General features: G+C 38.2%; 3 protein-coding genes across 17 annotated transcripts in view; 1 reads left to right on the forward strand and 2 right to left on the reverse strand.

Moving 5' to 3' along the window:
- Nucleotides 1–27607: 27607 nt before the first annotated feature.
- WASF1 (WASP family member 1) lies at nucleotides 27608–106470 on the reverse strand. 11 transcript variants are annotated; one of them, XM_054490470.1, is made up of 11 exons: nucleotides 105892–106421; nucleotides 105051–105195; nucleotides 85332–85475; nucleotides 55246–55406; nucleotides 41125–41259; nucleotides 36332–36485; nucleotides 34881–34998; nucleotides 33202–33371; nucleotides 31164–31343; nucleotides 29376–30004; nucleotides 27608–28469 (listed from the first exon to the last, which is right to left on the reverse strand). In XM_054490470.1, the coding sequence occupies exons 4-11, from the start codon at nucleotides 55376–55378 to the stop codon at nucleotides 28312–28314; spliced, it is 1677 nt and encodes a 558-aa protein (XP_054346445.1). In that variant the 5' UTR covers nucleotides 55379–55406; nucleotides 85332–85475; nucleotides 105051–105195; nucleotides 105892–106421; the 3' UTR covers nucleotides 27608–28311. The 11 variants fall into 11 exon arrangements, with proteins under 11 accessions (XP_054346445.1, XP_054346441.1, XP_063522559.1 ...); XM_054490466.1 differs by having other exon boundaries at nucleotides 33202–33374; XM_063666489.1 differs by having other exon boundaries at nucleotides 33202–33374; nucleotides 106293–106404.
- Nucleotides 105316–158072, forward strand: CDC40 (cell division cycle 40). Of its 3 annotated transcripts, none has more exons than XM_054490460.2 (16): nucleotides 105316–105600; nucleotides 106836–107082; nucleotides 119049–119135; nucleotides 127382–127511; nucleotides 133317–133400; nucleotides 134898–135037; nucleotides 136517–136613; nucleotides 137948–138087; nucleotides 138902–138976; nucleotides 141121–141166; nucleotides 143519–143620; nucleotides 145180–145295; nucleotides 145548–145681; nucleotides 151963–152039; nucleotides 154664–154808; nucleotides 155785–158072. In XM_054490460.2, the coding sequence occupies exons 2-16, from the start codon at nucleotides 106894–106896 to the stop codon at nucleotides 155960–155962; spliced, it is 1740 nt and encodes a 579-aa protein (XP_054346435.2). In that variant the 5' UTR covers nucleotides 105316–105600; nucleotides 106836–106893; the 3' UTR covers nucleotides 155963–158072. The 3 variants fall into 3 exon arrangements, with proteins under 3 accessions (XP_054346435.2, XP_054346434.2, XP_054346433.2); XM_054490459.2 differs by lacking the exon at nucleotides 105316–105600 and adding an exon at nucleotides 106449–106632; XM_054490458.2 differs by lacking the exon at nucleotides 105316–105600 and having other exon boundaries at nucleotides 106449–107082.
- An 11220-nt stretch (nucleotides 158073–169292) lies between these two features.
- Nucleotides 169293–288358, reverse strand: part of METTL24 (methyltransferase like 24) — a 121676-nt gene continuing 2610 nt past the window's right edge. Inside the window, exons 2-6 of one of the 3 annotated variants that reach the window (XM_063666497.1) lie at nucleotides 255201–255299; nucleotides 247728–247867; nucleotides 230931–231159; nucleotides 172043–172171; nucleotides 169293–170500 (exon numbers count right to left, since the gene is read on the reverse strand). In XM_063666497.1, coding sequence (XP_063522567.1) covers nucleotides 170402–170500; nucleotides 172043–172171; nucleotides 230931–231159; nucleotides 247728–247867; nucleotides 255201–255299 — 696 coding nt within the window. In that variant the 3' untranslated portion in view covers nucleotides 169293–170401. Of the gene's footprint in view, nucleotides 172172–230930; nucleotides 231160–247727; nucleotides 247868–255200; nucleotides 255300–262397; nucleotides 262512–288358 lie in introns of those variants that run through there. The other 2 variants (XM_063666498.1, XM_054490471.2) reach the window with 2 other exon arrangements.

Consider the following 288358-nt stretch of genomic DNA (forward strand, 5'->3'; position numbering starts at 1 on the left):
TATATACATATGTAACTAACCTGCACATTGTGCACATGTACCCTAACACTTAAAGTATAATAAAAAAAAAATAATAATAAAAAGAAACTTGCCCAAGGCCACATACACAGCAAGTGAGTAGCAAAGCTGGGATGCAAAGGCTGGCAGCCCACCCCAGATCCTATACTCCTAACCACTATGAGGTGGGAAGGTGCTCTTTCACACAACCATGGAGAGCAGAGGCACCCACAGAGCACTTTCCATTATAGTACAGATGGAGAAATGAGAGCCAAGAGAATTTGAGTGGCTTGTCCAAAGACACATTCCCAGGCAGTGGTAGAGCTGACATGAATTCTCTTCTGGGCTATTTACTATGGCTGTTCCATCAGGTGGATTCTGGAGAATGGTCATCTCCTCAATCAACAAGCTTCTGATCAGATTCTAGGCTTAGCTTACTCATCTTTTGTCCAGGAACAAAGTAAAAATAGATTTTGGCAATCAAGAACACAATCCCATTTACAGTGGCCACAAGAAAAATAAAATAAAATGCCCAGGAATACATCTAACCAAGAAAGTGAAAGATGTCTACAAGGAGAACTATAAAAGACTGCTAAAAAAATCAGAGAAGACACAAACAAATAGAAAAACATTCCATGCTCATGGATGGAAAGAATCAGTATCATTAAAACAGACTTACTACCCAAAGTAATCTAGAGATTCAGTGCTATTCCTAACAAGCCACTAGTATCAGTTTTCACAGAACTAGAAAAAACTATTCTAAAATTCCTATGGAAACAAAAAAGATCCTAAATAGCCAAAGCAATCCGAAGCAAAGAGAACAAAACTGGAGGCATCACATTTCCTGGCTTCAAATTATACTATAAGGCTGCAGTAACCAAAAAGCATGGTACTGGTACAAAAACAGACACACAGGCCAATGGAACAGAACAGAGAACTGAGAAATAAGGCCACACACCTACAGACATCTGATCTTTGACAAAGTTGACAAAAGTAAGCAACAGGGAAAGAACTCCTATTCAATAAATGGTGCTGGGATAGCTGCCTAGCCATATGCAGGATGGCTGGGTTTTACAAGGACCCTTACCTTTCATCACATATAAAAAGTAACTCAAGATGGATTAAAAACCTAAACATAAGACCTGAAACTATATGAATCCTAGAAGAAAACCTAGGAAACAGCATTCTGGACATTAGCCTTGGGAAAGAATTTATGACTAAGTTCTCAAAAGCCACTGCAACAAAAACAAAAATTGATACATGGTACCTAATTAAACTAAAGAGCTTCTGTACAGCAAGACAAACTATCAACAGAGTAAACAGACAATCTACAGAATGGGAGAAAATGTTCAAAAACTGCATCTGACAAAGGTCTAATATCCAGAATCCATAAGGAACTTAAATCAACAAGCAGAAAAAAAAAAAAAAAGTAACTCCATTAAAAGTCAGCAAAAGACATGAACAGAAACCTCAAAAGATATACTAGCGGTCAACAAACATGGAAACATGCTCCACATCACTAATCACCAGAGAAATGCAAGCCAAAACCATGATGAGGTACTATCTCACACGAGTTATCCATGGCTATTACTAAAAAGTCAAAAAACCACAGATGCTGGTGAGACTGCAGAGAAAAGGGACGCTTCTACACTATAGGGGGGAATGGAAATCAGCCCGGCTACTGTGGAAAGCAGTTTGGAAATTTCTCAAATAACTTAAAACAGAACTACCGTTTGACCCAGAAATCCCATTAGTGGGTATATAACCAAAAGAAAATAAATCATTCTACCAAAAAGACACATGCACTCATATGTTCATTGCAGGACTATTCTCAATAGCAAAGACATGGAATCAACCTAGGTGCCCATCAGTGGTGAATTGGATAAGGAAAATGTGATACATATATACCATGGAATACTACACAGCCATAAAAAGGAACAGAATCATGTCCTTTAAGGCAACACGGATGCAGCTGGAGGCCATTATCCTAAGCAAATTAATGCAGAAACAGAAAACCAAATACCACATGTTCTCACTTATGAGATCTAAACAATGTGTACTCATGGACATAAAGTTGGGAACAACAGACACTGGGAACTACTACAGCAGGGAGGGAGGTGGGCAAGGGTTGCAAAACTATTGGGTACTATGCTTAGGACCTGGGTGATGGGATCAATCATACTCCAAACCTCAGCATCACACAATATACCCAGGTAACACACCTTGCACATGTACTCACTGAATCAAAAAGTTGAAATTATTTTAAAAACTAAATAAAATCCATGTTTCTACCAAGAAAATAAATTTTGGAAGTTTATGCATCTCCCACACATTTGATTTATATTTTCATGATTGACTTAAGCTTGACCCTGTGTGTCCTTTTTTCAAGAAAAATAAAATTTTATTTGCAATTTGGATTCAGAATTCATTCTGGGTTTCACAAGGATCTCTTTGGTTGTCAATGTCATGTTCAGTGCTTCTCCACAGAACTTTACCCACAAGTCCACTGAAAGATGGTATACAGAAGGCTGAGGCTGAACTGAACTTAAAGTGCCTGCATCTTCTCCACAGGCTAAGCCTTAAAATAGTGTTTGTTCTCCATCACACTATCTACAGATTTTGAATTTAAGATCACTTTCAGATTAGGGCAATGATTCCCAACTCTGGCCTGACAATAGAATCATCTGAGGGACTTTTACAAAATAGTCATAATTTGGGACTCACCTACTACTGAAACCACTGGAAGGTCAAATTCCATTAATGGCATTTGAGTGGGAACATGATATGGAAATATTTTATGTTTTAGGAATGTTGGTTAGGTTGCTATATCCCTGATTGAGATCTTTTATATATATATATATTTTTTATTATACTTTAAGTTCTAGGGTACATGTGCATAACGTGCAGGCTTGTTACATATGTATACATGTGCCATGTTGGTGTGCTGCACCCATTAACTTGTCATTTATATTAGGTATATCTCCTAATGCTACAGTATTTTTTTTGACAGTCAGGTCGGCTGATGCTTAAACCTAGGTTGACAGAGTCCTGAATCATGGGTTCTCCCACGTACCTCATTCTTTCTTCCCATAGTTCCCTGGAGTTTACCTGACTTTCCTTTTTTGAAGTTCTCATTCTACATAGAACAGTTTGTAGAAAAGTATGTGTCCCAATACCATTCCCTATTTTACTAATCTTGGAGAGATATTTTATTCATGTGTCACAACACTCAAAAGGCACGCAATATAGAGCCAAACACTGCTAGCCTGCCTACTTCTCCGTCTTTTGGCCTCAGTTTTCCTCCCTGAAGTCACCACATTTCTAGTTCTTGAGGTGTTCTTGCAGAGCTGGGTTATGCACACACAAGCAAATGTTGCATACATGGATTAACTAAAATGATATCCTTTTAAGCCCTGTTCAGTAATTTGCTCTTTCCCTTTTCTCTTCTATCCCTACAACTAAGCATGTAAGCCCTTCTTCATTTAAATAATTTTTAAGGAGAATGAAAAGTGCAATGACGAGGGTCCAGAAAGAGGATCCAGAACCGTAAAAGTTCTCACAGTGATATTTCTGAGGTCCTTGTACCTAAGAGCTTCCTGCTTTTTCCCTTTTTCTCTACCTGAGGGTGTTATTCCAATCTTATTTTCCTAACCCCTTTCAACCTTCTGAGTCCCTGACCCTATTCAGCATTTTTCTTCTGTCCTTTCTTCATGATACTGACTCTCACTAGGAAGTGGGTCTGAATTTACAGTTAGGATGGCACAATGCTTATGAATAGCAAACCATTCAGGGATTTCCTAACCTCATTTGGAAATTACACATCTCAGAGGAATTTATGGTTGCCCTGAGCAACCTCTCAACACAGTAAGTTAGGCAAGTGAAGAGGGTCTGAGTTATGATGTTAAGAGTTGGAATTCAAAGAAAGGGGTAAATAGGAAAAACAGTGCAAGAGAAATGTGATGCAACTTGATAAATGACTAGGTTCAGGGAATGGAGAGAAAGAAGTGAACTCTCTATGCCTTAGAATCAAGATTTTAAACTCAAGAGATAGTGATAGTGGGATCACTATCAAACAAGACATTCTTTGTAAAGGGCTTTCAAAAGCTGCCTTTTTTTCTAGGTTGAATACTGTACACATCAGATTTTGGAGGCAGATTTTGGAAGCATGGGAAAATCTGTGGCGTAACAGTTTGTCTCCCACCCTTCTCTGTACCTTTTCTGTCCCACCCTTCTCTCTGACTCCATGGGCCATTCTTCCACCGGATTGCCTGTCATCTAACTCTTGCTAAAGTGATGAACAGTATCAGGTGTGGGCTGATAAAGGCAAAAGTGGCACCCTCTCCCAGAGGAAGCTACAATTTAAAAGGAGACCCAAGAAGAAATAAAGAAGACTTAAGACCAAAAAAAAAAAAAAAAAAATGCACCTACAAGAGTGGAATTAATGTGTCCTACTTAATTTTTTAGACAAGCTGGTAGACCTCAGATCACATGGTGGTTTGTTAATCACAAGGTTAATTCTCTTCTATTGGGACCACTTAATTCCAAAGCTTCTCTTGCCTGAACACAGACTATAGCCTACTGATGGGGTTTTAGGCCTATTATTCTGTGAAGCACAAAGTTACTCTGTAGCCATCCACTCAGTTATTTTAAAATATAACAATAGAGGCTGAATAATTTTCTTCTATATTTCCTGATAGTCTTTTTGGTGGAATTTTCTGTGGTCCAAATTGGCCTTCCCCTACTGGGACTCTGTAACACTTAATATCTTGTTTAAAAAGAGAGAAAGCTTCATCATTACATCTAAATCTTTAATAAAGACACATGGCTCTTCTAAAAAGAAAACTGCCCACATTCCTAGTAAGTTGAACACAACTGAAACAGTTGATCTGTTATTATGGGCATGTACACTCAGACCAGAGCCAGGAACTCAATAGTGCACACATACAACAGTCACGAATTTAAATCCAGTTGAGTTTACCAGAGGTCCAGCTAATGTAGATGTTAACTGCTTAACCTCCTCTAGGCATCTGACCTTGAAAATATTCACACTGATAAGAAGCAGTATCACACAGTGGTGAAGAGCACAGGCACTGGAGCCAGGCTATTTGGGCTCAGATACTAGCTCTACGAGTTCCAGCATTCCCCCTTATCCGTGGGGGTATGTTCCAAGACCTCCCAGTGGATGCTGTAAACCAGATAGTACTGAACCCTATATATACTATGTTTTATCCTATACAGCCGTATCTATGATAAAGTTTATGAATTAGGCACAGAGATTAACAACTACTAGTAAAATAGAATAAAAGTTATGTGAATGTAGTCTCTCTCCCAAAATAACTTACTGTGCTAACTCTTCTTCTTGTGGTGATGTGAGATGATAAAATGACTACGTGATGAAATAAAGTGAGGTGAATGACATAGGCATTGTGACACAGTGTTAGGCTACTACTGACCTTCTGCCAACCTGTCAGAAGGCTCATCAGCTTCAGGGGATCCTGGATCACTGAGCCATGATGATGTCAGGATTTTGACATCATCATGTCATTACCTGCTTCAGGTGATCCTGTATCATTGAGCCATGATGATCCATGGCTGGATGTCAGGAGCAGCTCATGACCTTAATGGCCAGGTAGTGTATCCAGCATGAATACGCTGGATAAAGGGATGATTGACGTGCTGTGTGGGACAAAGAGGGGTGGCACAAGATTGCATCACGCTACTCAGAACAGTGCATAACTTAAAACTCATGAATTGTTTATTTCTGGAATTTTCCATATACCTGTATTATTATTTCTGGACTGCAGGTAACTGAAACCTCAGAAAGCAAAACTGTGGATAAGGGAGGACTACTATACTACTTAGGTGACCTCGACACATGTATTTAACCTGCTGTGCTTTGGATTCTGCAAAATGTGGACCACATTAATAACTACTCTGTAGAATGACGGTGAATATAACATAATACATGGAAAGCACGTAGAATGGAGCATAGAACATCGTGCCACATAAGTGTTGGCTGTGTTCTTACTTAATAATAGAAACATTTTATATTCAGATTTTGTGGGCAATTTTGCAATTAATTTTAGTTTGTTAAAATGTGACCAATGGAAAAAAAGTATTAGCTTTTTTCTTTAATTATTTCTCCCTCTTCTACTGTAAGGTTTCCCTCTGACATCCCAGGGTCTAGTAATGGCATCCACATGTGGCAATAAACTACAGCAGTTAAGCCACAAGCTAAGCGGCTGAGGTAACAAGGGCACTTTGGGGTCATCCTTAAATATCCACTACCCATAAGGGCAACACAAATCTTTTTATTTTTTAATTTTTTTGAGACAGGTTGTGACTCTGTCACCTAGACTGGAGTGCAGCGGCATGATCTTGGTTTAGTGTAGCCTCATCCTCCTGTGCTCAAGTGGTCCTCTCACCTCAGATGGGTGAATAGCTGAATAGCTCCTGAATAGCTGGGACTCCAAGCATGCACCACCACACCTGGCTAATTTTTATACTTTTGTAGAAATGGGGTCTCACTATGTTGCCCAGGGTGGTCTCGAACTCCTGGGCTCAAGTGATTCTCCCGCCTGGGCCTCCCAAAGTGCTGGGATTACAGGCATGAGTCACTGCACCTGGCCAAACCTCCTTTTTATACCCCTGCTTTATCATGCTTTCTATGGGCAGGAGATCCAGTTTTGACTGAACTTAGCCAACAACTTCTCACTTCTGCTTCAAGCAAGCACACCCGACAATAGAGACAAAACAGTTAAAAGACATTGCATAGGAAATACTTTCCATATTCATGTCATCTTTTTTTTTTTAAATAGTGTGCATGTGAAAGTCCGATTTTAAAGAGGTGACATGTGAATATTAATTCCTTCAGTTAAAGGAGATACAAAGTCCATGTGAATATATCATTTCAATTGAAGGCAGATCTGTGGTACCTCAGAGTTTGGATAAAACTAATACCACTGAGAACTTAGATAACATCTGGATACTGAATGAACAGGTCTTTTTCATCACAATGTTTTATTATTATTGCACTGTGGAGCTACATAAATATTTGTTGAATATTTATACTAGGTGTTTTCCCTTTATATGAAATGTCTGTCATGTAAATGTTAATATTTGTTGATCTGTTGAAGAGTAATGGTAATCTTAAGCATTTAAATTGTGAGGTTGAAAATATTTATTTAAAAGTATCATCATTTAGATACTATATCCTCTGTGTTTTGACATTTAACTAGGATAGCTTTTTCTAAAATACCACAGCAGAAAAAAATTCTATTCCATCTTGTTTTAAACAATCTGTATTTTTGTGGAGTTCAGCAGCATTTCAATACAGAAACAGTGAGTTTACTACTTTTAACTTAGTTTAGCTAATGAACACCAAATTAAAGTCACAGCCTTAAGACAGTTGGTACTGCTGTTGATAAAAAAAAAAAATTTACTTTGATAGCATTTTTAGGCATAAAAATGGAGTATTTTAAAAGAGCTTCAGAAATTTGCACGTTTTCTGAGAAGACAAATTATTTCCTGCTAAAAATATAGGGCTGAATCAAGTATCAGTGTTAGAGATCTAATCTTGTTGACAAATTACAGAAACACAAAAAATACGTCTAAAATGTAGCTCATGCTAGGAGAATATATAAATTTACATGCTATATATATATATATTTTTTTCCTTCAATCAATTTTCTAAGAAACAGAATGAAGTCTTTTAATTTTGTATCAGTCTAGGAATAGCTCTGTTTCATATTCCATTCTGTGTCATCTCATATTTTACTCTTTTACCATATCTCCAGAAGAAGTGGATCTCATATTGGATAATGGGATACCTGGCACAATTTATCCATGGATCTCAAAAGACCACATCTAGAATAACATCACTTTTACCAAAGAAAAACACAGGGTTCTTCAGGGTCACATAACGTGCAACAATGGGGCTGGAGAGCTCAGCTGGCCACAACCGGATTAAGCACAATGCTCCTTTCTCTAAAGCTGTGTTTGCTGAGACATCATTTACAGGGTCTCTTTCAGTATTAAAATCACAAGATACCTTAAGACACCTTAAAGTCATAAAATTAATCCACTATCTCATCTCTTGGGTGTGAAGTGAGAGGGGCGTCTAGGAAACCTGGGCCCGAAACACTTTCTCAAAATGCCAAACGTCACCTGTTAATTATCATTCTGTAGGTTGCCGTCTTTCTGGTCCTTAATATCTCCAGTTAAAGATCCTATAGACATAACAAGTTATTAGTGATAAGCCTTTTTGGTGATTAGCTTGTTAGCTTACTGACAGTATATAATAAACCCACTGGAGATACGAAGAGGACTGGTGAGTTTTGTTGATGAGATGTGAAGAATTAGTCTCTGCTCAGAAAGCCAGAAATGGGTAAGACATTATGATGTTAGGGGCCTGTAGAGTTGCCCAGCACAGAGAGGGATGTGTGGGGTAGAATGAAATGGAGAGGGCATCCTTTTGAGTGAGGTGGGAAATTTACTCTGGAAGGAGAGAATGAAAGGTATCAAAAGTAAAGTCTTGGCTGGGCATGGTAGCTCATGCTGTAATCCCAGCACCTTGGGAGGCCAAGGTGGGTGGATCACTTGAGCTCAGGAGTTCAAGGCCAGCCTGGGCAACATGGCAAAATCCTGTCTCTATTGAAAATGCAAAAATTAGCTGGGCATGGTGGTGTTCCCCTGTGGTCCCAGCTACTCGGGAGGCTGAGGCACAAAGATCGCTTGAGCGCAGGAGGTGGAGGCTACAGTGAGCCGAGATTGCACCACTGCACTCCAGCGTGGGCAACAGAGTGAAACCCTATCTCAAAAAAAAAGTAAAGTCTCTCTTTCTCTGCATATACATACAGATGCATATGTACACACACGTGTGTGTGTGTGTGTGTGTGTGTGTGTGTTTCCTTCCCTCCCACCCCTGGCTGGCCCTAGCTGGTGATTCTAACCTAGCATCAGTGTGGTCTTTCATAGATTTTTTTTTAACTCTAAGATAGGATTTTTAAATATAACTTTTGAAAACAAAGGTTTCTATGTAGAGAAGCATACTGTCCTGTTAAGAGATAATCCTATGGTCTAAAGACATTTTGACATATTTAAGTGTTCTATGTGATTATATTTGCATAATTGTGATTATGCCTATAAGATTTTAAAAGAATCTGAATATATGTGTCCTCAACTCTAAAAAAAAGTATTAAATGTTACCTTCAGGGAATTATGATTACCTTCAATGCTGTTTATTTCTTGTGGGAAAACCTAACAGCTGCTTCCCATGGTATACCTTCCGCTTCCTCCAAACTTGCCCTTTTGTCATGGTTCAATCATTTGCTTTGGTTTACTTTTAGCTGCTATTTAGAAGTTCTTCTTCCTCCACCCAAAGGGAGGCGGCTTCCTTAAGTTCAAGATTTTACTTCACTCTTCTTCCCTAGTTGAACCTCCATCCTTTCCCCTTCCTCTGTATCTCACCGTGATAGCTATATTGTAATCTTTACTGTAGTACAATGGATATAAGGTAAAATGGTTGACACATGTTAAAACTGTCCTGTTCAGACCAATCTGTGAGCCCTTTAGTTTTCAGTCTTGTGGAGGTGGGGGGTGGGAGAAGGGTTGGGGGACTGTTTGTCCTGAAGGCTTTTAAGCCCCATGCTAGGTTGAGTTCTCCCTTTCGGACACTGTCTTTGGAAAAGAAGTATATTTTCCTGTCTGGGGCCAAGTCCACCAGCTTTGACATCAAAGCTGCTCCCTTAGCTTTCTAGACCAAACTGCCCACTGTCTTCGAGGCTCTGCTCAGAATCAATGACGTACCTTACTCTACTCGCCTTGGGCATCCATCTCCCAACCATCTCTCATTGGCAGATTCCAGACTTTAAGTTTATTCTTCCTTGTCCTTGCGATCAGATTCTTACAGTAGTGAGCTGAGTGTTTCCAGCCTCTCCCTCTGTCGAATTATCTCCCTCTGGTTCCCAGGAGAATACTTCTAGATCCACATCTTTGAAAAGCCTCCTTGGTGCTGTATATCCCATCGCAGTCCTTGGAATATCTAAGTCATACCAGGGAGGGTCTTTCTTCATGAGAGTAACACTGTTTGTGTGCACATGAGAATATTAGAAAGTTAATCATTTCTTCCTGGGAAAACAGAAACTTCATAAGGTTCAGCCCAGTGAATGTTAGCAATAAGAGATTAAATAAATCACTTACAGTCTATTCCTCCACTGGCATACTGTTCTGGCACTGGGAGTGAATGAACTAGAGTCCTACATATTATCATGGATGAAACTCACATACATATTGTTGAAGAAAAAAGCAAGCTGCAGAAAAATATGTAGTATACCATGAATATAGTTTGAAAGCTATTAACAACAATGCTATCTCTTTTTTTTTTTTTTTTTTGAGATGGAGTCTCACTCTGTCACCCAGGCTGGAGTGCAGTGGCATGAACTTGGCTCACTGCAACCTCCGCTTCCTGAGTTCAAGCAATTGTCCTGCCTCAGCCTCCTGAGTAGCTGGGATTGCAGGCATGCACCACCACACCCAGCTAATTTTTGTATTTTTAGTAGATGGGGTTTTGCCATGTTGGCCAGGGTGGTCTTGAACTCCTGGCCTCAAGTGATCAGCCTGCCTCGGCCTCCCAAAGTGCTGGGATAACAGGTGTGAGCCAATGCGCCCGTCCAATGTTATATATTTCTTAGGGATACACACACACACACACACACCCACACATTTTCCTGACACTATATATGTGAAATATGCATGTAATAAAAATATAAATAAAGATATGGAAATAACACACTAAATTCATGGTAGCAGTTACAACTGCAAGGAGATAAGAAGTAGCTTCAACTGTATTGGTTAGTGTGTATTTCCTCAGATGGGTGGAGGATATGTGGAAGAGAATATATTCATTACATAGTTTACAAATTTTATTTATTGCAGAACAAATAAAAATAAAATGCATTCCAGCTTTTGCTGTAACAAGGTAATTCAGTTAGCTAAAATTCTGATAGAATCATTTATTTGCCTTCCTACAATGTGAAATTATGGTAAGTTGTTGGTGGTTCCATTTTCTTAGGAAGACAGCCTCTGTCATATTAAGTTGACACTCTCTTTCTCTTGTTTAAGCACAAGTCACAGTAGAAAACTTTACGCCTAAATAAAACCAGCTCTTTTCTCTCCTAAAATTAACTGGAATCAATGTGGATCTGGCACTAGGTTTCTAAACTGGCATAAACAAATTGGCTACAATTTCTGCTCATATCTTCAGGTTTCAGTGTTATAAATCACCATTGGCCAATAATAAAATCATATTTTCATGAGGTATAAACCACTCCTAACATTCTTCCTGAATTTATCAATTTTCTATTAAAATATTCAAAGAATATTTTCTGCTTTTTCTGGCATCACAGTGGTGCCATGACCACGTGTACAGAATCCCGCATAATTAAAAAATTAATGATATCAAATGATTCATTTGTAACTTTTCTTTAAGCTACTTTTCTTTTTCTACACATAAGACTGGTACCATATGCAGTTACTACAAGCCATAATTAATAGTTGTGTGGTATTAGCATTTGTGTTTTCAATATGAGATTATCAAAGTTCTTTTGTTGCAGTTTTCTAGTACAAACCATATGCTACCAACATGTATAAAATCCTTAAGAAAATTATTATTATTATTATTGTTTTGAGACAGTCTCTCTCTATTGCCCAGACTGGAGTACAGTGGCACGATCTCGGCTCACTGCAGCCTCCGCCTCCTGGATTCAAGCAATTCTCCTGCCTCAGCCACCTGAGTAGCTGGGACCACAGGCGTGCGCCACCATGCTGGGCTAATTTTTGTATTTTTAATAGAGACAGGGTTTCAACATGTTGGCCAGGATGGTCTCGATCTCCTGACCTCGTGATCTGCCCACCTCGACCTCCCAAACTGCTGGGATTACAGGCGTGAGCCACTATGCCCGACAGAGAAAATTATTAATATTTTAAAATTTTAAAATCATATATAATAGACTTTAATTTTTTTCTTTGTACTGTTCTTATTCTTACAACTCTTCTGGAAATTCAAAATTCTTTCCAAATGTTTGCAGTGGTTTCCCAAGCTCCAATTCCCACATGAGTGTTATGAATGGACCTAGATAGATGAACCAGCACATGCAGTGGGTTGCATTATAGGACAGCTTTGGGTAAATGCTGTTTTAGAGCTGGCAAGTTTGTAATAAGCAAGTTTACTCTTTGCCCTGAAGGGAGACATTACCTCCTCCCTCAAGGTTGCCCACTACAAAAACAACCCTGAGAAATGACCCAGATAAACAGAGGTCAGGGCCTCACCAGAGTGCAAGAGTCATGGAGGACTGTCTCCCAACAAAGTCCCTCTCAGCAACAGTTAGATGACTAGTGGGAAGCATTGTGCAGGCTATCAGTCATAAACCAAAACATTTTCAGCATAGAGCTAATGTGGGTAGACTGTCTAGGAAAACAGTAGATAGGGACAGATGGATGGGAGGGGAAGTATAGCTCATCCAAGGTCTCATCTTTGTTTATGTAGAAGTAGAGAAAGAAAGCAGGTCCCTACCAAATAAGGAGAATGGAACCTCCCAAGGAAGATGGGAAAGAGCTCTCTTGCTTGTATTGTCTGTTTCTGATCCTCAGTAGCTGCTTCCTCTTCCCTGAGCCTTTCCTTTCATCCCTTGTCCTCTATCAGATGGCACTTTGGTCTCTGCCCCTGATTTGGACTGCTTTCCTCTCTGGTTTGGATGTTTCCTTGTCCTGGGTATTAGCTGCAGTTGTTTGTATCCCGACCCTCATTTGCATCTTAGACCTCACTGAAGCTTTATACTTTATAATGAAATTAATAGACTTTAATTTTTTTCAAACATTCAAAAACCTTTCTCTCATTCCCAAGCTTTCGAAGGTATAGAGTCACTAACATGCTAATTTTTTTTTAAATCAAGAATTTAAACTTTTAAATCATATATGGCTTTCATCTATTCCAGAAAACATTTATTGGCCACTCTCTTTGTACTGGTACTGTGTTAATGCTAGGGATACCAAGTTTAACAAGACACTGTGTGTAAAATCCCAAGGATTTTACAATATCTACCTAGAAAATACAAGATAATCCATCAACTAGTAGAATTATTAGGCAAGTTCAGCTAAGCACCAATATTTAGAAAAATATTATGTATCACCACTTAGAAAACATAATTAAAAAGGTAACTTTAATTATAACTAAAAAGATTAAAGGTATCTAATAATAATCTAAGTATAAACAGATAATGAGCTGGACTGTTTTCTATTCAGTTACCCTAGAACTGTTAAAGATCAAAAGCAAGGACAAAGTCACGAAGTACACCATCTACAGGAACACTACCATAAACAAATCACCTATGGGGTCAGAATCCTCTCTCTAGGAAATGCAGAATTACTATCATCCACCACTATTCCTTCCCTGTGTATTAAGTAGAGGACTGACAAGGACAGACAGAGTGGTCAGTAGTGGCCTTATGAGGAGTGTGGTAATCCATGGTTATAGCTGAGTAGGGACGGATAGGGCAGAGGGTTCAAGTGACTAACAGAGACTGTAGATCCCTAACAGTGGATTCTCTAGCAGGCTGCTGGCTGAGCTGCAAAATCTGGAGGCTGAGCCTGATGTTGCCATCTAAGTGTGGAAAGGAAGTCCTTGGGATTGGCTTGACATGTGTCTCCTGAAAACTGCTGTCATACTGTATCTGTGCAATCCATGCATTAATAGCAATCTATGCAATTCCAATCAAAATCTCAAAAAAGGTATTTATGGTATTGGGTAAATTGGTCCTTAAATTCATTTGGAAGAATAAAGGACCAAGAATAGCCAAGATTATTTTTAAAAAGAATCAAAAGGAGCTTGGCCTATCAGAAACCAAGACTTAGAAATGGATTGTTGCTGTAGAGGAGGACTGTTATATCCCCAACTCACTCACACATGGGAATGCGATATACGAGAGAGGTGGCATTGCAATTCAGTGGGGATAGAAGGGACTGTACAATAGTTCATAAAGAAAAATGGTATTAGATTTCCTATATCATCTAAACAAAAATAAATTCTAGAAGGTTAAAGACTTAATGTGAAAAGCTAGTTTTTAAAGCTTTCAGAAGAAATTATATGAAAATATCTTTATGACCTCAGGTACAAAAACATGTTTTAAACCTAACATGAAAAATATAAACCATAAAGGAAAATAGTATCAAATTAAACACTAAAAATTAAAACTTCTGCATAGTAAAACTCAAAAGGCAAGCTACAGATTGGGAGAAGATATTTATATAGTGCATATTGTATAATATAAATTAATAAGGAAAAGGCAAATATCCTATTAAAATGGGCAAAGGATATTAATAGATAATAGGATGGGGAAACTTAAATGACGCCTGGAACTTTTCTCAAAGAAAGCAAGGTTCAAGAGTAAGGATGGAAACACTATCCATTTAACTTTGTGAAACACAGTAATTCGTTTTGTTCCGTTTTGTTTTGTTTTTGTAGAAACAAGGTATTGCCATCTTCCCCAGGTTGGTCTCAACTCCTTGGTGCAAGTGACCCTCCAGACTCAGCCTTCCAACATGCTGGGATTACAGGAATGTGCCACCATGCCTGGCCACAATAATCTTTATCTATTTCTGCTTCTGTATTTTTAGCACCCCACAGTAACTAATTCTGATAATCATGACGCTGATTCATTCATTCTTTCATTATTTTAACAAACGTGTAGACCTCCTATGAACTACAGCCTATACTGAAGGTTGGGAACCCAAAAATGAACAAGATACAGTTCAAGATTTTCACAGTCTAATTGGAAACAGTAATATAAACAATGTTTTTTTTTTGAGATGGAATCTCGCTCTGTCACCCAGGCTGGAGTGCAGTGGTGCGATCTCGGCTGGAGTGCAGTGGCGTGATCTTGGCTCACTGCAACCTCCACCTCCTGGGTTCAAGCGATTCTCCTGCCTCAGCCTCCCAAGTAGCTGGGACTACAGGCGTGGGCCACCATGCTGGGCTAATTTTTGTATTTTCAGTAGAGATGGCGTTATAATACATTTTAATAAATGCTACATTAGTATCATTTTTTAAATGGAAATTACGTACAGAATATTCTTTTTTAAAAGTCAGAGAAATTCATAGTCGCTTTCGGTAACAACACTGGCTTCAGACATGTGCTGTGGAGTCATACAGACCTGGATTCAAATTCAGGCCTTATCCAGCCCTTACTCCATAGAAGCTGTGAGACATGGGCCAAGTTACAACTTCTCCAAACTTCAGTTCTCCTCTGCAAAATGGAGATAATACCTTTTGCTACCTTATCCTAATATTAAAAAGATTAAATGAGGGAAAGAATGTAAACTGCTTAGGACGGACAGTGCCTGGCACAAAAATAATAGATAGTGGTGGTGGGTGGGGGTGATAATAGTAACACTTCTTTTATAGTATGCAGAATTTTAACCCTTCATTATCTGAAAAAGAGACTTACCCAGAATGATTTATTTCTTAAAAGACTCTAGAGCGCTAATATTTTGTTTTAATGAACATGTATTGTACAAAGAACTGGGAGCAGAAAGATGAGAAACAGTCTCTACCCTCTAGCAGAAGTTATCATTAGTGATACCTGCTAGGATATCGTTTGTAATCAACGAAGATTCTACAGTCACTAAAAAGTTAAAATAGAACTGATGTTCAAATAAATGTTTCAAACATACTTTCTCTCCCTTAAGCAAGAATGCTTCAAAGTAAAGTGCCACTGGGGAATTTTGATTTTTGATGAAGTTTTTGCAAGTTGTTCAGCTTCAAATAGCATCCTGTAAGTCCCCGAGCAGTAAATCGGGACCCGAATGCGAACCATTTGACAGGTCTGTCACTTGCTTTTTCTTATTCCTCAAAATACTACAGGGAAGCACTGTCTCCACTTATGTGAGCCTCTGTATCTATGCTTTTGAACACTTTCTTTTGTTAGTTAAAAATAAGCTGAATTGTTCACAGTTCTCTTTTTTTGTTTTGATATGTCTTTAAATGCAGGTGCATGCAACAAACGGTTTAATTGTGGTCTTAACGAACTCAGTCAAAACTTGGAAACTGTGTTTTTTTGGTTGTTGTTGTTTTGAGATGGAGTTTCACTCTTGTTGCCCAGGCTGGAGTGCAATGGTGCGATCTCGGCTCACTGCAACCTCTGCCTCCTGAGTTCAAGCGATTCTCCTGCGTCAGCCTCCCGAGTAGCTGGGATTACAGGCATGTGCCACCATACCCAGATAATATTTTTTGTATTTTTAGTAGAGATGGGGTTTCTCCATGTTGATCAGGCTGGTCTCGAACTCCTGACCCTCAGGTGATCTGCCCGCCTTGGCCTCCCAAAGTGCTGGGATTACAGGTGTGAGCCACTGCGTCTGGCCTGCATTTTTTATAACTCAGGGTAGAAAAAACATTTGGCTATTAATACCACTTTTTATAAGCATCAAAACTGGGCTTCACATTAATTTCCTTTTTCCTGATAAATGGGCTGGCTAATCTCTTCTGATAATGATGGACTAGGTAATTTGGATCTACTATCTTTTGAGGACAATTAGAAAAGCTGCACAAACTATTAAAGGTATATGCTTGAAACTACCTGAGATATCCAAATAGTAAAGAATTACCAGGCCAAGATCTGGGAGCATTTGATAGCTCAATTTTGGGGAACACTTTTCTCCTGGATAAGTTTATGATTCCTGAGAGGACTACTGAAAAAATAAGCAGTACTTCTGACACACTCAGAGTGCTAGGAGGATAGGAGCTAAAGTATGGAACTGGCCAAAGTGGGAGGTGAGGTGAACCTTCTCACTTTAGGTTGAGTCCCTAAAGGGCTGCATCTTGCAACTAAGGTTGAATCAGAAACAGATAGGCCTTCCAAGGGCTGCAATTCAATCTTACTGAATAGGGGCCCCAGATATTGGAATTATCCGACAGAGACTATAAAATAGCTATCCTTATAATGTTCAAAGACATAAAATATAAGATTAAAAATTGACAGAAAACTAGTAGCTTTTTAAAAATAGGAAATTCCAGGAATGCTAACAACATAACAGAAACTAGGAACTTGGCCAATAGGTACAATAACAGGTTAGACACAGATTAAGTAAATTACAAAAGAGGCCAAAAGAAAATATCCAAATGAAACACAGACAAAAAGATGGGAAATATAGAAGAAAGATTAAGAGACAAAGGAGAAAGTAGTAAAGTCTAATAAGTGGGTAACTGGAATTTCAGGAGGAAAAGAAGGGCAGATAACTTTTTAAAGAGATAATGACTGAGAATGTTACAAAACTAATGAAAGATATCAAGCTGCAGATTCAAGAAGTCCTTTGGATTCCAAGAACAATAAATAAAAAGAAACTCCTGTCATCACAGATTCTATAGACATTAAAAGGACAATAAGAACATATTATGAATAACTTTATGCCAATAAATTAAACAATTTGGATGAAATGGACACAACTGAAAATCTAAATAATCTGATGCCTTTTAAATAAGTTAAATCTTTTATAAAAATCCATCACATAAACAAAACTCTAAGCCTGGATGGTTTCGCTGGTGAATTTTGTCAAACATTTAAAAAAGAAAATACTCATCTTACACAACCTCTCAGGAAATAGAGGAGGGGACGCTTTTATGAGGCCAGCGTAATACCACTAGGAATATCTGAAAAATACATTCCAAAAAGTAAACTAATATTTCTCCTAAACAGCAGAACAAAAATCTTTACAAAACATTGGCAAATCAAATCCAGTAATGATCAAGCAAGGGCTTAATCTAGAAATGCAAGGTTGATTTAATGTTTAAAAATCAATGTAATCCATCATATTAATAAAAAAGGAGAAAAGCATATCATCAGTTCAATAGATATAGAAAAACATCTGACAAAACTCAACTCCAAGTCAACACAAAAACTTTCAACAAATTTGGACAGGAAGAGAACTTCTTCAAACTGATAAAGGGCATCTACAAAAACTTTACAGCTAATATCATGCTTAATGGTGAAATACAGAATGTGTTCTCATTAAAGATGGGCTCAAAGCAAGGATACCTGCTCTTATCATTCCTATTCAACATTGCACTATAAGTCCCAGCCATGGTAATAAAACAAGAAAAATAAATAAAAGGCATATACAGATCAGAAACAGAGTATATTGCCTCTATTCACACAGTATGATTGTTTACATTAAAATTTATAGGAATCTACAAAACAACTATTAGAACTAATTAGTGAGTTTAGCAAGTTTGTAGGGCACAAAGTCAATAAACATAAATCAACTATACTTCTGTCTATTGACAGCAAACAATTGGAAAGTGAAATTTTATAATTTAAATACTGTACTGTCAAAAACATAAAATACTTTAGGAAAAAATATAACAGAAGATATGCCAAATCTCTACACTGAAAACTACAAAACACTGCTGAGAATTCAAGAGGGCTTAAACAGAGATAAACCATGCTTATCAACTGGAAGACTCAATATTGTTAAGCTGACAACACTCCTTCAAGTTGAGCTATAGATTCAATGCAATGCCAGTGAAAACCCCAGGATTTTTTTTTAAAACAAATTAAGCTAATTCTAAAATTCATTTGAGAATGCAAAGGACCTAGAATCTCTAAAGCAATCTTGAACAAATTGGAGGGTTTAGAGTACCTGACCAGGACTTACAAAATGTACCAGTCATCAGAACTGAGGTGCTGGCAGAGGACTGACAAATCAATGGAACAGTAGCGAGCCCAGAAATAGACTCATACTCATACAGTCATTTGATTCTTAACAAAGACACTGAGGCAATCTGTGGTGGCCATGAAAATGTACCATTCATATCTCCTGCTGAGGGAAACATAGTTGACTGATGGTCCCAGCTGCCAGCCTTCTGAATCTACTACCACATTTATGCTAAGACCAAGCTTACCTTATGCTACTCACAGCCAATGAGCACAGCAGGGTCAGTAATACTTGCCCATTCCTTTAACAGGCAACTTTGGCTTGAGGATTCCCCATATGCCTGGCCCAAACTTTCTTATAATAGTGCTGCAGTCTACAACACTTTCCAACCAATCCTCCTTTTTCCCTCCTTTCCTTTACAATTGGAAGGGTTTTTACATGCTTTCTCTGGTCCCCTCCCTTTTTTTCGTCATAGGCATTCCCTCCAATAATTCTCTTACACATCTAATCCTTGTCTTGGCATATGCGTCTCCAAGGACCTACACTAATAATACAGGTGGTGGCAGAAGTAGTCTAAAAACATGTGTTACAATACTGGACTGGCTTCTCTACTATCTGGTGGGCAAAGAGAATGTCATCCTGAGTGGTATGTGGGGCATGGATAGTCCCTGGCACAAGGCAATGGCCAAATTGCTAAAGATTTCATCAATGGTAACCTGGAAAAACATACTGGTGAGAATGCCCTTGCATGTGTAACGATTCAGGCATTTGAATGAAATGGGGAAAACAATGCCTACAAGGACAGTAGGGTTTGCTGGTTATTGCTAAGTTGCTATGATGCTCTGCAGAGGGATAATGAGAAAGTGAGAGCTGTTAACAGGCAGTTAAAGTCTAAGTATAAAAGCTTAGTTTGGTAGCTTACAACGAGACCCTTATTTCTGGCTATGGAAGAGCAGATACAGCTGAGCAGCTGACTGAAGATCTGTTCATCAGAGAGTTCTAGAGACATTTAAACGCTCAGTTGAAGCAGGTGTGCTCTGTTAAGGCCAAGAAAACCTGCATGAGGGCACATGAACAAAGTGGTCATAGTGACAGAAATAAAGGCTATGTAATGAGCTCCCACATTTACCAAGGCCAATATGGCTACTGCTGTCTCTGAATGTCCTGTTAGCTGCCCATCGGATTCTAAAATGTAGTTAGATATACAAGGAGCCAAGAATAATAATCTTTAAGAAAAACAATAAGGTAGACAGGCTTGCTTTCTGGATATTGACACCAGGGTCTCATTGTAAGCTACCAAACTAAGCTTTTATACTAAGGCTGTGACAATTAAAAAACTGTGATACTGTTACAAAAATAAAGTCTATAAATAGACATGTATTTGTATCTATACATCAACATTATACAGTTGTGTATCAACATAAATAATACATGCATATTTATTTGTTGCCTGTATTTATGTATTCTTGATAAACTGGCCCGGCAGAGCAGTGAGGAAAGAACAATCTTTTCAATAAATGGGCCTGTCTTGATTGGAAAAAAGAAAACCTGAAACTTAACTCCTACCTCACACCACACACAAAGTTAATTCCAGATGGACTATAGAAGTAAATGTGAAAGGTAAAACAACAAAGTCTCCAGAAGACAATATAGGAGAAACATTTAACTTTGGCATAAAAATACAATTCTTAAACAGGACATAAAGATTGGATAATATGGATTATATTAAATTAGTAATTTCAAAGAAAATTAAAATAAGAAATAAGCCACAGAGAGGGAGAAGATATGACAATAAACACATAAAAAGATGTTCAACCTTACTAGTAATCAGAAAAATGAAAATTTAAGTCGCACTAAGATATTGCATAATAGAATGCCTAAAATGAAACAGAGTAATACCAGAGGGTGACAAGGATGTGGAACAACAGGAATTCTCAGACTGCTGATGGGAGTATAAATTTGTAGGTTTTGGAAAACATTTTTGGCATTATCCACTAAAGCTGAAAATACACTTATTCTATGATCTAGTAATTCCACCTCTAGGTATACACTTAACAGAAATCCCTGCAAAAGAACAAGAAACACATGCAAAAATATTCACAGCAGTATTATTTGTAAGAAGCCCCAAATTGTATACTAAAATATTCATCAACAGTAGAGTGGGTAAATTGTGGTATGTTTATACCATGGACTACTATAGAACAATGAAAAGGAACAAAATAGTTACATGTAACAACACGGTTAAATTTCACAAAATTTTAAGAGAAGTCAGACAATAAAAAGCACGTACCTAAAGATTCACTTTAATTAAAGTCCAAAATAGAGGCAAATTGAACTATAGTATTCAGGAACACATGCTGAGATGGCAAACGTCTAAATAGAAGTGATTACCATCAATCAGGATAGTGGCTATCCTTAGGGTTGGAGTTAGGAAAGGGGTGGTGATTAGGAGGGTGCACAAGAGGCGCTTCTGGAGTGATGGCAATATTCCATTTCTTGACCTGGATGGTGGTTACACTGTAATAATAGATTGCTGAGTTGAAAATTTTATGTACTTTTCTGTATGCATGTTCCATAATACAAAGATTAAACCACCAAGCAAAAGGAATGAATCAATTTTTGAAATCAAGATGAAAAGCCTGGTATTTGGTTAGTAGGCCCTTCTCTTTGAGTTATTTTCTCAATACGTAGTTTACATTGAATTATCCACATTCTTTTGCTGAGACCCTATGCCAGACATTTCTGAGATGGCCGGCTAAGGTAAAAAGTTTATTGCCAAAGAGCTGTAGAAAATTAACCAAACCAAAAATCAAACCTAAAAATATCACCTACTTTTCATATGCCCTAAAAACCACAATAGAATCAAGCATAATTATTTGTTTTTTGAGTGGAAGGAAATTTCTTTAAAGGAAAAAGGATTCCTGCCCACAGAGTAAATTAGGCAGATGAGATAACTCAGACACGAAAGGGACAGACAAAAAGTCAAATCCCTTTGCTGCTTCCTTGTTTCAAGTTACATAACTTTCAAGGCAGAATTATCTTTGACAGAATCCTTAGAAGTAAGATTTTTAGATTTAAAAGATAGCAGTATAAACGATAGCTGAGCATGTTAAAATGGGAATAAGACAGAAATTGTGTAGGTGTTAACAGGAAAAAAAGGGGGAACTGCATAATATACCTAAGTAGAAAGAAAACCAAGATGACGTTGAGTCTAGGGGAGTGCAATGAAAAGTCTTAAAAAGATAGGAAGAGTCATCTGCATGATTTGACAATCCAGGAGAGCCTGTGAATGGACTTCATAAGACAAGATCAGACTTGCATTACAGCAAATTAGATGTGAAGAACTTTTTCATGGGAGTTTAATTGTGGGATTCAGATATTAAGGAGATTGGTCAATCTTCCTAAGAGATAGTCCTTCCACCCCACTCAAACCCCAAACTCTGTACAAATTCAACTGTTTCTGGCAATTGTCTTCAGACTGCTGAAAAAAATCATACATAGTAAATTGGATCCACTATAAATTCATTGTCAGCAACCTTAACAATGGCTTCAATATTGTGATAATTTCCTATTTCCTTGGAAAGTTCTCCCATTTTTCACAAAGACTATTGTTAAGCCATCTCTACTTTTCTTAACATTGTTTACACTCCTCTTATTCCCCAATCACCCTAAGCAGTGTTGTCATCTACTTCAAAGAAAAAATAAATCTCAATTTTTTGGCATCAGACCTTCAATTTACCTACTTATACCATCCTTTTCTCCTTCCTGCATATGAAGTTTCCTTCCACAAATATAAAATTAATTCCTCCCTCCATCCATGTCAGTGATCCTCTCCCTGCCTAATGTCCCAAACTTTATCACCCATTCTCCCAAACCTGTTCCTCCTCTAAAGTTCCACCCAACAGTAAGTCAGCCCTGGAAGTCATCCTTGACCCCTTCCTCTCCAATTACCAAACCTCATATATTCCACATCCTAAATATCTCTTAAATCTATCTCATTATTTCTCTCCTCTGCCACCACCATAACTATCATCCGTCCACCCATTCTAACAGCCTGAGTGGTCTCTTGACCTCCAAGCTGACTTCTCTCTAATCCATTTACCACTTTGTAGCCATCAGCTATCTTTCCAAAATGCTGTACTGGTAACACTTCTTCAGTTTTATTGCCCATGGAATAAAATGCAAACTCCTTATTATGTCTCCTAAGATCCTCTCATGATTTGCTCCTGCTTATCTTTCTAATGTATTTCCAGCTATTGCATTGCTTGTATGCTCTGCACCAAGCATTTGCATACATTCACACGCATCTGTTTCCTTTGCCTGGGAGACTCCACACTCACTTCAACATTTATCTGTCTAGGTTCATCTCAAACCTTCAGTGTCATTTCCTTTTAGAGGCCTTTCCTGACTTCCTAGACTAGGACTGTTCTCTCTACTATGAGCTACTTGACAACACTCATTGTTCTTTGTTAATTTATCTGTATACTCAGAAAGTAGGGCTCTGTCTATTCACTGTTGTGGCCCCAATACCCAGCAGTCTCAAAACTGCAGGCATCAACAAATGCTGCTGAATAAATGAAAAGAAACATAATAAATATACAATAAAAATAATAAATAAACCACTAATAATAGGAGATGTGCTCCTTTATCTGGAATGGTATAAATAGTTCCTATAGATTTTCATTAAAGTTAGAAGTGTAACATTTCATGGTTTGCATAGGGAAGAATGAAATGGATGCTTTAATACTGGAAGCTGTTACAATGGAAAACATACTGTGACTTAATGGCTTTTGTGTCTTTCATATTGTTTCCAGGCCAGAAAGGAAGATACGGAATTTTAATACTCCTGGACACACTGGTGTCAGAAGAGTAGTATTGAAAAAGCTAGCTTAAAGGCAGGATAAATAAGAAATCCATCAAAAAGTCTTTGAGTATAACACATACATATACACAAGGATTACATTTATACAGATACTATAAAATATTCAAAATCATTACCACTAAACAAATACACAAAAAAGAAACTATAAATATCTTGAGAAAGATGACTTCAATACATGCTCAGTTATGTTGTTTTTTTTTCTAGATGAAAAACACAGCAGCTGGCCTTACAATAATGAGAAAAAGGTATTGATGACTAGCCTTCTAAAAAAAAGTGCCTGAAATGTTCATTCAAGGCTGGTATTCATTCTTTATTCAGAGCCCAGTTGTCAGGCTTGAAAAGCAACAGAGATTACTGATGCATTCTAGGGCCAAATCATGGAGGACATAAATTTGCTCTTAGTACAGCAGTGAATAAAGGGAGGAAAAAACTTATTTGTATTCCAAGGGTCCTATGCATTCTGTTTGGCTTCAGTAAGATTATTTCAATTAATTATAAGCTATATGGCACAACTTGGAAATACCATAATTTGATATTCCATTTCATTAGTTCAACACAGCAAAGCCATCCTTTAAATCCTGATACTGCATGATTAGTATCTTGCATTGGTTTATTTGTACTTTTTTACTAAGTAGATATGACAGAAATAATGAATTCTAAAAGGAATTTTTGAACTATTTAGGAGCTTTAAATTTATTTTAGATTTGCTTCAGTTTGGAAAACTGGTTTTAAAAAAAAGCTGGGGTCAAGATATATGTAGTGGAGTGAAAATGAAAAAATAAACAGCAGTGTTATGTTTGCTAAGGACAAACTTAAAGCTGTGTTTTGAAAGTAATTCATGAGAATTCCCATGAAATTAAAACACATGATCAATTTTGCTGTCTTAAGAAATGACTTCAGAAACACTAATAAGTTTCACATTTTGGTTAGAAGAATCATTCCTATACTTTTCATTTATTAAAATACACACATACAAAGTTTTGATGAAATCAGGACTAGTTTTAAATCAACTATGTTACTGAGATTAGTGGAGAAAGAAATTTTAAACAGGAGCAGTGCCTAGGAAGAAATAATTTTAAGAGGCCTAGTGGAGCAAATAAAAAGGAATGTATTTCTGAACCTGTTTATGTGAAGAGATATTGAAAGCTGCGTATTTAAGACAACACCCTTGCTATTGGGCAAGAAATCTATTTGGCAAGCTCAAATAGGAAATAACTGTGATGCAAAATGGTATGAGTATCACTTGAAAAAAGCTTGTAATAAAAGAATTACAGGAATTCAAAAGGAACTTGAACCCAGGAGGCAGAGCCTGCAGTGAGCCAAGATCATGCCACTGCACTCCAGCCTGGGCGAGACTCTGACCTACTGTCACTCCAGCTCAGAGTGAGACTCTGTCTAAAAAAAACAAAAAAGAAATTCAAAAGGAATATGAGCTCCAGTTGTAATTAGAGAAGACTTCATGAAAATACAGATGTGAGATGGTTGTTAAAGGGCAGAGCTTTCTAAAAGTGGAAATAGAGGAAGATGTTTCATGATTTATAGAACACAACCTAAATGAACATTATTATTACCTTTCAGTAAATATTTAGAACATGAAAATGCTTTGGAAGTCATCTCATCTGCCCAGATTGATTATAAGTCATGAAAAGCAGTGGTGATGGTTTAAAATGTCTTATAAATCTGAAGCTTATGACTATCCCTTCATTAGGAAAAGATACAGAAAAACTCTCTTTTCCACCATAATGATTGCATTTCATCCCAAACACCACTGCTGCTAGGTTATTTCCCTCTCCTCCTGTCTCCTTCTCCTGGGAAGGAGAAGGAGAAGGAGAAGGATCAGCATAACAAAGGCAACAGACTGAAAGCTTCGAGGAGGTAGAATAAACACAGAATATGCGAATTAAGGATTAAAAAGCATTCATTGGACTTGATAATACAGAGGTAAATGGATGATGTCAACCAAAACAAGTGAAGCCAATTGTTTACCCCGTGGTATACAATGCATTTTTTTTTTTCTGATTCTATGCTTGTGCATGACCCTGATGAGTAGTAAATCAATTCAACAAGAAGGTTGAATTGTTACCCAGTAACTTTCATTCTTCTTAGGGTATGAAAATTGGCCACTGAATGTTCTGTTCCAAAATTCCCTAAGCAAGTTAAGCTAAATATCTGGATTAAAAGATTTATTTTGATTTTAAAATGGACACTACATATCTGGCTTATTTAGTCTGCAGGCACCTTTTCATCTTCCAAAAATATTCCAAAAAACAAAAAAAGTCTGTAATAGACTACTGAGCATATACACTGCAGGGTTTTACTGATTAACATGTCTACTTCTATTATTAAGAAATCTTCACCAATTTCCTTTTGTAACATCCTTAGCTGCTTCAAAACCAGTACTATTATGTTTTGGTTATCTGGCCCCAAATATATATATATATTTGAGTTTTATAAAATATATATACTAGTTGCCTCCTTTTGACCATAAGAACACTTAGAAAGATAGACTTTAAACTGTGACATATTCTCTTGAGTTAAATTTGACAATATACATTTTCATGAGGTTGGAAAGGAACCTCAAATGGCTCTCTAATCTCTTGTTCTTTCTAAGCTACCCAAAAGAGCAAATCCAATCTTTTATTAAAGCTATCAGAAAAATTTTTTTTTTATGTCCAAACTGAATTGCCACAATAGAACTTGGTTCATTATTCCTATTCTATGAAGATTACAGGTCATTAGTTATCTGCCTAAATAGCCTCCTCCAAATTATCAAGTTACTAAGTGACCTCACATATCAACTATTGCCACAATAATGCTGGCAGCTCAAAACTTAGGTGTAAGACAATAAGCATTTATTTTTGCTCATGAATTTTGAATCAGTGGACTGGGCTGGGCTGGGCTAGTCTAGGCGAACCTTGTCCAGGCTTGCTTATCTGTCTACCATCAGCAAGCGAGTTTGGGCTTGGCTGGTCTGTGATGGTCTCACCTGAGATACCTCTCCCCCATGAAGTTTCTGATCTTCAGCCAGGCTAGCTTGGGATTATTCTCACGGCAGAGACAGGTTTGAGAGAGGGAGGTAGGGAGATGCAGGGAGAGAAAGCTAAAGCTTGCAAGGTTTCTTGAGACCCAGGCTTAGAACTGGCACAATGTCACTTTTACTACATGCTAGTATTAGCTGAAGCAAGTTTCAGGGACACCCAGATTCAAGGACATGGAACAGAACTCACCTCTCGATGGGAAGAACTGGAAATTGTACTGCAAAAGGAGTAGATATAAGCAAGGCTGAAGACTACAGTCACTTTTACAATCAACTTACCCAAACTTCATTGAGTTGTTTCTTCAAATGAAGTAATCTGATATTAATGGTGCTTCCCCTTCACCCCTAAATCTAAGCTGTGCAAACATTAACTCATTTTATCATTGCAAAATAGAATTTTTTTTTTTTTTTTTCCCAGACAGGGTCTCACTCTGCCCAGGCTGGAATGCAGTGGCATGATCTCAGCTCACTGCAGCCTCAACCTCCCCAGGCTCAAGTGATCCTCCCACCCCAGGCTCCCAAGTAGCTGGGACTACAGGCACACCCCACCACGCCTGGCTAATTTTTGTATTTTTTTGTAGAGACGGGGTTCTCGCCATGTTGCCCAGGCTGGTCTCAAACTCCCAGGCTCAAGTGATCCACCAGCCTCAGCCTCCCAAAGTGTTAGGATTACAGGCATGAGCCACCATGCCTGGCTGCAAAACATAATTTCAAGAACACTGTTAAACTGAAATTAAGGTATGCTGAAATTAGATGACAAGTTGAGGTTTTAATTTAAAACCACAAGCAGTTGAGAAATATAGAGTTTATGAACTTAGGGGGAAAATGACATAAAAGCTACCTTACACAGTAGACAATATGAAGCTGTGCAATTAAGAGGAAATGATGTAGCTTAAGTGTATTTTAAATTTTCATTCACTATTTAAAGCCTACCATACAGTATTTGATAAATTATGATAAATCATTTTATTCAAAGAGCAACACTGATGAACTTTTAAAATGAACCATTTATTAAATCAGACTGTTATTCTTAACAGTTATGTAAGTTACATGTATGTTTAAGTCAGAGTATTTCACATGGAAAAGTTTTTAACTCCTATAGGCAAGCAAAATCATATCACACAATATATAAGTGGGAAGGGGATACTGCTAAACATTCAAATAAGGCAAGTATATAAAAACAATAAAACAATTAATGAAAAAATTCAAGCATTCCTTTAAGAGAATTCAACACTACAAGCTAAATGTACTTTCTGAGTGTATTCATATAATCAAGGCAGTGTTTCTTCTTTTAAAACATCAGGAAATGGAATAAGGCTCATTAATAGATACAGCTGCCCTCAAGATTTCAATTTCAGTTGCTTTCTTTAAATTAAAATTCACAAAGTACACAATTAAGATATATCAAAAAACTGAATCTGCTACTCTAACAACAGCTGTCCATGCTTAATACTTAGTGGTTTATTTGACCAAATTAGTCTTTTCAGGGGGAAAAAAAAGATAAGCCACTGTAAAACATTTAGTTTGAAATGTATGCTAATATTTTCCTTAGAAATCAAAAGTTATGGAGGAAAAGGGTCATTTATTATAAGGAAAAGAAAGCAAAACACTAGAATGACCAAACATTTTCAAGGAACAAGCACCACAAAGGACATCTGCATTCAGTTTTGTAATATTTATCAATGCATTTTTCTTACTCCAACCAATCCACTTCATCAAATTCTGAATCATCTTCCGAATCACTATATTCAACAGCAATACGGCGAGACAGGATGGTGGCAACATCGTTTTCAATGCGTTCATGCTTAGCTTCCTGTTCACGCTGCTCTTCTACTTTGCGTAGCTGAATACCTGATACAGTGAATCCAAACCATTCATTTAAATCAAAATACTAGATACTAGATATTATTAATATTTCTGGAATAAAATCAAATACACATGAGAAATACTTACAGGAAAATAAAAAGATCAGAAAAGAATGTGAAGAAATCATACTGAGAGAGGCATTAAATCTTTATGTTATCTGTGTTATTAGTTGGTAAAACTTACCAGGTATCCCAGTAGGTATCTACAGTTTATTTATCCATCATGGTCTACTATACCTCCCTGCTCACCACCCCCTAAAAAATTAATGAGGTGGTACATTTCTTCTATCACCTCAATAGTCAAATAAATTAAACATTGTTGAATATATTTTCTGTGGCTTCATTATCCATTGTATTTGAGGGAAAGGCACTATTATTCATTCTATATGCTCAGTGCCTGGCCTATAGTCATTGCTTAGGAAATAATGACAATAAATGAATGAATATGAGAAGTCTTTCCTTTTGTTACTAAGGGAGGAAACTCACTCCTTTAAAGGCATCTGGTAGAGCAAGTGTCATGGATACCCGATATGAACAGCCTTAACTGAAGAAAATACCATTTTTAAAGGAGTTAATATACACATTAAGCATAATATAAAGGGTTTTAATTAAATGTTCTATAACATTTAAGTCTGATATATTAAATTTCTCATTCACTCAATAAACATTTTAAGGATACCTACAAAGCATGAAAATAAAATGATCAAATGTGATCTATTTTCTGGAAAATAATTTTAAATATAAGTTGGATATAGCTTTACTTTCTAAGGCCATTTGTACACAAACATGATCACCTAAAATTTTATAGATAAGGAACACATTTTTGTCTTAAATATTTAGAAAGTTTCCAATGCTACTATAGCAATGCTTTTCATGGAGCTGAGAAAATTACCTTTTCGTATTGCTTCCAGTAGCACACTCCTGGCATCACTGATTACAGGTAGGGTTGATGGATGGCGCTTTGGCTCAGAAGCAGGTATAACTTGTGATGGAGGAGATGGAGGCATTAATGGAACATGGGGACCTGGGGCAGTAGATGGAGTTGGATGTAGCCCAGAGGGAGGATGAGCAAGAGCTGTAACTGTGACAGGTGATGATGGTCGAATGCCAGGTGGAGGCAGAGGAGGCGGTGGTGGGGGTGGAGGCAGCCCCTGAACTTCACCTTGTGGGAGTGGATGAACTGGTACAGTCTCACATACTGGGGCAGCTCTAGCTACTGGTGGAGAGGGCTGTACTAGAGGAGGTGCAATTGGAGGAGGAGCTGGGTGAAGAACTCCAGGGGCAATCTGAAGAGGAGCTGGAGGCGGTGGTACTGCTGGAGCTTGCAAAGCAGTGGCTGGAGGTGGAGGTGGGGGAGGTACTGGAGGGGGAGGAGTTGAAGTCATTGAAGCTCTTAATGAGGAAGTTGACAAGGCAGATGGAAGAGGTGGTGGAGGAGGTGGGGGAGTGGGGCTCACAAACACAGGTGTTCTGCCTGTAGCTGGTGACTGAGGGCGATTTTCTATCAAACCTGTAGCAGAACTGAAATGACAAAGAGATTCTAGCAAGTTATTAAAAGAGAAAAGCCTAAAGAGAAAATCTAACCACACAAACTATAAACGACTATCAGTAATTATATCAAAATAGATCCATTAACATGCTCCTATAGAAATTTAACATCTTCAACAGTATTTAGAAAAAAAAAGAACTAAAAGCACATCAACAAAAAAATTAATGAGTGGTGCTTTGGTTTGTAATAGTCTAAATAGTCTCATTCTCTCATGCAACTTTTGTATCCACTCAGATATTTTATGCTTACTTTAATAAATAAAATGCTCAATTCTATACTGACAGGAGTCTCTGTAATGACTCAACATTGATCATAATGCAATTTTGTAGCAATACTTGTGGCCAATACAATGCTGTATTTATACTGAAACTATTAAGTCTCATCATATGCTATTTCAGTTAAATCAATGACAGCTAATTACAAACCACAAAAAGAAATTTACAGCTCTCTCTTTTCCTGAGGATGGAACACCAAATGAGTCAGTGATAGAAAACTGGATTTTTAACTGAAAATTGTAAAGCTGATCTCTATATCTCTATTAGAAAATTTCCCTAATATTTCTCTATTAGAAATTTATCATTTGGATAATAACTGACAAGATTAAACTTCCAAACAGCTTTACTGAAAGATTATTATAAGCAACTGCCAATCCTCTCTGAAATTCTTTAAGTATTTTCCTTAATACCAAATTAGGATTAATAATCACATCTTTGGTTCCCATTTCTTAGACTGTTACCCACATTCCAAAAAATCCTTAATTTTTCTTAATACACTGCACATGATATGCTTGATAACAACACTATAATAAAATGAAACAGGCTTTAATCTTTAAATTCTTATTAGCTAAATTTTCCTAGGAGAGTGTGTCAGCTCTAACCAGAAGATTACAAATAATGTCCCACAGACCAAATCTGACCTGCTCCCTGTTTTTATAAATAGACTTTATTTAAACACAGACACATTCATTTGTTTATGTATAGTCTATGGTGGCTTTCATGCAACAATGGCAGAATTGAGTACTTGTGACAAAAACTGTAAGGCCCGAAAGCCAAAAATACTTACTATATCATCCTTGAAAGAAAAAGCTTACTGACTCCTAAGATAAAACATCATATGCTTGTTCCAACATACCTGATACAGGTGGGTATCGGTTTTGCCTCTCCTGCTCCATGCATTGGTGGAGGCGGAGGTGGTTCATGTGGTCTGACTAATACCCTTTCCTCAGCTCTAGTCAGAAGCTCACTCATCTGACTAAATGGCAAGGCAGAAAGTGAGTAAGATCCATCCATATGATCCACGTATGTCTGAGGTCTAAAAGAAATATATAGTATCAGTGAATTTTTCTTGAATTATTGGGAGGAAAGAGTTCTACATGAAATATTAAATATTTAAAGTTTATCCTTTCAATGCCAATATTTTAACTATTTTTAAGAAAGTTTCAGAAATGTATTACATTAATCCTGCTTTTAAAACAAAGAATGCTGCTCACAATGTAACCCTTACTTGTTGATTTAGAGATGTACTATGATGACCATCAGTTATTTTATTATTTTATAACAGAATACTAATTCAACTCACAGGATGAAAAGCATTACATACGTAATCTAATAAACAAGAAAATAATTAACTTTTAGCAAATTGTGTGGAAAGCTATCTGCCTCTATTTCAGTTTTTTACAAGAAGATGCCAATGACAGAAAGGTACAATAGGAAAATGAGTTTTCTACTACTAGTATATCTCAGTGTGCTCTTAAACTTAAATGACTTCTAAAGTCTTGCACCAGAGAGAAAGGCCTCCCAGATACTAGCAGCACAGAGGTGGCTAGCCATATTGTTTCTGTCCTTCTGCTGTTTTCAAAGGTGCAAGGGTACTCAGAAAATAGCTGAGTAACATAGCAACATGTGACTTAGATGTAAGCAAAATTTTAGATACCTCGAACATGTTAAGATTTATAAATATTTGCTAGTACATTCTGGGGACAAAGTTGGATTTAACAGATGTGCACACAGCAAGTCAGAAATTATTGTATTTAGTGAGTCAGATAAGTACCTTAATTACTCAACTGTAGTAGAAATAAATGTCTATAGTTTATTAATTTTTTAACGTCAATTCTTTCAGTAATACAGATAAATAGTATCTCCCAGAAGTATATTTCTCCTAAAATAGGTCAAGAGGTTGCACACTTATGGCCCAATCATTTATATGTATATTACTTAAAAGGAAACTTTAAGCTCTTTTCCATTAAAAAAATCATATGACTAGACTGCGCACACTGGCTCACGCATGCAATCCCAGCACTTTGGGAGGCTGAGACAGGCAGATCACTTGAGGTCATGAGGTCAAGACCAGCCTGGCCAACATGGTGAGACCCCATCTCTACTAAAAATACAAAAATTAGCTGGGCATGGTGGCGTGTGCCTGTAATCCCAGCTACTTGGGAGGCTGAGGTGGAAGAATCACTTGAACCCAGGAGGCAGAGGTTGCAGTGAACTGAGATCATATGCACTCCAGCCTGGGCGACAGAGCAAGATTCTGCCTCAAAACAAACAAGCAAACAAACAAACGTATGACTATACCCAAATAAATGTCTTCAGAGACAGACGTCAGTTTAATGTGTTTGCTGGTAGTATGTTATTTAGTTAGGGCCCCTGGCCACTGAGAAAGGAAAAAATCTTTTCTACAAAAGGGATCAATACTTCTGTTTGAAAGTCCTAATATATCTGAGGTGGGCGATGTGGCAAAGAAAGGAAGTCAGGGGAAAGTAAAAGGAACAAAACAGAACCCCTTCTTCACTCCTATTTTATATGCAATAAATCAACAGTATTTCAAAAAAATCCCAGACCCTACACTTTTATTACAAAATTCTAGCAGACTGTGCCTGAAATATCGAGAGGCTACTGAGACGTCACACTAAAGCTAAAACGACCCTAAAGATCAGCCACTCCAACCACCTCTTTCTAAGATGACAAAACTAAGGTCCAGGTATGAAAATGACCTGCTCAAAGCCTGACTTTAGTAGGCTCACAGTGGTCAGGATCTTGAAATAATGTCTATATTTATAACAGGGCCTGCCTGTTCAATAGTTTAGGACTCACGACTTAGAAGTACAGATATTACAAATAAAGCCAATGTTTTATCATTAAAAAAAAAACAACAAAAGCAAAGAAACCTTGTTTCAAAATGAGAGGCTGGGCCATTAGCAACTTCAATATGCTTATGTAAGAGATTAGCATCATCTTCAGCCAGCTCTGGACCTTGGGCCAGCTTCTGCCATTCTCGCCGCCTGTCATGAGGTGCTCTTGGCACTTTTTCTGGTTCATGAGGACGATCTAGATTTTTCTGCTATAACAGATGTATTGAAACAAAGTCAAATGCTTAAGTGCTAATTTTTAAAAAAGAGGTTATAACAATCAAAATAAAACTCTAACAACACTGAAAAAGACAATGTCATCATAATACAGTAAAAGTAACACAGAAATGGTTCACTTGTACATTCAGAGTTAAATCTTAGGCAGTTTGCTGTAATCCCAGTTTCCTGCCATGTTTTGTTTAACCCCTAATTTGAACTGATGCACCAGACACAAAATAGTATGCCTAAAGAATACAATTTGAGGTCAGAAAGTCTTTCAGGTGAAAAAAGACTCATGAACCCTTGCTCCACAGGCATTAGTTTGACATTTCTACGATGAATGGCATTGTCTACCTCTAATCAAAACATAACAATTTACTAAGGTTATGTTATCTGGGAAGTAACTGATTAGCTAGCCAACATATTAGAAAAAAATCCAATTATCTAATTAACCCATAATAACTATATCACTCAACAGAAATCATTGTCTTTAAACAATAAAACAAAAAGTGATTCAAAACTGGGGGAGAAAGTACAGAAAGGGCTACAGTAAGTGTAACAAATGCAAACGCCCAAAGCGGCCAAGCGGATAACATACATGAATGAAGCCAGTTAGGTGTAAGATGGGGCATGCGGTGAGCTAGACAGATACGTCCATCTCAGGCACTCCAGTTCCAAAATTTAAAAACCTCTGTGTTTGGCAAACAAAACACTCCCTACAGGCATAATCTGGCTTGCCAGTCACCAGTTTGCAAATGTTAGCTAGGACACTGGGTTACCATCTAGCAAAGAAGACAATACAATGGCATTATACAGGGAGTAGGGAAAGCAGAGATAGCTACAGGAGAACCAGAGAGATGACAAAGACAGAATTTGCCTCCTTCATAATTCAGCCTAAATCTAACCTTGCTTCATCCTTCTGTGTTTTCAGTTATCATTAACATGAAATATAAAGCAGATACAAGTGAATTTTATTAGAAAGTGGAAAATGACAATAGAAATAACAGAAATTTCATGTGAATATAATAAACTCTCCAAAACATTTAGGAGAGAAATGTTTAGGATGTGCTCGGTAGCAAGAAAATATTAGCTTAATCTACGTTACCAATATCTGTACAAGATTCCATTGCTCCTTCTTGCCAAAATGTTCCTCTCTTCCTTGGTACACCTAACTCCTATCTGTTCCTCAAGATTCATTATAAGCTTTGTGGGAAATGTTTACCCTGCCTGCTAGCTAAAGTAGATGCTATTTTGTGTTATCTAAACCCTTTATGCATACCTCTGCTATGGCACTTATTATGCCATACTCTAATAATCTAATTGCTCATCTGCTCCCCATCAGACTGTGTTCTTTCTGTGGAGTTATAAAGACTTCAGTATTTAACTATATGGACCCAATAAAATAAAACTGTCAAAATACAAGATTAATGAAGTTCAATATATGCAACAAAACACAAATATACAAAAATTAACCTCAATTTTTTAATCTCTTGTAATACCTTCTGCTTCCTCTTTTCCTTCCTCTTATCCTCTGTATCTTGCAACATTTTTTCTTTCCATAGATCAAAGAAATATGAAGGATTGGTATAAAACTTCAGACCTTCTTTACCATCATCTCTGAAATATAAAATATCAGTTAAAACACACATTAGTGAGACTTAGGCAATCAGAATAGAAATAATTTCACTAAAATGTTTATCCTCTTACATTAATAAAATACAGCATGTTAAAACAGTGCCAAAATAAAACTGAATATTGCACCAAAAGAAAATTTCTCACAAATATGAGGAAACAAAGAAAAGTGGTAAACCAGATGCTTTTCCAAGTTAGTACTAATAATTTAAAGTATAGCTGGGCAATTTTCATCCCTAACTTCTGCTGAATCCCAAATTTTCTAAAAAGTCCTTTGGGCAATTCCAATAATTACAAATAGCTCTGCCAAAGATAAAAGCCTGAAAAGACAGTAACATCATCTACAAGAGAGAAATTTTGCAGTTTCTGCCAATACTATGATTTATTTATTACCTTACTAAATCCAAAAGACATCACGTAATAGTCATTCTAACAGTCACATTTATATCTAATTATCTGCACACTGACTTACAATTTCAAATAACTCTCTGAATACTATTTTATTCAGGATGTGTTGTACATCTTAAATTACCCATTTAACAAACCATGTGAAAGAACTTCAAAGAAAGGCTAAATAATTCCAGATTTTATTCTAAGTAGTAAAAAGCATTTTAAAAAGGTACTACCTATTCATTACGTAAGAAGTTAATGTATACAAATCGAATCAAGAGTAGACGAAACAGGCCGGGCGCAGTGGCTCACGCCTGTAATCCCAGCACTTTGGGAGGCCGAGGCGGGTGGATCACGAGGTCAGATCGAGATCATCCTGGCTAACACAGTGAAACCCCATCTCTACTAAAAATATAAAAATTTAGCTGGGCTTGGTGGCAGGCGCCTGTAGTCCCAGCTACTCAGTAGGCTGAGGCAGGAAAATGACATGAACCCAGGAGGCGGAGCTTGCAGTAAGCCTGGGTGACAAAGCGAGACTCTGCCTCAAAAAAAAAAAAAAGAGTAGACAAAACAAGCAAAAATTATAATGTTTATTTTGTTAGTAGGACAGAATTTTGAGCTTTTTCCATTTGATTAAAAATTAAATTAAAAGGACAATAATAACTCCTTATCTCTTTATATTAATAAGTTTACCAGTGGCTTTTCTTAACTTTTCAAAACAACTCTTTTAAATACGTCTTGTCTTTTGTATGCCAGAATCTTAGGAATTCATCCAGTGAATAAAAGCAAAGGTTTTCCAAAGGTGGTGGACAGAGAGGGCTCTCCGTGTTGGCTAGAAGCCCAATGAAATAAAGAATGTTTGGGGATTTAGCATTTCAATCTGAAGTCTGAGATAAATAATAGGGCTACTATTTATTAACCTACCTACCTATAAGGAGTGAGTATATTGAGAGGTGGAGGCTGTTCACAAACATCGTACGTCTCCTGTAATGGAATAGGCAAAGTCTTGCGATCGAAAAGCTGCTGGTCTTGAATTGTAGAACTTCGGAAAGCTTTCCTCATTGTTATATCTTGCAAAGACACTAGAACAGAAATCAAGAATTCATTTTATTTTATTTTACTAGGATGATTTAACATAAGGGCAAATTCACATACTTTATTTGTCTAAAAGTCAGCATGGCTCAAGAGACTGTGACCTTTGTGGCTTATGAATCAGAAACCATATTTTAAATGTTCTTCATTATATTTGCCCGTATCATTCTGTGCCTAATTTTCCCAATCAGATAGGTTTTAATTAACCTTTGATTTCGAAGGCTCAGAGGGCCGTAATGACACCTGAAACATATCTACATTTCAACCAAATATACCTTTTTCTTTCTTCTACCTGCCATCATGGGCCCCCACCAACTTAGCTTCTCTTCTCCTATAATCTTCTTTTCCATCTCCCTTTATTCCTTTTTATAGCTTACACCAGTAACTCCGAAAGGACTTACTTACTTATTAGTGGCATTGTGGGCTAAACATGCTGTTAACCTCTATGCTATGTATACTATAAATATTGTATGTGTACTATCAAGTTAAAACAAACTTTACTGTAAAGGAAATACTTTTAAGTATTAGGTGATCTATATTATTCTCTTTTTCACTTATCTTTTATCTGTACTATAAGGATTTCTACCTAACTATAAGCTCTTGAAGACTCAGACTATCTTGCACATTAGTATTCCCGGTAACTAGCACGGCCCCATAACATATATGATTTAAAAATAACTTCATTTATTTTGAACTGTGCAGCATGTTAAAATAAAAAATATACAACAATGCTGCATTCTTAACTCTTACAGTGATATCCCGATATTAAAAAATAAGGTAATTTCTTAGATGTTTAATATGGCCTTAAGTATACAGACAAATGCCCTATAACATAGCAAGGTCAGTATAACAATCCTAACAATTCTTTTTTTTTTTTTTTTTTTTTTGAGACAGAGTCTCGCTGTGTCACCCAGGCTGGAGTGCAGTGGTGTGATCTCGGCTCACTGAAGCCTCTTCCTCCCGGGTTCAAGCAATTCTCCTGCCTCAGCTTCCCAAGTAGCTGGGACTACAGGCACCTGCCACCATGGCCGACTAATTTTTTTTTAATTTTTAGTAGAGATGAGGTTTCACTATGTTGGCCCTGGTGGTCTTGAACTCCTGACCTCGTGATCTGCCCACCTCAGCCTCCCAAAGTGATGGGATTACAGGTGTGAGCCACCACGTCCAGCCAGCAATTCTTAAGTTATCCTTCTCCTTAAAATAATATTCCTATCATCTCCTCAAGTAAATTCACTCAACATGAACATGGGACCAATGGCACAGGAGGTACAATAGGCTGGCTCTGCAACGGTGGCACCATAATTGCATTTCTAGCAATTCCACTGCTGCATGACCTGTAACACACTTATAAATACTAAAATAAAATGCAGAGAAGCAAAAAGTTTTTCCCCACTATCACTAAAAAGTGGCACTGGAGATACAGTATTTAATGAGTACATACTATATGTGCTAGATGGTTTTACTAAATTTCATTTCATTTCATCTTTACAATTCAGTAAGACAGTAATTATTACTCCATTATGAAATGTAAGAAAGCTAAGGCTAGGAAATAGTATATAACTGACCTGAGGTTATAAACAGTTAATAAACAGCAGAGCCAGAACAGAAAAGTCAGATCTGTCTACCTTTGAGGCTAATCTTTTTGCCACAATACCACACACTGTTCTCAGGACCCTGTCAGAAGTGGCTTGTGCTTTCTGCAGTCAAAGTGGATCAATTCTTGCCACTCTCCTGCCGCACTTATTAATCAATAAGTATGTAATTAAGATGAAACCTAGTGTTTAATCTCCCCAAACTTCCTTGGTAAAGGATATAAGAAACATGTAAACTAATAAGCATGATGTACTTTTCTACCTTCAACTCCTCTCATTCACCGTTTGTCTTATTATTAACAGACCATTGTGGTGAAGCCCCTTCCACTTGCCAACAATAACATCTGATATTAATAAAATAGAATTATATAGCAATAAATGAGTATAATGTTTATAAACATAATTGACTTAAATATAATTGTACAAGCCTTTGTTTAAAATTCATTTAAAAATATTTTCAAAATTGATAGTTTTTAGTTGCTACAAAATGGTTAAAAAAACTGACACCACACTGTGCTATTTAGTACTGTACACATGATGTTATTTTTTTTAATTCCCACTGAATTAAAAAACCTAGGTTAAATAACTGAAAACTCCTTCAATACAACCTCTCCAAAACAATTTCAAATTAAGTAGTTCAGCTTTTAGATTCTGAATTCTTCCCCCACTGCTCCACAAAATTTTAAAGGAAACTATGTTTAATTCTGACAGTATAGCTGTTGACATATTAAAATTTGTTTTTTAACACAAACCTGTTAATTTATTTACTGTTATCTGTATTTTCACTTTCAAGTTTAATGGTGGGTCTAAGACATTTGTTAAAATGTAACAATATTTTGAAACTAAATGTTGATTTTTATTTCTGTTACATATGAGAACTGCCTGTATATTTCTCTATTATTTGATGGCATAAATTTATATTTAAGTTATAAACAGCTGAGTTATCTAAAAAACAAATTTTGGCTATAAATTATGTATTTGAAAGCATGACCATAAAATATTTTTTTCACCACTAACAATGATTTTATTTCAAGATTCCATGAGGCGTAATTAATGTATTGATACATGCACACGTTTCAAAGAATACCACCAAGAAAGACAATCTAAAGAATGGGAGAAAATATTTGCAAATCATATATTTGATAAAGGATTTAGATCCAGAATATACACAGAATTCCAACAAGTCAAAAATAAAAACACGAATAATACAAATTATAAATGGGCAAAGGAACTAAATAGACATTTCTCCAAAGAAGATATACAAATGGCCTGTAAGCACATGAAAAGATACTCAACATCATTAGCCATCAGGGAAATATAAATACATGTTATATGAATGAACCTTGAAAACATTATGCTAAAAGAAAGAAGCCAGTCACAAAAGACCACATACTGTACTATTCATTCACATGAAATATCCATACAGACAGATCCATACAGACAAATCCATACAGGCAAGTCCATACAGACAGAAGATCAGTGATTGCTAGGGGTTGAGCTGAAGGGGAAACAGAGTGACTGCTAATGAGTACAGGGCTTCTTTCCGGAGTGATACAAATACTCTAAAATTGATTGTGGTGATGGTTGCATAACTTGAATATACTAAAAAACACTGAATTGTACACTCTTTAAATGGGTGAACTGCAAGGTACGTGTAGGTTGTGAAATATATCTTAATAAAGTTATTTTTAAATTATTATTTCCTTTTCTTCTTGTATCCAGAGCTCTGAGTTTACATTTTATAAGTGGTACAAATCTAGTGTGCCAAGTATTTGCCTCTCCTTATTTACACATTGGATTATTTCAAAGGTAGCTGGTTCCATCACTAAGACATCCGTCATTACATTATATTTTTGTTCTTTCCACTGACACCCTTTAGTATTTTTATTGTTAAAGTTTAGATCTATTATATAATTTGCATTTATACTAAAAATTAGATCTATTATATAATTTGTGTTTATACTATTTAATGCAACAAAAATATTTCGAAGAGATGTAAGAAATTCCATTCAACAATTCTTTGTGGTAGGTAAGCACAAATTATGTTCTTAGCATTGCATTTCTTTTTGTGAAACAAACAAAAAGAGGCATTTGGGAAACACTGGCATTCAATGTATTCTATCAAGGCATAAAACATGATTTTACTACTGAAGTTCCTACAATTATTTTAGCCTATCTGATTATTCCTGATTTAATATCTTGGTATAGAATGTTTACACCCTACATACTGGCAATTTGTTTTTGAAATGTTCAATTAAAGTAGGAAGTTGCATTCAGTTAAATAACTAATAAGACTTTAGCAATATGCACATACAAAAGCATATTAAAAGCAGTTACATGGCCAGCTGTGGTGGCTCATGCCTATAATTCCAACCCTTTGGGAGGCTGAGGTGGGTAGATCACGAGGTCAGGAGTTCGAGACCAGCCTAACCAACATGGTGAAACCCCATCTCTACTAAAAATAAAAAAATTAGCCAGGCGTGGTGGCAGGCACCTGTAATCCCAGCTACTCAGGAGGCTGAGGCAGGAGAATTGCTTGAACCTGGGAGGTGGAGGTTGCAGTGAGCCGAGATTGCGCCACTGCACTCCAGCCTAGGTGACAGAGTGTCTGTCTCAAAAAAAAAAAAAAGCACTTACATTCTTGTAGACTCAAACCTACAGATTTCAGGTAATTTTCTAATAATTTTTATTTCTAAGACAAAAGTATACAAATAAATTATAAGAGAGAAACGAAAAGAGAAAGATAATGAAGAGAATGGAGGAAAATGTCTGGTTAAAATGACTTCTTTATGCAAAAAAATTAGGAGCTGTTTAGTGTACAAAAAGAAGAGATTTAAAACAGAGTAGAAAAGAAAAGCCAGGAGAATCATACTGATGGCATTTTTAGATAATTCACTGATTTATTAAAATATGTACACCAAAGGACATGGGTATGATCTGTAATAAATTCATGATTAATACTGTTCTTAACTATATCATTCATCTCATCTAACTTAAAATATATACGTAGAAGAAAATACAATATTAATAAGCTTACATTCTTCTTCCTTTGGATCAAGCTGTGTAACACTAACAGATAAACGGTCCACACGTTCTTGCAATGAGTTGACTCTGAAGGAAAAACTATGTGCTTCATTGAATAATTCTCCAAATATATCTTCAGCATATTTACCTAAGCAAAAATGAAACATATATCATAAAATTTAATATCCAGAGCACTGAGTTTTTATCTTTGCAAGCAGTAGAAATCTAGCATGATATTTGCCTCAGATACTTTGTGATCAGAGATAAATATTGAACAATGTAATATTAAAACTGGTGACCTGTTGAATTTGGAATTTATCTGGAATTACAGTTGACCCTTGAACAAAATCGTTTAACTGTGCTAGTCCACTTACATGTGGATTTTTTTCAATAAATATATTGAAAATTTTGGAGATTTGAGACAATTTGAAAAAACTTGCAGATGAACCACATAGCCTAAAAATACTAAAAATTTTTAAGTATATTTTAAAGACATGAATGCATAAAATCTATGTAAATACTAGATTATTTTATCATTTACTACCACAAAATATACAGAAATCTATTATAAAAAGTTAAAATTTATCAAAATTTACACACAAAACAAAAACATACATAGTGCCATTCACAGTCAAGAGAAATATAAAGAAATGGAAAGATGTATTAGGTTGGCGCAAATGTAATTGCGGTTTTTGCCAACCTAATAGTACTAAATCATAACAATAAATTTAAGTGTAGTAATACTTTATTACTGTAACAATTTTATAGCCACCCTCTGTTGATATTGCAGTTAGCTCTAGGGTTGTTACTATCCACTTAAAATGCTATTTGAGCAGTTCTCTCTCCACTAAATTGCATATAAGAGTAGGAAGTAATCTCTCATGGTTCTTGTGTATTTTTCATCACGTTTTATGCAATACTGTAAACCTTGAATACATTGTGAGACTCATTCAAAGTGCCACCAGTGATGCTGGAAGTACTCTCAAGTACAAGAAAGTCATAACATTACAAGAAAAAGTTGAATTGCTTGATATGAACCACAGATTGAGGTCTACAACTGTGGTTGCTTAGCATTTCAAGATAAATGAATCAAACTTAAGGGCAATTCTAAAAAGAGAAAAGGAAAACCATGGAGCCATTGCTGCAGATACACCAGCAGACACAAAAACCTTGTACTTTTTGTGACTACCTTTTAATCTTGTATCGAAATGCAATTTTTGTGGGTGCATGGCTGTTACAAGAAAGCATACATACAGACTCTAACACGATTTGAGAAAAAGTGAAGTAAGTCCATATATGACAACTTAAAGCAAAAGGAAGGCAAAGGATCTAAACCTGGAAAATTTAATGGCAGTAAAGGATGGTTTGATACTTTCAGAAAGAGGTTTGGCCTTAAAAATGTCACAAGAGAAGCTGCAGCTTTTGTCAGCCAAGAGGCAGCAGATGAGTTCCCAGATGCCATTAAGAAAATAATTAGTTTCCATGTATGCTGCTTGAAAAAAATAATAATAATAATTGGCCAGGCATGACAGTCTGTAATCCCAGCACTTTGAAAGGCCAAGGTGGGCAGACTGCCTGAGCTCAGGAGTTTGAGACCAGCCTGAACAACATGGTGAAACCCCATCTCAACCAAAAATACAGAAATTAGCTAGGTACGATGGTATGTGCCTGTAGTCCCAGCTACTTGGGGAGGTGAGGCAGGAGGATCACTCAAGCCTGGGAGGTCGAGGCTATTGTGAGTCGTGATCATGCCACTGTACTCCAGCCCAGCCTGGGTGACAAAGTGAGACCTTCTCTCTCTCTCTCAAAGAAAAAAAAAACTAAAAACAGAAAAGAAAAAGAAAAAAATTGAGTAGAAACAATATCTGCCTAAACAGAGTTTTAATGCAGACGAGAGCGTCCTATTCCAGAAAAAAAAAAATTGCCACAGAGGACATTTATTAGTAAGAAAAAGTGAACACCAGGATTTAAGGCAGGAAGGGACACACTAACTACTGTTTTGTGCAAATGCAGTCGGGTTTATCATCAGAACTGCCCTTATCTATAAAGCTGCTAACTTCAAGTCTTGAAGGAAAAAGAAGGCCAAAAGAAGAAGGCAAGACAACAAGAAGGCATGGACAATGAGAATCCTTTTTCTGGATTGGTCCCATTGATGCTTTGTCCCTGAAGTCAGGAAGTACCTTGCCAGTAAGGGACTGTCTTTTAAAATTCTTGTGATAACTGTACAACATCTCTGGCCACTCAGAACCCCATTAGTTTCACACTCAAGGTGTCAAAGTGGTCCACTTGCCCGCAAACACGACAGCTCTAATTCAGGCTCTAGATCAGGGGGTCATAAGGACATTTAAGACTCATTACACACGGTATTCTATGAAAGACTGTCAACACTATGGAAGAGAATCCCAATAGAGCACATCATGAAAGTTTGGAGGGATTATACCATCAAAGATGCCATAGTTGTTACTGAAAAAGCCAAGAAAACCATCAAGCCCAAGACAATAAATTCATAAAATTTGAGAAAACTGTGTCCAGATGTTTTGCATGACCTCACAGGGTTTGTAACAGTGCCAGTCAAGGAAATAATGAAATAGACAGTGGATACAGAAAAAACGGTGTGGATGAAGCATGGCAAGGTATGGATCTTGGAGAAATTCAAGACCCAATTAGACAGCACACCAGAGGAATTAACAGAAGATGACTTGATGGAGAAGAGTGCCTCCAAACCAGTACCAGACAATGAGAAAGAAGACATAGAAGAGGGGGTCACTTCCAAGACGGCCGAATAGGAACAGCTCCGGTCTGCAGCTCCCAGCGAAACTGATGCAGAAGATGGGTGATTTCTGCATTTCCAACTGAGGTGCCTGGTTCATCTCATTGGGACTGGTTGGATAGTGGGTGCAGCCCACAGAGGGCAAGCTGAAGCAGGGCGAGGCATCGCCTCACCCAGGAAGTACAAGGGGTTGGGGGATTTCCCTTTCCTAGCCAAGGGAAGCTGTGACAGACTATACCTGGAGAAACAGTATACTCCTGATCAAATACTATATGCTTTTCCCACAGTCTTAGCAACCAGCAGACCAGGAGATACCCTCCTGTGCCCGGCTCGGCAGGTCCCACGCCCACAGAGCCTTGCTCACTGCTAGTGCGGCAGTCTGAGATCAACCTGTGAAGCTGCAGCTTGACGGGAGGAGGGGTGTCCACCATTGCTGAGGCTTGAGTAGCTCAAAGTGTAAACAAAGAGGCCAATAAGCTTGAACTGCTCAGTAAGGTCTACTCCCTCTATAAATTCCACCTCTTGGGGAAGGACATAGTAGAACAAAAGGCAGCAGACAGCTTCTGCAGACTTAAACATCCTTGTCTGACAGCTCTGAAGAGAGCAGTGGTTCTCTCAGCACAGTGTCTGAACTCCGAGAACGGACAGATGGCCTCCTCAAGTGGGTCCCTGACCCCCGTGTAGCCTGACTGGGAAACACCTCCCAGTAGGGGCCAACAGACACCTCAAACAGGTGGGTGCCCCTCTGGGATGACGCTTCCAGAGGAAGGATCAGGCAGCAATATTTGCTGTTCTGCAGCCTCTGGTGGTGATACCCAGGCAAACAGGGTCTGGAGTGGACCTCAAGCAAACTCCAACAGACCTGTAGCTGAGGGGTCTGACTGTTAGAAGGAAAACTAACAAACAGAAGGGACATCTACACCAAAACCCCCCTCTGTAGGTCACCAACATCCAAGACCAAAGGTAGATAAAACCACAAAGATGGGGAGAAACCAGAGCAGAAAAGCTGAAAATTCAAAAAAAAAAAAACAAAGTGCCTCTTCTCCTCCAAAGGATTGCAGCTCCTCGCCAGCAAGGGAACAAAACTGGATGGAAAATGAGTTTGATGAGTTGATAGAAGTAGGCTTCACAAGGTCGGTAATAACAAACTTCTCTGAGCTAAAGGAGCATGTTCTAACCAATTGCAAGGAAGCTAAAAACCTTGAAAAAAGCTTAGATGAATGGCTAACTACAGTAAAGTGTAGAGAAGACCTTAAATGACCTGATGGAGCTGAAAACCATGGCACAAGAACTTTGTGATGCGTGCACAAGCTTCAGTAGCCGATTTGATCAAGTGGAAGAAAGAATATCAGTGATTGAAGATCAAATTAATGAAATAAAACGAGAAGAAAAGATGAGATAAAAAAAGAGTGAAAAGAAACAAACAAAGCCTCCAAGAAATATGGGACTATGTGAAAAGACCAAATATATGTTTGACTGGTGTACCAGAAAGTGATGGGGAAAATGGAACCCAGTTAGAAAACATTCGTCAGGATATTATCTAGGAGAACTTCCCTAACCTAGCAAGGAAGGCCAGCATTCAAATTCAGGAAATACAGATAACACCACAAAGATACTCCTCAAGAAGAGCAACCCCAAGACACATAATTGTCAGATTCACCAAGGTTGAAATTAAGGAAAAAATGTTAAGGGCAGCCAGAGAGAAAGGTCGGGTTACCCACAAAGGGAAGCCCATCAGACTAACAGCGGATCTCTTGGCAGAAACCCTACAAGCCAGAAGAGAGTGGGGGCTAATATTCAACATTCTTAAAGAAAAGAATTTTCAACCCAGAATCTCATATCCAGCCAAACTAAGTTTCATAAGCAAAGGAGAAATAAAATCCCTTACAGACAAGCAAATGCTGAGAGATTTTGTCACCACCAGGCCTGCCTTACAAGAGCTCCTGAAGGAAGCACTAAACATGGAAAGCAACAACCGGTACCAGCCACTGCAAAAACATGCCAAATGGTAAAGAACATCGATGCTAAGAAGAAACTGCATCAATTAACAGGCGAAATAACCAGCTAACATGATAATGACAGGATCAAATTCAAACATAACAATATTAACCTTAAATGTAAATGGGCTAAACGCTCCAATTAAAAGATACAGACTGGCAAATTGGATAAAGAGTCAAGACCCATCAGTGTGCTATATTCAGGAAACCCATCTCACATGCTCACATGCAAAGATGCACATAGGCTCTAAACAAAGGGAAGCAGGAAGATCTACCAAGCAAATGGAAAGAAAAAAAAAAAAAAAAAAAGCAGGGTTTGCAATCCTAGTCTCTCATAAAATAGACTTTAAACCAACAAAGACCAAAAGAGACAAAGAAGGCCACTACATAATGGTAAAGGGATCAATTCACCAAGAAAAGCTAACTATCCTAAATATATACGCACCCAATACAGGAACACCCAGATTCATAAAGCAAGTCCTTAGAGACCTACAAAGAAACTTAAGACTCTCACACAATAATAATGGGAGACTTTAACACCCCACTGTCAATATTAGACACATCAAAGAGACAGAAGGTTAACAAGGATACCCAGGATTTGAACTCAGCTCTGGACCAAGCAGACCTAATAGACATCTACAGAACTCTACACCCCAAATTAACAGAATATACATTCTTCTCAGCACCACATCACACTTATTTTAAAATTGACCACATAATTGGTAGTAAAACACTCCTCAGCAAATGTAAAAGAACAGAAATCACAACAAACTGTCCCTCAGATCACAGTGCAATTGAATTAGAACTCAGGATTAAGAAACTCACTCAAAACCGCACAACTACATGGAAACTGAACAACCTGCTCCTGAATGACTAATGGGTACATAACAAAATGAAGGCAGAAATAAAGATGTTCTTTGAAACCAATGAGAACAAAGACACAACGTACCAGAATCTCTGGGACACATTTAAAACAGTGTGTAGAGGGAAATTTATAGCACTAAATACTCACAAGAGAAAGCAGGAAAGATCTAAAATTGACACCCTAACATCACAATTAAAAGAACTAGAGAAGCAAGAGCAAACATATTCAAAAGCTAGCAGAAGGCAAGAAATAACTAAGATCAGAGCAGAACTGAAGGAGATAGAGACACAAAAAAACCCTTCAAAAAAATCAATGAAACCAGGAGCTGTTTTTTTGAAAAGATCAACAAAATAGATAGACCGCTAGCAAGACTAATAAACAAGAAAAGAGAGAAGAATCAAATAGACACAATAAAAAATGATAAAGGGGATATCACTGCCAATCCCCCAGAAATACAAACTACCATCAGAGAATACTATGAACACCTCTACACAAATAAACTAGAAAATCTAGCAGAAATGGATAAATTCCTGGACACATACACCCTCCCAAGACTAAACCAGGAAGAAGGTGAATCTCTGAATAGACCAATAACAGGTTCTGAAATTGAGGCAATATTTAATAGCCTACCAACCAAAAAAAGCCCAGGACCAGACAGATGCATAGCCGAAGTCTACCAGAGGTACAAAGAAGAGCTGGTACCATTCCTTCTAAAACTATTTCAATCAATAGAAAAAGAGGGAATCCTCCCTAACTCATTTTATGAGGCTAGCATCACCCTGATACCAAAGCCTGGTAGAGACACAACAAAAAAAGAGAATTTTAGGCCAGTAACTCTGATGAACACCAATGCAAAAATCCTCAATAAAATACTGGCAAACCAAATCCAGCAGCACATCAAAAAGCTTATCCACCACGATCAAGTCGGCTTCATCCCTGGGATGCAAGGCTGGTTCAAAATATGCAAATCAATAAATGTAATCCATCACATGAACAGAACAAATGACAAAAACCACATGATTTTCTCAATAGCAGCATTAAAGGCCTTCAACAAAATTCAACAGCCATTCATGCTAAAAACTCTCAATAAACTAGGTATTGATGGAATGTATCTCAAAATAACAAGAGCTATTTATAACAAACCCACAGCCAATATCATACTGAATAGGCAAAAACTGGAAGCATTCCCTTTGAAAATCAGCACAAGACAATGATGCTGTCTCTCACCACTCCTATTCAACATAGTGTTGGAAGGCTAGGGCAATCAGGCAAGAAGAGAAAGAAATAAAGGGTATTCAATTAGGAAAAGTGGAAGTCAAATTGTCCCTGTTTGCAGATGACATGATTGTATATCTAGAAAACCCCATCGTCTCAGCTCAAAATCTCCTTAAGCTGATAAGCAACTTCAGCAAAGTCTCAGGATACAAAATCAATGCGCAAAAATCACAAGCATTCCTATACACCAATAACAGACAAACAGAGAGCCAAACCATGAGTGAAATCCCATTCACAATTACAACAAAGAGAATAAAATACCTAGGAATCCAACTTACAAGGGATGTGAAGGACCTCTTCAAAGAGAACTACAAACCACTGCTCAACGAAATAAAAGAGGACACAAACAAATGGAAGAACATTCCATGTTCATGGATAGGAAGAATCAATACTGTGAAAATGGCCATGCTACCCAAGGTAATTTATAGATTCAATGCTATCCCCATCAAGCTACCAATGACTTTCTTCACAGAATTGGAAAAAACTACTTTAAAGTTCATATGGAACCAAAAAAGAGCCCGCATAGCCAAGACAATCCTAAGCCAAAAGAACAAAGCTGGAGGCATCACGCTACCTGACTTCAAACTATACTACAAGGCTACGTAACCAAAACAGCATGGTACTGGTACCAAAACAGAGATATAGACCAATGGAACAGAACAGAGGCCTCAGAAATAACACCACACATCTACAACCATCTGATCTTTGACAAACCTGACAAAAACAAGCAATGGGGAAAGGATTCCCTATTTAATAAATGGTGCTGGGAAAACTGGCTAGCCATATGTAGAAAGCTGAAACTGGATCCCTTCTTTACACTGTATACAAAAATTAACTCAAGATGGATTAAAGATTTAAATGTAAGACCTAACACCATAAAAACCCTAGAAGAAAACCTAGGCAATACCATTCAGGACATAGGCATGGGCAAACACTTCATGACTAGAACACCAAAAGCAATGGCAAGAAAGCCAAAATAGACAAATGGGATCTAAATAAACTAAAGAGCCTCTGCACAGCAAAAGAAACTACCATCAGAGTGAACAAGCAACCTACAGAATGGGAGAAAATCTTTGCAATCTACCCATCTGACAAAGGGCTAATATCCAGAATCTACAAAGAACTTAAACAAATTTATAAGAAAAAAAAACAACCCCATCAAAAAGTGGACAAAGGATATGAAAAGGCACTTCCCGAAAGAAGACATTTACACAGCCAACAGACATTTGAAAAAATGCTCATCATCCCTGGTCATCAGAGAAATGCAAATCAAAACCACAAGGAGATACCATCTCGTGCCAGTTAGAATGATAATCATTAAAAAGTCAGGAAACAACAGATGCTGGAGAGGATGTGGAGAAATAGGAACACTTTTGCACTGTTGGTGGGAGTGTAAGTCAGTTCAACCACTGTGGAAGACAGTGTGGAGATTCAAGGATCTAGAACTAGAAATATCATTTGACCCAGCAATCCCATTACTGGGTACATACCCAAAGGATTATAAATCATGCTACTATAAAGACAAATGCACACGTATGTTTATTGTGGCACTATTTACAATAGTAAAGACTTGGAACCAACTCCAAATGTCCATCAATGATAGACTGGATTAAGAAAATGTGGTATATATACACCATGGAATACTATGCAGCCATAAAAAAGGATGAGTTCATGTCCTTTGCAGAGACATGTATAAAGCTGGAAACCATCATTCTAAGCAAACTATCACAAGGTCGGAAAACCAAACACCAGATGTTTTCACTCCTAGGTGGGAATTGAACAACGTGAACACATGGATACATGGTGGGGAACATCACACACCCGGGTCTGTCGGAGGGGTGGGGGGCTGGGGGAGGGATAGCATTAGGAAAAAATACCTAATGTAAATGACGAGTTGATGGGTGCAGCAAACCACCATGGCACATGTATACCTATGTAACAAACCTGCATGCTATGCACATGTACCATAGAACTTAAAGTATAATAATAAAAAAAAAAGAAAGTAAAGAAGCGAATCTCCGATTTTAAAAAATGGAATCCAAAAAAAAAAAGAAGACATAGAAGAAGTGGTGTCAGAAAACAAATTGACATTAGAGAATCTGGCAAAAGGGTTCCAATTATTCAAGACTAATTTTGATTTATTTTACAACGTGAACCCTTCTATGATACAGGTACCAAAACTAAAGCAAATAAAACGAGGATTGGTACCATATAAAAACATTTTTAGAGAAATGAAGAAGCAAAAAGTCAGAAATCAAGATGTGTTTCTGTAAAGTTACACCAGTGTGCCCACCTCTACTACTTCTACCTCCTCCACCTCTCTGTCTCTGCTACTCCTGAGACAGCAAGACAAACTCCTCCTTTTCCTTCCCCTCTTTGGCCTACTCAATGTGAAGATAACGAGGATTAAGACTTCTATGATGATCCACTTCCACTTAATGAACAGTAAGTATATTTTCTCTTATGGTTTTCTTAATAACATATTCTTTTCTCTAGCTTACCTTATTGTAGGAATACAGTATACTACTATATATACAACATAAAATATACATGTTAAGCAACAGTTTATGTTCTCGGTAAGGCTTCTGGTCAATAGTAGGCTATAGGCAGTTAAGTTCTGGGGGAGTCAAAAGTTATATGCAAATTTCTGACTTCACTGAGGATCTGTGCCCCTAACTTCTACATTGTTCAAGGGCCAACTGTATTTTAAACTTTAAACCCTATCTAAAGTCACCCAGCCATGACAAAGTGGGGGAAAAAAAGAGATACCCTGGGAAAACTGCTTTTAAACCTTGTTCTACTACTTTCTGTTAAATGATTTGTGTCTAAAACGGGAATTACTTGCTTTATCTATATCTGTCCACCTTATGAGGGTTAGAGAAGATTATGATGTAAATGTATATGCAAATAATATGCCTGTCAATCTGAAAACATTTATATGTAGACTGTAGCATTTATATATAATCAGCATTTATATATAATCAGCATTTATATTAGCTAGAAATAAATTTTAGGCCAAGTGGCAGAACCCAAGATTCATCAAAGACCTAGAAGATTACCTGTCTCAGGTATGCCCAAGATACAGGTTCAGAAATTTAGGAGATCTTTTACACTCTCTTGTTACAATTTCTGAAAAAAAAAATCATAAATCTAAAATCACTGTATTCCTCTAGTTGTGTAAGTTCTTATTACTGAAAAGAGTAAGCCAAAATAACTGGAAGAAGATCCCTGCCATTACTGAATTTTGAGCAGAGGGAGAACCAGACATTTAAACAATATTTAAAGCAATTTAATAAATAAGTCCAAATATTTGTTCTATTCACTGTGAGACCTTGGTATCAATTTCCTTATCTGTAAAATAGGAATAAAAATATCTGTCTCTAAAAGAAGCAAGCAAAGACCTTGAAGTGCACCTGATACAGAGGAGCTCAATAACAGGCAGCTCTTAATATAAGGTAAGAGCAAGACAGCAGAGATAGAAGCACCTCACTTTCAGGTGTCAAAAGTTATTCAGTGATCAAGATACTTCCAGAGACAGTTTCTCTGGCAGATAAGGGAAGCATCCCAAATGGAAGGAAAAGCAGGTATAAAGTTATTCATTTATTCAACAATTGGTAGGGATACAAATGCTAGGTGTAGATACAGAGATGGAAAAGACTAATCTTGGCAATAAGAACTGACTATATTCAATAAGAGAAAAGCCAGGGGAAGAGATCTCTTAGGTATTCAGAATCCCAATGGTTGTTAATGAAAGGAGTTAGCTAGCTTGCTTTAGGCAGACAGTAAGGGAATGGTCCCCCGAGAACCTCTGACCCACCCCACAAGGGCTTACACCAGATGCTTTGTGCAGATAAGGGAACTTGCACAGGGGGCTTGCTTAAACATGCCCACAGCGGACTAAGGGCCTGCATGTGCACTGGGGGAATGTGGTGAAGCCACCAGTAATCTGTGCCTTATACAAATAGGGAACCCAGCCCCATCAGCTTCTATATATATATATATATATATATATATATATATATATAGGCCCTTGTATTCAACTGTGAGGGGGCAACCTTTCAGGACCCATCTCTTTGCTGAGAGCTTTCCTTTCACTTAATAAATTCTACTCCATTCACTCTTCGAGTATCTGTGTGCCTAATTATTCCTCGTCGTGAGACAAGAACCTGGACCTAGCTCAGCTAAGGAGTAAAAACCCTTGCATCATTAAGAAAGCAATAAAATGAGAAAGAGGAAATTGATATAAAGTGAATTATAGGTTTGTGGTAATTACCTAATATAAAACAGAATTATGTTCTACTGGGAAAAATCTCACAAAAAACAGATGTACTGGCTGGGTATGGTGGCTGACACCTGTAATCCCAGCACTTTGGGAGGCCAAGGCAGGCGGATCACTTGAGGCCAGAAGTTCAAGGCCAGCCTGGCCCACATGGCAAAACCCCATTTCTACTAAAAATAATACAAAAATTAGCCAGGCATGATGGCACTCGCCTATAATCCCAGCTGCTTGGGTGGCTGAGGTACAAGAATTGCTTGAACCTGGGAGGTGGAGGTTGTAGTGAGCCAAGATCGCACCACTGCACTCCAGCCTGGGTGACAGAGCAAGACTCTGTTTCAAAAAAATAAAAAAAGGAAGTACACTTTTGTGAGGAAAAGGTCAGGAAGATATCCAGCCCTAAGCCATGTGGATCCCTGCAGTTTACTTTCATTGCTATATTCTCAAGCACTTTCGGTACTAATAATAGCACCAAAGTGAAAATCTCCATTATCTAGAAACATTTTGGATAGCCAAGTTTTCTAAGTAATTCAGAAATTATTATCTAATACATCAATTGTTATTTTAACTATTTTGGATGGAAACTTGTGAAATGTATTCTAAGCTTCCCTCTTCTTACATGGAATATAAAATTAAATGTAATTTAATTTTTTTAGGGACTCATGGGCATGAATTATGAAAATCAAATATTATCCTAGGCCAGAAAACAGCCTTGAAATGTATAAGGATATTTGCTTTACATTAAATGGCTTCTTTCCAGTTTTTATGTTGCATCTTCCCTTACATCACTTTGTCCTTTCCTGTAAACTACCTCCTTTTGGTTCGGTTCAGTGATGCCTCCTTCTAGTATCTCCTCCCATGCTTCCTCCTTTTATCCTCTGAAGCATAACTGTTTGGAAACCACATCATCAAATCTGTTTGAACTATCAAGGTAAAAGTAAACAGGTTTTGAGAGAGGGATCAATTGGTTATTTTATGTGCATGGTCTTTAGTGCATGAGTTTATTTATTCTGGCTATCTAGAGGCCTTTTAAATTTAATTCCAGGTTCTCAACTATGTCAAGTGGGAAAGCTGCCAGAGAAGTTAATTTCAGGGCGGTAAACTATTGTCATACCTTGCTAGAATATTTCATGGGTTTTCTCTTTGTTTTTGAATCTCTACAAACTGCTTAAACAATGCCTTCCAGGTTTCTGATTCTAAATGTGAAGCACCCAACACCTAATTTAGTTATATTGTTACAAAGTATTTATAATTTTCAGAGTTTGGCTACAGCATAACCATGTGCCTGCTGATAGATGTTGCTTATATGGACTATATAGACTTAAAAATTTCTTAAATTTTCATCTTTAAGTTTTGTAACAAATGGGTTAGTACTGCAAATTATCACCCTTAAGCACAATATTAGTTCTAAATTCTATATTGGGTATATACCTAAAATAAGATGCCTGTACTGGATCCACAATTCATCTTAATTTTAAGAAATATTTTATACAAAATTACTAATGCCATTTCTATGTTCTTAACATGTATTTTAATATTAGCATGCTTATATACTTATGTATGTACATAACGTATATAAAACACATTTTATATGACATCATGTTATATTTGATTCAATCCATGCTAGGTCACAAAAAATCTGCAAAATATCTTTAAACAATATAGTTAATCATATTTAATCTGGGAACTCTAACACTTTTTTTATTAGTCTCAAGTAAACAATACAATATTTTAGTGATTCACTAACCTGAAAAAATAACCACTGAATGGAACAAGGAATATACTTAAAATTCAAATAAGATAGCTTTTTATTTATTCTTACTATTTCATAGGCAATGCAAAAATTTAGTACTCTCACACAGAATATTCAAATTTAACTTTTTATGTTGCTCTCGCTACAGATGTATGCCTAAACTTTCTTACTGGAAACAAATTAGATTAACAACCTCTTGTGCTAAGTACTCAATTATAAAAGAAAGGACAAAAGTTAAAAGGAAAAGAAAAGAAAAGCCAAGCCTGCTTATCAGGAGAATTTATATGGCTGATGAGATAAATCTAGGACCAGTTGGTGGATCTTATCTCTGCCAAGAACACCTTGTTTTACCTTTAAAATGAAATATCAATGTCTTATGAAAAAGCTAATCCTTCAATGCAAAAGACAGACCAGATTTATTTTTTAAATTTTCTGATTAAACTTAGAATAGAAAATAATTTGTTTAATTCCTTAACCAAGTTGCTCTATTCTGTAAATTTGTAATGAGAACATATTGCCTGTCTCCTTTTCCCTAATCTGCCTCTTTCACTGGCCTTTATTCTCTGGCCAACCTGCTTGACTTCTGTCTGCCAGAGGCCAAGTTCACTTGCTGTTTTCACACAATGCTGCATATCAGATTCCTGACTTATATCCTAATGTCTCTTAGACAACCCACTTGACTAGCCTACTCCTCTGACTAGTAATGACCCCATACCTCTCACCTTAGATCTTTGTTAATATAAAAATATTTCCCTAAACTAATTAAATATATGTATAAAGAGAGGGATACTAGTGTTTGAAAACACAAATAGTTGAGGCCTCTAAACAGAGTAAATAGTGATAATAACCAAAGAAAAGTACAAATCTGGTCCTTTTGCAGATTATATATTTTTAAAACAATCTCAATAATTTTCATTCATCATGTGTTTCTGTTCCTAGAGATTCTGTCCGTATTTTCCTTTCTCAGAAGAAACATCATGCAGAAGAAGAAGAAATTCTTCTAAAACTCAATAATTATACTCATGAAGAAGAAATTCTTCTAAAACTGAATAATTATGTTCATGTAACTATATTTTTCAGGATAATTTTGTACTCTTCTCACCAAATCATACTCCCAAATTAATCAGAAGCACAACTTCTTAATACTCTAAAGCATAACATTCTGGTTTGAGTATATTTTTAATTGATATATACTTACTTAGGCTACTTAGTTGTCTAATTATATTTGCCAAGGAAATATTGGTTACACATTCCAGTTCATTCTTAATGCCTCTAGGCAGTGCTGTGTGGCACAAGTGCCTAGGATCGATGTTTCTTTTCACTAGTGGCATCTTGAGATTAACCTTTGTGCCAGTTCACCTGTAAGAAATCAAAAATAAATTAACAATATTAAATTTCAGCCAACACAGAATGAGACTCTATTTTTCATTGAAGAATAAAACACCATTGACCCTTGAACAACATGGATTTGAACTGCTTGGGTCCACTTACTGGTAGATTTTCTTCCCTCTCTGCCTCCCTGAGACAGCAGGACAAACCCCTCCTCTTCCTCCTCAGCCTACTCAATGTGAAAATGACAAGGATGAAGACCTTTATGATGATTCACTTCCACTTAATAGTTAATGTATTTTATCTTACGACTTTTTAATAACATTTTATTTTCTCTGGTTTATTTTATTGTAAGAATATGGCATATAATATATATAACATACAAAATATGTTAAACAACAGTTTATGTTCTCGGTAAGGCTTCTGGTCAACAGTAGTCTATAAGTAGTTAAGTTTTTGGAAAGTCAGAAGTTACACACAGATTTTCAGCAATGCAGAGGGTTGGTGCCCCTAATCTCTGGGTTGTTCAAGGGCCAACTATATTTGCTTGTATGAAGACAATAAAAATGAAATTACCCAACTAAAATAATCAAAATTGATTTAACTTCCAATTACTAGAATATCAACATTATACAAAACATTTTTTAAAAACTTGCTTTCAATGTCAGCTGCTACATGGTGAATTCACAATTATCATCACCATTATTCTCCTAAAAACACTGTTTTTATTTACTATAATAGGGATTTTGTTCTAGAGAGTTAGTGTGAGATGTCCTCTCTAAGGAAGTGCATAAAAGGATTAAGGAAGCTGTAAGAGTAAATCAAATTTACATTATCACATAAAATGTATCAGGTGTTCAACAGCTCAGATCAAATACTCCAAGTAGCCCTGCACCTGAAATCTCATTGGAATCTACCAAATCTTTATTTAATTGATCAAAAAGTTCAACCGTCTTTGAATTATAGGCTGCTCTCATTTTGCTTGCTTCGCATATGCACAAATTTGAGTGACTCGAGTTAAGTAACAACACAGCCCAACACCATGATTCAAATTTCACTTACTACAGTATATTAACTGTGAGTAATTGCACAAATACAAACTTCATTTCTAGTACTCTAGTCCAGGACTCCCCAACCCCTCAGCTGCAGACCAGTAACGGTCAGTGGCCTGTCAGGAACCGGGCTGTACAGCAGGAGGTGAGCGGTAGGTAAGCAAGCATTACTGCCTGAGTTCCACCTCCTGTCAGATCAGTGGCAGCATTAGATTCTCATAGGAGCACGAGGCCTATTGTGAACTGCACACGTGAGGGGTCTAGGTTGCACGCTCCTTATGAGAATCTAATTAATGCCTGATGATCTGAGGTGGTACAGTTTCATCCTGAAATCATCCCCCACTCCACACACCCCCACCCCCCGCCCGTGGAAAGATTGTCTTCCAAGAAACTAGTCCCTTGTGCCAAAAACAAGGAGACTGCTGCTCTAGTCTACAAATCACTGTTAAGAAGAGCTGTACATCATGATCAGTGATCAATCACCACTTCTTTCAAAGTCAGCTGATGATTGGTTACACCTCATCTGTTAGTCAATTCACCCAGACAGCAAAGCATGCATCTGTTGCCTTCTTGCCTCCCAGTGCTAAGTCTACATGAAATTTTACTAAATAGGTAGATGAAAGCAGGAATTGGTCAACAAAGATAGAACTGCAGCAAAAAACAAAAAACAAACAAAAAAAATGGTAACACTGGAAATGAAATTCAAATCCAACATAAGTGGAGTAACAGATGAAGTAGCTGACTGTGGAAATTTTGCCACTACCACTGTTTGAGAGCTTCTAGATATGCAGCCTGAGGCACTTAGCGAAGGCAAACCTACAGACATAAATGAGGAATGTGGTTGTGACAAAAAGAAGGAATATGTTCCAAAGGAAGTGACACTAGCAAAAAAACTTCACATTTAAGAAACTCTTGGAGCTACTTTGTGACAGTGGAAGCACAAAAGATAAAATGTTGGAAGCTAATCCTAATTTAAAAGAAAGGAGTGTGACAATTTGCCAAGGCACAGAAAAGATGCTCACTTTGCTAGCTCTGCTATTGTAAGTTACACAACGAGAACTGCTCAAACTGCCTTTGATAAGTTTTTTTCCCAAAGAAATAAAACACTAATTCTAATTGACTCCAATATCTTAAATGACATTGTGCTAAATAAATACTTTTAAATTTCCCTATACATTTTAACCTACAATAGAAAAGGTTTTACTGTCTTGACAAAAATTTTTAGAGTGTACGTTAAAACACTGTAATTATCCCCATTTTTTTATTAAGATCGTTTTTCATGGTTTCAACTTATACTGTCATTTTTTACAGTCCTGCACTACTGTGCAAAGTGGGAAATGACTGTACTATCTATCAGTGAACAATGGTTACTAAAGGAAACAATTTATTAATTACTGAGCTTTAATGACTAACAAATGAGAAGTTTGGGATAAACCTAATTGCAGTTCAGTGTTACTTATCAACATGCTTTTAAAAACTTTTGCATAAATTTGTTTCCTCTGACCTATTTGTTTAGCATTCTCTCCACATTTTTAATCCATTCTAAAACTGTGCAACATGAAATGTAGAGAAAAAAAGCATACAAAATTGTACACCTCAAAAATTTAACCAAACTCTCATGTAACCCCATTAAGAAATAAAATATTGCCTGTACCAATTGCCAGCACCCTTCCACTTTCGTCCTCTTCCCAATCATTCTTGCTTACCTCCCCAAAACAGGTAACCTTTATTCTTTTTATAATAAGCATTTCCTTGTTTTTTTTTTATTTTCACAACTTACACAGGCAACTTTAAACACTATAGTTTTGATAGCTTTTTGAAGTTTATATAGACTAATATGATACATATTATTTTATGCCTTGCCTTTTTCATTCCACATTGTAACATTCATCCATATTGCTCTGTGCAGGTTGTTCATTTTCACTGCTGTATAACAGTCCACTATATGACAACACTACAATTTATTTACCCATTCTAATGTTAATGAATTGTTTCCAGTTTGAAGCTATTATGAAGAGGACTATACTGATCATTCATGTACATGTGTCTTAGTGTACACATTTCTATTGTGAATATACTCAGGACAAGAATAGCCAAGTTAAGGATACACACAACTTCATCTTTAGGAAATGATGCCAAACTGTTCCAGAGACTGTACCAACACGTTACTTTCAGCAGTTAAGAGGCTGCTGCTGCTCCACATCCTCATAACACTTGACACTGTCCGTTTTTAAATTCTAGCTGTTCTTGAGGGTATGTTGTGGCTACTTGTTATAGTTTTAATTTGTGTTTCCCAATTACTGAATTTAAGCACCTTTTCATGTTTCTTGATCTTTTGGATTTTTCTCTTGGGAAGTGCCTGTTCAATCCTCTTGTCCATTTTTGGCCATTTGTTGTGTTAGGGCTGATTCGTAGAAACACTAGATATGAGCTATTTGAAGGTTATATGTGATGCGAATCTCTTCTTTCACTTGCTATTCCACTTTCTTAGTGATGTCTTTTAATGAACAGAAGTTTTTACGCTCCATGTGGTAAGGATATTCTCAATCTTTTCAAGTTTAGAACAAAAGCATAGTTTCTAAAATCTTTTTCTACACCAAGATCATAAATATGACCTTTCACTTTATCTCTTAGCTTTGTTTTGTCTCATAATCTATAATTGATGTGGACTTAATTTTGTGAATGGTGTGATGTAGCAGTTAGGTTTCTTATATATTATTTCAGCACCACTCATTGAAAAGCCTAGTATTTCTCTACTGCTGTATGGTGGCACTTTTGTCATAAATCAAGTTTCTATGTATTTTTAAATCAGATTTTGAGCTACATACTATTCTATTGCTCTTTTTGACTAACCTAGAGCTAATGACAAACTGACTTAATTAATCAGGCTTTACAGTAAGTTCGCTCTGTTGCTCAGGCTGGAGTGCAGTAGCGTAATCTTGGTTCACTGCAACCTTCGCCTCTTGGGTTCAAGCGATTCTCCTGCCTCAGCCTCCAGAGTAGCTGGGACTACAGGCATGTGCCACAACACCCGGCTAATTTTTTGTATTTTTAGGAGATGAGGTCCTGCCATGTTGTCCAGGCTGGTCTCAAACTCCTCAGCTCAGACAATCGACCCACCTTAGCCTCCCAAAGTGCTAGAATTACAGGCTTGAGCCACTGTGCCTGGCTTATAGTTAAGTCTTGATACACAATAGGGCAAGCTCTCCAATCTTGTTCTCCAAAAATGTTCTGTTTATTCTTGACCCTGTGTATTTCCATGTAAATTTTTAGAATAAGATTATCAAGTCACACATTAACACATACACCCACCTCTACCTATTGGGAATTTAACTGGAACTGTTATTAAACCTATCATATTGGGAAGTACTGATATTTATACATTTCTTTCTATCCACGAACATAATACATTGCTCCAACTACTTCAGGATTTTTAAAAGTCTCTTAATGTTTTATAGTTTTCTAAAGAGAAGTATTATACATCATTATTTATTTGTATGTAGATGTTTTTATAATACTGGAACCACAATATATATTGTTGTATATATAGAAAATAAATTGATTTTTTAATATTGACCCTATATCCTGAGACCTTTCTAATCTCTAACCTATCTGCAATTATTTTGGATTTTTAAATGTACACAATCATATGTGAATAGTGACGATTTCCTCCATTCTAATCCATCTTCTATATTTTATTTCTTTTTCTTGCCTTACCACACTAGCTATAATCTTTAATACAATGTGAAATACATATTTCATATACATAAGGATGACAGCAAACATCTTTGTCTTTTTCTTTAACTCAAGTGGAAAAGCCTTCAACATTTCACAAGGGGTCTGTAATACGGTTTTTTTTTGTGGTTATTTTGTTTTATAGACACCTTTTAATAGATTAAGGAAGTTCCTTTATTATTATTTTATTTTAATAGGTTTCTGGGGGAACACGTGGTATTTGGTTGCATGTATAAGTTCTTTAGTGGTGATTTCTGAGCTTTTGGTGTACCCATCACCCAAGCAGGGAACACTGTACCCAATGTGTAGTCTTTTATCCCTCACCATCCTCTCACCCTTTCCCCCAAGTCCCCAAAGTCCATTGTATCATTCTTATGCCTTTGCATCCTCATAGCTTAGCTCCCACTTATGAGTGAGAACATACAATGTTTGGTTTCTCATTCTGGAGTTACTTCACTTACAGTAATAGTCTCCAATTCCATCCAGCTTGCTATGAATGTCATTATTTTCCTTCTTTTTTATGGCTGTGTAGTATTCCATGGTGTGTGTGTGTGTGTGTATACACCATGGTGTATGTGTGTGTATTCCATGGTGTATAGATATATATATACACACACACACACATATACACACCGTGGAATACTACACAGCCATAAAAAAGAATGAAAATAATGACATTCATAGCAAGCTGGATGGAATTGGAGACTATTACTGTAAGTGAAGTAACTCCAGAATGAAAAACCAAACATCGTGTGTTCTCACTCACTTTTCGTTATCCACTTGTTGACTGATGGGCATTTGGGCTGGTTCCATATTTTTGCAATTATAAACTTGTGCTGCTATATACATACTACATACACCCATATTTTTGCAATTACAAATTGTGCTGCTATATACATGCTATATACATCCGTATTTTTGCAATCACAAATTGTGCTGCTATAAACACACAAGTGCAAGTATCTTTTTTGTAAAATGACTTCTTTGTACAACGACTTTTTTATAGCATCTTTTTTATATAATGACTTCTTTTCTTCTGGGTAGATATCCAATAGTGGGACTGCTAGATCAAATGGTAGATCTACTTTTAGTTCTTTCAGGAATCTCCACACTGTTCTCCACAGTGTTTGTACTGGTTTACATTCCCACCAGCAGTGTGAAAGTGCTCCTTTTTCACCACATCCACAACAACAGCTATTGTTTTTTGATTTTTTAAATTATGGCCATTCTTGAAGGAGCAAGGTGGTATTGTGGTTTTGATTTGCATTTCCCTGATTATTAGTGATGGTGACCATTTTTTCATGTTTTTTGGCCACTTGTATATCTTCTTTGGAAAACTGTTTATTCAGGTCCTTAGACTACTTTCTGATGGGATTTTTTTTTCTGATATTTGAGTTCGTTGTAGATTCTGAATATTAATCCATTGTCAGAAGTACAGAGTGTGAAGATTTTCTCCTACTCTGCGGGTTGTCTGTTTACTTTGCTGCTGTGTAGAAGCTTTTTAGTTTAATTAAGTCTTATCTATTTATCTTTGTTTTTGTTGCATTTGTTTTTGGGTTCTTGGTCAGGAACTGTTTGCCTAAGCCAATGTCTAGAAGGGTTTTTCCGATGTTATCTTCTAGAATTTTCTTTTGTTTTTGTTTTATTTTTTTGAGACAGAATCTCACTCTGTTGCCCAGGGTGGAGAGCAGTGGCATGATCTAAGCTCACTGCAACCTTCACCACGCCCAGGTAATTTTGTATTTTTAGTAGAGATGGGGTTTCACCATGTTGGTCAGGCTGGGTCTCGAACTCCTGACTTCAGGTGATCCACCTGCCTCGGCCTCCCAAAGTGCTGGGATTACAGGTGTATGCCACCATGCTTGGCCTTGGGTTGATCTTTTTATAAGGTGAGAGATGAGGATCCAGTTTCATTCTTCTACATGTGGCTTGCCGATTATCCCAGCACCATTTGTTGTACAGGGTGTCCTTTCCCCACTTTATGTTTTCATTTGTTTTGTTGAACATCAATTGGCTGTAAGTATCTGGCTTTATTTCTGGGTTCTCTATTCTGTTCCACTGTTCTATGTGCCCTTTTTTTTTTTTGTGGAGATGGAGTTTCGCTCTTGTTGCCCAGGCTGGAGTGCAGTGGCACGATCTCAGCTCACTGCAACCTCTGCCTCCTGGGTTCAAGCGATTCTCCTGCCTCAGCCTCCCGAGTAGCTGGGATTACAGGTGCCCACCACCACGCCTGGCTAATTTTTTTTATTTTTAGTAGAGACAGGGTTTCACCATGTTGTTCAGGCTGGTCTCAAACTCCTGACCTCAGGTGATCTGCCTGCCTCAGCCTCCCAAAGTGCAGGGATTACAGGTGTGAGCCACCGCACCCGGCCTATGTGCCTATTTTTATACCAGTACCATGTTGTTTTGGTGAGTATGGCCTTATAGTATAGTTTGAAGTCAGGTAATGTGATGTCTCCAGATTTGTTCTTTTTGCTTAGTCTTGCTTTAGCTATGCAGGCCCTTTTTTGGTTCCATATGAATTTTGGGAGTTTTTTGTCTAGTTCTGTGAAGAATGACAGTGGTATTTTGAAGGAAATTGCATTTTGTAGATTGCTTTTGGCAGTATGGTCATTTTCACAATACTGATTCTACCCACCCATGAGCATGTGATGTGTTTCCATTTTGTTTGTGTTTTCTACAATTTCTTTCAGCAGTGTTTTGTAGTTTTCCTTGTAGAGGTCTTCCACCTCCTTGGTTAGGTATATTTCTAAGTATTTTATTTTATTTGTTGCAGCTATTATAAAAGGGGTTGAGTTCTGGACTTGATTCTCAGCTTGGTCACTATTGGTGTATAGCAGTGCTACTGATTTGTGTACATTAATTTTGTATCCTGAAACTTTACTGAATCCATTTATCAGTTCTAGCTTTTTGGATGAGTCTTTAGGGTTTTCTAGGTATATGATCATTTCATTGGTGAACAGCGACAGTATGACTTCCTCTTTACTGATCTGGATGCCCTTTCTTTTTCGTCAGATTGCTCTGGCTAGGACTAACGAAGTTCCTATTACTAGCTGCCCAAGATTTTAAAAAATCATGCTATCAAATGTTTTTCCTACATTTATTATGATAATCATGTGACTCTTACTCTGTTAGTGTGGTGAATTATATTGACTGTGGGGTTTTTTTGTTGGTAAACAACCCTGCATCCTTGGAATTAACCTAATTGTATGAGATGTATGTGGTAGGGAGAATAATGGTCTCCTAAAGCTACCCATGATCTTATTCCCCTGAATCTATGAATATGTTACATTATATGGCAAAGGGCTTAGAATTAAGGTAGCCAATGGAGTTAAGATTTCTAATCAGCTGACCTCAAAACAGGAAGATTATCTTTTTTGTTGTTGTTGTTGTTGTTGTTTACCAATTACTGGATTTAGTTTGGGTTTGTCATCATTTTTTGGCCTTTTGGCTAAGATCAAGTGTAGTTTAGGTTTGTTAATGTAATTAGTTTTTTGCATTTACATCCATGAGAGAAAACAGTCCATTATCTTTTTTTTTTTTTTTTTTTTTTTTGAGATGGAGTCTCGTTCTGTCGCCCAGGCTAGAGTGCAGTGGCGCAATCTCAACTCACTGCAAGCTCCGCTTCCCTGGTTCATGCCATTCTTCTGCCTCAGCCTCCCGAGTAGCTGAGACTACAGGCACCTGCCACCATGCCCAGCTAATTTTTTTGTATTTATAGTAGAGAGGGGGTTTCACTGTGTTAGCCAGGATGGTCTCGATCTCCTGACCTCGTGATCCGCCCGCCTCGGCCTCCCAAAGTGCTGGGACTACGGGCATGAGCCACTGCACCCAGCCAAAATGGTCCATTATCTTAATGCAATGTCCTTGAAAAGTTTTTTGTTTTTGTATTAATTTCTAGAATAAGGACATTGTGGTCAGAAAATATACTTTGTATCACTTCATCCTTTTAAAATGTATTTACGCTTACTTTATTGTCCAAAATAGTCAATTTTTGTAAACATTCCAGGGATACTGAAAAAGAATATACATTTTGTTATTGGTGGTTGCAGTGGTCTACATATGTCCATTAGTTACATCTGCTAATGTACCTACATCTTCTATAGCTTTACTGATTTTTGTCTACTGGTCTATCAGAGAGACATGTTAAGACTGCCCACTATGACTATACAGTTGTTAAATTCTCCATATGATTTATATATTTCAAGACTATGTTATTAGGTATATTTACCATTATTAAGTTTCCTCTATCTCTAATAATATGGTTTTTGCTTAAAAGTCTATTTTTTGTAGCCATACCAACTCTTTTGGTTGTGTCTGCATGATAGAGCTTTTCCTTTCAATCTTCTTCTATCTTTGTTTTAAACATGTCTCTTCACAGAATACAGTTAGCTGCTGCCTTTTGCTTTTTCTTTAACTTAGTTTGTTAACATCTGACTACTTTTATTGGCATAATGCTAACGTTCTTTCTGCCCAAGATATTCTACTTGCCCTACTCCTACTTGTTCTTCAAATTTTAGCTCCAATGATAACATTCCCTGATCCCCCAGTCTCAATGAGATGTGGTCTTCCTGTTAAAATTTTCTCACAGCAACCTGTAATTTTTCCTTATGACACTTGTCTCAGTTTGTAATTATGTATCTTCATGATTGATTTCTGTCTCCTTTATTAGTCATAAAGCAGGTTTCATGTGTTTTACAGTATCCTTGGTGCCTGGTACATGCTTGGCACATAAGAAATGTTAAATATGTATCTGTTGAATAACTCAAAATTTCTTAATTCCAGTTCATATCTCTCTCCTAAAGCTGCAGATATACATACGCAACTGACTCCTAGAAATTTTTACTTGGACGTTCCATAAAACCTATTAAATTCAAAACATTCAAAACTGAATTCCTTATATTTTCCCCTTCAAATCTAGGCATCATCTTCAATTCTGCCATACCACTGCAGTCTCTTCTCTATATCCAATAGAGGATCAAGCCTTATTAATTCTACATTAACATCTCTCATATTCTGATAATCTTTTTCTATTCTAACTGCTACTACTTTAATTCAAACCATAGTCCTCTCTCACTTGGTTAGACTTGTGAAAACAGGTAATTCAAAATCTAAGCTGTTGGACTCTATTTTGCACCTTAAAGGAACGTGATTATGGGACCTCAGTCATGTGACAGGCAACTGTAACTTATGCAGCTGTAACCTTTGTTTCTCTGATTATATACTGGCCTCATTCCTTACCTACACTGTTTTATAAAATGTTGCACATGATGAAAGGACCCCAGGGAAGACCTCTTCCCTCTTCACTGCTGATTTTCATTATGGATTAACTTCCCTCTGACCTTTCTCACACAAAGACTTTGTGGCTATCACACTGTCATAAGATGGAATGTTAAGCATACTCTTTAAAATCAGAAAGGAAATTAAAAAACAGCTGTAAAGGAAAGAAAAGCCAGGTGGAAAAGAAAATAAACTGTAACTAATTACTGTAACTCATAAACCTGACTTCTATTAAAAAAAAGTTGCAGTCCTATTAAATTTCTGTTTTCCTCCTATGTAAGTATCACAGGGTCCTTAGGGTGTCACTTTTCCAGCTGGAAACATCTGTGGCCAGTGGCACCTGTGCCAGAGTTTTGCTCAGGGCCACTGGGCTTGTTCCGCTCACTCAGCCTGGCAGGCTGCACAGCTCATACTACTAGCCTGGATCCCATACCTGCCAAGGGTGAGCCAGGCACAGAGTGGCAAGGGGTGTGTGAGCAAGCACAGGGTCTGGCCACTGTGCATAGCCAAGCATGCTGGCTGCAGTGGGGCAGGGAGCTCCAGGTGCTGGCACAGGTGTTGGCTCCCTGAGAGGCTGCGGCTGGACTAGGTATACCACAAGTGGCTTCCACCACAGGAACCAGGGAACACTGTGGTGCCCAGAAGCTGAGACACCAGGAACTGCACAGCCCCAAAGAGGGTGTTACAGCAATGGCTTAGGAAGCTCCTAGGTCTGGGATCTCCAAAGGCTGCAGCTCTTTTCACCTTCTCTCTTCTCTTCTTCTCATTGCCTGCAACATGGCAAGTGAGGATCATGTTTCAGCTCTGTGTTATAGCTCTCCAGTCCTGCCATTCAGCAGGTCCCGAGTTCTTGTCCCACGTCTGGGAAGAATGAAGCACATGAAGAGGAGCCTCACTGAGCAACAGAACAGCTCTCAGGACACTGGAAGTGGGTAGCTCCTTTCCACAGGCAGATCATCCCAATGAGTGTCCAGCTCTCAGCAGAGAAGAGACCAGGAGTGGGTAGCTCTTCTCCATAGAGAGGTTGTCCCAATGAGTTGAGGAGACCCAAAGTGGGTAGCTCCTTCCTGCAGCTAGTAGTCCCAATGTCTGTGTGAATGTGGCTGAGTCTGAAGTTTTTATGGGCTCAGAAGGGAGGAAGAGCAGGCTGATTGGTCCATAGGCGGCCATGGGTGGGCTTGGAAAAGACACCATAAGTTTTCACTCTGGTCCACAGAACTGAGAGCCCAGCCCCCAGGCTTCAGGCCTTCCCTGGCTTAAAGATGGGGTTTCACTTGGGACCCACCCTTTTCCACTCAGGAGCCTGTCTGCCTCCTGTCACCATCAACATGCTGTCCATGGCACCCAAACTGTTCATGCTGAGAGACGCCTTCAGGCCTGAGCTGAGCTGCCCTCAGCCCCACTTCCATTTTCCTCCCATGCTCATAGGCACCCAAAGTCTGGAGGGGGTCAAGGTGGCAGGGGTTGGTGTGTCAGTACTGCCTTGAGCGCACACATACCTGGCCAGGTTGTGACACCACCCGGGCTTAGCCACAACTTTGCTCTACGCTGGAGCAGATGCCGGGATTGGGGAGAGGCCAGGGAGCGGGAACAGGCACTTCCAAGCCTGTGGGGGCAAGGAGACTTCCCAGGCCCCCAAGAGCACAGGGATGGCCAGGACCAGAGCCCGTGGCTGGGGGGCTGCAGTTGTGCCCAGTAGCACAGGGCTCCCACCCCACCAACTTGGTAGAGCGCAGGGCTCCCACCTGTTCCCAGCCCTGACTGCTCCTCCCTTGTTGCAGCCGGCATCTTTGCAGCAGCTGCTACATATGGGCTGCTGCTGCCATCATAAGCAAAACCTTAACTTTTAACTTCAGAGCACTGACCCCATTTCTCTGGAGTCTGCATCTCCTGAATGGCTATTCCCAGCTTTTTGCTTGAATAAACTCTTTAAAGTAGATTATGATCCTTTCAATTATCTCAGGTTGACAGACTAGACTTTCTTCCTCCAGTCTTATATTTTCTCCTTGCCATTCCATCTACACCACCACTCCCACCAATTCAATCCATCCCACACCACTGCTTTAAGAATAGAGCAGATCCCCTCCAATCCATGGAGGATACATTCCAAGACCTCCAGTGGGTGCCTGAAACCACAAATAGTACTGAGCCTATATATACTATGTTTTTTCCTATTCATACCTGTAACATTTAACTTATAAATTAGACACAGTAAGAGGATAACCCAATAACTAATAATAGAACAATTATAATAATATACTATAATAAAAGTTGCATGAATGTGGCCTCTTGCTCTCTCTCAAAACATCTAATTGTACTTGTAATATTGTGAAATATTTATTTGGTTGGTTTTCCACCCAATTTTCTGGGATACAACTTCTAAATTCCTTAGAATCTCTAAAGCATTACTTTTTTGTAGGATTGGGGCTGGTCACCTGAAAGACAAATGCATGATTAGAGGGTTGGGACTTTCAGCCCCATCCCCCTAACATCCAGGGAGGGGAGATAGGCTGAACGTTAAGTTGACACCAATGGCCAAAGGTTTATTCAATCATGTCTATGTAATGAAGCCTCCCTAAACACTCATAAGGATGGGTTTGGAGAGCTTCCAGAGAGGTAAACACATGGAGGTTCCTGGAAAGTGGTATGTCCTGGAAAGGCATGGATGCTCTATGCCCCTTCCCCTATACCTTGCCCCATGCATTCTTATATATGTTCCCTGTAATACCCTTTAATAATAAATTGGTAAGTATAAGTGCTTCCCTGAGTTCTGTGAGCCACTCCAGCAAATTAATCAAACCCAAAGTGGGAGTCATAGGAACCCAACTTGAAGTGGGTAGGAACAGAAGTTCCAGAGGCCTGAACTTGCAACTGGTATCTCAAGAGGTGGCAGTCTTGTGGGACTGAACCCTCAATCTATGGGATCTGACACTATCTCCAGGTAGTGTCAGAATTGAATTGAAGAACACCCAGCCAGTGTCTGCTGAAGAATTAATTGCTTGCTTGGTGTGCGGGGAAAAATCCCACACAACTGATCACACAAGTATGTTGCTGTGGTGTGAGAGCAGAGGAAAAACACATTGAGTGTGTTTCTTCAACTCACAGTACTGAACTCACCCTTCTTGTGATGGTGTGAAATGATAAAATGCCTACAGGATCAGATGAAATGAGGTGAATGACATAGCTACTGTGACATAGTGTTAGGCTATGTCAGAAGGAGCCATGACAATGTCAATGGTTGAAAGTCAGGAGCTGAGGATGTCAATGACTAATGAGAAGGAAGCATATGCAGTGTGGATATGCTGGACAAAAGGATGAATCACATTCCAGGCAGGATGGCACAAGATTTCATCATGCTACTCAGAATGACATGCAATTTAAAACTTACGAATTTTTTTCTGCAATTTTCCATGTAATATTTTTGGGCCATGGTTGACCACTAGTAACTAAAACTACAGAAAGCAAAACCATGAATGAAAGGGGGACTATTGTATTATAAAAATTTTGGATCTGGAAATGTCCTTCTGTAAAATCAAACCCTTCCTTGGTTCCTTGTTGTCAGGGTAAAGTCCAAACATAATATACAAGGTTCTTCAGGATTTAGCGCCCCCTCCTCACTTCTACCCTCATTTCTCACTACACTCCTACATTATACTCTAATTATTCTAAATACATTTTGCTGTTTTATAGTCCTGCCTTTTCTCATGCTGCTCTCTGCCTGGGATGTATTTCACTTTTTTATCCTCAGAGAGAATACGTAATTGTTCAAGACTAGACTCAGGCAGCAACTCTTTTCTGAAGACTAACTGAATCCCCCAGGCAGATGTAACCATCTACTCTTTGATGCCCTCAACTTGGATCCACAAATGCATCTACCTAATTACTACCAATTATACTTTACTATACTGTGCTTATTTGTTTACACGTCCATGCCTGAATGTCAGCTTTTAGAAGGCAAAAATCTTGCCTTACTCAACTTGTATCTCCAAGATCTAGAACACAGATGTTCAACAGCTAATCAATACATAAATGGAAGAAATAACAAAATCATGAGCTTTAAGGAAGCCAAAAAAGAAAAAATAGGTTGCTGCGGGAAGACAGACACACATACACATATTTTTTTTTTTTTCTTTGAGTCAGAGTCTCGCACTGTCGCCCAGGCTGGAGTACAATGGCATGATCTCGGCTCACTGCAACCTCCGCATCCCAGGTTCAAGCGATTCTCCTGTCTCAGTCTCCTGAGTAGCTGGGATTACAGGTGTGCACTGCCACGCTCAGCTAATTTTTGTATTTTCAGTATAGACAGGGTTTCACCATGTGAGGCTGGTCTCGAACTCCCGACCTCGTGATCCACCTGCCTCACACATACACTTTTCTAAAGCAACTATTTAATCATGATTCTAAGGAGCTGCTTTTTTTGTATGTGCATGGAAAAGAAATACATTTGAGAAAAATAGTATCTTACAAATGTATTATGGAATCATAGCCTTGCTTGTTTCACTCTCCCAAGAAAAAGCATGGATGGATCATATCTTATTCATTTCTTCATCTTTCTGGGCTAGCTCAGAGTTCTAGGGTATAAAATCACACACATTTTGATGAAAGGAATGTACAGCATACAAACTAGTTTTGAAATATTATCCAAATCGCCAAAGAAAAATGGCTTTCATTGTGATTAAAATAGTGCCTTTAGGTACAATGCAAAAGCTTTTTAGAGAGAAAACCTTTCCTCATCCTTTCTTTTTACTTCAGTTTCAACACCAGATCCATTTTCTTATTTCTCTACCTTATTCCTTGGTGATTTCTAATGTCATTTATCTAACTCAACTATCAAAATCTTAGTGGCAGAAAGTAAAATAAAGCCTAACAACTTTATCTCCTAAATCCTGAGAAAACTGCCCGATTCCCATTTTAGAGCAATCCCAACACCATCTTTTTCATGGGATCCTTTGTCAGGCTAGAAAATAATTTTAAAAAAATCAAAAAACAAAAGAAACCCTAAATGCTAAAAGATATGATTTAATTATCAAGCAAATATAAAATCAAATTCATCTCAGTATTTTTAATACTGCAAATGATACACTGTTTAAGAATTTAAACATTGCATAGAATGAACCAATTACATATAATTTAACATCTTTTAATCCATCAGTGCCTAACTTGCTTAATAAGAGGGAACTCTTTTATTAAAAAGGGCTAAATTATACTGTGCTATAACATAAAATAACCAATTTTTGAATTTCCCGACTATTATATAACACACGTGGTTCCAAAAGTTTCCCAATGATATACAAAAAAAAACTAAAGCAATTCCCAGGTTTCTTTGCTTATTTTCCTGCGTTCTTATCAATTAAACTATCAATTGCTGAAGCAAACATCGACAGATTGTTGAGAGTATGTAAACTAAAGAATATATCCCCTAAAAAGATTTTAAAATAATTTTTAAAAACAAATAACTTAGCTAAAATCTTAATAATGTTTTTAATTTAAAAAAAAAAACCCTTTTCATGGATATACTTTTAAATCCTGATATAGATTTTAACATTAAAAATAAAATGAGCTACAATACTGTTTATAAGATATCACAATATCTTATATTGAAAGCCCTCTTTTAAGAAGGCAAGGAAAATGAAACTACTGAAATCTAACCATAGCAAAATGTTTGACAGAATTCTAAATTAAGTTTATTTTGCTGACTACTACTAATATTAATAATATATTCTCTGTTAAAGAATGCCTTCTCTTGATTCAAAATGAGGCACATATATGTATGAGTATAAGCAATATATAAAGTATTAAAAATAACCCAAGATCAGATGTCATAATGATTTTACGAATTTTGAAATCAAAAAAGTACACTATCTAAATTCTGATTTCAGAACTCAAAAAATGGCCTGTAAAGCTTATTTAAAAGTTTAAAGGACTCCTTGTAGTTAACAACGCAGAGGAAAATAAAATAGCTGCTTATTTTAAGATGTCACAAAAATAATTACATTAACAGTTAATAATTGCTTTATGGGTTATATAAAGAACATAAGAATTAAAAGTATTTTCTTACCTAATAAATGACAAGTGATTAATTGTTTACATTCATGGTCAATGAAATAATTTATGATCATTTAAAGGTGTTTCAGTATTTTTAAAATGACATTAATATTAACTAAAAAATTATATGTCATAGAAATATAATTTTCATTGTTGGATATTTGGGTTGGTTCCAAGTCTTTGCTATTGTGAATAGTGCCGCAATAAACATACGTCTGCATGTGTCTTTATAGCAGCATGATTTATAATCCTTTGGGTATATACCCAGTAATGGGATGCCTGGGTCAAATGGTATTTCTAGTTCTAGATCCCTGAGGAATCACCACATTGACTTCCACAATGGTTGAACTAGTTTACAGTCCCACCAACAGTGTAAAAGTGTTCCTATTTCTCCACATCCTCTCCAGCACCTGTTGTTTCCTGACTTTTTAATGATTGCCACTCTAACTGATGTGAGATGGTATCTCATTGTGGTTTTGATTTGCATTTCTCTAATAACAAGTGATGATGAGCTTCTTTTCATATATTTGTTGATGGCATAAATGTCTTCTTTTGAGAAGTGTCTGTTCATATCCTTCGCCCATTTTTTGATGGAGTTGTTTTTTTCTTGTAAATTTGTTGGAGTTCATTGTAGATTCTGGATATTAGCCCTTTGTCAGATGAGTAGATTGCAAAAATTTTCTCCCACTCTGTAGGTTCCCTGTTTACTCTGATGGTAGTTTCTTTTGCTGTGCAGAAGCTCTTCAGTTTCATTAGGTTCCATTTGTCAATTCTGGCTTTTGTTGCCATTGCTTTTGGTGTTTTAGACATGAAGTCCTCGCCCATGCCTATGTCCTGAATGGTATTGCCTAGGTTTTCTTCTAGGGTTTTTATGGTTTTAGGTCTAACATGTAAGTCTTTAATCCATCTTGAATTAATTTTTGTATAACGTGTAAGGAAGGGATCCAGTTTCAGCTTTCTACATATGGCTAGCCAGTTTTCCCAGCACCATTTATTAAATAGGGAATCCTTTCCCCATTTCTTGTTTCTGTCAGGTTTGTCAAAGATCAGATAGTTGTAGATATGTGGCATTATTTCTGAGGGCTCTGTTCTGTTCCATTGGTCTATATCTCTGTTTTGGTACCAAGTACCATGCTGTTTTGGTTACTGTAGCCTTGTAGTATAGTTTGAAGTCAGGTAGTGTGATGCCTCCAGCTTTGTTCTTTTGGCTTAGGATTGACTTGGCAATGCGGGCTCTTTTTTGGTTCCATATGAACTTTAAAGTAGTTTTTTCCAATTCTGTGAAGAAAGTCATTGGTAGCTCGATGGGGATGGCATTGAATCTATAAATTACCTTGGGCAGTATGGCCATTTTCACGATATTGTTTCTTCCTACCCATGAGCATGGAGTGTTCTTCCATTTGTTTGTATCCTCTTTTATTTCATTGAGCAGTGGTTTGTAGTTCTCCTTGAAGAGGTCCTTCACATCCCTTGTAAGTTGGATTCCTAGGTATTTTATTCTCTTTGAAGCAATTGTGAATGGGAGTTCACTCATGATTTGGCTCTCTGTTTGTCTGTTATTGGTATATAAGAATGCTTGTGATTTTTGCACATTGATTTTGTATCCTGAGACTTTGCTGAAGTTGCCTATCAGCTTAAGGAGATTTTGGGCTGAGACAATGGGGTTTTCTAGATACACAATCATGTCATCTGCAAACAGGGACAATTTGACTTCCTCTTTTCCTAATTGAATGCCCTTTATTCCCTTCTTCTGCCTGATTGCCCTGGCCAGAACTTCCAACACTATGTTGAATAGCAGTGGTGAGAGAGGGCATCCCTGTCTTGTGTCAGTTTTCAAAGGGAATGCATCCAGTTTTTGTCTATTCAGTATGATATTGGCTGTGGGTTTGTCATAGATAGCTCTTATTATTTTGAGACACGTCCCATCAATACCTAATTTATTGAGTTTTTAGCATGAAGGGTTGTTGAATTTTGTCAAAGGCCTTTTCTGCATCTATTGAGATAATCATGTGGTTTTTGTCTTTGGTTCTGTTTATATGCTGGATTAAGAAAATGTGGCACATATATACCATGGAATACTATGCAGCCATAAAAAATGATGAGTTCATGTCCTTTGTAGGGACATGGATGAAGCTGGAAACCATCATTCTCAGCAAACTATCACAAGGACAAAAAAACGAAACACCGCATGTTCTTACTCTTAGGTGGGAATTGAACAGTGAGAACACATGGACACAGGAAGGGGAACATCACACACCAGGGACTGTTGTGGGGTTGGGGGAGGGGGGAGGGATGGCATTAGGAGATATGCCTAATGCTAAATGATGAGTTAATGGGTACAGCACACCAACACAGCACATGTATACATATGTAACAAACCGGCACGTTGTGCACATGTACCCTAAAACTTAAAGTATAATAAAAAATATAATTTCAATTTTCACAATATAGTATTAAATACTTATTCAAACTAAAGGATTACATTATGTGACCTAAAGCAACAGGTTAAAATAAGTATTCTAATAAAAACAATTTCAATATTTCAAATATGTTAAGAATTTTGGGTAGGGCAAATACTTATTAAGAAATGTCCTCCCTTCTTAAGAATAGAAGCCACTTAATTTTGCACAATTGGCCAGTTAAATAATTTGAGTATGAGAATGTTTAAATAGAGCTTTGCTCTTCATAGAAATAATTTTCTTAATAAACTCCCATGCCAATGACAAAATACTTTATAATTGTGACAGATATTATTAAATATAAAAATTTAAAATTAGAATGCATGAAGAACTGCACATTAAAAATATATCTAATTTTTTTATTTAAAAAAATATATCTAATTTTAAAATCATATTTCAATTATACAAAACCATAGGTCTTTAAACAGTGATTTAATATAAAATATATTTGAAAGGTTATTGTTTAGAAGTATATCAGAAACAAAATTTTATAATTTACCTTTCCCTAAATCTATAATGCACATTATCTCAAACTGTTTCATTATTGTAAACTAAAAAACCGAAGTTAAAAATAACTTCACTTACCAGTGAAATAGAAGTTTGTGTTTCTTGTGCAAAACAACCTCAGACATATATAGAAATCATAAATTTCCCCTTTGTTGTGAGGAGCAAACTTTAAAACTACTCACTACTCATGAATCCCTAAAGGAGATTCATAGGAAAATGACAAAACCAATTTAGGTACTTAAAGGACTAAAGAACTATTCATCATGCTGAACATCTCCAGTTATTTGCTCTGAGGTACTCTGGCTCTTGGTTTAAGAAAAACTGCCCTAAGAAAAGTGCTATCTTTACCAAAAATAAATATATAAATAATTATGTCATCTGAGGCCAGGCGCGGTGGCTCACGCCTGTAATCCCAGTACTTTGGGAGGCCAAGGAGGGTGGCTCACGAGGTCAGGAGATCGAGATCATCCTGGCTAACACGGTGAAACCCCATCTCTACTAAAAATACAAAAAATTAGCCGGGCATGGTGGCGGGTGCCTGTAGTTCCAGCTACTTGGGAGGCTGAGGCAGGAGAATGGTGTGAACCCAGGAGGCGGAGCTTGCAGTGAGCCAAGATCATGCCACTGCACTCCAGCCTGGGCAACAGTGCGAGACTCCGTCTCAAAAAAAAAAAAAAAAAAAAAAAAATTATGTCACCTGAAGTCACAATAGCAAAGCATTAAATTTTGGTAGGCTACTAAAGTTGAAAATAACACATTGCTAAGCAAACTAAAGCAAAAGGAAATGAAGAAATAAGCTACATACTCAGCAATTCATAACACCGACATTTCTGATAGAGTCAAGAAAACTGTATGCTAATGAAATAATCAATAGTATTAGACACCTATAGAGTGGAAAGAAGACTCTAAATAGTCATCTTAGTAATAAAATCCACTAAATAGTAGTATTTTCTTACGTGATTCCATGTTACTCTCAAAGAAAATATGTACTTCCTTTAAATTAATATAACCACTACTGAAACTTACTTGAGAAATCATTATACAAGCATAATACTGCACCAAGGTTATTACTGTATTATTTTTCTTTTGAAACAAGGTCTTATTCTGTCACCCAAACTGGAATGCAGTGGCGTGATCACAACTCACTGCAGCTTCGACCTCCCTGGCTCAAGCAGTCCTCCCACCCTCAGTTTCCCAGGTAGCTGGGACTACAAGGTGTGCCAGCACACCTGGCTAATTTTTAAATTTTTTGAAGAGACGAGATTTTGCCATGTTGCCTGGGCTGGCCTCAAACTCCTGGGCTCAAGTAATCCTCCTGCCTTAGCCTTTCAAAGTGCTAGGATTATAGACATGAGTCACTGCACCCAACCACCAAGTTTATTTTTAGTGGTTTAAAAGATGTTAAAATTGAAGTTTGAGGCATCTAAACCACAAATGCAGAATTAAGCTACTTGAAAAACAAGATTGTGTTCTTCATATTGCAAGTATTTCTAAAAACGTATACCTATCAAATACATTGTACTTTATATGAAAAATGGCAGTACTGACACACTGCCATCCATTCATTCATCTAACCAACCATTTACTGAACATCAGTGAAGCAAGTACTGTGTGCCTAAAGACAAAGGGGTGAGCAAAACCAAACAATCCCCCGTGTATTTCCTAGAATCTAGTGTCTAATTACACTTATAAGTATAATGGAGTAAAAGTAGGGGACACTATAAAGGGGACCTGTTTCCTTAAGGAAGTAATATTTAAATTAAGAACAAAAGGATTATTAGCTAAGCTAGCTAAGCTGGGGAAACCAAAGCTTGTGCGTGTGTTTTCATTCTTAGAATGAAAGGTGGACAGGGAATAATAATGAGAGCAAGCCATCATGGGTGAAGTGCAATGAGAGACTCTAGGGTTAGCAGGGGATCAGATTAGGTAGGACCTTGAAGGTCATATTGACGATTTTCTATGTTGTCCTAATGGAAAACCCTTGAAGGGTTTTAAGCAAAGGAGTGCCAGGATCAGGAATGACTATTCATTCTAATTGCTCTATGGAGACTTGGGCAGTGGGGAATGGCAGAATAAATGCAGGTGGACCAGACAGATGAATAAAGTAGTTCAGAGACAGAGAAGGTAGTCACTTGGACTATGTGATAGTGATACAGAAGCATGTCAACTCAAGATATATCCTGGAGGTAGAAGGAAACAGGCTGATGATTGATTAGATCACCAGAAGGGGTGAAGCCCAAGTTCTTGGCTTAAGAAACTTTCTATAGTCAGCCAAAAACTGAAAATTATTTCTAAAGCAGATCAATTATATCAATATATGACTCCCTATCCACAAAGTCTATGGGATTAGGAAAAGATTTATAACTAACTCTAGTAATATGTACAATCAAGTAACTGGGCTCATGGAGAGAGTAATTTAATGGTATTTGGGACAGGGGTAGTGGGAGAATGATGAGTTTTAAAGCCAAAATTAATTGAGAAAGCAAGAGAACATTTAGTGGCTTTCCTTTTTTTTCCCCTTTCATTTTTTTCCTTACATTTCATTATTCTGTATGGTATATGCCCACTTTACCTATTTCAGCCCCAAGTTTAAATCTTAGATTTACTTAATCGCTTTGTTCCCCTACATCGTTGCCATTCTCTATGCCCTGTAACTTCAGTCCACCTGACTTCTAGACTAGAGAGCCAGGGTAAACACAATATTCCTGGCATTTCACCTTCCAATGCCCCACAATTCACATGAAATGTCATCTTCTTTCTGTAGGAGACAGCATGGAAGAGGAAGACTCTGTCTAAAAAAAAAAAAAAAAAAAAAAAAGGAAAGAAAGAAAGAAAAAAACAAAAAGAAAAGAATCTTAACCTGGAAGAGATATTAAAACACCAACTAATCCATATCCGATTTTTGTAGATTAGCAAACTTACCTGAAAAAGGTAAGAAACTTCTCTAAGTTCACAAAATTAGTGGCAGAGATGAGACTAGATTTTGTCTTCAGATTTTGCATCTATTGCTTGCTCTATGGTATTTTTGTCAGTATACATATTTTAATTTTTTATTTCAAGTTTCTGGGGTACATGGATAAGTGATTTGGTAGTGATTTCTGGGATTATGGTACATCCATCACCTGAGCAGTGTACACTGTACCCAGTATGTAGTCTTTTATCCCTCAGCCCCCTCCCACCCTCTTAATCTGTTACTGTTTTTTATTATTATTTTGTAGAGATGGGGTCTCCCTATCTTGCCTGCCCAGGCTGGTGTCGAACTCCTGAGCTCAAGCAATCCTCCTGCCTCAGCCTCCTATTACAGATGTGAGCCACTATACCCGGCCTTGTTACTGTTTTTAAGTCTATTTTGTATTCTTGACAAATTGGCCTCCCAAATTTCACAATACCCTAAAAGATTTTCAATGGTATTTTGAAGCTCCAAATAATGTTCCTCAATTCCCAGATGACTACTTCCTTCAATAAATATTTACAGATTACATATTATGGTTAAAATATAGAAAGTGAAAGGAATAGAAAAGAAGTAAAATAGCTTCACCATCCAGCAGCTTACAAAATAATCAGGAAGCAAAAATATGTAACAGAAAATGTAAAACAATAAAAATGAACATATAGCTCAGGTCTAAAGTAGACTAAGGTAAATTATTATGCATGTAGAGAGAATGAAATCAAAACAAGCTAGAGGTTAAAGGAAGACAGTAATTTAGACCTGTTCTGTCCAATAAATTAACCAGCTAGCCAAAAGTTGCTAAATTAAAACGAAGTAAATAATTTAAAAATCAGGTCCTCAGTCACACTAGCCACATTTCAAGTGCTCAATAGCCATACTGGACAGGGTAGTTACAGAACACTACCTTCAATGCAGAAAGTTGTACTGGACAGCACTGACGTCCACCACAACTAAAACGGCACAGAGAGAGGATATTTTAAGTCGAGAATAAGAGAGGAAAAATAAGGACACTTGCTTGAAAGGAAAACAGAAGCAGGAATAAAAGATTTTTTTAAAAAGCAATCAAATTGAAGATTTTGAACTTTGGTGGTCAACAAGGAACAAATAAGTCTTCTTAAAAAGGAGTAAAAGGGCTGGGCATGGTGGCTCACGCCTGTAATCACAGCACTTTGGGAGGCTGAGACGGGCAGATCACCTTACGTCAGGAGTTCGAGACCAGCCTGGCTAACATGGTAAAACCCCGTTTCTACTAAAAATACAAAAAATTAGCCAGGCTTGGTGGCACGAGCCTGTAATCCCAGCTACTTGGGAGGCTGAGGCAGGAGAATCACTTGAATCTGGGAGGCAAAGGTTGCAGTGAGCCAAGATCACACCATCGCACTCCAGCATGGACATCAAGAGTGAAACTCTGTCTCAAAATAAAAGAGTAAAAGAGGACAAACATTTGATCTTAAAAAGATTTTAATGTGTATTATGGAGTAAATGTGGAATGACTAGAGAGAGTAAACCACTGGGTCATACGGTATATATACACATACATACACACAGCTTTAGTAAATATTGTCAAATAGTTTTCAAAGTGCTTGAGCTAATTTATACTCCCATCAGCAACTTACGAGAGTTCCAGCTGTTTGACATTCTTGGTAACACTTGGTATTACACACCAGCAATTTGAGGTTCCAAGCAAAACTAACCACATTTCATTCTAAAGTTTCATCTAGTCTACTAAAATTTTTAATTTCCAAAACCTTTGGCCACAAATAATTATAATAAAATATTAAATGTATTACTCTTGACTGAATCCTTTCTAGGAAATAAACAAGGTGGAGACAAAAGCATCCTACATGTTATAAAAACAGTTATTGCCTACATTCTGTAACATAAGAATTCTATAAACTCAAGAATTCCAAGATTGGTCTAAACAACAGGATCAACAAAATGCACACTTACATTCATTCATCTCTCGCACAAGTTTAATAAAGTAATAGTAATTTTTAAATACTACTTTACATTTGTAGACATACATGAAATCACAATATTAATCACAATTTTGAGTGAACTTAAAAAACTTACAAAATCACCTCTATTATGTTTAATTTTTAGCTACATCCTCACCTTTCTACTGTTTCTTAACATCATAGATGAAAGAAAATAAACAAATATAGAAGTGGTAAGTATATTATTATCTTAGTTCTATTTCCCCACTGGACATGGAAATGCTATGCCAAATCAAATCAGTGAGAAAAATCAACTTACACCTTATTTGGGTGTCACAACCATCCCATTATATGCACATATTATTATATATTTTTGTCCTGTTTTTAGGAAAAAAAAACATATAAACTTTATTCAGGTATAAGTGAAGCACAACATACAGCATATGGCAGGCAGAATTCTAAGATGGCTGCATGATATCCAGTCCCTAGCACTATTCTTATGATTATATTACATGTTAAGAGAAGTTTTAAAGACATAATTATGGTCAATTATCAGCTGACCTTAAAATTGGGAGATTATATGGGTGGGCTTAACCTAATCATATGAGCCCTTTGAAAGTTGAGCTTTCTCCAGCTGACAACGGAGAAAGGAGGCAAAGATGTGAAGCATGAGGGAGATATGGCAGCTACTGCTGGCTTAAAGATGGAGGGAACCTGAAAGCAGTTCTAGGAGCTAGAAACCTTTTTCTGACATCCAGGGAGAAGACAGGAACCTGGAAACCAGGAACGATAATATTAAATCCAACAAAAACTTACTCTGGCTAACTACTCTCCTTAAGTTGGGATTCTGTTATTATTTCATATATGTCTGTATTATCAAAATTCTTCTAAACTTTCATTTTGTCTTCACAGTCCAACAGAAACAATTCACAATACATTGAAGAATTATATCCATCAGGAAAAATAGAATCTGCCTCTGTACTTATCAGATATTAAAAGAGAAGCTTAAGATTGTACAACTACCAGGAACTTGAATGAGCTTGTAAGCTGATTGTTCCCCAGAGCCAACAGAAAAGAACTGTAGCCATCAGTGCCATGATTTTGGACTTTTGAGTCCCTATGCAGAGAATCCAGCCAAGCCTACTCATACTTCTGACCTACAGGACTATAAGAGAATTACTAGAGATGTTTTAGCCTGCTAAATGTGTGGTAATTCCTTAAGCAGTGAAAGAAAACTAATGCATTGCACATACTGGTGTAAAATTTGATTAGGTTTAAAACAGTTTTAACATGGCTTAATACTGTGAAATCATCACAATCATCCCCCAAATTTTCTCCTTTGTAAGCCCTTCCTCCCCTCATGTTTCCAAGGACCACTGACCTTTCTGTCACCATAGATTAATTTGCTTGTTGAATTCTATATAAATGGATTCACAGAGTAGTAACTATTGTCTGCCTTATTTTGTTCAGCCTAATGATTGAGATGATTGAGATTCATCCATGTTGTTGCACTTGTTTATGGAAATTTGGGTAATATTCCAGTTTTGATTATTATAAATAAAGTAACTTATGAACATTTTATACAAGTCTCTATGTGGAAATGTTTTTGTTTTTCTTGGGTAAAAACTTAGCAGTGGAATGGTTGGGTTATATGTTTAGCTTTGTAAAAAACTACAAAATTGTTTCCCAAAGCAGTTTAACCATTTTACATTTCCACCAACAGAGTTCTAGGTGAAGATAGGGAGCCAGGAAATAATAATGGCAAAACAGTTTAACCAAATCTACTGTTCTGGTTTCTGTTCCAGTTTGACCTTATGGCAGATAAAAATAACTAGCTGTACAATGTAATGATAAACTGACATTTTGAGTCCAAAAAGAAAGTTTAAGACTGATTTAATAAGAGCTCTAATATTTAAAAGAAGCCATAGATTAAATCAATCTATGTTGATTTCTCACTGTATCCTCACCCAAACTTGGCATAGTCAACCTTTTTAATTTTAGTCAATCTACTGCATGTACAGTGGTATCTCATAATTTTAATTTGCATTTTTCTATCCTGCTTAAAGCTAACACAAGACTGGACACGGTGGCTCACATCTGTAATCCCACTTTGGGAGGCTGAGGTGGGAGGATCGCTTGAGCTCAGAAGTTCAAGACCAGCTTGGATAACATAGACCTGGTTTCTACAATGTGCTGCTACATTCCAGCTTGGGTGACACAAGACCCTGCCTCAAAAAAAAAAAAAAAAAAATGCCAACAATAGGAAAACTTGGATTTGTGTGTGTCTGGTAATTTGAGGTTTATGCTATAAGCCTGGATTTAAAAACACTCAATTAGAATGAATAGAATATTATAAAACATTTGATAAGAGGGACTGTGCTTGTATTTAAATGTGACAATAATATACATAAGTTTGTTTTAAGTAGGGAGAAGAAGAGTTGAGGATACATTTGGAGTGAAAAATTAGAGGGATTTCTTTGAGTTCCAAAAGTAAATTTCAGGAGAAGTTGTGAACTCTTTTCTATATCTGAAACATGTTAGAGGAAGTGAGGTTCTACAAATTATTTGAATGATGGCAAGGAAGATGGACTCACAGGCTGAGACTTAGGTCTCTTTTCTCTAAGTTTACTTTTTTCCAACATAATTTTCAATGTTTTTATTTTGTGGTCTATATACCTAATATAATACAATATCATATGGATTACAATGATGTGAATGAACACTCCTAAAGAACATTCTAAAGTATCTGACAATATCATATAGAAACACAGGACTTAAAAATAGCTTTTAATATCAAAATGGAAGAGGATGAAGCAAGTAATTTATTGATTTCCTTTAGAAAAGAATTCTAAAGGTAATACCTAAAATATATTAATACAGGCATGGTTTGAGCCAGGACAGTAACTGCATATTATAAAAAAGTACCTTAAGAGAAAGATATAAGTAGAAAGTTCCACAAAATTTCACTTGATTGAATTTCCATACAGAAGCAATGAGGATAAAAACTGTTCCCTAGACTTCACAATTTATCCATTATTACAAACATTTTAATAAACATGATTATAAAGATTATAAACTTTTCTGCTGATTAATAAAATTAGCTATCCTAACTATACACCTGAATATAATTACCTTTGATTGATATTTTACTTTATATAGGAACAAACAAACATACCACAGATTTGGAAATATTGCAACAGAGTCATTTGAAGATTTTAAATATTTTTCAGCCATGGTTTATAACTTTATTGTACTAAAAAAAAATCAGGGAATTTGGATAAAAATTGAAATGCAAAGACTAAAAGGATCCAAAGCCTGGATCTCATGTAAAGTTGTCCTTGGTAAAAGTCAGGCACACGTAAAAACTTCTGCTAAGAACATCCTAATGCCAAATAAGATATAAAAGGACATAATATGCTGAAAATATAAATAGGACAGCTAGTATTAATGAAATAGATACTTCTGAAAGAGACACCTACACAATGGATGACTTCCAGCTAGGGCATTCAAAAGTAATGAACCAGGTGCTCCTAATACCCTGAAATAATCAGACTCTTTACATATTTTCAGTTTTGTCTATGGAGTAAATCAATATAGATTTACTTAATCTATAGTTCTCCCTAAGTATCAGGGCTCTTACGAATTCAGTAACTCTTAAGCATTATTTTTGGCCTCGATATACCAATATACCATCACAATGTACACATAAGTATGCTTTTTATCTGCTATAAGCACAAACTGGAACAGAAACTAAAAAGGTAGATTTGGTCAAACTATTTTGCCATTATCATTTCCTGGCTTGGAATGAGATTAAGAGAGTTCTTTGAAAGCAAATCTAGGATCAATAGCTTAAAGTGATGAGAAGACATTTAATTTGAACAGAAAAAAAATCTTTTTATATTAGACATTTCCAATAAGGAAATTATTTGCCTCTAGAAGAGATTACAGGTTGGACTACATTATTTCTAAAGTGCCTTCTTGTTTACAATCTTACATAAAAGGAGAATCTTAGGGAATGAGGAACCCTCACATGAGCTTCTTTGACCCCAAGATAAAATAAGTGAATAATTCACTCAGGTGACTTGTCTGAGTCAATGTTAACTCCATAAGCATAGCAATTTTTTTTAAAAAAGATATGATTCATGTTGGAGTTAAGAGTGAAGATTAGAACCAGCTACTATTCTATTTAGAATGGATGTCTACTTTCTTCCCTATCTAGCTCAATCCAATTAATCCTTCAATGTCCTGAATGAATCCTTCCTTTGCCATGAAAATCTTAATATACCCAGTTCATGGTGAGTTAGTCCTTCCTCTGAATTCAGAGTTCTATTTTCTATGCTAGTAATTATTATTATTAACCAAATAGCCACTTACTGCATTGTGATCTTTCTTGAATTGTTTCTTACACTATTTCAGTTTTCCATGCTTAATATCTTATCTATTCAGTCATACCATAAGCTCCCTGAAGACAGGGATCATATCTTATATTTCTCTGTATGTCCCATAGCAACTAGCAGCATTTTGCGTTTTGACTATTCAGAATTAGTTGAATAAGAACAGAAAATTACAGATTACTTTAAAAACTGGGGAAGGCAAATTTGGTAGACGCAAGCACAGGAAAAGAAAAAAGAGCAAATAAGTAAAAATAATACACAGGTTAGTAGCTAGAGTCAACCCTGCATTTGGAAAAAACACAAAAATGAAAACAAAAAACAGTCTGTTGAGTTAAAGACAGTAAGGTTCTAGACCAAGCTCCATGCATATTTAAGGTGAGAACCATTGATACAGGGGATAACCGTGTGACACTGCCAGAATCTGAGAAAAGGAACATTATCACTGAAGTGAAGTGACATTACAATATTTTTTCCACACCTTTACTTTTATCTTTTGGCACCTGATACGGGTCTTCAAATAGCAACTCCAACTGGCACCAGATGGTACCTGTTGGAGCATAATGCCGGGCTATGGCCAGCAAACCAAATAAATATCACTATTCATGAGACACAGTTAGAAGTTGAGCATCCCTTATCTGAAATGCTTGGGACCAGAAGTGTTTCCAGTTTCAAAACTATCTGAATACTGCATACATGTAATGAGATCTCTTGGGGATAGGACCCAAGTTTAAACACGAAATTCATTTATGTTTCATATATACCTTATACACATGGCTTGAAGGTAATTTTATGTAACACTTTAAATAATTCTGTGCATTAAAGTGGTTTTAAGTACCTAGATGTGAAATTTTCCACTTGTGGTGTCATGTTGGTGCTCAAAATGTTTCGGATTTTGGAACATTTCAGATTTTGGATTAGGGATGCTCAACCTGTACCTAGGGAAGCATCTATTTCTTTAGCATAGCTCTAAAAGAACAATGGCTTCAGCAATTTTTCAACTCCTATTTAGTATTAAAATAACCTTTTACATTCAAAAATACCATCTTGAAAGTTTTATCTAGTTAGAATAAGTCTAATTTAAAAACAGAATATACACTTTCATCATACACAAAATTATATTAAAAATGTTATACTTGTTACATCACAGTAAAAAACAGTATAGTAAGAAAAACAGCTGATTTAAAATCAAGTGTCTAATGAAAACTATGAGCAAGGAAGAATAATATGTTAGCTAACTGCTGAACAGACTAAAAATAATGGGAAAACGAGATATAGGACTCTTTTAAGAGCACTTATAATTTACCACTGAAGAACTGATGAGGATTCGGGTTTTAGACTGTTGGTAGTTGGAAACAAGAGAAGAAAAATCATTAGATACGGAATAAGAAAGGTTTTGAGCCTAGGAGAGTGTGCTACCTTTAACAGAAATGAAAAAATTTAGAAGCTGGTTCCAAACCTATTGTAAAACCACCAATGTTTTCTAATCCTGTCCCTACACACTTAATTTTTAAATGCAGAAGATGCTTTCAAGACCATTCCACTTTTATTAGTATATAACTTTTGAAGCAGAAATGAGAAGTAGCTTTAAACTGACACCTGCTATCAGGAGTTGCTGTTGAGATACATTACTTCTTAATTTTATCTTGAAGATTTTAACGATTTTGCAGCCATAGCTTCCACTGCAACTTTACTCCAACAGCTATCATCAACAGTTGTTTTAACACGCTGATTTCTCCAACACTGTTTAAAATTGAGAACAAAAATAATATCCAACATTTATTATTCCTTGTTTCTCATACTCAAAGAACTTACCTTTTTCTTTGAATAATTAGAACAATGAAACATGAGGCCTAAGGAGTAATTTAAGCTTAGCCAATTACTTTTAATTATAATAGGAAATGAGAGGCTCAATATAGTAAAATCCTCATTAATCAATTCTACCAATTATGAATTTGAAATTATCTCGATGAAATAAATGCAATTCTTGCTTACCCAGAAGTCTGAAATATTTTTTCATTAAAAAAAAACTTTACCTATCGCTACTAAAGCCATATCTGACTGGAAAATCTTTAGCTGTTAAAACTAAGGCTCAATAAATCAGAAAGTCCTTTCAAGATGTCTTCCTCTGACTTCTAAGTTCAGAAGATAAAAAAGCAGTATTCTAAATTCATTAATTCAACAAATATTTTAAGTACCTTTTTACTTATGTTATAGTCTTTTACTCATGATGCACTGTTTAACTGTACTAAATAATGTATTACATTTTCTACCAACTAACCTCATTTTACTCATTATCACCATCTTATTTAGAAGAAAACATGTTCTTAGGAGGGAGGAACTAACTAGTCTAAAGTTTCATTTAACTAGCAATGAAACTCATCCAAAAACCTACCAACTGTTGGATAAATTTGGCTATCCCTCTTTCTTCCACATACTGATCCCCTGAATAAGCTCATTATACTCACATGAGCCTCTTAGATAGCAGTGGACCATTCTTCAGTCAAGAGTACCTTATTTTACCAGATTAAACTTGTCCAGATATTTTTACATGGTCAAGATATGTGAGACCTCATTTATCGCACTGTATTATGTTTTCCCTGAAGAAAACTGATAGTATATGTTGCTTTCTATAGCTTTTTTAAAAAACTAAATAGGAATCACCCACTCCTTGCCATTCAGCAAAAAACTGGGGAGAAATTATACCTTTTACAATGAATTATTACAATGATGTTTACATTCCAGATTTCTCACTTACTATGATGAACTATATTACTTTGTACTTTATGAACAAGCTACATGACAGGAAGAACCAAGGCCCAGCCTTAACCTGACCTCTATGAAAGGACCACAATTTCAGCAAAAACCTAATCCCTATAGAAAGCATTCAAATAATATGATTACCCACATATGCAAATAAAGAAAAGAGGTCTAACACAAAACAAAATGGAGGACTTTGTTATCACCAAATGAGTTTAATAAATCTAAAGTTTATTATTAAGCAATTTTGAAAGAGTACAAGTCATAAAATTCAGAATTCTATCTGTATCACTGATATATCTGAAGTATAAACTGGGCACTTCAGTGAATATATTTTAAGAAAATACATTCAATGTACTATTCAAAGAGTAAAAATAATACAAACATATCAAGTATTAATAATTAAGAATAAAAAACTTTCTGTTTTTTGGGACAGGTCCTAGAATATAGATAAATTCTGCTTCTCCTCTCCTACTGTTTGGTAGACTCTTCTGAGAGTCGACTCTGACCTAATCACAACTTAACTTTTTCATTATTCAGCATTCTCAAAACAAGCAACATATAAATTAAGATTTGTCACGCAGACAATGTATTTCTTGCTTCAAAAGGCATAAAGGAAAAGATAGAAGCAGACACATCCTATAAGGTTAATATCACCCTAATGCAAAACTAGATAAAGACAAGGCAAAAAAAAAAAAAAATCCAAAAAACTAAAGGCCAATATCTCTCATTAACAAAAATGCAAAAATCCTCAACAAAATATTAACAAATCGATTCCAACAATGTGTAAAAATAATTACATACCAGGACCAAGTGAGATTCATCCTAGATATGCAAGGCTGGTTCTACATACAAAAATCCATTAACATAATTTATGATATCAACAGGCTGAAGAAGAAAAGCTTGCATGATCTTACCAAAAGATACTGGAAAAGCATTTGACAAAAAACAATGCCCATTCATTACTAAAACTCTCTGCAAAATAGGAATAAAAGGTAACTTCCTCAACTTGAAAAGAAGATTTACAAAAAACCTACAGCTAACATCATACTTAATGGCAAGAAACTACAACCTTTCCTGCTAAAGTCAAGAACAAGGAAAGGATGTTCCCTCTTACAATATCACACCAAAAGTCTTAGTTAATACAAGAGAAGAAAATAAAAGTATGCTGATTGGGAGGGAAGAAATAAAACTGTCTTTGTTTAAAGATGACATAATTGTCTACATAGAAAATCTGAAAGAATCAACCAAAAAACTCTTGGAACTAGTAAGCAATTACAGCATGGATACAAGATTAATATATATAAGTCAACTGCTTCCCAACATCTTAACAATGAATACGTGATATCTGAAATTAAAAACATAATAACATATGTTGCAAGCCCCACAAAATGAAATAAGCATAAATCTCATAAAATTTGTACAAAATCTATATGAGAAAAACTACAAAACTCTGACGAAAGAAATCAAAGAACTAAATAAATACAGAGATACTCTGTTTGTGGACAGTTTCTCATTTGGGGCTGCTATAACGAAGTACCACAGAATAGGCATCTTATAAATGACAGAAATTTATTTCTCACAGTTCTGGAGGCTGGAATTCTATGAGACTAAGGTGCTAGCATGGTCAGGTTCTAGTGAGAGTCCTGTTCCAGGCTGTAGACTTCTTGTTGTGTTCTCATATGGCAGAAAGCTCCAGAGAGTGCTATGGGGACTTTTTTATAAAGGCACTCATCCATGAGGACTCCACTCTCATGATCTAATCATCTCCCCAAAGTCCTATCTCCTAATACTATCACATTGTTAGGATGTCATCATATGAATTTGGGGGTGGGGGATGGGGACATATATTCAGTCCATAACAGACAAGAAAACTCAATATTGTCAAGATGCCAGTTCTTCCCAACTTGATCTGTAGATTCAACACAATCCTAATCAAAATTCCAGCAAGTTATTTTGTGACTATCAACAAACTGATTCTAAAGTTTATTACAGAGAGTCAAAAGACCCAGCAGAGCCAACACAATATTGAAGGACTGACACTATGCAACTTCAAGACTTACTATAAAGTTATAGTAATCAAGACAGTGTAGTTTTGGAGAAATAGAAAAATAGTTCAATGAAACTGAATGAAGAGCCCAGAAACAGACCCGTGCAAATAGTCACTGATCTTTGACAAAGAAGCAAAGACAATACAAATGAGAAAAGACAGTCTTTTCAACAAATGATGCTGGAATTGGACGTCCACATGCAAAAAACTGAATCTAGACACAGACCTTACACACTTCACAAAAATGAACTCAGAATTGATTATAAATCTAAACATAAAATCCAAAACTATAAAACTCCTAGAAGGTACCATAGCAGAAAATCAAGATGACTTTGGGTTTGAAGATGACATTTTAAATACAACACCGAAGGCACAATCCATGAAAAATAATTAGTAAGTTGGACTTTATTAAAATTTAAAAATTCTGCTCTGTTAAGACAATGTTGAGAGAATGAGAAAACAAGCTACAGACTGGGAGAAAATATTTGCAAAAGACTAATAAAAGACTGTTATTCAGAATATACAAAAAACTCTTGAAATTCAACAAGAAAATGAACAACTTGATTAAAAATTGGGAAAAAGTTCTCACCTCAACAAACACTTCACCAAAAGAGATACACTGATTGCATGATTGCAAATAAGCATATGAAAAGATGCTCAACATCATGCATCATGTGTCAGTAGGGAACTGCAAATTAAAACGAGATATTGCTACATGCCTATTAGAATGGCCAAAATCTAAAACACTGGCAATACCAAATGATGGAGAGAATGCAGAGCAAGAAGAACTCTCATTCGCTGCTATTGAGAATGCATAATTGGAAGACAGTTTGGCAGTTTCTTATAAAATGAAACAAATTCTTACCACACAATCCAGCAAAAACATTCTTTGGTATTTACCCAAAGAGGTGAAAACTTATGCCCATACAAAAATCTCAACGTCGATGTTTTAGCAGTTTTATTCATAACTGCCGAAACTTGGAACCAACCAGTATGTCCTCGAGTAGGTGTAAAATAAAGTGTGGTACACCCAAATAATGGAATATTCAGCGCTCAAAGAAATGAAATATAAAGCCATGAAAATACATGGGAGGAACCTTAAATGCGTATTACCAAGTCAAAGAAGCGAATTTGAAAAGGCTACATACTCTACGATTCCAACTACATGACATGATAGAAAAGGCAAAACTATAGAAAAGATTAGTGGTTTCCAGGGGTTAGAAAGGAGAGAGGATAAATTGGCAGAGTACAGATTTTTGGGCACTGAAACTATTCTGTATCATACTAAAATGGCAGACACGTGAAATTACACATTTCTCGTATCAAAACCCATCAAATATACAACACCAAGAGTGACCCTGGTATAAAATATTAACTTTGATTTATCAACGTAAGTTCATCAGTTGTAACAAATGTACTATTCTGGTACAGAATGTTAACAGGCTATACATATGTGGGGTCAGAGAATATATGGGAACTCTCTGTACTTTCTGCTCAATTTTGCTATGAACATAAAACTGATCTAAAAAATAAAAGTATCTTAAAAAAGAAGTTGGAAGATGTGAATGTACTTAATGCCACTGAACTATATACACTTTCAAATGATTAAAATTGTAAATTTCAACTCGTGTGTATCTTACCACAATTTTTTAAACGTCATAAAAGAGTTCTAGCAACATTAGGAACTAAGAAGGTATTCTATTCAGATGTCTGTTGCCTTTCTATCTTTTCTCACTCTACCTACCTGACCTTTTGCCTCTCCTTTGAATTCATCTATTTTATAAACATGATCATTTAAGAATGTATTCCCTTTAAAGCAATACTTTTTTATAATATATTATTATATAAAGCAAAACTTTTTCTAACTACTTCTTTCTGACATGGATCTTCTGTACCAGTGAAAGTGTGGTCCTTAAATCAGCATCAGCAGCATCAACATCAACTAGGAACTTGTAAGAACTGCATATTTTGGTACCACCCCTGAACTTCTGAATCAGAATCTGCTTTTTAACAAGATGCATGATAAAGTCTGAGTATAATGTTCTAGAAGCCTTAGTTCTCGTGCACCCTTCTAGCTCCCTTTATGTTCCTGGCAAGATGCATGAATTCCAGGAATAAAGGAAGCAAAGCACAAAAGTCAAATAGATATGTACAGTTTTTGTAAAAGGAGAAGGGGTAAAAATGCAGTAGTGCAAAGTTATATTTTAAAGATGTCAAGGATACAGATGGGAAAACAGAATCATTCATGAAAGAATCAGTGATACACCAAGCCAAAATACGATAAGCCATTTATTCTATATTATTTAGGGAATAAAGGAAATGGAAAAGCAGATGAATGCTTATGAAAAAGAAACAGTGTCTTGGATCAGGAAACCAGGGAGAAAAAAGACTAAGAAGAGAGTTTACCAATTAAAAAAAAAAAAAAGCCCTACAATAATTCTCCTAATCTGAGTCCTCATTTTGACCAAAATATTTCCGAACTCTTTTACCCTGAAAAGATTTTAAATGTTTTAAAAATATCAGTGGTATTCCCCAAATTACATTTACACACCAAAGTATAGTCTTTACAAAGACTATCCTGAAGACAATGAGAACAGTTAGCTTACTCATTTTATAGAAAGCAAGGCTCAAAAAATGACCAGGGACACCAGAAAGTCAACATGAAATGAAAGGTCTTTCAGTTTTAGCGTTACATTCATTAAAATAATAAATTAATATTGGTATTTTATACTCTAGCAATGGATGAGACTTTTTAATTTACTGTGTCCTCAAGCAAAAATATTGCTAGTTGTATTTAATCTGTAAAATTTAAAAGCAGAGTAGATAAAATAGCAGTTAAAGGTAGACAAAATAGCAGTTAGGAGTACAGAGTCTGACCACAGATCAGATGGGTTTGAATCTTGGCTCTGCCATTTACAAACTGTGCAAAGAATCTTAACTTCTCCGTCCCTCTGTGGCTAGTCCTGCCTTCTTTGGCTGGCTGTTTATGAGGATTAAATAAGAAACAATGATTAGCATAAAGCCTGGCACATAGCACACAAAACTCAAAAATGTTTATTTTTTTGTGTGAAAAAAAAAATTTAAAGTATTTCTTAAAGCAGAATCTTCCAAGGATAAAGGGCTACCCTATCTTAATATAACTGGCGTTGCAGTCATGAGTTTCAGTCAGTGATGGACCACATATATGATGGTAGTCACATAAGGTTCTAAGGGAACTAAAAAAAATTCCTATCACCTAGTAACACTGTAGCCCTCATACAGTGTTAGCCATCATACACAATGTAGCCATCATACATAATGGAAAGCATTACTCACATATTTGTGGTGATACTGGAAAAAAAAATAACCCTACTGTGCCGCCAGTTACATAAAAGTATAGTTACATAATACTTGATAATAATAAACTACTATATTACTGGTTTATTTATCTACTATCCTATACTTTTTATCATTATTTCAGACTGTACTCCTTCTACTTATTTTTTTTTGCAAAGTTAGAAAGAGCCTTGGGCAGCTCTTTCAGGAGGTATTCCAGAAGGCACTGTTATCATAGGAGATGACAGCTCCATGCTTGTTACTGCCTCTGAAGACCTTCCAATGGGACAAGATGTGGAAGTAGAAGACAGTTATATCAATTATTCTGACCCTGCGTAGGCCTAGGATAAGGTGTGTGTTTTGGTATTAGTTTTTAACCAAAAAAAGCTTTTAAAAATTTAAAAATAAAAAAGGCTTATAGAATATAAAGGAAGAAAATACTTTTGTACAGCTGTACAGTTTGTGTTTTAAGCTGACAAGAGTCAAAAAGTTAAAAAATTAAACATTTATAAAGCAAAAATGTTACAGTAAGCTAAGGTTAATTTATTACTGAGGAAATTTTTATAATAAATTTTGGTGTAACCTAAGTATACAGTGTTTATAACAACTACAGTCACATACAGTAATGTCCTAGGCCTTCCCATTCATTCATTCACCACTCACTCACTGAGTCACCCAGAGCAACTTCCAGTCCTGTAAGCTCCATTCATAGTAAGTGCCCTATATAGGGGTAATATTTTTAATCTCTTATATTAATACCATATATTTACTGTACCTTTTCTATATTTAGATGTTTAATATCTTCATAAATACTTACTATTGTGTTAACAACTGCCTACATTATTCAGCACAGTAACACGTTGCACAGGTTTGTAGCTTAGGGGCAATAGGCTCTACCATATAGCCTAGGTGTACAGTAGGCTATACTATCTAGAATTGTGTTAAGTACAGTCTATGATGTTCACACAATGACGAAATTGTCTAACAATTTCTCAGAACGCATCCTTGTCATCAAGCAACACATGACTGACTGTGTTGCATACTATATGCAGACTACATGATTCCACATATATAAAGTTTTAGAAAATGCAAACTAACCTACAGTGACAGAAAGTAGGTTAATCATTGCTTAGGGAAGGAGTGAGGGTTTGTAGACACAGAAGGGAGAGGTAGGATACAGGGATTATAAAAAGAACTAAGAAACTTTTTGGGGTTCATTATTTTGATGTCATGATAGAGTGTATCCATAAATCAAAACTCATCCAATTGTACAGTTTATTACATGTCAATTGTATTTCAATAAAGCTTTCAAAAATCCACTTAATCAAATAGCATTAACTATTCCAACTAAAGACAATAATCACATACTATAAAATGCTTATTTTCTACTGCCTATTCACAAAAAAAACTGATTTAAACTTAGTAATATTAGACATAAGCTTTAAAATATATAAAAGAGTACAGTGCCTAGCAACAATCTACAACTATAAAACAATAGATGAATTGGGTTATTAGGCATTTGTAATTTGTCTATGTCAAAGTCAAAAATTTCTCCACAGAAACCATTTCACCCAGTGGCGAAGTTCCAGGCCAGTTTCCAAATCCTATTTAAGCAGTAGGAATTAATTATCCTTCCTTTCTTCTGTATCATCATTTTTCCCTCTTCTGAATCACTTCCATTGGCATAGAGACATGCTATAATTTCACCCATCTTAAAAAAAAAAAGCAACCACCACCACCACCACCAAAAACTTCTCTTGATCCCACTTCTCCCTCCAACCACTCCTCTCCCAATTTCTGTTCTCCTTTACGGCAAAATTTCTTGAATGAGTTATCTGATTTCTCTCTTCCAATTCTCACTAAAATCTGTCCTGTTCAGGCTTTCATTCTCAGCACTGTGCCAAACCACCTCACCAAGGCCGGTTATCTGTTATAGCCAATGGTTAATTCTCAGGCCTCTTCTCACTCAAACTATTAACAGCATCTGATACAACTCAACTGCGATTCACTCCTTTAAACGCCTACTTAAGTTGACTTCCAGGGCACCTCAAGTTCTTGGCTTTTCTCCCACCTCCTCCTCAGTCTCCTTTGCTAGTGCATCCCTTTCTTTATCTTCTGTACCTCTAATTCTTTGAGGACTCCAGGACTTAGTCCTTGTACCTTTTCTCTTATTTTTATCTAAGCTCACTTCATTAGTAATCTCATTCATATTATGTTTTCTTAAGATGAGATACATCTATAACTTACATGTTTCACTATAACCCGCAAATAAGGTCAACTATAGATAATTCTACTAATATTCGGTGAGGCAGCTACAAATAAAAAACAAATTCAAATAGAAACAACATAATTAAAAATAAGTGACTTAATTTTCAATAAATCATCACCATCTTTCTGTAGTTTAAGTTCAACATTATTGGTATAGTCACTTAAAATTCAAAATAATAAAGCTAAATTGATGATAACCAAAACAAATATTTATTGTTTATTCTAGTCATTGATTACATTGGAAACATTTACATACCACACTGAGTATTTAATGGAAAATGTAAATCATGATCTTGTCTATGGTCCTAGTTCCCTAGTCTTAAAATTTAACAGTAGCATCTTATGTTAATATAGACTTGTTCCAAAAGCCCTTTTATAACAATTATCTCTTATACCTCAAATAATATTTAATTAGAATAGTAAAATAAATACTATTTTCACCGCACTTTCTGGTCCTAACATGACCTCTCACATAACAGTTAATAACGAGTGAATTTAATTAAAATTGTTGAGGAACTGATAAATCCATCCCTACTATACGAAATACATATTGAAATTCACGTTTAACTGATAAGAAGTCATTAATGTCATCTTTCTGTACTTAGTATAGCATTACCAAAAAATTTACATTTTCTTTTTAATGCTAATGAATGAAATTAAGTTCTGTATGTACAAATCCACTGAAAGACATGCTCTATTTCATTTCCTTCTGTGATAGTGAAAATGTTGATTTTTATGATGTTAACACTATCTATTGTATATGAGATATGCAGTTGTGCACTGCCTCTATCACAATGAAAAAGACTTGCTTTTGCAAGCAAGAAGAATACATTTTAAAATACAGGAATCAGTAGCAATACATAACCACCTTCATCCCTCCAAGATTCCCACTTCAAATGATGTGGCTTTACTACTTGCCAAGCCTAGAGCAACTGTTAGAAGTATATAGACAAGAGCAAGGCTTTTAAAACTGGACCCCATCTCTCTTAAGGACTCCACTGCCAGTACTTCCAGTCCTGAGGAGTAGCACCTTTCCTTCCACTACTAAGCACATCAAGTGTCTGTGCACAGACTTTTTAAATAGTTCTACCTATGACATCTCCATCTCCGAAGTGTCTCTTTCTGACATGAATATTCTACCCTATCCATTCATTGCCTCATTATTATAAAACAACTTTGTCCTTACCAAGTTCCTGCAATCCTGTCATTCTCCTCTACTTTCAAAACCATCAACACACTTTTGCTTTGCTTCCCTTCCTACTCACTACCATCTCACATTCCTCTTCAGAGATCTGGCCAGACCACAAGGTCTTATCCCCTGTCCCAAGAGAACAGTCATATTAAGAATGCAACACATTATATCCTTTGATCACACCTTCAGCATCCTCTTCTGTCTCTCCTTTTTCTTTCCACTAAATGTTAGGCATCAACAGTTTTGTTATACCTAGTTCTTTCTACACTTTCTCCTCTTCATAAATCCATCACTGCCAGATCTTTAACCATCAATTCTAAATTACTTACACAAACTTAAACAATCAACCCTAACAGTCCTGACAATATATACTCCTGCGCTATCAGTCTGCCAGACAGCTCCACAGGGACATCTCACTAATTCAAATTCAAAATATCCAAAATCAAATTCATTATCCATCATTCCCCACTCCCCCCCACCCCAAAAAGGAAACTTACTCATTCTTTGGGCTTCTCTATTTCTAGTAACAGCACCAAATCACTTAGGATTTGAGATCATCTTTAAATTAAAGCAAAGTACTGGATTCTCCATTAATCAGTTCAGTCAACTTTCAAATGTATGCAAATTGCTGGTAAAATAGTTGCATCTCATCAAAAGGACACAATATACCCATTTTCATTCAACTCCTTTGATGGTACACAAATTTGATACACTGCACATGACTTGAACTCTGAAATCAATCCCCAACACTCACCTCCAGTATTGCGACCTAACAAGTAAATCAAAATAATCCCATTTTTTCATTACATCTAGATGAAGCTTAAGTCAGGGGTAAGCCCCAGGCAGTTAAATTTTAGTGACTATTGTAAAAAAATTCTGTAGTGGTCTATACTTAAAACTTAGTTCCCACCACAAATAATGAGAATCATACTTCTTCACAGGGTTGTTGTGAGGATTAAATCACATACGTAAGGTATTTAGTACAACGCCTAGCATATGCAGGTGCTCAAAATTTTTCCAAAATTAAGAAACCAAACAGCAAATCCATGAAGCTCAGAGATCATCAAGCATGATAAATACCAGAAAATCTACACCTAGGCATGTGATGTTCAAACTGCAGAAAACCAAAGACAAAGAAAAATTTTGAAAGACAGAGAGAAACTACTTTACCTATAGAGGGACAAGGATAAAAATTAGATTGGACTTCTCCTCGGTAATCATACAAAATGAGAGGCAAACTAGGACAACCACTTACCAAACATTTTAAAAAGAAAGAAGTATAACTGATATGCTAAGAGAGGAGAGAAAAGGAAACCATACAAAGTGCTCAATTAAAGTCAGAGCAGAAAAAGGGAGGACATTTTTTGGGGGTGGAGGGGGTGAAACAGAGGTTCCTTCCATCACTCAGACCGGGGTACAGTGGCGCAATCTTGGCTCACTGCAAACTCCGCCTCCCAGGCTCAAGTGATCCTACTACCTCAGCCTCCCAAGTAGCTGGGACTACAGGTGCATGTGACCACACCTGGCTAATTTCTGTATTTTTTTTTGTAGAGACAAGGTTTCACCGTATTGCCCAGGCTGGTGTCAAACTTCTGGGCTCAAGTGATTGGACTGACTCAGCCTCCTAAAGTGTTGGGATTACAGGTGTGAGCCACCAGCCCAGCCAACTTTTTCTTTTTAATGAAACAAAGAACAAGTGCAATGAATAAAAAACAGTTGCAAATACTGTAGATTTTAATACTATTATATCAATAATCACTTTAAATATGAATGGTCTAAATATACCAATTAAAAGATAAGAGACAGAGTAGATTTAAAAAAAAGATCTAACTATATATTGTACACAAGAAACCCACTTTAAATATAGAAATAGATTAAACGTAAAGAAATGGAGAAAGATATACCATGCTAACATGAGTCAAAACAAATCTGAAGTAGCTGTATCAATTTGAGACAAAGTAGGTTTCTGAGCACGGGAAATTAACAGGGATAAAGAAAGGCATTGCATTACGATAAAGGGGCAAATTGTCCAAGACCTAACAATTCTTAATGTATATGCACCTAACAGAGCATCAAAATGTGAAGCAAAAACTGATAAAACTACAAAGGGAAACATGAACTCATGATCACAGCTGGAGATATCAACATCCTTCTATCGGTAATTAACTGACAGGCGAAAAATCAGTAACAATGCAGTTGAACTAAATACCATCAATCAACTGGATCTAACTGATATTTATATAGTACTTCAACAACAGCAGAATACACATTATTCTCAAGCTCACATAAGTCATTCACTGAGACAGACTATATTCTAGGCCATAAAACACATCTGAAAAAATTTAAAAGAACAGAACTAATAGAGTATATGCTCTCAGACCACAATGCAATTAAACCAGAAAGCAATCTCAGAAAGATAGATGGGAAAATCTCAAAACGTTTGGAGATTAAACATCACACTTCTAAATAACACATGGTTCAAAGTTTCAAGAGAAATTTCTTAATACTTTGTATTAAGTGAAAATGAAAATACAATTTATCAAAATGTGTGGGATACATCAAAAGCAGTGCTTGGTGGGAAATTTATGGCACCAAGTGTATATACAGATGGTCCGCAGTTTATGATGGGGTTATATCCCAATAAACCTATTTTAAGTTGAAAATATCATGAAGTCTGTATTAGAAAAGTAGAAGGATCTATAAAACCATAAAAACCCTAGAAGAAAACCTAGGCAATACCATTCAGGACATGGGCATGGGCAAGGACTTCATGACTAAAACACCAAAAGCAATGGCAACAAAAGCCAAAATAGACAAATGGGATCTAATTAAACTAAAGAGCTTCTGCACAGCAAAAGAAACTACCATCAGAGTGAACAGGCAACCTACAGAATGGGAGAAAATTTTTGCAATCTACCCTTCTGACAAAGGGCTAATATTCAGAATCTACAAAGAACTCAAACAAATTTACAAGAAAAAAACAAACAACTCCATCAAAAAGTGGACAAAGGATATGAACAGACACTTCTCAAAAGAAGACATCTATGCAGCCAACAGACACATGAAAAAATGCTCATCATCACTGGTCATTAAAGAAATGCAAATCAAAACCACAATGAGATATCACCTCACGCCAGTTAGGATGGCAATCATTAAAAAGTCAGGAAACAACAGATGCTGGAGAGAATGTGGAGAAATAGGAACGCTTTTACACTGTTGGTGGGAGTGTAAATTAGTTCAACCATTGTGGAAGACAGTGTGGCGATTCCTCAAGGATCTAGAACTAGAATTACCATTTGACTCAGCAATCCCATTACTGGGTATATACCCAAAGGATTACAAATCATGCTACTATAAAGACAAATGCACACGTATGTTTAATGCGATACTATTCACAACAGCAAAGACTTGGAACCAACCCAAATGTCCATCAATGATAGACTGGATTAAGAAAATGTGGCACATATACACCATGGAATAATTAAGGCAGAAATCTATGAAATTGAAAACAGGAAATCAAGAGAAAAAAATGAAACTAAATGAAGATTCTTTGAAAATAACAAAAATTGATAAATTTGTAGTCATGTATTATGATGTACCACACAGGGCTTTTATTTTGGTTTTAAAAAAAATGAGTGCTACTATTCAAAATAGCAAAGATATGGAATCAACCTAAGTGTCCATCAACGGCTGATTAAAGAAAATTTAAATGCAAACAATCAAATACTATTCAGCCATTAAAAAGAATGAAATCATCTCTTTTGCAGCAACATGGATGGAACCAGAGGCCATTATCCTAAGTGAACTAACTCAGAAACAGAAAGTCAAATACCATATTTTCTCATTTATAAGTGGGAGCTAAATAATTTGTATACATGGACATAAAGAGTGGAATAATAGATAATGGAGACTCGGAAGAGTGGAAGGATAGATGGTGTGTGAGGGATGAGAAATTATTTAATGGGTACAATGTATACTATACTAAAAAGCCAGGCTTTGCCACTATGCAATATATCCATGTAACTAAACTGTACGTGTACCCTCTAAATCTATAAAAGTAATTTTAAGAAATGAGTGCTAGTCTTCATCCTCGACTAAAATATAAAATGCTTCACTGTTCCTCCCTTTTCATTTAACCTTTCCATAATTCTCTGGCATAACCTCTAGCACATGCATGTTATAAAAATTTAGCAAATTTAGCAAATTTAGCAAGACGTCCCTATTAAAACAACTAGAAAACAAACTTACTTTTGTAGCATAAGGTGAAAACATAACACACTTGTTTTTTTGGTAAAGGAATCAAACAAGTTATTCCATGCCCTGACACAAAAGCTTTTCTTCTTTTCAAATAAGTTAGTCAATGTAACTTTATTGGAGTAGACCTGGCTAGGTTAGGAATAAAGAATGGCTACATGCTGGACTAACTACTATCAAGCACACCAAATTAAAAAAAAAAAACAAAACTTTGCTGTCATCATCATCCAATAGATGTCACCACACCCAAAATCCACCTCCTTAGAATTCCTTTAGGACCTTTAGTTTAAGAAATGGTACCTTTGCAGCATAAGGGAGTAGGAAAAAAATGGGACTTTGAAATCACACATATCTGTGTTCAAATTCCACCTCCATTTCTATTAGCCATGTAACCTTGAGCAAATTACTTGATCTATGAGAGGACTCAGTTTGCTGTTTGACAAGTACCACAAACACAATTCTAACAGTTTATGCAAAAAGGAGGACTTATGACAGGTAACTAGGATGTCTCTGGAACCCAATCTCAGGACCATGGACAAAGGAACTCAAATACAGTCAGGACTCTGCGCATCTGTTTCTTTGCACTCTTTGTTCTAGAAGCCCCGGCTTATCTAGCCACAGGGCAAGAAACAAGGCCATTAAGAGTTCCAGAGTTTTGTATCTCACAGCTTCAGCAACTGAAGAGAAAACAAATTATTCAGCCTCTGGGCATGGAGGACCCAGGAAAAGTTCTGAGTGACTTGGCTTAGTGCAAGTGTCTAAAACCAGGCCAATAAACCACAGAAATGAACAGAATCGTGATTGGTATCTCTGGCCTCTTCCAAGCCAAAGTGATCTTTATAAAAGACAGATCTGATCCAGTAATTAACCTGATTAAAACTCTTCATGGCCTTCCCCAATAGACTTAAAATCCTTAACCTTGTTAAACCAAGCCTCATGTAGGCCCTCTGCATAGTCTGGCTTCTGTTTACCTCTGCAACCTCACATCAAGTCACAATCCCTCTTACACTAAGCTTTAACTGTTTCACCTGTTCTTTGAATTCTCTTCCTTTTCCACCTAGCTAACTAGTAGAAACTAATCTTGCCTCTAAGAAGCCTCCCCTGACTCCCAATGTAAATCCAGTTCCCTCTTCTTTTCCTTGATAGCATTCACCAAAATTTCTAAGTACAAATGTATTTGTTCGACACCTGTTTTTTACTATACTGTTAACTCCAAGAGAATAGAGACCTATCCTTTTCAGCACCTACTTGGCCCTCAATAATTATGTGCTGATTATGAACTATGAATCACTGGTTTAACAAGGGGGACCCACTAAATGAACCAATTACAAATGAGGGGACGGTAGCAGGCAGGCAGAATTGCTGTCATCAAGTTATTAAAATGACTGCTCCAACAGAAACTTACTGGTAAAAGGGGAGATAAAGCAGTTCTGAGACAATCTGGGCTTCTGCTAGGCAGAACAAACAACTTGTTCAATTCAGTTAACCTTTTTCTTCAATTAAATCCTTATAGGGCTATGATAGCAATTAAACAAGATAAATAATAAATGTGACAGCATCTATACAGTATCTTGTACATCTAGCAAGCAAGCAATGTCACTTCTTTTCCTTTTGGACCATGTTACACATTATTTTTGAATATCACTGATCTCCAAATAATTATTAAATACTCCAATGCATATGACAAAAATAGATGTGTTTCATGACCTCTTCCCTCACAGCACCCTGATCTTTCCACAGAGGAACAGAAGGCTTCTCTTTTATTCTGTAGTAATTGCATACACTCAAAATCCATTTAGCTTAAACCAAAAACAGGCACTGGGAACACAAAAATGAAGCAAAGCAAAACAAAACAACCAAACGCTAACAACAAAACTGTCCTCAAGGAGTTCACAGATTCACTTTCTCAATCTGCCTTCAGCTCCATCACATCCATACCAAAGCTCCACAGCACCCCAGGTAAGGCTGCTACAAATACAAGATACCCCGTACTTTATGAGGCAATAATCCATCTTTATATCTTCATACTCCCACCTCATGACCTCATTCCAATATTTTTCCCTTAAAAAAATTCTATGGAGATTCACTGGATATGATCTTTCCTCAAAGTATAAACAAAATCTACCCTGACTTTACTAACAGCTCAAAATAAGGAAACAAAGGAAACAATCCAAAAGAAAAATCCTGTTTCTTGACAGTGCTGGGAGTTTATTTTTAAAAATTAAAACAAACAAAAAACCCATCACAAAAATAACGCCTTTAAGAGACTAAAAAATCTTGCTTCTGAGAACAGGCACGTGTGAAAGGATCAAGACTACTTTATTTTTCAGAGGTAGGTCCAGAAAGAAGAAATGTCCTCATAAGAGGGACGTAAGCGGTAACTTTAGGGAAAATGAACTCTCAGGAAAAAAAGGGGGTTACACCAAGCTTCGAAGTACCTTAGAATTTCATTTGTAGCTAAAACAGATCTCAGAAGTCATCTACTTCTACCTTTTCATTTTATAATCAACATCTCGAGAAGTAAAGTCACACAGAAGACTGCATTTCCTTCTAATTTTTGTCATGCCCTAACTTCTCGTCCCAGATAATGTAAGCCTATGCCACTCACTGAACTGACAAACAGCCTCCTCTTCAAGTCCACTGGGTGAAAGAGAACAAGTTCCTAATAATGTTGTCATGTCTAACACAAGAGTTACAGATCCTAGCATTTCAAGGTAGATCTGAAACTTATTTTTCCCACAGAAAGATTGTCATACAAATTATTATAGGTATTTTAATATACTTATGCTAATTATTAACATAATTTTATAATTTCTTTAGTATTATTAACATAATCCTATAATTCAGGTATTTTATTATTTAAATAGGCTTTAGTGGGCTGTCTGTGACTCTAACCACTAAGTATACCGTTTCTGAGAAAATAAGACTCAAGTTCCAAACCATTTTACAAGTTGTAAAATGTAATCAATTGTGTAGTAAGTTAGAACTACCAATTCACAAAGACTCAAAATTATAAGCTGAATGTGATAAACTAAAAACACAAGATTCTTAATTTTATAAAAAGTTCCACCTCAGGGGTCATTTATTTTTAACAACTAGGTACTCAAGCATTCAGCACAGAATTTACATATATCTTTTTATTACTATTTCACTAGAAAACATAAGTCACAAAGAATCAAACACACTTCTATCTAGTGTAGGAAAAACAAAAAATATGTTAACATAAATCTTCATAAAGTGAGCTATAAGAAGAAAATTGTTAATATTTCATAAATCAAAGACTGCTAACATATACATTATTAAGTATCTAGTGCCAGTTCAAAAGTGTACAGGTAATGGAATTATATCTGAGCAGGTAAATGGAGTTCAAAGAACCTCCAAATTCATTTTTCTCTTTTCTCCTGAGATAAAGTTATACATTTCATTAATTATAATGTTTGATAAATCTTTAAAAATGTTTCACTAAATATATTAATTCAATGGATATTCTTTACCCATTCATTTTATTTGTTTAACAAAGAAAATTGAGCCCCTACTATTTGTTAAACTGTCAACTGACAGTTTACTGACAACTTTGGATTTATGACAATAAGCTGCAGGTCAGTTTCTCTCCTCAAAGAACTAAGAAAAACCATGACTTTACTGCATTTACCCAAGTGACAGTGACAGCTAAATTTTAATTCATTTAAGAAAACATTATAAAACCATCAAATTCTCAAAAACGAAACCATACAATAGTAACTTTAAACACACTTTAATAGTCTTATCTATATGAAGTTTTCTCACAAAGTAACCAAAACCACTGTTTTGGTAAAAGTGCTAATAATATAATCTTTTGATAGTAGTCCAATAAGGAAATCACAAGGTACTATGTACTGTGATAATGAAAATCAAACACTTGGAAAAGATATCTTAAGTTATTCCTAAAATAAAGCAAAATGTATAATTAAATATAGTCTTATACAATATTAAAACTGTCTCTGAATATATGAATATTTACAAACGTGAGTAATAAAGTTACTCTATAGCATACCTTATAAATGATCACAACTATGTATTTTGGATTTTAACACCTGCAAATTTTTAACAAAAAAGGCCTTAATATTTTTTGAATATATTATTCTTCACTAACAATTCAATATTCTACTTATTATCAAGTCATAATTTTTGTTTACTATTAACTATTTTATCTATATGTTTAACTATATGTAGGTATTAACTGTAATAACCTTTATGTCTGCAATTATTTAAAACCCTTGATAGATGAGAAACATTGTTCAGTTCAGAGGCATACCTCTCCAAAGCAAAAATCAATGTTCATCAGCCATTCTAACATGCCATGGAAAATCCTGACATTTTTTCATTGTATTTTTCACAGAAATTTTTTTATCATTCATCAGCTAAAAGATTTACATTTTCTTTAAAAGGATTACAAAAACACACCTTTCCTGAATTTATGCACACTACCCACTAAATATTATCTCCATTTACATATAAGGAAACCAAGGCACAAAGGTGTCCATTTTGTAAATTGCAAGGTCATTTCCTAATCAAGCAATTAATCCTACACCATCAACTTATATTATATGTGCGCCACTTCCAAGTGCCATAAAACAATTACTATACCTTAAAACTGCCTCTGCAATGGTTATATGTGATTCTCTTTTATCAAAAGGGTTAATGCAACAAGCTTAAACAAGGAAAGATGGAAAAGGAAAATTATAAAAATACAACACTTACTTTTGATAGTGAATCATTTATTTTTAAATAATGAGATGTAAACAGTTTTTAACATAGAAATCAAGTAACCAACAGTTGTTTCTTATATTTGCAAAAAAAAAAATTCATCCTTTAGGTAGATCATGCAAAACTGAAGCCTACTCATACTTGTAGATTAAAGTTAGAAAAAAAAACTGGATTCTAAAACAAGTAATTAAATACATGATATTGCAAAGAAAAAAGTGAATAAAAAATAAAATCAGATAAATTAGGGAATGACTGATATGATGGTTAAAATCCTCATCTTAAATATTAAATTATTCCATTCAATGGCAGGCAACGATTAGTAATGACATATTCTGCTGCTGAAAAACGAATACAAAACTTTTCTTATTCAAAACTTCCGAAATTTTATATCAAATACTTCATTCAAATATTCAACATAAACAAAAATGTTTCCTAACAGAAACTTAGAGCACAAAGGATAAACTGTTCCTGAGAGTTCAAATTGAGACTGCATTTCTAATTATGATATAATGCTACGAACAATCAGAAAAATGAATGTTACCTACCATGCAAATTTAAATTTAAGAACATTAGACGGATTGAATAACCAATAAGTCAATTACATCAATTAGTGAACAGAAAAAAGACCTTAGCTAATCGTGAATCTAACACCAAAGAAAAAATTTAAGTCGAATCCACCGCACATCTTATTATATAGAAAAGGAAATGATTAGAGTAAGTCGTATTTAAGTACCTAGTCTAGCTGGGGATCAATTAATTAATCGGTTATAGGGCAGGTCGCGAATGTTGAGATCGGATGTGCTTTCTTTCATCGTTATTCCAGTTCATCATCCGCAAGTGCAAGAGAAGGTGTCAGAGTACCGAAGCTAGGGGGCATGCTGTAGCAAGGGGAAAAGAAAAATGGGAAAGGTGCAATGGATGCTGCATAGTTGAATAATTATCTGGGTGGCACAATGGGCGAGTCCTGCCGACATGAGCGCTGAGTGAGCGGCTCCGTAACTCTGCCCGAGGCAGCCCCCATGAACAGGCACCAGAAGCCACAGCACCGCTTCGCCTCTCCTTCCAACGAAGAAAAGGATGCCCGCACTCGCTTTACCGTTATCTCTTTAGACACCGACTCGCGGAGCAAACACGCAAACGCACGAGCTCGCTTTACTGAGCCCCGGGCACGTAGGGCGAGCAGGGGATTCTCTGTAGCCCGGGGCTACCGCCTCCCCCGGAAAAAGGCACGGGGCGGACGGCGGGCGCGGGTGGGCAGGGAAGCCTGGGCGGTGGCACCTCAGGTGAGACCCGCAGTCTCTCCAGCGAGAGCAGCCCCGGGGCGGTCCCTGCAGCCGAGCCCCAGGCGCGCCCGCCGCCGTCTCCCTCGGCACCCAGCCCCGCTGGCGGGTGGGCGGTGGGCGCTCGGAAAACCTGCGGATGGGGGTGGGGGCCGGGGCGGGGGAGGCGCGCCCATCCATCCCCGTCACCTTTGCGGGCCACACATCACTCGGTCTGCTCCGGCCAGTAAGGAAGAGTTCCTCTCCCAACACCCCCTCCCCGAAAAAAGCAATTCCTCAGGGACTCGCGCTCACCGTGAAATCTTGGGGGCTCTCGCCTTACCCCTTCTTCATGCTTCAGCAGCGGTCGCCGGTCCCCCTCGGCTCGCGGGACTCCACCTAGGGCCCCCAGGAGGGTCGGGCTCTGGGGCGGAACCCGCTCAGGTCAGCGGCCGAGGCGCCAGGCCACAGCGAACGCCGCCTGGGGCGCCAACCGGCCGCCGGACCCACCGTGTGCTCGACGCGCGAGTGAACAACACCGCGAGCTGCGGTTCCCCCCGCCCCCTCCCCGCGCGAGACGCTCCACAACCGGGCGCAGGGACCCGCGCCAGAAGTAGGGGGACGGCGGGACTCTTTCCGCCTATGGTCCCATCCTTGCCCCCCGCCCCAGGAGCTATTCCCGGCCAGTCAGAGGTCTCAAAACTTCAGATTCTCACTTTCCTCTTCAGCCTCCAGTGCCCAGGTGCAGCCGAGGTGGGAAACCCAGCCTCCGCCCACTCCCCCATTAGTGGGGCCGAAGCTCGCTCTTCCCCCCTTTCCTGAGGTTCTGTGGTATTGCCCAATCCTCAGTTTGGGGGAGGGGGACGGAGAGAACACTGCTTGGCTAGGGAATGAGGGAAGATGATAGCCAATTGAATGGAACATCCATTCGGGGGCGGGGTCAAAGAGGGACACGCCCCCTCCCCGCCCCCTCGTACCAAACTACACTTCCCATTGTGCCCTCTCGCGCTTCCTGCCGCGCTGCACGCTGGGAGTGCAGGACCGCGAGGCCTCAAGGTATTTTGGAACTCGTATTCTTTAGTCAACTAGGTCCTAAAAGTTATAAGCTATTATAATTCTCTCTTTTTCCCTAGATAAACTTTTTTAAGCTCTCACTTCGACAGTAGTTATTCTAATAATAATTAGCTTATTGTTTCAAAATGTAACACATTATTTCTTAGCAAAGAAAGTTAATGATGTGTTCCATCGCAATCTGTCAGGACCTGGGAGCCTCTTCTTCCGCCCTGGCAGGGTCTCCACAGAAGATTTGTTGCCGTCATGTCGGCTGCGATTGCAGCTCTGGCCGCTTCCTATGGTTCGGGTTCAGGGTCCGAATCGGACTCGGACAGTGAGAGCAGTCGGTGTCCGCTGCCAGCCGCCGACTCCCTCATGCACTTGACTAAATCGCCTTCAGCAAAGCCGTCTCTAGCAGTGGCAGTGGACTCGGCTCCGGAGGTGGCAGTTAAGGTAAGCACTTTTGCTGCTAATGCGGTGTGGGAATTGTTGGCTTCAGCTCCAAAACTGCCAGCCGCTTGTTAGGTACCGGGTTACCTCTTTCTCAGTGCTCAGAGGTAATTTGCCAACGTTTGAATTTCTTCTCCTTCCCACATGCATCCTCGGGAGAAGCAGAATTGGAAGTTCGGAATAGCCCTCCGATGCTCTCTGCCCTTGCCTCCCGCCATCAGAAAGCAAGTGGAAGGAGGGGGTGAAATTTGAATTTGTGGATTAGGGACATAGCCTGGAAAGTGCAGATGTAATCTCGGAACATAAGTGAAATTAGATCAGAACTTCCCCAACTAGAGTATTGTGCCTTCACTTGAAGTGAGCAGTGGCCTCGATTTGTCTTATTTTTGAAGAGCTAGGTTCTAATCCTGGCACCACCACTTATGTGAACTTGGACAAGTTATGCAGCCTCCTCTCTTTGCTCACCTGTACAGTGGAGATCATTTTCAAAACATCTGTCTACATGAGAAGATGAGTGTGAAAATTGAGTGAAATTACACAAATAAAGCATATATAGCACAGAGCCAACTAGTGAGAGTGCAGTAAATGTTTTATGATTGTGTATGTTAATACAGTGAGAAAAAGGCCTTGGATTTGAGAAACAGCTGCATAATCTCAATGGAGGAAGCTGATTAATAAGGCAAGAGTTTCCAGGCAGAGGTGACAGGCAAGCCTGAGAACGCAAAGAGCCTAGTGGGTTTGAAGAACTGAGGAAAAGCTGATGTGTCTAGAGCCTGATGAGAGCATCTACCAATTGGTAGTGTAGGCCTAGAAGAGCCCGAGGTAGGTGATCAGCTCAAGATGTGAAGAGGGGAGGCAGTGTCCAAAAATTCCCTTGTATCATGTCCCCAAGTCTAGTTTAATGACTTAAGAAGTGTTTTACAGGTTTTTAACAAGCTGTATGTGAATTTTACTTTTTAAAAATGGACATCTGTCATGAAAGAATGCTTAGAATCCTCCTAACTTACTATCAAAACAAGACTTTCCAAACTTAAGCCCCTCCAGCAACTTCCTGAGTCTTCTTTCACAGCTCAGCTTTTTGGGGCTCTCTTTTTGTCTTCGTCTCATTTTCTCCTCAACCCAATGCAGTCTGGCCCTATCCTCTTGGGAAACTACTGTCTGTGAGTCATGTCCCAGGCCTTCCAGTTGTCAGGTTCAACCATCTGACTTAAATGTCTGCATCAAATGACACTGTTCATTAGTTCCTCTTTCTTGAAACTTTCTCTCCGTTTCGCTTCCATGGGGCTCTACTCAGCATTCTGTTCCAATTATTTTACTCTCCCTTTTCAATACTGGTGTTTCCCAGGACTCTGCTCTTAGTCCTCTTTGCATTCCACATATTCTCCCATACCTTCAACCTCAGTCTGTGCTGCTTCTAGCTCAAGGTGAACACCGTGAAATGGTTAGCACAGGCTCTGGAATTAAGACTGTAATTCAAATCCTGCCTCCAGCACTTACCCACCTGGGGACCTTGGATAAGTTACTTAAATGCTCTGTACCTAATTTTTGCTGATCTGTAAAGTAGGAATAACAGTAGTACCTATCTAACAGAATTATAATAATTGTCATAAAAGATGTAAAGCCCTTTTAACAGTGCCACATACAATGAACACTAGTTAAATGCTTGCTATCCTTTTATTTCCAGTTCTATCCTCCTTGCTAGCTTACGAACTTGAGAGGTATATAAAAATCTCCCACTGTAATTGTACATTTGTCTCTTGCAGGTTGGCGCTCAGCCACCTCCAATTCAGTGTGTTGAAAAATTATTTTCTTTCCCTCAAAATCCACTTCTGTTTTTCCCATTTTGATCTGTCATCCCACAATCCACCCACTAGTTCAAGCTGAGAACAAAGGAGGTATCCTTTTCTCTTCCTTCTTCCTCAGCCCCTGAAGCTAGTCATTCAATTGACTCTAACATTGCTGTTTCATTAATTTCTCTCACGTCAACTCCTTCCTTGCTATTTTCACTGGTGCAGGCTTCATATCTTCCTTATTTCTCCCAGGAGTTATTCTTTTCTTTCTCTTTCAGCCTCTTCTTTTGGGTAGTGGGTCCTGTCCACTTTAACTCAATGATATTCATCAAATCTCTCTCTTCTGCTGCCACTGTTTAGTTCAGATTCTCATCTTTTCTCTTCAGACAGTTGTAGCCTTCTAACTGATCTTTCTACTTCTTCCTTTCTTGTCTCCCAGTTTTATACCGCATTCTTTTCTCCACAGTGCACTTAGAATGATCTTTGTAAATTCCACTTGCATCGTATCACTTCCCTGCCCAAAGACACCATGTTGTCCAATGGGTGATTTCTTAAGTTTTTTTAGTAGCATGTGAGGCCTGCTATTCTCCCATGCTGAACTCTTTACAAAGCCCTGAAAGCCGAATTTTCTTTCTTTCTCTGAAGATTTTGCCCATGCTAGTCTTTCTGCCTGGAAATCCCTTGCCTAGTGCCTCCTTCCCCTACTCCAAACACTATGGTCCTTCAGTCTCAGTGCACGTTTCCTCCTATTTTACGTTAGCCCCTTTATCATATCTTAACTATAGCACTTAGCACATTGCTGTGACTTGTTCATCTTTTTCTTTCCTCTGAACTGCGAGACCCTGGGGTCCAGAGACTGTTGTATCCATTCGTTTGTGTCTCCAGTGCCTAGTACACAAGATTAGGGAAGTATATTTGGTAAGAGAATGGAATGAAAAAGAAAGTCTTGTAAAAGTATGCACATTAAGAATCAGAATTTTAGAGCTGGACAGGCAGTGGCAGGGATGGGGGTGTTTGTCTAGAGCTCACTTAGTGCAATCATGAATAAATAAGGAAACCCAGGAGGAAAGGTTGCATAAGGTACCAGAGGTCCATTAGAGGTAGAGCTGGGGCTAGTCCACCCAGTGGTCTGGGTTCTATGAGAGAGTAGAGGGCATTGCTTATTGTTAGTTTATGAACCAACACTTGTTTATATGAAGGGAAAACAAACTTATACATAGTAAATATAATGATTGCAAATGATTGGAAAATTGGAAAATGACCAAGGGAGATGTGAAGCATGCAAATATATTCATCTGTAGTTGACTAATTGTATTATGATTAATAGCAAGCATTTTGGCAGAGAATACATTTTTGCAGCGTTTTTAATCCATGTTTTTTCTGAGCTGTTTCCTGCAGTTGAGTATCTTTTCATATGTTATTGGTGATTTAATTTTTTTTTCTTTTGGAAGCAACTATAAGGTTGTCATTTCCTTTTGATTTTTAGAAGATCTTTACATATTCTGGATACTATCCTTTGTCAATTGTGTGTGTTGCAAAATTTTTTTCTTTTCGTGACTTGTCTTCTCACTTTTCCCTGTTGTTTACAAACAATTATTTATATAGTCTGTGCTTGTCAAATTATTCCTTTATGTATTGTGGTTCCTGTTGCTTGTTTGAGAAATCCTTAACTCATAGTCATGAAAATATTCTCTTGTATTATCTCTTGAAAGCTTTTCACGTTCATTAATCCATATGAAATTAATTTTTGTCTATAGTGTGAACATTCTTAATAATATGGCTTGATAGGTGATAGGGCAGTTCCCTTGCCCTTTTTTGTTGTTCAAGAATGTTCTGGCTGGCTCTTCTTGGCCCTGTAATTCTATATACAGTTTAGAATTAACTTGGAAAGTTCTACTAATACCCAGTTGGGATTTTGTTTGGGAGTATATTGAGTCATAGGTCAACTTGGAGGTAACGTTATATCTGTTCATTTGTTTAGGCCTTTTTTTAGTTTTGTTTTTTTTTTCTTCCGAAGTTTGTAATTGTCTCCATATCAAAATCTTGTACAGTTTTATTGGAGGTATTTCTAGGTGGATCTTATTTTTATGCTATTAATAAATAGTATTGTATTTTTCATTTAACTTTCTAACTGATCTTACTACTTACATAGCCATATCAGCTGCAAATATGACAGTATTTTTTCTTTCTTTTAATCATTATTTCTTTTATTTATTTTTCTTGCCTTGCCATGCTTACTACCACCTCCAGGAAGATCTAAAATAAAAATAAAAAGGATGTACCAGGCAAATTTTAACCAAGAGAAAGCTAGCACTGTTTGTGTTAACATCAATAAAAATAGACTTTAAAGCAGAAAGCATTACTGGAGACAAAAGAGTCACTTCATCATGATAGAAGGTTCAGTTCACAAAGAGATATAAAACAATTTAAGCTCAAAATATTTAAGCAAAAATTGACAGAACTACAAAGAGAAATGGACAAATATACAATTATAGTGGGAGATTTTTATATACCTCTCAATAATTGATAGAACAAGTAAAAAATATCAATAATGGTACAGAATATGTGAACAACAAAATTAGCAAACTGCATCTAAAGGTCTTAGGGAACATGGCACTTAGAAACACAGAATGTGTTGCACTGGAAATATTTTGAAACATTGAAACGTAATGAAACATTTTTAAAATGACCATGTGCTAGACCAGGGATTGGCAAACTTCAGTAAAGGGCCAGACAGTAAATATTTCAGGTTGTGCTGGCCTTGTGTAGTTTCTGTCACTTCTTTCTTTCTCTCTTTCGCCCTTTCTTTTTCTTCATCTTTTTTTCTTAACCCTTTAAAAATACAAATACCATCCTTAGCTTGTTGGTACAAAAAAGCAGACCATGGCCTGGATTTGGCCCACACACTGTAGTTAGCCACCTCTGAACTGGAACATTAGTCTCAACAGATTTAAAATCTTGTTACTGTATTCTCTGACCACAGTGCACCTAAGCTAGAAACTAACCACAAAAAGATAGCTATAAAATTTCCATATTTGAAAATTGTGAAATTGCACTTCTAAGCAACTGTACATCAGAACATGTGAGGTGCAGCCATGGCAGTTTTTTTAAAAGTATAGTCATAAACACATATCACAGAAAAAAAGAAAGGCAGAAAGTTAGTATGCTAGGCATCCATTCTTTTGGATTTTTAAAATCATTACATTATCTCCCTGTGCTTGTTTTAAGTCATGCAGTCAGTTTCTATTCTTTAAGTGGTTACCCCTAGAAAGCATAGCACATTCGATCAGTACGTTCACCTTCTACTGAACAATGCGAGAACCTTAGAACACTTGAATTTTATTCACATCCCCTGTACTCCTACTTTAGCTGTTGTTGTCTGGTATAATACATGCACTTACATATACACACACATCCTCCACAAGATGATGGTGAATGATGATGATGCTTACATCTCATATGCAAGATACCACTTTCTGCCTGTAGCACATTCTTTAGAATGTTCTTTGGTGAGGATTGACTGGTGGCAGATGCTTTCAGTTTTAGTTTGTCTTTTAAAAAGTTTTGGCTGGGCGAGGTGGGCAGATCGCCTGAGCCCAGGAGTTCTAGACCAGCCTGGGCAACATGGAGAGACCCTGTCTCTAGAAAAAATACAAAAATTAGCTGGGTGTGGTGGCGTGCGCTTCCCAGCTACTTGGGAGGCTAAGGTAGGGGGATCGCTGGAGCCAAAGAGGCAGAGGTTGCAGTGAGCCAGAATCACGCCACTGCACTCCAGCCTGAGAGACAGAGTAAGACCCTGTCTCATAAATAAATACATACATAAATAAAATGCTTTCATTTAACTGTGTTTCTCAAAGGATATTTTCACTGGGTCGTTTCCTTAGCTGGCAGTTTTCTCTCAGCACTTTTAAGATATTCTACTGTCTTCTGATTTTCATTGTTACTGATAAATCAGCTGTTGGTATAGCTGTTTCTCTTTGAAAGTGATTTTCTTTTTTCTTTTGACACCTTTTAAGACCCCCGCCCCATTTTTTTGAGATATGGTTTCATTCTTTAGTTTTATTATAGGATACACATGTTTGGATTTCTTTTTATTTTTTCTGTTCAGAATTTGTTGGATTTCTTTAATTGTGGATCAATTAGTTTGGAATGTGGACCTTTGGACATTTCTTAGCAGTTGTCAGTTCTTATCACTTCACATGTTATTTTAGTCCCATTCTCTCTTCTCTTCTGGAACACCAATTACACATATTCGTGTTCTCCAGTATATGTATGACAATGAGTATTTTCTGGATAAAAATTTTTTTTTTTTTTGAGATGGAGTCTCACTGTCTCCCAGGCTGGAGTTGAGTGGTGCAATCTTGGCTCACTGCAAGCTCCGCCTCCTGGGTTTACACCGTTCTCCTGCCTCAGTCTCCCTAGTAGCTGGGACTACAGGCACCCGCCACCACACCCGGCTGATTTTTTGTATTTTTAGTAGACACGGGGTTTCACCATGTTAGCCGATAAAAATTTTTGAATGCAGCATTGTAAGGTTTTGCACTTTAGAAATCATGCAGTGGACCCTATTGGATTGCAAGAGTTGCTTATTAAGTGACTTTAAGGTTAGAAAAACAAAAGCAGATCTGGCTTTCTCTCATTTCAACCAGTGACTATGTTACTTCCCCCCAATATATTCTTTGCCTTAGCATAGCCAACTAAAGTAAAATAAAAATTCTGCCTCTAATTTTGAGGCATATTTTTCAGTTTTTTCATGAGTGGTATTTCTTATATTTGTGAGCTTCAAATGGACCACCTTTTCTCTCTGCAATCTGTTAAGAGCCAAACTCAGAGGATATCTTTATCTGAAGTTCTGTTCTTTTATACCATTCACCTAAATTCTTCTGTTAGGAAGTTTAGTCATTTCTATTTTCTGGGAGGAAAAAAAACTATGCCATAAATTGATAAGTAACTTATAATAATAATATTTGTGATCCGCTTTACAGTTTACATGGTGTTTTTATGTCTCTTTTCTTATTTGGGCACAGGAAGAAATGTGGAAAAGACTAAAAAGTGAATATTACCCAGTTGTATTCTCAAATTACTTTGAATCAACAAAAAGATAAACTATTTAAACTTATTTGACCCACAGGGTGCCCTTCACTTACTGCGTTTTAATTTTTGTGGATAATTGAAACTGAATAGAAATTATTTGTTATTCTGTGGTAATTCCAATTGCATGCCTAATTGGTATTGAGCACCTCATGGGTATTAAAACAAGGTTGTGGTATTGTCCAAGTTTTCTAATTAAATTTCTGTAAAATAACAGCCCTTCGTTTTCTTGAGGGTTGTTCAATTTGTTCTATAATTTTAGCAGGAGTCAGAAACTGGGACTTATATTTTTTATTGGTTGCCAGTGTTGCTTATATAAACAGTAATTTCTTAAATTGTACTTTGCATTTAAAAATTGATGTATCATGATACTCTTCAAAATAATTTCAATTTGGAATATTTTAAATACCCTTAATTGGAAAGATCTCATATCCCATATTATAAAGTGGTTCTAGCAACTATACACTATAAAATCCTTTGGGAAGATATGAATGTGGCTAAGCCTCATGTTATTTTAAGCAGTTTGTCACTAGGGGTTGAATATTATGCGGGAAAAGCATTTAATTTAGCTTTTATGCAGTTTAAGCAATTTGTTTGTAACATGTTAACTTTATAGTACTGAGTTTGCTATTGGGCCATGTGCAAGATAGTATCTTTCATCAGAGAAGATTCTAGTGTTCATTCTAGGGTGATATAGATAATATTTGTCATCTTTTCAGTGGCCTAGCATTTGAGACCCCTTTCTTAAGGGTCTTAATGTGAAGAACATCCCTGTTCATCACCCATCTTCAGAAGCTGAAAACCCAGATTATTCTAATTCAGCTCCCTTTCAGCTAAGGCTCAGGACAGTTGGGTGGGTGTATCTGTTGGGCTCAGCCAAACAGATGCACCAACCTAAGCTTTCTAATCTGAAATTATCCACAAAGAAGCCAGGAAAGAGGACTTAAACTGGCAATGGTGGTCAATGTTTTCTAGTTTCTCAGGCCAGCAGTTTCAATAGCAGCATCCAGTGGTAGCCATAGCAGTTTAGTAGTGGTGTTCAGTCATGGTAAACTATTATCCTCACTGGATGGGTTCTGTGATGATTAATTTTGAATTGTGATTTCATCTATTAAATGTATACTGACCCTTCATTTCTGCCTACTTGTCGAAGCTGATTTTCCACACTTCCTGGTAATTCTAAGAGAAACTCATAAGAATTTTATAGTGCCGAATCAGCCTGCTGCTTGCAACTAAGAACCCTGACTGATACACCTAGTTACTCTGCCAGTGATTTTTTAATTTGTCACTAGTCAGGTCTCTTTAACATTGTTCATTGTGGTTACTTTGAGCTCTTCCCCTTCCCATTTATTCTATTAGTAGCTTGGGTTAAGTGACTTAATCCTGCTAACACTTAACCTCACAGATTATATGAAATAGTGTGTCTGCTCTGGTGCTAGCATATTAGTGTTGTTAAATTCTTTTTCTTCATATTATTTAGCCTCTTCTAGAGAGCTGTAAACTTATTTATGTATTATATAGTCTATTGTCTGTCTCCTCCACTAGAATATAAACTCCACAAGGGCAGGTATCTTTGTCTATTTCTGTGGGCCCAGGACAGTGCCTGGCACATAGTAGGCACACAATCAATATCTGTTGAATGAATAAATGAATCTGGAGCTCTGTGCTTGCTTTATAAATTTGCCTGTACCCTGACTACATCAAGAAAATAAAAAGATCAATTATGATTCCCAACATCTCCAAGGATCTGTCATCTATCACCCATTCTTACCTTTGTCATCTCTATTTCATCCCAAAGAGAGCGCTCCTCTTTTCAGAGGCTAATCTTCCAACTGTGTCCTGAATTTTATTCCCTCCTACCTCTTCTAGGACAACTGTACCTTTATCTGGTCCTTTTTGTCATGTGTCTGTCCCTGCCGTCACCTGCCTTCTAGCCTACGATTGACCACATCTTTGACTTAGCCTCTTCTTAAGGAAGAAGAAACACTTGACCCTGAAAATCCTTCAACCTGACACCCCATCTGTTCTGTTTTTTACCACCAATATTTTCAGTACAGATTTATATGGTATTGTTTTTCTAGATCCTCATTTACACCTCTGCCTCTTGCAGTTGGCTTTCCATAGTCCTTACTAACAAAGTCACTCTCGCAAAGGTTTTTTGTGACATAATTGCCAAACCCAATGACTGTTGGTCAGCCTGATCTTACTTAATTTCTCTACAGATTTGGCTTCTCTGTCTTCAATTTAATTTAACAAATATTTATTGAATATGTGCTGAATTCCCTGCGTTCTACTGGGCAGTGAGGATATATTATGTACATAAAAGCCATGTGCAACAAATAATATATCACAAGTACTATCAAATAGAGTACAGCATTTTTTTAGGACCACAAACAAAAACGCAACAGTTTTCCTGAGGCAGGAGGAGGGAAGGTATCAGGAAAAATAAGAAGGCGACATAAAATAATAAAGGCATTGCCTAAGGTACAAGGCGGTAACATTGCCTACAGCACAGAAAGCATCAAAGTGCTTGCTATTTTTAAAAATCAGCAATTAGTCTAATATGACAAAAGTGAGGGTGTATTAAAGTAGATAAGGAAGTATTACAATAGGCCAGGCAAGATACAATGAAGCCCTAACTAGGCCATTGTAGCTGGGATGCAAAGAGGGGCGGGTAGAAGTGAGATTACTGGGGAGGTATTCAGAGGTAGAATCAGCAAGACTATGCCTGATTTATTAGTGAAGATGGAGTCATGGGGGAATGGTAAGTTCTATTTTGGACACAGCATAGTGTTTGATGCTGTGGGACATTCATCTAATGAAATTTAGTAGGCAGTTGGATATGTCAATCCAAGGTTAGGTGTGATTAAGGCTGCAGATAAAAATTGGGGGTGGTAATTGAAGTCATGAAAAGGATAAGATAGGGCAAAGATATGGGCAGTTTAGAGAGGAGAGAAGCTCAAGGGACCTGATAGGCTCTGAATCTTTAAGAAGTAGAGAAACTAAGTTGCCTGTTTTGATACAGGGGCTGTGGTAAAGTATTTCTAGAGTGGTCAAATTTTGGAACAGTGAATGTGGGCTGATGGTGTTATTTTTTCTTGTCGGTTTTTTAGTCTTTGGTCATCAGCTGGTCTAACTCTACCAGATCTTCACTTGTCTGTGGCATTGCTGCTTCTCCAACATCAATATCAGCTTCATGAAATCCCACCTATTTTGCAGAATGTCTGATGTTACTTTGCTTTATCTTTGCATTGTATTAGGGGATATATCCTACCATCAACAAGAGGCGAGCAGAATAAAGATGGTGATATGATAGGGATAGTTCAAGGGTTTGATTGTACATTTGTGTGTGCAAAATCCACCTTGTGTAGTTTACATTTTAGTGGAGAGAGAGAAAGATACTATATATATCCACTGAGGATAAATGTAATGGAGGAAAATAAAGCAAGGTAAGGGGGAAGCAGAAAAACTGAGCAGAGACTTAAAAGGAGAGATAACAATCACGTGGATATCCACAGGAAAAACATTTCATTCCAAAAGGAAATAACGGTAAGTATAGAGACCCCGAGGCAGGATTGTTCCTTGGCCTATTCTAGGAATAGCAAATGAGTCAGTGAGGCTGGGGTAAAGTGAGCACAGGCATAGTGCTGGATGAAGACAGAAGTTGGTAGGGCAGGGGGCTGATCATGGAGGGGAAATTCTCAACCAGTTAGACTCAACTCTGTCATTTTATGACAGCAATGTTATAATACTGACTTTATTGAAATATAATTTGTAGATGATATATAATTTCTTTACAATTTTTAAAATAGAACATGAGTGCACTATTTAAAGGAAAGGTACTTATAATCATATATGTTTTTAATATGTGAATGTTCAGACAGGACAATACAGGAAAACAAAAATGCCCTGTAAAACTACTCTAGGGAACCTGCCTACTTCCTGAGAACCAGTGGTAATGGGCCTTGTCAGGCCTTTGTTAGGCTTTTACTCTGACTGGGGAGGTTACTGGGGGGTTTAGAGCATAGGAGTAGCATAACCTGACTAATATTTTGAAAGAATCATACTATCTCCTGTGAGAAGTGAGGATGTAGGTGGTCAGGGACAGAAAACAGGGAGACCAGGTAAGAAGCTACTCCAAAAACCCAGATACAAGATGTTAAGTTGAACCACTGCAATAGAGGATGTCAGAAGTGGTTGAATTCTGGATTTATGTAGAAGGTAGAAGATTTGATGATGAATTGGATACAAACTATAAAATAAAGAGGAATCAAGGAAAACTCCAGATTTTTGCCTGAGCAACTGTAAGGGTGAAATTGTGATTAACTAAGAGAAGGCTGGAAGGATTCAGTGCGGGAGGGGAGGCCACGAGTTCCCTTTTGGATATATTAGGTTTGAGATGTCTGTTAGATATCCTGGGAGAAGAGATGTCAAGTTGAAGGTTGGATATACAAGCCTCTAGAAATCAGGGGAGGTCCAGGCTAAAGATACCAATTTGAGAATTATCGTATTTGTAAGTGGTGGAGTTATATAAAAGTTATACTACCAGTGATTCTTCAGTGGAGATGAGATGTTTATTTTCAGTAATCTGGGGAATGAATTTAAGATGTTTGAAATATTAACTGAGATCATAAGACTTCATATTTAGAAGATTCAGGCCCTGTCACTTCCTTTTGTTTCCTCTCCAGTACCCAACCAAGTGCAATTTGGTTGCATATCTAATACAGTTTGCTGAGTAAAAAAAGAAATACCTCTTTTGAATTTGGCAGTAGAGGTTCGGGTCTTTTGAGTTAATAACAAAGAAGAGTTGGAATCTCTTAAACTAATTTAAGGCTTTGAGTAATGTTAACTTATTTAGTTTTAAATTTAAAAATTTTAAATTTTTAATAAAATCAGTATTTCAAAAAGAAAATTTTTTATGTATTTTAACCTCTAACTGTATACATTAATTTTATTAGAATTATTAATCATATGATACATTATAACCATAAAATAGATGTTAAAGATGGCTAGTGTGACTTTAATGTGGCTTCTAAAATAAAATAGTCATTTATCAGATCTTTAATGTTTATTTGGTATTCTTTTTAGGAAGATTTGGAGACTGGAGTTCACCTTGACCCTGCCGTCAAAGAAGTTCAGTATAATCCTACCTATGAGACCATGTTTGCTCCTGAGGTAAGAAAACATATTTAAGGTTCTGACTTTTGCTAAAGAATTTAAATCATAGTAGATAATTAGGTATAGCAGTGAATTTTTTAAAGTTTTATCACATAAGCATACTATTTAAGCTTTTAGAAAATACATCCTTCTTTTTTTTTTTTTTTTTTTTTGAGACAGAGTCTCGCTCTGTTGCCCAGGCTGGAGTGCAGTGGCGCAATCTTGGCTCACTGCAAGCTCCGCCTCCCGGGTTCATGCCATTCTCCTGCCTCAGCCTCCCAAGTAGCTGGGACTACAGGCGCCAACCACCATGCCTGGCTAATTTTTTTGTATTTTTAATAGAGACGGGGTTTCACTGTGTTAGCCAGGATGGTCTCGATCTCCTGACCTCGTGATCCGCTCGCCTCGGCCTCCCAAAGTGCTGGGATTACAGGCGTGAGCCACCGCGCCCAGCCGAAAATACATCCTTCTATTCTCCAAAAGTTTAGGTAGTGTGCTTTTGTGAAAATACTTTTAAAAATCCATTAGCTGCTTATCTGTCTACATACAGATGTCTGATAACATGGAACTATGTCTTTTGAAAAAGGAAATCTGATTCTTAAATATGAACTTAGTTGACATCTTCCTCTCAGTCTTCATAAGGGAGTATTATAATTAACCATAAAGGAAAATATTGGGGCTTACCAGCATCAATATGTAGTATATTACGAAACATCTAGTTACAGATGCCCCTGACATGTCATACTGATACACTGCCAGCAAGTAGTCACAGTGTTTGATGCCTGCTCTGAATAAAACAAAGTACTGGATTTTTTTTTCCCTCTCCTGATGAAAAAAACCAGAAACAGCGAATATTGTTCATTTAAGAAAGTCTTTGAATATTATCCATTTAGGGAAGTTTACAGAAAAGATTAAATTTCTAGATATTTTGCCTTTTAAAATGGAAAAGAATGCTTGATTGATGAAATAGAGATGCCAGAAAATGGTAATTATAAAACCAAGAAGTACAGCTTCGGTTGATATCAGAATCTTTAAGAAGCACTTTCAAGATGGAGATGAGGAGCTATATCTTATGGTATCTTGGTGGAAAATGATGTAACATTTTTCATTTTGTAGCATAAATTAGCCCTTTTGTGACATGTGAGAGTCGGAGCTGTTTCATATAGTACTTTCCCTGCCTAGGTTTCTGTATTCACTTAAAAGATGACCATTGAAATGTGTAGCACAGCCAGAGATGTCAGTGCTTGTGTTTAGACAGAGCTCCAGCAATTCACTGGGTCTGCATTGAGCAAAAATCTTCCCATGCTCTGACACGATGGCACATTTTAATTTTTATTCCATTGTGTCTTAAATCCTTCTAGCCTGTCAGACTACTGGCTGTCTCATATCCATTGGCACCATTTTAGCCACCCCACTGAAGAGAGGTTGTGTATTATATGTAAATATATGTTTCATGATTTTTTAAAATGAAAAGTACTTTAATAAAATGGAGCCATTGAATTAGGAAAATAAGAAAATTTGGAAGCATTCTGATGTGTAACATTCTCATGTCATTTTATTTTCTCTGAAGCCTGCTTTTTTCATGAGTTCTTAAATTTCATGCATAACTAATACATTGCTGTGTAATTAGTTTCCAAACTTTCAAGAAAAATTTAAAAGACCAGTTAAAATTTTTTTGTCATTCTCTTTGTGGGATTATCAGTCCTTTAATGTTCTTTTTCCTCGGGTTGGAGAACGTCACATTGAAATTAGTTTATGTGAGGAGCACTACAGTACTTCTTTACAATGTAAGAAAGGACTGATAGGACTTAAAAGGGAGGCAAAATTATAATTGTTCCTGGTTGCCAAATGAATCCTCTGTAACTTATCAGATTTTGAACTTTTGTCTTCTATGACTAGGATGTGTATCACTTGGCAAAGTCTGGGAAAGTATCACTAGGAACTTCACCAGTTTAAATTTTAAGTTCCTGTATTTTGAGTATCCATTGTTAGAAACAAGATATAATCCCTCTCCTCAAGCTAGTGTTTACCAGAGAGGATGTGCTGTTTGTTGGTTTGGTCAAATGTGTTTTTTTAAAAAGATAGAGACCAGACTATTTCTTATTATGCCTCTAAAGTACTACTGAAGCTTAAGGAAAAATTGCATCTGGTTGTAAATACTTTTAAAAGTTCCCTAAAAGAAGTAATATTTGAACTGGACAATTCAATCCAGGTCAAGAACATGAGATTTGGAGTTAAGCGGAATACTTATTAGCTCTGTGTAACCTTGGAAGTTCTTAGTTTTTTCATAGGTAAGATGAAGATAATTTTTATCTTATTGAGTTATAAAGATAAATCAGATAATGTATGATATAGTTAAAAAATCCTTCCAGCACAGAGTAGGCATTTAACAAATGGTAGTCATCATTGTTATTTTTATTAATTATTGGCATTGGTGGGTAGGTAGGCTTTTATGAGGAGAGACTCCAAGAAGAGAACAGCATGAGCCGAATCATAAAAGATCTAAAGAACAGTAATGCCCAAGTCCTTACCAGAAGAAAGAATCAAGAGATAAGACTAGAATGGTACTTTGTATAACATTGCACAAGGCTTTGGGGGCCAAGGTGAAGAGTTTTGTTTTGATTTAATCAATGATAAATAGATTTGTGAGGGTCTTAAATAGGGGAGTGGCATAATCAAAGCTGAATTTTTAAGAAGGTTTATTTGGTATGAGTTTGCATTATGGAAAAGAACAGGGATATAGATTAGTGAAATAAAGCCACCATTTATTACTGTATGCCAGGTACCATACTGAAGGATTTACATAACTCATCTCCTTCAGTCCTCACTAAAATCCTATGAAGTAAGTACCTGTGTCCTTTATAGCAAGGAAACCAAGTCTTAAGTCATACTGCCAGCGAGTGGCAAATTTAGAGATTTGAGTCCAGATCACTCTTAATTATCTCTCTATAATTGGGAGACCAGTTTGAAGGCCATTGTGGAGTTTGCAGGGTAACCCCTATGCCTTTGACTTTGCTAGTTCTGAACATTTACTCAATTGCTTATTTTATTTTATAAAATATTGTTTCTCTCTTCTGACCAAGGACTTTTCCCAAATAGTCTAGCTGGTTATACAGATAATTTTTCTCACATAATGGATAAAACTTGAAGACTTAGTAGCCATTATTTTAGTCTAGTAATTTCTTCATTTCACTCAATTCTTTTTAAATCTGCTTAGACAAAAATGTATTAATTAGCTTCTATAAACTCATAAAATCCATAAGTCTCAGGAAGAATTCCAGACTCTTTAAAATAGTAGTACTTCAGAATAGAAAAAATATAAAAGTTAAGAGAAAAAAACACCAGTTACTGTTAAAAATCTGGCTATAAAGGCTGCTACAAAAATTAATGTTATGATGAACTTTAGAAATCATATAGCTCAAATCTTCTATTTGTAGATGAGGAAACTGAGGCCAAAGATCATAGAACCAGCACTAATGAAATTTTCTCATACTAATATTTTTATGCCTTACAAGATATGACATAATATCCACCAATAAAATTGAATTGTGGAGATCTTCTCTTAATTTGCAGGAAATAATTAACAGACTCTTCTCACCTTAAAATTTGTTTATAAATCTTTTAAACAATAATGACTGCAGTAAATATGAATGAAAAATGTACCAACAATCTAGTATACTATTATATGTTCAGTAATTTGGGTTATTTTTCTATATGTGAACTATGATTTTATATAGCCCATTTTTAGTAGTATAAATTGTCTTAATTCCTGCAATGTTATAATATGCTGCTAAAATGCTGACTCACCAATACTCTGCCTACTGAAGATTTTTGAGATCCACATTCTTATAGTATCAGATCTCCAAGAGTTATCAACCAGCATCTTCACAAATTAAAGAGTGCTTTTCTCCCAACCCTATAAGTAAACCACTACTTCGTGCAGTTGACAGATGTTTAAGAATACTTACCTCCTGTGGGAACATCATACATACTTTGGGTGTAGTGATCTGAATTAGTACTTACATACTTTTTAATAAATTAATTTTTTAATTAATAAAAATTGTATATATTTACAATGTACAATGTGTTTTTTAATATGCATACATTGTAGAATGGCTAAATCAAGCTAATTAACATATGCATTACTTCATGTACTGATCATTTTTTGTGGTGAGAACACTTAAAATCTACTCTTAGTGGTTTTCAAGAATACATTGTTATTAACTATAGTCACCATGTTATACAATAGATCTTTTGAACTTATTCTTCCTATCTAACTGAAATTGTACCTTTGACCAACATCACCCAAAACCCCTCCATCCCATTCCCTCCCCACCCACCCACCCAGCTTCTGCTAACCATTCACTCTCTGCTTCTATGAGGTCAACTCTTTTGAATCCCACATGTGGGATCATGTGATACTTGTCCCGGCACCTGTCTTATTTCACTTAACATAATGCCCTTCGGGTTAATCTATGCTGTCAAAAATGACAAGATTTCCTTCTTTTTTAAGGCAGAATAGTAGGCTGTTGTGCAGACATACCACATTTTCTTTATGCATTCAAACATTGACAGCCATTTAGGTTGATTCATGGGAATACAGATATCTCTTTGACATGCTGATGTCATTTCCTTTGGACACATACCCACTTGTAAAATTGCTGGGGTCATATGGTAGTTCTATTTTTAATTTTTTGAGGAACCTCCATACCATTTTCCATAGTGGCTGCACTAATTTCCATTCCCACCAACAGTGTACAAGTATTCTCTTTTCTCCAGAACATCCTTGCCAACACTTGTTACCCTTTATCGTTTTTATAATAGCTATTCTGACAGGTTTGAGATGATATTGTGATTTTAATTTGCATTTCTCTGATGATTAGTAATGTTGAGTACTTTCTCAAATACCTGTTGGCTTTTTTTTTTGAGAGGAGTCTCGCTCTGTCACCCAGGCTAAAGTGCAGTGGTGTGATCTCCGCTCACTGCAACCTCCATCTCCTGGGTTCAAGTGATTGTCCCACCTCAGACGCCTGAGTAGGTGTCTACAGGCACGCACCACCATGCCTAGCTAATTTTTTGTATTTTTCATAGAGATAGGGTTTCACCATGTTGGCTAGGCTGGTCTTGAACTCCTGACCTCAAGTGATCCGCCTGCCTTGGCCTCCCATAGTGCTGGGATTACAGGCGTGAGCCACTGCACCTGGCCCCTGTTGGCTATTTATATGTCTTTTGAGAAATGCTGAGAAATTCAGGTCCTTTGCCAATTTTTAATCGAGTTATTTATTTTCTTGCTATTGAGTTGAGTTCCTTGTGTATTTTGGATATTAACCCCTTACCAGATGTATGGTTTGCAAACATTTTCTCACTTAAATGTGTATGTTTTATATAAGGAGATTGCAATTATAATTTACTATATTGTTCTTCATTATTGTTTGAGCTAAAAATTGTTAAATACGCATATGAACTTGAATATATTATACATTCATATTTATGTTATGTATTTACTTATATCTTATTATAAATCACTTGAACACAAATTTACTCTTAAACTCAGTTAACTACCAAAACTGGAAAAGAAGTGTTTGGAAATCAAATTTTTGTGTTTTCCATATGCTCTGTTGTATTTTTTTAATGGTTGTTCCAGAACTAAGAGAGTTGCATATTCACAGGGACCAAGAACAGCTGAGAGACCTATCTTGAGTAATTGGGAAGAGCTGAGTCCTGCTAAGTAGTGTTCGCTGCCTTCCTCTGTTAATATTCAGTGTCTTTAAGGTCAGCTCCAATAGCTACCAGTAGATGAATCCTCTCACTGATTCCTTGTATCACTAGAAGATTTTTTTGTTGCCTCAGCTTAAATCTGTATGAGACATAGGCATATGTAAATTTTTAGATTGCTTTATATGTAGTAGGCATATGTAAAGTTTTAGATTGCTTTAGGTATAGTACCTTATATATACATAGCTTTAATATATGGATCTGTCTTTGTATAGAAATCACAGTTCTTTTACACTGACAATTTTTCTTTAAAAAGTGGAGCTAGTGGCCGGGCGCAGTGGCTCATGCCTGTAATCTCAGCACTTTGGGAGGCAGAGGTGGGCAGATCGTGAGGTCAGGAGATCGAGACCATCCTGGCTAACACAGTGAAACCCCATCTCTACTAAAACTACAAAAAATTAGCCGGGCGTGGTGGTGGGCGCCTGTAGTCCCAGCTACTCGGGAGGCTGAGGCAGGAGAATGGCGTGAACCCGGAAGGCGGAGCTTGCAGTGAGCTGAGATTGTGCCACTGCACTCCAGCCTGGGCGACAGAGCGAGACTCTGTCTCAAAAAAAAAAAAAAAAAAAAAAGTGGAGCTAATTTGGTATGTATGGCCTGTAGAAAAATTGTTCTTTCTTTTTTAGTAAAATCTGAATTAAATAAGAATATGGAAATTGTAGTCTCCTTTTTTTAAATGGAAAGTTACTTAAAGCACAATGATTGGTCATCTGTTATATGTGATGTGAGTAACAGTTAAGAACAACGGGGATTTTTATCACTTTAGATTCCCCACCATGCCCCCTCCACCCCACCTCTGACCAGAAATAGCAGATGCTGCTCTGTGGATGATAGCTGACTGTAGCAGGTAGAGAATCTAGGAAACTTTTAAATCATTTTGTTATCTGTAATTTTATGGCTGCTCCTGTTTTTGTAATACATTTCATGACTGAATGAAGTTGACTGCTACTTCTAGCATTCAGCAATCTAGATTTTTTTCCCTGACATTTTTCACCCATCAGGAGGCACAGGAAGGACTAATATGGGCTGCAAAGTCTTGTGCTATCCATTATAATTAAGAATATATACTAATAAAAGTTTTGTATATAAATCAGATATTTTAAAATTGAATCATTTTAAACATATAAATGGAAGCTGTCAATATATAGGAATCTTGTGGCAATTTATTTTCTTCTAAAGCAGAAAAAATATAAGACACAGCTAGCATTTAAATTCAGATTTTCATACATAGTATAATGTTGATATCTAGAGAATGCAATGTACTGGTTAAGAGAAGATGAGTAATTTTATTTGTGGCTCTGGAAATGTATCATAGAAGAGATGGTTTCTAATGGTAATGACCTACAATGTTCTAATGTCAAAATAATTCATCATGACAGTGGGTCTTACAGAGTTCAGATGAAAATATCCTATTATTTTCGCCCTTTCCAAAGTGGGAAGCTCATTTGATTCTTTATTTAAAAACAAACAAAAAAAGAGTTGGATTTTCCCAGTACCTTTTGTAATAGCATTAAATTAATAGCACTTGACATAACATATTCTGGTAATTTTTTACTCAATTTTTAAAAGTTAGAGGCTCTGATTGTGCATTTAAGGAACTTTATGATGTATTAGAATGCTTGACTACGGTTTGTTCTAGCCCTGGTTCTGCCAATTAATAAAACTTTTGATCCTAGGGCAGGTAAAATACATTGCCTTTGGGGGTTTTTTCTTCATTTGCAACATGAGAAGGAGAATACTTGTTTAACTTGTCAGGATTAAATAGCATTTGGAAAAACATTCTGGAAACTCAAAAGTATTATAAGCAAATAATAATTTGGCAGTATTTTGTATAAGACAAGTAATGTGACTCTTCATAGTGTGACTTCTCAGAGTGGAGATACTTTATTGACATTTGCAATATATTTTCCTAGGGACTTTTTCAAGCACTTTATTTTTGTTGTCTGTTTTTCTATCCTCCACCCCCAATGGAATTCTGATTAATCTTTCCTTCATTAATACTTTCTATATGCCAGGCACTGTGGTAAATATTGAGTATTCTGAGTCTCCCACTTTGAGGAACTAGTGGAAAAGAAACATGTATTTTTTAAAAAAATTATATCACAGTGCCGCTGTTGATATAAAAGTCACCCCAAATCCCCGAAATCATGGTTTGGGGAAACTATAGTAACTCTCAATTATCTAGAGCATCACTGTGAAGTAGAACTTCTGCAATAATGCGAATGTAGTAGCTGACAACTACATGGGGCTACTGAGCTCTTGAAATAAATAGCTACATATAGATTTGAGTGAGAGGGGTTCCTCTCCTTCTGTCCCAGGGGCTGACAAATGGTGCTAATCAGCCATTGCCCAGCTGCACTGAACCGTATCAGGCTAATGTGTTCCCAGATAGGTTAATAGGCCCTTAACAGTTATTCCAGTAATTCTAACTTCCATATACTCAGAACTTTCGTCTCTTTCTTATTTTATTTTTTTTTCTTGTAACATTGCAGTTTGGACCAGAAAATCCCTTTAGGACACAGCAAATGGCTGCCCCTAGAAATATGCTTTCTGGATATGCCGAACCAGCTCATATCAATGATTTCATGTTTGAGCAGCAAAGGAGAACTTTTGCAACATATGGTAAGGTGATAAGACTTAAGCAGTTTCAATTTTGGCTTTATTAGAAGTGTGATCTGTGTGTGTTAATCTGTTTTATCTTCTGGCTTTTAAAATTCACTGGATTCCTTCAGAAAGGATAGTATGCCTTCCTATACATATCCTTAAATATTTATATAAATGGGAAGGTGAACTCATATTTTTAGCTGTCATTGTAAATCCACTGTTATTTCTGAGTACTGGAAATATTCTGTGATCTTAACCAGAATGCTCTTTGTTGTCGTACTAGGTAATGGACATTTGTTATTTTATATCCATTACATGTAGATTGCTGTTAAAGTTGGCAAATGAAAACATAGTGTTAAGAGGTTACTTTTTTATCTTATTATAGGCTATTTAACTTTACTCTGTTTCTCAAATCTTATCTCGGAAATGATTTCTCGTGATCACTGAAGGGTATCAGGAAAGAGAATAGTCACAAATTCATTATGTAAAATAATTACATCCTATCAGTGGTGGGATTTTAAAAATTTAATGTGCATGGAAACTGCTTGTATAGAGGATTATCATGTATTAGATCATATTTCACCATGGTAAGATTGTAATAGACTTAGAATGTACCAAATATCACAGCCAAGACTATATACCACTTAAATCACCCAAAACAGTTCTATAATACTTCCAGTCCAATAAAATGGTTACAAATATGTTATACCCATTGCTTGTATAAGGGGTCCCATGTAAATCTAAAGTAATGTGCAGCACATAAAAATAAACTGTTAGATCATGATTTTGTTGTATTCTAACCTATAATAAGAGACTTTTAAAGACTTACTGTCTTCGACTTTGGAAGGACCTTAAGCAATAATTTAGTTCTCTTGTCTCCTTTAAAACAAAACAAAAAAAAGTCTAGGTAAGTTTATACCGATACCTACTTTTCTTCTTAAATTACCTTATAACAAGAATAAGGATTTAAAACTATTCAGCTGGCTTTAGACCTGGTTTCAGAAATGGGTTGTGTTTTTTTGTTTGTTTTAAGTATCTGGTGATTTTTGCCTCTCCCACTAGGAAGTGGTGAGCCAGGTCACAGGTTGAACTATTGAGTTAAAGACAAAAAATGAATTTGGGGCTGTAGTATATTAGGCAGCCTAAAATAAAGGCAGCCTATAGTATATTAGGCAGCCTAAAATAAAATAAAGTGGGAGATTTTTGCCTCTCCCACTAGGAAGTGGAGAGCTAGGACTCAGGTTGAACTATTGAGTTAAAGACAAAAAATGAATTTGGGCCTATAGTATATTAGGCAGCCTAAAATAAAGGGAATGGCCAGTTAAAAAACTAAGAAAATTTTGGTTTGTCTCCTTTATGATAGATCTTAGATAAGATCGATCTTATTTATTAAGTTCAAGTGAACTTAGTAAGATCTAGGTTTAAACTGAGGTTTAAAGAGACAGTTTATTAAGTTCAAGTAAACTTAATAAGTGAACTTAATAAATAAGATCAGTCTTATCTAAGCTTTAACAACTGTCTCTTTAAACCTCAGTTTTAACAGTCTCTTTTTTCTTTGCCCCCAGGTACTGAGCAAGTATATGACTTCTATTAGTTTGTCCTATAATTTTCTTATAGAAAGTTCTCATCTGACTTCTGATAGTAATTCCTATACCAGCTTCCTATCAACTTTTGTTGTCGTTGTTCTTGTTTTTTAATCTTTCCACATGAAATGTAAGGCTGTGAGACCTTTCTGTTACCTTCCCTCATTTGCAAAGTGCAAGGGAGCAAACCTTTCTTATACCTTGTAGTGGTGTTATCTAACAGACATACAGGAGGTGACACATGAATTCAGTTTTACCTCAGTCTCATAACCCTGGGCTATCACTGCTGGAATATAATACAAATGTTTATTTTAATTTTCTTCCCATTTTTAAATGTTGTAAGATTGTTATAATTTCAGTGAATTATTTCTGGAAGATTTATATTCTACAATACAGTTAGTTTATCAGAGAGCCCACCTGTAGAGTCCTTATCACTGAAAATAGTCTCATTTACTGTGTCATCCCATTTACTTACTCTACAGTTTTGCTTTTAGCTTGCATTTATGGTATTTCTCCTGACTTCTCAGCCCCTCAGTGGTAGTGTGAATTTTGTCCTGTTTTCTGCCTGCTCCCCTGCCAGTCTGACTTGGGGCTTCTCAATGAAGTTTCTTCCTTTTGTTCGACTTTCATCTAGAATTTTCTCTACACCCACCTATAGAAGTGGAAAATAGAATTTTAAATAAATACTTTTAGTCTCACAATAGTCATTATTAACATGAGTTTTAACTTCAATATTTGAAATCCTTTATTAACATTTTTATTTTATTTATTTTTTTTGAGACAGAGTCTCGCTTTCTTGCCCAGGCTGGAGTGCAGTAGCACGATCTCAGCTCACTGCAAGCTCCACCTCCCGGGTTCACGCCATTCTCCTGCCTCAGCCTCCCGAGTAGCTGGGACTACAGGCGCCTACCACCACGCCCAGCTAATTTTTGTATTTTTAGTAGAGACGGGGTTTCACCATGTTAGCCAGGATGGTCTCGATCTCCTGACCTTGTGATCCACCCGCCTCAGCCTCCCAAAGTGCTAGGATTGCAGGCATGAGCCACCGTGCCCGCCCTTATTAACATTTTTTAATGATTTTTTAAAAATAGTCTACTGAACGAAGATATAATTTTTAAAAGAATTACTTGTATCCTTTAGATTTCAGTTTGGTTCCAGTTTTCACTATTAAAAATGTTATGTATGTTATGCTACAAAGTGCATTTTAAAACGTGGTAGTGAATATTTTTGTACATAAAACTTTACAGGTTCTTATATTATTTTATATTATTTTCTTAAATGAGTTCCTAAATGTAGGTAAAAGAATATGTGTTTTAAAAGCTTTTGGTATATATTATCACATTGCTTTCCAAAAGAATTCTCTCAACCTACTCTACCACCACAGTGTATAAAAGTCCTATTTCTCTTTTTTTTTTTTTTTTTGAGACAGGATCTCACTCTGTCACCCAGGCCGTGCAGTCGTGGGATCTCTGCTCACTGCAACCTCTGCCTCTGGGGTTCAGGCAATTCTCGTGCCTCAGCCTTCTGAGTAGCTGGAATTACAGGCGTGAACGACCACGCCTAGCTGATTTTTTTTTTGTATTTTTCGTAGAGATGAGGTTTTACCATATTGGCCAGACTTGTCTCAAACTCCTGGCCTCAAGTGATCTGCCTTCCTTGGCCTCCCAAAGTGCTGGGATTACAGGCCTGAGCCACCATGCCTGGCCCTATTTCTCTTCATCAAAGATCCATATGATTGTTTTTCCTTTGTTTACTTGATAATAAAAATATTATATTTCTTTATTGCAACTTGATTTTTCCAGACTACTAGTGAGGTCGAAGGTTTTTTCATATATTTATGACCATTCTTTTGCAAATTGTTTATAGTCTCTTTTCATTTACCTAATGGAATTAGTTCTAATAATTATTATTAGTTTAATAATCTTAAGGGTATAATAATAAAATCAATATTATGGCCATTTCAAATAAGACTGCCAAAGGGAAGAAAGTAGACATTAACTCCATTAAAAAGATAAAAGGGAAAATAAGCTTCAGAAAGATAGATAAGAATATTTAAGAAATGCAGAAATATTCACTTATTTGAGACACAAGATAGTGAGAAAACAAATTGGACTGAAATGTAGTAGTGTTAGAGTTAGATCTTGTTCTATCACTGGCTGATTTGTAGTAAGACATAAGGCCAAATATTTAACTCTTATTTGTAAAAGGAAAATAATACTGTTTCCTAATCACCTGGGGTGGAAGGCAGTAGTAGGGATGGTGGTATGGCAGTAAAGATTTTTACCACAGAGGATGTGGAGCAAGAGGAAAGCATAACTTATTTTTCTGAGTAACAAGACTGGCCAGATGAGTTGGGGAATGGTGCTTACACAGAGACAAGGACCAGGGATACCTCTTCCCTCTCTGTCTACTCCTTCACCCCTCCGGACGTATCATGAAATGCCATTTATGTAGACGTTAAGTCTCCTTTCAAAGTAGAAATGTACATTCTAGCTAGATACGTTTTTTATTATTGAAATGGAAACTTTTAACTTGGTATGAGCTTATAAAATTCTCATTTTTTGGAAAAAGTTATGTACAGAACACTTCTGTACATCAAAGAGATTAAAGATAAAATAACTCATGGGATTTGAACCTGTGATTTCAGAGATTCTACTCCAAAGGCTGATTTTCTGCCACCAAGCTCTCTCCTCTGGCTAAGAACATATTTTAATGCTGAAAAAAATCTATATGCAAATCAGCTAATAGCCAGGTGGTTGGTTCTGTTCTAGCATATCATGAGGGTGAGTTGAGCACTTACATCCTTAGCTTGTTTGAAAAGCATGCTTCATGATGAATCTTTTTCTGTTCCCCAAAAGAAGTTCCCTATATTCTTTTTTTTTTTTTTGGGAGATGGAGTCTCACTCTGTTGCCCAGGCTGGAGTGCAGTGGCGCAATCTCAGCTCACTGCAAGCTACACCTTCCGGGTTCACACCATTCTCCTGCCTCAGCCTCCCGAGTAGCTGGGACTACTTTGGATGAAAATGAAAATAATAAGTCTGTCCACTAGGATGTGCCCTTTAAAAAAATGGCCTAGTACTTTTTTATGTATTCTGTCATTGTACACACCAGTTGTAGGCCATAAACTGATCAGTGATTTAGCACTCTTGTGAATATACCAGACTAATGTTACCAAACATTTACTGTGCTAGCACACCCATTTGAGAAAAAAACTGATTTGAGCTAACTTAGGTAGACTTTCTTTCCTTAAATTCCCATAGACCACTGAAGACCACATTTATATGTAGCTACATACTTTATAATTAGTTTAAAAAGTGCATTCATATGCTGGTAGATAACCTTCCTTACTTCTCTTAAGGAAATATAAAGAATGATTGATGAAATAGAAATATATTAAGATTGGGAAGGAAGACTGTCCTTACTGCAAATGGTATTTTCAAAATAATAGTTAGATTATATGTAATCTTCTTACCTTTTTTATTATTTAATAATTTACATAATTTGATAAACTTAGCCCTGCAATATGTATTACCAAGAAGAAAAGGAAAATGGTTTCTAGATTTCCAAATGCATCATGTACATGTATTTTCAAGCTCTTAGAATATTTAAAACTAAAGTTTGATGTGTTGGCCAGAGAGGCTCTTAGTAATGTAATGTCAGTATGCAAAATTCATCCTATAAGAAACATATTATTCTGGAGTCTAGCCTGAGCTTTGGGTTCTAAATAGAAAAATATAGCTTTGGGTTCTAAATAGAAATATAGCTCAGGGGCCGGGAGTGGTGGCTCACACCTGTAATGCCAGCACTTTGGGAGGCTGAGGCGGTGGATCATTTAAGGTCAGGAGTTCAAGGTCAGCTTGGCCAACGTGGTGAAACCCCATCTCTCCAAAAAAAATACAAAAGTTAGCTAGGGGTAATAACACATGCCTGTAATCCCAGCTACTGTGTAGGCTGAGGCAGAAGAATCGCTTGAGCCTGGAAGGCGGAGGTTGCAGTGAGCCAAGATTACGCCACTGCACTCCAGCCTGGGCGACAGGTTGAGACCCTATCTCAAAAAAAAAAAAAAAAAAAAGGAAGCAATATAGCTCAGGGCAGAATGATTGGTCCTGATTGGTCCTGAGTTAGAGATCATTTTTGACATCTGGGAAAGAAAATGTGAAATGTGTATATTTGTATTATAATAATAAAATAAATCTAAACAGCAAAATGGAGTTAATAATTTTCACTTTTTTCCTTTCAGGTTATGCATTAGACCCTTCATTAGATAATCATCAAGTGTCTGCTAAATATATTGGTTCTGTAGAAGAAGCTGAAAAAAATCAAGGTAATTATTTGAAACATTTGATATCATATATATGTACACATCTATAATTAGTGTCTTGCAGAGTGACTTTAATTAGACAGTAAAAAATAGTATTTAGTGCTTTTTTTTTAAAGTTGAAACAATAGAGTGATACAGTTTAGAGCAATATAGTTCAGAAATGTTACAGTTTAGAGCTTGCTTTTGCCTCTTACTAGTTGTGTAACCTTGTAGGGAAAATAATGATACATATCTCTTTGAGTTATTTTGAGTACTTGGCACCATGCCAACCCTGTAGAAATCACTCAATAAATTATAACTAATGTATAGATAATTTTGGCAATTGATTTCTCAACATTAATGCCAAGCTTCATTTTAACAGAGTAGAAATACTTTATTTGGTAAGTCTGTGAAGATTGTCTTTGAAGAGTTGCTTTGAAGGCTGAGTTTGAATATGTTTTTTATGTATGTTTGTATTCATATTCATTTTGTACTTAAAATAAGACAAAACATCGTATGCTAAATGCTAACTTGTCACAAGGCTCATCAGTCCATTAGAATATTATCCATAAAATGCAATTAAAAAAAGTAATTTGCTGATTGCATGGGACATTTGTGCTTAGTAGCTATAGATCCTATGTGATCAGGCTGGTCTCTGTATATGAGCTAGATTATTGTTAAAATAGAATTTTAACAGGCTTTTGCTATAAAACATAGCCTGAATTAATATAGGTAGACATTTCTTCTTTAAGCTAGACCTCTGCAAGTCCCATCTAAAGGTAGCTAGATTCTTAGTTAACTTGTGACTATGATTCCACAAACCTTTCTTTTTCCAAGTTAATGACTATACACGGTATGCCACCTCCTACTAATCAAATCAAAATCTCAACCAGAAACACCCTCCTTCTCCTTTTCTTTTACTGTTAACGTTAATGATATTAGAGGTCAAGATGAGACTGAAATCACTTGGAAGGAATACCACTTCTGGTGAAACCTTGTCTGATTTACATTTTTGCATTACAAGTGAAGTGAAGATAAATTATTAAGTACTTACAGTAATTTAGTTTAATTTAGTTTTAAAATGATAAATTACAGTTTATTCTTGCTTCCAAAGGTCACTTTATCATTACTTAGCAATAATGAGTTTCTGAGTTTTTTCCAGAAAGTCGTACAAATCCACTGACACAGCTTTTTGATTCAATAAAAGGCTTGTGTGCCATTGTAGGAGTACATATTTGGGTCTCTTCTTTAAGTATACAGTATTAGAATTTGCAGAATATTGAATTAGTTTTAAGTGTCTTTGCCCAGAAGGTTGAATCCCTTTTTTTGTAGCATGAGTCAGCATATGTGGTAGATTCATGTAGATTGTTTTTTAATAACTCTGGGGTCATTTGAACAATCATCTTTCTTTAACCATGTAAAATAAAATTAAACATATGCTCATATTTCTTTAGAAAATGTGCATCTTTGTAATCGCTCAGTTTTTTTGTGTGTGTTTTTTTGTTTGTTTGGTTAACGTAGGTTTAACTGTATTTGAAACTGGTCAGAAGAAAGCAGAAAAGAGGAAGAAGTTTAAAGAAAATGATGCATCCAATATTGATGGTTTCTTGGGACCATGGGCAAAATATGTGGATGAAAAAGATGTAGCCAAACCTTCAGAAGTAAGCTTTGATGTTTTTAATTGTCAATTCAGGTATATGCTTTATCTCTATGAAGGATATCTACATTAATAAACTTGAGATTTCTTTAGAGAACCAAATGACTCATCAAAATTTTTCTGCCTTTAGTTGATTGAAAATATACAATAAAATTTATTTGTTTTTCTTTGGGATATTTTTATTTACCTTTTCTGCTGATTTGTTTTCTCTCATGCTTTTTTATTAAAATACAATATTGAACAATTTTCATAAAGATTTCCTTGATATTGCTATTAAGCTGCCATGGTAGCTACTCTTCTAATACTAGACATTCGGATAGTAACTACAAAATCAGCCTTCTATGACACTAGAATTGATTATAAGTTTTATTGATTTATGAATTTATTTAAAATTTTAAACAAGTTTTATCTCTATATATATTTTAAAAACTACTATAAAGTTTGTAAAGTAAATGCTCTGCCGTTCCCTTCCTCACCTCCTAATCTCACTGTCTCCATGAGTCAGAGAGTGTTCTAGGTCCCAGGCATACAGCAGTGGATAAGATCAAGAAAATCCTGACCTCATGAAGCTTACATTCTAGCTGTTACTTACATCCAGTAAATCTATATTTATAATAACAGAAGTAAACAGGTGATATCTAAGATGAATAAACTTATTCTACTATTTTTTATTTATTTTAGATTTTATCTGTTGACTTGTTATTATAGATAGAGATTTACTACTACCCCATCTTCTGTCCCCAGCTCCTCCTAAAAAAGTTGTGTCACAAATGTATAGCTATCACTTACATCCTTAGGACTATGTAAAAACAATTAACTGAAAAGCAACATTATGTGCTAAAATTCAGTTTCCATTCTGGAACTAGATTTTCTGATTGCCTTGTCTTTTTACTTGTATAACTAGTATAACATGTTAAAATTTATTTCTAGGTGTCACAGAAGGATGAGTTTTGAAAACTGATTTTATATAGTTGAAAAGTATTATCTAGTATCCATTATGTATTTAGTACCATTTCATAATTTGTGGAAGAGGTAATCAATCTCTGCTTATAGAAGACTTGAGCTTGGCTGGGCCTGTAAGCCCAGCACTTTGGGAGGCCGAGGCAGGCGCACTGCCAGAGCTCAGGAGTTGGAGACCAGCCTGGGCAACACAGTAAAACCCCATCTCTACTAAAATAGAAAAAATTAGCCAGGCGTGGTAGTGTGCACTGAATAGTCCCAGCTACTCGGGAGGCTGAGGCAGGAGAATTGATTGAACTAGGAAGAGAGAGGTTGCAGTGAGCAGAGATTTACACCACTGCACTCCAGCCTGGGCGACAGAGCGAGACTCTGTCTCAGAAAAAAAAAAAAGTGTTGAGCTTGTTATCCTGGGAACATACTCGGACCAGATATGTAGAACTCATTATAAAGAATTTATAACCAACTTTAGGTATAATGAGGTTCTAGAACATTCATTGTAAATTTCACTCCTTAATTTTCTTAGGAAGAGCAAAAAGAATTGGATGAAATCACAGCAAAGAGGCAGAAAAAAGGAAAACAGGAAGAAGAGAAACCTGGGGAGGAGAAGACAATCTTACATGGTAACATATTTTTTGTACATCTTCATTTTTATGAAAAACCTTCATATTTACTCTGTTCACTGTTCATACAATATGAATTACCCTTACTATCAGCTGTGATAAAATCATTATGTTGAGTATAATTGTGTTGGACAATTTGTATCCCAAGGAAATTATAGCAGACTTCTGTATACTGATAAAGGAGAAAAAATAGCATGATTAATGATAGCCACAGATAATTTTTTTCCAAGTGTTAACGAATTTTATTAAATGGTAGATAAAAAAGAAACTTGAATAGTCCACAATCTATTCTTTCGTAAGATAAAGTTGACTCTTTTAGTGTATTAATAGTGCCCCAGTCATTTTAACTGTTTTTAATGAAGCCAAATACTCAGGTATCCTCACAGTTCATAACCGTTATTCAACTATATTCAGAATAAAGTTGGATTTTCATGTGAAAAGATGGAGCTTAAGGCTCTTATACTTATTTTGACTTGTAGAAGGAAATGCATATTCACCAAAATAAATCGTAAGTATTCTAGAATGTACCTGTTAATTAATAATTAGTTATATTTAGGAAAATACATAGTGATTATCTAAAACTGTAAAGAATAGCTTAGCATTTACAGTGTTGCTTATTCTAATGTTATATTACATCAGATATTTAGGTTTGATGAAGCCATATTTGGTTCTTCAAGCTTCCGTTTTATCTCCAAGGAGTCTATTTAGTACTATGGTACTTAAAACTATAATAACAATAATATAATAATAATATTTATTGAGTACTTACTCTGTGCCAGGCATGCTGCTAATTGCTTTATATACACTATGTCATTTAATTCTCACAGGTGACTTTATTGTAAAATTTGTGATGAAAGTGGGAAAAGATAAATGAAAAGGAACTGGAAGGGCATAAAAGAGGAAAGCAGGGGAAAAGGATAGTTGATATATTTTGTTTTGTTTTAACTTCCTTCTTAACCTATTTTACTTCTGCTTCTTTACCAGTGACTAACAAGGCCCAAGTATTATCTTCCCTTGTTTATAATTATGCCACAGTGAAGTCTTTATAGATTACTAAGATGTGTAAGTGATGAAAAGAAGTATAGATCTTATCTAAAGTTCTATAATCTCTGGGTATTTAGAAATTTTGAAATACTACCTCTAGCTGTAAATGATAGCAGTTATTTTAAGCACTTAAATCTTAGCTGACTCCTGATCTTGACATCATTGGAGTGTTATTACCTAAACCTTAATATGGAATGATATACCTGTGAATAGAATGTTATTTTAAGAATGTAGGTTTCATGACTATGGGTTGTATTTGTTTATTGATTTTCTTTGCCTTTTTGTTTCAGTTAAAGAAATGTATGACTATCAAGGCAGGTCCTATCTTCACATACCTCAGGATGTTGGTGTTAATCTACGGTCAACTATGCCACCTGAGAAGTGTTATCTTCCCAAAAAACAAATTCATGTGTGGTCTGGACACACAAAGGTAAGCAAGTTGGTTGTTTCTGTTTGCTGTAATGTTATAATAATGAAGCCAACATAAAGTTTTAGCTGTTGATGTAGAACATTTAATATTTCTGGTAAAGGTACAGGGAAGTCAAATTGAATGTAAGCCTGAGTTATGCTTTGGAGGTGCCCAAACATCCATCACAAGTGACTAATCAGTCTTCAAGGCCATCTGAATTGGCCATGACATAGCATTCATGATTTAGTGTCCTGTATCCTTGTAGCCAGGCCTTTCCCCACAAGCTCCTGCTGCAGTCTTCTTCCTTTTGGGCACCAAATCAGTGAGTAATGGGCTGGTACTAGCACCAAGTCTCCTGCTTAGCTTCAGTAATTTTGCTTTAGCTCTGTGGTTATCACACTTCAGAGATTAGATGCGCCCTGGTTTATAAACTATGGTAATTTTTAAACTAATGCAGAGATAAGGTTCATGAAAAATTTTGATGTTGATATTCTTTGTCATCTGCACTATTCCAACTTGTAATTTCCAACTCTTTGCAAAGAGCAAAGGACTAAGTAAAAAAAGGAAGAGAAGTGGGGGCATTAGCAATTTGATTGACTCAGGATTCCGTTGGGTGAGGAACTCAATATTAAAGGTTAAAAAAAAAAATCTTCAAAAGCTTAGTGTCAATAAGGCCTGCTCTTGGAATGCTAATGAAAGTTATTCTGGGGTGAGATTTTTGGAATGAAGAAAAATAGCAAATTAGGCTGCTTAATATATACTGTCTTTTCTTGATGCTTCATTTGAGCTGATCTTTTGAATGCTTCTGGTTGATAACTGTAATACCTTTTTATAGGGCGTCAGTGCAGTCAGATTGTTTCCTCTCTCTGGCCATTTATTGCTGTCTTGTTCCATGGACTGTAAAATTAAGGTGAGTTTTCAGTAACAGAGTAGGAGTGCTGCAAAGCTAGTTCTTTGTTTAAATCTGTTTGGTTAATTATAAATAAATTTGGGTTTGTTAGGCAATTAGAAGCTAATTATTTTCTCTTAGATCCTGTAAATGCAGCAATTTATGAACTGCTTCCAAACATAAAATCAACTATGCTCTGTGGTCCAATTGGCTAGGCCCCTTTTTTTGTTGTTGTTTTTGTTTTTTGTTTTTTGTTTTTTTTTGAGACGGAGTCTCGCTGTGTTGCCCAGGCTGGAGTGCAGTGGCACGACCTCAGCTCACTGCAAGCTCTGCCTCCCGGGTTCATGCCATTCTCCTGCCTCAGCCTCCTCAGTAGCTGAGACTACAGGCGCCCGTGGTGGCTAGGCCCGTTTTTAAGCTTAGACAACTGATGAGAACGTAATCCAATCATTTTGGCTTTGGACATATAAATATTTAATCACTAATCATTATAGAGATTTTGTATATGTAATAGTTTATTTGTTTCTCCAAACCTTATGAAATAGAGAGGACATAGGTTAGAAATCCCATTTTTAGAAAGTAGAAAATGTAATTCATCCTTTTTCTTCTAAATACTAGTAGACAACAAGTAACAGGATTGCTCCCACCCCCTTCTTTCACCTTTTCTAGTCTTGGGAAGCTCCATCTTTAGCTTCTGTTCAGTCATAGAATGTGTGGTAGAAAAAACTCGGTTGCCAATGCATCTCAACCTGAATATGCAGGATGTCTTGAAAAAAATTTTAAATCTGAAAGGATAGTTCTTACCAGTTTTGTGTCTTCTCTTTGTCTGGACCATTATGATGGTTCAATAAATACCAACCCTGTAGTGCTCTTGGGGCTTGAAAAGTTGAGTCATCAAAATTTTATCATTTGTAAATAATTCATGGATATTAACAATAAAAAAGGCCACTTCTTTTTATAAGAGCAACCATTTAGCCATTTGTCTCTAATAGCTTAAAATGACAGGCCAACATTTTGGAGTAAAAAACCCCCATTTTACTTAACTTTTACTTTTACTTTGTACAAACCATGTTAATTGAGATGTTGGTCTTTTCTTTGACCAACCAAAAAAGCATAGAATTCAATTTAGTTCACTTCTATAAACATTCTATTATGTGCAGGGGACTGAAAGTAAAAGCTTATAAAGGCACTGTCCCTCCCCTTAGGATGATCATTTTATTATGATATAAATGATTATTATAGAGGCAAGCACAAGATATGCTGGTTTCAAAGAGGAAGCATACCTTAGTAAGATGGTTAACTAAGTAAAGGATGAGGAAACAGGAGTAGAGTGCTTGAAAAGAGTGAAGAGAATGGATCAGCATGGTGTGTGCTGAAAATAACAGTTTTGTGCTTGCTGGAGCATAACATCTAAGAGACAAGGAATGATTGCAGTCATGGGCAAGAAACCAGGTCTCAGAGGTCCTTTCCTAGTATGCTACAGTAACTGAGACTGTGTCCTATTGGCACCAGTGGCAAGGAAATGCTTTCTATTTTAGAGTACTAGCAACATTGTTGAGAATTGGATTCAAGGCAGTCAAGAATAAAGCTAGCCTTGAAGCTATTGTATTAATCTGCCTTAGATATGCTGAGAATTATGAGCCTTTTGTTTTAGTCTAGATCAACATTTTCTTATAGCTTCTGTAATACTTGTTATTCAGAAAAGTAAACAGAAAAGGCTTTCAGTATCAAAATGTTATATACATGGAGGTTTTAATAACACAATTCCTTTAAACGTCATTTGTAGTGCTACAAAAGTAGAAACTTTTCATCTTAGAAAATGTATGAAATAGAAAAGAACAATATGAAAATGAAAACTCACCTGAATTAACTCCATCTATAGTTAAGTCTCTTTTTTGATGTAAATATCTTTAAAACTCTTTAGTTTTGCGTGTGTGTGACTGTGTGTGTGTGTGTGTGTGTGTGTGTGTGTTCCAAATAATATAACACAAACTGGCAGCACCAAGCTATATTTAGTGGTATTCAGTGTTTAATATTTAATGATTGAAGCTGTGTGTTTACACACACAGATATGCACACACATAACCAGCACACGGCTGTTGTTATTGATTGAAAGACCTTTATTAAATGTAATATTTCCATGTGTTATTTTTTTTCTCCCCCAGCTATGGGAGGTTTATGGAGACCGGCGCTGTCTGAGAACATTTATTGGTAATGCTTCTTTTCTCTCCAACATAAATCTGGGAAGAATTTTTAAAGTAAGATAACATCATTGACAATAATTTTACTACACTGATAGGAAGTAAAGTCTTCATAGACTTGAGCTGAATCTGGAAGGAGGAGTCAGTGTCCCCAGTTAGACAAAGAAAGAGAACTAGGAAGCAAGAGCAGCAGATGCAAAACAAAAATGGTGTGAGACAGCGTGCTGCTGAGGGGATCCACGTACATTTCAGGATTGTCAAGAGTATGGGGGATGGTGAGAGACAAAAGCGGAGAAAAGTAGCAAGAGAGGGACCAGAGTGTGGAAGACCTCCTGTGCCATTAATAAAGAGTTTAGCCTCTGTTGTGAGGGCACTGGGGAACCATTAAAGAGCTCTTGCCGGAAAGCAACATGATTTGAAGTTTACAAAGATCAAATGGCAATATGCAGGATGATTTGGTAGGGCAAGCCTGGAGGAAGGGAAATGAATTACACAGTTATTTCATAGGTCTAGTTTAGAGATGATGAGAGTCTGAACCAAAGCAGCAGAGAGAGAGAAGAAAGGAACTACGTATTAAAGTCAGTGAGATTTAGTAACGGCATGTGAATGATCAGTGAGACAGGAATCTAGGGTGACGCCCATGAGGCTGGATGAATGATGGTGCCATTCACCAAGAAGGAACATAAGATGATGGTAAGGTTTTAGATACACCAAATTTGAGCTGCCTTTGGGACATTGAGGTGAAAATGTCCACTAAGCAATTAGATAGCCAGATGTCAAGCTTTGAAGAAAGACTGGGAATTGGCAGCTAAAGCATAAAAAAGGAATGAGATTGAGAGAACTCCTTGAAGAAAGAAAGAAGGCCAAAGGGAGGACAGCTTTGTGACAAACCAGACTCTTTGGTAGAGAAAGGTTTATTGTCTTTGTCAAATTTCATGTGAAGGCTAGTTACTCATTCCAAATTTAACTGTACCACATTGAAACGGTGTGACTTGTAGTGGCTCTGTTTTTAGATTAAAGTGGGAGTCTGTTCGGCAGTGCTTTATGATTTTAGGGCCTCCCTGCACAAATTAATACTGCCTAAGATGTCACCGCAGCCTAAAGGAAGACTTGTGGAAGGCTCTTAGCTGTGTACAGGGGAACAAAATGTCTCTGTCAGATAGAGTGGATTTGGTCCGCATCTGTCTCCCCTCTACTGGCAGACCATTTTTCTATGGAAAACTGAAATTTTCCTCCTGAGGGAGGTGATAGCAGCTCTGACTGGAACTCCAGCTGTAGAAAAGGATGCCTAATTACCATGACACATACATCCTGATGGGAGTTCACTGGAGGTGATGGTTTAGAGCTGCTGCATGTGGTTAACAATTTGTGCCATGCTCATTTTGCACTTGGTCATGGTGGGGTGGCAAAAATAGGAACATTTTTGCTTTTGTTTAGCCACATTTTATTTTTCCCTGTAACTTTTAAAAGAGTTGAGTGATCTGGCAATATTCATTTTTAAGTAAAGTATAATAATAAGCACCTTAAAATTAGTGTATTGTCAAAATATCATCTTAAAACAAAAGAAGCTAGCCTGGGCAACATGGCAAAACGCTGTCTCTACAGAAAATACAGAAATTAGCCAGGCGTGGTGATGTGCACCTGTAATCCCAGCTACTCGAAAAGCTGAGGTGGGTGGATCACTCGAGCCAGGGAGGTTGAGTTTACAGTGAGCTGAGATCCAGCCATTGCACTCCAGGCTGGGCAACAGAGCAAGACCCTATCTCAAAATAAAAATAAAAAACCAGTGCAAGCTAATATAGTTTTCAGAAAGTCTCCTACATTCTGAATCAGTTTCTATGAAATTTGGTAATGTGATCACAGAAATATACAATTATTGAACAAGGGCTACAGTTTCCTGAACTTCAGGTTTAGGGCACTTTGTTTTCACTTGCAGCCTGGTGAACAATCTGAGAGTGAACCTCCAAAATTCCAGCAGCCATTTCTTTCACTGGCAATAACTGGTCTTTTACATTTCCATAAATTCTTGGCCAGCTAGTCATCACTTGTATGTACTGCATATTAAGTAATTGCTATGGCAGACTTAAAAGAAAAGTTAAACCTTTTCCTCTTGGTTCTTAACCAAGATGTTATGCATCAGAATCACCTGAGGAGCTTCTTCAAAGGGAAAAAAACGCCCACATTCTGAAGCCCACATGTAACATATTCTAAGTCAGTAAATCAGGCAGTGGCATTCCAGTGATCTTGACTCACAGCTGAGAACCACTGCTTAGTGCTGTTTCTCTTTATGGTGTTTATGTTTTAAGAGAAGAAGATATATGATACTTCACCTCATTGCTGTTTCTGTTGACTCCACCTTTAGGTCACAGTAAGGCTGTTAGGGATATCTGCTTCAATACTGCAGGAACACAATTCCTCAGCGCAGCCTATGACAGGTATCTTAAGCTCTGGGACACTGAGACAGGTAAGAGTTCACTTATGCTAATACATATTCATCTTACAAGTTATTTATATATGAAATGGTGTGAGTAGTCTTCTGTGGCAAAATGGCACCTTCTTTAACTGCTGATTCTCATACCATTCACTGTCAGCAAATATCACAAAATACATTTGTAGAGTCAAAACTGAGCATAAGTAGCTCTTTCACTGTGAAACTTGTTTCCAGCAGGTAGATTTTATAAAGCAAACATACTGACAGATGAGCAAAGTCGAAATCTTGTATAGGCCATCTAATTGATTTTTTTGTTCCCCTACATCACCTAGCACTGTGCATTGCACATAACAGAAGTGCAATAAATGTCTAATGAACAAAATTAAATGTATTTGCACAAATTGATTAAAATGTAGGTCTAAACTTTCACAGGCCAGTTGGTTTTATATATTCACAGCCATACTAATTGCTGTTTATTAATTGATTCACATTAATATGTTGTGGCTAGTATAATTTTATGTAATTAGAAAAACCATCTTATTATCTTATTGTCTTATTATCATTACCCTTACTGCGTTTGAAGGGTAATGATAATAGTTAATATTTATTAAACATCATTTAACAGACATAATTGCTAAGCATTGATATTCAGTATCTCCTTCAATCTTAATTTATCCCTATGAGGTAAGTACTATTATTATATTATAGATAAGGAAACTGAGGCTTAAAGAGCTAACTTTTTCAGGGTCACACAGCTAATAAGTGGCAGACTTGGGTTCAAACGAAGCTCTCTCTCTGATGCCAAAGCCCATATTCTTCAGCACTTTAGCTGTGGTTCTCAATTCTGGCCACACATTGTAATCATCTGAAGAGCTTTAATATTACTGATGCCTGAGTCCCACCTTCAAAGGTATTTATGTAATTGGTATGGCTATAGACTAAATGATTGTACTGTGTAGCCAAGGCTGAGAGACTACTATTTTGCAGGTTCTTTTAAAAATTAAGATAAAATATACATATAGTAAAATGTATGAAGTGCCTAAATATTCAGTGATTTTTTTTTTTTTTTTTGGTAAACGTATCTATGCAGTTGTCTACCACCAAGATCAAGATATGGAATATTTCCAGCACTCAGTAAAGGTTTCTTATGCCCTTTTCCAGTCTGTGCCCACTCCCAGTAACCATAGTAACCACTTCTGTCATCACAGATTCATTTTTCCTCTTCTTAAACTTCTTATAAATGAAATCATACCATTTTTTCTCTTTTGTTTCTAGCTCCAGCATAATGTCTGAGATTCCCTCATGGCTTGTACCAGTAGTTTGTTCTTTTTTATTGCTTGCACTATTCCATTATATGAATGAAGTTATAATTTATTTATTCTACAATTGGTAGTACAGATTTACTTTTGAAAAAATTATTTTTAATCATTAAAAATCTGTGAAAAAGAACAAATGTAGTTTACAGTAAAGAGCAAGCAGGCAGCCCTTCCGCAAAATGTATTCAGCAGGTGACCTCTAGATCTTAATCTCACAGTCATCTATTTAAGTGGTCAAATTTATTTTACCTATTTAATTTGAGTCTTTGGTTTTAGGACAGTGTATATCAAGATTTACAAACCGAAAAGTACCTTACTGTGTCAAATTCAATCCTGATGAAGATAAGCAAAATCTCTTTGTGGCTGGGATGTCTGATAAGAAGATTGTGCAAGTAAGTCTTTCACAGTATTTTGTTAAGACTCCTAAGCTTTATATTGTATAAGGGGATGGAATAAGTTAATAAGCTAATATTACTCATTTAATGTTTGCTACTTTTAGGGACGGCTAATGCACCATTCTTAGCAGAAAAATTTACATTTATAAAAACATCATGTTGAAGATCTTCTCCTCCACTTTCCAGAATTGTGGTCTTTCATAAATCCACTCTACTTCTGTCTTTATCTTTTTCTTGCCTGATATACAGTGGGACATTCGAAGTGGAGAAATTGTGCAGGAATATGATCGGCATTTGGGAGCTGTCAACACCATTGTTTTTGTGGATGAGAATAGGAGATTTGTGAGCACATCTGATGATAAAAGCCTAAGAGTTTGGGAATGGTGAGTTTCCATCAGTAGAAAATCTGATTTACATAAAGCAAGCAGTTAAAAATTATATAGACAAAGATGAAGCCTGATAATATGCAACCATTTGAATATTTTTTGCAGCTGTGATCCTGGCTTGCCAATCAAACTGTTTTAACTATTTAAGTACTGACAATATGCAAATTAAAATCCAGACATGGTACCATTTATAATCTTTGGATAGTCTTTCCAAAGGATGTGTATCTTGAGTTGTTTTTCTTATGGTCATGACAGATTTGTATTTTGCTGTCTTACATTCTTTATTAGGTACTTTATTCATCTCTGTAAAATAACTGGCAAGCAGTAGGGGGATTGAGCATAAGATCATGGCCCTAGAACCACCCAAAGAAAATAGTGGTGTATATCTTAATTTTTTAAATGTCTACTTTTTATGATTTTTCAATACTGAAAATGCCCCATGTATTAGTCTGTTTTCACACTACTGATAAAGTCATACCCAAGACTGGGCAATTTACAAAAGAAAGGTTTAATGAACTTAAGTTCCACATGGCTAGGGAGGCCCCACAATCATTGATGAAGGAGAAAGGCACTTTTTTTTTGAGACGGATTCTTGCTCTGCCACCCAGGCTGCAGTGGCGCAATCTCAGCTCACTGCAAGCTCCGCCTCCCGGGTTCACGCCATTGTCATGCCTCAGCCTCCCAAGTAGCCAGGACTACAGGTGCCCGCCACCACGCCTGGCTAATTTTTTGTATTTTTAGTAGAAACGGGGTTTCACTGTGTTAGCCAGGATGGTCTCGATCTCCTGACCTTATGATCCGCCCACCTTGGCCTCCCAAAGTGCTGGGATTACAGGCATGAGCCACTGCGCCCAGCCAGAAAGGCACTTCTTACATGGCGGCAGCAAGAGAGAGAATGAGAGCCAAGCAAAAGGGGTTTCGCTTTATAAAACCATCAGATCTCATGTGACTTACTCACTACCACGCAAGAACAGTATGGGAGAAACCATCCCCATGATTCAGTTATCTCCCACAGGGTCCCTCCCACAATACATGGAAATTATGGGAGTACAATTCAAGATAAGATTTGGGATGGGACACAGAACCAAACCATATCACCCCATATCATCACTCTGGTACAAATGTTTTACTTCTAGAATATAGTCATATTATATTGGTTAATTGTACTTTGCTAGGGAAAAAATATTTTTCTAAAGTTAAGCAATATACTAGTTTCATTACGTATCATAGTGTGTTCTATAAGTTAGTTGCAAAAAAAATGCTTACTAACCTTTTTGTTAAAATGAATGATTGGATGGAAGCCACCATGTTTTTACAGTCAGTTATGAAGCACAGCTCAACCATGAGTCCTCCTAGCAAGGACTAAAAAGTGTGTCTTTCCATCCCCCAGAAGCTTTTCTGCTTTAACAAGTGGAAAGCCTTGAACCACAGCCAGTGGTTTCCTCTTTATACTTAAGTCCCTTTGGGGACCTGAGCAGGTCCCTAACCATTGTCAGGACAATCTGGGTGACTGAGCATTTAATGTAATTTAATTGTAGTTTCTCCCACACTCACCACCACCACCACTATACCCCTTCAGATTATCCCCAATTAGTAGAGAGTAGTCTTAATATATAGCCCATGTTAGAGAGTACCTTACAGCCAAGATCTTTTTTTAATTCAGAAATGTTTTTTTACAGAGACTTTAACATGGACCGCAAGTTTTATATGAGCCACCTTAGATCACTTGCACAAACTCTGGATGCGTATACATGTTCTGTTTTGTTTTATATACGTTAACAGTTTGATCATACTCAAACTTTCTGATGTTTCTACCTTCAGATATTTTCAATTTTAAATATAGAGTGGTATAAAACAAGTTGGTAAATATTTAAATAATTGAGCAATTACAGAGCTTAAGGACATGTGTATGTGGGTATTCTAAAGTAAAACATTGGTCAGGAAAGGATTTTTATTAAACTAACAGGTAATGTTAGTATGTTTTTTTTTTTTTTTTTTTTCATTTCCTCTCAGATCTTAGGAAATATTCCTAAAAAGTCATGATACTGTCTTGTTACAAATGATGACATTCTTTAGATTTTACTGTAACTTGGCTGGGTGCAGTGGCTCATGCCTGTAATTCCAGCACTTTGGGAGGCTGAGTTGGGTGGATCGCTTCAACCCAGGAGTTTGAGACCAGCTTGGGCAACATTGTAAAACCCCATCTCTGCAAGAAATACAAAAATTAGCTAGTGTGGTGGCACAGGCCTGTAGTCCCAGCTACTTGGGAGGCTGAGGCAGGAGGATTGCTTGTGTCTGGGAGGTCGAGGCTGCCGTGGTCTATGCTTGTGCCACTGCACTCTAGCTTGGGTGACAGAGCAAGACCCCATCTTAATAAAAAAATTAAAAATTAAAAGCCAGGCACAGTGGCTCACACCTGTAATCCCAGCACTTTGGGAGGCTGAGGCGGGCGGATCACGAAGTCAGGAGTTCAAGGCCAGCCTGGCCAACATGGTAAAACCCCGTCTGTACTAAAAATACAAAAATTAGCTGGGCGTGGTGGTGGGCGCCTGTAATCCCAGCTACTTGGGAGGCTGAGGCAGGAGAATCGCTTGAACCTGGGAGGTGGAGGTTGCAGTGAGCCAAGATCATGCCATTGCACTCCAGCCTGGGCGACAGAGTGAGACTCCATCTCAAAAACAAAAAAAACAAACAACAAAAAAAACAGTTTTCAGTTTAACCCTTACTATGAGAGCCTTCCTGACCAGTCCACAGATGAGATTAGGTGCCTCCTCTCCATCATCCCACACTGTCATTGACTTTCCACAGCTTTTAGCATACTTCAAGTACTTGTTTATTTGTTCTCTTTCCTGACAAGTTCTTAACCATGAGAGAAAGAACAGTGTGAGTCATGCTTACTGTCTGTTCCCAGCACAGTGCCTGGCACACAATATGTGCTGAATCTATAAAGAAGTCATTATTGGTGTAATTATCAATGATGCTACACTGATTGAGCTCTTTCTATATGCCAGTCACTATCCTAAGTATTTCACATGAACTATCTGATTTAGTGTGCAAAGCACTCTTATAAGATAGGTACATTTGTTATTCCCATTTTATGTATAAGGAAATAAGATAGTTTAAGTAATTTGCCCAAGGTTACACAGGACACGAAAGGGCCAGAGTTCACACTCTGATCAAACTGATTCCAAAGCTTGTTTTTGTTTTTTGTTTTTAAGAGACAGGATCTCACTCTGTTGCCTAGACTAGAATGTAGTGGTGCAGTCATTGCTCACTGCAACCTTGAACTCCTGGGCTCAAGTGATCCTCCTGCCTTAGACTCCTGAGTGACTAGGACTACAGGTGCGTGCCACCACGCCTGGCTAATTTTTAAATTTTTTGTACAAATAGGGTCTCACTCTGTTTGCTGGGCTGGTCACAAACTCCTGGCCTCACAAAGCTTGAATTCTTGATCATATGAATGGATAGATGAATGAGGGGACTGGTAAGGAGAGAAGGTATTAATTAATAACTTGTATTTGATTTGATTAGTGAGAAAGTAATAAATGTGAGGGTCTGTCCTGCTACAAAGACAAGTGGGAAGCAAAACCAGCTCAGGATCCCTGGAATTGTGCTTCACTGCATAAATCATCCCAAAGAGCAATTACTAGTGATACTGGCCACTTGCTTAGGAGAGGAAGGGAGGCCCTGACCTCCTCAAAGTGACAGCTGACCTCCTCTATGGGAAAATTAGCAACACTGGGGCCTTCAGACAAGTGGTGTTTGCCAAACTTTTATACTTTGTACCTGCTTAGAGTACCATAATGATAAAAGAAAACAAAGGAAACTTGGCTTTCTTAAATAATACTATACAAACTAACTCTTACGTTCTAAAGGAGAATAAAAGCTATATTAGATATTCAGCAACTTGTGGGTTTTGTTTTGTTTTGAGACAGAGTCTCACTCTGTCACCCAGGCTGGAGTGCAGTGGCACAATCTTAGCTCACTGCAACCTCTACCTCCTGGGTTCAAGTGATTCTCCTGCCTTAGCCTCCTGAGTAGCTGGGACTACAGGCATGCACCACCACGCTCAGCTAATTTTTGTATTTTTAGTAGAGACAGGGTTTCACCATGTTGGCCAGGATGGTCTCGATCTCATGACCTTGTGATCCACCCGCCTCAGCCTCCCAAAGTGCTGGGATTACAGCTGGGATTACACTGCACTCGGCCAACTTGTGGTATTTTAATCGACCAAATGCATGAAATGTCATAGGCATGTTTTTTCCAGAAGGCATTTATTTTGGTAAAATATTTTTTAAATAAAATTTTATAGAAGTTGACACTACTGTTTATCATTTAGCTTTAAAAATTCATAGACTTTTATTAGGTTTTTTTGTGAATTCATTTTTAAACTGGAGATTATTTGCAAGATATGAGTTACTAGCTTATTATACTGAATTACAGTATCCAATTAGAAAATAGTGCTGTTATTTGTTTGTCTGTTTGTTTATTTTTGTGATGGAGTCTCGCTCTGTCACCCAGGCTAGAGTGTCAAGTACAATGGCATGATCTCGGCTCATTGCAGCCTCCACCTCCTGGCTTCAAGCAATTCTCCTGCCTCAGCCTCCCAAGTAGCTGGGATTACAGGCATGTGCCACCACACCCGGCTAATTTTTGTATTTTTAGTAAAGATGGGGTTTTGCTATGTTGGCCAGGCTGGTCTCGAACTCCTGACCTCAGGGGATCCACCCACTTTGGCCTCCCAAAGTGCTGGGATTACAGATGTGACCCACTATGCCCAGCCATGTTGTGTTTATTAAATATAACTATGCCTAGCAGGCATTTTTGCTAGAAATAATGAAGTCCACAGGGTAGTTCAAATTCTTCTTCCACAGCTCCTGGTATGAAGATTCCTTGAAATAAGGTATCCATTTGAATATTTTTGTTTACTTTTGTTAACACATTGATCAATATGAACCTGGACTATGGTTAATTTAGAAAATTCTCATGTTTTAATTCGTGTTGTAAAATTATTAACCACTAACAATACGAGGAGGGAAGAAACAAGCCTTTTTTTTTTTCATTTGCAGCTCTTTTTAATACTTTTGGGTCATTATAAATGTCAGTTCTTGTGGGTACCACAGAGGTATAAAGGGTTGGAGATCTGACAAATGATGTTATTCCCCAGGTTATACCTGAAAATGTTTTCCTCTGACCATGACCCTGATAGAAGTTTTTTCTAGTCATTTCCTCCTTCTGCTGGATGGATGAATAGAGAGAATCCTTATATTAAGGCAAATTATTATTATTTTCCAGTTAATCAAAGTATTGGAACTTGAAACAGGGTTTGAAATTGAAATTGCTGCTGTATAATCTGTGTTATTCATCAGATTACATTTCTCACACATTACTCTGTAAAAAATATTTCTGGTCTCATGAAAAGCAACAAGACCAAAACTCCTTTCAGGAAAGAATTTTTAGCGTGGAGAATATTGAAAATGAAAAGGCACTTAGAACTTTTGATGGTTCTAAATTTAGGTAACTACCTTTTAATTTTTTTTTCATTCTTTTGTCACTCACATGAGTTTTGTTGTTTTTTTTTTATGTTTTTCTCCTTCACCAAACACATTTGAAATGCTTTACATGTAAACTGAAAATAGCCCAGGTACCAAGCATTTATTTATCATCATTTATCATCATTTCTGGATGGGCTAGACCAGCTCACAGATCCCTACAGCTTTGCCTACCATCCACCTGCATTGCTGCAGGCTCTTTAACACTCTCACCCACTCAAGTTAAGGTAGGCTAGCCAGTAAAGTAACACTTCCCCATAGGCTTGCCTCAGACATCTTGCTTCGCCCTACCATGGTACATTTTTTATTTAATTTTTGTTTTTATTTCAACAGCTTTTGGAGTGAAAGTGGGTTTTGGTTACATGGATGAATTATATAGTGGTGAATTCTGAGATTGTAATGTACCCATCACCATGGTACATTATTAAAGAACTTTTAGTAACAAATTTTTTAACATAAAGGCCAAAGTTTAAATGAAATAGAAAACAAAATCACCACCACTGTTATAATGATCATGGAAAGTGATTTATGAAGTACAAGATTTACCATAAGCAGTACAGTGTCATCTTGTGATTTTTCTTCTTCCAGAAAGTTTCATGAAAGATTTATTAAATATATAATATCAAGAGTTTGCTTTTATTTGCATATTATTCCTTTGTTCCGGAGATAATTCTGAAGGTACTTTTTAAAAGTTGCTTATTCTGATATGCTATTGAAAATTTTTAGGGATATCCCTGTGGATTTCAAGTACATAGCAGAACCCAGTATGCACTCAATGCCTGCAGTGACTTTGTCTCCAAATGGTGAGTTAGTATGTAGATTGTATTTTTAAATGAGCTTCTAAGATACGGTGTGATTTCTTTATTCAAAAGAACTTTGGCCCCTTCCTTCTTGGGGAAGTTTGTCACCGTGCCATTACTTGTATAAGGTAATCTTTACAATATTAGAAAGAATTACTGGTTTTCATATGTAAGTCACCTCACCTACTTTTCTGTGTCTCTTTTTAAATAAAAATAAAAGAAACAATGATTTACAGCTAACATTGATTGAACATCAGATTTCTATTTAACAATCAGTTTTCTTTTTTCTTTTCCCCTCCTCTCCCCTCCTCTCCCCTTCTCTCCTCTCCCCTTCTCTCCTCTCCCCTCCCCTCTTTTCTTTTCTCTTTCCTTTTCTTTTCTTTTTTTTTTTTCTCTTTTCTTTTCTTTTCTTTCTTTTCGAGACAGGGTTTCCCTTTGTTGCCCAGGTTAGTCTCAAACTCCTGGGCTCGAGTGATCTTCCCTCCTCACCTCCCAAGGTGCTGGGATTACAGGCCTAAGCCACTATGCCTGGCCGGAGTTTTCTTTTCTAATTCTCCTTCCAAACAGAATCACGTTCAGTAAATCATTTAATAATGATTTGGCCAAGGCAGAAGAATCACTTGAACCCAAGAGTTCGAGACTAGCCTGGGCAACATAGAGAGACCTCATCTCTACAAAATAAAATTTTAAAAATTAGCTAGCGTGGTGGTGCACGTTTGTAGCACTAGCTACTTGGGAGGCTGAGATGGGCAGTTTGGTTGACCCAGGAGGTTGACTGTGATCGTGCGACTGTACTCCAGCCTGGGCAACAGAGCAAGACCCTTCTCTCTAAAAAAAATAATAGTGATTTATTGTAAACTCTTTCAGGGGATAGGAAGTTTTGGTCTGATTCTCCATAATGAGAACACTTTAGCACTATAAAAGATTTTCTCAGACAAAAATTAAGAAGATAAATCTATTTAATATTGTTTAATCCATTGTCTTTTAAGTACAAGATAATTTGTGCTACAGATATACTGACAATGTACTGATGTAATTATAGCTCTACATGAGAGTCTTAAAGTGGGAGTTCTGATGTTTGGGGGACCTTGTCATCGAAACCACTGTCAATTCACATAATTAGCTCCAAGTGTAGGGCAAGGAAGAATTTGCTGCTCCATCAGGGCCTCTGACACAAGCAAATGGCAATAGTTGCCAAATGCTCCATCATTTTTATGAGAAGAGCAACCTAACTGAACCCTTTTTTGATCATTGCTAGATTATATACTTCATCACTGTGCATCTGTATTTCATGTAGCATATTTTTAAACCACCTATTACAGATTTTGTGCCCATCTTGAACAAGGCCATTTACCCACTCAGGCATTATTTAAGTCTGTTTCCTTAGTAAGTAATGTTTACATGTACAGTTGGCCCTTCGTATCCATGAGCACCACATCCTGGGATTCAACCAGCACGAATCCAGAATATTCAACAAAATAAACAATAAAAAATAACAATACAACAATTAAAAACAACACAGCATAACAACTAGGTACAAAGCATTTACATTGTATTAGGCATTATAAGTAACCGAGAGGTGATTTAATGTATACAGGAGATATGTAGGTTATATGCAAATACTATGCCATTTTATATAAGGGACTTGAGCATCTGTGGATTTTGGTATTGGGTAGGGGTGCAGATCCTGGAACCAATTCCCAACAGATACCAAGGGATGACTATACATAGGATGCAAGTATAGTCATGCATTCCTAACAACAAGGGTACTTCTGAGAAATGCAGTGTTAGGTGATTTTGTCATTTTGTGAACATCATACAGAGTACTTACACAAACCTAGATGGTATAGTCTACTTACCCTAGGCTGTATGGTATATATAGCCTGTTGCTCCTAGGCTCTACCCCTGTATGGCATGTTGCTGTTCTGAATAATGTAGTCAGTGGTAAGCATTTGTGTATCTAAACGTATCTAAACATAGAAAAGGTACAGTAAAAATTTGGCACTATAATCTTATGGGACCACTGTCATATGTGCGGTCCATCATTGACCAAAATATTGTTAAGTGGTGCATGACTATAGATGCTGCAGTTTAGCCTCTAGGGGCTTTGATGAATCCTAAGTAGAGAAAAGCATTGTAGCCTTTTAAAAAGTTACTATAATTTTTTAAATTATATCTCTTTTTTTGTATAGTTTTATTTAATAACCCTAGGCTTCCCACTTAATCTTTCTTTATTCCATAATTACCACAGATAAGTCTCTTTCTCCTATTTCCCATAGTTCTGTTGTCTATACTTACTATAAATTAATTTCATTTCATAACTTTTAGCTTATTTCTTTAACATTAAGCTTGGAGTTTCTATATTTTCTTATTTTTTTAAAAACTTTTATATGAGAGTGCTCAATGATATAGGATTGTATACACAAAAGCCATTAGTTTATATATGAATACCTCTTGCCAGTGACATATTTGTAACATTTTACAGGTGGTATAGTAAATTTATTTTTTACTATTATAAAGTATTTGGGAGCAAAAGTTATATTAATCACAGTGAACATATTTAAAATAAAAAGTTTTAAAAAATATTTTAGTCTTCCTCTAAAATACCTCATTTATTGAATTTACAGGAAAATGGCTAGCATGCCAATCAATGGACAACCAAATCTTAATCTTTGGAGCACAGAACAGATTTAGATTAAATAAGAAAAAAATTTTTAAGGGCCATATGGTAGCAGGCTATGCTTGTCAGGTGGACTTTTCACCAGACATGAGGTAAGTTTAAATCTTCTAATCCATTCTCATATTCAAATATGATGATATAAACTGTTGTTGTACAAATAACACTTTACACATCACTCTCACATAATATGTTTTTATGAGAACTCGATAATCTGTCAAAATTGTCAAAATGCTGGATATAAAGGCAAGAACAAATTAGGAAAATTACATTTTGCTTTTTTTAGGTTCTTGCTTCAGTATATTCCCTTCTATTACTTAGGCTTATGCCCTTTAACCACCTAATAAATCCCTGTCTATATAACCAATGCCTTATTTTCTCTGCTTTTCTAAGCAAGACTAGAAGTGCTATAATCACTGTATTGCTATGATTGAATGAACACCAGAAGAATTAATTGTGTATTACAGTGTTGCAGTTACAGCTTCACTACAGCTTGTCTGTGCTGAAACCTCAAATCCAGCTTTTGAATATTTCTAGGTCACACTGGATTTGTGAAGCCTACAGCATGGTTCTTAGTTAAAATGTATAGGCAGAAATAATTTAGAAATCCCAGTAACTTTGTTTGTTTAGCCTAGTAATTGGGCCTACCTCTGATTCAGTCTTAGATGTATTCAAAAGATATTAAAGCCAAAAAGTAATTATGAAAGTGGTAGAGCTTACTGTGATAGAATAGATCTAAAGGTGTTCCCTAGCTATATGTGGAATTGGTTCTCCAGTCTCTGTTTCTGACTATCTAGAGACTGATTGTGTAACCTCATTCACTGTGGCTCCTGGGACTCCCAGTCTTCCCAGTTAAAAATAATTTTCTACTCTTAGATTGGTTGGGAGGTTTTTTTAATAGAATTTCAAATTATAGACTGCTTCATGTTCTACCATCTTATTCTGAGTATTGTATATTTGCATTGGATTTTTTTTTTATGTTAATGTGAAAAGATAAAGTCCCTATTCCTCATTCACCTGACCAATTTAAGGTATTTTAATAATTTGAATTTATCTTTCTTCCCATTATAGTTATGTGATTTCAGGAGATGGAAATGGAAAATTAAACATTTGGGACTGGAAGACCACAAAACTCTACAGTCGATTTAAAGCTCATGATAAAGTGTGTATAGGTGCAGTGTGGCATCCTCATGAAACTTCTAAGGTCATAACATGTGGTTGGGATGGTCTCATTAAATTGTGGGATTAATGAGATTAATCCTTAAACTAGCTGGGATCATTTTTGATCCATTGTCATATTTATATTTAATTATTAAATGTATCAGATGATAACTTGATTTACAGATAATGTTGATGACATTGACCCTTTGTTTAAAAAAAGAAACTGTAAATTTGACATAATTTCATTTGCAACTTCATTTTGTTTTTTATAAATGTTATTTATACAGAAAGTGGCTATTGACTTTCTATTTGACAAGTAGTTATAATTGGCAAGCAGTTTGAGTTTACACTCATAACATACTGAAAGCATCTCTTTGGGGTCAAGAAAGAATCCCTAGTGGATTTGGGATTCTAGAGGAGGTGTTATAATTAATTATTCAGAAAAATGCATGTATTTACCTCTTCAACCAAAAGGACAGTAAAGAATAGGGATAATATATTTTAATGTAAATTTGGAAGAAGGATAAAATCACCCACAGTTACTCTCCCTATTATTTTCACTGGGTCAAGTTTTAATCTTTTGGCTTCATGAGTTCCACTCCCTTTGATGACATATGTTGTATATTTTTAGTTGTAAAGCAGTAATCTTTAACTGCAGCATTCCTCTAATTATAAACAATGAAAAATAAAAATCAGTCCAGAGTTCTTTTGTTGACTTAATTCCTGATCAGTATAGACAGGACTATATATATATTTAATCAGATAATTACATTGTATCTGAAGATGGAACTCAGGAGAATGCACCAAGACTTTGAATTGTATTTACATTCACTGTCAGTAAAGACCTGGCTACACTTTGAGAAATCAGGATCTCCTAGGTCATTGCTTCGCAGCTGTAATTACTGAAATCCTCCTCATAGGAGATAAAGTACGAGGGGTAGAGTCCAAGATGTCAACTTGTAATTTCTTTGAAGTCATATGTTTTATCTTTAAAATTATTCTTATTTTGCCTGTGAATATATACAACAGGACTTTTTAAGATTAAAAAATTTTTAGACCTCTATGTCTGAAAAAAAAAATGACACTCCTGGAAGATGGCTAGGGTTCCCCAGTTTTAGAAGCAGTGGCCATGGTGAAAAATAGTTTTTGAAAACATCAGATTATAAAATCAAGATAGGCCGGACGCGGTGGCACATGCGTGTAATCCCAGCACTTTGGGAGGCTGAGGCAGGTGAATCACCTGAGGTCAGGAGTTCAAGACCAGCCTGGCCAACATAGTGAAACCCCATCTCTACTAAAAATACAAAAATTAGCCGGGCGTGGTGGCTGGCGCCTGTAATTCCAGCTACGCAGAAGGCTGAGGCAGGGAGAATTGCTTGAACCCAGGAGTGGAGGTTGCAGTGAGCTGAGATCATGCCACTGCACTCCAGCCTGGGCGACAGAGCGAGACTCACCTCAAAAAATAAAATAAAATCAAGATAACCTCTTGAATGTAGTAGCTCATAGCACTTTAATTTGGCAAGCCATTTTTCCTGTTTTATTATAAATCTATATTAGATGTTTGAATATGGTTTGAAATATTTCACTACCGTGCTGAAAAAGATTGGTTAATAGCTGCTTGGAGTGCTAACTGGAAGATCAAAATCATGTCTCTTGCTGATAACCTAAGAGCATTAAGCTCTGAGTCCAGTGAGGTCATAGCAGTGTATGCTCCTTGCCCTTACGGAGTGTCTGTTTTTAGAAATTTAGATTTTAAAAGGCGTGGGACATACGACCAGGCCCTATAGCCACATAAAAATAAATTTCGTAGAAAAAGAATAACAGCGGAGATATATTTTTTGACATAGAGGCACCCAAAGAAATACAAACATTGCCTAGCTGCTGCCATTTCTGTAACTGCCCAGAAGGGTGACAGATTTCTGAAGGGGAAAGGATTCAGATATGACCTTTTCTTTAGTCCCAACCACTAGTTTTAACAAATGTGAATTATTGAAATGTGAAGGGACAAAAAGAATCATACATTTAAACTGTCTTGTTCAGCATACCGATATTGTATGTTACAGATCATCATTTCTAAATCTGGATTGATTCTGTTGTGTTTTTGACTGTTTCTAAAGTAAGTGTATATAAAAGTTGTCTCCTTTTTAAAAAGATCGTATTTTTAAATAAAGCATTTTTTGTAGAAAGTGCTATCAAAATGTTCATCTTGTTCATCTTTAGTCTCCTTTTAAGTCTTAAGTGTATTGAGACACTAGATTAAGCCATTTGCAGTTTTAAATGGGTCATATGGAGAGAAATAATGCTTTAGAGGTGGATGTGGTTTATTCAGGTATATCAATGGGTTTATAATTATATAATGAAATACACGGCAGTACCCTCAGAGCACACTAACACATTCCATATTTATTCATTTAGTGGTGGCACTAAGTCGTGATTACACAACATTTTAGAGTACATAAATGAGTGGGGTTATAGTTCAACATAAAAAGTCTCAAGATCACATTGTTACTGGACTTAGGTGGTTACCATCTGGCTCCTTTTCCTTATTGCAGCCTTTTTGTCATATCCAGGACAGATTTCCTTCCTAAAAGTTAGGATAAAAGTGATGCTTTAGTGAAAGATTTACTAGAATGAATATTTAAATATTGAGTCACAAGCTGGAAATATTTTGTCCTACGTAAGGAACAAATTTTAAGATTAAAAAACAGGGAGTAGTGTTACACAGCCACATTTCTAAGTAGTTCTTGAGGCTACATTGTGGGGCTGCCTGGTATCCTTGGTATATTTATAAAATACCTGTAAGAAAACATTGACTTTGAAATAGCAAACCCTTAGATGGTAGCCATAAATACCACAACACTGGGAACAATTATAGAGACTTTCCTTGGAGAACATTGTTTCTCAGGGTATGAACTGAGAACCTCTGCATCTGAATTACCTAGGGGTTGCGTTGCTTACTGAGATGTAGAATTCAGAAGAAAGTAGGAATTATTTGGGGGGCCATCATGAATTCAGGTATGGGAAGGGGTATAAAGTGGCATCCAGGCCCCAGTATCCATCAGCAGTATTAAATGCGGGTCTCAAAGTGAGACCTGGGGAAACTGATTCCATTTATCATCACAGATGCATATTTTTCACATTTTGACATTTTTGAATAGGGCTATAGTTAATGAATGTCATAGCTTAATGGGCAGCATTCAATTCTTTCTTAGTGTATCATAAAATAATTGATGAAATACAGTAAAAACAAGGCAAGTACGAAGGGCCTGAGAAGAGAAGATCCAATGGGAGGAAAGTGTCTATTGCAGTACTGGGCTCAAAATTCAGGTTATGAAATGTTTCTTTGATCACTGAGTAAAATGAATGAACTAACTGAAGATTCAAATTAAAAATATATATTTATATATATATGTAGGCACACAAACATATATATCTAGTCACTAGAAAGCTTTTTTTTTTTTGAGACAGTTTCACTCTTGTTGCCCAGGCTGGAGTGCAATGGTGCGATCTCGGATCACCACAACCTCTGCCTCCCGAGTTCAAGCGATTCTCCTGCCTCAGCCTCCCGAGTAGCTGGGATTACAGGCATGCACCACCACAGCCCAGCTAATTTTGTATTTTTAGTAGAGATGGGGTTTCTCCATGTTGGTCAGGCTGGTCTCAAACTCCTGACCTCAGGTGACCTGCCCGCCTCAGCCTCCCAAAGTGCTAGGATTACAGGCGTAAGCCACCGCGCCCGGCCAGCTTTATTTTAATGTACAATTTTTCTTGCCATCTCAGACCTTCAAATCAAAGTCAGCACTTTTAGCAAGATCCCCAAATGAGAACCACTGAGGTAGAGTCCCAAATTTATCTTGGGCATTTAGGAAACTAGACTATGTGGGACATGTAAAGTCAAAGAGAAATTTAGCTAGTCAAAAATATGCACTGTACACATGTGTATGTGCATGTATATGTGTGTATAATGTATGCACATAGTATATTTATGTGTACATGTTCCATATTCATAGTCACTTTAATAATTGTGGAAACAACTTTCTCAACCTAATTGCAATTTTATCTGGAACTTAAAAGAAGTCACAGACTTGAAGCCAGCGCCCTTAGAGGGACTTTATTTTTAGTGATAGTAAGTGAAAGTGAAACTCTTGATTCTACAGCTTCTTATATCTGCAATAGCTGTCTTCAAATGAGTTTCTTTCATTCCCCACTCTCCAGCCTCCAGTGTTTTAGATCTGGGGGAGCAACTCAGAGCTCCATTTTTTATTTGTTCTAATACACTTCTATCCAATAGATATATGTCAGTCATATATGTGATTTTAAATTTTCTAATAGCCAGGTTTAAAAGGGACTTAATAATATATTTTAACATATCCAAAATTTTTTCTCAAGATGTACTCAATTATTTTAAAAATTAATATTTTACTTTTTTCATATGAAGTCTGAAATCTGGTATATATTTTACACTTACAGCACATCTCAATTCAGACACTACATTTTCATCAAAGTATTTTATCTTTCATACAAAGTAGATTTACATGCCCAAATTGTTTCAAACATACTTAAAAGTTTTCCAATAACTAAATCAAGTGCAGTCACGTGTTGCTTAACAATGGGGATAGGTTCTAAGAAATGTGTCATTAGGCGATGTCATTGTTGTCCGAACATCATAGAGTTAACTTATGTACCAAACCTAGGTGGTATAGCCTACTCCATTGTATAGTTCCATTATAATCTCAGGGGACCACCATCATATGGTGGTCTGTCACTGAGCGAAAGGTTATGATGTGGTATGTGACTGTATAATATTTTTAATTTAAATTAATTAAAAGTAAATGTAATTTAAAATTTAGTTTCTCAGTTAACCACAGTTTTAAGTGCTCAGTAGCAACATGCGTCTAGAGGCTACCATATTGCACAGTACAGTTATAGTACCACATTTTACATAAGAGTGGCTCAGATATTCAGTATACTGCCTCATCTTCTGAAAAACGTAAGGTTCAATCTGATCGTAAAATATCTCGTATAAAAAATACAAATGCTCATATTTTTCTCTGCTACATTTTGGGTAATTTCCTCAGGCCTGTCTTCCAGTTCATTTTTTTTTTTTTTTTTTGAGACAGAGTCTCGCTCTGTCACCCAGGCTGGAGTGCAGTGGCTCGATCTCGGCTTACTGCAAGCTCTGCCTCCCAGGTTCACGCCATTCTCCTGCCTCAGCCTCCTGAGTAGCTAGGACTACAGGCGCCCGCCACCTTGCCCGGCTAATTTTTTGTGTTTTTAGTAGAGACGGGGTTTCACTGTATTAGCCAGGATGGTCTCGATCTGCTGAGCTCGTGATCCACCCGCCTCGGGCTCCCAAAGTGCTGGGATTACAGGCGTGAGCCACCGCGCCTGGCCTCCAGTTCATTTTAAGTCTCTTTAGCTGTGTCCAGTGTGCCGTTGTTCCATTAAACTTCTTATTTCCATGGCTGTTTTTCTTTTCCGGAAGGTGTATTTGTGCTTTTTTATATTTACCTGTTCTTTTTCACAGTGTCGTATTTTCTTATGGCTCCTATATAGTCCTTTATGCCTTTAATCATGATAAATCATGTATATTATACTTTCTTTAAGATTGTTATTCTGTTATGTCAAGTTCTTGGGCTGAAAACCACGTGGTTTATTGTGTCTGCTAACTCTACCTCGTGGGGGACTGTTTATTTCCTTGTCAGTTCTAATATTTTATTACGGGTTTTGTTTTTCTAAGGAAATCCTTTGTAGCCTGGATTGGTGAAAAGTCCTTTTAGAGTGGTTTTGCATCTGCTTCTGCCATATACCCCTGAGGTATCACCCCTAGAACCTGTTTGTTTTAATTTCCAACTTTTATTTTAAGTTCAAGGGTACATGTGCTGGATGTTCAGGTTTATTACGTGGGTAAATGTGTGCCATGGTGGTTTGCTGCAAAGATAATCCTGTTACCCAGGTATTAAGCCCAGCATCCATTATTCCTCCTGATCCTCTCCGTCCTCCCATCCCCCACCCTCCAACAGGCCCCAGTGTGTGTTGTTCCCCTGTGTCCATATATTCTCATCACTTAGCTCCCACTTAGAAGTGAGAACATACGGTGTTTGGTTTTCTGTTCCTGTGTTAGTTTGCCAAGGATAATGGCCTCCAACTGCATCCATGTCCCTGCAAAGGACATGATCTCATTCCTTTTTATAGCTGCATGGTATTTCATGGTGTATATGTACCACATTTTCTTTATCCAGTTTATCATTGATGGGCATTTACCTTGATTCCATGTCTTTGCTGTTGTGAATAGTGCTGCAATGAACACATGTGCATGTGTCTTTATAATAGAATGATTTATATTTCTTTGGGTATATACCCAGTAATGGGATTGCTAAGTTGAATGGTATTTCTGCCTCTAGGTCTTTGAGGAATTGCCACACTGTCTTACACAGTGGTTGAACTAATTTACACTCTCACCAACAGTGTAAAAGTGTTGCTTTTTCTCCACAGCCATGCCAGCATCTGTTGTTTTTTGACTTATTAATAATAGCCATTCTGACTGGTGTGAGATGGTATCTCATTGTGGTTTTGATTTGCATTTCTCTAATGATCAGTGATGCTGAGCTTTTTTTCATGTTTGTTGGCCACATGTATGTCTTCTTTTGAGAAGTGTCTGTTCATGTCCTGTGCCCACTTTTTAATGTTTTTTTCTTGTACATTTGTTTAAGTTCCTTATAGATGCTGGATATTAGACCTTTGTCAGATGCATAGATTGCAAAAATTTCTCCCTTTCTGTAGATTGTCTGTTCACTCTGATGATAGTTTCTTTTGCTGCACAGAGCTCTTTAGTTTAATTGGATCCCATTTGTCAATTTTTGCTTTTATTGCAATTGCATTTGGCGTCTTCGTCATGAAATCTTTGCCCGTGCCTATGTCCTGAATGATATTTCCTAGGTTTTCTTATAGGGTTTTTATAGTTTTAGGTAGAACCAGTTTTTATCTTAATTTCTCAGCTTATGGTTTTCCTCATCATGTGATTAGGATAAATTCAACTATTCAACTCCTTGCACAGTCCTGAGGTTTCAATTTCTCATGAAAACTTTTCTTTGTACTCAGAGCTATAAGCAGAGATAAGCGTCCTTGTGCTGGTGGATGTAGAATTTTTAGGTCCATTTTTCACTGAGGTTGTAGCCCTCTCCCTCTTGGCTGTAGGTGTCCTTAGTCCCAATCCTTTCTCCCCAGTACCAGGTCTTATCTTGTGCTTTAGGCCTCTATCCATTAGTGTCTCTATCCATTAGTGTCTCTATCCATTATTCCATCCTTGGAGTTAGTATAACTAAACTCCAAGGGCTACTACAGTGTAGGTTCCTCTCTACCTGTCTGGCTCTAGGCTCCCTCCTTCTGCACTTTTGTATCTGGAAAATGTTTTCTTCTTCGACATTCAGTCATACACACACACACACATACTTATATACGATACACACACATATATGTACTCGCATATATACAAACACATATATACACATACATGTATATATATGGAAGGATCTCTAGGGATCTATGTAAGATTGTATTTCGTATCTTTCGATGTCACCATGTTATTGGAAAAATCTAAAAACAGGAATGTAATCTAGTGCAGTCTAAAAAACATACATTCTGATTTTTAGAACCATGTGAGTTTAAGTGTGTGATACTAAAAGGTACTTTCCTAAGGGAACTTCATCTCGATGACCGGAGAACCATCATAATGGATTCACCTTTCATCTGGGCTTTTTCTGCATAAGCACATCATTTGGATTCTTTTGAATTTATCAGAAGACTTCCCTTTATAGCACTTGTCTTAATCCATTCAGGCTGCTGTAGCAAGATACCTTAGACTAGGTAATTTATAAACAACAGAAATGTATTGCTCACAGTTCTGGTGGCTGAGAAGTCCAAGATCAAGGTGCCAGCAGATTCAATGTCTGATGAGGGCTAGCTCTCTTCTTCAAAGATGGTGCCTTTTCACTGTGTCCTCACATTGTAAAAGGGGAAAAAACTTTCCTCAGGCCTTTCATAAATGCACTAATCCCATTCACAAGAGCTCTGCCCTCATGACCTAGTTACTTTCTAAAGGCCCCACCTCATAATACCAACATGTTGGGAATATTTCAACATATGAATTTTGGAGGGTCACAAAATATTCAGACCATACCAGCATACAAATTAAGAAGTTATCTTACCATTGTCTAAGCCTCATCTAATCACAGTAGTCAAAATAATGAAATTTTCAAGCTAGAAGAAACTTTAGAAATTAAATATTCTAACCTAAGGAAATACTTCAAGAAAGGTGAAGACTTGCTTGATATAACACAGCTAGTTAGCAGCAGTATCAAGAGTCTCTTATTTCATCCTACTGTCCTGCCTCTATATAATGTCACTTAATTGTATATTTTTAAAACTGTTGGATTTGTGTTATAACCTTTGTGGCTTCTAGGCTTGCTGTCTCTGAGCTAGATAATTTAAAAGAAACAGCTATTTACATAGTGTTTATTTCATCTTTTAGTAAAACAAAGCCTGTAACTGAAGGCATTCTCATGGCTCCTTCCATTAGAGTTGTGCCACCATCACTTTCTCTTTGCCCAAAAGGAAATCTCTGGCCATATTTCAGTCTCTACAATACCTTTTCTCACCTTGATTTTACTCTTTCAACTATTGTTTTTATTATGCACTTTCTACTCCATGTCCTATAAAAACTATGGCTTGAATCATTTTTGTAAAAATACTAACCCCTATCTTTGGTAGAAATAGTCTCGCATCATCCTTCCTTCCTTCTCTCATTAACTGAAAAATATTTCCATGATACTATGAATTGTGGTTCCGTATACTGACTCTAAAAAAGACTGCTGGGAGTTGCTACAAAGAAAGGACAATGAGAAAGATTGAGGTTTAATATCCTAGGACTCAGATATCTGCTAATAATAATTGAACCTTCAATTATTATTGTATTCATTCAATTCAACTATTATATGGTTCTCAGTTCTCCAAGGCCAAGAAGATTTCCAGGTTGGCATCCTTTAATCAGGAATGGGGACTACCACATGCAGTGCAATGAACAGCCATGTCGAGAAAAGAACAAATTGTGTCCAACTTTAAATAACAAAATGAGAGACAGTGGTCCATCTAAATTCCAAAGGTATTTTTAATGCCAGAAAAAACTTCAATAACAAAAGATGAAATAATTTTTTAGAAAAATTATATGGAAATAGCTTTTTAAATTTATATTCAACAAAAATTTATGGAGCCCTTTTTACCTAGCCACTGGGGCTGTAGACATGACCCTTACCCTCATGGAGCGTACAATCTGCTGGGAAAACCAGACATTATACAAGCAGAGAAAGTACAGACAGTGTTAAGACAGGAAGAATAGAGGACACTGTGGGGACACATAGCTGGGAGCCTTAAATAAGAGAGGTCCCTGAGAAAATGATGTTTGATCTAACATCAAACCTTGAGAAATAATATTTTCTTGTACTGATAATTTTTATTGACACATAGTTGCAGTTTCTCATGTTATAGAACACACTTGGACCTTTGTTTATTATATAGATCCACCCAGGAGTGATATTCAAAATATCCAATGACAAGTAAGGCAGAAGATAGGCCAGTTAGAATAGAAGCAAGCCGCAGTGCTGTGTCAGGATCCTGGAAGCTGCCTTTTGTGCTGTGCATTAGCTTTTAATTGCCCAGTCATGGGGAAAGGCCTGGGCATCCTGTGAGAGGGTCTCCAGTGGAGAGGGACCACTGGGGAACCACTGTATCTCTACTGGTACTTTTCAAAAAAGCATAAATATGTCCAGTGTATTCCAAGGGACATACTTTTTAGTTGACAAATTGTATATATTTATGGCACACAACATGATATTTTCTTATATGTATACATTGTGGAATACTAAATCAACTAATTAACACATCCATTACCTCAAATACTTATTTTTTGTGGTGAGAATATTTAAAATCTACTCTCTGAGCAATTTTCCAGTATACGATACATTGCTATTAACTATAATCACCATGTTGCACATAGCTCGTCTCTGCTGGTACATACTGATTAGATATCAGTCCTGTGCACACTTGGTTTCTCTATTGAAATTCCCTAGTCTAGTCTTGAATAGTTTAGTCAAATTCGATCTCCCAAATTTAAATCCCTTATTATTTCAGATAGCCATATTGTACAAAACTAATCACTAAGAAAAAGTTAAAATAGTCTGAGAAAAATAATAAGTTGCTGGTTTTAAGAAAGCATTAAATTTTAATGTGTTGGGAACCATTTTTCCACAGTTTTTTTTTGAGATGGAGTCCTGTGGTGCCGAGGCTGATCTCAAACTCCTGGACTCCAGTGATCCTCCCATGTAGCTGAAAGTACAGGCACATGGCACTGCACCCAGCCTCCATATAGTTATAAAGTGTGACAGCATTAAGTATGCTTGATTTATATTTCTTAAGAAATATAATCAAGTCATTTAAAGAATTTCAATAATCTCTAAATGTAAGCAGTTCTAAGAATATATGAAATCTTTGGGTTATGATTTTATCTGATAAGTTCAGGCACCTCTTTCAATGTAAGAAAAAGTAAGACATTTTAGCATAAGGTTAAATGTATTATTGAATCCACAAAGTATCAGCAATTGGCTAGTACAAAATGAATTATGTTACTGCTTAAGAATCAAACATAAATTTATCTCCACCAGAAAAGAACAATTAGACTAATTGAGCTTGGAGGTACTGTTGTATTGTTAAGTAGAATGATCTATTTAAATGAGGTCTTTTTTTTTTTTTTTGAGACGGAGTCTCGCTCTGTCGCCTAGGCTAGAGTGCAGTGGCGCGATCTTGGTTCACTGCAAGCTCCGCCTCCCAGGTTCACGCCATTTTCCTGCCTTTAGCCTCCCAAGTAGCTGGGACTACAGGCACCCGCCACCATGCTCGGCTAATTTTTTTGTATTTTTAGTAGAAACGGGGTTTCACCGTGTTACCCAGGATGGTCTCGATCTCCTGACCTCGTGATCCACCCGCCTCAGCCTCCCAAAGTGCTGGGATTACAGGTGTGAGCCACCGCACCCGGCCAATGAAGTCATCATTTTTACACTAGCAAAATATGATAAGCCTGGCTTCCTGGGACTAATCCAAGCTTTGCAAAATCTAAACATTTAATGCTTAAAAAATGCAATTCTTTTACTTACTAAAAGATCTTATTACTAAGGCAGAAATGCTTACATGAATAACTGATTTGGACTAAACACTGTAAACCCGTGAGTTTGTTTATGCCCTATCCTGAGGTAAATTTGGACCTTCAGTCAATTCTAGTAGAAATTTGTTCACTTCTCCCTGGTTCTTCATTTGAACATGTCAAATAGTTACAAATATTTATATGATAACCTTTTATATTATAACTGCATCAAATACAAGCACTGTAAGAAAAGAAGGGGAAAATTGTTTTTCTTTAACAAATTATGACACAGAGTTTATGCTAAAAGGCAACTTGTGAATCTCTTTATCCTCATATGCCTTACACCTACAAAAGAGCATTGTTACTCATTTGATAAAAGCATTATCAAATGTGTATTTTCAGAATCATTTATGAACACTGCTCTAGTAAAAATGTAAGAGATGCATGTCACAGATATTCACATTTTAGCTCATTTATCTGCAAGTCAAAGACTAGTTTTAAGCAAAGGAGAATTACTTTGCTTAAGCAACTCCAAGTGACTGCCATTTCTAAAACCCAGGAGGAAAGTGACAAGTACTGGGACAAGCCAGAAGAAGAGTCATTTCCAGGCCTGCAAGAGCTTTTCTGGCAACCTAAATATATTGACAGAGAAGTTGTTGGGTCTCCATATTTCTTCAGTAAGCTTCCGCTTGGCAGGCATACTTTAATCAAGTAGATGATTTAAGTTCAGCAAACCTGCATGCTACAAAATAATTCCGACTCAAACTTGCAGGCCTTTTCTATTTGTAGTTTTCCCCCACTCCCCTTTTACTAATAGGGAGGCAAAAATGAGTCCTTTGGACAAAGCATCTTATGTTTGGTACAGGCTTTGGAAGCTGCATTGTGGATAGGACCCAACACCGGCTTTTTGGGATCTGACAGACTGAAATGTAAATGACTGTTCCTCCATCCACAACTTGAGTAATCTGAATAAGCCATTTTAACCTCTCAGAGTTTCCTTTTCTTTTTTCTTTTTTTTTTTTTTTTTGAAATGGAGTCTCTCTCTGTCGCCCAGACTGGAGTGCAGTGGCGCGATCTTGGCTCACTGCAACCTCCACCTCCCAGGTTCCAGCAATTCTCCTGCCTCAGCCTCCCGAGTAGCTGGGACTACAGGCACATGCCACCACGCCCACTAATTTTTTGTATTTTTAGTAGAGACAGGGTTTCGATGTGTTAGCCAGGATGGTCTCGATCTCCTGACCTCGTGATCTGCCCACCTCAGCCTCCCAAAGTGTTGAGATTACAGGCGTGAGCCACTGCGCCCGGCCTCTCTCAGAATTTCTTTGCTCATAATATTGGAAAAAAATAAACTTCCTTGTTGGAAGAATTAGGAATAAGCTATGCACATGGTCCGGCAGACAGTAAGCTCTCAATACAGAGTAACTTGTGGTTTTGTTTGTTTGTTTTGTGTTGTTTGTGTTGCTCTTGTGGTGGTTGTGGTGGTTATGGTGGTGATGATTATGGTTTTGCCTGTTCCTCATAAGAGGATCTTGTGTTTGCCTGTTCACAAGCAAACAGTGCTACAGTAGCCTGGTCCCCTTCTCATGGCCTGCACCTGTAGTTCTCCACAATGGGTGATCTTGCCCCCTCGGGGACATATCCTACAATGCACAGAACAGCCCTCCCCCAGTAAAGAATTATCCAGCCCAAATGGCAATAGTGCTGAGGTTAAGAAATCCTGGCCTACATGATAAACATAATAAACTCTAGAGGCAGGAAAACCTTAACAACCATCAGTATACTCATCACAAATTTCAAACTACCGATGAAGGGAATGAAGGACCTTTTTAGAAATAAGCATAAAATAAGTATGGATAACTATTAAACAGGCTGCCTGGTCAATGAATGTGGCTGGATGTGTTCGTGATTTATTCTTTTTTAACAGTACATTCATTCTTGCTTCAGGTACATATAGCATGATGAAGTCAATGCTCGACAGCACCAACCTGAAATAAATAACTTGCCGTAGACAAAGGGGCTTTCAGTAATGCCCTAAATCTCCAGTTCCCCGAATTAAAAATCTTAATATGGGTGTGTTACATATTTAAAAGCTGATCAGACTGGACATTTAAGATGAATACACTTCCCACATTTTAATGTATTAAAATGTTTATATATTTCAGTATATAAAAATTTTATGAAAATAAATCTGTTATATAATCCAAACAAAACTAGGCTGAAGTTAGCTTTGCTTTGGAGATGACACCATATAAACTAACAGTATAAACCAATTAAGAGTGTGTGTGGACCATTCTGCACATTTGAAATACCTCTGTACATTGAAATGACTAAAGTGCCTTTTCAGATCACACTTACTCAAGCCAGTCCTCTCAACTCAACAACTTTTATTAGTGAACTATGAGTTTTAAAATAAAAAGCTCATGTGTATTTTTTTTTTTAATTTTCACAACTAACTCAGAAAGTCTTGTTCTCTTTTCAACTCAAGCTAGTGAGATCATCCAAGTCTAATATGGTTTGATTTCTCACTTGAGAAATGGCATTTTCAAACCACTTCAAGAAACAAAGAGCCAACCTGGGGGAATGTCTGAAGGTAGAAGGAAGTACAAAATTGGGAAAAGGGTTAAAGTCTAGTAATAATCAGTATTCTACTCTCTCCCCCCAATTTTGGAGCAATGTACATTTTATATTTGGAGCAATGTACAGTTTTATACTCAGGATATAAAAATGCCAAAAAATATATTTAATTGACAATAAGGTAATAATTTGGTTTTTATGCTATTTATTTGAAATAGATTTTAGAAAATTGTGCACGTGTTTAATTCTGTAAACAGTAATGAGAGAGAGCATTTGAACCACTGAGAACCTAAACTTTCCACTTAATTTTTAATGTAGAAAGGATTGGTGCTATTGAAAAACTGTCTAACTATCCTAGGAAAGTGAGATGATGGTCCTTAGGCCACAATCTTGTAAGTGATGCCAACGGGGAGTAAAGAAAAATGCACTTAACATTATTAACATTATAATGTATTTTTTTAAAAAAGATTTGACAGCATAGGCAAGTCTGTGGGTGGAAAATCATGTTTGAAGGCAGAAGAGGCAACAGAAAAGATACCCAGATTCTGCTCTGTGCTTAGTTTAATAGGAAGTGAAGGGGAATTAAGGTTGAGAATAAAAAGCATCTTGAGTTGAAGCTCTTTTTTTTTCTATGCACAAATAAACTTTATTCAGGTATAAAAAGCAAGTGCTTTTTCAAATATGTAAAATCTAAAAAGTGTAATACCCATTGTATTAGTCCATTCTCACACTGCTATGAAGATATACCTGAGACTGAGTAATTTATAGAAGAAAAAGATTTAATTGACTCACAGTTTGGCATGGCTGGGGAGGCCTCAGGAAACTTACAGTCATGGCGGAAGGGGAAGCAAACACATCCTTCTTCACATGGCAGCAGGAAGGAGAAGAATGAGAGCCAAGTGAGGGGGGACACCCCTTATAAAACCAACAGATCTCATGAGAACTTACTCAGTATCACGAGAATAGCATGGGGGAAACCACCCCCATGATTCAATTACCTCTCACCAGGTCTCTCCCACAACACGTGGGGATTATGGGAACTACAATTCAAGATGAGGTTTGGTTGGGGACATAGCCAAACCATATTACTCAGGGACTCATAACGAAGTGATCATTAAAGGCCTTACTTCAGTGAGGAGAGCATAGACTGAAGGAGCCAGATGGAAACCAGAATATGTGAGTCAAGAAAATGGTGAAACATGCCAGTAGGAAAATCTATCAATCTATCAGTCATCTATCTATCTATCTATCTATCTATCTATCTATCTATCTATCTACCTACCTGCCTACCTACCTACCTAGCTACAATGGTTAATTTTATGTGTCAACTTAACTGGACTAAAGGGTGTCCAGATCTTTAGTTAAACATTATTCTAGGTGTATCTGTGAGGATATTTCTAGATGAGATTAATATTTAAATCAGTAGACTGAATAAAGCAGATTCTTCACCTCAGTGTGAGTGGACTTCATTCAACCGGTTGAAGGCCTGAACAGAACCTAAGGCAGAGTAAGGAAGAATTAATTCTCTGTCTGACTGTCTTCAAGCTGGGACATGGTCTTGGTGAGGTCAAGACCTTCAGACTTGGTCTCGAACTGGAACTTACACCTTCGAGTTGAAGCTCTTGATAGTCTAGTCTCTTTAACTCAGTGACAGAATTTGGTGCATCCGAGTTCCCAGAAATAAGTATTGCTGTTTAGAAAGCCACAGCATGGCCTCAGCAAAGGCTGAGAAGGAATGACTGAAATCTACAAGGTTGTAAAGAATATCATTGACAAGGTAAATAAGAAAAACCTTGAAAAAGGAGAGTCAAATTCAAATTTAAAACCCTATTTTAAACAGTAGGAGAAGAACTTAAAAATCTCACCAACGTAGTAAAAATAGGAAATTTATATAATTTCATTTCAATGTTGGTGAATTCATAGATTATAGATACGTAGAGAAATTTAGGGAAAACTGAGATGAGTTGGGGATAATCTTCCAAGTTAAGGTGAAGGAAGAGTCTGGGCAAATGGGGTGACTGTGTTCATCCCTTTAACAAGTATTAACTGTGCCCCATCACATGCCAAGCACCAGGCTGCATGCACTGCAATAACATACTCCCTGCCTCAAGCAGGGCACAGGCTAGCAGGAGACTGGATGAGTAAACTCATGATTAGAATCATGGACATGCTCCATTCTGCAAATATTTTCTTGTGCTCTTGATGACATCCTGCATCCTATTTCCATCTTGTATTCACCCAACTCAGAGTATAACAGCTACTTGCATTGAAAATGTCTTTCTTCAAGAATAGCTGAGGTTTAGATAAATCTTTGTAACTGTGAAAAAGCCTGAAATCCTTTTGTTCTAACTCTTTGAGAAGGCTGTACCAGAACCGCACAACACTGCTGTCACTGCCACTGACCTCAAACCCAGGCCAGTGGAGATGGATCTCAAAGATGAGCTGTCCAATCTGCTCAAGAACATCTTCCAGAATAAGATTTTCCAAAACTTTCCATTCTGCACTTTCCAGATCTGCCTTGAGAATGTCAATCTGTAACAAAGCAATGAAATGAGATTAGCAGATTTAGTAAAACCATCTTGATATCAGGAGTTTCACATTATAACTACCTCTGAAGGAAACAGAATTTTTAAAATTCTAGAGCTGAGGGTGGTTTTCAAGTGGCCATTTATGACATGAATTTCTAACCCCATTCCATACTAAATGTTTTAGTTTTTTGTTCTTGTTTTTAAGAGATGGGGGTCTCGGTATGTTGCCTAGGCTGGTATAAAACTCCTGGTTCAAGCAATGCTCCTGCCTCCGCCTCCTGAGTAGCTGGGACTACAGGCGTGAGCCTGTTATGTTAATATATGTTAATATACAAATGATGAAATACCAGGCAAAAATCACAACAGACCCTCTTGCTTTCTGCCCAACGGGAATGGATATCTGAGAAGGAGAAGGTAGAGTGTGTGTATCACAGACCTCTGTGTACCCCACAAACTATGCCACCCCAGGAAACTCAGCCAAGTCCTGACAGAAGGTGTCTACAGAAAGGAAGTGACAAAGGGCCACTGCCTGCAGGGACTATCTTGCAGGCCTCATCTCCCCAACCCCAACTTCATCGAGACTGGACATCAAGGAAAAAGTTATTGAGTGTCTGAATATTGGAATATAAAAATTATTATTATTCTATGATTTCTTTACAATGTACATACCAGTATAGCATTCTTAAAAAAAAAAAAAAAAGCAGCAACACCATCCTCTGCTTATTTAATGAACACAAGTTCACATTCAAGTGAGACAGAATAGAGGAAGAAGAGGATTGGAATATCAATATTTTGCAATTAATCAAGTCATAAGAATCAGCTCCTTTTTGCTGCCTGTGCAAAAAATCCGTTAGAACACCAGAACCCTAAACACAATGAAAGTTCATTTTTACCAAGTAGTTATATGTGTCTGACATCATGCTAAGGGCTTCCCCTTGCAATATCCATTTAATCCTCTCAATAATGCTGTAAGGGTGATTCTGTGAGTATCCCTAATTAAAGTTCAGGAAACCAGACTCAGTGAGGAACCCATCCCCAGTCGCATGGCTAGAGAGGCAGTGGTGAACTCTGCACAGAGTCTGTCTACAGAGCCTGTGTTCTTAACCCCTACATAACATTGCCTCTTCCAATACACCCAAGAGAAAAAATGGGTAACTCAGAGTCCCAAAGAGGTTTGGAGTTTGGAAAATAAGGTGCTATGTGGAGAGCGAATATGGGTCAGTGAGTAAAGTATTATTATCAATATTGCCACTTTACATTTGCAGAGCACTTTTCAAGGGGGATAATTTTACCACATGGAGGAAAGCTGACAGCATTCAGACATAAACTGGAATAACGAGACTGGAGGAAATCATTGCAAAAGAGCAAAGGCTGTAGCCCCAAGAGGGGACAGCAGAACCTTAAGCAGCCCTTCAGGAAGCTGCTGACTGAAGTCATGAATATCCTGCCCCATGAAAGTGAAAATACCTTTGCTTGTTTAGAAAAACAGATAAACAACAAGACGTATGCTACCCATTCTTTCCCTTCTCATTGCATGTCTGTTTGATAAGTTTCTCATATGATGCTCAAATGTGAGGCTCCTTGTGCCACATCCAAACTATTCTGACATAGTTTGGATGTTTGTCCCCTCCAAATATTATCTTGAAATATGATTCCCAATGTTGGAAGTGGGGTCTGGTAAGAGGAGTTTTGGTCATAGGGGTGGATCCCTCATGAATGGTTTGGTGCTGTCCTCGAGATAGTGAGTGAGCTCTAGCTCTGAGTTCACGTAAGATCTGGCTGTTTAGAAAGAGTGTGGCACCTCTCTTATTCCCTCTCCTGCCATCTGACAGGCTTGTGCCTCTTCACCTTCCACCATGTTTGTAAGCTCCCTGAGGCCTCATCAGGAGCAGATGCCGGCACCATGCTTCCTATACAGCCTGTAGAACCATGAGCCAAGTAAGCCTCTTTGCTTTATAAATTACTCGGCCTTAGATATTTCTTTATAGCAACACAAGAACAGCCTAACACACATTCCTTGAGTGATTTCAGAGTTGAATGGAAAAGAAGATACACAGAATTTACATATAACAGCTACAAGAAAATGGGCTTTGTCCTGATGCCTGAGACTCTGTAGGACATGGTTTCACATTCTTGCCTTGGATTGTACCTCCTGGTCCACCAAGGAAAAAGTGATAGTAATACCCGAAGAATACCGAGTGCCTTAGGAAAGCCTGGGTGTCTGTAAACCAGCTTGTCCATTCAATAGTTCCAAACTCAAAGAGAAAAAGTTAAAACAAAACAAAACAAAACCTTTCTTCATGAGAGGAACTGAGCAAAGACAGGTTGCATGTGAATCACACCAGGCTAAAATAATTCTTGTGAATCAGACACAGTGAAATTTAGCCGGGTGCGGTGGCTCATGCCTGTAATCCCAGCAGGCAGATCACTTGAGCCCAGGAGTTCAAGACAACCTTGGACAACATAGTGAGACCTCATCTCTACAAAAAAATAAAAAATAAAAATAAATAAATAAAAATAAAACATTATTAATAAATTAATTCACTCATTTTTCCATCTCTCCTGACCTGGCATGTCCATGGCTTTGTTTAATCTTGGCAAATTTTAAACAGAATACTCCTGGATTAAGGGGAATTAAGCTGCCAAAGGAAATATTTAATCAAAACTTTATAAAATTTTCTAATTGGTACGGAAGGTATCCAAAACCCAAAACCAGCATTTGTTCTATCAATTCACATAGCCAAGAATGTCTTAGGTTCGTTTCAGATTCATGTTCACCATGGTTTTCTGTGAGTTTGCTTATGTTGAATGTGAGGAATACATCAAAGTATTAAAGAGACAGAGTAAAGTTCATCAGCTTTAAATTAACCTAAAAACTCTATTAGTGATGTATAAGGAATATATTTTGTATATTTATTCCAAATGTCTTAAAAATAAACTATCAATCAGAAGTTATGAGCAAATCAAAGGGAACCAAATTATTAGGCTAAATCGTAGTAAACATAGGCTTTCTTTGAAAATCCAATTTTCATTTATAAAATGCTAATCTATTCTAAAGAGCAAAAAGTATTTTCAAACACAACAACCCTCCCACCCTCTTTTGATTCCAGTGACTGAAAATCCCCCACTTCAATCAGAATTGTATAGGTTGATCTAAATCATGCAGCCCAGGGTGGTGCCCCCTGGGGAGCACATAAGCTCTTCTCTGCCTTCTGACCTGAGAGTGCAGGCAGCCAAAAGGCTGTGAATAAAACATGCTCTGTTCTTCCAGTGTGCTTTTTCTGTTTCTCACATTTTAAAACGTCCCATTACTGCAATGATTTTGCAAATGTGATTTCCATTATTACTGCATAATGCATCCAATATTATTGTTATTATAAAGCACTAAACATTGCTGAATAGGATATGCCACTTTTAAGATTCTAATATCACCTTTCAACAATTATGCCACTAAAAATCATACAAATGATTAGATGGGAATAATCAAGTGCCAATCCTAATACAGTTAGGATAAATCAGGTTTGTGGAGAAAAACAACTTAAGGTTAACTCCCAGAAAACTCTGGAATAAGTGAAGACATTCTTGGGTAGAAAGGTCTCAAAGAAAGAAGATGAAACAACTTAATTGGTATTATTTCCAGTGTATTAAAGGGTCCTCCTATAAAAAATTATCTCCTTTTCCTTTTACCTGAAATATCCAATCAATTGACTTTCACAAACTTTTGAAGAAATTAGAATTTTCATTTTTAACTGGATTAAGACCTGATGCCATCTGGCAGCTTCCTCATCATAGGCATAAGTTTATCCCTGTGATCATCCACCCAGAACTGCAGAGATTCAAGGAAAGGGGAGGAAGAGGCATGGGTGCTTGTATCCATTTCCAAGGGCTGCCGTAACAAAAGACCATGGATTGGGAGGTTTAAATAACAGAAGTGTATTGTCTCACAGTTGTGAAGACTAGAATTCCAAGATCAAGTGTCCCTCTGAGAGCCATAAGAGAGAATGTGTCCTGTGCCACTTGCCTGGCTTCCCGTGGCTTGCTAGCAATCTTCAGCATTCCTTGGCTCCTGCATTACCTGATCCCTGCCTTCATCTTCACATGGGTGTTCTCTCTGCGTGTCCAAATTTCCTCTTTTTATAAAGACATCAGTCAGATTGGAATAGGGACCGCCTTCCTGCAGTATGACCTCATTTTAACTAATTACATCTAGAACCACACTATTTCCAAATAAGATCACATTCTGAGGTACGAAGGTTTAGAATTTCAACATATTAATTTGGGGGAGACACAATTCAACCCATAACAGTGTTTGGGGTAGCTTTTGCAACAGGGCTTTTGCAGTGTGTTTAGAAGCCAATTCCCAGGGCCAATAGTTAGGAAAAGCGCCCTACTCCAGAGATCCGAGGGCCAGCAACCATCTTAGACAATTACGGTTATCACTCTGACTAATGGATAAGTCCTTACATCAGCCAACACTGACAGCTCTGACCTTGCCAAGTGCCAAACCCAAGGCAGGTCAACAAGTTTCTAAAGCCAGTTGAAACCACCATCGTGAAACCCCTCTACTTCATGCTTTGGTTCCTTCTCAGCCCCACGATCAGGCCCAGTAGGGGCACTTTGTCTTTGGCCCTCTCCCATTCCCTATATGGGAACTCATTCAGACTACTCAATATCCTCACATCTACAGTTTCTAATCTGAGCCTTTTCCCCTTTAAGAGGGCTCTCAAGCACAACACACAGATTCTATGACATGCCTGCTGGCCTGCAGAAGGCAAAAATGCAACACCTTTTAAGTAAAGCCCAGCTCTGCGAGTCGCAAACGTCACTTCCACTGCATTCCATTGGTCAAGGCAAATTGCAAGTCTAGCGCGCATTCAAGGGGAGGTGAAATAGACTCCAGCCCTTGAGAGGAGAAGTGGCATACCCAGAAAGGGGAAGAGAAATTATTCGTGGCTAAATTTGCAAACAATTAACCCTAGTAATTAAAAGCAATATTACTTTATATAAATCCATAAATCAACAACAGTAGTACAGTGGACTGGAACTTTTACTGGACACAAATAATACTCCAGAAAAAATGAATAATAAAGCTTTTATTCATCAGAATGTTTTTAAAGATGGAATATTAAGAAAACATGGCATCTGTTATTAGATTTGGTTTCACTTGACAGTTGACATAGAACCTGGGATATTCAATGGATTAAGATGACTAATAAAGAAAATAATAAATAGGACAATGAAAGTAAATATTTGTAAGTCTTAGTCAGATATTGTATTAGTCTGCTAGGTCTGTGTCTTAGTGTGTTTGCACCACTATAACAAAATACGTTAGACTAAGTAATTTATAAAGAACAAAAATGTATATCATACAGTTCTGAAGGCTGGGAAGTCCAAGTTCAAGGTTGGCAGATTTGGTGACTGGTGAGAACCTGTTCTTCAGAGATGGCATCACCTAAGTATCCTCACATGGCAGAAAGGATGGAAGGGGTGTAAACGGGCAAACTCCCTCCATCAAGCCCTTTTATAAGGGCACCTAATCTTATTCATGTGGGTAGAGCCCTCCTGACTCAAACACATCCTAAAGGCCACACCTCTTAATACTGCTTCATTGGGCCAGGTGCAGTGGCTCACGCCTGTAATCCCAGCACTTTGGGAGGCCGAGGCAGGTGGATCACTTGAGGCCAGGAGTTCGAGACAAGCCTGGCCAACATGGCGAAATCCCGTCTCTACTGAAAATACAAAAATTAGCCAGGTGAGGTGGTGCACTCCTGTAATCCCAGCTACTCAGGAGGCCAAGCCAGAAGAATTGCTTGGACCCGAGAGGCAGAGGTTGCAGTGAGCTGAGATGGCGCCACAATACTCCAGCCTGGGAGATAAAGCAAAACTCTTCCTTAAAAAACAAAGCAAAAAAAAAACTGCTGAATTGGGATTCAGTTTCAACATGAATTTTGGAGGAGACAAAAACATTTAAAGCAAAGCAGATCAGATGGTTTAAACAACAGATATTTGTTTTCTCCACCTTTGGAGGCTGGAAACCCAAGATCAAGGTGTCAGCAGGTTTGGTTTCTCCTAAGTCCTCCAGACTTGGCTTGCAGATGGCTGCCTTGCCCCTGTGTCCTCTCGTGGCCTTTCTGCATGCATTCCTGGTGTCTCCACTTTTTCTTACAAGGACACTAGTCCTGTTGGATTAGGGTCCCACCCTTATGACCTCATTTAACCTTAATCACCTCTTTAAAGGCTATATCTCTAAATACAGTCACACTGGGAGTTAGGGCTTTAATCTATGAATTTCTTCAACCCATAACAAATCTAAAACAGGTATTTTTGCTATGCTCTATTTAGAGGCAACCACCATCTCCATAAGCGTTTTTAGAATACATCGTTTTTACTATTATGGTAGCCTGTAGTGTCTCCTCTATAGTTAATGGCTAACTCTGGTTTTAGCTAGTAAAAGTGTGAGCCATCAAATTAATTGGAGGTGAGTTACAGAGACTGTAGTAGATATTATTTTCCAAAGATGTAACACCATTATCTCCCATCTAACATGCTTTTCTGCATGTGGCCTTGACACCCCCACCACTGAGACATGGGATCAACCTATGTGGTCACACAGGGCCCCAAGCCTAGAAAGGCTTCATGCTTGATTTAACGCTCTGCTGTCACTGTCTTAAAATTCTTCACTAGTTTTGAACAAGAGACCCCTCATTTTTATTTTGCACTGGGCCCCACAAATTATGTAGCCCATCCTCCAGAATTGTGATGAGCTGTGAATGACTGATTGACTAACACAGTCTAGTAGAAGTGATTCTAAGTGGCGTTCAAGCCTAGGCCGTAAAGGGTGATGCAGCTTCTACCTTACTCAAGGGTATATTCATTCTTGAAAACTTTGGCCGTCAGGAAAGGTGTCTGACTGACCTGAGGCTGTACTGCTATGAAAAAAATCCAAACTAGCCTTTGCAAAGAGACCAATAAAGAGGTCCTGAGTCAACAGGAATAGAGAGAGAGATGTCTGGCCAACCCCCAGCTGCTGCAAGCCCTCAACTGGCTTCAGCTGCATAAGAGACCCTGAGCCAGAAGCATCCAGTAAAGCCCTTCCCAAAACTCTGCCCCACATAAACTAGGAGAGAGCATCAAAGGATCAATTGTTGGGTTAAAAAACTAAGCTTGGGGGCTAATTCATTATGCAGCAATAGATATCTAGAACAGAGACTAAGTGCTATTCATGAAAATCTTTTGTTAAAAAGGTAAAAGTTACTTGTATTCTGTCAAGTACTATATATTCTAAAGCTGTGAGTTCTAGAAATTAATATGCATTTAACCAAAACATATTTTCTTATAAAAGCAATACATGGTCATTATTTAAAAATTAAAATCATAGACAAGCAAAAAAAGAAGTAAAATACCTATAATCCAGAATTTTAAAAGTTTACTTCTGAACTCCCAAACATTTTTTGTTGCTGTAAACACACACATACACATGCACACACAAACACACACAAAAACACACGAGCATAACTGAAACACACATTTTCTACAAAATTGAAATTATCCTATGTTTTCAAATCTGCTTTTTAACATAACAGACTATGAATATATTTCCATGTCAATAAATTTTCCTCTAAAATTTTCTCTCAGAGTCCCTCAGAGCTTTCAGAATCTGAAGGAGGTGACTGCAGGTCCCCAGGAGGGGTGAGGAAGATGGCAAGTGGGTGAAGGTCCAGACCTCAACTCAAGAGCAGCTCCCCTTTGATCTCCTTGACATATTTGGAATCCCTCACAAATTTTCATTTGGGAAAAGAGCTCTCCTGCTTAAAAAAAATATGAAAGCCTCTATCAATAACTTATTCTTAACAGCTTTTGTAATGATTTAATTTATTTAATCAGTCCTCCTTCTGATGGCCATTTGGATATTTTCCCAAATGGATGATGTTACAAACTGATGTGATCAACAAACTGGGCAACTAAGTTTGTGTGTGTGTTCTGTCATTTTGTAAAACAGAATTCTGAAAAGAAGTGTTGTAAATGAGTTCATATTTTAAGAATTGTTATTTATTTGGCCACATCGTCTAGTTATTTATGAATATTTTTTTAAATTGAATTATCAACCAGGTGTGGTTCACGCCTATAATCCCAGAACTTTGGGAGGCTGAGGCAGGTGGATCATTTGAGGCCTGGAGTTCGAGACCAGCCTGGGCAACATGGCAAAATGCTGTCTCTACTAAAAATACAAAAATTATCCGGGCATGGTGGCATGCACCTGTAATCCCAGCTACTTGGGAGGCTGAGACAGAAAAATCACTTGAACCCAGAAGGCAGAGGCTGCAGTGAGCCGAGATCATGCCACTGCACTCCAGCCTGGGTAGCAGAGCAAGACTATCTCAAAAAGAAATAAAATAAATACATAAAAATAAATAAATAAAAAATGGAATTATCATCAATTCCCTACCACCCCAACAAATCAACATTCATTCTCCATATTCTTTAGAGTTGGGGTCAATATTCAATCACAATTTTAAAATAATTACATCAATACAACTTCTTGCTTTTTAGTTTAATGGTGAAAAGTTGTTATTTAATGATAAAATATATCTAAGCTTTTATATATCAAGTTTACTTAAAGGAAGACATATCTGTACCTGCAAAACTAGAAGCTAAATGCATTAGAAAGAGGGTCTTGTTGTTGAAGAAAAATAGAATAAATTAATTTATTGTGAATGTGAACAAGAGGATTAAAAGTCTTTTAGAGAGCCTTAGACTTTAAACACACTAAATCAGTTTCAATTATCACTGTCAACTGGCAGAAATGTAATGGTACAAGATTTCTGCTATCACTAGGGAAGAAAGAGATGAGGTTTGCCCTACAGATTATGAGAAATATGAGGGGTCACTCTAAGCTAATGTAGGACCAATTCTGAACTAATAATAAAACAAAATAATTTTATGTAGTAATTAGCTCACAAAAATGACCTTTGCAGGGAACAACACTCTACAAATGAATTAAAAAGGAAAGGAGGAAAACATTTACAAGCAAAGGCTCTTTTTTTCTGGCCAGATGTGGAGCTTGATGAAATAATCCAACCTGAGGCTGCTGAGCAAGAATCTCCTGAGCTGGGTGAGGTGATAGAATACACAGCCTAGAAACCCAAGTCAGGGACAGATGATGAGTGAGCTGGTGACCAGCCAAGATGTCAGAAGTCAGCAGGATGATTCCTATGCAACAGCAAAGAACCAAGCAGGAACCAAGCAGCACAAACGTAGGCAGGACTGAGGTGGTAGCAAGGGACCTGACCGAGGGCAGAGTCAGGCAGAAGGGCAATGGCAGAACCACGGACAGCTCCTGGCAGCAGCTTTTCTGTCTTCATTTCTACCCTACTTCCCTGGGCAGCCGAAAACAAGTCTCTGAACTTAAGATCAGAATCCAATGCCTTAAAGTTACATTACCTCGTTAATTTATTTGCAAGTGTTCTAAAGTATTTTTGGAAGGAGATGGGACATAAAACTCAGACATCTATAAATGATTCCTAAATGAATAGATGTATAAACAAATAACCCAAGTAAACATCCAAATAAAATCTTCAGGAAGACATGTTCTTGGTGTTCAGTAGGAGAATCTTTGCCCTTAGATGGTGGGACTGGGTCAACCTCAGAGCATGCTGGAGCCAGTAATGTGACTTAGGCAAGAAAAGAAAAAAAAAAAAAAAAACAGTCCCAATGCAAAAAGCAAGCACTAATTTAGAGGGACACAAAAGAAACGCATTTGGTATATAGTTTTTGCTTGTGTTTTAAGCATATACTAGAATATAAGTGAGAAGAAACTAGGGATAAAAATAATGAAAGAACCAGCAGTGAGTGTGGTCAAGGGTTAGAAGCCAGAAATGAGAGGGGGTGAGAAAACATTAAGAAGTCTCGGGATGTGTGTGCACACACATGTGCATACACACACACACAACACACACGACTGAGGAATGCAGCTTTGAAAAAATATATACAGGAAATTATTTTTACCACTGAGCCTAGCCTCACCTCAGACTTTAGTATCACCTCTAATTAATCAATCTCCAAGTCTCAACTTTCCCTCCCTGGTCATACAAGATATGAGTCCCAGTGCTGCAGTTAACCCCAGCACGACTCATGCTAGACCTGTCAGAGTCACCTTCATGTCCTCCATTTCTGAACCCCATGCAGAGTTCTAGCGAAGGAGGTAGCATGATCACTCTTGTGTTGATCTTTTGATTTCCTTACCTGGGCTGTAAGTTCCTACAGGGCAGGAATCTAACTCCTCGTTGGGTATCAAGTTCCTATCAGAGGTCCTGGCTCACAGCAGGTACGATATCCTATCAGATAACGAGTCCCACCTATTCTGCCTCCATAACACCCTCCCCCTGGCCTTCCATCCTCCACTTCTGTGATCACCTTGCCTCAGACCTCACTGATGGAAAGAGAGGAGACAAGAGAGGTCAAGGGTTGGGAGTGAGGAATAACAGCAGTTATCAATTCCATTGTCCCACAGGGCACAAATGTTGTGTTCGGGTCTTGATTTTCAACTCTTTATGCACATGACACTTAGCCAAATGTAATTCTTTCCTATTCCTCAAAATGCCACTAAAACCTTTCTGCCCATTTCTCTATTCATGTCACTTCCTTCTTGTATGCCCGTTTCTCTATTCATGTCACTTCCTTTTTGTGGAACACCAGGAATTTCTGCTGGTCATCTCCCCCTCTGACAGCATACGGGGCACCACAACTGCCCTTCAAGTACAGGCTGCACAAATTTGTGTTGTTGGATTTATCTAAAACTCTTATCGCCATGATCTAAAGCAGGAGCAATAATCTGAGAAAGGATGATTTAACATAAATTCTGACAGGACTTGGAAATAGATACAAATTGGTTTTATCTTATGGAATATCTCATTAGCATTAAACTACAAGGCTCCCATCTCAAATATATTTTCTAGTTAAATGAGATCAACACTGAAATAAGGAAATGGATAATATCAATATGTAAGTCTCCAAATGGCATTCAGTTTTTTATTTTGTTGTGGGTGTGTACAAGGAAGTGAACTGTTCCTAAACTGGAATGTTTAGGAAAGCCACTGAGCTGCTGTCCTGTACAGTAGAAGCTCGCCACATGTGGCCATTTTAATTTTAATTAATTCATTAAAATTAAATCAAATTAAAATTACAGTTTCTCTGCCACATTTCAAGTGCTCAATAGCCACATATGGCTAGTGGCTACCATACTGGACGGTGCAGCCACAGGACATCTACATTACCACACAAAGTTCTACTGGACTGTGCCACTCAGAGGATCACACATAGCAGCATCACCGAGAGGGCTCGTAAAAACACAGTTTCTCACTCAGTAGATCTGAAGTGGAGCCTAAGTACTTGTGTTTCTACTAAGAGCCCAGCTGCTGGTGATGCTGCTGGTACAACGACCACACTTTGTGAATCACTGGCCTTGGCTGATAACACCAGGTGAGCTTTGCATGGTGTGTGTGCACAGCACTCAGCCTCAGCCCATGATCAGATGCAGAAAATATCCACATGCTGGTAATCTTTGGCCTTGGAAGGTATAGGATAGTTTTCTAACCAGCTGCTTTCTTAATTATGATATAACGAGGTTAGAATTTCCTAAACACATGCCAAGATTTCAGCGAGGCTTATAGTCTCTGGAACTGTGTGCAAAAATGTATGTCTGTGCACATAAGCACTTTTCTAAGAACAATGTGGTGGTTGGGGCCTTGACTCTCAGGCAGGTTGTTTAGCCCCTCGGTGATTCAGAGTAAAACAATAGGACCCATATCATCCATATCATTGGGCTGTGTTGAGGCTAAACAAGAAATGCATGTGAAGCACCATGCACAAAACCTAACACAGAGTAAGAGTGCCATCAGTGTTAGCTGTTGTTATTTTCACTCATTCTCCATAATCCAAAAAATATTAAGATGGTCTGATTTAAGTTACTATCAAAATGTGCCTTCTGTGAATAACAGCAGCTATATTTTGGGAGGTGTCTCAGAGGCAAAATTAAAATTTGGTACAGGAAATATACAGAAGTATCTCAAACATGATAGCCAAAAGCCATCTATATAAGTACATTAGCAGATGAAATTGAAAGCAGTTTCTTCAACTGCATTTACATCTGACAAGAGGCAAAAGAGGTATATATTCCTTATGCCTTATACTGGACCATATACCTGATAATTATTTATTTTTGAATACCTAGCCTCTAGCACACTATAGGCACTTGGCAGGTGCTCAAAAATATTTGACAGATGGATGGGTAGGTGGGTGGATGAATGGATGTATGGACAAACAGACTAGATGGAGAGGTAGATAGGTGGATGGGTGGATAGGTGGATGGTTAAATGGACCTCACAGGTTCTGGGTTATGGAAGATTAGAGCCAGTAGGGACTTTGTGAAAATATGATCCAACTCCTTATTTAACACATAAAACCAAATGATATACTCAAGATCACAAAGTAATTAATTAGTGACAGGGATTCCACATCCCAAACATCATTCCTCTGCTCTGAGTCTTAGATGCATTTACACACACACACACACACACACACACACACACAAAAGAAAAGAAAAAAAAACACAGCTTTGAGGCAAGTCTACAACTCTAAGTCTTCATTCTCCTTGGAAGTTAAGGGCTAGCTAGGTAAACTTAAAGACAGCCACAATATTTTAGAAAGAATCACAGTCCCTCTTTTCCCCCAATATCTTTTGAAAGTTAATATCCCTTGATAGGAACAGCTCCAGTCTACAGCTCCCCGCGTCAGCGACACAGAAGATGAATGATTTCTGCATTTCCAACTGAGCTACCGGGTTCATCTCACTGGGGACTGTCAGACAGCGGGTGCAGGACAGTGGGTGCAGCGCACTGACAGTGAGCCAAAGCAGGGTGAGGCATCGCCTCACACAGGAAGCGCAAGGGGTCAGGGAAATCCCTTTCCTAGCCAAGGAAAAGGGTGACAGACGGCACCTGGAAAATCGGGTCACTCCCACCCTAATACTGCGCTTTTCTGACGGTCTTAGCAAACAGCACACCAGGAGATTATATCCCACGCCTGGCTCGGAGGGTCCTATGCCCACAGAGCCTCGCTCATTGCTTGCACAGCAGTCTGAGATCGAACTGCAAGGTGGCAGAGAGGCTGGGGGAGGGGCGCCTGCCATTGCCGAGGCTTGAGTAGGTAAACAAAGCGGCCAGGAAGCTTGAACTGGGTGGAGCCCACCACAGCTCAAGGAGGCCTGCCCGCCTCTGTAGACTCCACCTCTGGGGCCAGGGCATAGCCAAACAAAAGGCAGCAGAAACCTCTGCAGACTTAAATGTCTCTGTCTGACAGCTTTGAAGACAGTAGTGGTTCTCCCAGCACACAGCTTGAGATCTGAGAACGGACAGACTGCCTCCTCAAGTGGGTCCCTGAACCCCAAGTAGCCTAACTGGGAGGCACCCCCCACTAGGGGCAGACTGACACCTCACACGGCTGGGTACTCCTCTGAGACAAAACTTCCAGAGGAAGATCAGGCAGCAACATTGGCTGTTCACCAATATTCACTGTTCGGCAGCCTCCACTGCTGATACCCAGGCAAACAGGGTCTGGAGTGGACCTCTGGCAAACTCCAACAGACCTGCAGCTGAGGGTCCTGATCTATTAGAAGGAAAACTAACAAACAGAAAGGACATCCACACCAAAACCCCATCTGTACGTCACCATCATCAAAGACCAAATGTAGATAAAAACCACAAAGATGGGGAAAAAACAGAGCAGAAAAACTGAAAATTCTAAAAATCAGAGTGCCTCTCCTCCTCCAAAGGAACGCAGCTCCTCACCAGCAATGGAACAAAGCTGGACAGAGAATGACTTTGATGAGCTGAGAGAAGAAGGCTTCAGACAATCAAACTTCTCCAAACTAAAGGAGGAAGTTCTAACCCACGGCAAAGAAGATAAAAACTTTGAAAAAAGATTAGACGAATGGCTAACTAGAATAACCAATGCAGAGAAGTCCTTAAAGGACCTGATGGAGCTGAAAACCATGGCACGAGAACTACGTGACGAATGCACAAGCTTCAGTAGCTGATTCGATCAACTGGAAGAAAGGTTATCAGTGATGGAAGATGAAATGAATGAAATGAAGCGAGAAGAGAAGTTTAGAGAAAAAAGAATAAACAGAAACGAACAAAGCCTCCAAGAAATACGGGACTATGTGAAAAGATCAAATCTATGTCTGATTGGTGTACCTGAAAATGACGGGGAGAATGGAACCAAGTTGGAAAACACTCTGCAGGATATTATCCAGGAGAACTTCCCCAACCTAGCAAGGCAGGCCAACATTCAAATTCAGGAAATACAGAGAATGCCAGAAAGAAACTCCTCAAGAAGAGCAACTCCAAGACACATAATCGTCGGATTCACCAAAGTTGAAATGAAGGAAAAAATGTTAAGGGCAGCAGAGAGAAAGATTGGATTACCCACAAAAGGGAAGCCCATCAGACTAACAGTGGATCTCTTGGCAGAAACTCTACAAGCCAGAAGAGAGTGGGGGCCAATAGTCAACATTCTTAAAGAAAAGAATTTTCAATCCAGAATTTCATATCCAGCCAAACCAAGCTTCATAAGTGAAGGAGAAATAAAATCCTTTACAGACAAGCAAATGCTGAGAGATTTTGTCACCACCAGGCCTGCCCTACAAGAGCTCCTGAAGGAAGCACTAAACATGGAAAGGAACAACCACTACCAGCCACTGCAAAAACATGCCAAATTGTAAAGACCATCTGAGGCTAAGAAGAAACTGCATCAACTAATGAGCAAAATAACCAGCTAACATCATAATGACAGGATCAAATTCACACATAACAGTATTAACCTTAAATGTAAATGGGCTAAATGCTCCTATTAAAAGACACAGACTGGCAAATTGGATAAAGAGTCAAGACCCATCAGTGTGCTGTATTCAGGAAACCCATCTCACATGCAGAGACACACATAGGCTCAAAATAAAGGGATGGAGGAAGATCTACCAAGCAAATGGAAAACAAAAAAAAGGAGGGTTTGCAATCCTAGTCTCTGATAAAACAGACTTGAAACCAATAAAGATCCAAAGAGACAAAGAAGGTCATTACATAATAGTAAAGGTATCAATTCAACAAGAAGAGCTGACTATCCTAAATATATATGCACCCAATACAGGAGCACCCAGATTCATAAAGCAAGTCCTTAGAGACCTAGAAAGAGACTTAGACTCCCACACAATAATAATGGGAGACTTTAACACCCCACTGTCAACATTAGACAGATCAATGAGACAGAAAGTTAACAAGGATATCCAGGAATTGAACTCAGCTCTGCACCAAGCAGACCTAATAGACATCTACAGAACTCTCCACCCCAAATCAACAGAATATACATTCTTCTCAGCACCACACAGCACTTATTCCAAAACTGACCACATAGTTGGAAGTAAAGCACTCCTCAGCAAATGTAAAAGAACAGAAATTGTAACAAACTGTCTCTCAGACCACAGTGCAATCAAACTACAACTCAGGATTAAGAAACTCACTCAAAACCGCTCAACTACATGGAAACTGAACAACCTGCTCCTGAATGACTACTGGGTACATAACGAAATGAAGGCAGAAATAAAGATGTTCTTTGAAACCAACGAGAACAAAGACACAACATACCAGAATCTCTGGGACACATTTAAAGCAGTGTGTAGAGGGAAATTTATAGCACTAAATGCCCACAAGAGAAAGCAGGAAAGATCTAAAATTGACACCCTAACATCACAATTAAAGGAACTAGAGAAGCAAGAGCAACCACGTTCAAAAGCTAGCAGAAGGCAAGAAATAACTAAGATCAGAGCAGAATTGAAGGAGATAGAGACACAAAAAACCCTTCAAAAAATCAATGAATCCAGGAGCTGGTTTTTTGAAAAGATCAACAAAATTGATAGACTGCTAGCAAGATTAATAAAAAAGAAAAGAGAGAAGAATCAAATAGATGCAATAAAAAATGATAAAGGGGATATCACCACCAATCCCACAGAAATACAAACTACCATCAGAGAATACTATAAACACCTCTACACAAATAAACTTGAAAATCTAGAAGAAATGGATAACTTCCTCGACACATACACCCTCCCAAGACTAAACCAGGAAGAAGTTGAATTTCTGAATAGACCAATAACAGGCTCTGAAACTGAGGCAATAATTAATCACTTACCAACCAAAAAAAGTCCAAGACCAGATGGATTCACAGATGAATTCCACCAGAGGTACAAAGAGGAGATGTTACCATTCCTTCTGAAACTATTCCAATGAATAGAAAAAGAGGGAATCCTCCCTAACTCATTTTATGAGGCCAGCATCATCCTTCTACCAAAGCCGAGCAGAGACACAACAAAAAAAGACAATTTTAGACCAATATCCCTGACGAACATCGATGCAAAAATCCTCAATAAAATACTGACAAACCGAATCCAGCAGCACATCAAAAAGCTTATCCACCATGATCAAGTGGGCTTCATCCCTGGGATTCAAGGCTGGTTCAACACACGCAAATCAATAAACATAATCCAGCATATAAACAGAATCAACGACAAAAACCACATGATTATCTCAATAGATGCAGAAAAGGCCTTTGACAAAATTCAACAGTGCTTCATGCTAAAAACTCTCAATAAATTAGGTATTGATGGGACATATCTCAAACTAATAAGAGCTGTTAATGACAAACCCACAGCCAATATCATACTGAATGGGCAAAAACTGGAAGCATTCCCTTTGAAAACTGGCACAAGACAAGGATGCCCTCTCTTACCACTCCTATTCAACATAGCGTTGGAAGTTCTGGCCAGGGCAATCAGGCAGGAGAAGGAAATAAAGGGTATTCAATTAGGAAAAGGGGAAGTCAAATTGTTCTTGTTTGCAGATGACATGATTGTATATCTAGAAAACCCCATCATCTCAGCCCAAAATCTCCTTAAGCTGATAAGCAACTTCAGCAAAGTCTCAGGATACAAAATCAATGTGCAAAAAATCACAAGCATTCTTATACACCAATAACAGACAAACAGAGAGCCAAATCATGAGTGTACTCCCATTCACAATTGCTTCAAAGATAATAAACTACCTAGGAATCCAACTTACAAGGGATGTGAAGGACCTCTTCAAGGAGAACTACAAGCCACTGCTCAACGAAATAAAAGAGGATACAAACAAATGGAAGAACACTCCATGCTCATGGTTAGGAAGAATCAATATCATGAAAATGGCCATACTGCCCAAGGTAATTTATAGATTCAATGCCATCCCCATCAAGCTACCAATGCCTTTTTCACAGAATTGGAAAAAACTACTTTAAAGTTCATATGGAACCAAAAAAGAGCCCGCATTGCCAAGTCAATCCTAAGCCAAAAGAACAAAGCTGGAGGCATCACACTACCTGACTTCAAACTATACTACAAGGCTACAGTAACCAAAACAGCATGGTACTTGGTACCAAAACAGAGATATAGACCAATGGAACAGAACAGAGCCCTCAGAAATAATGCCACATATCTACAACTATCTGATCTTTGGCAAACCTGACAAAAACAAGAAATGGGGAAAGGATTCCCTATTTAATAAATGGTGCTGGGAAAACAGGCTAGCCATCTGTAGAAAGCTGAAACTGGATCCCTTCCTTACACCTTATACAAAAATTCATTCAAGATAGATTAAAGACTTAAATATTAGACCTAAAACCATAAAAACCCTAGAAGAAAACCTAGGCAATACCATTCAGGACATAGGCATGGGCAAGGACTTCATGTCTAAAACACCAAAAGCAATGGCAACAAAAGCCAAATTTGACAAATAGGATCTAATTAAACTCAAGATCTTCTGCACAGCAAAAGAAACTACCATCAGAGTGAACAGGCAACCTACAGAATGGGAGAAAATTTTTGCAATCTACTCATCTGACAAAGGGCTAATATCCAGAATCTACAATGAACTCCAACAAATTTACAAGAAAAAAACAAACAACCCCATCAACAAGTGGGTGAAGGATATGAACAGACACTTCTCAAAAGAAGACATTTATGCAGCCAAAATAAACATGAAAAAATGCTCATCATCACTGGCCATCAGAGAAATGCAAATCAAAATCACAATAAGATACCATCTCACACCAGTAGAATGGCGATCATTAAAAAGTCAGGAAACAACAGGTGCTGGAGAGGATGCGGAGAATTAGGAACACTTTTACACTGTTGGTGGGACTGTAAACTAGTTCAACCATTGTGAAAGTCAGTGTGACAATTCCTTAGGGATCTAGAACTAGAAATAACATTTGACCCAGCCATCCCATTACTGGGTATACACCCAAAGGATTATAAATCATGCTGCTATAAAGACGCATGCACACATATGTTTATTGCGGCACTATTCACAATAGCAAACACTTGGAACCAACCCAAATGTCCATCAATGATAGACTGGATTAAGAAAATGTGGCACATATACACCATGGAATACTATGCAGCCATAAAAAATGATGAGTTCATGTCCTCATGGATGAACTGGAAACCATCATTCTCAGCAAACTATCGCAAGGACAAAAAACCAAACACCGCATGTTCTCACTCATAGGTGGGAATTGAACAATGAGAACACATGGACACAGGAAGGGGAACATAACACACTGGGGCCTGTTGTGGGGTGGGGGGAGTGGGGAGGGATAGCATTAGGAGATATACCTAATGTAAATGATGAGTTAATGGGTGCAGCACACCAACATGGCACATGTATACACATGTAACAAACCTGCACATTGTGCACATGTACCCTAAAACTTAAAGTATAATAAAAAATAAATAAATAAATACATACATACATACATACATACATACATACAGAAAGAAAGAAAGAAAGAAAGAAAGAAAGAAAGAAAGAAAGAAAGAAAGAAAGAAAGAAAGAAAGAAAAAGAAAATATCCCTCTATGCCAAGAATCTCTCTGCACCAGGAGTGCCCAGAAAAGCACAATCTGGTGTTTTCTAAATTTACTTCTGATCAATACCAGTTTGCACATTAATACAAATTCAGATCCTATGAAATGTACTGAGGAAAGCGTTTTATAAAATAAAGAAAATAGTAATACATACTGTAGTTTAAAGGCAAATATAGCATGGCAGGACTGTTGCTTGCCCATGTATCCATTCTTCCTTCAACAACAAAACCCTGACTTCTAGCTGACTTCAATGCTGCCCAGACAAAAGACTATATTTTCTAGTCTCTTTATGACTGTGTGGTCATGTAACTAAAATCTGAGCAATAAGATATAAGTAAAAGTGTCATGTGGGATTTCCAGAAAGTTTCCTTAAAGGAAAAGGCTATACTTAGTGCTTCCTCCATCATTTCAACTGGAGTGAGGATGTAATGGCTGGAGCTCCAGCAGTAATATTGAACCATAAGAAGAAGGATTATATGCCAGGGGAGGAGGTAGGGAGAGCTGGATGGAGCTTGGGTTCTTGATGACTCTGGAGTCTCCATACAAGATTTGTACTACCTCCCTCCAGACTTCTTTTATGTAAGACAAGGAAGAAAATTTCTCTTTTTCATTCCTCCTCCCCCTCCCCCTCCCCCTCCCCCTCTGTCTCCTTCTCCTTCTCCTTCTCCTCCTCCTCCTCCTCCTCCTCCTTCTCCTTCTTCTTCTTCTTCTTCACAGGTCCTTGCTCTGCCACCCAGGCTGGAGTGTGGTGGTACAGTCACAGCTCACTGCAATCTCAAGCTCCTGAGTTCAAGCAATCCTCCTACCTCAGCCTCCTGAGTAGCTGGGACTGTAGGTGCATACCACCACACCAGGCTCTTTTAAAAAAAATTTTTTTTGTAGAGATGGGGTCTTATTATATTACCCAAGCTGGTCTTGAACTCCTGGCATCAAGCGATCCTCCCACCTCAACCTCCCAAAATGCTGCAATTACAGGTATGAGCCACTGTGTCTGGCAGGAAAAAAAAATGCTTCTATTTTTAAACTACTGTTACTTTTTTTCACATGCCACTCAACCTAATCTGAAATACATTCAACATATTCTAGTATTCTCGGCTACTTATTGAGTGATATCCACACTGGAAACATTATTGGGAGTTCAAAACTTTTGTAAAGAAGTGGTTAGTGGATGTGCAATAGACCAATAATCTGTGTCTTTCGAAGGTTAAAGTTCCCACCTAAACGTCTACTGTTCTTATTTAGCACTGCCAAATTGGTAAGCAGCTTTCTAATTCTGGGATCTCTATTATTTGGCTAGATTCCCTACATCCTTCCCTCTTGCCTCCTCCTCCTTTCCTCCAGGATCATGGCAGTTCTCCTGCGACAGTTCTCATGGCCACCACACTGTCCTATCCCTCCTCTCTTACTCTAGAAATCTACAATGCTTAGCAAAACTGGGCCGCAAAATCATACTTGGTCACTTCCTTTAGGCTGAAAAATCTCAGTTTGAGGCAGCATGTTCACAAAGCTAGGTGTCCTCTTCATCTATTCATTTGAAATTCTGGAATATACTTAAGCAGCCAGATACTGACATTATTTTGACCAGTCAAAGGACTTTAATGAAGGCATAGATTATTTTTCTTGAAGAAGCAGAGCAAAATGTAATCAGGACCTGAAGTAGAACAAGAAAATAAAAACATCCTTAGTCTCATAATGCTCCCATAGTAACATTCACTTCAGATAATTTTAAGTTGAATGTGTCAAGTCTTTAACCTGAAAAAAAAGCTGTAAGTTATAATTGGGGCAGATCCAGATTTTGTGGGGCCTCAAGCTTTACTTGAGGGACCCTGCTTTTTATAAAAACAAACAAACAAACAAAATTATAACATCTAATACAGAATTAAGTGAAGATCTTGGAAGGGGCCTATGGCCCATGCAAGTGACAGGCCCTAAAGCTTGAGTTTCACTAAATTTATGGTAAAGTCCCCTCTGCTTATAATCAACACATATATACAAGACCCAGCCCAAGAGAAAAGGAAGGATTAAGTGAAAGCAAACTATAAGCATATGTATGGCTAAAGGCCAGGAAATAAGAAAAGAAAAACCTGCAAGAAAAAATTAAAGCAGTACAAGTTTTGACTTCCTGCTAAATTTATGTAGCAATTAGAATGAGAGGGGAAAAACTTTCTACACAGAAAGATCAGTACCTATCACTTATATATATCACTCATACAATAACCAAACAAATATACCAGATATCAGATATAGATTAGATCAAAAAACTTCATCTTAGTAAACATGCTTAGACAATTTACTTGCAGAAATAATCGTTCATCAGCTCTCACTGGATATTGTTGAAAAGTTCCTAACACTTGTTTTGGATGCACCATTCCACAGAACATGATGTTTATTTGTTTATCTTGTATCTACTGATAATGACACAACTAATAGCTAACTTTAATTAAGCACTTGCTCTGTGTTCAGCTGTATTAGACCATTTTTGCATTGCTATAAAGAAATATCTGAGGCTAGGTAATTTATAAAGAAAAGAGGTTTATTTTGGCTCACAGTTCCGCAGGCTGTACAAGCATGCCACTGGCATCTGCTTCTGTGAGGGCCGCCGGAAACTTACAATTATGGTGGAAGGTAAAATGGGAACAGGCATGTCAAATGGCAAGACAGAGAGCAAGAGAGGGCAAGGGGGTAGATCTCAGACCATTTTAAACAACAAGATCTTGTGTGAACTCAGTAAGAACTCACTCATTATTTCGAGGACAGCACCAAGCCATTCATGAGGCATCCACCCCCATGGCGAAACGCCTCACACCAGGTCCTACCTGCAACACTGAGGATGACATTTCAACATTAGATTTGGAGGGGACAAACATCCAAATCATGTAACCAGCCAGTCAGCAGGCTAAACACTACATGGAATGCCTCAATCAATCTTCAAACAAGCAAATGAAATAGGCACTTCTGTTATCCTCATGTTACAGATGGGAAAACTGAGGCCCAAAAAGGTCATACAGTTTGTGAGAGTTGAAGCCAACACCAATAGCAAACAGTGTCCATACTAACCTGAGATTCAGAGACATTAAACAATCCACCAAGATCACACATATCTATTAAGTGGTGGATTCAGGATTCTAACTGGGTCTGACTTCAAAACAGGGGTTCTTGCAGCATATTCTTAACACCCCCACAATACTGAAGGATCCAAGCACAAAATACAACATTGGTGAGGGTTCATAACTTAACAGTTCCTTTGATAAAAATGATAGAAGAAAAGCAAATGTGGAGTATTTATTAATCTGAGTCTTTGTTGAACTTCTAGCATGTGCATGGCCTGCTTGCTGCCATTCCTGGGGGTAAGCGGCAGAAATCCAGCCTGGCTGCAAACAAGGCACACACATTTCAGCAATTGTAGCTCACTACATCATCAGAACTAGTGCCTCCTCTCCCACCTCCTTGTTCCATGGACTTTTTTTAGAGTAATGACATTGCCATTCCTATTAACTTCATAGGTTCTGTATGACCAAATGGCATAATTTGGGGCTGGGACATTTTCTTTGCCATTTCATGTTTTATAAAACTCCATACAAATGAATATAATCACATAATAAGAGAGCCATCATTTGCATCTGTAGAACCTGGAATAACTGCCACAAAGCCCCTCCCTGTTCTGCTACACAGGGGTTCCTCCCTCTAACTCATCCCCTTCCACACCAAAAATGGATTATGTTATTCTCTTTCATTCTTAGATTCAGGATTAGGTCTAATTGTAAGAGGCCAAGTCTACAGCCCACATCATATCACATGTTAAATTGTCAAAAAGAAAAAATTATTTGAGACCCAATACACCAAGAAACAAACATGTGACATCCCAACCCCACCCTCTCCATTCCTTAGGAAGGGACAGTAATTTGGGAAGCTGTTGCTGTTTAAGATATGGTAATTGTTAAAAATCAGAAAAGTAACAAAGATATAAAGAAGAAAAACATGGTCCAAAATCCCAGTCCCAAGAGGAAATGTTTATCAACTTTTGGTTATATTTCTTGCAGTATTTTATCTACTTTAGAAAATATTAATAGTTGGGATCAAATAGTACATATAATTCTAAAATCTGTTTCTGGTGAGTTCTTTGCTGTTGTTGTTGTTTTCCCTTTAAAAGGGCATCATTTTTTAATACTCATGAACAGCTCCCTTATATTTCAGGAAAAGAACATTTCAACATTTTGACTTCAGCATTCCACTGATGACTGCAAACAGCCTAAGCTTCTCTTAGGCATAATTCAGTAGGCTGTCCCGAGACTTTTTGATCCCATAGTAGTAAAAATGCGCCCACACAATTTAACCTACATAGAGCTATGATAAAAAATGAGAGCTGACCTTCCTGAAAAAATATTGTGGTCATTGTATTTTTATGCTAATATGAATTTAGGAAGAAGTTGGGTTTTTTTGGTTTTTTTTTTTGTTTTTCATGTTCCACAACATCCACTCATTCACACTTGGCAATTTTTGAATTGCAGAAGCAGAAAGATTGCAAATTCAAAGGGAAGGAAGGGATGGAAGGCTGGAGGAATGAGTAATCTAAATATTCATATGATGTTAAAAGTCTCATTTGTTTGACAAGAAGGAGGTAGAAGAAGAGCATATAAAGGAAAAGAACAAGGAAGAGGAGTGTTCTAGAGGACTCCTGATTGAGATTTCTCCTCTCTGACCGCCCTAAATTCTTTCTTTCTCCTCATTCCCACAACAGAGAAAAGAGTAGGATGGCTGTCTAATAGTTAACGTAAAAAGACACTTTTATTTCTTTGTTGATATGGATCGACATGCTGGGGATTTTGGCAAACGATGATCCTTTGAAAATCATCCAAAAATATATACTTCTAACTGGATCAAAGAGATCAATACATATAATGGATTTTTTTGAGTGCATATGTTGGCTCAGAACACAGAGAGTAGAGATAATCATTAAAGTTTTATGGGTTGTCAACCAGGGACTGTGTCATCTTACTTGACTTCAGTGGTGGCTCATTTTACAATTTTTAGATTGAGGTTACCAGGATCCTCTATCCTCTTACTCATCCTCCTTCCTTAAAGGAATTGCTGATATCTGGGAGGTTTCAGCCATAAGGCAATGAAGTTTTACTGGTGCTGGTTGTGGGGGGAGGGGTGGGGGTTCCAACGGCATTTTTTTCAATGGAAACAAAGGGTAGAATGCAGCTTCCCCAGTGTGCGTACACCATTTAGGGGCTAAGCAGCCAGTCAGTTGCTAACCTGTCGCCACGAACACCTTCCCAAAATAAAATGTATGCACTACATTTTGAGGAGTGGGTGGTTTCAGGCAGACATTTTTCAGGCGCCAAAGAGAGCTCTGAATTTAGTTACACAGAATGAGAATTGTTACCTCACAGCCTAAATAACGGCTTCCTTCAGGCATATAATAATATTTGAACTTCCTGTAAAGCCACATCTCTTACAAGATGTTATATTAGCAAGTTTAAGTTACTCTAGGGTTTTTAAATTACTAAGGATCCTCATACCACTGTTTTCCATAAATGTCTTAAAGGAGACAAATGAGTTCTAATTGTCTTGTCTCACATTACATGAGGAGAGGAAGAACAGCACCATCTTGATTCTTTTTTTTTTTTTTTTTGAGGTGGAGTCTTGCTCTGTTGCCCAGGCTGGAGTGCAGTGGCATGATCTTGACTCACTGCAACCTCTACCTCCTGGGTTCAAGTGATTCTCCTGCCTCAGCCTCCCGAGTAGCTGGGATTATAGGCGTGTGCCACTACACCCGGCTAATTATTTTCTATTTTTTCTTTTTTTTTGTATTTTTAGTAGAGATGGGGTTTTGCCACATTGGCCAGGCTGGTCTCAAACTCCTGACCTCAGATGATCCGCCCAACTCGGCCTCCCAAAGTGCTGGGATTACAGGCGTGAGCCACTGTGTCCAGCCATCTTGGTTCTTTTGAAGTGCAGGTGCCAAATTTGGTTACTTTATTTTGAAGGACTGTAAGTGGATGTTTATCTAATAAGTTCACGCAGAAGACAGCTTTCTAGTATCTTCAATTAAGAGCATACATGTTCTTTGTCTTTTTATTTTCTTTTTTGAGATAGGGTCTCGCTCTGTCGCCCAGGCTGGAGTACAGTGGCGTAATCTTGGCTCACTGCGACCCCCACCTCCCAGGCTCAAGCAACCCTCCCATCTCAGCCTTCTGAGTAGCTGGGACTATAGGCACAGGCGCATGCCACCACACCTGACTAATTAACAGCATACATTTTCAATTTTTGGTTTCCAAAAAATTCAGTGTGATGAACAAGGCTGTATTAATGGTGGGTTTCTTGATCTGTGTGCTGAAAATTTTCACCCACACCTACATTTGAACTTAAAACAGTTCACAGGGAAGGATCAACAAAAGCGAGTCCATAGTCCATGTAAAAAATCTATATAATTACATTTTTTTCTAAAAAAGTCCATTTTCAGTTATCTATGGGGTGATTTCCAAACCCACATTTAAATGCAATTATAAATGCACAGTTCATAGCTAAATATAAAGTATTTATTCAGTGTTATCTGCAATTTAGATTAATAGGATTCCTGGGGAAATAATAAATCGCTGATAGTGCAAAAGCAGATTTCATTGTTTGTGGAGAATGAGATATATGTCCATTTTCTTCCTAGACAAAAAACCCAGTTCAAATTTTGTTTATACCAAGCCCTAGAGGAATTTTTAAATACTTTAGGAATGAGTATTTCCTTTAAAAATAAATTATTCAATAGAGCTTTATTCTTATTATTTTATTTCAATAGTTTTTGGGGGTCCAGGTGGTTTTTGGTTACATGGATAAGTTCTTTAGTGGTGATTTCTGAGGTTTTGGTGTACCCAATATGTAGTCTTTTCTCCCTCACCCTCCTCCCACCCATTCCCCCGTCCACAAGTCCCCAAAGTCCATTACATCATTTTTATGCTTTTGCATCCTCATAGCTTAGCCCACTTACAAGTGAAAACATGAGATAGTTGGTTTTCCGTTCCTGAGTTACTTCACTTAGAATAATGGCCTCCAGCTCCATCCAAGTTGTTGCAAAGGCCATTATTTCATTCTGCTTTATGGCTGAGTAGTATTCCATGGTGTATATATGCCACCTTTTCTTTATCACTAGTTGGTCGATGGGCGTTTAGGATGGTTCCATATTTTTGCAATTGTGAATTGCGCTGCTATAAATGTGTGCATGTGTCTTTTTCATATAATAACTTCTTTTCCTCTGGGTAGATACCCAGTAGTGGGATTGCTGGATTGAATGGTAGTTCTACTTCTAGTTCTCTAAGGAATCTCCATTCTGTTTTCCATAGTGGTTGAACTAATGTATATTTCCAGTAGCAGTGTAAAAGTGTTCCCATTTTACCACATTCACGCCAACATCTATTATTTTTCAATTTTTAAATTATGGCCATTCTTGCAGGAGTAAGGTGGTATCTCATTGTGGTTTTGGTTTGCATTTCCCTGATAATTAGTGTTGTTGAGTATTTTTTCATACATTTGTTGGCCATTTCTATATCTTCTTTTGAGAATTGTCTATTCATGTCCTTTACCACCCACTGTTTGATGGGATTTTTTTTTTTTCCTTGCTGATTTGAGTTCCTTGTAGATTCTGGATGTTAGTCCTTTGTTGGATGCATAGTTTGCGAATATTTTCTCCCACTCTGTGGGTTGTCTGTTTACTCTGCTGATTATTTCTTTTGCTGTGCAGAAAGGTTTTAGTTTAATTAGGTCCCAATTATTTATTTTTGTTTCTGTTGCATTTGCTTGGGGGTTCTTAGTCATGAAATCTTTGCCTAAGCCAATGTGTAGAAGAGTTTTTCCTAGGTTATCCTCTAGAATTTTTATGGTTTCAGGTCTGAGATTTAAGTCTTTGATCCGTCTTGAGTTGATTTTTGTATAAGGTGAGAGATGAGGATCCAGTTTCATTCTTCCACATGTGGCTTGCCAGTTTACCCAGCACCATTTATTGAATAGAGTGTCCTTTCCCTACTTTATGCTTTTGTTTGCTTTATTGAAGATCAGTTGGCTGTAAGTATTTGGCTTTATTTCTAGGTTCTCAAATGGAGATTTTAAGTGTTTTCTGCTAAAGCACAAAATTTTATTGCAGTGAGATTTGACCTTTCTCCTTTAAAAAGTGGGTAAAGAACATGAGCACAGCAAAAGAAATAATCAGCAGAGTAAACAGACAGCCCACAGAGTCGGAGAAAATATTCGCAAACTATGCATCTGACAAAGGACTAATATCCAGAATCTACAAGGAACTCAAATCATCAAGAAAAAACACCAAATAATCCCATCAAAAAGTGGCCTAAGGACACGAATAGACAATTCTCAAAAGAAGATATACAAATGGCCAACAAACATATGCAAAAGTGCTCAACAGCACTAATTATCAGAGAAATGCAAATCAAAACCACAATGAGATACCACCTTACTCCTGCAAGAATGGCAATAATTTAAAAATTAAAAAATAATAGATGTTGGCATGGATGTGGTGAAAAGGGAACACTTTTACAGTACTGGTGAAAATGTAAACTAGTACAACCACTATGGAAAACAGTATGGAGATTCCTTAAAAAACTAGAAGTAGAATTACCATTCGATTCAGCAATCCCACTACTGGGTATCTACCCAAAGGAATAGAAGTTATTATATGAAAAAGACAGATGCACACACACATTTATAGCAGCACAATTTGCAATTGTAAAATTATGGAACCATCCTAAATGCCCATCGACCAATGAGTGGATAAAGAAAATGTGGTATATATACACCATCAATACTATTCAACATTAAAAGGAACAAAATAATGGCATTCACAGCAACCTGGATGGAGTTGGAACCTTTTGTTTTGTTTTTGAGACGGAGTCTTGCTCTGTTGCCCAGGCTGGAGTTCAGTGGCATGATCTCGGCTCACTACAACCTCTGCTTCTGGGTTCAAGCGATTCTCCTCCCTTAGCCTCCCAAATAGCTGGAATTACAGGTGCCCGCCACCATGCCCAGCTAATTTTTGTATTTTTAGTAGAGATAGGGTTTCACCATGTTGTCCAGGCTGGTCTCGAACTCCTGAGCTCAGGTGATCCGCTTGCCTCAGCCTCCCAAAGTGCTGGGATTACAGGCGTGAGCCACCATTATTCTAAATGAAGTAACTCAGGAATGGAAAACCAAACATCAGATGTTCTCACTTATAAGTGGGACTAAGCTATGAGGATGCAAAGGCATAAGAATAATACAATGAACTTTGTGGACTCAGGAGAAAGGGTAGGGGGTATAAGGGATAAAAGACTATATTGGGTACAGTGCACACTGCTCAGGAGATGGGTGCACCAAAATCTCAGAAGTCACCACGAAAGAACTTACCCATGTAACCAAAAATCACCCACTCCCCAAAAACTACTGACATAAAAAAAAATTTTTTTAAGTTAAAAATAATTGGTTGTAAAAATATAACTAAGGCAGAAATGTATAAAGCAAAAAGTAAAGGTCCCTCATGCCCACCCACATTTTACATTTTGGTAGCTTTTTTTTTTTTCCCTTTTCTTTCTTTCTTTGTTTTTTTTTTTTTTTTTTTTTTTGAGACAGCCTCACTCTGTCATCCAGGCTAGAGTGCAGTGGTGCCATCTTGGCTCACTGCAACCTCCACCTCTCAGGCTCAAGCATTCCTCCCACCTTAGCCTCCCGAGGATCTAAGACTACAGGCTCACATCACCACACCCAACTAATTTTTGTATTTTTTGTAGAGACGGGGCTTTACCATGTTGCCCAGGCTGGTCTCAAACTCCTGGGCTCAAGTGATCCTCCCACCTCAGCCTCCCAAAGTGCTAGGATTACAGGTGTGAGCCACTGTGCCTGGCTGCTTGCCTGATATTTTTAATGACCTATGTCTACTCTCTCAAGAGATCTTAGCTTGGAATTGCCCACCTTCCACAATGTTTCCAGAATTATCTATCTAATTTTGAACCTAGTTATTTCAGTCCCCTGCTTCAGGCCCCTGCTGGCTCCCTGCAACTGCATATGAATCTGAATGCCTTTACAGCCACTCCAGCTCTTCAAAACCTCAGCCCAACCCCCCTTTCTTGCCTCATGTCCTTGCCCCCTCCACAAATTACCCTCTGTGCCAGCCATGCTGAGTTTTTTACCTTTCTCAGAATTTCTCATTCTTACTCTTGTCTCTATGCCCTTGCATTTACCATTTCCCCTTCCTTCTTCTACCTTTGGTAAATTCCTATTCAAATTCCAAGAACCATCTGAAATATCACTTCCTCTATGCCCCCACCTTAACTCCCCAAGCCAAATAAGCTACCTCTCTTCTGCTTCCCTTGTAGTGGCACCAAGTACTTTATTATATAATCTTTGAACAAATATTTGTCTCCTCCTAGAGACCATGATGTCTTTTTGGGCAAGGACCTTCAGCATGGATTCCCCATCCTTGGTTGAGTTCCTGACTGACAGGAGGCCTTCAAAAAGTGTTTACAGAATACCTAAATAATTCTCAGTATTATCCAGTGAAAGTAAACAACAACAACAAAATTCAATCTCTCTTCTTTACCTATGGCATAGAATATGAACTAGATAGTAGTTAATATATAACAAGCATTAATTAACAATGTATGGTTCACCTGCATGAGGAAATCATAGCATGAAACTCTGCAGACAGACATGTCTATAGCCTCAGCCAAAATGGCAAAGAAGGCAAATGATTCCCAAGTGTCTCTCCTTTCCTCTGCATTTCTCTCCCACCTCCTGTGCCTTCCCACCCACAGTATTCATTGTCAGATGCCCTCTGGCCACAGCTGTTATTGTAGAATGCACACACCAAACCATACACCAACATTTCTCCCTTTCCATCTCTGCCAGCTTCCATTCTTTTAGCCAAGCATCATGAACAACTATGTGAGAAAGCAATAAGATTACATGATTTGCTGGGTGTGGTGGTTGATGCCTATAATCCCAGCACTTTAAGAGGCCAAGGCCCAAGGATTGCATAACGCCAGGAGTTTGAGACCAGCCTGGGCAATATAGTGAGACCCTCATCTCTACCAAAAAAAAATTAAAAATAAATAAATAAAAAATTAGCCAGGTGTGATGGTATGTACCTATAGTCCCAGCTACTCAGGAGGCTGAGGCAGGAAGATCCCTTGAGCCTAGGAGTTTGAGGTTGCAGTGAGCTGTGATCATGCCACTACACTCTAGCCTAAGTGAAAGAGTGAGGTTGTGTCTTAAAAACAAACAAACATACAAAAAACATTACATGACTTGTACTCTGCCAAGAATAAACTCGGTCTCCCAGAGAGGAATATCTTTTTCAAAGATTAGCTCAACAGCTCAAATGAATTTAACTGGTAGAATACGCTGAAGAGATATTTTCATTGGAAGGCCTTTCAGAAGTCCCTTGGACTTTCTAGGCCACAAGATACCACCAGCTCCAACATGTTGAAGAGGTGGGGGTCAGCAGCAGGACCTCCCTCCATTTCTGAAAGGTTGCCGACACCTGGCCCTTCTGCAGAAATTTCCCAGTGAGCCTTCCTTAGGGAATGAGTGTTCCCAAAATTGCAATTACTCAGTATTCACTGCCAGCCTAGTGGGGGAAAAACAAACAAACAAAAAAACAAAAAACAAACAAACAAAAAAACACCATTATAATACAAATAGAATTAGGGCAAAGAGAACAAGGGAAAAAGGGCCAAGAGAAAGGTGGCAGATAAGAAAGAATGACAATCCTGGGGGAACCACATAGAAGCTGCCACACCCAGATAGATGGCACTTGGCACTCACACAAGAAGCCTACTGAAAGAATCAGAAATGCACCCATTCCAACATTTTTTCTATTTAAAATGTTTTCCACCTAAAGCTGAGTGTCCTATAGTACATTAGCTTTTAAAAAAATCACAAAAGATTGCGTGGGTCAGAAAAGCCCAGAGCACTTTTCTTTGTGAAATTACAAAAGCCTGACAAATGGCTCAAATGTCCCTGCTCTTCCCTCGCTTCTCGTGAGATTCGTTGCTATCCCCAATTTGATCTTATTTCCAGGGCAGCCTTTCCTCTTATAGCCATACATGCTGAGATCAAAGGAGGGAGATGCTGTTACATACAAGACTAACGTTACAGGGAAAAGAATTGGAAAGAGCTCAGACTTCATTATATACAAGAATAATTTCAAGCAATAAAAACCATTTCCAGGGGAAGCTGAAACCAAAAATAGTAGCAACTCTAAACTTCATTTTAGGAGACTGAAGGATGTTATACCCCTCCATGAGGTTGCCTAGGGAACAGGACTCATTTATCCTTTGCTGTCCAATAATTTCTTGGAAATTGCTACCCCATATTAAATCTATGATTGTTAAATTCACTCTTAATGGAAAAGGCCCTCAAGAAAGTGCTGTTTAAGTTATAGTAAAGAAATCTTTGTCAGGAAAATGTTATAGAAATCTAAAGTTCCTTTAATATGTCTGGCTGTCCCAATAAACCTTCTTCTACTTGGATAGAAGATTGTTTAAATCCATAATCTCTTATTCTTCATTTTGATTTCTCAATGTAGAGTTTTCTTATAAATAAATGAATTTGTTTAGATTACAAACACTTATCTTAGCATGTCAAAAACTATAAATAGGAATATTCTATTCTGAACTAAACCATGCAAAACTATTCCAACTTACCCCCAAACATTCAAGAAAAAATATCCTTGATAACAGAATGTGTAAGAAGCAAAAAGAAGGGTGTTTGGCATTCTTCACATGATAAATTTTCTTCAAATTTTGCCTGTTATAAGCCCAACCATGAGAGAGAAAAGTTTGTGTTATTGTCAGGGGGAGGCATATTGAAAGTGCCACCGATGATGATATTAGTGTGTTTGTTTTTTAGCACTGTTTGTAACAACACTATTGGCTAAATTCCTATCCTTCCTATGCTCTGTAATTCTTTCAGGCCAAGGTAATTATTTCACAGGCATGCTGAGTCTTTCATTTCTGGTTCCCATGTGTGAATTGCAAAAAGGGCATTCTGAACGCTACCTCTCCTGCAGGTGAAATATTCCTTCTGTTTATGTTCCTTCCTAATGCCTCAGGCTTCTCTACACATGATCACTTTTTACACAAAAGCTAGAAGAGGCTAAACTGTATCTCTGCACTTTCCTCTTTGAAACAGCTTGCATTAAAATCTAGATTAGGGGATGAGACTAAAAGCAATGGCTGTAGTGGTGATAATAGGTAATATGGTGAGTTTAATTTTTCTGTGAAATTTTAGAGCCTGGCTGTACTAGGCCTGAGATCAGAGACTTTTGTCCTCAAATATGTATTCTTTAGTAGAACATCTCTGAAATAATAGCCATTAGCTGAAGAGAAAACTCACAATTAACCAGAATTTCACCCGTAATAGAAAAACTCTTACTTATCACAAAGCACTGTCTTGGACACTGCTTAAAAATATGCTAAAATAATTTTTTCTCCAGATCAATTATAAGGGAGTTGCATTATAAGAGAACAGATTCATATAGTAAATCTTACTTTAAAAATAAAAACAGGCTGTTCACGGTGGCTTATGCCTGAAATACTAACACTTTGGGAGGCCGAAGTGGGAAGATCACTTGAGCCCAGGAGTTCATGACCAGCCTGGAGAACATAGTGAGACCCCATCTCTACAAAAAATAGAAAAATGAGCAAGTCATGGTGGCATGCACCTGTAGTACCAGCTACTTGGGAGGCTGAGGTGGGAGGATCGCTTCAGCCCAGGAGGTGAAGTCTGCAGTGAGCTGTAATTGTGCCTTTGCACTCAGCCTGGGAAACAGTGATGTTCCACGAAGAGTTTGGTGGTCTCTAACAAGGGTTATGACCATAGCATACTCAGCCAGCTGAACAAGTTTCACTGCTATCATTTTAGAAAGATGCTCACTAACAGCATGAAAACTAGTTCATCTCAATGCATCCAGTATTTATTTACTGTGCATTTCACATGGGCTAGGCACTATGCTGTGAGCTGCTGTGGAAAAAGGCAAATATGACAAAATTGCTATCTAAAAAATTTCAAAGTGTATGGTATAAATAGATACATGGTGTATTATACAGACAGATAAATAGTGTATCAAAGAGATACCCTAAGTACCCAGGCAATTATGATGCAAGGGACTAGCTAACTTCAATAAAAGACACAAAAACAAAGCTTTATGGAAATTCAAATGAGTAAGCAATTACATCCACTGGAAGAATCCCAGTGGAGTAAAATGGTACAAACTCTCTTGAGGGTAATTTAGCAAAGCATACAAAAAGCCTTAAGACTGTACAGTTTATGGCAGTAAAAAACTGGAGATTATATATCTAACAATTGGGAAGTGGTTAAATAATGTACAATACATTTACTCATTAGAATACAAGTAGGCATTACAAATTCTATAAGATTTTATGGAAAAACTATAAAATATTAGTGCATATGGTAAGAAAAATGTTCAAACTCTTCAAAAGGACAATGAATTGTCTTTCTCCCACCCCAGAATCCCTAGTAACTTTACCCAAATTGCCTTGACCCAAAGACACCCCTTAACCCCAAAACCGAAAGTACTTGTGTTAGTCCATTCTCATATTGCTCTAAAGAAATACCTGAAACTGTGCTGTTTATGAAGAAAAGAGGTTTAATTGGCTCCCAGTTTCACAGGTTATCCAGGAAGCATGATGCTGGCATCTGCTTGGCTTCTGGTAAGGCCTCAGGAAACTTACAATAGTGGTGGAAGGCAAAGGAGAAGTAGGCACGTCACACGGCCAGAGCAGGAGCAAGAGACAGGGAGTAGGTGCTGCACAGTTTTAAGTGACCAGATCTCATGAGAACTCACTATTGCGAGGACAGTACCAAGAGTGATGGTGCTAAATATTACATGAGAAACCTCCCCACATGAGCCAATTACCTTCTCCCAGGCCCTACCTCCAACATTTGGGATTACAATTTGACATACAATTTGGGCGGACACACATATCCAAACTATATGAGCACTTTTACCCAAAGTCATTTCTCAAAGACCTGTGCCTCAGAGTACATAAACAGGCATGTACTGTATGAACCCACTGTTTGGCCCTTTGCTTTGGACCCTTAACAAATTATCTTAGATATTTTTCCATATCAGCAAAATATAGATATATACTATGTATTTCAATAGTCACCAAGTATTCAATTGCATGGGTTTTATTATACTTCATGTATTCAGTTCCCTATTAAAGAGCAAATATGTTGTTTCCAGAATTTTGCTATTACAAACAATGCTGCAATATATGTAGATGAAATGTTTAATACTATGTAAAAATGTTCGAGATATTTTAAGTTAAAAAAACTCAGACTATAAAATAGTATATATGACCATCCCACCTTAATTTTGTTAAAATGTATATATCACTGGGGGAAAAGTGTGGAAGCAGAGATTTCTTTTTTTTTTTTCTTTTTTTTTTGAGGCAGGGTCTTGCTCTGTCACCCAGGGTAGAATGCATGCAGTGATGCTATTGTGCTTACTACAGCATCGGCCTCTTGGGTTCAAGTGATCCTCTTGCCTCCCAAGTAGCTAGGACTGCAGGCCTGTGCCACCACACCCAACTAATGTTTCAATTTTTTTGTTGAAACAAAGTTTCACTATGTTGCCCAGGCTGGTCTCAAACTCCTGAGCTCAAGTGATCTGCCCACCTTAGCCTTTCTAAGTGCTGGGATTACAGGAATGAGCCACCATGCCTGGCCTGAGATTATCTATATTAATAGTAGTTATCTTAGCAGCAGAATTACAGGTGACTTTAATTTTCATCCTTTTTCCTTTGGAGTTCTCTGTTATATAAATTTTCTACAGTGAACATACGCCACTTATGTGATTAAAAATATTAAATGGTTTAGAGAAAGGTTTTGTGGAAGAGACAGCATTTGGGATAGGACTTGAAAGATGGATGACTTTTTCACTTGTTCAGATACAGAGAAAATATTAAAGATAACAGGATTTATGATTAAAGCTACATAAGATGAGGAAGTTTAAGCAAGTTGGAAGTAAAACCATCTAGTTAGGTTAGAGCATAGGATAGCCATAGGAAAGTAGTGGAAAATAAAGAGGTTGGGAAATTGAATTGAGACCTTGCACATCAAATGGGGTGATTACATTTAACACAATGAGTGGCTCACACCTGTAATCTCAGCACTTTGGGAAGCCGAGGCGGGTGGATCATGAGATCAGGAGTTCGAGACCAGCCCAGCCAATATGGTGAAACCCCGTCTCTACTAAAAATACAAAAATTAGCCGGGTGCGGTGGCTCACACCTGTAATCCCAGCCACTAAGGAGGTAGAGGTCGAACCCAGGAGGCAGAGGTTGCAGTGAGCCTAGATCGCACCACTGCACTCCAGCCTGAGCGATGGAGTGAGACTCTGTCTCAAAAAAAAAAAGGGCGTGGGGGTAGTAACAACAAAAAAGACAGAGGTGTGTAGCAACATCACTTTCATGTAGTCAAGAATTTAGTTATCCAGTATATTCCTGAGCACTTAGTTCAGCCAACACTTGGCGCTATACTTGATATGTCCCCAAAAGCAGTCAAAATGACATAACGGAAGGTATCAGAAAGAGGGAGTTCAACCTTAAGGGAAATACAATGACATAAGGCAAATGTAGTGAAAAGTATCGAACTGTCACTAAATAAAATATTTTCAAAGATGTGAATACTCACCACCTACGTTGTTTCACAACAATATCCTCAATAAGCCTGTGTGACTTTAAATACTTACACCCAGGAGACGCACAGGGGAAAGATCACTAAATTACAAGATGCCTACCAATGCCACGAGGCAGGTGGACTGTTTGAAACACACACCAGTTACATCCATGGCTGTCAATGGAGAAAGATGAGTCTCAAGGGCACTAAAGGGATGTCTGGATATGAGAGTCACACTGCTGCTGTTTTAAATACTTTCCGAATCCAATCCAGAAAATTGGTGCTCTTTAACATTTTCTGCAGTAAATCGTTAACCTAATAGAAGTTCCCCCATCACTAAGAAAGTGAAAGGCAATAAAATGTACCAAATCATCCATACCATAATACTCCATCCCCAGTAATTGAATAACGGCCTTAAACAATTCAAAAAAATCCAACCCAATAACTACTTAATAAATAGTGCCCATCTAGGGAGTAACTGGCCAGCCACTGTACCAGTTTTTTTATAGTCCTTTTTGTCTTTGATCCCCTCAACAGTCTTGCATGAAAGGTATCATCACCCTCATTTCATGGAAAAAATGGAATGTGGCTCAAAGAACTTAATTCACTTTGCTATTCACACAACAAACAGGTTGTAAAGTTGGTATTCAGGTCTTGGGTTGAGAGCCAGCAACTCCCACTGGGCACCACGGCCCAATGCCTGCTACCTGACCCAAAGCCAGCATCTTGAAAATGTCATTAACATTGCTCTCCTGTGCCAATACCAAGACCAGAGCAATTATAAGAAACCCTCAGGACTCATTTCAGACCAACAACTGATCCCTCTAGCTGATCAGAATAACAACACCACGGCAAACCTCAAAACCAATATAAATTTCTAAAGAAAGAGCTGTGATTTTTTTTGTGGCCAGCCTCTTTCTTTGCCTGAATTGCTAGCAAAATGAAAAATTGGACAGAATAATAATTATGTCTTTCATTAGTTTGGGGATCTGATAAACAGATTCTTTTTATAACATCAGGAACAAGAAGTTTAAGTCTTCAAATATAATGTCTATATATTTTAAATATCTGGAATTCCCTTGAAAAATCTCAAGAATGAAATTTCCATTTAAACTAGCTATATAACATAAAATGCTACTGATTTAAGCCTAATGAGAAACTGAGCAAGAGACCTTTTTGCTGTCTTTAAAGAACAAAATTCTTTAGAAAATAGAAGCAATGCTCTAAGAATAGAAAGAACATTTTTCTCCCTGAATACCCCACCTCTTCCTGACAAGACTACACTTTTATATCCACTACACTTTTATCTTATATCCACTACACTTTCATCTTACATCCACAGGCAGGTTCCCTTTTTCTCCCCAAAGAAAAGGCAGGGACATATCTGGTAAAACTATCTCAACATCTCTGAATATTACATCATATACAGAATGAGAAAAAAATTACTAGAAAAATTTTTTCCATAATCTTGCCAGAGAACAACAGAGGCAACCAAGAAGAAGCTAACAAATCCTCTCACTGCTCCCCAGAGCCATTCTATAGAAAGGAGTGCAGCTGAATAGCAGGAACGGAACAAGGGAGAGAGGTCTAATGACCAAGGGTCTGGATGGCTCATTCACCCACCCACTCAACACTTACCAAGCCTCCACTGTGGACTAGGCATCAGAAATATGGGAACCAATGACAGCTGAGACCAGCTTTCTCTATTAAACATTCCCATAGCACATCGTATTTTTTCTTTATAGCACTCATCATACTTCTGTCTTTTCAGCTACATCTTAAAAGACTTGTTTATGGGAGTGTAAAAGTATGTACCTGCTATGGAAAACAGTTATGGTGGTTCCTCAAAAAATTAAAAATAGAATCACCATGTGATCCACAATTCCACTTCTAGGAACATACCCAAAATAACTGAAAGCATGGCCTTGAAGAGACATTTGTACATCCTCGGTCACAGTAGCACTACTCATAATAGTCAAGAAGTCAAGCAACTCCCATGTTTATTGACAGATGAATGGATAAGCAAAATGCAATCTATACAATTACTTTTCTACTAACCTAATACAATGGAACATTATTTAGCCTTAAAAAGGAAGGGAGTTCTGGCACATGCTACAACCCCGATGAACCTTGAAAACATCATGCTAAATGAAATAAACTACACACAAAACGACAAAATAATGTGTGATTCCACTTACACGAGGTACCTCGATTAGGCAAATTCACAGAGACAGGAAGTAGATTAGAGGTTACCAGGTAGGAATGGGGCAAGGGGAATTATTGTTTAATGGGTACAGGATTTCTGTTTTGCAAAATGAAAAAGTTTTGGAGATTGAATGCACAACAATGGGAATGTACTTAACACTACTGAACTGTACACTTAAAAATGCTTACTTTGATAAATTTTATGGTAAGTGTATTTTTACCTCAATTAAAATTTTTAAAAATTAAAAAGAGACTTCTTTATCCTTCCACATTTATTATTTAAGCACAGGACCTTGCACACAGAAGATGCTTAATAAATATTTATTGGATGGATGAATAGATGAACAGACACACAGATGGAGAGAAAGATGGATGGGGATGTGAACAGAAATGCAATATACATATAAGCTGATAATTACTAGATCATGGGAACATAGGGAAATGATCCCTGTGAATATGAAGAAGTGAAGGTTTCTTATTATGGTTGAATTTGACATAGTATTTATAATGTAGAATTACTTTGTTTTACTGTTTTACCCACCAACACCACAAAAAAAGTTTAGTATAAATCTGGTACTGTCTAGTTAATAATTTTTTAAATCTTATTTCTCATCTGCTAATTATACTACAGTATAATCTGTCTTCTGAGCTAGATGACATTAAAACAAAAAAAAAAAATCCATTTTCTGTCACGTTTGCTCTTTCCAGCACCTCTCTTAATCCAAAAAGGTAATGTGGAAGAAAGCTTACACTTAACACTGCAGAAGACAGAAGCAAGGATGAGTTGCCAGCCCACAGGTTATTAATCAGCTGGCCTCTGGGGCATAGTGTTATGAAGCTGCGTCATGTAATAAGCAGCAGGCAAAAAGAATAATCTCCATTTTCTGACTCTGAAGTGCAGGCATGTGCTATAAAACTAAATTGACATCTGTTAGCAGGCTTGTCACATGGGTGGTTTTTTCCTGCAGAATCTGGAATAAATTAAATCTTAAAATAAAACTGGGAACAGAGAGGCTGCTTTACATAATTCCTTCTAATAGTGTGCTGTGAACCCATCATGGTGATTTTAAAGAGAAGTTCTTGTAAGAAATGTTTCATTATCATTTCAATTGCAAAACTGTTGAATGCCACTCCATGCTAGGAAATTTGTGTTTTTTAAAAGGTCCTTATGTTTTTAACTAAAAACGGGGAAATGAAACCTTCCTTTCCTGATATTTTCACTGTCTGGAAAATAAATCAGGCTTTACCTCTGAATGAAACTATGACCGCCTTTTCCCAAGCACCTGGAGCCTGTTTCATGGGTGTGTCTGTTATGCTTGGGTACATATGAAACTGGCACTGCTGAGCTCCCCAGGCAGAAATGGCCAGCATGGGTGTGACCTAGAAGGATTTGCTCAGGAATACACATTCCCTCAGATAATTCACTAATATGATAGCAGGTTCTCATGCTCTTCCTGTCAAGAGGCATTAGCTGTTTTTTTAACACTCATAAAGGAATTGCAGAGTGGCATGACCTTGCAAATCTGAGCTGTGCTCACTGAACATAACATTCCTCTACAGACCCATCGTCTCCTTTAGGAAAGGAAGTCACACAAAGGGAAACGCAGGTAACTACATGGGCTTACAGCCCTCTGCTCCCTCAAGAGGCACTTGGTTCTCATTCCCCAAACTTCTTGAAAATGGCAAGATTCTCAGACAAGTACGCCCACTCCTTGTACACAGCAACAAAGAAAAATGCCAGCTCCCTGGGGGCTGACTCCTTCCATATGTGAAATCTTCCTCTTTTGTAATAATACCGGGCCCTTTGAAAAATCTCGAAGAAGCCATAGTCAGTCATCATTCTCCATAAAATCACAAATCTGGTCTCATGAAAACTCCTTGCTCCTTTCTCTCACTAACACGTGCTCGTTTGCTTACACAACATTCTCCAGTGGCAAGGGTTCATATCATGCACCTTACAATAGGGGAAACTGAGGAATGGGGAACTCATCGACTTGGTGGGGAGACAGAGGGAATGCTGCAGAAGCTGACAGCCAGGCTCCTGACCCCCTTCTTGTTTCAAGGGCTTTATGCACAAAAGAGGGTGCAGGATTTGCAAAGGGAAGGCTGAGCCATTTAAGTCCTTTCTACACACAGAGGTTCCTCAAAGGGATGATCTTCACATCACCTGGGTTAGAGATGGGTGGGGTTGGTTAAAAATGCAGGCTCCTGGGCTCCATCTCAGACAACTAAATCACAATCTCTGGGGTTGGTCCTGCCTGGGTGACATTTTAATCAAGCTCCCTTTGTGGTTGAATTCTTTGCTTGTGGTGTGTTGTTGATACTGTTTTGGTTTGTTGGCCAGCGTCCCCCATTCTAACAGGAGAGTCTAAGCCGCACACAGTCATACAGCTGGGAGTGGTCTCCAGATTCCAGCACCATGTACATACAACCTTGCCAGTCATGGCTTCTGCCCAGGGAAAATGGAAGGTAGAACACCTCAAAGAAAACACCACCACAGCTGTGATGGTTAATACTGAATGTCAACTCAATATTGAATTGATCCTGGGTGTGTCTGTGAGGGTGCTGCCAAAGGAGATTAACATTTGAGTCAGTGGGCTGGGAAAGGCAGACCCACCCTTAATCTGAGTGGGCACAATCAGCTTCCAGCAAAGCTAGAATGTAAGCAGGAAGAAAAACATGAAAAGGAGAGACTGGCCTAGCCAGATGCTTCCTGCCCTTGAACATCAGACTCCAAGTTCTTCAGTTTTGGAACTCGGACTGGCTCTCCTTGCTCCTCAGCCTACAGATGGCCTATAGTGGGACCTTGTGATCTTGTGAGTTAATACTTAATAAGCTTCCCTTTATATATATGTATCTATTCCATTGGCTCTGTCCCTCTGGAGAACTCTAATACAACACCTAAATCCAGATGCAGTTAATTCTCTCATCAGACGGGCTTTCTACTCTATTGTAGCTCCATGTTAGTTAAACACTGAATGGTTTGAAAAATATTCAGAAGAGCCAAGACATTTTGCTATACCTCAAATCTCACCTTTATGGATGAATTTTGGCAAAAGCAAAAACAAAAACAAAAAACATTTCCTAAATGTTAAGTTTGGAAGTTCTTGACTCACTTTCCCAAGATGGCTTGTCCTTAGGGTCCACTGCAGATTGACTGAGACCAACAGATGTCTCTGCATTTCAAATTGCAATTCAGCACCGTGAATGCCTCATTACTGCTAAATTGCCACTGGCTTATTTCACAGAAACACAGCACCTTCCTGATTAAATCACAATTCTGCACGATGAAATTGCTTTCAAATACACAGAAAGATAGACACCTCTCTTTGAAAAAGGAATTTAAACAAATTTAGATAGAAATTGCCCTGGGACCTGAAAGAATCACCTGGACTTCCACCTTTACCACAGCATATCTGGTTTTCCGTAACGTTTCCTGCCCAGGCATTCTGAAATATCAGGAGCTAAGGTCTCTGGACACTCAAGGCTGCTGCTTGTTAGCTCCAGGATAGATTGTGCCCAAAGATAAGGTATTCAAATTTTAATGCCTTGTACGTTTTGTTTAGGAAGTTGCTGGAGAAAAAGGCCAACATGTATCCTGTATAGTTCCAGAGTGCCTGCTAGGTACTTGGAATGGGAATCTGTACAATAAGGGGTCTCTACCTGTGAGGCACACAGCTCACTTAGGAACACAGAACTCAGAAGCAAGGCTCCAGCTTGAGGATAAATCACTATCTAAGACTCAGGCATGCCTGGACCTTGACCTGGTGTGGCAGACCAGCAGAGAACACTTTTATAAAGGAGCTTCCCTCCTGAGAAAAAATGTGTTCCGGTACAACAGCTAGTACAGAAATCAGATACGATAGGCTCCATGGGAATAAAAACAATAAAACAATGACAGTGTCTGTCCTTCACACCAGGGTCTCAGGCTGAGGGCAGAAGACATCAACAGGGCACAGAGTAGACCAGTGCTTGTGCTCTGCAGGGACTGCGTTCAAGTCTCAGCACTGCCCATGACTATGAAGCCATAGTCACGGGCAATGTGCTTCTCCTCTGGTCCTGTTTCTCTAAGTGTGGTGCACGCCTTGTTACTCAAAGTACAGCCTCCCAGCCAGCACTATCAGCATCATCTTGGAGCTTACTAGAAATACAGAACCTCAGGTCTTACCCCAGACCTCCGGAATCACTACTTGCATGTTAATTACATTCCCAAGGTGGTTCACATATACATTACATTTGTGAAATAATGGTGTAGAATATGATTTGGAGGCAACATTTCAAAATCTTTCATTTGTTAGGTATTTTAAAAATGTATTAACAAACAAACCTAGGACAACTGGCTCACAAGTCTATGGACATTATTTGTTCAGGTAATTCTAAGTAAGAAAGGTGACTCCATTTAAAGTTGATTTAAAGAAAAATATGAAGGTGAGATGCACCCCTTTCCCCCATGCCAAACACAAAGCAAAAATAGGGAGAACTATTTGAGAGGGAGAGAGAGAGAAAAAGAAACAAAAAGGACACAGAGGGCTCAAAACCAAGATGAACATCTCCATGAATGAACACAGGGCGGTGGGCAGGATGGCAGGCTGGAAATTGTGGGCTTCCATCTTAAAGTAGGTGGCAGTGGTGCTGGGTGTGCATCTCCTACAGGAAATAGGAACTCAAGGTGCTCCCCTGAGAGAGGAGCCAAAGCCCATTCATTGTTTAAAGCCAGGGGCGGGAGTGGAACTCCTTGGCTGCAGAAAGGAGACTGAAATAAACTAACAACCACTGGCTGGAGCTATAGCATAAAATTAGCTGCTGGCCTAAGAAGATGGGAGGAGAGTGACACACTCTAGCAAATAGCAAATGAGCTGGACCTCTGATGGTTCGGTGTCTGAATAGTCCACACACTACTGGGAAGAGTAAGAGCAAAATGCTTCTAGAAGACCAGGTCCTGAAGGTTACTGCAAAGTCACTAGGCAGAGAAGGGCAAGCCAAAAAGAAAGAGAAAAGCAAAACCAAACCAAAAACCTTCTACTGAAAATACGCCAGCAAACCAAAATTCCAAAATACACACTGAAGTCAAAGGCTAAGAGAAACAGTCAACCAATGCAATAATTAGAATGTTACATCATTCCAAGATTAATTTTGTTGAAAAATCTGACAAAAGTTTAAAATAAGTATGTTTAGGATGCTCAGCTCAATCAAGAAGAATATCAGCTTTCACAAACATGCAAGCAGTGGCAACACACTTTTAAATAAAAGCATGCAAAACTAGAAAAGAACAGATGGATAGGAAAAATACCAATTAGAAACCTTGGAAGTGAAAAATATAGCCTTTTTTTTTAAATACCAATAAATGGTATAAACTCTAGCCTAGATATAGTTAAAAAGAATATTAAAGAATTGGAAGCTAGTAGTGAGGAATTTACCCTAACATAGGACAGAGTGAATGAAAAAGCAATGAAGAGACAAGAAGGATAGACTTAGAGGCTCCAAAATACATCTAAAAAGAACTCCAAAAGTAGAGAATTAAAAAATGGATAAGAAAACATGGAAAATATTTTAACTGTTTGAATATTAACAAGGTACAAAATTCAAAAGATATAAAGAGTACAGAGTTTCTTCCTCAGCCATCTAGCTCTTCTCCCTGGAGCTTCCCAGCATCACTAGTTTCTTGCATATAATTTCAAAAACAATTATGTGAGTCGTAGAATGGTGGAAATCTACACACACTCTTCTGCAATTTGCTTTTATTGAAATATAATTTATATACAATGAAATTCCTACAGTTTAAGGCTATTGGTCAATTACTTTTTTTTCTGACAGGGTTTTGCTCTGTTGTCCAGGCTGGAGTGCAATGGCTCAATTGATCCTCCTGCCTCAGCCTCCTGAGTAGCTGGGACTACAGGTGCATGTCACCACACCTGGCTAATTTTTGTATTTTTTGTAGAGATGGGGTTTTGCCATGTTGTCCAGGCTGGTCTCAAATTCCTGGCCTCAAGAGATCCACACCCCTCAGCCTCCCAAAGAGCGGGGATTATAGGTGTGAGCCACCATGCCCAGCCAATTGATGACTTTTGACAAATGTATATACCCATGTAACCACCACAACATACTCAAAATATAGAATGTTTCCACCACCCCAAAAAGTTCCCTTGTGATCTTTTCAGTAAATCTCCAACTCTGCTCCCTCACCACCTGCCCTAGGCAACCACTGATCTGATTTCTATCACCATAGAATACTTTTGTCTATTCTAGAACTTTATTTAGAGAATCACATAACAGGTGGTTTTTTGAACCTGGCTTCCTTCATTCAGCATAAAGTCTGTGAGACTCATTTGTGTAGTATGTGTCACAAAGCTTATTCCTTTTTATTGCTCAGTGGTATTTCATCCTATATGGATGTGTAGTAGGTATATGGTATATTTAAGAGATATATTCATACCATAACTTCTCTACCCATTCACATATTACAGACATTTGAGTTGTTTCCAGTTGAGGCTATCATGAATATAGCTTCTATACACTTTCAGTTACAAGCCTTTGTGCAGAGATATGTTTTCAGTTATCTTGGGTAAATATCTAGGAATGGGTTCACTGGATCGATTGGTAAATATATGTTTAACTTAAGAAATTGCCAACCTCTTTTCCTAAGAGGTTGCATTCCCACTACAAATGTTTGAGCTTTCCAGTTACTCCATATCCTCACCATCACTCAGTAACATCAATCTTTTAAATTTTAGCCATTTTGGTAGTTATTAAGTGATATCTCATTGTGGCTTTAATTTTCATTACCCTAATAATTAATCATATTCAGCATCCTTTCCTATGTGTTTTTGCCATCTGTATATCTTGTTTGGTGGGGTGCCAGTTTAACTCTTTTGTTTGTCAATTGAATTGTTTGTCTCCTTATTTGTGGTTGTGAGAGTTCTTTATGTATTCTGGATACAAGTCCTTTTCTGATATATTTGTGATGAATATTTTCTCCTAGTTTTTATGTTTTTCACAATGTCTTTTGATGAGCAGAGAGTTTTGATCTTGATAAAGTCCAATTTATCTTTTTAAAAATTTTTTATGGTTTATGCTAAGAAATATACTGTCTAAAAAATGTTTGCCTTGTCAAGGTTGTAAAGATTTTCTCCTATGTTTTCTTCTAGAAGTTTTATAATTTTAGCTTTTATGTGTAGGTCTATGTTCCACTTCAAAATAATTTTCATGATGATGTGAGATTCAGGTCAGGTTTTACTTTTTTCCCATACAGATAACCAGTTGTTCCAGCACCATTTGTTGAAAAGACTATAATTTTTCCCATTGAATTATGTTGATGCCTTTATAAAAATCAATTAATTATATATGTGTTTCTCTTTTTTTTCTTCATTGCAGATTCTTTTTTAAAACTTCTATTTTCCTTTTAGGAATACATGTGCAGGTTTGTTATATAGATAAACCTGTACCATGAGAGTTTGTTGTACAGATTATTTCGTCACCCAGGTATTAAGCCTAGAACCCATTAGTTATTTTTCTGATCCTCTCCCTCCTCCCACCCTCCACCCTCTCATAGGCCCCACTGTCTGTTGTTTCCCTCTATGGGTCCCTGTGTTCTCAGCATTTAGCTCCCACTTAAAAGTGACAACATGCAGTATTTGGTTTTCTGTTCTGGTGTTAGTTTGCTAAGGATAATGTATATATGTGTTTCCATCTCCAAATTCTCTTGTTGTTCCATTGATCTATATGTCTATCTTTAGGTCAGTACCAGACTATCTTGATTGCTATCCCTTACATTGTCTTGAAATCAAGTAGCGTAAGCTCTCTAACTTTGTTCTTTGTTTTCAAAACTGTTTAGCAATTGCTTTGTATTGTAAATTCCCTTTCTTAAAAATGTATCTCAGAAATTGTTCCACATCAGTACATAAAAATTTGCTTTGTCCTTTTTTTAAGTGGCTTTGTAAGTTGTCCATGAAAAGATATACAATTCTCCATTTAACTACTTCCACAATGGTGGCTATGCAGATTGTTTTCTACCCTTTGCTATTACAAACAATGCTGCAAAAAACAATAACTTTATTCATATGTCGGTTCACACATATGGGATATGACTGTGGGGCAAACTTACAGAAGTAGAATTGCTGGATTTGCATTTGCAATGTGATAGATACTGCCAAACTGCCCTGCAGAAAGGCTGTAGCAATTTAGATTCCTGCGACTTTTTATCTTTGATAATCTGATGAAAACATTGCATCTAACTATAGTTTTATTTGTCTTTCTCTTAATATGTCCAAGTTTTAATATTTTTTCATATAATCCATCTGAATCTCCTTTTCTGTGAACTGTTTTTCATCAACTATTTCTTCATCCAATTTTCTGTCAAGTTGTGGATCTTTTTCTTAATGATTTGTTGAAGCCCTTCTATACCGGTGAAGTTAACTCTCTGCTTATAAAATGAATTGTCAGTATTTTCGCAGTTTGTTATTTGTCTTTTAATTTTGTTTTTGGTAGTTTTACCATGTGGAAATTTTGTACGTAATCAAATTAACTATTCTTTTCTTTTGTGAATTCCTAACTCCAGGATTTTTTTTTAAATCCCCATAGTTTTCTTTCTAATATTTTTATGGTCTTTAAAAAAACTTTATTGGTTTAAATTTTTTGGCAAAAGGCATCAAATAAAGCTCAAAAAACATTTTTAAAATAAATATCCGGGGAGGAGCCAAGATGGCCGAATAGGAACAGCTCCGGTCTACAGCTCCCAGCGCGAGCGACGCAGAAGACGGGTGATTTCTGCATTTCCATCTGAGGTACCGGGTTCATCTCACTAGGGAGTGCCAGACAGTGGGCGCAGGTCAGTGGGTGAGTGCACCGTGTGCCAGCCGAAGCAGGGGCGAGGCATTGCCTCACTTGGGAAGCGCAAGGGGTCAGGGAGTTCCCTTTCCAGGGGTGACAGACGGCACCTGGAAAATCGGGCCACTCCCACCCGAATACTGTGCTTTTCCGACGGGCTTAGGAAACGGTGCCCCAGGAGAGTATAGCCTGCACCTGGCTCAGAGGGTCCTACGCCCACGGAGTCTCGCTGATTGCTAGCACAGCAGTCTGAGATCAAACAGCAAGTTGGCAGCGAGGCTGGGGGAGGGGCGCCCGCCATTGCCCAGGCTCGCTTAGGTAAACAAAGCAGCCTGGAAGCTTGAACTGGGTGGAGCCCACCACAGCTCAAGGAGGCCTGCCTGCCTCTGTAGGCTCCACCTCTGGGGGCAGGGCACAGACAAACAAAAAGACAGCAGTAACCTCTGCAGACTTAAATGTCCCTGTCTGACAGCTGTGAGGAGAGCAGTGGTTCTCCCAGCACGCAGCTGGAGATCTGAGAACGGGCTGACTGCCTCCTCAAGTGGGTCCCTGACCCCTGACCCCTGAGCAGCCTAACTGGGAGGCACCCCCCAGCAGGGGCAGACTGACACCTCACATGGCCAGCCAGGTACTCCAACAGACCTGCAGCTGAGGGTTCTGTCTGTTAGAAGGAAAACTAGCAGAAAGGACATCCACACCAAAAACCCATCTGTACATCACCATTATCAAAGACCGAAAGTAGATAAAACCACAAAGATGGGGAAAAAACAGAGCAGAAAAACTGGAAACTCTAAAAACCAGAGTACCTCTCCTCCTCCAAAGGAACGCAGTTCCTCACCAGCAACGGAACAAAGCTGGACGGAGAATGACTTTGACGAGCTGAGAGAAGAAGGCTTCAGACGATCAAATTACTCCGAGCTACGGGAGGATATTCAAACCAAAGGCAAAGAAGTTGAAAACTTTTAAAAAAATTTAGAAGAATGTATAACTAGAATAACCAATACAGAGAAGTGCTTAAAGGAGCTGATGGAGCTGAAAACCAAGGCTTGAGAACTACTTGAAGAATGCAGAAGCCTCAGGAGCCGATGCGATCAAATGGAAGAAAGGGTATCAGCCCTGGAAGATGAAATGAATGAAATGAAGCGAGAAGGGAAGTTTAGAGAAAAAAGAATAAAAAGAAACGAGCAAAGCCTCCAAGAAATGTGGGACTATGTGAAAAGACCAAATCTACGTCTGATTGGTGTACCTGAAAGTGACGGGGAGAATGGAAACAAGTTGGAAAACACTCTGCAGGATATTATCCAGGAGAACTTCCCCAATCTAGCAAGGCAGGCCAACATTCAGATTCGGGAAATACAGAGAACGCCACAAAGATACTCCTCGAGAAGAGCAACTCCAAGACACATAATTGTCAGATTCACCAAAGTTGAAATGAAGGAAAAAATGTTAAGGGCAGCCAGAGAGAAAGGTCGGGTTACCATCAAAGGGAAGCCCATCAGACTAACAGTGGATCTCTCGGCAGAAACCCTACAAGCCAGAAGAGAGTGGGGGCCAATATTCAACATTCTTAAAGAAAAGAATTTTCAACCCAGAATTTCATATCCTGCCAAACTAAGCTTCATAAGTGAAGGAGAAATAAAATACTTTACAGACAAGCAAATGCTGAGAGACTTTGTCACCACCAGGCCTGCCCTAAAAGAGCTCCTGAAGGAAGCGCTAAACATGGAAAGGCACAACCGGTACCAGCCACTGCAAAATCATACCGAAATGTAAAGACCATCGAGACTAGGAAGAGACTGCATCAACTAATGAGAAAAATATCCAGCTAACATCATAATGACAGGATCAAATTCACACATAACAATATTAACTTTAAATGTAAATGGACTAAATGCTCCAATTAAAAGACACAGACTGGCAAATTGGATAAAGACTCAAGACCCATCAGTGTGCTGTATTCAGGAAACCCATCTCACGTGCAGAGACACACATAGGCTCAAAATAAAAGGATGGAGGAAGATCTACCAAGCAAATGGAAAACAAAAAAAGGCAGGGGTTGCAATCCTAGTCTCTGATAAAACAGACTTTAAACCAACAAAGATCAAAAGAGACAAAGAAGGCCATTACATAATGGTAAAGGGATTAATTCAACAAGAAGAGCTAACTATCCTAAATATATATGCACCCAATACAGGAGCACCCAGATTCATAAAGCAAGTCCTGAGTGACCTACAAAGAGACTTAGACTCCCACACATTAATAATGGGAGACTTTAACACCCCACTGTCAACATTAGACAGATCAATGAGACAGAAAGTCAACAAGGATACCCAGGAATTGAACTCAAACTCAGCTCTGCACCAAGCGGACCTAATAGACATCTACAGAACTCTCCACCCCAAATCAACAGAATATACATTTTTTTCAGCACCACACCACACCTATTCCAAAATTGACCATATACTTGGAGTAAAGCTCTCCTCAATAAATGTAAAAGAACAGAAATTGTAACAAACTGTCTCTCAGATCACAGTGCAATCAAGCTAGAACTCAGGATTAAGAATCTCACTCAAAACCGCTCAACTAAGTGGAAACTGAACAACCTGCTCCTGAATGACTACTGGGTACATAACGAAATGAAGGCAGAAATAAAGATGTTCTTTGAAACCAACGAGAACCAAGACACAACATACCAGAATATCTGGGATGCATTCAAAGCAGTGTGTAGAGGGAAATTTATAGCACTAAATGCCCACAAGAGAAAGCAGGAAAGATCCAAAATTGACACCCTAACATCACAATTAAAAGAACTAGAAAAGCAAGAGCAAACACATTCAAAAGCTAGCAGAAGGAAAGAAATAACTAAAATCAGAGCAGAACTGAAGGAAATAGAGACACAAAAAACCCTTCAAAAAATAAATGAATCCAGGAGCTGGTTTTTTGAAAGGATCAACAAAATTGATAGACCGCTAGCAAGATTAACAAAGAAAAAAAGAGAGAAGAATCAAATAGATGCAATAAAAAATGATAAAGGGGATATCACCACCACAGAAATACAAACTACCATCAGAGAATATTACAAACACCTCTATGCAAATAAACTAGAAAATCTAGAAGAAATGGATAAATTCCTCAAAACATATACCCTCCCAAGACTAAAGCAAGAAGAAGTTGAATCTCTGAATAGACCAATAACAGGAGCTGAAATTGTGGCAATAATCAATAGCTTACCAACCAAAAAAAGTCCAGGACCAGATGGGTTCACAGCTGAATTCTACCAGAGGTACAAGGAGGAGCTGGTACCATTCCTTCTGAAACTATTCCAATCAATAGAAAAAGAGGGAATCCTCCCTAACTCATTTTATGAGGCCAGCATCATCCTGATACCAAAGCCTGGCAGAGACACAACAAAAAAAGAGAATTTTAGACCAATATCCTTGATGAACATTGATGCAAAAATCCTCAATAAAATACTGGCAAACAGAATCCAGCAGCACATCAAAAAGCTTATCCACCATGATCAAGTGGGCTTCATCCCTGGGATGCAAGGCTGGTTCAATATACGCAAATCAATAAATGTAATCCAGCATATAAACAGAACCAAAGACAAAAACCACATGATTACCTCAATAGATGCAGAAAAGGCCTCTGACAAAATTCAACAACCCTTCATGCTAAAAACTCTCAATAAATTAGGTATTGATGGGACGTATCTCAAAATAATAAGAGCTATCTATGACAAACCCACAGCCAATATCATACTGAATAGGCAAAAACTGGAAGCATTCCCTTTGAAAACTGGCACAAGACAGGGATGCCCTCTCTCACCACTTCTATTCAACATAGTGTTGGAAGTTCTGGCCAGGGCAATCAGGCAGGAGAAGGAAATAAAGGGTATTCAATTAGGAAAAGAGGAAGTCAAATTGTCCCTGTTTGCAGATGACATGATTGTATATCTAGAAAACCCCATTGTCTCAGCCCAAAATCTCCTTAAGCTGATAAGCAACTTCAGCAAAGTCTCAGGATACAAAGTCAATGTACAAAAATCACAAGCATTCTTATACATCAATAACAGACAAACAGAGAGCCAAATCATGAGTGAACTCCCATTCACAATTGCTTCAAAGAGAATAAAATACCTAGGAATCCAACTTACAAGGGATGTGAAAGACCTCTTCAAGGAGAACTACAAACCACTGCTCAAGGAAATAAAAAAGGATACAAACAAATGGAAGAACATTCCATGCTCATGGGTAGGAAGAATCAATATCGTGAAAATGGCCATCCTTACCAAGGTAATTTACAGATTCAATGCCATCCCCATCAAGCTACCAATGACTTTCTTCACAGAATTGGAAAAAACTACTTTAAAGTTCATATGGAACCAAAAAAGAGCCTGCATCGCCAAGTCAATCCTAAGCCAAAAGAACAAAGCTGGAGGCATCACACTACCTGACTTCAAACTATACTACAAGGCTACAGTAACCAAAACAGCATGGTACTGGTACCAAAACAGAGATATAGATCAATGGAACAGAACAGAGCCGTCAGAAATAATGCCACATATCTACAAGTATCTGATCTTTGACAAACCTGACAAAAACAAGCAATGGGGAAAGGATTCCCTATTTAATAAATGGTGCTGGGAAAACTGGCTAGCCATATGTAGAAAGCTAAAACTGGATCCCTTCCTTACACCTCATACAAAAATCAATTCAAGATGGATTAAAGACTTAAATGTTAGACCTAAAACCATCAAAACCCTAGAAGAAAACCTAGGCATTACCATTCAGGACATAGGCATGGGCAAGGACTTCATGTCTAAAACACCAAAAGCAATGGCAACAAAAGCCAAAATTGACAAATGGGATCTAATTAAACTAAAGAGCTTCTGCACAGCAAAGGAAACTACCATCAGAGTGAACAGGCAACCTACAAAATGGGAGAAAATTTTCGCAACCTACTCATCTGACAAAGGGCTAATATCCAGAATCTACAATGAACTCCAACAAATTTACAAGAAAAAAACAAACAACCCCATCAAAAAGTGGGCGAAGGACATGAACAGACACTTCTCAAAAGAAGACATTTATGCAGCCAAAAAACACATGAAAAAATGCTCACCATCACTGGCCATCAGAGAAATGCAAATCAAAACCACAATGAGATACCATCTCACACCAGTTAGAATGGCAATCATTAAAAAGTCAGGAAACAACAGGTGCTGGAGAGGATGTGGAGAAATAGGAACACTTTTACACTGTTGGTGGGACTGTAAACTAGTTCAACCCTTGTGGAAGTCAGTGTGGCGATTCCTCAGGGATCTAGAACTAGAAATTCCATTTGACCCAGCCATCCCATTACTGGGTATATACCCAAAGTACTATAAATCATGCTGCTATAAAGACACATGCACACGTATGTTTATTGCGGCATTATTCACAATAGCAAAGACTTGGAACCAACCCAAATGTCCAACAATGATAGACTGGATTAAGAAAATGTGGCACATATACACCATGGAATACTATGCAGCCATAAAAAATGATAAGTTCATGTCCTTTGTAGGGACATGGATGAAATTGGAAATCATCATTCTCAGTAAACTATCGCAAGAACAAAAAACCAAACACCGCATATTCTCACTCATAGGTGGGAATTGAACAATGAGAACACATGGACACAGGAAGGGGAACATCACACTCTGGGGACTGTTGTGGGGTGGGGGAAGGGGGGAGGGATAGCATTGGGAGATATACCTAATGCTAGATGACGAGTTGGTGGCTGCAGCGCACCAGCATGGCACATGTATACATATGTAACTTACCTGCACATTGCGCACATGTACCATAAAACCTAAAGTATAATAATAATAATAATAATAATAATAATAAAAGAAAAAAAATAAAATAAAAGGACATGCCCCTTAAAAAAAAATTAAAATTAAAAAACAAAAAAAAATCCATAATTTTACTGACACATCCATCTTTTCTCTATGATTTGAGATAATGCCTTTATCATATATGAGCTCTGGAGGTATGTGGATTTATTTGTGGAGTTTTAAAATCTGTCCATTAATCTGTTTATCTGTTCATGCAATAGTACCATTTTTATTATTATACTTGTATAAGAAGCTTTATTATCCCATAGGGTTAGTTAACCACCTTTATTACTCCTTTATCAGAATTTGATTGGTTATTTCTGCTTGTTAATTCAATATGAACTCTAGAATCAGCTTCTTTAGTTCTGAAAAAAAAATCCTATTGGCAATTTTATTGGGAACATGTTAAGTCAGTAGATTAACATAAGAAAGAGTTAATCATTATGATGGTGAGCATTTACATCGAAGCACGTACTATGCCTTTGAATTCGTTAAAGTTTTCCTTTAAGTCTTTGAGTGGCTAAGTTTTCTTCTTGTAGACCTTGCACATGTCTCATTAAGTTTATCTTTAGCTTTATTTTTGTTGCTTTTGTAAATAAACTTTGCTTCCTTTTTATATTCTAACTGGTTTTTATTCACAAAAGTGTAGTTAAAATTTTTTTGTATACTGTACTCAAGACAACTCATTAAATTTTCTTATTGTTTGATAGTTTTTCATTAGATTGTCTTGAGTTTTCCAGTATACCATCATATTGTCTTCAAATAATATGTCCTTCAATAATAATAATATCTGCAAATAATAAAATTTTTACCTCTTTCTTAATTTATACTCCTAAATTTTTTTTCTTATTGTATTAGCTGTTATCTTAAGAACTATATTAAAAAACAATGGTGATTACACACTGTAGGATTCCATTTATAAACATTCTTAAAAATGACAAAATTATAGAAATAGAAAACAGATTAGTGGTTACCAGGGGTTAGGGAAGGAGGTAAGGGGAAGAAGGTAGGTGTGTTTATAAAAGGGAAACATGATCCTTGTAGTGCTAGAAATGTTCTGTATCTGGAATCTCTGTATCATTTCTTACAAGTGCATGTGAATCTATCTCAAAATGTGAAGTTTTTTCTTTTAAAGAGCTCTAATCTTTTTTTTTAATGGTGATGATAAAAATCCTTATTTTTCCCCGACTTTAATAAGGATATTTCCACTGTTTCCACATTAATTATGATGTCAGCTCTTGGACTGAGATACACTAAAGTAAGAAGCAATTAATTCAAATATATCAGCAAAAACAATACATACAAGTGGATTAAACTCACATATACAGATAGATTTATTATGGAAGTACTCATCCATTGCTTTCTATTGCATTTTTTATTTTTTTTATGTTGCAGAGATAAGCGTATGGTGAGAGAGAGTGAGAGAGAGAAAGCAAATGTGGCAAAATATTAACAAATGGTGAATCCCAGTGAAAAATATGTGAGGGTTCATTATATTCCAGCAAAATCGGCATTTGAAATTTTTTGAAAATAAAAATATGTAAAACTCCAGATAATAATAATGTGGGCACCCAGGTTCAATGGGTAGTTAACTTTTTATGATCCTTATCATGTTTAGAAGGAATATAGAAATACTGAATAATTTCATATGTATTAAAATTTTATAGTTAATTATATGCTTTTTAAATCTAAAGGTAACCATGAAGAATAGAAATATAAGCTTTAGCAAGAAGAGAGGGGAAAAGTGCAGAAAACCAAAGGCCAAATTTAAAAGAGTAGAAGTTAGTCCCAATATGCCAGTAATCCCAATAAATATAAATATAAAAGCATTAAATACACCTATTTAAAGACATTATCAGGTTGGGTTTAAAAATACAATCCAGGCATATATTGAATACACTGCTCTTATAAGCCATACACAAACTAAAACTATATCAAAATAATGGAAACAAAAGAATCTAGAATGTTATTTCACATAAATACTTATCAAAGGAGAGCTAGTATGGCAGAACTAACATCAGATAAAACAAAATTTAAGGCAAAAAATATTTCTAGAAATAAAAACTGACACACCATATACACATGGTCAAATTTTCTTCCTGAAAGAGTATATTATTTTCCATTTCCAGCAGCAAAGTGTATTATTCCTAACAAGCATTACAATACAGGGCAGTATCAATATCTTGTTTATATTTACCAATTTGATAAGTAAAGAGAAAAACAAAAAGCGAGTCTTTAATTGCTTTTCTTTTTTTTTTCTTTTTTTTTTTTTTTTTTTTTTTTTTTTGAGAGAGGGGTGTGGCTGTGTCACCCAGGCCGGAGTACAGTGGAGCAATCATGGCTCACTGCAGCCTCCATCTCCTGGACTCAATCAATCCTCCCATGTCAGCCTCCCCAGTAGCTGGGACTACAGGCACATGCCACCATGCCCAGCTAATTTTTTAAATCTTATGCCCAGCTAATTTTTTAAATCTTTTGTAGAGATGGGATCTTGCTATGTTGCCCCAGCTGTGTAATTTAATTTCAAAGCCCATATTCTCTCAAATGTAATCATAGTGACCACACAACAAAACTGATGTTCTGGAATCAATGGCGAGCTCCCAGCCAAGGGAGGCAGAAACTGGTAGTCCTGTGAGGGTTCAAGTGGACACTGAGCCTTAGCCTGGGTGGTGACAAGGGCAGGTGAAGGAAGACACAGTTCCCTGAGCTGACAGGCAGGGAGGCCAGCTCCCCCAGGGTGTCTGACCAGAGGGCCCCAGCCCCAAGGTCTACATCTGTTCTGTGTGGCATGAATCTCAATTAATTCTCAGCAGTTTATTTAATTTCTATACAGCATAGTATTTACTTTCTATACAATCACCCACAAGGCTGTTCAGCACCTGGAGGCAGCAAACAATAGTTCTCTACAACCAAGTCTGAAGGACCAATTGCCTTTCAGTTTCACACAAAGCTCTCATTAAAAACTCTTGAGTGGAACTAGGTGGTTAGCAACTTTCAGAGAAATGTCTGATTTATCTTCCCTGGGAAAGAAAAGAAAGGAAGGAAGGAAGGAAGGAAGGAAGGAAGGAAGGAAGGTTGGTTTTCTATAAAATGTACTAAAATTGTTAATAAAAACCCTTGGAGTTTACTGAAAACAATTGAGTGACTAATTCACACCAGGCATTCTGCTGGAGACTTTCACACTATGTTCTCAGATCTACTTCTCAAAAAAACCCCACAATTTAAAAAGTATCATTGTCCTCATTTAACTGACAATCAAATTGAGTGCCAGAGAGGTTGAATGACTCGCCCAATGCCAAAAGCCAATAAGAAGACCATGCTTCAAACCTAGATTAATGAGCTTACATAGGGAAACCCTCAGGTAGCTCTGTTATTCAGAGTTATCAGCAGCATGGTTAAGACCAAAAATAATAGTTATAATTCCTCATTAACTAGCTCAGATCATTGAGGATACTCTGAATGTAACAAAGTCTAAAGTAAGAAAGACTTTAGAAAAAAACTATACATTATGATTAATATGAGCAGAAACTTCAGATTCAACATTTTTAGCTGCATTCTGAAAAAACTGTATGCTTAGTTAACAATAAGCACTTCTGCAAAGAGTAGACAGTTAATCATTTCACATAATGCTGGATTCAAGTGATATAATTCCCTGACAGACTGGGCTTCTGGTCCACATGGTTTTGCTGATGCAGCTGCTCCAGCCTGATGCTGTAGAACAGGCTTTTGATTTATAGTTTGAAGTTAAAATTACCAAAGAGTTTCAAAAGCAGTACAAAAGCCATATGCATCTTTCTGTCACTATCTCAGAATACTGCTTTCATTTTTGCCCATATTTTTACTTGAGTGGCTGGAATCTAGGTATGGATATACAGAATAGGAAAACTAACAGCGTAATAGGGAAATTACTACAAAACTATATGAGATATTTTAAAGTTCTGAAATAAAACAGCTAAAAACGCTTTGGTTTCTACACTCACATTCAGAATAAATGAGTGAAGGTGTGAAGGCAGAAACGCTGACATTTGTTAGCGTGTTTTTTACTATTTGCTTCCCCTGCCACAGCCACATCCTATTTACCACTGTCTGTACATGCAGAAAAATGAAAACAGATCGTGCTTGCTACACGACATAAAAAAGGTTTCCATTTATCTAGCCCCGCATAGCTCCTAGAAGCATTTTCCTAAGGAAAGCAATCACTCGCTGATGGGTTTAGTTTTGTTATTTTTGTTTTAAAGCATTCACCAAAAAAAAATCTCTATGGAAGAATATCAGTATCTTTTAAATTCTTCAACAAGGAATTAAAAAAAAAAAGGAGCAAATGCATTCCTGGCAATTCTGTGCCAGATCACTTTCATTGTAAATATTTTTTTAAAAAAATAAGTAACCTTAGAAACGTAAGCATTTCTCCTTTCTAGGCATCATTGTAAATATTTCTGCTATCTCAAGAGCAGCATTGCAAAAGGCCTCATGCTTTATCCTTAGCATAAAGGTTGGCCCACTGCAGCTCCCATGGAGCTAAACAAACACAATTCAGGTACATACCTTGTTATCTAAAATTAGATAAATTATATCCGCAGATCACTTTTTCAAAGTCTTATTTTATCCTCACCTTTACCAAGTCTTTTGCTAAAGTATTATTGGGGAAAAAATATGCAAAATGGCATTGAGTTTCTCTTTTTCTCCTACTCAGTCTTTTCTTTGAAGAGTGGTGCTGCAGAGGGCTAGGATGTAAAGAGCGTAAAGGAGGAACAGCAAGACTCCTAACTGAACACAAAGAATAAGTAGTTAGCTCTTTGAATAATCTAAAGTTGACATATTAGAGAATTAGGCCTGTAATTTTCAGCTGTAAAAAACAGATCTACAAAGGTAACAAGCGGCAAAAAAGAAAAAAACAAAACCCTAAATAAAGTTCTGAAAAATGCTTCTGCTTCTTCCCACACATATGAAAAACATTAACAGCATGTAAAAGGAGTTCTCTTCTGAGATTTTACCCAAAAATCCTATATGTGTCTCACTAAGTCTCCTGACTATTAAATGCCACCAGTTACCCTTGGTGGCAAAGCAAAATACAAATTAATAGTTAATTGCATGTTAAAAGAACAGCAAATTCTTTGAAGTTGTTCTCGAAGAAGCATGGGCTATCTAAAGGTTGTTTAAAGGATGAAAGAGGAGGAGGAGGAGGAAGAAGAGGGGGAGGAGGGACAAGGAAGAGGAAGATGAAGAAAGGAGGCAGAGAAAAGGGAGGAAGAGGGGAAGAGGAGGAGGAGGAACAGCAATGCAGGGAAAAGCTACTTACTGAAAATCAACAAGCCAACTCAAGTTTAAAATTGAGTCTCATGCACACTGTTTCTCAAATAGAAACACCCATTCTGACCTGTTCTAAATCACATGGCATCTCTGGCTGGGAACACAGGCCAAAATAGCCAAACCCAAGAAAGGCTGAAGATCAAACACAAGCCAACTGCACTCAGGAGAAATTCTCTAGTATCTGCCTACAGAATACAGTTAGCTCGGGTATACTACACTAAAAATTGCTTTCAAAGAACACAGTTCAAAGATTGTTTCTTTTTTGCTGTCCATTCATAATAAAATGTTTGCAGAGGTTTGACATCCTTTGATATAATTATATAATTTGTAATGTACATAATGTCCATTCAATTTTATAAAGTAAATCTTAATCAAAGCTATATATATTTTCTGTGTAGAGCCTGGAGGTTCAAAATAGTGAGAAACATGTCACAACAGTGAGAAATATGATACACAAGTAATATCTTAGTAAACATAACCCTGACTTATTTCTTGTATTTGAGGTCAACATAAGTAGTTTGCTCTTTCTGGTAAGTGTAAGTCAGCTGCCAAATGAAAATGGTATTCTTCAGCCTGTGCCAGAAGTAAGTTTCTCAGTCTTCTTGCCTAGTCTTGGACAAGACCATTAACATTACTCAACAGCAACCAAAATCTTCACATCAATTTAAATATCTCTATCCTCGCCAACACTTTATGTCTAGAGTTGACTCTATAAATAATGTTGGGTGATTAGTAAGATTAAAATTGGACCTTCAGCTATCCAATGTCAATGTTGCTATTCTTGGTTTGCATTTTAAAAAGCTGATGGGTTTGTTCACTTTATTCAAGTATAAAATCAAATGAAAAACCTCACCTTGTGATGTCCAAATTCATTCAAAATGCTTCCCAGTTTTCTGGTGTTGCTATGTGGTTTTTGGGCAGCAACAGCTGGATGGGGATCCCGCCAGTCAATGGACAAGCGGTGATACCAAAGGTGCTGACTCTCCAGAATGTGAGCTGACTTGACACTAGGATCAAAACGATGCACTTCACATCCGTTGTTGGCCATGCTAACCTCAAAATGGGTATCATCACTTCCTAGCCTATAAAGAAAGAGGAAGGAAATCAACAACAAAAAATGCAATGAAGCAAAGTTTGGACTGACAAGATAACAGTTCCAAGGCCAAGGTTCTTAGTTATATCAAGCCTTCTCCTGTTTTAACTCATGGCTAATGTACACATTCAATAAACTTTCTTTCACAAAAAAGCATTACTGCTCAAAGCTTCTGGATAGAAGGGTAATTATCCCCAGGGTAATCTGTCTAGCAGATAAATTATCCGCTAGACAAAGACCAGAGAATCACATACTCAAACATGTAGGCACATCATCAAATTGCTTTTTTTTAGTGAAGTAAATCACAGTAGCAATGAAACAAAGAAGACTATCCAGTAGTCTTAGATTTTCTCAGAATATGTCCACAAATATAAGCCCCAGGATTAGTTCTCTTGAGGAGAGGTGTGTTCTACTAATGAGGTAATTTGTTTCCATTCTAATGGCCATAGTGCTGTGTATGCAATTTGACTTAAAGACAACAGCTGTTTTCTTAGAAATGTAATACATTTTTAAATAGTGCAAATAAGAAAAAAGGTAAATGTATGTGATTCTACTGCATCCAAAACTCAAGAAGCAGAAGGTTTCCTCACCTAAATTCACATCAAAAGGGGAAGAAATTATGAATTAATTGTACTTAAGTACTCAATAGGTAGCACATCATATGAAAATAATAAACTTACAAATATTGAATTGACTCAGAAATATTCCCTATTTAATGGTGCTAGGATTGTCACTTTGATTAAAGTGCCAGTTTTAATGAAAAGCATGAAATTAACTGAGAATGATTTTTTTTAATGGTGATTATGGTTTGTCTGCCCCAATACTGTACTTATATGTGATTTAGGAACCCAAAATCCCACAGAGTAGCTACACTACTTGGCCGAACCTAAACCCAGTGCAGAAACACTTCATTCTCATAGATTCTACAAGTATTTTGTAAGTGGATTTTTTTCAATAAATACAGTCAGCCCTCCATAGCTGTGGGTTCCACGTCCGCAAATTCAACCAACATGGATCAGAAATACAGCATTGATGGGATGTAGGAGCCTACTGATATGAAGGGCCAATGTTTTGTATCTGTGAGTTCCACAGCCAGACTTGATAGTTCGTGGATTTTGGTATCCGTTGGTGGGGAGAGGGTGGCCTAGAACAAACCGCCAACCCCATACAGAGGGATGACTGACTATTGCATAATCTGGAAATAAGTTCAGTGGATAATAATTATTTACCTTATTTTAATTAACTAAAATAAGTCTTCAGTTCAGAGATCATCCACCTAGACATGCTTTTTTTTTTTTTTTAGATGGAGTCTGGCTCTGTCACCCACGCTAGAGTACAGTGGCATGATCTCGGCTCACTGCAACCTCCGCCACTGGGGTTCAAGCAATTCTCCTGCCTCAGCCTCCTGAGTAGCTGGGATTACAGGTGTGCCCCACCATGCCTGGCTAACTTTTGTATTTTTAGTAGAGATGCGGTTTCACTATGTTGCCCAGGCTGGTCTCAAACTCCTGACTTCAGGTGATCCACCCTCCTCGGCCTCCCAAAGTGCTGGGATTACAGGTATGAGCCGTGACACCCCACCTAGACATTCTTAATACAGGCAGCCCTCTGTATCCACAGATCTGATCCACAAATTCAACCAACCACAGATTGAAAATATTCGAAAAAACAAAAATAAAAAAAATACAACATTAAAAATAGTAAAAATAAAAATCAATACAGTATAATCACTATTACATGGCATTTACATTGTATTAGGTATTATAAGTAATCTAGAAATGATTTAAATTATGCAGGAGGATGTGCATAGGTTATATACAAATACTACACCATTTTATATCCAGGACTTGAGCATCCTAAATTTTGGTCTTTGCAGTGGTCCTGCAACCAACCGCCATGGATGCTGAGGGGTGATTATAGTCTTATTTGCCTCTTCCTCACCCTTCACCCAACTACACTGCTCTTTTTCCGACTGCATCCCATGGTAAGTCAGCCCTCTGATGTCTCCCAACCATAGCTTTTTCAACTCTTTTTGCCTAGAGAAAATTCAGCACTCCTCTCACAAGCACTTCCATTTCTTCCACCTAACAGATCTTGTTCCCTATTTTCTGCCACCTATTGAATCCACACAGCTCAGACCACTGAAGTCTCTACCCCAGTTTTCCCCCAGTTTTCCATGATCTAATCTAGTGTGGCAGATTGACTTGCTGACTCTGCTCCTTTAACCCTGCACCATCCACACTACTCCATGCTCATCATGAGAAAGAGTCCTTCCCTGCCCCTTGACTTTTTGGCTTGGCCATGTGCCTTGCTTTATGGAAGGAAGTGGGAGTGTGCCAGTCCAGATTCTAGGCCTTGATTGCTTCTGTTCTCTCTCTTACACTGTCATCATGATAAAAACGTGCCCTCGAGAGTTTGCACTCCAGCCAGTCCACGGCCCTCTGTAAAATACAGAACCTCCCTTAGCCATCTCAGCCTGAAGTAAAGAAAGCCTCGCAGCTAAGCCCATCCTGGATCAACTGAAGCCCAGCTGACCTGCAGACATACAAGCAACAGTAAAGACATACAAGCAACAGTAAATAATGGTGATTGATAAGCCACTGAGTTTTAGAGTGATTACACAACCAATAGCTAACTGATATACCTGGCATTAAATATAAATTCAAGAGTTGCAGTTGAAATTACAAAGCACTTTTTTAGTAGATAGATTTGTTTTTATATAGATCAGAATATTGTAGAACTCACCTATCCAAAAGGAATTTTCACTTAATGAAATTTGTCAGAACTTAGATGAACAAAGCAGTGTTATTGTAAGTCACCAGCAGAAAAGGGCAATTTTATATTTTCATTAAGAGAAGGTTATGGCCGGGTGCGGTGGCTCACACCTGTAATCCCAGCACTTTAGGAGGCCGAGGTGGGCAGATCACGAGGTCAGGAGATCGAGACTATCCCGGCTAACACAGTGAAACCACGTCTCTACTAAAAAAATACAAAAAAATTAGCCAGGTGTGGTGGTGGGCGCCTGTAGTCCTAGCTACTCAGGAAGCTGAGGCAGGAGAATGGCATGAACCCAGGAGACAGAGCTTGCAGTGAGCCGAGATTGTGCCACTGCACTCCAGCCTGGGTGACAGAGCGAGACTCCATCAAAAAAAAAGACAACGTTATGTCAAAAAAAGTACTCATTACATATAATTTGTATACAAATCTAGAGTGAAATATGTGAATAATTTCTTCCTCTGAATTGTTAGAATGTTGTTTTCAAGAAGCAATATTGAGGTGTATATATATACTTATGGGTATATATATACACATATATACCTCAAAAAAGGTAATTAAATTAGCCACACACAATTCTGTAACTGTTTGTTAAGACACTTTATTATATATTGATATGTTTTCTATTTAAACTAGTTGCTTATAATTAAACAAATACACATAGAAATACTCAAGTTGTAAGAAGTATGTAAACTGAAAAGAGTTTCTGGCAAGATACGGCTGAATAGAAACAGCTCTGGTCTGCAGCTCCCAGCAAGACCAATGCAGAAGTTGGGCAATTTCTGCATGTCCAACTGAGGTACCCGGCTCATCTCATTGGGACTGGTTAGACAGTGGGTGCATCCCACAGAGGGCGAGCAGAAGCAGGGTGGGGTGTTGCCTCACCCAGGAAGCACAGGGGGTTGAAGAGCTCCCTCCCCTAGTCAAGGGAAGCCATGAGGGACCCTGCCATGAGGGATGGTGCATTCCAGCCCAGATACTATGCTTTTCCCATGGTCTTCATAACCCACAGACCAGGAGATTCCCTCGGGTGCCTACGCCATCAGGGTCCTGGGTTTCAAGCACAAAACTGGGCAGCCATTTGGGCAGACACTGAGCTAGCTGCAGGAGTTTTTTTTTTTTCATACCCCAGTGGTGCCTGAAACACCAGCGAGAGAGAACCGTTCACTCCCCTGGAAAAGGGGCTGAAGCCAGGGAGACAAGTGGTCTTGCTCAGCGGATCCCACCCCCAAGGAGCCCAGCAAGCTAAGATCCACTGGCTTGAAATTCTCACTGCTAGCACAGCAGTCTGAAGTTGACCTGGGACACTTGAGCTTGGTGGGGGGAGGGGAGTCCGCCATTACTGAGGCTTAAGTAGGCGGTTTTCCCCTCACAGTGTAAACAAAGCCTCTGGGAAGTTTGGACTGGGCAGAGCCCACCACGGTGCCTCAAAGCTGCTGTAGCCAGACTGCCTCTCTAGATTCCTCCTCTCTGGACAGGGCATCTCTGAAAGAAATGCAGCAACCCCACTCAGGGGCTTATAGATAAAACTTCCATCTCCCTGGGTCAGAGCACCTGGGGGAAGGGGTGGCTGTGGGTGCAGCTTCAGCAGACTTAAACATTCCTGCCTGCTGGCTCTGAAGACAGCAGTGGATCTCCCAGCACAACACTCGAGCTCTGCTAAGGTACAGACTGCCTCTGCAAGTGGGTACCTGACCCCCATGCCTCCTGACGGGGAGACACCTCCCAGCAGGGGTTGACAGACACCTCATACAGGAGAGCTCCAGCTGGCATCTGGCAGGTGCCCCTCTAGGACAAAGCTTCTAGAGGAAGGAGCAGGCAGCAATCTTTGCTGTTCTGCAACCTTCGCTGGTGATACCCAGGCAAACAGGGTCTGGAGTGGACCCCCAGCAAACTCCAGCAGACCTGCAGAAGAGGGGCCTGACTGTTAGAAAAAAACTAACAAACAGAAAGCAATAGAATCAACATCAACAAAAAGGAAGACCAGGCAAAAACTCCATCTGAAGGCCACAAACAGCAAAGATCAAAGGTAGATAAATCCATGAAGATGAGGAAAAACCAGCGCAAAAAGGCTGAAAATTCCAAAAACCAGAACACCTCTTCTCCTCCAAAGGATCACAACTCCTTGCCAGCAAGGAAACAAAACTGGATGGAGAATGAATTTGACAAATTGACAGAAGTAGGCTTCAGAAGGTGAGTAATAACAAACTCCTCTGAGCTAAAGGAGCATGTTCTAACCCAATGCAAGGAAGCTAAGAACCTTGATAAAAGGTTAGAAGAATTGCTAACTAAAATAACTAGTTTAGAGAAGAACATGAATGACCTGATGGAGCTGAAAAACACAGCACGAGAACTTCATGAACCATACACAAATATCAATAGCTGAATCAATCAAGTGGAAGAAAGGATATCAGAGATTGAAGATCGACTTAATGAAATAAAGTGTGAAGACAAGATTAGAGAAAAAAGAATGAAAAGGAACGAACAAAGCCTCCAAGAAATATGGGACTATGTGAAAAGACCAAACCTGCATTTGATTGGTGTACCTGAAAGTGATGGGGAGAATGGAACACACTTCAGGATATTATCCAGGAGAACTTCCCCAACATAGCAAGACAGGCTAACATCCAAATTCAGAAAATACAGAGAACACCACAAAGATACTCTTTGAGAAGAGCAACACCAAGACACATAATCATCAGATTCACCAAGGTTGAAACAAAAGAAAAAAATGTTAAGGGCAGCCAGAGAGAAAGGTCAGGTTACCCACAAAGGGAAGCCCATCAGACTAACAGCAGATCTTTCTCTGCAGAAACCCTACAAGCTAGAAGAGAGTGGGGGCCAATACTCAACATTTTTAAAGAAAATAATTTTAACCCAGAATTTCATGTCCAGCCAAACTAACCTTCATAAGTGAAGGAGAATAAAATCCTTTACAGGCAAGGAAATGCTGAGGTATTTTGTCTCCACCAGGCCTGCCTTACAAGAGCTCCTAAAGGAAGCATTAATTAAAATTAACTCAAGATGGATTAAAGATTTAAATGTAAGACCTAAAACCATAAAAACCCTAGAAGAAAACCTAGGTAATACCATTCAGGATATGGGCAAAGACTTCATCACTAAAACACCAAAAGCAATGGCAACAAAAGCCAAAATTGACAAATAGGATCGAATTAAATTAAAGAGCTTCTGCACAGCAAAAGAAAGTATCATCAGAGTGAACAGGCAACCTACAGAATGGGAAAAAAATTTGCAATCTATCCATGTGACAAAGGGCTAATATCCAGAATCTACATGGAACTTAAACAAATTTACAAGAAAAAAACAAACAATTCCATCAAATATTGGGCAAAGGATATGAACAGACGCTTTTCAAAAGAAGATATTTATGTGGCCAACAAACATGAAAAAAATCTCATCATCACTGGTCATTAGAGAAATGCAGATTAAAACCACAATGAGATGCCATCTCATGCCAGTTAGAATGGTGATCATTTAAAAGTCAGGAAACAACAGATGCTGGAGAGGATGTGGTGAAATAGGAATGCTTTTACACTGTTGGTGGGAGTGTAAATTAGCTCAACCATTGTGGAAGACAGTTTGGTGATTCCTCAAGGATCTACAACTAGAAATACCATTTGACCCAGCAATCCCATTACTGGGTAGATACCCAAAGGATTATAAATCATTCTACTATAAAGGCACATGCACACATATGTTTTTTGCAGCACTATTCACAACAGTAAAGACTTGGAACCAATCCAAATGCCCACAATGTTAGACTGGATAAAGAAAATTTGGCACATATCCAATATGGAATACTATGCAGTCATAAAAAAGGTTGAGTTCATTTCCTTTGCAGGGACATGGATGAAGCTGGAAACCATCATTCTGAGCAAACTAACACAGGAACAGAAAACCGAACACCACATGTTCTCACTCATAAGTGGGAGCTGAACAACAAGAACATATGGGCACAGGGAGGGAAACATCACACACCGGGGCCTGTCGGGGGTTGGGGGGCAAGGGGAGGGATAGCATTAGGAGAAATATCTAATGTAGATGACGGGTTGATGGGTGCAGCAAACCAACATGGCACATGTATACCTATGTAACAAACCTGTATGTTCTGCACATGCGTCCCAGAACTTAAAGTATAAATAAATAAATAAATAAATAAATAAATAAATAAATATTATTTAAATAAAATAAACTAAAAAAAAGAAAACAGTTTTTTACCACTAGAAATTTCAGCCATTAATTTCCAGAGATGATCATGTTTAGCAGTTTTTTATATATCTTTCCAGAAATTTTCTATGTATATACAAGTGTTTCTCTATTATAAATATCATAAGCACACACATACACATATAAGTTAGTCATTAAATAGTGGGAAACTTTTATATAATACATTAGATAACATAAAACTATTTGTAATTTTTTGGATTAATTTATGTCATACTTTTACTATAATCTTAATATATAAACATGTACCACATTGGAATGTAATAAACTATATTCATTTAATTGATATATAAAATTCTTACTTTCATTTATTTGAAACGGTACTTCTTCAAGCATAGTTGAAATTGGTCAAGTTTGTGGTCATGTAAAAAGCAAGAGGAGGAGTAAATGTAATATGCACAGGTGTTAACAAAACATGGCCCAAAGCGGTAAACCAGGCGTCAAATCCAATCCAGGTAGATCCAGAGCACGTGCTCTCTATACGCCACCTTGTTGCTGATGAGCACAGGACACAGGATCATGGAAGGAATATTTGTGATCTCAGGTCTAGGGAACTGTCAGTTACCAGACAATAACGCTCCATGAGGAAAAGGGCTATGTCAATCTTGCTCATTTCTAAGTCCCCAGTGCTGAACAGATGAGTGATGACAGACAGACCTATAAAATGCTGCCCTAAGTGAAATAAAACTATGAGGCAGGGTCTGGAATTCTCAGAACACACAGTACAATATTCAGTATCCAAATGTTGCCTGTGGTAAGCTATATTTTACTGACTTATTCATGTTCATAAATATTTATAGAGCATTTTACATGTGCAAGGCACTACACTGGACACCAGGGACAAATGGATAAATTAAACATGGTCCTTGATCTGAAGAGGTTCACAAAGTAGTAATGAAGAAAGATTTTTGAACGAATAATTATAATAAAAAGACAACCATTATTTATAGCAAAAATGTATTTATTCTATAAGGAAATCATGTTCTGCTGTTATTTAACTAGAAGGAGAATACATTATAGAAAATTTTGCTTGACAGAAATATTTTATTTAATATTTATTTAATGAGGCAAGAAGTATAGATCATATGGCTTCCATCTCAAGGTCTTAGACAACTAGTCCATTTTTTGCCAACCTGTCTGTATCTTGGCCATGAGGAAAGGGTAAAAGGGGAAGTGATAGTCTCATCCTGTCTTCTTGGGGAAGTTGCACACATCACTTCCATTTGTAGCTCACTGCTTAAAGATATTCATATGGCCATTTATAGCTACATGGAAGGCTAGGAAATACAGCCATCAGAAAGGTGGCCATGCGCCCTGCTAATCTCAGGAGTTCTGTTACCAAAAAAAGAAGGGGAGAATAAATATTGAGGGACAATGACTAGTTCCTGCTACAACCCTTTTCTGAAATAATTAAGCAGTTAACATGTATATTCAAAGCTATATACCTTTGAATTAAGACAGCAACCTCTCCCTCTCTATGAAGAAGAAACAAAATTATGTAATTCATCCTGACAATATTGTTCTGCATATATTAATGCTGGGGTTAGAAGTAACTACAAACTTTTCAACATAGAAGGACCATTAAATCTGAGAGCTGTTGAAGAAATAGGAAGGAGGAGATTTATAGGGCTAAATTTTCAAAGGTAATAGAATAATAGTGGAGCCATCTTGATCCTCTTTCTCTGATGTCTTAGAGAAAAACAACTAGGATCCCTGCAGGCAGTTGTGTGGATTGTGCACTGAACAATTCTGGGAGATGTCATTCCCAACATAATCACCATAAAAATGATTTTCTAGCAGTAAAAGTTCTTGAGGGAGGGGTGCCCTTTCCCAAATTGTATAAAGGTATTCTTTGGACAAGCTGCAAGTGGTACCGCAGTCCCATGCCCTTTAACACTGCTGAAGGGCAGACGGGATGGGTTGTGGCACTGTTTCGGGCCCTTGATTATTCTTTTAAAAATATTCCTGAAAGTATTAAAGTGAGTGAGCTTTGATGTTCTCCAGGAACAAAAAACTCAGAACATAAGCACATGAAAAGATGCTCAAGATCATTAGTCAGTAGGGAAATGCAAATCAAAACCACAGTGAGATACCACTTCACATCCTCTAAGATGGCTGTAATCAGAATGATCAATAATAATAAGTGTAGGCAAGGATATGGAGAAATTGGAAACCTCATAGATTACTGGTGGGAATGCAAAATGGTATATAGCCAAGAGAAATGAAAACATATGTCCACATTAAAACTTGTACAGGAATGTTCATAGTAACATTATTCATAAACACCAAAAAGTGGAAACAACCCAAATGTGTATCAACCAATGAATGAATAAATAAAACATGATATAACCATACCAAAATTCATACAATGGAATATTATTCAGCCATAAAAAGGGATGAAGTACTGATACATGCTGCATTGTGGCTGAACCTTGAAAATATTATGCTAAGTGAAACAAGCCAGTCACAAAACGCCACAATATTATATGCTTTTATTTATGTGAAATGTCCAGAATGGGTGAATCTACACAAACAGAAAGTAAAATAGTGATTGCCTAAGGATGGGGGACTGGGGATGGAGGGAAGAGGGTCGGAGGTAAATTGAGAGTGACTGCTACTGGGTACAGAGTCTTCTTTTTTGGGGTAATGAAAATGTTCTAAAATCGACTATAGTGACTAAAAGAGCCATAGAACTGTATCTTTTAAGTGGATGAATTGTATGGCATGTGAAATATATCTTAACAAGCATTTTTTAAAACGTAAAAAAACAAATAAAATGAACTCAGAGCAAAGACAGGGAAAGTTTTTAACCCTCCCATTGAAGGCAGAGGGTTAGAAGAGGTAAGACAATTAGTGTTTTCCCTAGGAGATTCAGTCCTCCATTCTTCATCCTAGCAGGAACCACAGAATCTGGCCAAGTAACATCTAGATCTTCAAGCTGCCAACTATTAGAGGGGGAGAAATAGGCTTCCTAAAGCATAAATGACACACTAGGGCGTAAAAACACTTTATAATTGTTATTTTTTACTAAATAAACTTACATGCAATGCCACATTTCATCTAAAACATATCCTCAACAGGGACGATGTATTAGTTTGTTTTCATGCTACTGATAAAGACATACCCAAGACTGGACAATTTATAAAAGAAAGAGGTTTAATTGTATCACAGTTGCACGTGTCTGGGGAGGCCTCAGAATCATGGCAGAAGGCAAGGAGGAGCAAGTCATGTCTTACATGGATGGCAGCAGGCAAAAAAAGGTTGTGCAGGGAAACTCCTGTATTTAAAACCATCAGATCTCTTATTCACTGTCACGAGAACAGCATGGGAAAGACCTGTGCCCATGATTCAATTATCTCAAACCAGGTCCCTCCCACAACATGTGGGAATTATAGGAGCTATAAGATGAGATTTGTGTGGGGACACAGCCAAACCTTATCAGACAATATCACTCCCAAAGGGGTAAAATGTATTCTTAGGGGCAAAAAAAAAAAAACCCTTTCCTCTTTTTATGTATGAAGCACAGATATGCACATATTACATAAATAGATGTACAGTACCTCTATGGTTTTAAATTTTCATGGAAAGGGTAATTTGGGGAAAAATGCCCAAAAAGGAAGCTTGAGGTCCATGGTTTTCACATACACTAGACAAACACTCTTCCTGCTGTGTTAAACTATTATAAGATGAAAATATTTGGCTCTTTCATTCTTCTGGAAATGCTCATGGTAACCAAAGGTCCCAGATTTTCTGTATAAAATATGGGCTCTTGCTATCTAACCAAGTGTCACTTATGAAATCATCTACTATCTTAGACTGAGAATTTATGTCTTGAAACTAAAAGGCACAACCTACTACAAAACTAAAAAAGAGACAAAAAATACGTACCTATGTATTAGCCCTTTTCAAATCTTTCCTCTCGTGCCCACGCCTACCCCTAAAATACAATCTTTGGCATAAAAAGGAGAAAAGGTGATTTTCCCCTTTCACTTTATCTACGGCTCTCATCCTCACCCTCCCCTCCACTGCCCCACCATCACCCTTCCCCACTCCAGACATGAGAAGACTTACAGGCCAGGCCCTGTCTGAAGTTATTATGTAGATGACATTGTCATCTGAACCCACAGCCTCTCCTTTTTTTCTCTTCTCTATCCCTTTCTCCATAATATGTATCTTTCTTTTCTTTTTTTCTTCTTTTTTATTTTATTTATTTATTTATTTATTATTATTATACTTTAGGTTTTAGGGTACATGTGCGCAATGTGCAGGTTAGTTATATATGTATACATGTGCCATGCTGGTGCGCTGCACCCACTAACTCGTCATCTAGCATTAGGTATATCTCCCAATGCTATCCCTCCCCCCTTCCCCCACCCCACAACAGTCCCCAGAGTGTGATGTTCCCCTTCCTATGTCCATGTGTTCTCATTGTTCAATTTCCACCTATGAGTGAGAATATGCGGTGTTTGGTTTTTTGTTCTTGCGATAGTTTACTGAGAATGATGATTTCCAATTTCATCCATGTCCCTACAAAGGACATGAACTCATCATTTTTTATGGCTGCATAGTATTCCATGGTGTATATGTGCCACATTTTCTTAATCCAGTCTATCATTGTTGGACATTTGGGTTGGTTCCAAGTCTTTGCTATTGTGAATAATGCCGCAATAAACATACGTGTGCATGTGTCTTTATAGCAGCATGATTTATAGTCCTTTGGGTATATACCCAGTAATGGGATGGCTGGGTCGAATGGAATTTCTAGTTCTAGATCCCTGAGGAATCGCCACACCGACTTCCATAATGGTTGAACTAGTTTACAGTATCTTTCTTTTCAGTGCCTTCTCCTATCTTAATTGGTCTAGTCTACCTCATTTCAAAACTGAAAAGGATCTAATTTTCATTTTCAACTGAACATGACACAGAGTGCACACTCACAGACAAATGCCTTTTCCATTAACTGTAGAATAAAAAGCTTTGACTTCTAGTAAATAAACTTCAGCCATCAAAGAGAAGATGGAGGTGATATCTGCTTCAGTTCTTAGGGGTGGAGGAAAGGAGATGAGACAGATTAGAAGGTGGGGCCATCAGCCTCTGTCTTCTGACTCCCTGTGTCCTTGGAGCCCTCCTTTACCTCCTGCCAGGAAGTTACTCCCAGCTGCAGCTGCATCCATTGTCTTCAGTTTGCCTGGGAATTACTGGGTATAGCAGTGGCATGGTCTTGTTGCTGCTGTGGCCCTGGGACAAGGAGCACATACTGCCTGTATGGAGGGCCACACAATTCACTTACTACCTGCCCTCCCCACCTAGCTCAAAACTGTTCTGACACTCCCTGGTGCTGGGAACCCGGGGCCACCTTCCCTGTTCTCACTCCTAATTTCGGGACCACCAATTCTGGTCTGGGTCTCACTCTTCCCTCAGTATCAGTTGAGGTGTTGTCAGCCAGCTATCTACTTGTGCCCCAGGCAAGCAATTCACCTGAACAGGGGCATACTTGTCTGGGTCCTGGAGCCTTAGTAAGTGCAATCAACATAATTACCCACAACCCAAAGCATCTTTTTTTAGGCATCAGAAATATTTTCTTTAGTTTCGGTTTTCAGTTAAGTGCTTTCATGTATTTAGTCAAATATTGGCCCTTGTAATCTATTCATTGCTTTTCCCAGTGGAATTCAGATGCTCTTTACAAAGTTGATTTTCTTTTCTTTTTTTTTTTTTTTTTTTTTTTGAGACGGAGTCTTGCTCTGTCACCCAGGCTGGAGTGCAGTGGCACAATCTCGGCTCACTGCAACCTCTGCCTCCTGGGTTCAAGTGATTCTCCAGCCTCAGCCTCATGAGTAGCTGGAACAAGAGGCATGCACCACCATGCCCAGCTAATTTTTGTATTTTTAGTAGAAACAGAGTTTCACCATGTTGGCCAGGCTGGTCTCGAACTCCTGACCTCAAGTGATCTGCCCACCTCAGCCTCAAAAAGTGCTGGGATTGCAGGCATGAGCCACTGCGCCCGGCTCCAAAGTTAATTTTCAATGGTAAACATTTAAATGAAAATAAGAAACTTCTTTTGAGAGATGTCTATTCCTGTCCTTTGCCCACTTTTTCATGGAATTATTTTTTTGTGTGTTTTGCAATTGAGTTGTTTGAGTTCCTTGTATATTCTGGATATTAGTCACTTGATGGATAAATAGTTTGCAAATATTTTCTCCCATTCAACAGGTTGTCTCTTCACTCTGTTGATTGTTTCTTTTGCTGTGCAGAAGCTTTTTGGTTTAATACAGTCCCATTTGTCTATTTTACTTTTGAATAAATATATGAAAAACTGCTCAGCCTCACTAATCATCAGGAAAATGTACATCAAAACCAAAATGAGATCTTATCTTATCCCAGTTAGAATGGCTATTATTAAAAAGACAAAAAATAACAGATACTGGCAAGGATTTGGAGAAAAGGGAACTTTTACACACTGGTTATGGGGATGTAAATTAGTATAGCCATTATGGAAAACAGTATGGAGATTTCTCAAAAGACTAAAAATAGGACTATCATACAATCCAGCAATCCTACTTCTGGGTATATATCCAAAGGAAGGGAAAGCAGTATATCAAAGGGATGCCTGCATCCCCATGTTTATTGCAGCACTATTCACAATAACAAAGACATGGAGTCAAGCTAAGTGTCCATTAGTAATAAATAAATAAAGAAAATGTGGCGTATATACACAATGGAATACTATTTGGCCATAAAAAAAGAATAAAATCCTGTCATTTGCAGCAACATGTTTGGAACTGGAGGTCAGTATGTTAAATGAAACAAATCAGACACAGAAAGACAAATATTGCATCTTCTCACTCATATGCTGGAGCTAAAAAGTTGATCTCATGGAGATAGAGAGAGTAGAATGATGGTTATCAGAGGCTGGGAAGGGTGTTTGAGGGGAAGTGAAGAGAGGTTGTTTAACGGGTACAAACATACAGTTAGATAAAAGTGTTACTGGTGCAGGGGTGTCCAGGTTCTTGGCATCTTTAACAAAGAATTGGACAAAATGCACAAACAAAGCAAGGAAAGAATGAAGTAACAAAAGCAGAGATTTTTTGAAAATGAAATTACACTCCACAGTGTGGGAACAGGCCAGAGCATAGGGGTTCAAGGGCCCTGTTACAGAATTTTTGAGGGTTTAAATTCCCTCTAGAGGTTTACATTGGTTACTTGGTGTACACCCTATGTAAATGAAGAGGATGAAGTAAAGTTACAAAGTCATTTACTGGGCATATGCCCTATGGAGAGGAAATTCCCTGTCATAGCTGAAGTGTGAATTGGCCTTATGTTCCCTGCCTCCAGAGCCTATTTTCCTCCCTCAGAAGGAATAAGTTCTAATATTCGAAAGCAGAGTAGGGTGACTACAGTTAACAACCATAAATTTTATATTTCAAAATAGCTAGAAGAGAGGACTGGAAATGCTCCCAACACATAGACATGATCAATGCTGGAGGTGATGGATACTCTAAATGACCTGACTTGATTACTACGCATGCAACGCATGTAACAAAATATCACATGTACCCGATTAATTTGTACAAATATTGTGTGTCAATAAAAATATTTTAAAATAGGAAACTACCTTTTTACATGTAATAATCTGAACTCTTACTGCAGAGCTATCTTATCCAACAGCTCTGAAGTATAAGGAAAGCAAAAAGGAATTTGGAAACTTTCCCCCAAAACACCTTTTTAAGTTTTATTTTACTCAGTTATATCCTTTAAATGAAATTATCCCAGGGTGTAAAATATTAAGTAAAATATAGAGGCAATTTGGAGCAAGAAAATAGGACCAACTAGCACGTGGTACTATGCAATTTTTTATGACCCACTTTCAGACATTTTTAATGTGACATAAAATAAATTCTGCTCTCACAACTTCCCATCCTCCCTCCAATCTTGAAGCATAGCTGGTGGGCTTCCAGAAAGAGAGCTCTGTTCTAATCAATTGTTCTAATCCACAGCCTCCACACTTTCATCGCAGCGTAACCAGCTTCCCTCCCTAGTCTCTCCTCTCAAGCGATCTTCTACATGGCAAGTATGTATTGTGTGCCTAGTATGTGCCAGGCTCCACCAATATACACCATTGCTCTTCATTTAACCCATATGAGAATGTTTCCTATCTTTAAACTCTTATTTTGTTTTTTTAAAGAATAAAATCCACAATGACTGGTAATTCTTGTTTGTTATAGTTTGACAGTGATGATGATCCTCTCTACATTGGAGTCTTTGGGTAGGTCTCCACATCACCCAGATGTCTGCCCCTAACCCTGACCACCTAAGATTCTGGCTGGTGGTTGTACCTGGGCCTGAATGTAGACTCCAGAGGTGATGAAACCTACAGGTGAGGAGGAAGTATGTGATATGGAAACGATCAATGTCACATTAGGGTCCCCAGCGCTGTTTGTAAAAAGACTTCAGTGGTCTAGCCTGAGAATCTACATTGCCCTTACAAAGAGTCTATGGAACAGGATGTTCCAAACAAAAATAATTTCCTCCTGTCTTCTTTTTTTTAAGCCATATATCATTTGTAAGTTCAGAACTGTTTTTATGTAAGTACTGGTATATTTGGTGAAATAGTCCCATTACTTTGTAGCCATCCTTTTACAAAAATCTCACTTAATCCATTTGTACATCTAGGTCATTTTCAACCTGAATAACTGGATATCAATTTTTCTCAAACAGTTTTGACAAAATGACATAGTTTTTTTAATAAGAGTTCCCTTCTTTTCCTTTTTAAAAATGTAACTAGATATAGATTTATCATTGGTATAAAACATACAAATCTAACAATAGCCATTATTTGTTTTGGGTTATACACCATAACTGTACATAACATTTCTAACATATGGCTGGGTGCAGTGGCTCACACCTGTAATCCCACCACTTTGGGAGGCCGAGGCAGGTGGATTGCTTGAGCTCAGGAGTCCAAGACCAACCTGGGCAACATGGCAAAACCCTGTCTCTACCAAAAATACAAAAAATTAGCTGGGTGTGGTGGGTGCATGCCTGTGGTCCCAGCTACTTGGGAGGCTGCGGTGGGAGGATCACTTGAGTCTGGGAGGCAGGGGTTGCAGTGAGCCGTGATCATGCCACTGCACTCCAGCTTGGGCGACAGAGTGAGATCACCTTTCAAGGAAAAAAAAAAAAATCTAACTTTTTTTTTTTGCTGCACACAGTAATATTCTTCTGTCTTTATACAAAGGATGCTCTTAGTCTAGCTGGAAATCACTGGTTTCACCAAGAGGATTATCCGCATGATGAGAATGGGGGCTTCCAACTTGCTACCAGCAGAATGGGAGGGGAAGTGCCTCTGACCAAGGAGACCTCGGTGATCTGTACATGCCTCCAGTTACACAACAGCCAGATCAGTCTGAAATGATGACAGGAGGCAAAGCATGGCACCTGTTATACACTGCAACCATTTCTAACTTTGTATTGCTGAAAAGGTCTGAGCTGCCTGAAGCAGTGTTTGTGTTTTCTTTTGCTGTAAAAAAATGTACTCACCCTAAGGAGTAGAGGCAGCACTGCTTGTTGCGGACTTGATGAGCTAAATTGAACCTGTCGTCAAGACACACTGACCAGGGCTTGTGTGTAGGACTAGAGTCAGTAGCCAGGCTGTCTGTATTCATGTGATTGCATGCAATCTGTAAAGATTGGAAATCAATGTGAATAATTTGAAATGTTGGATGATAAATAGCAGGTAGGGACTTACTGCTTCCCCATCCCTGAAAACCATAATGGGAAAGTTATAATCTCTTCCACTGCTAACTACTCCCCTCCCCAAGGGACCACAAGACTGCTATAAAGTGTTTGGAGGAATTTCAATTACCAGATAATAAGTAATCTCATGGAGACTATATGCAGGTTTGGAGAGAGGTTAAGAGCTGCTGTAGCCATGTGTACAGCGTGTGCAGGAGAGAACACATCAGGAGCAAAAGGTGGGAGGAGCGGCGGTGTCAGGAAGGCTTTGTAGAGGGGTGCTAGTCCTAGAGGATGAACCGAGAGGCTTGGACCAAGAAGGGCATTCCAGACACAGAGAACAGTGCTCACCATGCATAGACGTCTTCGTTATCCCTAGAGTCCCTACTATAAGATGTGAGGCACACTCATAGGCATAGATCTCAGAAGCATACTCCCAAGATTAGCTATCCCTTATTTCAGGCAGATAAGGTGGGGCCACTAAGGTCCAGAAAGATGGCAGGTGTTATCCAAGGTAAACAGCTGATCATGGGTCAAGTGAAATTAATAGGCAGTCCCTGCTGATAAGGCAGTGTTCTTTGTGATACACTGCTCTAATGTGCTTCCTCCTGGAGGAGAAGGGCAACAGCCCCAGGCAGGAGGCTCTTCCTGAGCTAACAGAAGCACTTTTCTTAACTCATCCATCAAAATTAGATAAGAAAACCAAAGGGAATGTGTGTGTAAGTCAAACAGAAGCAAGTCTCTAATTTCAACTGCACACAAAACAAATATACTTCATAAGGGATTCTGACTTGTGTTTGAGGCTAGTACATTTCGCACAGCTGAGGCTGTTGAAACCAAAGAAAATAAGGAAAATAAGTTCTGTGGCCAAGATATTTACCTTACTGAGCAACAGTATTTTCCCCCAATCCCTTAAAACTCTCATAGTCATCATGATGCTCCATGAATGCAGCAGCTTTTGCTGTCACAGCATAGACTACAGACCACTCCAGATGCAAAGAATGTTTTGAAATTCATTGCTTTCATCCATTGGAAAACATTAACAGCAAGCAATTTTCTTCCTAAGAAGATATTCTAGGGCCGGGCATGGTGGCTCATGCCTATAATCCCAACACTTTGGGAGGCCGAGGCAGGAGGATCGCTTGAGCCCAGGGGCTCGAGACCAGTCTGGGCAACATGGCAAAACTTCATCTATACAAAAAATACAAACATTAGCCGAGCATGGTGGTATGCGCCTGTAGTCCCAGCTATTCAGGTTGAAGCTGCAATGAGCCATGACTGTGCCTCTGCACTCCAGCCTGGGCAACAGAGCAAGACCAGACCCTGTCTCAAAAAAAATAAAAAAATAAAAAATAAAAGAAAGAAAAGGAAAAAAAAACATATTCTAGGCTTGCCTAATCCTTTAACTGATTTTCCGAAATTTTAATTTAAGAAGAGCATATCAGGTGGAGCCTATTCGACTAACACGGCATCTTCATTACTCTTGCTATCCCCTCCGGCTGACCTGGCAAAATCATCCTGCACTATTTATCAGTGAATGTAAGTCTTCTGCTAGGATTTGGACATCTCAGAGGAAAGCTGAAAAAGTGAAACCCCTATATATCTTTTCCTTGAATCCACTATTTTTCTACTTCTCTATCTCCAACAACTGTTTAAAGGACAAAATAATCAGAGAAAATGGAATTGAATCTTTTCTCAAGCAACAGCTACAGAATACATTTATTAACTGGGTGCGTCCACATGTTAATTTGATAATTCATCTCCTACTCTTCTCCCACAGATAAATGGAAATTATGTCTCTGCCTGGCCACCTCCTATTCTCCACCCACTCACCTAAGGGAAGAGAAGTTGCTAATCTAGTTAGTTAGAACTCAGTGTGTTCATTGGACCCTGTTCTGCTAGTGGACAGATTACTGTGCCTTAAACATGGGCACCTTCCTGAGCTCCACCTCCAGTGGGAAACTAGTTAGTCCAGGGCAGCTCTGTGTGTCCCCAGAGCATGCCCGGACCTTATAAGCCTGAGCCATCTGCTTCGGGGAAGTCTCCTGGGATATTTTTATTAAAGTAGTATGATGATCCCCATTTGCTATTGTTCTTTGTGTACATGTCTCCCTAAACACCTCCATAAAGACAGATGAAGATGTGATGTTTGCAGGTCCTTGCTCATCATTCCCTCCTAATGCCATCCAAACCTAGCTCTAACCTTTCCCACAGTGTTTCTCAACATGCGGTCCGCCTACATCAGAATCACCTGGGAGGTACTTAAATGCAGATTCCTGGGCCCCCTCCAGATCTACAAACTCAGAATCTTTGAGGCTGATACCTGAGAACATGCATTTTAATAAGCTCCCCCAGGTGATTTTTATGCAGATGGCCTCTTGAGTTTACTGGAGGCCTTTTGTAAAGCCCCAGTGAAAGGTTCCAGCCTAGTCACATCTCTGCCTCACGAAATGAAAAGAGGCTATACTTGGGCCAGAGCTTTAAACTGAAAACATCAGCCCCTCTGACTCCCACCCCTAACAATGGGCTGAAGGGGTTAGCACTGACAGTTAGCCAGAGGCCTCCAAAAGTCAGGTAGGTGTTGAAGATCCAGAGTGAGGGCTTTCAGGTCCAGCTGCTCCTCCTTTGCTAAAGTCAGGAACTAGGGTTTTATTTTATTAAAGATGACACTTTGTCTACTTTAAGCATTTCTTCTTATTCTACAGATTTCATCTTGGACAGACAATATCTCTATTGAAGAGACATTCTTTTTCATTCACTCCCCCTGATAACGTCCCCTCTTCCTTTCTTAGCTCAGAAATAAAACACAAGGGCCGGGTGTGGTGGCTCATGCCTGCAATCCCAGCACTTTGGGAGGCCGAGGCAGGCGGATCACACAAGGTCAGGAGTTTGAGACCAGCCTGGCCAGCATGGTGAAACCCTGTCTTTACTAAAAAAAATACAAAAGTTAGCCAGACATACTGGCATGTGCCTGTAATCCCAGCTACTAGGGAGGCTGAGGCAGAATTGCTTGAAACCGGGAGGCGGAGGTTGCAGTGAGCCGAGATTGTGCCACTGCACTTCAGCCTGGGCAACAGAGCAAGACCCTACCTCAAAAAAAAAAAAAAAAAAAAGAAAGAAAGAAAAGAAATAAAACACAAGAATTATTCAATTTTAACCATTTATTAAACATCTCATTGATTGACATTAGCTTTTGTAAACAAGTGAAAGTCCTCCATAAACTTCTGCTCCTAAAAATTAATTAAGTATTGATTTTTCAAACTTTCTAGTTAAGATTTATGGCCAGGGCTTCAATAAACTCTCTTGTAAGCAAAATAAATGAGGGCAGTAACTTCTAGCTAAGTTCCAACTCAACTAATTATGTTCTCTGTCTCTCTTTAATTCCCCTTGTAATTTTAGCCAAATAAAGCAAATTAGGCCTGGACAAAGGAAAAACTATTTTATGAAATGTTTTTTAATTATTTAACTTAAAGGGATCTAATTTATTTTCATTTCATTTTGTATCCCAAAAGCTTGAATGGTATTTCTGCCAACCCATAAGTAGAATCTGGCAAAGGGAGCCCTTAAAATTTTGGAACTTAAGAATCACTTCGATGATCTGCATGTTTACAGAACGATCAACTCTATGCTGTATGTTTATACAGTACCACTATTTTTGAAAGACTCGAGGGCAGAATTGTATACTTATTGTTTTTATCCCTCTGTGTGTGTGTGTGTGTGTGTGTGTGTGTGTATGTGTGTGTGTGCGTGTGTAGCAGTAAATACAACAGATACTATTGTTGTAAAGTTATATTCTGAATATCCAGAGCATGGGTTCTTATTCTTAGGTTATTCTTACAAATTGATAGATGGGTAGATAACTAGGTAGAGCGGTAGAGATGGATGGATAGATGGATAGATAGATAGATAGATAGATAGATAGATAGATAGATAGATAGATACATAGATAGATAGATAGATACATAGATAGACAGAAAAACAGGCTTTAAAACATATTTTATTTTTTCTTTTTAAAAACAGCCACTGTTGCTTAGATTAATTTTATACTGCAAGGCGTGTTTTCTGGAGGCATATGGTTTGGGGGTTGCCATGAAAAGCTGAATCTGGAGACTTCCCTTATAACAGAGCACTGTATTTATGATTTAACTATTTCTTGTTAGCAGCAGACAGTGTACCACGGACTGCAGAACTCTGTCGTGTATCATGGTCTTTCACATTGAAAAAACAAAACAATAGTACCTAATTAAACTGAGCTTGATGTTCCGCACACTCTACCCAAACACCGTATCCTCTGGGATTTCATTTAAAAATGCACGGCCCCAACCATGCCTCCAGGACCACAACGCACAAGTCTAGGGGTGCCACGCCCATTGCTGTCTCATGCCATGCTGTCCTATGCCTTATGCCTCTGCTCCCGGGCTCTCCCGGCCTAGGAAGCTTTCCCCACCCATCTGTCTGCCCCCTGTTAGAGAACACCCAACTCTCTTGCACCCTAGCTATTTACCAGTGTGGAGGGGTGTTTTATTGAGGCTTAATATCCCAAGGCCCGGCACAGTGCCAGCCATAAAGCAGGTGTTCGACAAATACCCTCTGGATTGAGGAATGAATACATCAGTGATGCACATACCAAATGCTGGCCTTGCTGTACAAGCTTGAGCACAGATTTGAGGGAAGTATATTTCTTAATGTTAAAAAGCAGCATAAGAGGATGGGGGTGGAATTCGCATTAGTACCTTCAGAGCTTTTATTTTTTTCCTTGCCCATTATGACTCACTTCTGCTAACTGAAATTTTTAGGTAACAGTGACTCTAATATTCTGCCAGTTTTGTAGGCTTTCATTGTCAAGATGAGTTCTAAATGAGGCATAAGCCACAAAAGCAACCATAAAGCTTTGCATTACATACAGAGGGGGAGAGAGCATTGGTTAGTAAAAGATTCTGATTAAGAACCATTTAGTGTCATCTCTGGTGACTCCCATCTGCTGGCCTTCTAATAACCCGGAAGTACATCAAAGCACAGAACCTTATCTGGCTAAAATGGCCCCGCATTAAAAACCATTGTGAGGTCCGGAATTTTACGTCATTCTTTCTGGAGGACAAAAATCCTTCTAGTGAGCTTCAACAACAAATTCTCTATTATCGCTCATCAAGCTGAATAATAATTATACATCCAGTTATCCACCTTCACAAAGAGTTAGTTAGATCCTTAAGGGCAGAGACTATATCCTCAGGGCCCAGAACAGTTCCTGGCACCTTGTAGGCACTCAAAAATACTTGGTTAATAACCATTCTATACTACTCTGTGCACAGTACAAGCTCACAGAACTGGGAGGGACCTTAGAAATAATTTTGATACAATCTCTTCCATTTCAGGATCAGAACAAGGAGAGCCAGAGAAGCAAAGTGAAGTACCCAGGTTTACAAGATCAGACTACAGAGGATGCTTCAAAAAAAAAAAAAATTTGGCCAGGCACAGTGGCTTATACCTGTAATCCCAGCACTTTGGGAGGCTGAGGTGGGTGGATCTCCTGAGGTCAGGAGTTCAAGACCAGCCTGGCCAACATGACAAAACTCTATCTCTACTAAAAATACAAAAATTAATCGGGCATGGTGACAGGCTCCTGTAATCCCAGCTACTCGGGAGGCTGAGGAAGGAGAACCACTTGAACCCGGGAGGCAGAGGATGTAGTGAGCTGAGATTGTGCCACTGCACTCCAGCCTGGGTAACAGAGGGAGACTCTGTCTCTAAAAAAAAAAAAAGAAAAGAAAAATTTTCTCCTCTCAGCCCATAGTTTCTGGGAAAGATCCAAGAGAGATCTAAAAATGACCATTTCATGCCTCAATAGCTTCTTCTAAGCAAACATGCCTTGTATAAGTTATGGAACATTAATATGAAATACGTATAGAATGGAATTTAGTAGCTTGCATTACGTAAATTTATTTTGGCGAGTGAAGCCCATAGTTCTCAAATCCAATTCATAAAATTAAAACCTCTTATTTTTTTCTGGAGCCTTTAAGGGCTTTTTAAAATCACAGTTAAGAGGTCCAGATTCTTATCGTTCATGTAAAATCAAACTACAAAACTAAAATTTCAGTATTTTAATTAAGTCTGCCTAAGTCCATCAAATTAATTTGTAGCAGCAAAATAAGATAAAATCATGACAAGCACAGGGACTAATTCAACAGCCCATCACTCATGATTAATTCAACAAGCTTTTACGTCCATGTTTGGGTGACAAATACTAAAATTCCTATGATTGTCTCAGTGCATTATATGATAAACGAGACTTTCTTTTACCCCTAAACTAAGTAACGTCCTAAAGATCTAGAAATATATTCTCTCCTACAGAGGAAAAGTGCTTTGCTGCCAGAGAGGCTGGGGAGGAGAACAGGAATGTCAAGAGTGGGCTTGAGGGAGATTCTAAAAATCCAGGATCCCCTGTGCAGCACCAGCTCCACTGTGCAGCTTCCTGAGTGAGCCTCTGTGCAGCTCACAGGCAGTCTGAGCTGCTAATTTGCTAGCACCTCTCAGTTCAGAGCTAAATTTCCCTTGGGCCTTGATTTCCTTTTCTGTCTCTCTTTCCCCCTGGGATCAGGCAACTTGAGAATGGAACCTCCTGATTAACATGTCAAGAGCCATAGACTCTCCTTAATGGACAGTCTCTTTGCCTGCTCGGGGCACTGGCTCAGCCTGGAGCTGGGCAGGAGCTGCCACAATGTGTTAAGTCACTAATAAAGGCCTGTGCTCAGTAATGATTTAAAGTGCTCTGAGATAGAGAGCCTTTGGATTCATTAACTCCTCAGCACACTGCCTGCAAAGCCTCCTCTGCTCTCTTGCCTAGTGCATCCCTGGCTGCCAAGCATCTGTGACAGAAGAGTGGAAAGGCAAGTTCCCCCAAATACAAAATGGTGCTTGAACCTCTAGATGATGGTTTTGTTTTGTGACATACTCGACTGCCTACTCACGGGGACCAATCTGTCATTTCAAATGGTTTTCCAAAGCAATTTTCTAAAGTGGATCTTTAAAACACTTTGGGATGAATCATTTAAACATTTCAGGTTGGTGACACTCTTGGAGGAAGGAACATGCCCTAGCAAATGGAAGGCATCTTATCTGCCTCCAAGTGAGTGGATGAGTTTAAGCAACAATGCCTCTGAACACACTTCCCCATCAAGTCCTCATCAGGAGTCGCTGAGAACCTCCCCACCTCCTTCTTTCAAAAGAGGCAATCAGGATCTTTCACATTCTTCTCTAACTCGTTTGAGCCTGAAACACAACCTGGGTGGTGCTGATATATCTCAGGAACCTCCAGGCTTCTTCATCCAGGGACTGAGCAGAGCCTGCCCAAGGCTGGAGATCTATATGCCACCGGGGACCCTGCAAGAGACAGAAAACATAGGTTGTGTGTAAGGAAGGAGGAACTGGGTGGAAGGAGAGGGACACAGTATCAGAGAGGAAGCAAGGCTGCTTTGGCTGTCAGCAAAACACACACATGTGCACACAGGCAGCAGGGGGCTCTTTGCGAGCTGCTGTCATTAAGGCCACATCAGTCACAGGGAGACAAATGAGGCCTGAGACAGCCCAGCTCCCAGGTTAAGCAGGAGAATGCAAAGGCCCCAGGACTGTCTGACTCTGCATGTATGATCAAAGGCAAACTCCACTTGACCCCACTGGGCTCTCCCTTAACTGCAGCTTATTTTATATGACACTGTGCTCCACTGGGAAAAGAAACTCCCTTATCGACAACAGTCTCCCAAAGCTTACAGCTTCAAGAATATGTGCCTCTCTAAACAAAGCACCATAATGCTGGGGGCTAGTCTCTGTTCTGGGCATTTTTTTTATCTTCCTCAGTGCAGGGAGATGGGGCCATGGCCCATGGCTGCTGGGACCCTGCACAGGCAGAGCAAGGACCCCAGAACTGTCATCACCAGGGCTGGGGAGGGTGGCTTTCTAGCACTGTGAGGCAGCCACCACCTGTTAGCAGAGGTTAAGAGGTGCTCCCATGAACAGAGTGGTTAAGGATGACCCGCTCAGTCCCCTTTTGCAGCAAGGATGGGTGAATGAAGGGTTGGGGGGATGCAGTGGTCTGGAGAAAGCAAAAATGGGAGCCCCTCCAGTAAAAAGGGGGCACTAGTCAGGGAATCCTTATTAGAGCTCAAAACTCCCTACCTATAGTTGTCAGCACCGGGAGACCTCCAGGAGGTTCGCTGCAATTCCCAGGGGTGGGGAGGGCTCATGCAGGGTGGGGAAGGGCTGGGGGAAGGGAGAGCTCCAGCAGCTGGCGGGGTCAATGTCCAGCGCTAGGAAAGGCTTTGGGTGTCATAGCATAGGTTTCCTGCAGTGTAGTGAGAATGGGACCCTAAACACCTTTTTATGGTGAGGAAGTAGGCAGGGGAGGGTTCTAGGGGCAAGATAAAGGGATCATTCATATATACACGGTGTTCTCCAGTCAGGTACTGTGGTGGGAACTGTCTGCACCCAAAAAAGAGACATCTAGACAGGCCAGCCATGAGATGCTTTAGTACAAATGTGGTTTGTTGCCCCTAGATGGGGTGGCCTAGGTGACTCGGGGTTACATAGAAAACAGGGAAGTAGTGGGGAACAAGGTTAGTCTATGTGAAGCCAGACCATCTGGGTTTGGGGAAGAGGAATCCATTCTCACGTGGGGGTCTGAGATCAATGCAAGCGCTTTGGAAGTGATCAAGGATGATTCAGTTTCGGCATTATTAGACACACACCACTGCAGAATCCCTGTAGAGCCCACAGTCTCACATCCCCACAGCCTGTACTGCCCTTGTGGGGGCTGAGCCCCATGCAGTCCCTCTAGATTGAAGGAGGCCTCCCTGGTTACCCGCAGGCTGCCTCTTTTTTCAGGAACCCATAGGGCAGGGCCAGCTGTATGGGCATGCAACCTGTGCAGTCTTAGGAGGCCATGCTCAGTTTAATGCTCTGCTGATGCTGCCTCGAAATTCTTAGTAATTTTATTACTTTTTTATTACTGCTCCTTGCAGAGCAGGGCTAACTCACAGGCAGTGTGCCTAGAGTCAGTCAAAATTCTTAATAATTTTTGAACAAGAGGCCCTGCATTTCATTTTATACTGGGCCCACGAATCATGTAGCCAGTCTTCCCTGAGGGACACCTTCTGGAAGAACAGCCTTTTCTTATAGCTCTTCTTGTTCTGTGCAGGCTGAGCAGGCAGAGACTCTAGTAACAGAGCTGGAGAACATTAAGTCATACATCTTCCCAGTTAATGCCTCCCACACCCTCATTTCTTTTTTCCTTCTCTGAATTCGATGTTGATTACCATTTGGTCAAACAATATTTATTGAGCCTTAGCCACTCTGTGCCAGGCACTGGTAAATACAGATATGACTAAAACCCAGGCTCTCCCAAGAGGCACTCATGGTCAGGTGGGGGAGACAGATATGTACAAAATAACTTCGATAGTAAAATGCTAAAATATTCAGGAGAGTCGTTCTCTTTAGGAAATTATTCGATTCTGAAATCATAAATTATCAACACATTTAAACACAAATGCCTCCAGTCCTGCTTGGTCACATTGACAGAGTGAGTGCTTCCCAGGTTGTTGCAGCAGCCAGCACAGCAACATGATGTCCCAGGAGCACTCAGCTAGGCCCGGGGTTTAAAACCTCCCACTTCACTGTCATGGACCACTCACAAGGGCCCCGAGCATCTGGCCCAGGAGTCCCTGGATGAAAATGATGAAGTTCACATGTTATGGTTTTCCTCAAAATCAGGAGTTGGCAAATCTTTTCTATAATGGGTCAAATAGCCAATGTTTTAGACTTTGCAGGCCACACAGTTTCTGTTGCAACTCCTTGCCTCCTGTTGTAGCTCAAAAGCAGCCATAGTCAGTAAGTAAACAAATGGTTATGGCTGTCTTCCAATAAAGCTCCATTTACACAAACAGGCAGCAGGCTGGATTGGGCCTGCAAGCTGTAGTTTGCTGACTCCTGCTCCAGCTGATTCTAATTCAGATGTAGGCTGGCCTAGAAGAGGGGGTTTACTGAAATAATGCAAGGGAGACAGACTATGATGTTGTTGGGGCTCAGAATATGATTCCCCAAAGTCTTGTGCTTTGGCATGGTATGAACTTTAAAGTGTTGTAGGACTTTCTCCTTAGTTCAGGTAAAATGGGGTCTTTGTCAGATGACCATGAGAGACTGGGCTCACAGACACTTTGAAGGGTGAGATAAATGGAATTTACTGGGCAAAAAGGAAAAAAAGGGAAACAGGGACTCTCAGCAAAGCAAAAGTTCTGCTATCTGGCTTCCTGCCTCACAGATTGAATCCCAGTTTCCACCCCAGAAGAGGAGAGGCCGGGCTCCTCCCCACTGCAAATGGTGCAAACTTCCCGGGGGCTCTGGCCCATTATGCACTCCTCCCAGTGCGCAGGCTGGTCAGAGTTTCTCTCAGGTCCCCTTTATACTTGGCTGTCTCAAAAGGACATTGGATGGGCCTCAAAGGCGAGTTCTCTCTGATCTTCTGTGGCCCTCCTGTCTCCCACTCCTCTTTCTTCCCCAAAGTGAGTTCTAGAAACCAGAATTCCTCTTCTGCAAGGCAGGTGAGAGAAACTGGAGACCCTCTTCCCCAAAGCAAGCCATAAAATCTACAACGGTCACTCTCTCCCTTCTCCCCAAATACCTTTGTTCCAGAGGGATCTTGCCCCATACCCAGGAGGAAGAAACACTACACAGAGAGACCAAGAGGAAGCTGAACAGACGGGCCTTGCTGGGGTTCCCCGCTCAGTCTATTACCATTAGATCAGACCCTTTTGTCCAATCACACTTCCACGTAGCTATCCATCTTCATGGAACCTAAGCATTAAAATAGATCATTTTCCCTGCATCTCTAGGTCTTCATTTCTGAAGACTTCCATGTCATGTAAAACTTTGATTAAGTAAATTTGTTATGCTTTTCTCTTGTTCACCTGTCTTTTGTTAAAAGAGGGTTGGCCATATGCTTATGATGAGTGAGGAACGGTATTACACCTAGATTATAACCAATGTTGTCATCTGGGTGACTTGGGCAATCAGTCAGGGTCCTAGCAGGATCCAGTGGGCTCATTCAAACTGGCTAATTTGAGAGAATTTAACAAAAAGACTATTTACAAAGGTGTGGGCAGGGCTTAAGGAAACCAATAAAGAATAAATAATGCAATACCTGTGTCTGGTAACACCGGAGAGCCCTTACAAGCCTAAAGGGAACTATATGGAGAAGTCTGTAGTATAGGAATACAGCCAATCCTATTACATACTCCACCCTGTCTTCCCCACCCACCAATCTCCTGCCTCCTATTGGCCAAACTCAAAGGGAAAGCAGGGAAGAGTGAGGCTGTGCTTGGTCCCTGCAGGTCAGCCTCCCGGGGTGGAGCAGGGTGGAGGTTGGGCCAGCAGGAGCAAATGGAAGGCTTCTTGTTCCAGCATTCTTTGGAAAGAGGCAGTGAGACTTGACCAAGGAGTCATTCATTCATTCAATGGGCATTTGTGCCACATGCCAGGCTCTGTGTTACAATTTAATATAGGCCACAGCTATGTAAACCAATAAATGCCATAAAGGTTATAGGGGCTCTGACAGAGATCTCTACAGGGTACACTGGGGGCACAAAAAGGTGCAGCGCCTGAGTATTACTCCAAAATAAATGCCTGAAAATACAAAGGCAGAGCGTGGGAAGCAGTCTCCACTACTAGAAGCCCAAAAGCACATGAAAGGTCTTTCCAGCATTATTAAAGAGACATCTTAAACACAGTAGTAGCATTTAACCTGAGTTAACATACAAAAGTAACTTCACAGATCAATAATTTAGAATCCATATGGTAAATCAATATGGTGAAACTATAGAATTATCTTAAGGGTCCGCAAATAGTATTCTTCTTGCAACCTAATATTTTTCATTTCCAACTGAGTGTTGACCACAAAGAAGCTAAGCACAGCAGCTGGAGCAGTGAATAATGTTAAGTTGAGGAGTCTCAGATGGGGATATAATAGAAACACCGCAAATAGATGCCCTCAGAAGTGCTCTGGCTTAATGCTTTGGTTGAGCTGTTTAAAAAACATTTCACATAAAGCAACGTTCTTATTGGAATCAGTCTGACAGCAGTTTGTGATTATTTCCCCATGGAAACCACTAGCTTTTATCATCTCTTTCAATTATCATTTGTCTTAATTCTCTAGAGTATACATCAACATTTGTCCTTCCCAAATTCCCACAAAGAGAATACTCTGAGCACCTTAAAACATCAATGGCAGGTTAAATAGAAAAGGACAAAAATCATCTTTCCCTTTTTAAAAGCTTTTTTTAATCATTGTGATTTTACTCCAAACAATTCCCTAAATGCCAGGGTCCATTAAATGCCTATCATCCACATGCTTCAAATATCAAGTGGCCATAACAACACCACCCCTATTGCTCCCAGGAGGTGGGAACGTGGATTCCCAATCCTGCCTGCCACCTGTACTTCCTCTTCAGACAGGTAAAGCAGCAGCTTAAGCAGAGGTGGCTGGAAATAACATCATTTTGGATTGGTCTGTTTGTCTGTCCCCAGCAGGCCTGAGCTGAAATGTCAAATGAGGTATTACAATGAGTTGCCACAGAGAAGCAGCTTTGTTTCTGAGCTTCTGCAGGAGTGGGGACCCCCTCTATTTCTAAACCACCAGGGCATTCATACAAAGGGGCCTGCCCCACCTCAGACAAGCATTTCTCAGGGCAGGCGTGGTCCTGATTTCCAAGGTAAGGAAGCAGCCTCCTTTCAGTTTTGCAAAGGCCTTATCTGGCACCTTGTCCAGAAAATGTGCATTGAAAAGTGAGCAGGCTTCTTCTAATGAGAGGCAAATGTTTTCATTACTAGAGAAAAATTCCAAAAATTCAGATTACGGACAGCAGAAGATTCCATATGCAACTAGCTCATGTTATTTAGTGGCTATTTTGCAGATATCTGAGATTCTACTTCCCAAAGGGTAAAAAGTGATCACTGAGTCATTCAGTGCATGGAGATAATGGATTTGACTCAAAAAGACTGCAACAAGCACAGCCATGAGGCTTTGGCATATTTTTATCATTTGTGATCTCAGCATAAAGTTTTGTTTCTTGAAAAAAAGAAAGTGATTCTCTCAAGCCATGAAGCTGAATTCCAAGATTTTACTCCTAAAAGATAATGCCAAAAAAAAGCAATCTTTTAAAATACTCCTTTGCCTACCAGCTTACACTCATGTACATAATAGAAATATATTAATTCAAGACCATGTAGCATTTAAAAACTTTACAGGAAAAAAACCAGGCCCACTCATGACCTAGAAAAGAGAGCTATCGATTCTGTGTTATGCAAAAGCTTTCTTTGTTGTAAAATTTGGAATAACAGCTTCCTCCTTCACAGACCATATCCTCACACCCATGAATGACCTTAGGCAGCCCATGAAGAAATTACCAAAAAATAGTGCCACCATCAGCTTTACAAGCATGTTTCTACATTTTTTGTATAAAATAAACCAAAAGGATGCTTCTAATGCCCCATTCCTCTGTGTTTCAAGGCTACAGTCCTTTCGAGGATGAAATTATATGATGACTAATGTCAATGATCAGTTTCTTTATCATGATAGATAACTGATAAAGTGTTTGGGATATTTTTTATAAAGTTTCAATACTCCCAAATGCATGTTCCCACCCCAGTGAGCTCCTGAAGGGTTTTAAAACCAGCAGTTTTCTGCTGGGAAAGATGGCTAACCATCAATTCTGTGCATCACAATTGTGTGCGTGGAAATGAACAAGGAACTAGGTTGTGAGTCCTCGACTCCAACTCAACAATAAAGTGAGTGTGTGTTGATGTGTTGACAATGGAGAAGCCTAAGCTTTCTGGGAGAAACAAATCCAAAACAAGTAAAATAGATTTATTTAGCAATTTTGCTGCAATTTTGTGCTAATTAAGAGCATCTGTTAGTGGGCAGGAAACAATGACTGAAGGAAATTGTTTATTCCTTTTTAGAGGGGGTGGGGGTGGGAGCAGTTGGGGGAGGGAGAGGCACAAAATGGTATCTGGACAGAACATGACTCTAGCCCTGGCTGAGGCTGTGAGCACTGCCGTTACGTTTCTGTAACGCCCTCAGTGTGTGCCCAGCGCTTCTGAAGGCTGCGGGGGGAGTGCCGGGTGCAGTTCACGTGCCTTCCCCTCAGCATTCTCCCGTAATTGGCCTGTTTCTCAGACCCGGCCCTGCTTCAGAAAGAGCAAGAATCAGTTATACATTGTGCAGTGATGTTTAAAATTCAGGTAACCCATGCAAAAATTTCATTTAAAAACAAAGGATCTCAGTTTCCGTTCTGGGCAAGCACACTCCCACCCCGCGCCTCCCACGGAATGCAGCAGTAAAACCTGGACAGAATGCACAGAGCGGTTATTTGAGGAATCTGAAAAGTAAACAGTAGCAGGCAGATTGGAGAAGAAGACCAGAATTCAAAGTACCTCTAAACTAGGAGCCAGGTCACCATTGCTTTTCCTTCTGGTATCCTGCCCGCCCCTACTCTAGGCTGCCTGGCACCGGTGGTGGGCACTGGCGCAGCCAGGAAGCACCAGGAGCAGCCCCGCAGTTCAGGCTCCAGGAGGCGGGGCGTCTCCCGATGCTCAGGGAGAGTAGAGGAAAACCTCACTTTTCCTCCTTTTTTTTCCTTTCTCCGTTCTTGCAAGTAATCCCACTAAGATGGTAGAAGCCACAGTGGGGACCTGAAGGCACCTAGAACTCTATGAAAATGGAAGTTTCCTCTCCTATCTGAGGCAGTGGACCCCAGACAGTGGGGTGAATCCTCATGGACTATTTCTGTCTCTCTCTTCCCGCAGCTTGGCCTTGGACTCAGGCACAGTCATAGGAAGTGTGAAGCAGAGCGTAGGCAAAGCAGCGGTAAAAGCTCAAACTTTCTGGTCATAGATTCAAAAACCGCAGGGAACTGGGTACTACCGCGGAAACCGGGAAGAAGGAGTAGCTTGGGAAGGCAGCCCCATTAACGGGTTTGTAAAGCACCTGGGCTCACTCTAGAACTGTACATGTGCGGATCTGATCCTGCCTGGCACAGCAAAGACTGAGAACTGAGCTAATAGACGGACCTCTGGAGCTAACAGACAGACCTCTGCCCAAGCCCCAGACTGGCCAGTAGGTGGGATACACATGGGACAGAGGTGAAACCCCTACAGAGGCTTTGAAAACAGAGCTGACATGGAAATTACAACTCACAGGAGGCTGGTGGGAACTTGAGGCCTGGACCCAACCAGGATAACTGCCTGTTAAAACACATATATCGACATTATCCACAGTATTTAAACAAAACTCGGCCTTATTCAAATTTTCAGGATACAGTCCCAAACTACTAAGCATATGAAGAATCAGGAAAATCCCAACTTATGTGGGAAAAAGACAATCAACAGATGCCAATGTAGGCCTGATACAGATGTTGAAATTTTTGGCAAAGACTTAAGAGCAACAATTACAAAATAATCCATGAAGTAAAGGTGGACATGCTTGAAACCAAGGGCAACATAGAAAGTCTCAGCAAAGAAATAGGAAGCATAGGGAGCCAAATGGAAATTCCAGAACAGAAAAATACAATAACTGAAATAAAATCTCAGGGGATGAATTCAATACCAGAAAGAATTTGACACAAGAAAGAGCCAGTGAACTTGAAGACAGATCAATAGAAAGTATCCAATGTGAAAAACAGAGAGAAAAATTATTGTGGGCAGGGGGTAAAGAGACTTGGGGACCTGTGCAGCAATACCAAGAGGTCTAGCATTCATGTCACTGATATTCCAGAGAAGGGGAAGAAAGAATGCAGTGCAGGAAAAAAAAAAATTAAAGAAATAATGAGGCCAGGCACGATGGCACACACCTGCAGTCCCAGCCCTTTGGGAGGCTGAGGCAAGCAGATCACTTGAGCTCAGGAGTTGAAGGCCAGCCTGGGCAACATGACGAGACCCTGTCTTTACAAAAATACAAAAATTAGCTAGGCATGGTAGTAAATCCCAGCTGTAATCCCAGCTACTCTGGTGGCTGAGATGAGAGGATTGCTTGAGACTGGGAGGTCAAGGCTGCAGTGAGTCATGCTGTGCCACTGCACTCCAGCCTGTGTGACAAAGTGAGACCCTGCCTCAAAAAAAAAAAAAAAAAAAAGGAAGAATGACTGAAAGACCCCCAAATATGATGGAAAATATAGCCTAATGATTCAAGAAGCTTTGCAAACCCCTCAGAGGAAACCTCGAAGAATTCCACACCCATATGTATCATAAGCAAAGTGCTGGATATTAAAGACAACAACAATAAAAAACTGAGCCTCTGCTAATCTTGTGACAGACCCAGTAGTGAGCCAGGGTCAAAACGACAAGGTGAGAACGGGCAGAGCCAGCCCGTCCCATAGGAGCCTCTTCCCCTGAGGCCCCCTCCCTGTCAAGACCCAGCTCTCTCTCTACAAGCCCATCTGCTAAATGTCTCTGGCAGCAGACAGCAGGCATGCTGAAATTCAAATCCAGAGCGCCAATCTGCCGCCTCTGCAGCATGACACAGAGGGTAGGCTGGGAGGCAGGGGAGCCAGAAATCAAATCAGCTCTGACAAGAAAAAATGCACTATAATTCGAGCAGGCCCTGATAACTTTTAGGAAGGAATAAAAAATATAAGACAAGAAGGAATAAACACTCAGCTCTGGATTTATCCTCTAAGTTATCTTGATAAGTTGGAAACAGTGGCTAAACAAATTTGAGTTGGAGTTTGTTCTTAAACTGACATCTTTAAATTCACCACATTTTCTGTGTAGGTCAAAATGGCTGAAATGTGAGCGAGACTGAAACACACCAGGGGATGGCTAAGAGAATAAAACGTAATATATTTTAGATTTTTATCATAGGCAGTAAAAAGACAAGCCATATACCTAGAGTGGATCCAGTGAAAGCCGAGGTTTTCACTTGTTTTCATGAGGTAGAAACTATACAGTGTCTGCATACGTAGTAAAGTTTCAGATGTCAAATTACGGGTTTCATTGAGGTAGCACATCAACCTGGAAAGGAGGGACGAGTTTCAGTTTTCTTACGAAAGTAAGTTTATATAAGAATGTTTGGGCTGGGCACGGTGGCTCAGGCCTGTAATCCTAGAGTTTTGGGAGGCTGAGGTGGGAGGGAGGATCACCTAAGGCTAGGAGTTCAAGACCAGCCTGGGCAACAAAGCAAGACCCTCATCTCTATGAAAAGTTACAAAATTAGCCAAGCGTGGTGGTACCTGCCTGTAGTCCCAGCTGCTTGGGAGGCTGAGGTAGGAGGATCGCTTGAGCCCAGGAATTCAAGGGTACAGTGAGCTATGGTCGCACCACTGCACTCCAGCCTGGGCAACAGAAGGACATTTATCGGAAAAAAAAAAAAAAGAAAGTGTGCCTAAGAAAGCAAAGGGAATTTAGAAAAACACTAACCATATTTGTAAGGATTATCTCTCTCTCTGCCTCTTCTTGTCTCTGTCTGTCTCTCTCACACACCCTGCCTCCACATGTATACACACCCTATTCAAAATACATAAGGTTACCTGGACTTTCTGAAACTCAGAATCCTAAAAGTTTAACATCATCTGAATCAACACCAATCTGCTATGTTCATCGACTTACTTCAGTCAGTTACCCTTCCCCCAAACATTTACCAGCCCTGAGACATCAGTGTATTCAGGAGGAAGGTCTGCTGCACCCCTATAAACCCATTTCAAAGATGCTTGGGATCCTGAGTTGCTGTTAAAACCAAAGGGAAATGGGGGTTGGCAGAGGGTGGGGAGGACATAAAAGCCACCAGTTTGCTCCAGTTAATGCTTCTTGCCTTGAAATTTTGTCTGTCGATATTTGTAAACTGTGTTTTTATTTGAGATTTGTATTTTATTGGCATTTTTTTCACTTGATTTTTATTTTATTATATTATTATTTATTTATGTATTTTTTGAGGGGATCCTTGTTCAGGCTAGAGTGCAGTGACATGATCTCAGCTCACTACAACCTCTGCCTCCCAGATTCAAGTGATTCTCCTGCCTCAGCTTCCCGAGTAGCTGGGATTACAGGTGGGTTCTAATTTTTGTATTTTTAGTAGAGATGGAGTTTCACCATGTTGGCCAGGCTGGTCTCAAGCTCCTGACCTCAAATGATCTGCCCACCTCGGCCTCCCAAAGTTCTGGGATTACAGGCGTAAGCCACCACGCCTAGCCTTGATTTTTAACCTATGTTACTTTGAATACTTCATTTGTATACAGCACTTAGTTGATTTAATTTTATAAACTTTTCCCTTCAATAGTTATATTTCTTGATAACTGACACACTTAAGTGCATTTACATTACTTTATTTATACTTTTATTTTGAGGCTTTTCTTTTTATTTTTCCCACCCACCCTCTACATGTTGTCATTCTCAGATTTTCTGTATTTCATCATTTTTAATAAGAGTAATTTAGAAGTTATATATTCTATTTTCATTTTAGAGTAGTCTTCTCTATAAGTAAATAAGCCAGACAGAAAAAAAGTGGGGAGAGGAATGGAGACGAGAACAGGAAAAGGGGGGCTTGAGAGAAAACAGAGGAAAGGGGGGTCTTCCCGCAACACCTGCACAGCAATCTCCATCTTCCCCACAAGAGAACCTGCAACCCAGGGGGTCCACAGGGCTCCCCGAGGTCTCTTTGGTGGCTCTCAACCCACATCAGTCTCAACTTCATTCAAACCAGGGAAAGTGTTTCCTTTCCAGGCTCTAAACCAGAAGTGATTTTTATCACGGAAAAGAATTAAAATGCCTCACCTAGTCAGCAAGTGCAGGAAAACAGAGATCGTGGCAGAAAGAATGCATCCCAGAGGCCACAGAGAGCACCCAAAACACAGAGCAGCAGCATCCCCAGCCACCCCAAAGGCTGACAAAGGGACAGAGGCCACATGTGGCACAGGACATTGATGGGAAGCAAAGCCTTTCTTGGAAACCAGTTGAAGACACTGGATGATGCTTGAATCCTCTCCTCCGAGAGAGGACAAAAGCAAGCAGGACATAAAGTGCTCTGCCATGAGTAGACAGGCCCAGGGGTTGGGGGATGGGGGAGAGCAAAGCCACACACCATTTACCACATGGTTAAAGACTAGCAGTGGTTTCCTCATGAGGCTATCACATCCCACTGAATATGTCATTGGTTGCACATAACCATGCATGTATACATGTATGTATTTCTCAGTTCTCAGCATTCATTCATCCATTAACTCTTTTGTCATTTTCATATTGTTCATGTTTCATACTGACCTATCCTACTCTCTTGCCCTTTGACAGTGATACAGTATTTGGTAGTCTCAGTAAATCCTACCTGACAATTAGAGATAATGCTCTGGTTCCAGGACATTCCTTGCATGATTCTATATTTATAGAACATTTTTCTGTCTGAATGCACTATAAGTTATAGTGGCTGACAAGTTAGGAGAAGCCACATAAAAGCTTCTTTTGAATCTCTGGGAAGCTGCCACCAGGGCAGAACAAGGCAGGCAGAGTCGACTGGACTCCTCTGGAACCAAAAGTATTTCAACCTCAACCCTAAATGGAAGGAAAAATCCACGGTCTTTATTATGAAGTGGACTTTTTCAGGGACATGAAGAATTGCTGAAGGAAGCAGACCTTTTTGGAAGTCAATCCATTCTGATCGGGTTTGCTGCTGTGGAACTCTCTGGACTCAGGATTCTTTGGTGAATGGGAGCAAGAATCTCCAAGGTTAGAAGCGAAGCTGCCAAAGTGGCAACTGACCTCGGCCCAGGCCCCTCTCCCCATTTCAGATTGGAAATAACGAGAGTACAGGTGACAAACTGTACAACATAGCACATCTAAGCTGATGAAATCTTGAATATATTTCTTAATTGTATGAGAAATGACTAATATTCCTTTCATTAAAGAAAAACAACCTTCCATCCATAAGTAAAAATTTAAAATGAAAAAAGCAGTTACAGAATCCAAAAGACACAAACAATTTCAAGCTTTAAATTTTACTTGCTTTGTACTTGTAGGGAATCATTGTATTTTTTTTTTATGAAAAAAATGTTTAAGACTAGGGTTTCACTATATTGCTCAGGCTAGACTTGAACTCCTGGACTCAAGTGATCCTCCTACCTCAGCCTCCCAAGTAGCTGGGCCTACACTGCACCTATTGTACTGGTAGGGGGTCTTTGCATTAAAAGAGACCTTAATAATAATCAAGACTAGCTGCTTCATATTATAATTGAAGAAAATGAAGTTCAGAGAGGTGAAATGACAATGGCAAAGTCACCCAGGTAGGAGGTGACAGTGATGGATTCTGGCCCAGGCCTCTAGGCTGCTGGTCCCATACTTGCTCCACTACCCCATGCTGCCTCCATCCCAGGTCTGTGTTTTATCTTCCCCAAAGCTAGTTGATAATATAGACAAGGCATGCCCAGTAGTATTTCAGAAAGGATTCCCAGGTAAAAACCAAAATGGCTGTCTTGCACTGATAAACTCAGTGCAACAGGTAAGAAATCCATGAAATTCTTTCTCCAGAAGATACAGAACACACTAAAAAGTTCACTAGTGGTTCTGAAAATGTCATGGAGGATGAATCCTTAGTGAGTTAAAAAGGAGGATTAGAATGTGTCAGGGGAAAGGATTTGGGCCTTTCTGATGAGTGGCAGTGGTATATGTAAGTAGAGGCAGGGGCCAGCCCGAGTCCCTGAATGACAGCAACAAGCTGAGACCTTGCCTCTCATCCCTACCAACCCACACTAGCCATGCAGCATAGCAAGAAATAAAAGTTCTTCATTTTAATCCACTGAAATTTGAAATCAAACATCCACGTGAATGTTTGTTACTGCGTCATAACCTAGCCTATCCTGATTCATGCAAGCACCTCTAAAAGGCACTTGATAAAAGATGGTTATCGGCCAGGCACGGTGGCTCATGCCTGTAATCCCAGCACTTTGGGAGGCCGAGGTGGGCGGATCACGAGGTCAGGAGATCGAGACCATCCTGGCTAACGCGGTGAAACCCCATCTCTACTAAAAATACAAAAAATTAGCCAGGCATGGTGGAGGGCGCCTGTAGTCCCAGCTACTTGGAAGGCTGAGGCAGGAGAAGGGGTGAACCCAGGAGGCGGGGCTTGCAGTGAGCTGAGATTGCGCCACTGCACTCCATCCTGGGCGACAGAGCAAGACTCCTCCTCAAAAAAAAAAAAAAAAAAAAAAAGATGGTTATCATTTGCTGGTGAGGTTGCAGAAAAAAGGGAACACTTACACACTGTCGGTGGGAGTGAAAATTAGTTCAACCGTTAGGGAAGGTAGTGTGGTGATGCCTCAAAGAGCTAAAAGTAGAACTAATATTCAACCCAGCAATCGCATTATTGGGTATGTACCCAGAGGAATATAAATCATTCTACCATAAAGACACATGCAAGTGAATGTTCACCACATCACTATTCACAATAGCAAAGACATGGAATCAACCTAAATACCCATTAGTGACAGATTGGATAAAGAAAATGTGGTACATATACACCATGAAATATTATGCAGCCATAAAACAGAACAAGATCATATCTTTTGCAGGAACATAGATGGAGCTGGAGGCCATTATCCTTAGAAAACTAATGCAGGAACAGAAAACCAAATACTGCATGTTCTCACTTAGAAGTGGGAGCTAAATGATGAGAACTCATAGGCACAAAGGAGGGAAGAGCAGACACTGGGGTCTACTTGAGGGTAGAGGGTTGGAGAAGGGAGAAGAATGGAAAGATAACTATTGGGTACTAGGCTTAATACTTGGGTGATGAAATAATCTGTACAACAAACCCTCGTGATGTGAGTTTACCTATGTAACAAACCTTCACATGTACCCTAGAACCTAAAATAAAAGTTAGAAAAAAAGAATGCACAGAATAATAAAAAAGAGGTGGTTATCATTATGAATGTACCCCTACAGCACTTTCCCAATGCCACACCATCAGAGATTGAATGGTAGGCTGGAACAGACCATTGGTCTTATGCAGACTCTTGGATAGGGAAAGAAAAGTATAACCAAGGACAAGTCAGTGTCAAGATCAGATTCAGGGAAGTGAGGAAGTTCCCAGATAGACCATAAGGAAATTCCAGTTACAAAACAAATCCTGTTGCATCATGACCCTAACATACTTTTCCTCCTGCCCAGAATTCTCCCACTTATTCACTAGTCAGTTCAGATTCCACTTATTCTTCAGACTCTAGTTTTAGTTCCACATATTCCCTCAAATTTCCTAATCCTTCAAGCCTCTACTATGTGCAAAATAGACCATGCAAAGCAGGTGCTTCAGCAATTATTGCTTCAGCAATTATTACTTTTACTTCCCATTTTATACTCAATCAAACATTTGGTATAATCTGTTTCAAGTGTGTCAATCTTGTTTCTCTAACCAGACTACAAGCCCTGTGAAGATGCCATGTGTTCTACTGCTTTTACAGTCCCCCACAGAAATGATTCCAAGGGACATTTTTACACTGATTTAAATGCCAGGGAGGAAAGAACATGATATAATCCTCAGGGCTGAGGACAATTTGTTTTAAAGACTCTGGAAGAAAGTAGGGAAATTCACTAACTGGACTTTATAGTAATACCTTAATCTAGCTAAATATACATACTCTTTCTTTGGGTGGAAATAAATTATTATAAACCCTACATGTCGGCTGGGTGTGGTAGCTCACACCTGTAATCCCAGCACTTTGGGAGGCTGAGGTGGGCGGATCACCTGAGGTCAGGAGTTTGAGACCAACCTGGCTAACATGGGCAAAACCCTATCTCTACTAAAAATACAAAAATTAGCTGGGCGTGATGGTGCATGCCTGTAATACTAGCTACTCAGGAAGCTGAGGCAGGAGAATCGCTTGAGTCCAGGAGGTAGAGGTTGCAGTGAGCCAAGATCACGCCACTGCCCTCCAGCCTGGGCAACAGAGCAAGATTCTGTTTCAAAAAACAAAGCCAAAGCAAAACAACAATAACAAAAACCCCTACATGTCTTTGATTCAGCCTTGTTCAAATTAAAATTAAAACCAGAGATGACAAGTAGTTTAGCAGGAACCCTAAGAAAAACTACAAGGAAGCATTTTTGAGAATTTAAAACACTTCATTAAAAATTAGCATTTGTTTTAATAGATTAAAAAGTTAAGTATTTACATACCAGTTATCATAAACTTTAAGCTAAATCTGCATAAGTTCTCTACTTGAAATCATTAAGGTTAGGTTTTGTCCAAATCGTTTAACAGAACTGAGCTAATTAGTCTATAATATTGAAAGTTAGCTTTCATAATTCCAAAGACTGTTTGTATGTAACCTTGCAACTATCAATATTTGTTACTGCAAATTTTATTGGTTAAATGCAGAAAAAGTAGTTGGTAAAGGTGAAGATGAAAACAGTGTTTGTCATGGGAGGTTGATCCCACAGAGATGACCTCCCAGAGATAACCTCCTGGTCATAACTGTTCTGGTCTACTTCTAATCATTCATCCTGGATAGTGATGTTGTGCAGATTCTCTTAAAGTTAAGTAAGTGCATTCCTCCTTACAGGAATTTATTTTACAAGTAAAATAAAGTAGCTTCAGTGTACCTTAAAACATGGTGCCACAACTTTAATTTTCTTCAACACATATTGCAGTAGAAGCACTCTTAATCTGTCTCTACAAAACCAACTCAGAATTTTCCCTATCTGTGTACTCCTGCTGCTAACAGCTTGGTTCTTTCTCCCCCTAGGAGTCATTTGGCTTGCTCCCAAACCAGTTTCTATCAGTTGTACAAGTTATTGAAATGACATAATTTAATTGAAAATTAGGTAAACCAATGAAATGTGTGCATAGAAAGAAAAAGAGTTCTCTTTCCTATGAAAAAACAAGTCAATAAAGGCTAGGTGCCATTTCTAAATACTGTGCATTAGGTATGGGTGAGGTAACTGCAAAAAAGAATAACAAAACCACTAAAATCTGGAGGTGTTCTGCACTTAGACTATTTTACAAGTGTCAAATTCTTGTTCCACTTTGAAGCAACCAAAACTGGGAAGGGTGGGTGATATAGTATAGATGGCTTTGTGCAAGAAAGATCAGAACTCCAGCCAGGGGCAATACACACAACAAAAGATTGGCAAACAAATGTACATGTATATGTTTTCAGTTAAAATAGATGGTCTATGTATATGTTTTTGTGATTCACTGTTTCAATCATATTTTATTGTATATAACTGACCAATTACTACAGATTGGTGACTTTGGATATGGGGCTTCTACTCAACTTGTCAATTAAACGATTGTAGAGATGACACAGTGTATAGATAGAGACAGTGCCATGTTATTAATTAACTTAGAAGATGCCAGAGTAATGTTGGTGCCTAGCTGGAGGAATATGAACATAAACCAGGATGTGGACAAGGTTGAAGAGATGACCCATAACTTCCTTTACATTTATTTTCTCAAGAAGCTATGAATTTTCCCACCTTTAAAGACTGTTTTAGCATTCATCATTTTAACAGCATAGAACAAGCACTTATTTACAAACGAAACAACACAAAAATCAATAGAAAGGACGAACCACTGGCTACTGTCCTGAAAAGAAAACACAACTCTTCTTCAAGGTCTAACTTAAGGAGTCCAAGGCGCTCACACATCTGGCACAACAAGGATGGAGCTAGGCCAGGCCTGGGGTGCTGAGGGGCAGGGGCATGGGGGTGGAGAGGAGGGGTCCTGACTCTAGGGGCTGTTGTCCAGGACAGTAGGTCCACCTCCTGAGGGTTCAGCCCAGACAGCAGTGAAGTGATTCCTGGAGAGAGAAGCCCATCACACTGGGGCAGCTCTCAGTTAAAGATGAACACCAGTTACTGAACTCTCTACCCCAAGTTTAGAAATCAACCATCACAACCATCCCTGGCCATGTCTTAACCTGGCACTCATGCCTCCCTGCCAGAGTGGTCCATCACAGGAGCCCTGGGCTAGGGGAGAGCTAGGTATCTGTAATCTGAAAACTCCTATGGCCAATTCTGACCCACTCTTCATGAGCGACCTTCATGAGAATCATGAATCTGCTGAAATCAACTGCAAATGAATGTGCATGTGTGTAAATGTTCAGTATTCTGGAGCACTTGTCTACAGCTTCCATCAAATTGTTTTCATCAAAATTTTGTAACTCAAAAGCATGGAGAACCACTGTTCTGAACTCAGTTCAAGTCTTCACCGTCCTGGTTATCTCCACAGTATGGAGGAAATCTGCGATGAGGCTGAACACAGCATTCCCCCGTTCACAGCCTTCCTGCTGTACGTTCTCTCTCTATTTTTTTTTCCAGACTCCAATCTGTTCCTCTTTCTTTACTTCTATTTTTACATTGAAAAGTTTGGGTTTCAAAATAACTATAACCTAAGAATTCCTCAGATAAAAGACACAGAAAAGTAAATTTCCAATTTCCCTTACCCTACTTCTCACATTCCTGTATGGTTTTATTATTAAAAATTTTTTTTCAAAAAAATGAAGGGCACTTTATGTCTGTTTTTCCTATTAAGTTAATGGCTTGAACAAATATACACGTATTTATTTTAATCGTCAGCATCATGGCTTACCTACATTTTTAAAATAACAAATTATACATATAGATAGCACTCTTTTCTCCCATGTCTTGTCTCAACACATGACCATAGCAAGAAAGGATACAATGTTGTACATGTTAAACAGGCTCCAATCTGTGCTGGTAGTTTGGTTTTATAAATAAGAACATTCCCTGTCCAGGAATAAGGCCCAGGCATTTGGATTTTCCAAAACAACTGTCTGTAACCAGGGTATCCAAATAAATTCAAGCATTTCAATTTCAAAACTGATGTAGCTATCTGCTCCTGATGGAGGTTCCTCTAAGTGCACATTAGTTAAATAAGCCATTTTCTGCTATTTCTGAGCAAAATGAATATTCACTATTCAAAAGGACATGCCCTATCATAATTATATAACCAGTTCAAATTTGTTTTTAAGAAATGTAGGACATACTTGAAATCCTAACCGACAAAATTGCTGAAATTAAGCTTTAAGATATATTCGTTCATTTGGAAAATGTCTAAGCAGCCTTAATATCAAACCTAAAATGTATAGTAATCAACATATTTTTCTGAGATCCAGATTTCAGCATAGAGGCAGTCTCAGTACGAGCAGAAAGAACATGAAATCTGACCTCATCTGACCTGGATTATAATCGCAATTTATCTCAATCCAGTAATTTAACCAGATTCCTTCTTGGTGGAATGGAAATAACGTCCATCTCACTCATAAGGCTATGATGAGAATCACTTGGGATAACAACAGAGCAAGCCTTTGTAAGCTGGGAAGAGCTGTCTGAAAGCAAGGTACTGTAACTGCTGTTCCCTTTTTAACTCAAAAGCCCTCCAAAATGCATAGGATGCTTCTTGCACACAAGTTATTAGAATGAGGTGACAACAGTCATCTGGGTGAGAATGAAGGTGAGAAAGAAGGGCCAAGGTAGTTGAAATCCTTAGCAGAACAAGCGCTCCCTTGTATAAGAGGTGCAATGGGCTCACAGCTTCCTGGCTACATCTTTTGAAAACCCCCTGGTGGTCAGTGTCAGTGCTTTGTGCAAACAGCGAATGCACTAGGAGGTCAGCAAGCTCACAGTGATGGCAGCTTGAGGCTCTCTCTGCTCTGGCAAACAGCAAGCTCCTATGTTTCTAATGCAGGGCTGTGTGTATCCGATTCTGCAATGCGTCTGCCATGCCTGGGGAGCTGTTGGGAGAGGGAGCACCATGAAGTTCACCAGCAGCCAGAAGAAGATTCCTGAGAGGCCAAGCCAGGTGCTACCTCGAGAGGCCAGCATGCGGGTTCCACATTTTTGCTGAAGACGCCTGTGCCCACAAGTGAGTACCATCAGGCTGAGGTCCCAGGGTACACTCTCAGTTCATTTCTCTTTATCTGAACCGAGAATATCATGTACTTTCACACCTGTCAGGCATTCCATGGGCTTCTGAGCATTTTTGAAAAACGGAGATATGATTCACATGCCACAAAATTTACTATTTTAAATTTACCATTTCACTGTGGTTTTTAGTATATATACAGCTTGTGCAACTGACACCATTATCTAATTCCAGAATACTTTCATCACCCCAAAAACAAACTCCGTTCCTAGTAGCAGTTGCTTCCCATTCCCCTCTACCCCCAGCCTCTGGCAACCACTAATCTACTTTCTGTCTCTCTAGATTTGCCTATTCTGGACATTTCATTAAAAAGTGAGTAATGCAATATGTGGCCTTTTGTGACTGCTTTTACTTAGCCTTAGGTTTCAAGGTCCATCCATGTTGTAGCATGTATCTGTGCTTCATTCTTTTTATAGCTGAATAAGTCTCCCCTGTATGAGTATACCACATCTTGTGTACCCATTCATCAGCTGATAGGCATTTGGATGGTTTCCAACTTTTGGCTACTATGGATAATGACCCTATGAATAATCATGGGCAAGTTTTGTGTAAACATGTTTTCAGTTATCTTAGGTATATACCTGGAATGCAATTGCTGGGCCATTTCTGGGCACTTTTGAACCCTAAAGTTTATGTCATCACCCTCCGTGTACCCACTTCCATGGCAGACAGAAATAAATATAGTTCATCAGGAACCCCAAAAGCCAAAGGAGAAAATGAAGACAGGTAGAAAGGGAAAAAGGGGTTCCGCATGAAGCAATATGTTGCTGCTCTCAAAGTACCACTAATAATATATTTCCCCTGTACCATAACACAGCAGTAGCCATAGCTAGGATGAGGCGACCAGCACTGGGCCTAAGTTGGCACAATCTTCTTAATAATAAGAACAATGAACATATAATGAGTACTTCCTATGGACAAGGCACTGTGCTGAGCACATTTTATGGATTGTCTAATAGTGGAGAGGAAAGGAGAAACAGGATTATTGAAAACAAACACTCACTGCAGCGAATTCTGCCTTCTGCCAGAGTGGCATAATTCATGTCTAGGACAGGCCTGGAAGGAAAGGGGAAAACAGAGGAAGCTAAATTGCCTGAGGAAAAAAATGACATTTATTTGCTAGAGTCAGGTAGGGAGTAGGGGTGTTGAAGGCTTGAAAATGGAAAAGGGATTGATGTGTAGATAAGAGAAGGCAGGAACAATGGAGCAGGGGCCTAAGAAGAAAATACAGCCTGTAAGAAATTCCAATGGCCAAGAAAACTTTAATCAGTTTTAGTTGATTTCTGTTTTGAACCACGTTGATATTTTCCCTCTTTTCCCTGAGACCTTCAGTAAGGCCTGTGTTGGTGTCACTCTGGAAGATTAGAGAAGTGGGCAGTGCAGAGCAAAGAGGAGACAGCAGTGGCCAGAGGTGAAACACTGAGGTAGCAGCAGAAATTCAAAGAAAGATGACCAGGAAAGGTAAGCCCCATTATTATCAGAATATTGGAGGGAAGAAAAGGTACTGAACTTATAGTACATGGCTCAAGCCATTTTAAATATTAGGGGAAAGGGTGACCCCAGAAGCTGGAAGAGATGAGATCACCTGACCTTCATACTGTAATCTGCCCAACAATGCAATGGTTATGTTATAAAGGTGGGTAACAGGGGGTAGGAGGCAAATCCAAGATTTACCACTTTAATGTTCACTGCATGACAATGGACTCATGACCTTCGAGAGTTTGCGGTGCCATTCCCATAAATGGTCAGAAAGTCCCAAAACATTCTCAGTGCCCTGTGGAAGTCAAGGACTGTTCTCATGCTGCAGATGAAAAAAACTCTAGCACGAGAGTCTCCTGGACATGACTGGGTCCACTGAAGTTTTTCTCACCCACCCTCCTGCAACAGTCACAGCTAAGGGCCCTGAGGCCACTTCTGTAGCAGGGGTTGACAAAAATTTTATGAAAAAAGCCACACAGTAAATACTTTAAACTTTGTGAGCCAAGAAGCAAAATTAAGAATATTATTAATAAATAGGTACTTATATAAAAAGATAAATTTCTACAACTTTTACTGATGAAATTAAAAAAATAATAATTGTGCACAAATTTTAGTAATACAGATCTGTTAATGAGAAGAATGAAATTTACTGATAGCATTTTTTTCCATTGGGGTATATACCTGGAATGTATATACCCCAAGTTAGTGTTTCCCAAGCAATGGGGAAAGGACTCTCTATTCAATAAATGTTGTGGCATAACTGGCTAGCCATATACAGAAGACTGAAACTAGGCCCCTTCCTTGTACCATACACAAAAATCAACTAAAGATGGATTAAAGCCTTAAATGTAAATCCTATAACTATAAAAACTCTGGAAGACAGTCTAGGCAATACTATCTTGGACATAGGAACGAGCAAAGACTTCATGACAAAGATGCCAAAAGCAAACGCAACAAAAGCAAAAATTGACAAATGGGATCTAGTTAAACTTAAGAGCTTCTGCATAGCAAAAGAAACTATCAACAGAGTTAGCAAACAACCTGTAGAGGATGGGAGAAAATGCCTGCAAACCATGCATCTGACATAGGTCTAATATCCAGCATCTATACGGAACTTACATTTTAAGAAAAAAACAGCCCCATTAAAAAGTGGGCAAAGGTCATGAACAGACACTTCTCTAAAGAAGATTTACATGCAGCCAGCAAGCATATGAAAAAAAAAAAAGCTCAATATTACGGATCAGTAGAGAAATGTAAATCAAAACCACAATGAGATACCATCTCACACCAGTAAGAAGGCTATTATTAAAAAGTCAAAAAGTAACAGATGCTGGCAAGGTTATGGAGAAAAGGGAACATTTATACACAGTTGGTGGGAGTGTAAATTAGTTCAACCATTGTGAAAAGCAGTGTGGCGATTCCTCAAAGAGCTAAAAGCAGAACTACCATTCGACGCAGCAAAACCATTATTGGGTATGTACCCAGAGGAATATAAATCATTCTACCATAAAGACACGTGCACGTGAATGTTCATTGCAGCCCTATTCACAATAGCAAAGACATGGAATCAACCTAAATGCCCATCAGTGATAGACTGGATAAAGTAAATGTGGTACCTATACACCATGGACTATTGGGCAGCCATAAAAAAGAATGAGATCATGTCTTTTGCAGGAACATGGATGCAGCTGGAGGCCATTACCCTTAGCAAACTAATACAGGAACAGAAAACCAAATCCCGTATATTCTCACTTGTAAATAGGAGCTAATGATGAAAACTCATAGACACAAAGAAGAGAACAATAGACACTGACTGGGACCTACTTGAGGGTGGAGGGTGGGAGGAGAGAGAGGAGCAGAAAAAATAACTATTCAGTACCAGGCTTAGTACCTGGGTGTCGAAATAATCTGTACAACAAGCCCCCATGACACAAGTTTACCTATATAACAAACCTGCACATGTACCCCTGAACCTGAAACGAAAGTTATAAACAGAACAAAAAACAAAGTTAGTTTTTCCTAACATCAAACTGATTACAAATGTTCATCTGTAGAAACCATTCTTAGCTTATGGGCCATACATAAGCTACATGTGGTTTTCAGCTTCTGTTCTGCAGCCACTGTTACCTGAAGCAAAGTGAATGCTGGGTTATCTGTGTAAAGAGTCTGTAATGCAATACCCTGATTCAGCAATCAGACACCTCAAATGGACTTTGAAGTAGCGCTTGAAAGATCCAGCTGTTCCTCAAACCCGTCAGTCTATATCCAGTGATAGAAACAACCATTCTTTCAGCCAGTATTTCCTGAGAACCTACTATGTGCCAGAACTATCATAGTCACTGGGGATATCACAGTGAGTAAGACAGATGAGCTCCCTGCCTTCATGGGGGATGAGACTGCAAACAAAAGTTAAAGCAAGAAAAAATTGTCAGAGAGCGGTAATGCTATGGAGAAAATAAGAGACTATATTGGAGGAGTAGGGATAGTGAGCTACTTCCGGTGACACAGTGTAATAAGCAGTTCCTTTGTCCCTAAATTATTCTCTCTCTCTTTTTTTTTTCAGTTTAATTTTTTTTAATTTTATTATTATTATACTTTAAGTTTTAGGGTACATGTGCATAATGTGCAGGTTAGTTACATATGTATACATGTGCCATGCTGGTGTGCTGCACCCATTAACTCGTCATTTAGCATTAGGTATATCTCCTAAAGCTATCCCTCCCCCCTCCCCCTACCCCACAACAGTCCCCAGAGTGTGATGTTCCCCTTCCTGTGTCCATGTTTTTTTTTTTTTTTTTTTTTTTTTTGAGATGGAGTCTCACTCTGTCACCCAGCAGGCCGGAGGGCAATGGCACGATTTTGGCTCACTGCAACCTCCACCTCCCGGGTTCAAGCGATTCTCCTGCCTCAGCCTCCCAAGTAGCTGGGATTACAGGCATGTGCCATCACGCCCAGCTAATTTTTGTATATTTAGTAGAGACAGAGTTTCACTATGTTGGTTAGGCTGGCCTCGAACTCCTGACCCCAAGTGATCCACCCACCTCAGCCTCCCAAAGTGCTGGGATTACAGGCGTGAGTCAGCACACATGGTCATCAATCCTTTTTTTCAATCAGACATTTGTATTTTTTCCAGTATGATGGAGGTGAAATAGAAATCTCACTGTGTTTTGATTTTCTTCCCCTTATTAATCATCGTTATATGTAAATATATATATTTTTTGACCTTTCAGGTTTCCTCTTCTATTAATCCCTGACTGATTTCTTGTTTATTTTTCTGTTCAGTTTTCTTTTTCACTTTGATGGCGTTCTTTTAAAATTTTGGATATTGATCCTTTATTGGTGCTATACATTGCAGATATCCTTGCCCAGACTATGACTTGTCTTTTAACTTTGTAGTGCCTCTTGTTTACAAGATTTTAATTTTTATCTGGTAAAGAATCCACTGTATATGAGAATTGGTTGTTAGCTCCCTTCTCAGCAGGCAAATATAGAAAAAAGCATGGATTTTAAGTATAAACCTTCACTTCATCCCTTATAGCTGTGTCTTGCCCAAATTTATTAAAGTGTTGAGCCGTGACTTCCCTGTCTGCAAAATGAGAACAATTCCTACCTCACGGTTTTGTTTTGAGAATTAAATGAAAAAATATATGCAACTCTCCTAGTACAGTAGGCCCCTCCTACCCCACTCTTAAATTATAAGCTGCTTGAAGGAATTATATTCCACATAAAACCATGTGCAACACTGATACTTAGACTTTATTGTGTTGACTGAGTTTATCTTTAAAATGCATATAAAGTATCAAGTATAATAATATGCACTTAATTGACTAAAATGTGGAAGACAAGACCAGAAAAACAATTTAGCAATTAGCTTTTTAACCCACAATTGCCCCAACTGGCCTCTCTTGAACTAAAGAGGTAACAGAGTGGTAGTAAGTGACCCAGTTAATAGGAAATTTGTAAACATTCTTTTGAGGGAAAATGGTATTTCAAAAGCCTGAAATCCCATTTATACTGTCAATCCTACTATGGACCAAAATCATTGAACTGCATGTTGTAAAAAATATTTGTAATTAGTTTTGAAAGGAAAAAAAATCACAAACTAATGTGAACAATAAGCCTTAACAATTTCATAATAAATGAGTTATATGGGGAATACATTTATAATACAAACACTAACAAAAATGTACTAGTTATGGCTAGCTTTTATTTCAGATTAAAAAGAAAAATTCCAACTCCTCTGATCCCTGAGCATATTATATATGCATTACATTTCAAGAATAATAAAATAAATATTTAAAATTGCAATGAATATTGGGCTTTACCCACCACAAGCACACACATCTATACATTTTTGTTACTCACAGGCCAGTGCCCCAGCTGGAAACACAAGGCTGAACATAGACCATATTCACTGACTGAACTCTTTCCATGTGAACACCTGCAAGGTGCTTTCACCTACCTGCTCTCATTTCATCTTCACAACAACCCTGTGAGTTAAATATTAGTAACTTTTTTTCAAAGGAAGAAACTCAAGTTCAGAGAGGATATGCCACTTGTCCATATGCACTAAGCAAGGGAGCAGAATTTAAACTGCTGACTACAAGTATGAAAATATGAGCCCATCTTATAGATGAAGCTGCACCATACTGAAGTATTTTCATGAAATTTGTAAAACCATGTAAACAGGACTCCTAGATCCCATGTATTACTTCCACTGACTTCTCCCATATGCTACTCCCGAAACTGCTGAAGGAAGAGGCCCCCTTCTATGGCCTAATTACTCTGAGCTCAATGAGCATGCATTTTGCTAATCAGGATTTTTAAGTGATTGTGCTCTAGTCAAAGTACATGAAAAATAAACTAAAATGACTTGCTGTCGCATTGTGCACAATAGCAAATGCTATAAAACACGAATATTGCCTCTGATTTGGGGACGGATTCTGAAAACATGTTTGGAAGTTGTTCAACCAGCTCCAACTAAAAATGAGTAAGTGATGGCCGTGAAGATGGACTGACTTGGAGTTTGATTCATCTCATCAGAGGCCTTTGGCCCATTTACACTCATGGCTTTATTTATTCAAATAATTTGCTTTATTCCACCCCCCTACAGAAAAAGACCAGCAGACCATCATTCCACCCCTGCCCTGTGCAAAGAACCTAACATAAACAATGTCAACAAGAATCATTGCATTTAACAAACTCCAGGATGCACCACGGCACTGTTTGTAAGATGTAAATGGAGTCTTGTTTTATTTCACTGTTCTGCTAAATTCAGGTGTCTGCTTCATTTTAGATCTCGGTCCCCTGAAAAAAGGCTCCCGTGAGGTATTCAGTACTGTCAAATGTGCAGATTCAGTGAGGCATCCCAAACAGCGAATGTGAAACATGACCTAGACGATGTCCATTTAGACACGGATGATTGAAGGGTTACTATACTGTGGTGACCGCTGGCATTGCTTGCCACCAACTCTCTGACTATGGCACACAGCAGGATGGTCCCTCTAGCATTGGGTGGGACTGAGCAACTGGCTCTGACCATTGGATTGTGAGCAGAAGCAATGTGTGTTGCTTCCAGGCTAGAGCTTTTAATAATGCCATGCAAAGATCCTCCAGAGCATTCACCCCTCTGCCAAGGTGACCAGCAATGTTCCAGATGGCAGCCACACTGCTAGCCTGGGGTCTAGAGAGATGCAGTGACGGCACAGAGCAGCACCCCACACCCGCAACAGATATCTGGCACAAGCAAGAAATAAACCTCTGCTAGCATGAGTCCGGAGCATTGTTTGTGACCACAGCATAAACTGGCCCCTCCCACCCAATGCCTCAGGCACATGGTGCCATGAAAAAGGGCTTGGTGTTGCTTAAATTGAGTTGATCTAGTAATAAGTTAGCAGATTGGTGTAATTTAGTATCTGAAGTAAAATGTTATTATCCCATCAGGGAAAGGTCCTTCAGCCCATAGTTCACTTGGGCCCTGATCACCATGTTCCAAAATCTGTATTAAATAGACCTAAGCAAAATTGAAAAGGAAAAGTTACAGTTGTAACCTTCCAAACTGCCAGCTCTAATTTATTGGTCTGCCAAGGTTCTTAGTTGTAAACAATAGAAACTACTCTGGCTAGTTAAGCAGAAAAGGATTGATCAAAGATTTATTAGCTTACAGAATCTCAAGGGCAGGAACACCACCTCCAGACATGCCAGTGTAGATGACATAGCTTCACTGCTGGGCATGGACACCACCCTGAGCTCTGGATGCCTCTGATAGAACCTCGGCCACTGAGCTACTCTGTGGCCCTCGTGCCACCTACTTTGCATCTGTAGGGTACAATCCAAACTCTCATGCAGGTGTGTCTAAATGGTGACGCCTAGGTCACATGAATGCACTTTGGGTGGGCAATTATTTTTTGTTTTGTTTCTTAGAAAGGCAGAGAATTCCTTACACACAGGAAAGATATTCAAAGGTGTGACCAAAAAGAATAGTAAATACTCACTATATCTGTGGTAGTGCCTAATATGGATAACTAAGGTCTTCAGTGCTCATTTTAGTCATAATCAACTTCCAGAGCTTTCCTGGTCCCTGCAGCTCTTCTTTTTCTCTCCAGGAGGGTTTCAATCAATCCCTGTTTGTACTAGTTTCAGTTGGGTCTGCCACTTGCAACCCAGAGAGTCCTAACTGATACAGAAATAATCATGCATTAAAGAATTCCAGGCTAGCCAGTTGCAAGGGGGGCTGTGAATATTCAGATGCCCTGAAGAAATTTTCAGATTTTTTTTTCCTGCAAGGTAACTATGCATGACAGAAAAAAAAAATAAAAATAAAAGAATATGAGACTCTAAGTTTGGTTTGAGAACCCTAATTGGGATCATGGGCTAAATACTGATACTTACGTTCTCCACTCTAAAAGTCCTCGAAATGGGGGCCGGGTGCGGTGGCTTACAACTGTAATCCCAAAACTTTGGGAGGCCAAGGTAGGAGGATCACTTGAGCCCAGCAGTTCAAAGCCAGCCTGGGCAACATAGTGAGACCTTGTCTCAATAAAATAAAATAAAATAAAATAAAAAATTAGACCAGGCGCAGTGGCTCACGCCTGTAATCCCAGCAATTTGAGATGCTGAGGCGGGCAGATCACTAGGTCAGGAGTTTGAGACCAGCCTGGCCAACAGAGTGAAACCCCATGTCTACTAAAAGTACAAAAAATTAGCTGGGCATGGTGGCAGGCGCCTGTAATCCCAGCTACTTGGGAGGCTGAGGCAGGAGAATCGCTTGAACCCAGGAGGCGGAGATTGCAGTGAGCCGAGATCGCGCCACTGCACTCCAGCCCGGGTGACAGTGCTGTAGTACCAGTTACTTGGGAGGCCCAAGTTGGGAGGTCGAGGCTGCAATGAGCCATGATCGCACCACTGCACTCCAGCCTGGGCAACAGAGTAAGACCCTGTCTCTAAAAAAATAAACAAATAAGTAAAAAATTAATCAATGTCTTCACAATAACTTTTTACTTTAAAAAATAATACATATACATAGATCTTGTAGGCATATATTCACTAAATTAAAAATGTCAGTAGTATATCCAAGGTGCCAACTTATTGCCAATGCTACTTGGAAATAAGGCTATCTATAAGACTACATGTAGACAGAGAAATAGTTAATGTTTAAAGAAAGACAGAGCTAGCTAGATAGGTATAGACATATGTATATTCACACACACACACATTGATGTTAGGGTCTAGGATTAGTAAAACCAAAACTACCCTATACTCTCTTTCTAGGTGCTCAAGTCCAAGGGTTGGTTGAAATAATAGAATAAAATATGAGAAAAACAAAAACCTAAGGGCAAAACTGCATAAAAATTATACCGAATACCTAAGGCATGCCAAGGACTTGACTTCTTAGGGTAACTTAAAGTTTCTCTTTTCTCTAAGAATGGCTTCCAGGATAGGGCAGGCGCCCTTGGCCTTTGTTTAGGTCAAGTGGCCTGAGCCGGCTGATCCGGGGTGAATATCAAAGAGACCAAGCCCTGGAATCCAGTGAGGTGACCTGTATTATAATAGCACTTGAGGGAGAAGATCAAAGAATTCAGAAAGCTGGGATTTCCATAGCAGCCCTATTCCTTCTCTCTTCCACATGGCAGTCATTAACTCTTCCTCCAATTCAGTGAGAAATCCCAAGGTTTCCCAATAAATTTAATTCTAAAAAAATTTAATTGTTAATTGTTATAGGCACATATAGTTGTTTATTCTTTAATGCTTTTTTCTTCCTTTTTTGTTTAAGTTAGGCTAGAGCCCAGTTCCTGTTTATAACCAAAAGAATGTTAGATTAACTAAGTCTATTCCCCTACGATATTACCCTCCCCAGTATCCAGCTCCAGCCTTAGGTAACTCATCTTCCTTAATGGGAGCAATTTAAAAGGACCTTTGGCTTTTCTGAACCTAGTAGTCACGTGCCACGCTGTCACTGAGCTTAGCAACCTTAGCCTTGATTGTCACTTTTTAGGAAAATAATTGCTCATTTTAACAACCTCTGGTTTATAGTTGTAACTTCAAATGCCTTCAGAGATCAGACAGGTGAGGTAAATGGAGAGAATGGTGAGCTGGACCTCACTAGACTCACTATATGCCCCATATAAAGATATTTATGTTCAAATACTTAAAACACTGTGTGGTTCAAATAAAATTTGTGGGCCAAATTTACCTCCTGAACTGTCAACTAGCAACCCACCTTGCTAGTGGTTTATATTACATATGGGTCTAGATTATAAGGCTCTTAAAATTCAATTTTCATTGAATTATTTGAACAGGATAAAAATGCTTCTTGCCCAGCAAATTTTCCTATCTTTTTTTTTTATCAGAATATAAGACATTAATGGAGCTAATGTGAGGTATCTAGAGGACACAAGTGGTGTTTTTAAAAGAAGCTTATCAATGCTGGTAGATTCCTGCCTCAGTGTGTGTCCCATGGTAAGTGAAACAGGCTCATGTTACTTTCTATGAACCACAGAACAAAGCATGCCAAACTCCTTAGAAACACAAGGACTCCAAAAGTATTACAGCACAGATGGAAAAACTCAAATGCCTACCCTTGACAGTCTTTGGTTTAACTACTTGACCTGATTCTCTTCACTGACTAAAAAGGAAATCCAATTCTATTTGAGAAAACTGACAAGACATTTTTTTCCTTGGAGAAAATGGACTGGGACAAATTACACACAAAAAGCTGAAATCTCCACAAAAAGCTGAAATCTCCACCACCAGTGGTTGAAAAACAATCGAGCCTCCATTAGCAGTTCCTTTGCCCACAGAATGCTCTCTGAGGAACTACCGGGTTTGGAAAAAGTGCAGGCCTCTATTCTTCATCCACGACACATCAAAGTTGTAATAAAAACCCGCTTTTCTTTGTGCAACTAAGCAACTGCTATTTCACACCCACATATTGCTGGAGCTTATTCAATTACCCTTAATGACTTTGTTTGAAATGAAAATGCTTTGCCTCCTAAGGACAGTGTGAGAGGACTGATTAATGTTGCTCCCTGAAGAACAGAAGTGTAGGTACACAGGCAAAAACCTGAGGAGCTAGAAACTACTGCTGGGCCATGTTTCACGAGCAATTCAAACCTACCATCAAGTATTTTGTAAAGAATAAGGACTCTTAAGGCAGTTGGACATATCAGGGGGCATCCCATACCATTTTTCCTCTTTCTTCTTGATGACAATCACAGAATTAGAAAACTAAGAAGATGACAAGAAGTGAGAAAGAAAAACCAAATTTTGCCATATGGTTTTTCAGGAGAAGAGGAAACAGTTCTTTTTTTTTTTTTTTCCACCTGACACATGGTTCCAAAGGATCTGTAACTAACGAACCAAGCCAGCACATTGCTGGGTTCTGGAGCTCTGTGACTCAGAAGTCACTTTTCTATCCAACATATTAAATGTCAAGTAAAATATATCCGATAAGAGAGATGAAATTTTTTTGGGAAGCTTGGCCACTGAGTGAGTGTCTCTCTTTTGCAAATGGGCCCTGTATGTTGCATCTGTCTTTTAGGTGGATTGCCAACCTATAAGAGATAAAACATCCACCCAAGAGCTGCATTAAAAAGCATAAATCATGAAGACCATATCTAGTCCTCTATAAATCCCTTCAAAAAGAACTTTATCCGTAATCATAGTAAAGGTCTGTTTCATTTAAGAAAGAAAAAAAACCCAAACAGAAACACATGCAGATAGAAAACAGAGAGAAGATAAAAGAATCACAGTGGTATTTTTATGCATGCATAGTTTGCAAAATTTGGAGATGAAGAGTCCCGACAGAATGCTTAAAGAATCTGTACTACACAAGAATATATAGGTTCCAGGGTGGGCATAATCAAAAAGGGCAGTATTTATCCATCATCTGTCATTGGCTCTCATTTCACAAAGCTTGAAGATTAGAACCCCTGATGTCAAAAGATCGGAAAATATTTAGAGCGAGCTCTTGCATGGCTCCGTGAAGAAGGGGACAAGGAAAGAAAGAATTATATGAGGACTACACTTCACTACTCTTTTTTATAGCAGATTGTTTTCTTTAAGAGGGGCATAAGCTGTGATTAAAGTGGCAGAATTTTGGTGCCTCTAACACCTGGAATGGAAGCAGACTAACAAGAAATACTTGGCAATCCAATTATTTCATGCAGGTTTTCATCTACCCAGAAAGCTGTCCTCAAAATAGAATGGAACTTTTTCTCCTTTATCAATCTGGGAGGTGCCTGGAGCAAAGTAACCAAGAACCTAAGAATATTGTTGATCAGTATTCTCAACAAACAAAATCTAAATACACTGTGATCCAAGGAGTTTAACAAATAGTTTCCTAATTTTATTTCAATTACTTAATGGTACATTCAGCTTATATTACACTGCTGTCTTGATGTGAGGCAGAAAAGAAACAAGACTTGTCCCCAGAGAGATATGGGGTTATTGAGCTTTGTTCCCAGAAGTGGGAGGATGGATTAGATAACTGATCTTTCTATAGTTTTAAGGAATATTTTAATTCAACTGTGAAATAATGGGAGAATAAAACAAATTCAACATCAGCACTATCTAGGGATTTGGGGAGGTTAGATGTATATCCTGAAAATAATACCTAGCGAGAAGGAAATCTAAGAAAATTTTTACCTTAGGAGGCTAAAAATTTAATATTTTAGAAATAGCAAAAGGCCCATTTATTTCTTATAAATTTTTAACCAAAGACATTTACAGTTACTGAATAGGCTGAAATAGTAAGATTCTTATACTTTCACATACTGGGGTCTCAGGAGTAAACATTTACTAGGGGTCACTATGGGAAATGCAATCCTTCCCATCAAGAACAACTGTGGAGACAAAACATTCCATCCGAAATGGATTATCAGGCCTAAACTTGTACAAAGCAATGCACAAATCAGACTCTTTCTGTTGTCATTCCGAGTGGGGGAGCAGCAGGGTTGCTATGGGAAGGTTTCTGGGCTATGAACCCTGACCTGAGGAATGTCCAAGGATGAAAAGGGTAGCAGTCATAAGAAAGGGGGATGAGGCCTTGCAGGTAGAGGAGTCAGCATAAGCCACCTTTGTAGGTTACAGTGAATGACGTTTGGAGACTGGCTGAGGCTAAAAACCTGGGGCAGACTGTAGAAAGCAAAGCTACCATTATTGAGAGCTAAACATGCCAGGCACAAAGCTAAACATTTCCTTTAATTTTTTCCCTAATTTAATTGTAATAAAACTGAGCCCCAGGCCACAGGCTCGGATTGCTTCTCTTTGTTAGACACACTCACTTCCTAGATGACCACATACGATCTCTGTTTTAGTGCCACTTGTACTTGGATGATTCTCAAATCACCACCTTCAGCCTGGACATCTCCTCCAAGCTCTGGACTCACACGTCTGGTTGCCTATTTGACATTTTCACATGCATGCCTGAAGGATATCTTAAACTGAATTCCTGCTTTCCATCTATCCCCCAAACAAAACAAACAAGAGAGAAATAAC

Source organism: Pongo pygmaeus, chromosome 5, assembly GCF_028885625.2.
Source record: "Pongo pygmaeus isolate AG05252 chromosome 5, NHGRI_mPonPyg2-v2.0_pri, whole genome shotgun sequence".
Classification (NCBI taxonomy): Eukaryota; Metazoa; Chordata; class Mammalia; order Primates; family Hominidae; genus Pongo; species Pongo pygmaeus.

What these genes read in the sequence shown, in the direction of transcription:
- WASF1 (XM_054490462.2), bottom strand. Translation starts at nt 55,378, where the DNA reads ATGCCACTAGTGAAAAGAAACATCGATCCTAGGCACTTGTGCCACACA. An exon ending in TGATCCAAAGGAAGAAGAAT is followed by an intron (nt 36,486 to 41,124) that starts GTAAGCTTATTA and finishes TTTCTGTTCTAG; the next exon opens with TGTCTTTGCAAGATATAACA. An exon ending in ACTGGAAGCAATACGAAAAG is followed by an intron (nt 28,470 to 29,375) that starts GTAATTTTCTCA and finishes TCACTGTATCAG; the next exon opens with GTATTCAGCTACGCAAAGTA.
- CDC40 (XM_054490460.2), top strand. Translation starts at nt 106,894, where the DNA reads ATGTCGGCTGCGATTGCAGCTCTGGCCGCTTCCTATGGTTCGGGTTCA. An exon ending in AGCCTAAGAGTTTGGGAATG is followed by an intron (nt 145,682 to 151,962) that starts GTGAGTTTCCAT and finishes GAAAATTTTTAG; the next exon opens with GGATATCCCTGTGGATTTCA. An exon ending in GACTTTTCACCAGACATGAG is followed by an intron (nt 154,809 to 155,784) that starts GTAAGTTTAAAT and finishes TTCCCATTATAG; the next exon opens with TTATGTGATTTCAGGAGATG.